General features: G+C 42.9%; 1 protein-coding gene across 1 annotated transcript; it reads left to right on the top strand.

Moving 5' to 3' along the window:
- Positions 1-81044: 81044 nt before the first annotated feature.
- On the top strand, positions 81045-274980 carry LOC126278211 (sodium-coupled monocarboxylate transporter 1-like). The gene is made up of 15 exons (XM_049978145.1): positions 81045-81239; positions 118883-119117; positions 144098-144257; positions 154611-154676; positions 156464-156515; positions 166618-166685; positions 174856-175010; positions 182057-182197; positions 186660-186768; positions 204843-204952; positions 219488-219677; positions 232220-232306; positions 241203-241387; positions 256699-256891; positions 273574-274980. The coding sequence occupies exons 2-15, from the start codon at positions 118927-118929 to the stop codon at positions 273637-273639; spliced, it is 1773 nt and encodes a 590-aa protein (XP_049834102.1). The 5' UTR covers positions 81045-81239; positions 118883-118926; the 3' UTR covers positions 273640-274980.
- Positions 274981-284175: the final 9195 nt, after the last annotated feature.

The following is a 284175-nucleotide window of genomic DNA, read 5'->3' as shown; positions in this document are numbered from 1 at the left end:
ACACGTGACAATCTCACTTCAGTCACATACGTCAATGACAGACTTCCAATTAAAATGACTAATTAGGCAGTCGTTACCCTCTGCGGTTGAAGAGAGGTACTGAACATTTCTCACTTGGCACTGTTAGGGCATTAGTGTTAAACCAGCGTGTCAATGCTTAGGGGCACTCTTTACTGTTAGCCACAGAGAGTCAAGATCCCGGCGTATAGAAAAACGGTATGAATCATCTGAAAAGCGGAGAGTTTCAACGTCTGGTCGAATTATGATGTCTGTATTCGATATCTCATGTGTAGTTTGGAACAGATGAAGGCTGTGGATAGAAAACTGAGGCATTCCTCTTGAGGTTGTACGAGAAATTTGTTCTGGGATCCTACATACTGATTATTGTATTTTAGCAAGGTCTGAATATCAAATATAAACATAACACTTAATTTTTGTAGTGGAAGTGGAATTCAGACACTGTCGTATGCATTATTTGTGTCGATAAATGCTGCTGCAAAATGTTTCTTATTGTCGAACGCTAGATAAATTACAGGGTGTGTAATATAAAGACTGTCTAGTGTTTCTTTACCGACCGGAAACCCAAACTACTTTTATGAATGCAAATACTCCGATCGCAACAACCACTCTCAACGGGACTTAAAAAAATTCGTTGGTTCTTGTGGCTCAAGCCGACGTCGTACGTCCGGGCATTGCTTTAGGACACGGAGCTGGAATCTTTATTGAGTTGTTCAATGAGGTAGAAATGTCTCATCCAGATACCATTGAAAGATAGTAGAGATGTGTCAGTGCACGATTTGGCGTGTTACAAAGGGTAGGATAGTGAACATGATCCACTCCAAGGACAGTTTGTAACCTTCCCGTATAAAAATAAAAATGATACTATTTTTTAATATCTTAACGCATGAAAACTGATAAATTTTGACGAAAGCAGCGCTACGCCATGGCCCTGTGAAATCAATCTGTATAAACTGAAAAATTCTTACATGATGGTGTCGCCGGATAACGCTGTCTATATATCTGTTCGAGAATGGAACAGCTTAGTGCAATGCTGGATTATCTATTAATATTGGACAACATTTGTCTGAGATCTGAATCATTAGAAAAACTGATTTTGCTTATTGACACAGCCGCACAGCTGGTCGTCTGATTACTAAAAACAAATGACTATGATCTGAGAAAATTTCTGAAATATTTAAATTTAAATACACTACTGGCCATTAAAATTGCTACACCAAGAAGAAATGCAGATGATAAACGGGTATTCATTGGACATATATATTATACTAGAACTGACATGTGATTACATTTTCACGCAATTTGGGTGCATAGATCCTGAGAAATCAGTACCCAGGACAACCACCTCTGGCCGTAATAACGGCCTTGATACGCCTGGGCATTGAGTCAAACAGAGCTTGCATAGCGTGTACAGGTACAGCTGCCCATGCAGCTTCAACACGATACTACAGTTCATCAAGTGTAGTGACTGGCGTATTGTGATGAGCCTGTTGCTCGGCCACCATTGACCAGACGTTTTCAGTTGATGAGAGATCAGGAGATATGCTGGCCAGGGCAGCAGTCGAACATTTTCTGTATCCAGAAAGGCCCGTACAGGACCTGCAACATGCGGTCGTGCATTATCATGTTGAATGTAGGGTTTCGCAGGGATCGAATAAAGGACAGAGCCACGGGTCGTAATACATTTGAAATGTAACGTCCACTGTTCAAAGTGCCGTCAATGCGAAGAAGAGGTGACCGAGACGTGTAACCAATGGCACCCCATACCATCACGCCGGTATTGCGATGACGAATACACGCTTCCAATGTGTGTTCACCGCGATGTCGCCAAACACGGATGCGACCATCATGATGCTGTAAACAGAACCTGGATTCATCCGAAAAAATGACTATTTGCCATTCGTGCACCCAGGTTCGTCGTTGAGTACACCATCGCAGTCGCTCCTGTCTGTAATGCAGCGTCAAGGGTAATCGCAGCCATGGTCTCCGAGCTGTTAGTCCATGCTGCTGCAAACGTCGTCGAACTGTTCGTGCAGATGGTTGTTGTCTTGCAAACGTTCCCATCTGTTGACTCAGGGATCGAGACGTGGCTGTACGATTCGTTACAGCCACGTCATCTCGACTGCTAGTGATACGAGGACGTTGGGATCCAGCACGGCGTTCCGTATTACCCTCCTGAACCGACCGATTCCATATTCTGCTAACAGTGTTTGAATCTGAACCAACGCGAGCAGCAACGTTGCGATACGATAAACCGCAATCGCGATAGGCTACAACCCTACCTTTATCAATTTCGGAAACGTGATGGTACGCATTTCTAATCCTTACACGAGGCATCACAACAACGTTTCACCAGGCCACGCCGGTCAACTGCTGTTTGTGTATGAGAAATCGATTGGAAACTTTCCTCGTGTCAGCACGTTGTAGGTGTCGCCACCGGCGCCAACCTTGTGTGCATGCTCTGAAAAGCTTATCATTTGCATATCACAGCGTCTTCTTCCTGTCGTTTAAATTTCACGCCTGTAGCACGTCATCTTCTTGGTGTAGCAATTTTAATGACCAGTAGTGTAAATGACTGGATCGGGACTGGTAATGACAAAAGGGAAAATTATTCCTTCCTTTTTTGTTAGCTGTTAATTATTATATTCTGAAAATCTTTTACATTATTGATAAAGATCTGAAACCCATTACATGAAAAATTGTATATTACAAATCTGGGTCAATTGGTGCTGACGAATCACAAGAATATTAAAACATATTCATATTAACATCTCAGAGAAGTGACTGAACTACGCTTACGCCAATAAAAATAATAAAATTTACATTACAATGCAGTGCTATGAACTGTACCAGCGACAGACTACAACTGCACTGTAGCAGCGAGCGACTGCAACTACTGCCGAGACTGCTCTGAGCTGCGACTCTATTGCAGCAAAGATATTTTCTGTCGCAGGCAGCGCGTGAGCAATACATCGAAACTACATTTGCTCCAGCAGGGCGGTGAACCTCTTACAAGTTCATTGAAGATTTCAGCATTTTCTCGTGCTCTTTCTGCTGAAACATTGATCACTACTATAGCGGGACCGTAGTGGTAAGAAAAATTTAATTGTCAAGCACGACATCTAACATCTGGCCAGAGATGCAGTTACGTTTTCTGAGTTCTCTTATTGTACTCGCCAAATCGGGCATCTTAATATCTCTGTTCATCTTCCAGCAGTGCATGTTGTCCTCTCAAGATAAGGAGATCTTACACTGCTTGGGCGCTAGTTGACGCTGCGCAGTCATTTGTGAGGACTACGTATTCCACTACATCACAGAGTTGTAACTAAGAAGCATAATTCAGCGTGAGCCGGAAACGTAGTTTATAAAATGGCATAGCACTTATGAACATGCTGTAACGTGTCTTCATTGGCATCAGAGGAATTCTGGGAACCCCATGTTGTAGTATTGAAGCACACGGAAATTTTTGTGCACATTACATTCTGTCTGAGGGGTAAAATCAGATGTGCGTTGTTTCAATGTCATATAAGTTATCTTCCAAAATATTACTGACAAAAAAAAGTTCTCTTCATGTGAATGACGTGCCCAGCTGTGGCAGGCAAAAGAGGGGAAATAGCGGAAAATTGTTGATGAACAAAAATGGCGAACATGCTACTGTCTAAAAGACTCTGACTGAAAAGTGGAGCTCCAGCTATATCATTGCACCTTCCTCAGCACTTTCGAAAATTTTCCCAAAATTTTTGGAGTGAGAACATATTCGGGCGCCTTTTTTATGCGTAGAGAGAATGATACAGTGGGAAAGAAACAGATAAGTAATAAATACTGGAAGATAGTGAAATGTGGTTGTGGTATAGAAAGAGCGAAGGAGGCAATTGTAGTGTGAGAGAAAGAGCGTGAAACAGAGGCACTGGAACATAGTTGACAGTGCTAGGAGAAGAGTGAAGGAGTGAGGCAGGAGCAAAGAGAATGTACAAGTGGAAGTGGGTGAGAGTCCGTGATAAAGAGAGACAGTGTCTATGACTATGACATAGGAGAGAGGTAGCGACAGTGAGAAGCGACATTAGCTGTCGAAAGGTATGAATGAGACAGTGGTAGTAAGAGAGAGCAAGAAGGAGACAATGATAGTGAGGGAAAACAGTGGAAGCAGGGCAGAACGAAGGATACTATGGCTGCGAGACAGGAGACAGTGGTAGAGAGACACAACGAGATATTGACATTGAGTTGGGCAGTATCAATGAGTGAGAATGGGTAAGTGGAGCAGACGTATATGAGTGCTTACGCCGATGGACTAGTGTATATGAGCGAGTTGCATTTAGTGGAGCTTATGGAAATGTGAGATGAGTTGCATGTTAAAAATAGTGTGAATATGCTCGCATGCAAAATTATTTAGGAAAATTTTAAAGATGCTCAGGTAGGAAAGTAGAATGAGGCACTTGGTACCCCACAATTCAATTAGAGCCATTTATAACAAGAGCATTTTTGGCTTTTTGTGTACCGATAGAAACTTTTTCTCTGGTACGAATTTCCCCAACTAGCGACGTGTGAGGGTTGAGATCCCCACAGCGCACCAGAGGTTGTTCAAGTTGTGCCAAAAGTCTGTTGCACTCCAGTTCACTTTGCGGGGGCTAATGTACTGATAACAGGGTGAACACTAAGTAATATTAATCGTGCTTCCGATGTCTACAGTCTTACAACAGGGGAACTGATCTGTGCCTCCGAAAACTTACTTCTTACCATAACAGGACAGTGACACCGCCTTTCCACTCTGGTCTACTCGACCTGGTAACAAAGACCATTCTACAGCTGATACGTCTGTCTAATGCGAACGTCGTTTCGGAAACACAATCTGCAGATATATTTGGATATAACTTCTCTTGGCAGGCTCTCTTTTTGTCTATAGGTGACCGAACGCTCCACCGGAGGACCTCGAAAACCGTGGTAGGTAGTAATGCAGTCCCATTTCTTAGATCTCTCGTCGCATCCATATTGAACTGTACCTCATTTGTTAAAATGATAATGCAGATGTTATGTGTGTATTGATTGCAGCTGTCATTCGTCGTGGACGGCCTGAACACAACTGGTGTTCCTTCCTTATGACATGACAAGAATGACGTCCTGTTCACCTGGGATAAAGGAAGCGAGGGTGCGGTCTGTGAGCCTCCATCACTCTCCACGTGTTACTAACCGACAGATTTTGGGTACCTCCACTGTTCGACATTGTACTTATCCGTAGTCTCACCCAACATGCAGCATTACGCGCAGTTCATAATTTATTTACGTTCGGAAAAGAATTCATGTACTACCACATGTTTTATAGTTTTAGTGTATTTGTCCAACAAACTGAGAAATGCGTCAAGTCCTTGTTAGACACAGACCACAAAAAATTCCAAAGTCTCTGACTGCTCCGCAGTAAAAGGTTGAGGCGACATCATTTTCCCGTCTTAATGTATAAAACCTGAATCACATGTGTTGTAATGTTCTTTTGTCTTCGCAGGTGCTATACAGCATATTTTGCTGCTTGTGCCTTCCCTGTAGGAAGAAGACACGTGATATAAGGGACGAATCAAATAAAAGACGTTCGAGGGATGTCTACGATGAAGGAGAAGTGGACGTGGAGAAGGTGAGCATGGAGAAAATCCGAGGTGTGCGACAAACGCCACAATGAGGATAACTACCAGTCACATCCAACTTAATATGGTCACTGCCATAACAACATACTGAATCCCACTGTATAAGCTTCTGGACTTGGCAAAACTGTCTCAACTATTCATTTTTATAAACAAGCCATCATCAAACGATATCTCTGCGTTTAGCGCACAGAGACTGCACCGTTTTGTAGTCGTATATATAGCGACAGTGAAATAAATGTGGATCGAGACACGTTCCCAGATTTGCAAGCAGATGCCTTCGTATCCGTCACCCCCATAAGCCCCATTACATTCCTTCATTTCCTTGTGGTCTTCAGATCAGCGTCATAACTATACGCGCTTACATAAGAACTCATAAAAATTGATAACAAATACTAACAACACCAATGGTTGGATGTAAGCTAGTAAACTGAACTGATGAAAACAGAATATTAACATTACGAAATACATTCACAAATTTTGAATACAGTTTGCCGTCAGCTGTATATTTGAGTACAGACACATGAAAATCTTTGACCGACCAGGGCTCGATTCCAGATTTGTCACTTATCGCGAGTGGCCGCCATAATCATTCCGGCTATACGTGTACGCATCCCGACCGATCAAAATTTCCATATGTCACATATTTTCTATGTTCGTATTTTGTGATTCACGCAAAGATAGACACAAATTTCTACAATCGCAATGTTAGCCCTTCGAGGTAAATATAACAACCATTTACATAATGTCTGTGTTTATACAGTGTCTGCATATTATATTACAGTTTACTTCAGACATGCATGCAGACATTAACGGTATGAGGGAAGAAGTTAGCTGTACTAGGAGGAAGCTTCTATACAGAATGTTACAATTGGTTACAACGATGTGGACAGCAGCATGTTGTCTTTGAAAAATAGTATAAAAAGGTACGTCAGAAGGCAACCAATAATTACATTTAGTCGATATTATTAAAGATATGTGGGTCAAACCGCAAACATATCAGTCTAGTAGGATTAAACGCCCTTCCTTTTGAGAATATGTAGGAGTAGCAATTGACGAAAAGCTCAGTTATTTAAGAAAACCTTATATCTCGTAACGCATACTTCCGTTTCCATTAGTAGACGCAACCCAGACGAGTCATACCATTAAAAACTAAGCAGTCATAAAATAGGGACGCAGTAGATTGTAATACGTCTACGCTTATTTACATCATCAGTAAAAATGTCACTTGTTTTCCCATTTCTGAGACCATGACCTTAACCAGAGCTATGGGACAAAGCATTCAGTTCATGACGTTACTAATGAGGATCTGCGTTTACTGAACATTTTAACACAGATATGTGTTGCTCGAGAGTTGAGTGTGTTTCAGGGTAGTATTGGTGAACGACTGACAAAAATAGGGAAAAGTAATATAGCAGAAGAAGCATGGGTAGGTTTGAGAGATGAAAATAGTAGAGTATGAACAGGATAAAAAGAGGAGAGCTAGTAGAAATCCTTGGGTAACACAAGAAATATTGAATTTAATTAATAAAAGGAGAAAATATAAACTGCAGCAACTGAACCAGGTGAGAGGGAATACGAAAGTCTAAAAAATGAAATTGACGTGAAGTGCTAAATGGCTAAGGAGGAATGGCTAAGAGACAATTGTAAGGATGTAGAAGCATCCATCCCTAGGAGATAGATAGACGTCGCCTACAGGAAAATTAAAGAGATCTTTGGAGAAAAGAGAACGACCTGTACGAATATCAAGAGCTCAGATGGAAAACCAGTCCTAAGCAAAGAAGAGAAAGCAGAAACTTAGGGGTATACAGATGGCCTATACAAGGAGGATGCACTTGAGGGTGATTTCATGGATGTGAAAGAGGATGTAGATGAAGATGTGACGGGAAATCTGATACTGCGTGAAGAATTTGACAGAGCACTGAAACACCTATGTCGAAACAAGACTATAGGAGTAGACAACATTCCATTACAACTACTGATAGGCTTGGTAGTGCAAATCGTGACAAAACTGTTCCATCTGGTGAGCAAGATATATGACACAGACGAGACACCCTTAGTTTTCAAGAAGAATATAATAATTACAATTCCAAAGAAAACAGATGCTGATGGACGCCAAAATTTCCGAACTATCAGTTTAATAAGTCTCGGTGGCAAAATACAAACACGAATTCTTCACAGAAGAAAGGAAAAACTGGTAGAAGTCGACCTTGGGGAAGATCAGTTTGGATTATGGAGAAATATAGGAAGGCGCAAGGCAATACTGACTGTAAGAATTCTCATAGAAAATAGGTTGAGGAAAGGCAAACATACGTTTCTAGCATTTGTAGACTGAGGGAAAGCTTTTGACATTGCTGACTGGATACTCTCTTTCAAATTCTAAAGGCGATAGGGGTAAAATACAGGGACTGAAAGGCTATTTAAAGTTCGTGCAGAAAAAAAATAAGGCAGTTATAAGGGTCGAGGGATATGAAAGGGAAGGAGTGGTTGACAAGGGAGTGAGACAGGGTTGTAGCCTACCCCCAATGTTACTCAATCTGTATATTGAGCAAGCAGTAAAGGAAACAAAGGAAAACTTTGGAGTAGGAATTAAAACCCAGGGAGAAGAAGTAAAAACTTTGAGGTTTATCGATGACATAGAAATTCTGTCAGAGAGAGCTAGGATTTGGAACAGCACTTGAACAGAATGGACAGTGTCCTGATAGGAAGTTACAAGATGAACATCAACAAAAGCAAAACGAGGATAATGGAATGCAGTCGAATTAAATCGGGTGATGCTGCGGGAATCAGCATAGGAAATGAGACGCTTAAAGTAGTAAATGAGTTTTGCTATTTGGGGAGCAATATAACTGAGGATGGTCGAAGTAGAAAGGATGTAAAATGTAGACTGGCAATGGCAAGGAAAGCGTTTCTGAAGAAGAGAAATTTGTTAACATCAAGTATAGATTTAAGTGTCAGGAAGTCGTTTCTTATTCAGTTAATGCACTTTTTCTTAAAAACCGGTCGTGTGATGCTTTCAGCTATTAAGATCACTAAACAACATTCATGAAATATATTTGTTTTATTTATTTGATTTACGATGCCAGGCGTCCTCGTCTTTTGTGGCTTACCTTTTCAATATTCTCGCTTTTTGACTATTTAGTCATGTTCAACCTCCCTCATAATTACAGAAAAATTGAAAAGTATTTTCAACATGGTTTTCACTGTCTTTGATGCAATGTCATGTGCAAATCATCTGCAGTGAGGAGTTCCCTCTACTTTAACTCCATATGTTCTTCCCTTGACATTCCACATAGTTTTGTGATGAAATGGTTAAATAATTTCAGAAATAATGGTCGCTTCTTCTTACCCCATCTTGAATTATGGATTTACATCAATTTCCATTACTATCTATCTTTGATTTTGGTGTATGTTTGATAATCATCATCTGCCTTACATATCCAAGTGTGTATCTTAAAAGATCTTGCAGAATTTGTTCCAGCTAACACTGCCAAATGCGACCGTAGGGGTCGCTCGGTTCGAGACTGAAGCGCCTAGAGCCGCTGGGCTACTGCGGCCGACGCATCTGTCCCTCAAGTTTTTGGTCTTGGTAATAAAATTTTAGATTATAGAAGAAAGTGGAGCAAATACATAGAAAGAAAGGAGAGTGGAAGACTCCCCTGAAAGGATAGAAATTATTAACGCGAAGGAAGAAGACTTGTAGGAAGACCAAGGCAAAGACGGGTACACCAACACCAGTTTTGGCTAATACTCGAGGAGATGAGGAGGAAGTAGTAATAGCTAATGATAGCAGACACGAACTGTATGGGGTAAATCAAGAGAGCTGCAGTCGGAAATCATTCGAGCGAATCAAATGTAGTGCTTGCTTCTTTGTACGTGTTCTGGTCGAGCTAAGGCGTGGTCCAAACGAGATCCAATCCCTGTTTTGTCATAAGGTATACCCACGTTACTAAATCTAAGAAAAATGACCATGATATGGAGACATCAGTATCGGACAGCAAAGTTTAACAAGACGTATGGAGTTTGGTTTCTCTGCTCATTACTGTAGGAAGCTGCCTTCGACACAGAATTGTTTTATGGACCGCTGTAGCATTAGGTGAATTCTCTTGTCAGGTTGAGACATATCTGCGAGGCGACCCAGAAATCTGATGACGTTGCTGACAGCAGCGTTTCTTTTATCGACATGAGTCAAGGCGAACGATGGGGGCGATGATGACTCAAGGATGAGAGTAAGCAGGAAACCTTGTGCAAATTCCGCTCATTCCTGACGACGGACATCAAACACTGAGGCGCGAAGTTCAAACCACGAAGTCTGAAGACAGCGAACCAGCGCTGTGCAATGTTTACAAGCGTTTACCCACGATGAACGACAATCAGTTCTTGTAACCCGTTTGACATCAGCATCGTAAACAGCGCAAGTTTGATATTTAACAATTTTGACGAAGCGGTCGGTCAGTTTTCAGAGTTGCCGTATCCTACCTCAGAGTGGTAGACACGACACGAGTGTTTTACCGCAAATAAGACATCAACTTTTTCAGTCAACATGTATCCCCACACCTACTTTGTAGATTTAGTATGATGATATCGAAACTTATCAGCAAATGGGGTATTCGGGAGAAGTGAGGTGAGTGAAACTTTGTATTTCTGCTTTGCCTTAGAGTTTACCGATGGGGCGGACGGGGGGGGGGGGGGGGCTGAACATAGATTATACGACATCCAATGCAAATTAAAAGTGTCTATTTGCTGACTGTTCCTGTCTTATAGAGAAGAACGCTCCTTCAGCTTTTGAATAGAGATGATTTAGCTGAATGAATTGGCGCTTACCAATACGTGCAAGTTGTCCCATCTGATACAGCGGGTACATAGTTCGCTGGACAAATACATCCTCGGGCATTGATGTGTGTGCTGTCCTTACGTTAGTTAGGTTTAAGTAGTACTGAGTTCTAGGCGACTGATGACCTCAGATGTTAAGTCCCATAGTGCTCAGAGCCATTTGAACCATTTGAACTATATCGAAATGTCCGTCTCCGTAGCGTAGCGGTAGCGGTAGCGTTACCGCCTACCATGGAGGGGCCCTGTTTTTGATTCCCGGCCGGGGACTGGGTGTTGTGTGTCCTTCATCATCATTGACCCGCAAGTCGCCGAAGTGCCGTCAACTAAAACGAACTTGCAGTACGGCGGCCGAGCTCCCCCAAATGGGCCTCCCGGCCAACAATGCCATACGATCATTTCCATTTTTATAACGAAACCAGGAGAATCAACTTTGGAACAAAGATTTTACTCACAACCTGTTAACGACTTACTCGTCAGAAAGCAATTCTGTAACTAAGAGGAAAGTGTGCATGCTTATTGAGGCACCAAGACTAAACAAACGGCATATAACAGAACAGTTACTAAAAAGATTAATAAAGCGTTAGGGATAAGAAAGTAGTTCTGTAACTAGTAGAAAAGTGCGCATGCTTAGGGAGGCACCAAGTCTAAAGAAGCGACGCATTACAGAACAACTAAAAAAATTACAATTTACATAGAGAGATAATATTAAGGGTGTGAACTGGTAAACGTATGCTGGAATCAATAAATTTGGAGCAACTACTCACTTTCAGGTACCTATATAGAATAGCGTGTATCATATGTGGCTTCATACGGATTGTACAAAAGTCTGGGAAAGCTTACAATTATTTATTGCACAAGGACCAAACACTGTATAGATATCACACATATGTCCTTTCGAGAGTACGTGCGTGGCGAGCACGGGTCCCCGAGATATTGCAGCCTTCCTTCTTTCCCGGGCTGCATTTCCTTTCCCTTCCCCTCCTTTACTGTCCTTGCTCCTTCCCCTTCGCCCTCTCCTCTACCTCTCTTGGTGCCCTTGTTTATGTTGGCCCCGCTATCCTCCTGGTTATGTTGGTTTTGCAATTTGGTTTTGTTGCGTAATTACTTCATGCTTTTGGCATTCTCTGGTCCCCCTCTGAGGTTTGACTTCCATTACCAAATTTCTATTCTGTAGTGTGAGCCATTTGGGAAGATCACCTTACCTAGTGTCTCCTAGTGCCTTCCTAGTTCCTTCCACCTTTTCGTTCCCAGCATGGTAGCCAGTCCGTGTGGTGGGGTCCGTATGTAACCTTTTGGTCGAGCCCCCTGAAAACACAGGGATCACACTTCTGACACCTGAGCTGTGACCTCTTCATGTAAGCCTAGGAGTGGTTGCTTGTCGTCCTGGAGCATCGGAACTCCCGGCAATGGCCGCTGTGCCAGATAGCCCTTGCTGTGGCTGGGTGGCGCCCGTGGAGAGAGTCCCTGATCGGAGTGGGTGGTATCAGGGCGGACGCTATGCAATTGAAATGCATACGGGTCCAGAACTCTGACCGTTCTTCTACGGCCCTCTCTTTGAATGAAAAGGCTTCTTTTCGCGCTGCTTCTTCTGCCTCTCCGGCCTTCCCTTCCATGCCTACCCCCCTGGGAGGAGGTTCAGGCTCATCGGCTAGGGGCGAAACCTTTCCCCCGCTATCTGGTTTGCACTAGGACTGATGCAGAATCTTTTACCAATACCAAACCTTTACTTTTTGTGGAACACATTGAGGACAAGTTTGGCAAAGTAGACTCTAAGAGGAATACGCGGTCAGGTTTGTTATTGATCAAAACTGCTTCAGGTGCCCAGTCTGCGGCCCTTCTTGCCTGTGACCATCTTGGCACAATTCCTGTGTCCATTACCCACCACCAATCTTTGAATATGGTTCAAGGTGTAATTTCTTACAGGGAACTCATCCTTCAAACTGATGAGGAACTTAGGGACAATCTAGGATGGCGGGGTGTTCACTTTGTTTGGTGTGTTCAGAAGGGCCCAAAGGACAATCGCATTGATACTGGTGCCTTTATCCCGGCCTTTGAAGGGAATACCCTCCCAGTGAAGGTCAAGATTATGGTTTATTTATGTGATGTGAAGCCGTACATCCCACCGCCTATGAGATGTTTGAAGTTCGTGCATTTTGGACATGTCTTTCCATTGTTCGCAGACCCTTCTCTGTGGTGACTGTGGACAACCCCTCCATGAGGAGAGTTCTTGTGTTTCCCCTCCTGTGTGTGTTAATTGTCATGACAATCATTCTCCACATTCACCGAATTGCACAGTTTATAAGAAGGAAAAGGAGATTGAGGAGTATAAGTCCCTTGATTGTCTAGCCTACGCTGAGGCTTATAAGAAGTACACGCGTCTGCATCCTGTGTCAATGACATCAAGCTATGCTTTAGATACATCTTCACCCCTTCCTCCCCCTTCCTTACCCCAGTCCCGCACCCCTCTCCTCCCACTCCACTGTGGTTCCCACACCCTCCCCTCTGGGCGCCGCTCCCCCTCCCCTCTGGAGAAGTGTCCCACTTCTTCAGTGTCTGCTGGTCAAGGGCGCCCCTCCAGCGACTCCAGCACCTCCCAAGCCAAAGGTATGCTGTCACACGGCGACCACAAGAACCACAGTCTGTGGGCCCCCAGGTCGCCCGCTCTCTTTCTGTTCCAGATCTTGCTGCAGCTGGCTCCTTTTGCAGCATAGCCCTCCACGATCTCAAACAGAAAGGAAGAAGAAACATAAATCCAGGGACGAGGAGCCTCTGGTGTAGCCAGAGGTTCTGTCCCCATCTTCACAACCTGTCTCTGACCTGCTGTTCATGGATGTCGCCCCTCCTTGTTGCTGACGGATGGTGACCTGGTGGCATGACTGATTTAGCCTGTTATCCCCCAATTTGAATCATCGTTTTGTAGGTATCGAATGGAATTGTAATGGATGTTACCCTCACATTCCGGAGTCGACATCCCTTATTTCGTTTTACTCTGCAGATTGTGTGGTTCTGCAGGAATCTCATATTACTGATGATCACTCACCGACCCTCCATGGATCCCGCACTTTCTGTCAAAATCAGGTTGGCCCCTGCAGGCCTTTGGTGGAGTTTGTACGTTGGTCTGTACGGACGTTGCTAGTACGTGGACTCCTCTTCAAACTACAATGGAAGCAGTTGCTGTTAGGGTCCACCTGGACTCTTGGGTCATAGCTTGCAATCTTTATCTCCCTCATGACAGGACTCTTACACCTGCTGCCTTAACTGCCTCTTCAGCAACTTCTTCCTACCTTCCTCCTCCTTGGGGATTTTAATACTCGTCATCCCTTGTGGAGCAGTGCATTTCCATCTAGACGGGGTCTTATAGACCGCGACTTGTGCCTTTTCAATAATGGGTCGCCTACTCATTTCAGTGCCAGTCATGGTACCTTTTCTGCCATTGATCTTTCTCTTTCTTCTCCCTCTCTCCTCCCTTCATTACACTGGTCACCATACGATGACCTTTGCGATAGTAACCATTTCCCGTTGATTCGCTCTCTCCCTTCCCACTCGCTGATGGACAGGTTACCTCGTTGGTATTTCCAAAGCGCCTATTGGCCTATGTATACTGCACAGGTCGTTTTTCTCCTATTGATGATGTCCTATGTGACGTGCCTGACGCGATTGTTTGTGCTGCTAGCCTTGCTATAACGCGCTCTTCTGGACCATTTCGCCTCCGGCAAGTCCCGTGGTGGAGTACGGCCATTGCCATTGCCATCCGTGATCGCCGACGAGCGTTGCAACACCTTAAGAGGCACCCATCCGTTGCCAACCTTATTATCTTTAAACGCCTTCACGCTAAAGCCCATTACTTAATCAAACGGATGTGTTGGGAACGCTTTGTTTCCTCCCTCGGTTCTACTGTCCCTCTTCCACTTCGCTCTCTCTAAGGGTGCCATCAGCAGTCTACCCTCCTGGGCCTCTACCTCCTGTGTGGCCTTTACACGGTCCCATTGATTCTCGCGGAACATCTTGCGACCCATTTTGCAACAGCATCATCATCGGCCTCATATCCAGCTGCTTTCCTTCACCAGAAACAGCGGGGCCGAAGCTTCCACCTTACGTTTCACCCCTTGACAGTCAGAATCTCACAACGAACCTTTTACTGAATGGGAACTTCTTTTTGCACTTTCTTTTTCTCGTGATATGACCTCTGGCCCAGACTCCATTCATAACCAACTACTTCAATATCTCAGGGCTTCACAACGGCAACATCTTCTCCAGGTGTTTAACCACATTTGGGTCCATGGTGACTTCCCTTCTCAATGGAGGTATAACATCGTGGTTCCTGTCCTTAAGCCTGGTAAGAACCCCTTGTTTGTCAAAAGCTATCGGCCAATTAGTCTGACAAACGTTGTTTGCAAAGTTACTTGAATGGATGGCAGCCTGCCGACTCAATTGGCTCGTCGAATCTCGGTACATATTGTCCCCTTACGAGTGTGGCTTCCGAGAGGGACAGTCTCCGATCGATCACTTACTTCACTTGGAATCCGCACTTCGGCAGGCTTTTTCCCAGCACCGCTATTTGGTTGCAGTATTTTTTGACCTTCGCAAGGCCTATGCATGGCTTGGTGTCACCATATCTTACTTACACCTCATGAGTGGGGTCTTTGGGGCCCACTCTCGATTTTTATCCGCTAGCTCTTGTTTCATCGGTCGTTCAGGATTCGGATCAGTATGGTTTTAGTTCTCCACAGACCCAGGAGAATGGATACCACAGGGTTCTGTCTTGAGTGTACTTCTTTTCCTTATTGCTACAGATGGAGTTGTGGCCTCCGTTTGTCCTTCGGTCACCCCTGCTCTGTATGTGGACGATTTAATTCCTCTTCGATGGTCTCTGCAGAGCGGCAGCTCCAGGGTACTATATGGCGTGCCTCTGCATGGACCCTCTCACACGGATTTTAGTTCTCTCCTTTATATCTTCTGAAGATAGAATGTTTCCGTAAACTCAATGTCCTTCGCTTCCCTGTCCACTCTTCCTGGGGTGCGGATTGTTGCACTTTTCTCCACCTTTATCAGGCTTATCAGGCTTTAGTGCTGTCTTGCTTGGACTGTGGTTGTCAAATTTATGGTTCGGCTGCTCCTTCTACACTGTGCCTCATGGATCTGGTCCACAATCGTGGTATCCGTTTGGCCACCAGTGCCTTCCCTGCTAGCCCTGTTGATAGTCTCCTAGTTGAGGCTGGGATTCCCCACCCCCTTTCTGTTCAGCGGTCCCAGCTTCTGGTTTCTTATGCAATCGCTGTCCGTTCCTCTCCCACTCATCCTTCCTATTCTATCCTGTCCCCAGACCAAGGACGTCGCCCATCTGATTCCCGCCCTCAGGAAGGTTTAATGGTTGAGCTACACCTTGCGTCTCTTCGCCATGATTTTCAGCTTCCTTCTTTGTCCTGTCTCCCACGTTCCCTTCCCATCACCCCTCCATGGTTAGATCCTCGGCCCTGGATTTGGATGGATCTCCACCGAGGTCCAAAAGATTCCAATCACCGATGGTCTTACGTTGTTTTTTCTGCAGCATTGTATGGGAATTTCGGGAGGCTGTTGTTTTTTACGCCGATGTCTCTAAATCTACTGATCGTGTGGGATATGTCTTCACATCCTGTGTTGGCATCGAAAATCACCTCCTGCCAACTGCATGTGGGGCGTTTACTGTGGAATTGATGGCAATTTCCCAGGCCCTTACCTTTATTAAAGAGTCTCAACTCAACCACGTTTTGCTACGTACAGAATCAATGAGTGGCCTTCAGGCTCTCAACCGGTGTTTTTCCCGCCACCCCTTGGTCTCAGCCATCCATGACCATCTCGCTGATCATCACCGTGCTGCTTGTTCCATGGTTTTCTTTTGCATAATGAGCCACCCCCAATGTGTGGTTGTGGAGCCTTCCAGTCAGTAGCCCACATTTTGGTGGAATGCCCCCTTCTTTTGGCTTTGCGTACTAAGTACAGACTTCCCTGCACTTTACCTTTAATATTGGCGGACGATTCCCAGATGGTTGAAATGTTTCTCAGTTTCATGTATTAAAAAACTAGAAACCCGACTCGACTGCGAAAAAAGCACCTAGTGTTTACCTAGGTTTTGGCGTAGATAACTACACCTTCTTCAGAACAATAAAACCCACAAGTGTCTAAGAAGACCTTTGTCACTGTGGAAAAATGTACATGATGCCAGAGCGATGTAACGGAGATTACAGTTCCAGTGTGAGTGGCGCTTTCCAAGACCCCATGCAGGAGAAGGTTTAGAAACTTGAAGAATAGCTGATAAGGAAATAAATAACTGGAACAAAGGTCCTTAGTCTGACGATTCTTAAACAAAAGACTGACCATGCTGTCGTAGAGTCCCTCTGCAGTCTTCCAGAATCGCAATTAGAAGTTGACTGGCTGGCATCAAAGTAATTTGAACGTGAATTTTTACATTTTTGTTTGTAAATACTCTTCCTCGAACTTCCCTGCGTAATTTCTTATGTACTTGCACTTCATATTTTGTTTCTGTACTGTCGTAAGTAATTAAAAAAAAGCTACACAGACGATACATACGAAACGGACTATAGACAATTCATAGCGTTTTTAGATCATAAGTTTCTTCTTCGTGGTTTAGTCATTTCGTACGTCACACTACATCGACAATAATCTACTTCATCTATTCTAAACTTAGCATAGTTTCACAGTTTCACATTCAAGTGCTTGGTTTCCTGTTCCTTGATGCGTTAACGGGAGTGGCACCAAACTACACCTATTTCTACTAAGTGTGCTCCACAGACATGAGCCCTTCCCTTTTCACTTAATTTTTAGCACACCTCAATATCACCGTGTTTAAATTCTTTAAAAGCTACACTTAGGGGCTGCTTGTAATAAATAATTTGTTTAATTGTTATATGTCACATATATAAACTCTTATCTCTGACAGATACATGACTTCTTGCCTGAATCAGTGAAGGTAAAAATAAAACTTACACAGGTTCGCGTTTTTGGGCGTTTCGAGGTGAAAAATGTGGCCGAAGAAATTCCACCTTCTATTGCCCACGACTGCAAGCTGAATGGACCGCCTCGCAATCGACGGAACAGACGAGAGAAGAAACAGGAGGATCTCCTTGATGTAAGTCCATATCATTAATACCTGGAAAAGTAAGCAGGAAGGAACGACCCGGCAGGGCGAGAGGGAAGAACGCCTAGTTTGTATCTTAGATGGCCCACATTGCGGAATCAGCCATTATACAAACAATATTACCGAGAAACGCTCAAGCTCCATAGATGTTTTCAAGATAAAAGAGACTGCAATCGACATTCATATCTACACGAAGGACAGTGTGAGGGATTCATTCTGTTACAGACCAATAATACTACCCTATATTAATTACAAGACCATAAGGTAAATCTAAGGTTGTACGCAAGCATATTACTGTGGAAAGGAAAGACTAGACATAAAGGACGATGAATAACAATATATGTATGACGAAGTGACTCTAATGTAACTGGTGTAAATTAATCAAAAAATACGGTATTAGTAACTTTAGAGGAATTGTACAACCTCTTATAATATAGTAGGAGAGCACAAAACGAGTACGAAGTTATAAAATAATACTAGGTTCATTCAAGTTCTAAGGCCTCCGATTTTTTTTCTCTGGACTGGAAAGAGATAGAAACATGGGCATTGTTTTAAAATGAGGCCGCGTTTATTGTCAATACGTCCCAGAGATGGCAGCACCGTACGGCAGATAGAATTTTACCGCCAGCGGCGAGAACGAGAACTGTTTTAAATACTTAAAATGGCGACGTTTTCCTTACCTGAACAGCGTGCAATCATGCGTTATCTGAATTTGCGTGGTGTGAAACCAATTGACATTCATCGACAGTTGAAGGAGACACGTGGTGATGGAGTTATGGATGTGTCGAAAGTGCGTTCGTGGGTGCGACAGTTTAATGAAGGCAGAACATCGTGTGACAACAAACCGAAAAAACCTCGGGCTGGCACAAGCCGGTCTGACGACATGATCGAGAACGTGGAGAGAATTGTTTTGGGGGATCGCCGAATGACTGTTGAACAGATCGCCGCCAGAGTTGGCATTTCTGTGGGTTCTGTGCACACAATCCTGCATGACGACCTGAAAATGCGAAAAGTGTCATCCAGGTGGGTGCCGCGAATGCTGGCGGACGACAACATGGCTGCCTGTGTGGCATGTTGCCAAACAATGTTTATGCGCAACTACAGCATGAATGGAACTTTCTTTTCGTCGGTTGTGGCAATGGATGAGACGTGAATGCCATTTTTCAACCCAGAAACAAAGCGCCAGTCATCTCAATAGAAGCACACAGATTCACCATCACCAAAAAAATTTCGGGAAACCGCCAGTGCTGAAAAAATGATGGTGTCCATGTTCTGGGACAACGAGGGCGTAATCCTTACCTATTGCGTTCCAAAGGGCACTACGGTAACAGGTGCATCCTACGAAAATGTTTTGAAGAACAAATTCCTTCCTGCACTGCAACAAAAACGTCCGGGAAGGACTGCGCGTGTGCTGCTTCACCAAGACAACGCACCTGCACATCCAGCTAACGTTACGCAACAGTTTCTTCGTGATAACAACTTTGAAATGATTCCCCATGCTCCCTACTCACCTGACCTGGCTCCTAGTGACTTTTGGCTTTTTCCAACAATGAAAGACACTCTCCGTGGCTGCAGATTCAGCAGCCGTGCTGCTATTGCCTCGGCGATTTTCCAGTGGTCAAAACAGACTCCTAAAGAAGCCTTCGCCGCTGCCATGGAGTCATGGCGTCAGCGTTGTGAAAAATGTGTACGTCTGCAGGGCGATTACGTCGAGAAGTAGGTCCAGTTTCATCGATTCGGGTGAGAAGTTAATTAGAAAAAAAATCGGAGGCCTTAGAACTTTGTGAATGGACCTCGTATTATATACCATACTGACTACACATAATGCCTCATGTTTTCAGATCATCATCCTGCTTAATGGTTTCATTCTTCAGCATGGCGTAATCGTTTTATATCATCATGTGCCCTACCCACTGCAAGGGCAATGATCTGCTTCTTTTATTCAAATCTGCCCATGTCTACGCAATTTCAACATACATTCAAAGGACTGTACTTCCTGTTCATTACAGCCTACAATTAAGACTTGATTGCTTAATAAACTCAAACCACTCACAGATAGACTTCAATTGGGACTTCGGCGAGGAAGATGTGGCTGAAGAGATTCCACGTTTTGAGGACCACGCTTGCCAACTGATTGCTCAACCTGAAAAATTCCCGAAGAAACCAGAGATAGAATTGCTCGATGCGCCGCAGGAGGGCGGTACTGAGGTAAGTGAGTATCATTACTACCGTGAGTAGCTAGCAAGTAGAAACTGCCTCACAGGGTAACAGCGGAGAAAAGCCAGTAGCACCTCTGATAACATGCATTGAACCCACTCTACGAGATTTATTTATTTATGTATTTTCGGGTCTCTCGCTCTCCAGACACGCCTTCAAGACCCTAAAATTCAGCCGACTGTCAGGTCTAAATGAAGAACTATACAAGAGATTCACTTTATTACTATCCAGTAATACTAACGTCCATTGGTTACAAGACGGTAAGGTAAACTTAAGAACAAAAGCAATAGTACTACTGAGAGCCAATAAGCTTCAGTTGTAAATTTGCCATGAGTTGGTACTGTCACTAGCGCGACATGCTGCAGCCTAATAGCACTTGCGAAGCACAGATTACAGACGATGGTCTTGTCGAGTCACAACTGAAAGAGCTTTATTTCTAGTCAGACCCTCATCTGCCCACCGCGGTCGTAAGTTCAGGGCAAACGTGTAAGATTAACAGCTCACTTTTAAGTCTGCGACGAAGGCGTTATACCCGATTTAGAATTGCGGGTCGGGGGAGACTGAACCCGGTTGACTCATTTTTAACGTAACTACGAAGATAACGGTGTTAAGATAACAGTGGAAGACTTGCACCCGGGTGGCAAAAGTGAAATTAACATAGTATGTACTGATTTGAGGTCCTTCGTCTTAACTAACTCACCACATCTCCACGTTACAGCATCTTTCGAAAATAAATCTTTGTTTAGCTTGCGTCTTTCAGAAGAACGTAAGACTTCAACGAAGCATACGACTGCACCAAAGATAAATGTTTTGTTGCTTGCAAGTGATCTTAAGATGACCTGTGAATCGCGTCCTTTAGCCATTTTCTGGCAAGAATAGGTGAAGTCGACTATTTGTCTAACTGTATTGTAAATATAGGCCGCAGATACACGAACTCATCTCAACAACACACACTAAACAGAGATATTATTGCGTAGACGTATCAGTATTAAAGGGAAAAACTGCGATGCACTTCTGTAATTGTGTAAATGACGTTAGGTACATCTGTCAGGTGAGCAGATCCCTTAAATCGGTTATAGAGATGTCAGGGGATGTGAAAGCAAGAGCTGGAAATAAATGATTATTAATACCATAAAGTAACATGTTTTGCAGCAGTTGAGGAGAGATATAGCAGACGGAAACAAATACAACACAACAACGATTGTCTGACTATATGGTGAACGTGCCACCTAACACACGATAGAAGCGGAACGACTGTTACATGAGTTCAGTATGCTTGTAACGGGTACAATAACCCATCGTACCCGTTACAAGCATCCTGAACTCATACCTCGTAAAAATTCAGCACGATAAATGTGACGTCAAAAAGGTTCCAAATGAAGTTATAAAACTTTCTATGAAATCCTCAAAGGCATTCCACGGAAACGCTTTCATCTACCTTCGAACATACCACATATACTAAATGCTTCAGTTACACTTTCGTGGTGTCTGTTTATGTTCTCAGGTTGAGACTCACGTGGTCTTGTAATTAGGTTTTTAATGCAGACTATCTGGACGAGTAGACTGCAAGAGTATAAAAGACTGTAAGAGCATAAGAGAAGTTGGCAAAGGCCACGTGGATTCAACGGCACAAGCCAGAAGGAAAGGTCGAATGTAGGGTGGCGCAGACATCTCGGTACAGTTTCTGACAGTTACCACGAGAACTGAACCAGATGCCATCCCATTTGTACGTCCACACCGGCATCGATCATTATTAATACCGAAAGTGTGTTGCTGTATCTTTATTGGATAGCAATTTATAAAAAGAAATAAGACAAATTTAGATTTCTACTGACAGTGATACGCTGTCTTCGAGGCTAAATTGTTGAAGGAATGGAAGTAACAATATTGTGGACTGCTTTCTGTCTCAAGATGAGCAACATCTCAAGGACTAACTCTATAACGAACTTTATAACCACGTAATCAGTAGACAATGAATCTGCGGAATGTGAGTTGCAAAGTTGCATTTACCAGAAGAATGCGCTTCTTATTTCATAGAAGAGCATTACATTTGACTACTTTCCACTTCAGGGGCTTAATGAGTGTAAATGAATAATTTAGAAGGAAATAGAAGGTTGTGCACTCAATGTTACGGATTCCACGTGTCCTATTAATAGTTATAGTCAGGACGCTTCCAAACGAAAATAATTCATGCTGTTTTACTCATCAGCCATTCACATGTTCAGACCGTGTTTTCCAATCACCCCGTCATTGGGCATTCTAAACAGGCATGGCGGCTATCACTACAGAACCTTTCCACAATTAGGCTGTTAGATAGGCGTGGGATAATACCTTTTTAGATTAACTACTCTCTGATTGATCGTGTTACATTGGTCATATGAACTCCTATAAGGAATTCTAAAACTTATAGAATGAGGCGATCTGGGACAGTTCCCGTATATCTAAAAACTCTCCTCACATTTTTCAGCTGGAAAGACTTGACAATGACGCATATAAATGTTTGCAATACAGTTCCAGGTGACAACATAGCAATATTGCAAGATGAACGAGTACCAGCACTGGATTACTACAAAATCGTGTTATGAAATAAATTAGAAGACATTTATTTAAAAAAAATGTTTATGAGAAGTAAGTTATCGTGAGGTGAATACTAGTACTGCATCAGGAAGTAGTTCTGTTTCTTGGAGATGAAGCATAAGAGATCAGCCGTATAACAGAAAAATCAATTAAGAAGACCAACAACGTATGTAGGAAGACGAGGATGTAAAATTGTTGGAGTAAGTTAAGAAAAAAAACATTAACAACTTCAGAGCAATAATACAAGTTCAGTCCTATGGCGCAACAGCGTGAAAGGCGCATGAACGTGTACTGTAAAGAATAATTAATTACCAGGCCAAATGACAATTGTATCATAACTCACTCCAAACTATATAACGATTATTGTACGTCTCATGTAACTTTATCGCATGATTCAGAGGAGTAATAAACATGTGAATCAATTTTTTGTTAGCTCCCTTATTGACAGTTGACTACGTACTATAGTATGTATTTGCTGTACATCTATGTGTCCTGTATTGTAGTAAACAAAAAACCATGACAAACATTACATATCATATAGACCACTGACAATACGTCAGGTTTTTATCATAATTATATTACCTAGTTTCATTCATGTGTGTGGTAAAATCATTTTGTATCATCGTGTGCACCAACCATTGCATGGGCAATAACTGTTTATAGTCGGCCGTAGTGACCGAGCGGTTCTAGGCGCTACAGTCTGGAACCGCGCGACCGCTGCGGTCGCAGGTTCGAATCCTGCCTTGGTCATGGATGTGCGTGATGTCCTTAGGTTAGTTAGGTTTAAGTAGTTCTAAGTGCTAGGGGACGGATGACCACGGCAGTTAAGTACCACAGTGTTCAGAGCCATTTGAACCATCGGAACTGTTTATATTCTAACTTGAGCATATCTTAACAATGTTTAGTTTCTAGTGCCCGAATAATTATTCCTTGTTATCTTCCCTGTAGTCACTTCAACCTACACATTATTCTGATGTTTGAGCCCCATAAAAACTTTCTACGCCTATACCTTTCTGTACCTCTCAGTTTTCTGGCTTATGTGGTATCTCACTGTAGCACCGTTCTTCACCTTTATTAAAACCTACACCTAGGGATGCTTGCTTCACATATAATCCGTTTAAGAAAGTTAAGTCTATGTCTAAGGCTATCTATACGTTAGAAAGATGCCTTTATAGCTGAGTCGGTAATGCTAAGGTCAAACCATTCACAGGTCACTGGGCACTTAAACGTGGCAGATGTTCCGGAAGAAATTACCCCGTTTCTTGACGACGCCTGTGAACTGAATTGGAAACGCGATTGTATGCCCATGCCTCAAGAGATGGAATTAGTTGATTCGCTGCTGCAGGATCCCGCTAGGTAAGTTAGTATTATTAGTAGAATGAAGGGCTAGCACGAAGAAACAGACACTCACTTTAGAACAAAGGCAGTTACATCTCAGATTGTCCGTATTGCAGAACCAGTCTCTCTGCCGGTCGATAATTTTCTCGAACCTCTCACATTCCTGGCTTCTTCCGTGAGTGTAAAATGTAGTCTACTGTCTTGATTACATTGAGGCCTAAAATAAGGATTGACTATTGTATCCTCTCCTCCCCTTGTCTCCTTCGTCGTCGTCGTCGGTAGTGGTTGTGGTTTGTTTGGTTCTCTCTTCTTTCTTCTTTATACGCTCGGCAAATTCTCAGTGTCATATGTTCGAGGAAGTGGGGAAGAGGAAAGTCCTATTATCATTTCGAAATCATGACATAAAACAAAGCATTAAGAACTTCCAATTTATGTATGAAGGTAGTATCTGTTCCCGAAAGAATAGTTACCGTTGATGATCATGCAGCTTCGCTAGAGTGAAATGATAATTAAATGGACACCCTAGCTGCAAACAGGCGTTGATATACTCTATTGGGGAAATGTTGAAAATGTGTGCCCCGACCGGGACTCGAATACGGGATCTCCTGCTTACATGGCAAACATCTCTTAGGCGCACTACGAATGTAGTGGTGTGGACAAGTTGGGAATGTGGGTCTCAAGGGGAGCGTGCAAGGGATACGTCCCTGCAGGTGCACTATCCTCTGTGCCCTCGGTGGCTCAGATGGATAGAACGTCTGCCATGTAAGCAGGAGATCCCGGGTTCGAATCGCGGTCGGGGCACACATTTTCAACGTGTCCCCAATGGAGTATATCAACGCATGTTTGCAGCTAGGGTGTCCATATAATTATCGTTTCACTTCCAATTTACAGCCTACTTTCGAGTATGACAGGAAACAAAATAAAAAGTAAGTGATAACATTGATGTGAAATTGTAGTTTCTACAGTTGGTATTCTACTGAAATGAGACGCAACACATGAATTGTCTTTTCATGTAACTGTAGTTTACTGAGCTTCCTACTCGGCAAAAAAAAAAAAAAAAAAAAAAAAAAAAAAAAAAAAAAAATCCGCATTTATTCGGAACTCAATCATAATTAATGCCAATTTTTATAGTGTTCACCTGTATGTGTATGGGATTTTCAAATCATAACTCCGTTCCAGCTACACGTAACCAAAGACTTGATACGTTGCTATGCAACCATACAAACGCATTCCCGAAATTTGTCTTTTCTCGCGCGAATTGATTATCTTTCGTAACAGTTAATTAAAAGTCAGTTTAGAATCATATGCTTTCTCAAAATAACTTACGATCTAATTATTATCGGTAATAATTCTTCGTTTTAAACGAAGTCTACATTGATGCTGTAGCGTGATCCCTTCTAACACATACAGCGCCTCGCTGATAAGAGTCCGCAAGATGTGACCTTTATTTGGACAGCTAGCGTATTCCTTTTTGTTTCCCTCTCTCTCTTCATTTTATCACTCAAAGGACTCAATAATTAATTAGAATTGCCCTCTACGCAATCAATTAGGACAAAAACACGAAACTCACTTTTCGCGCACCAGAGTAACTTGACAGAGTGCTAACATCTCTGTCTTTATCAAAGAAATAATGTACTCCTTCATTGTCAAGTCCATGTCAAATCACTGTTATATCACTGTGAATACGATATAATATTCAAATAATTCTTACTCATATCATACACAATTATTTCAATTGCTTCAGTTTCTTTCCTCTCATATTTGGTATTTGGCTGCTGCAACAGAGTGATAATACATTGAATGCTCAAAAAAAAAAAAAAAAAAAAAAAAAGATTGAGATGATGAAAGTGCATTGAGATAATGAAAGTGCAAAGCTTAATGAAGCTACTGTGTGTGGAGTTATAAGAAAAGCTCCTATATTACTTAATTTCATCCGCCGATGTTACCAGAATAGAGCATGACAGATTTTTTTTTTTTCGTACAAGGGTATGTCTGTGTAGCCTTACCCACTTTCTGGCTATGAATAGCATTATTATGGCCTTAAGTAAGGACCAAAGAACTGTTAGAGAGTCAATCCGTGGTACTACTGTTGTTCTTGTGGCCTCTTGTCTAAAGAATGGTGTCATGCAGCTTCCCACAATAGTCTTATGAGAGCTTTTTTGTATCTTCATTACCACAAGAAGCGACATTCATTTGAGTCCACTTATTGTGATCATAACTTCATCTACCTGCACGGTTTTATAACCCGCGCTCCACTTTAACACTCACTCATTCCTCTTTTACCTATCATGATGCACACTTTAACAGATCCCACCCTTTATTCACTTTTTATTATAAAATCGTTATTCCCCCCCCCCCCCCACTCCCCCCCACTCCCCCAGTTCGATTGAGTTCCCCTATGCAAGCCACACACTCTCCTCGAGAACTACAATTCAACATCATTATTCTCTACCGTCCAGAACTCTTAATCGTCCACGTTTCATTCGTGCACAAGGCTAGGCTACAGACAAATAGCTTCAACTAACACCACTGGCACTAAAATTTATTTTCTTTGTTAGCAAACAAAAGAACAAAAGAAAAATTCGGAGTGGGTATTAAAGTCCAGGGAGAATAAATAAAAACTTTGAGGTTCGCCGATGACATTGTAATTCTGTCAGAGACAGCAAAGGACTTGGAAGAGCAGTTGAACGGAATGGACAGTGTCTTGAAAGGAGGGCATAAGATGAACGTCAACAAAAGCAAAACGAGGATAATGGAATGTAGTCTAATTAATTCAGGTGATGCTGAGGGAATTATATTAGGGAATGAGACGCTTAAAGTAGTAAAGCAGTTTTGCTATTTGGGAAGCAAAATAACTGATGATGGTCGAAGTAGAGAGGATATAAAATGTAGACTGGCAATGGCAAGGAAAGCGTTTCTGAAGAAGAGAAATTTGTTAACATCGAGTATAGATTTATGTATCAGGAAGTCGTTTTTGAAAGTATTTGTATGGAGTGTAGCCATGTATGGAAGTGAAACATGGACGATAACTAGTTTGGGCAAGAAGAGAATAGAATCTTTCGAAATGTGGTGCTACAGAAGAATGCTGAAGATTAGATGGGTAGATCACATAACTAATGAGGAGGTATTGAATAGAATTGGGGAGAAGAGGAGTTTGTGGCACAACTTGACAAGAAGAAGGGACCGGTTGGTAGGACATGTTCTGAGGCATCAAGGGTTCACAAATTTAGCATTGGAGGGCAGCGTGCAGGGTAAAAATCGTAGAGGGAGACCAAGAGATGAATACATTAAGCAGATTCAGAAGGATGTAGGTTGCAGTAAGTACTGGGAGATGAAGAAGCTTGCACAGGATAGAGTAGCATGGAGAGCTGCATCAAACCAGTCTCAGGACTGAAGACAACAACAACAGCAAATTTTTGCTTTCGGCTTTCTCAGTTTTACTTATTCTGTTTTTCACCACCTATACTTTTCTGCTCAAACAGCAAAACTCACTTCTTACTTTCAGTGTCATTTCCTTATCCATTTCCCTCCGTAAATCTTGATTTAATTTTACTGCATTTTACTACCTTACTTTTACTTTGATTAATATTCACCTAACAGCGTCTTTTCAAGACATTTCCCATTTCGTTCAACTGACAGTCCAAACAAAGTGCCGTCGCTGACAGAACTGCACTGTCCTCAACTAAACTTAAAGTTTTATTTTTATCTTCCTCAACTAAAATCTCCATTCCAAGTTTCTCTTTCTTTTCCGTATTGCTTTCTGAATGCACACACTGAATAACATGTGGAATAGGCTAAAAACCTCTGATTTCCGTCTCATTTGTTACCCTTGATACGTACAGAAATTCAAATGCTATTAATGTACTTTTGCTTTGCTTCTGTCTATCTCCTAAGTTGTAGAGTCAGTAATGGTTCGTGCGTCTCTACATTTCTCCTGAACCTAAGCTGATCTTCTGCCAGCCTTATCACTAATTCATGTTAGTTATTTTCCAACCATTCACACTTCTTTGACATTTTCCCACTTTGGAAGAGGGATGATTATTTCTTTCTTTAAGTCTGGTAGTATGTATCGGGCCTTGTACCTCTTACTTATCAGGTGAACAGTCGTTTTTATGCTTCTCACAATGATCCCAATAACTCTAAAGAAGTATTGTCTGCTCCAGGTGTCCTTTTTCGACGTATGTCTTTCATTGCTGTGTGAAATACACAGTATAATGTGCCCTTGTTATCCTCATCTAATTCCTCTTTCCTTTCGATAATATTAAAGTTGATATCCTTTGTTGAGCACATATATTCCGTTTATACTGGTTTCAGTCGTTCCTCCTCTGCTTCATACTGTCGCGCAATCTAAATTCTAGATATTCATTCATGTGATTCAGTTTTCTCCAACATTTTCTTAAATTTTCTTATCTGTGGCGTCTATCATCCCCACAGTCAAGCTTCGAATTTCTTCTCCATTATTAATAGACTCGTGTGTTCACATCTGCCAGCTTAATTTTATGAATTTTTGTATTTTTTTCTTTCGTGAATAAAATTCAGGATTCATGAGCTGCCAGAGGATATTTTCTGGGCATTGTATCTTTTTCTTCATGGGACCCTTCGCTGTTCTAACTATTTCTTCTCTCAAAACCAACCATTCATCTTTTGCAATACTTCCGTTTCAATAAGCAGTTAATACACAACATAACCGCAGCTGTAAAACTGACCAAATTAAAATCTTGTTCCTAATCACCTGCCTTATCACTGGACAACCTATCCGAGGTCTTCTGATATCTCCAAGTTTCTAAAAGATATACATCCTCCTCTCACATTTTTTTAAATACAAATTCAACTGATTTCTGTGCAGAGTTTTACGAGGCGGCTTTCTCTGTAATTAATTTCACATAGTTCATTTTGTCCTCCTATTTTCCCTTCTCGTCTTTTGCTTCCGTCGAATTCCTGTCTTTCATCAAAATTACGCTTTTGTCTCCATTAATGCAATGAATAATATCGTTTATCTAGACCTTTATTATTTACATCTCTTAATGATCTACAGAGCTAGCAGCCTATTATACTAACGGTTATATGGGTGTGGGATTCGTGTTTATTTGGCTACATTACGTGCAATAAGTTGTTCACCCGCGTTCCTATTTTCTTCGTTATAATTACACCACTTCCCGAGAAATTTCTTCTAGCTTTCAGCTGTTGAAAGTACCATACAAAAAACTCTACTTCCTGATAAAATCAATTCACATGAGCAGGAATACATGTTTCAGAGGGCAGTACCTAATCAGGACGCAAATGAGGACTTTTCCTCACCTGGCTGGCTGGAATGAGGCACGCCAGAGCCAGGTAGCAGGCTTCACCAGCCCACCTAGCTAGTCCCCCTCCAAGTGACATGGGGCTCTGTGGCTCACGAGTGTGGCAGCTGCATACAGTGACGTGGATGTGTGTGGGCTTTTTTGGTTGCCACGTACATAATTTCATTACACCAGATTCTCTCACATTCCGATACCCAGCATAATAACATATATTTCTGCACTGGTTTTAAATGATGTTGCGTATCCTGACTGGAATGAACAATGTGTCCAAACGCACAGAATGGATATGAAAGAAAATGTGGGACTTTGTAGCACTCATAAGAGCTCAAATTACATAATGCTAATAAGTGACACACAGTTCTTCATCAGGTAGCAGTACACCAACGAGTTGGATAATCCCAGTAGAAGGTTGCTTGGGAGGAGCTGAGCTAGCCCTTCTAGATTAACAGCTTCAGAACAGAGGATTCTGTAACACTAACTACATCCAAACCAGACCAACCTACACGGAAGGAATAAAACTTCAGGGACTACTTAATTTATAACAGCCCCCTGCAGGTTCGGGGGTTAGAATAGGACCTCAGTATTCCTGCCTGTTGTAAGAGGCGACTAAAAGGAGTTTAGGCGTATATGTGATGGTCCTCTCTCGGGTTTGATCCCATATTTCGAAATTCTTCCGAAGAGCGAGCTAATTGGGGAATGGTGCCTTACATGGTGCATTGTGTCCATCATGCATTGAGACCTTTAGCCAGCTTTCTCGTCATAGCATTGCCATCCCGCTCGTTCTCCATCTCTTGGGCGAGTATGCATTCCTGGGAGCAGTTTCTACCATGCACTGTGCAATGTTGCTTTTTGCAGAGACGACGACCATGGACTTCCTTGCACCAGCATGGTAGCCAGTCCGTTGTGCTAGGGCCGCCATGTGCCCCATTGGTTGTAGCCCCCTGTCAATACAGGGATCACTCTGCTGATGCCTGTGCCGTTAACTCCTCACGTATGCCAGGTAGTAGACAACTATCTGCCTGGGACATTGGGACTCCCAGCAATAGCCATCCTGTAAGGTGGCCCTTGCTGAGGCTGGGTGGCGCCCGTGGGGAGGGCCCTTGGCTGGAGTGTGTGGCATCAGGGTCGATGGCCCACAATGAAGCGTGGTACATCATCTCTTGCTGGTGGCCAGCCACCTGAAGTCTCTAAGCGTTCTCAGTCTCAATTCAACGCTCACAAAGGCGATCGGAAATTGTTCCCCTCCCTGGCCACACTGTGGAAGAAGTGTAAGGCTCAGATTGGCAGTGACACTTATTCGCCCCGGTTCTTAGTTTGTACGAGAGCTGATGGGGAGTCTTTCATGGCAACAAAGCCTCAATCCTTCGTAGAGCATTTAGAGGACAAGTTTGGGGAGGTGGAGGGCTTGTCCAAAATGCGCTCTGGGTCAGTATTGATAAAAATGCCATCCTCTGCCGAGTGACGGAGGTTACTTGTTTCTGACAAGTTGGTGGACATTTCAGTTACCATCACACCCCATAAGAGTTTAAATATGGTCCAGGGTAATATTTTCCATAGGGACCTTCTCTTGCAGTATGATGACCAGTTTCCCGCCAATTTAGAGCATCGAGGCATCATTTCGTCTGGCGCGTTCATCGGGGTCCGAAAGATAATCAGGTTGCTACCGGTGCTTTCATCTTGGCCTTTGAGGGTGATACATTACTGGAGAAGGTCAAGGTGATGGTCTACTGCTGTGATGTCAAGGCCTATATCCCTCCCCCAATGCAGTGCTTTAAGTGCTGGAAGTTCGGCCATATGTCTTCCTGCTATACTTCCAGCCTCACATGTTGAGATTGTGGATGCCCATCACATCCCAATATTCCATGTGCCCCGCCTCCCATCTGTGTCAACTGCGGACAGCATCTTTCACCATGCTCACCAGACTGCAGGATCTTACAGAAAGAGCGGAAAATCATGGAATATAATACCCTGGACCGACTGACCTATACTAAAGCTAAGAGGAAATATGAACGACTCCATCATGTGCAAATGACTTCCTCATATGCCGCCGCTACGGCACTCATGATAGCCCCATCAGTTCAGCGAATTCCAGTCAGCTCACCAAGCTGTACAACTCCATATGCCACCTTGCCCATGTGGGGAAGGGGCGGCACTGCCCACCCTGTTGCTCCTACGCCACCTACCTCGGGAGCAACCCCCCCCCCCCAAATCAGGGATGCCCGTCCCTTCTTCTAAGCTGGAGAAGCGTCCAACTTCGCAAGGGGTACCTTGGGTCGCCCCTTCCTAGATTTCTACATGTGGGAAGGATGACGCCCAGCAGTGAAATAAGAGCCCACTAGCAGCTAGTTGTAGGGCTTTGTGATCCTCGTCCATCCTGGAGACTGAATCAGTGAAGTCCTCCAACCCAGTGAAAACTAAGGAGCAGTGCGAAAAGTCCAAGAAGAAGACCTCTAATACGAAGGAACTTGCGGTGGCACCCACCCCACTGCAACCTACAATCTCTGCGTCTGAGGGCAAGGTAAAGATTCTGGCATCCACTGAGGACCTAGATCTCGCCAGACTCTCAGACACAATGGATGTCACCCGCACAGGTCCTCAATCGGTGGCAGCAGGTGACCCAGCAGCGTAATCTGCCTCCTTGGTACCTTCAAGCTTTTCTTGGCCATGGACAATGTCATCCTCCAGCGGAACTGCAGTGGTTTTTTCCACCATCTTGCTGAGCTCCGACAACTTCTCAACCTTCACCCTTTCCTCTGCATTTCTCTTCAGGAAACTTGGTTTCCGGCGATGAGAACCCCCGCCCTCCGTGGCTATCGGGGTTATTATAGGAACTGGGCAGCTTATGAGAGGGTATGTGCATCTACATCCTTCACTCCCTTTCCATCGAGTCTGTCCCTCTGCAAACACCTTTAGAGGCTGTCGCTGTTAGGGTGTGTACGCCTCAGGCTGTTACTGTCTTCAGTCTCTATCTTCCACCGGATGGTGATGTCCTCCAGCATGTCCTGGCTGCACTGATAGCCCAATTGCCGCCACCTTTTCTGTTACTGGGCGACTTCAATGCCCATAACCTTCTGTGGGGTGGATCAGTGGCAACAGGCCGAGGCAGCATCGTTGAGGAAGTATTGGCACAGCGCGACCTTTCTCTTTTAAATAATGGTGCCTTCACACATTTGAGTGTGGTGCATGGCACGTACTCAGCCATCGACCTTTCGATCTGCAGCCCTGGCCAGGAGTGTGGATGACGACTTGTGCGGTAATGACCACTTTCCGATCTTGTCACTGCCACAGCGTCACTCTTCTGGGCGCCCCTGCAGATGGCCTATGAATAAGTCTGACTGGGAATTGTTCACCTCCATTGCCACTATTGAGCCTCTTTCCAATGATGCCATAGATGCGGTGGTTCACTCGGTCACCACCAGCATCGTTACTGCTGCAGTGTCTAACATTCACTGTTCTTCTGGGTCCTCTTGGTGGAGGACTGTGCCTTGGTGGTCGCCCAAGATCGCTGAGGCAATTAAAGATCGCAGGCGGGCACTCCAGTGTCACAAGTGGCATCCCTCACTGGAACACTTCATCACCTTTAAACGGATCCATGCGCGAGCCCGCCGCCTCATTCGCCAATGCAAGCAGGAGTGCTGGAAAAGGTATGTCTCCACCATTGGCCTCCGTACCTCTCCATCGCAGGTTTGGGCCCAGATTAGGTGACTCTACAGCTCTCAGACCCCATCGGCATACCTGTACTTTCACTGACTGGAGCAGTCTGTAATGACACCAATACAATTGCAAACCGCTTAGCAGAGCATCTTGCTCAAAGTTACACTTCTGATAATTACCCACTGGCCTTCCGCTTCCTGAAAGAGTGGTTGGAACATCAGAGCCTTTCATTTCACATGCGCCACGCTGACTCTTACACTGCTCCGTTCAGTGAGTGGGAATTGCAAAGTGCCCTAGCCACTTGCCCTGATACGGTTCCCAAGCCAGATCGCATCCACTGTCAGATGCTCAAACAGCTCTCAGCGGACTGGCAGCAACGCCTCCTAGATCTTTTCAACCATATCTAGGTTGAGGGCTAGTTCCCATCACAATGGCGGGAAAGCGTCGTAATCCCCATGTTGAAATATAGCAAGAACCCACTGGAGGTGGACAGTTACCGCCCCATTAGCGTAATCAACATTCTTTGCAAGTTGCTCAAACGCATGGTGAGCCAGAGGTTGAGTTGGCTACTTGAGTCTAGGGGCCTTCTGGCTCCGTCTCAGGGTGGGTTTCATAAGGGCCACTCTGCCACCAATAATCTGGTGTGCCTGGAGTCTGTCATCTGTATGGCCTTTGCCTACTGTCAGCATCTGGTCGCCGTCTTTTTTGACAGGCGGAAGGCATACAATACAACATTGCGACATCACATCCTCTCTACCCTTCATGGTTGTGGTCTTCGAGGTCTGCTCCCGATTTTCATACAAAATTTTCTGTCTCTTCGTTCCTTCCATGTGCAAGTTGCGGCCTCCCGTAGTTCCTCCCGAGTTCAGGAGAATGGGATACTGTAAGGATCTGTCTTAAGTGTCTGCCCCTTTTTCATTGCAGTTAATGGGCTCGCTGCGGCGGTGGTAACTTCTGTCTCATCTTCCTTGTATGCTGACGACTTCTGCTTATAGTATAGCTCCACTAACATTGCAGCTGCTGAACGGCAGCTGCAGGGTGCTATCCAAAAGATGCAGTCTTGGGCTGTAGCGCATGGCTTCCAGTTTTCGGCTGCAAGACCTGCGTTATGCATTTCTGCCGGCGACGCACTGTTCACCCTGAGCCATGGCTTTGATGGCGAACCTCTTGCGGTGATGGAGATGCACCGGTTTTTGGGATTGGTTTTCGATACCTGGTTGACTTGGTTGCCTCATATTCGGCAGCATAAACAAACATTCTGGCAGCATCTTAACGCTCTTCGTTGCTTGAGTCACACCAGCTGGAGTGCATATTGGTCTACCCTTCTACAGCTGTACCAAGCTTTAATTCAGTCCCATCTAGATTATGGGAGCCTGGCTTACGGTTTTGCATCCCCCTCCTCATTGCGGTTGCTGGACCCCATCCTTCACAGTGTGATCTGACTCGCCACTGGAGCTTTCCGGACAATCCCTGTCAACAGCATACTTGTGCAGGCAGGTGTCCCGACATTGCGGCTCCGGCGCCAACGATTATTGGCCGCTTATGCTACACACGTTTGTAGCTTACCCAGGCATCCCAGTTATCATCTTCTGTTCCCTCAGTCGGTCGTCCATCTTCTGGAATAGCAGCCCCGGTCAGGGTGTAGCGGTTCGCATTTCGCGTCACAGCTCTTCTCTCTGGGTTTGAGGTTTCCAATCTTCCACCTCTTTTCCTGGCCCCGCTGCGTATACCCCCGTGGTGCGTGCCCTACCCGTGCCTTCGGCTCTTTTTCGCACAGGGCCCCAAGGTCTCAGTCCCTCCTGAGGCCCACCGCCGCCGCTTTCTTTCAATCCTTGCCGCGTTTCAAGACTCTGACATTGTCTATACTGACGGTTCCATGGCTGCTGGTCGTGTCGGTTATGTTCTTAATCTAGGGGATCATTATGAACAACACTCATTGTCAGCTGCCTGCAGTGTTTGCAATGCCGAGCTAGTCGCCATGTCTCGCGCCCTAGAGTATAGCCGCTCCTGCTCAGGTGAGTCCTTCGTTATCTGTATCGGCTCCCTGAGCGGTTTACGAGCTATCGATCAGTGTTTCCCTCGATCTCGTCTGGTGATGGCTATCCAGGAGTACCTCCCTACCCTTGCCCATGGCGCCCGCTCTGTGGTCTTTGTATGGACCCCAGGTCATGTAGGCATCCCGGGAAATGAACGTGTTGACATGCTGTCGGTGCACCAGCCTTGGAGATTGGCCTTTCGGAGAGTGACCCCAGGTCAGGTACTTCGCACCTGGGGTGAAGAATGACGCGCCCTTCCTTCACCCAACAAACTTCGCTCCTCCTTGCGTGTCTCTCGCAAGGACTTTGTTGTCCTCTGCCGGCTGCGCATTGGCCACACCTGAATAACGCACAGCTATTTATTGCGCCGCGAGGACCCGCCTGTATGTCGCTGCGGGTCAGCTTTGAGTGTGGTCCACATCTTGTTGGACTGCCCGCTTTTAACTCCGCTCAGGCAGACCTTTGCGCTGCCTGATACGCTTCCTGCACTTTTATCAGATGACGTTGCGAGGGCAGATTTAGTTTTGAGTTTTATTCTTGCAGGTTTTTTTTATCGCTTGGTCTAAGTGTTTGTCGTTTATTGTGTTGAGTCTGGCCTTTGGCCTACGATTTTAGACTGCGGTTCTTAGTGCGTTTCTTGATGGTTGGCTTTCCATTTTTTTGTTTTTTGTTTTGTTTTTTGTTTCTATGTTCGGCCAACCACTGTCACACTCGGTGTGATTTTAATTCCTTTAATCTGGTCTCTGTCTGTGTCTTTCTTGTCCTTTGTCGTTTCTTTTCATCTCCATTGTTTGTTTTCATTCCTTGTGGGGGTTTCAGGTTCATGGAAAACGGGACCGATAGCCCTAGCAGTCTGGTCCCTTCAATCCCACAAACCAACCAACCAACCTAATTTATAACACTGGTTACAGCCTCATTACCAATAGGAAGATCTTCTGCGGTATCACATTGTACCGTATACCGTAACAGCAGCCTCTTCTTTTCAAACCAGTTTTTAAAAAAATTTAATGTTACTAGGAAGTGCTGCATTCTTTAAAGGATGGACATCTTTTTGTTACGTCTCACGAACATTTTATCACTTGTCGTGCGTTAACGGACACTGCGATTTAGCCCTATTGCCGTGATCTGTATTGGTTATAGTTTATTGCCATAACTTAAAACCTTCTGTCACTGCTCGTGGAACACTTACGCGATGCCATCTTTTGGAATTGACTGTTCTCTTATATGAATTTAGGATGGTCTAAGATTTTCAAATTTCTCAAGTGGTTTGCAGCTATGTTGTTCAATCAACTCGTCTATCATGATCATGTTAAGTTCATTATGCAGGTCTCTGTTCCGAGTCGTTCTGCGATTTTTCAGAATGGGTCTCATTGTATGACATGAAGTGTTTTTATATTTGTCTGTCATACTATGGCACAGGACGAACTTCTGTATGTCATGGCCTTAATCATGAGAGCTTTACAAAGTATTATTTTCGTGCTTACGTTCACGATTTCGTTTCCAAGTAAGGGATGCGTTGCATGAATTAGTATGATCGTAGCAATGGGTATAGGACATGAATAAGTCTGATCAACTTCTCTCTTTTCGCTTGTACGCGTGACATGAATATAAATTTACTGTCTAGTAAGACACTTAGGTATCAGACCTGGATGGTCAACTGTTTTCTCTGTGTTACTGATTCGCAGTCTGTGCCACAAGTATGGTCTTCTTCTGGTAAACATGACTGAGCTATTCTTATACTCATGTAGATGTACCACGTTACATTCTGTCCAGTGCTCTGTGGTAGTTAGTTTTTCTCTGAAGGCGGTGTATCGCTGAGTTCAGTGTCCCAGAAACGACTTACTAAATGCTTCAGCTTTCATGTTTATGATTTGCTAACAGTCCTGCACAAGAGTGATTTATTAGCTATCAGGTATTGTGAATGTGGTTCAAGTTCTTTTTCTTTTTTCTCGTTGTTACACCAGACACAAAACAATGAGGATGGTAGTCACTATTAATTCTTTATTCATCACAATGTGTGGATATAGTCAGCTACTGTTATTTTATTATGTAAGATCTAAGCGACGAATGTTTTTGTCGCAACTACAGCAATTATGGTTTCCTAGGTGGACGCTGCCGTTGAGGACTGCGTCTGTGAATAAGTGGAGGAGAGGGCAGCCGAGGGCCTCAGGAGCCGTGCTTTCACCTCTGCTTCCTCTTTGTGAAGAGAGTGTGTCTATGATATATTAGTTATAGTTCTGATGTTTCGTATTTGGTCTTATGTTCCAGTTGTATTTGTCAAGTTTTCCTCAGTTTTCATAAATTCACAATTTAATTAACAGTATTGTGTTGGTACAAACAAAATATAAATCTTCGTTTTTGATCAACTGTTGTCACGTTTTTTGAATGTTACTGAAAAATTACATTTGACGAATGTACTTGCTAAGATATTCCTATTCCTGTCTTTACAAGCAATCAACAACTGACTCTACACATTTCCAAAAGTAATCTAAGGTAGCAATTCTAAATAAGATAGCCTCTGGCTACAAGGATAGTAGCTCTTGTCCTCGTTACATGATGGCTTTAGTAACTGCTAGTCCCATATTAAGGTACACCTAAAGTACACATCTAATCGATGTTAGGCACTACTTTCTCACATCACAGCTGGCCGTCAACCGAATGGCAAACACGCAATCCCCACGTCTCCAGCGATACACACAACGACACCTCACTGGTCGGACATTTAGCGTGGTGTTGTGGATGTGTGTCTAGTGCACTTGTCATTCTGTTGACAGCCAGCCACTATTCAGAAAAATAATACCCAACACTGATTCTATTTGTACTTGAGGCGCTGTCACAAAATCGATCATGTAATGGAAGACATAGATATATTCACACTGGACACTGGTGTTGATTATTAAAGCAACAAACCGCTGTTCCACCGCCCTGTGTCTGATTCACGATATAATCATACAAACTGTCAACCAGATGTCTTTACGATCGTATTTTGCACGGAAGATGACATTCCTGTCAACGGACAACCATGCCAACGACGACGTCACAGCACGTATGAAACGAAGTAATGTTTGCTGGGTAGCCCCACATCCGCAATCGGTATGTACACAGTCACAGACAGTGCAGTATGGCACAGAGATGGAGAGCCGTAGAAAGAAAGGAAGCAGAACAGTAACAAACTGATTTGCCTCGATTGCTTAATGTCAATCGTTGTATTGTTTCTCGGATTTGGTGACAGGCTATACACTGTATCCCAAACACCAGACCAGGAGTCACTTCAGAGAAGAGGACCGTAGTATGGTTGTAGGCTGACGACACTACCGTCTTAGTACTGCACGGCAACTGGCGTGTGAGCTGATGTGACAAACTGCCTATTTACTTCTGCCTCGGGTTCTTCGACCGACGTTCATCTAATGATTTTGCTGACGTTTCGCCAGCGCGAGTGGCTGGCATTGTCAAAGCTTCGCCCTCCATTGCCGGTGGTAAATGGAGGGTGAAGCTTTGACAATGACAGCCACTCGTACTGGTGAAACGTCAGTAAAATCATTCGATGAACGTCGGTAGAAGCCAATAGGCAGCTTTTCAACAAGTGGCCACGAAATCCTTAACAATTTTGTATTCACTGACGTGTTATATCGAGGCAAACGGTGTGCAGAAGGCTTCGGCAGAGTAGCCTTTACTGTCGGAGACATACTGTATGGCTATCTTTGATGCATCTTCACAGAAGGGAACGTCTAGAGTGGAGTCATCAACATGTTACTTGGACGGTCGAACAGTGGAGCAATGTCGTTTTCACAGATGAGTCCCGATTTAGTCTGGAGAGTGATTCTCGATGGATTCGCATCTGGAAGGAACGTGGAACACGCTTTCGGGACCCAAACATTGTGGAAAGGTCGACGAGGATCCCTTCATGAAATTGTAGATGTGAATCGGCAAAGTTTAACTGCTGTCATTTATCGTGACGAGTTTGAGAGCTCATCTGCAGTTGCTGCTAGGTTTTTTGGGCCCAGACGTCGTACTGATGTATAATAATGCCCGACCCCATACATCATGGATGTTTGATGTTTTCTTGAAAACGGAAGATATTTCACGCATGGCGTGGCCTGCTCGCTCTCCCGATTTGAATTCCTTAAGACTTGTCTGGAATGCACTAGTCGAGGGTCAATGTGGAGGCTGTGCGGCTGTCCTCGCCCGTTCGTCCTGTCAGTGGGTAGGTGGCCGCTCCTTCAGCAGGGCCCGAGCAGGCACACGGGGGCAAAGGCTTGCTGGTTATTGGGAGCTCCAACGTTAGGCGGGTGATGGAGCCCCTTAGGGAAATAACGTACGGGACTGGAAAGAATTCCAACGTGCACTCGGTTTGTCTGCCGGTAGGCCTCATCTAAGATGTGGAGGCGGCCTTGCCTGCGGCTATCGAGCGTACTGGGTGCAGTCGTCTGCAAGTGGTTGCTCATGTCGGCACCAATGATGCCTGTCGCTTGGGTTCTGAGACGATCCTCAGTTCGTACAGGCGGCTGGCGGATTTGGTGAAGACCGCTGGTCTCGCATGCGGGGTGCAAGCAGATCTCTCTATTTGCAGCATCGTTCCCAGAGTGGATCGGGGTCCTTTGGTTTGGAGCCGAGTGGAGCGTCTCAACCAGAGGCTTCCTCGACTCTGTGACGGTCTTGGCTGCAAATTTCTAGACTTGCGCTATTGGATGGGGAATTGTAGGACGCCCCCAGATAGATCAGGGGTGCACTATACAAAGGTTGTGGCTACTCAGGTAGCAGAGTACTTGTGGCGTGCACATGGTTTTTTTTTAGGTTAGCAGGAGTGTGAGGTATCCTGATGAACACTCACCAGTCGACGTGCAGGGAGGGAAATCAGGACGCGCTCAGTGTAAAGACACTTCAGCTATCAAGATATTAGCAGTAAATTTTCAGAGTGTTCGGAATAAAGTTCCTGAATTTCCTGCCCTCCAGGAAGCGTGTGGGGCGCAAATTATTCTCGGGACTGATACCTGGCTGAAACCTGAGATAGGAAGTTCTGAATTATTTAGTGAGGATTGGAACGTGTATCTGAAAGACAGACTAGACACCGTAGGAGGTGGTGTCTTCATTGCAGTTGACAAAAATATTGTGTCTACTGAGGTCGAAGTAGAGTGTGATTGTGAAGTTATCGGGACACGTTTAAGAGGGCTAGGGGAAATAAAGTTAATTGTGGGGTGTTATTACCGGCCACCAGGTTCGACCGTAACAGTTCTATAATCATTCAAAGGGAGTCTACATTGTGTATCGCAGAAGTACCGGGATCATGCTAATATTAGTCGGAGGCGACTTCAGCCTACCTAGTATAGACTGGGATGTCTATGGGTTCATTACTGGTGATAGAGACAAGCCGTCGTGTAAATTACTTTTGAACACATTATCTGAAAACTGTCTTGAGCAGCTAAATCGACAGCCAACGCGTAATGGAAATATGATAGATCTGGTAGCCAAGAACAGACCAGACCTCACTTACTGTGTCAGTGTTGAGACAGGGATCAGTGATCATGATGGTGTCATTACGACTATGGTTACGAAAGTTAAAAAGTCGGTCAAGAAGGCTAGGAGAGTATTCTTACTAGAAAGAGCAGATAAGCAGTTGTTAGCATCCCACTGAGTAAATGAATCTACTTCATTTACTTCTGGTACGATGGACGTGGAAGAATTATGGGCAAATTTTAAACACATTATAAATCACGCATTGGACAAGTATGTGCCGAAAAAGTGGGCTACGGATGGAAAAGACCCACCGTGCTTTAACAGCGCAATTCGGAGAATGCTCAGGAAGGAAAGGCAGTTGCACTCGCGGTACAAGAAAGACCGGGAGAATGAGGACGTGCAAAAGTTAGTAGAGATTCCTGCTGCTGTAAAAACAGCGATGCGCGAAGCATTCAACCACTACCACCGTCATACAGCAAAAGATCTTGCTGTAAACCCAAGGAAACTCTGGTCTTACGTAAAATCGGTAAGCGGGTCGAAAGCTTCCATCCAGTCACTCACTGATCAGCTTGCCTGGGAACGAAAGATAGCAAAACGAAAGCTAAAATTTTAAATTTACCATTTGAGAAATATTTCACGCAGGAGGACCGTACAAACATACTGCCGTTTGAGTCTCATACAGATTTCCGTATGGAGGACATAGCGATAGACATCCCTGGGGTTGTGAAGCAGCTGACTGGGTTGAAAATAAATAAATCGCCAGGTCCCGATTGGATTCCAATTGTGTTTTATAGAGAGTACTTTGCTGCGTTGTCTCCTTAATTAGCTTGCATTTATCGTGAATCTCTTGCCCAACGTAAAGTCCCGAGCGACTGGAAAAAAAGCGCAGGTAACTCCTGTATATAAGAAGGGTAGAAGGACGGATCCTCAAAATTACAGACCAATATCCTTAACATCGGTTTGTTGCAGGATTCTCGAACATATTCTCAGTTCGAGTATAATGAATTTCCTTGAGACACCGAAGGCGCTGTCCATGCATCAGCACGGCTTTAGAAAGCATCGCTCCTGCGAAACGCAACTCGCCCTTTTTTCACATGATATCTTGCGAACCATGGATGAAAGGTATCAGACGGATGCCATATTCCTTGGCTTCCGGAAAACGTTTGACTCGGTGCCCCACTGCAGACTCCTAACTAAGGTACGAGCATATGGGATTGGTTCCCACGTATGTGAGTGGCTCGAAGACTTCTTAAGTAATAGAACCCAGTACGTTGTCCTCGATGGTGAGTGTTCATCGGAGGTGAGGGTATCATCTGGAGTGAACCAGGGAAGTGTGGTAGGTCCGCTGTTGTTTTATCTACATAAATGGTCATTTGGATAGGTTGGATAGCATGTGCAGCTGTTTTCTGATCATGTTGTGGTGTACGGAAAGGTGTCGTCGTTGAGTGACTGTAGGAGGATACAAGATGACTTGGACAGGATTTGTGATTGGTGTAAAGAATGGCAGCTAACTCTAAATATAGATAAATGTAAATTAATGTAGATGAATAGGAAAAAGAATCCCGTAATGTTTGAATACTCCATTAGTAGTGTACCGCTTGATACAGTCATGTCGATCAAATATTTGGGTGTAACATTGCAGAGCGATATGAACTGGGATAATCATGTAATGGCAGTTGGGAAGGCGGATAGTCGTCTTCTGTTCATTGGTAGAATTTTGGGAAGATGTGGTTCATCTGTAAAGGAGACCGCTTATAAAACACTAATACGGCTTATTCTTGAGTACTGTTCGAGTGTTTCGGATCCCTATCAGGTCGGATTGAGGGAGGACATACACTCCTGGAAATTGAAATAAGAACACCGTTAATTCATTGTCCCAGGAAGGGGAAACTTTATTGACACATTCCTGTAGTCAGATACATCACATGATCACACTGACAGAACCACAGGCACATAGACACAGGCAGCAGAGCATGCACAATGTCGGCACTAGTACAGTGTATATCCACCTTTCGCAGCAATGCAGGCTGCTATTCTCCCATTGAGACGATCGTAGAGATGCTGGATGTAGTCCTGTGGAACGGCTTGCCATGCCATTTCCACCTGGCGCCTCAGTTGGACCAGCGTTCGTGCTGGACGTGCAGACAGCGTGAGACGACGCTTCATCCAGTCCCAAACATGCTCAATAGGGGACAGATCCGGAGATCTTGCTGGCCAGGGTAGTTGACTTACACCTTCTAGAGCACGTTGGGTGGCACGGGATACATGCGGACGTGCATTGTCCCGTTGGAACAGCAAGTTCCCTTACCGGTCTAGGAATGGTAGAACGATGGGTTCGATGACGGTTTGGATGTACCGTGCACTATTCAGTGTCCCCTCGACGATCACCAGAGGTGTACGGCCAGTGTAGGAGATCGCTCCACACACCATGATGCCGGGTGTTGGCCCTGTGTGCCTCGGTCGTATGCAGTCCTGATTGTGGCGCTCACCTGCACGGCGCCAAACACGCATACGACCATCATTGGCACCAAGGCAGAAGTGACTCTCATCGCTGAAGACGACACGTCTGCATTCGTCCCTCCATTCACGCCTGTCGCGACACCACTGGAGGCGGGCTGCACGATGTTGGGGCGTGAGCGGAAGACGGCCTAACGGTGTGCGGGACCGTAGCCCAGCTTCATGGAGACGGTTGCGAATGGTCCTCGCCGATACCCCAGGAGCAACAGTGTCCCTAATTTGCTGAGAAGTGGCGGTGCGTTCCCCTACGGCACTGCGTAGGATCCTTCGGACTTGGCGTGCATCCGTGCGTCGCTGCGGTCCGGTCCCAGGTCGACGGGCACGTGCACCTTCCGCCGACCACTGGCGACAACATCGATGTACTGTGGAGACCTCACGCCCCACGTGCTGAGCAATTCGGCGGTACGTCCACCCGGCCTCCCGCATGCCCACTATACGCCCTCACTCAAAGTCCGTCAACTGCACATACGGTTCACGTCCACATTGTCGGGGCATGCTACCAGTGTTAAAGACTGCGATGGAGCTCCGTATGCCACGGCAAACTGGCTGACACTGACGGCGGCGGTGCACAAATGATGCGCAGCTAGCGCCATTCGACGGCCAACACCGCGGTTCCTGGTGTGTCCGCTGTGCCGTGCGTGTGATCATTGCTTGTAGATCCCTCTCGCAGTGTCCGGAGCAAGTATGGTGGGTCTGACACACCGGTGTCAATGTGTTCTTTTTTCCGTTTCCAGGAGTGTAGAAGCAATTCAGAGGCGGGCTGTTATATTTGTTACTGGTAGGTTTGATCATCACGCGAGTGTTACGGAAATGCTTCAGGAACTCGGGTGGGAGTCGGCAGAGGAAAGGAGGCGTTCTTTTCGTGAATCGCTACTGAGGAAATTTAGAGAACCAGCATTTGAGGCTGACTGCAGTACAATTTTACTGCCGCCAACTTACATTTCTCGGAAAGCCCACAAAGATAAGATAAGAGAGATTAGGGGTCGTACAGAGGCGTATAGGCAGTCATTTTTCCCTCGTTCTGTTTGGGAGTGGAACTGGGAGAGAGGATGCTAGTTGTGATACGAGGTACCCTCCGCCACGCACCGTATGATGGATTGCGGAGTATATATGTAGATGTAGATGGTTTGCATTACGTCAGCATCCACCAACCACTAGCCAAGGCTACGAGCAGCTCTGCAGGAAGAATTGGCGTTACTGCCTCAACATGAGACTGACATCATTCAAAGCATGCCCCTTCATTGTCAGATCTGTAATGTTGCCAGAGGTGGTTACACCTCATACTGAGTAAAATAACCACTGGTGGGAATGTGTGTGCACATCCGTTAAGTTGGAAAAAATCGAAGAACATTTTTGTCTACCGTTAGGCAACTTGCTGTTGTTTGCGTTCTGTATGTTTGGCATTGTTTCTGCTTTACTTTCACCTATTTGTAATGTTTTGTGGCTAACTAATCGCAAACTTGCAAAATTTCCTTTTATTGCTTTAATTACGGACACCAGTATATATATATTTTAGCCACAGGTTGGTTCAAATGGCTCTGAGCACTATGGGACTCAACTGCTGTGGTCATCAGTCCCCTAGAACTTAGAACTAGTTAAGCCTAACCAACCTAAGGACATCACACACATCCATGCCCGGGGCAGGATTCGAACCTGCGACCGTAGCAGTCGCACGGTTCCGGACTGCGCGCCTAGAACCGCGAGACCACGGCGGCCGGCTTAGCCACAGGGTACACTAGATAATTAATCATCATATACAGTTGTATTCCCAACATCCGCAACGATTTACAAGCAAGATAGGCTAAGGAACTTGGAAACCTCATCACAGTGACTTAGGGTTACCAGAGATCCTGTCTGTGGCACATAGTTGAGGTCAGTGTACACTTCATGAACTATGTGATCAAAAATATTCGGTCACTTGGCTGAAAACGACTTACAAGTTCGTGGCGCCCTCCATCGGTAATGCTGGAATTCAATATAGTGTTGCCCCCCCCCCCCCCCCACCCTTAGCCTTGATGACAGCTTCGACTCTCTCATGCCTAGATCAATCAGGTGCTAGAATATTTCTTGGGGAATGACAGCCCGTTCTTCATGGAGTGTCTCTTTGAGGAGAGGTATCGATGTCGCTTGGTGAGGCCTAGCACGAAGTCGGCGTTTCGAAACATCGCAAAGGTGTTCTATAGGATTCAGGTCAGGTCTCTGTGCAGGCCAGTCTAGTACAGAGATTTCACTGTCATGTAACCACTCCGCTACAGACCGCACTATGAACAGGTGCTCGATCGTGTTGAAAGATGCAGTCTCCATCCCCGAATTGCTCTTCAACAGTGGGAAGCAAGAAGGTGCTTAAAATATCAATGTAGGCCTGTGCTGTGACAGTGCCACTCATTTCCATGAAAAACTCGACCACACCATAACACCACCGCCTATGAACTGTTGGCACTACACACGCTGGCAGATGAAGTTCACCAAGGCATTTGCCATACCCACATCCTGCCATCGGATCGTCAAATTGTGTGCCATGATTCGTCACTCCAAACAACTTTTTTGCACTGTTCAATCGTCCAATGTTTACGCTCCTTTCCCCAAGCGAGGAGTCGTTTGGCAATTATCGGCGTGAAGTCTGGCTTATGAGCAGCCGCTCGACCATGAAATTGCCAACTTTTCTCACATTCCGCCTAACTGTTGTAGTACTTGCAGTGGATCCTTATGCAGTTTGGAATTCCTGTGTGATAGTCTGGATAGATGTCTGCCTATTACACGTTACAACCCTCTTCAACTGTCGGCAGTCTCTGTCAGTCAACAGACGACGTCGGCCTGTACGCTTTTGTGCTGTACGTGTCCCTTTGCGTTTCCACTTCACTATCACATCGGAAACAGTGGTCCTAGGGATGTTTAGGAGTGTGGAAATCTTGCGTACAGACGTATGACACAAGTGACACCCAATCACCTGACCATGTTCGAAGTCCATGAATTCCGCAGAGCGCCCCATTCTGCTCACTCGAGATGTCTAATGACTACTTAGTTCGCTGGTGTGGGGTATCTGACAGTAGGTGGCGGCACAATGCACCTAATCTGAAAAACGTATGTTTTTGGAGGTGTCCGGCTACTTTTGATCACATAGTGTACCTTATTCACTTCAAAATTGCTAAATACATATAATGCTGAGGTGCTCAACTTAAATTTATAGTTCTTAGGCTGGGTTAGATAAGTATATGAAATGACATGAAGCCCATTCGTCGAATGAATTTGGATAAAATCATAGCTTGAAGATTTGTTCAAACTTTTGAACAATTTGTGTGATTTAATGACCATTAGACTTTTGTTAGTGCTTTGGATAAAGTATCGATGGAAATTTGAGAAAGACTGCCGTAATATTTCTTTTCCCATGAAGTTTCTTTCTATCTAGTACATGCGTACATATCTGTAAACTGTGCACTCTCTACCAATATAAAGCAGCGAGCTTGTATATGAGGATATTATTGAAACATATTTCTGGTGATGTTCGCTGCGTCTCATTGAGTATTGTTGTTTGTTTAGGAATATTGATATGCAGTATTGTATTGTATTGAACTGGGCTTCGTCCCCGCCGTAGCCTGAGTTGTACACAACCCCACAATAGGGTACTGCAGTCCACTCACCCCTCCGCCGCCCCACACCCAACCCAGGGGTATTGTGCTGTTCGGCCCCCAGTGGACCCCCTCCCCGTGAACGTCTCACGCCAGACGAGTGGTAACCCCCGTGTTTGCGTGGTAGAGTAATTTTAGTGTAGTGTTTACGAAGCAATCGCCGACATAGTGTAGCTGAGGCGGAATAAGGGAAACCAGCCCGCATACGCCGGGACAGTTGGAAAACCGCCTTAAAAACCATACACAGGCTGGCCGCCACATCAGACCTCGACAATAATCCGCAGGGTGAATTCGTGCCGGGGGCCTGCACGCCTTCTTGACCGGAAAGCTGTGCGTTAGACCGCACGGCTAACTGGGCGGGCTCGTCACGCAGTACTAGAATTTCTCACGCCTAACCTCTCCTGGCGCACGGGGTAGCTTGGTTGACTAACTAAAATTAGAACGAATTAAAACCGCCAGTAGCAGCCAAGGTGCCACGGAAGGTATTCATCTCGCATTATTTTCAGGAATGGATAGCTGCATGATTCAGTGTGGATAATACATATCGATTAATGCGAAATTGCTACAGTTATTCCATCTAAATTTTGAAAGTTTTGGCTCTTTAAAGTCGTTTTCACTGGCGTACCTCCTCTTTCCGAGATTATTCCCAAATAGTGATTTTTAACCTCTGTATGCACCCGCAGGCGTCGCGGAGATGCAGGACAGGGTCACAGGCCAATACAAAATGATTTATCTATGTTAGGCCTGGCTCTGCTAATTTTTTTGGTATTCACTGAGCATGGCAGCTGTACTAATCCCATTTTGTTCATAATTTTAAATTAGACTCAGGCCATTTGCATACACCTCTTTTGCAGTCTTGACGCTACAGATACACCATATATTGAATGCCATCAGAAACCCTAGGAGTACAAGTTGCTTGGCACAAATGGCATCCGACCACTGCCAACCCAAGAGACCCAAATAGGGAGAGGTAGTGTCTAACGCCGTTTTCGCAGTCGTGTTTCGCCCATCTGCGGCGGAAAATACGAATGGACGATAGCAAAATCCAAAACTCACGAAATGTATCTGTCATTGAATCAAAAATACAATGTGAAATGCGGAGAAAAACTGTAGTAAATGTTCTTTGAACTACTGGTACATTGCTAGGCTAATAACACATCTATCTCCCTTGTGCTACTCAAAGTACACGGAAGGCGTACAGTGAAGCCTATTCTGATGTAAAGTCTGTTCAGTAGAAAAATTACTACTTTGAGAAGAACACAGACTACATATTTAGTAGTTGTAAGATTTGTCTTCCACGTCAAGTGCAAAAAAGAAACACTTTACGATGGATAGGACAGAATCGTAAGCAGCTGTCAGTTGCTAACGATCAAGTGTTTGAAGGCACAAAGTAGTATGGTAATAATATGTTCATGCAAAATCATTCATAGAATCTTCTTGGATAACTTACGAGCTTTCTGAAAGTTCATAATGCTTAACCATAATAACAATTTAAAAAAAACAACAAATATGAAAAGTAAACTGTCTAACTTTAGTCAAAAGACTTCAGGTACAGCATGTCATGGGATTATAAGGCGATTTGTTCTTACAGTGAATTGTGCTTCAGCAACCAACTGCAAAAAGGAAAATAAGTGCGCCAACAATTTATCAGCGCTAACAGTCAGTGGTAATATTGGCACCGAAACAAAGTTGCCTGTTCTGGATCATTAAAAAAACAGAGACAAACATAATATTTTCGGACAGTCATGGAAAATAAATTGACGGAACGTTACAAACAAATATTACAAGCAATTCCTGGTGGTCGTATGCATTAATTTTAAAAACATGTAATGTGTCACAAAGACAAACAGTATTTTGCAGTACTTGGTAGCTTGTATGATGTTTACAGGAATAAATTAAACAAGTCATCTAAAACTCCGAGTGCCAATATGAATAAAGTAAAGCAAACAATTTTCGTGAGAGACATTCCTTACCGTTATCATCTACTAGATGCATTCTTTGTAGAATACATTCAAAAAGCATCGCAATATCTACAGAAATATCTTCCAGTCAACTGAAAATGTAGTTTTTCTGCATGTTTTTATATCTTCTGTGTTTATTACAAATGCCCAATGCTTTCTTCTGTTCTAATTACGTGGTAATAGTGTAACTGAGGTCCATTCTGCCATAAAACGCAGCGCATTTTCAGTGATTGACTACATATGTAATGATATTGAGACATAAATTGTACAGAACTAATTCTGTATTTAGATCTAAATAAAATCTGATGTAATTTACTTGTTGCAAAGTTTTAAATAACGTGGACTATATGTAGATAATATGTATAGAAAAAACTTAGGTATAGCAAGAAAAGTTTATCTGCGTAAAAATTTGTTGAAGAGGAAGCGACAAAAGAGCGAAGTTACTCTATGATGGGATTCTCTAATGCAATGACGAACATACAGGAGGTGTCGTTTGATTAGTAAAAAGATAACAATTCCAGGAAAAGGAGAAGTTTCCTTGTGGTGAAAGTCAGAAGATTTTATGTAGAGGAAAGGACTTCTTTAACGAGAAAAGTGAGGAGTCTGATTATGCACGGATTTCAGAGTACAGAAGTTTGCAGAAAGCTATCACAGCCATATCGTTGCAGTAAAATACTACGTTTTAAGAAGAGACGCAGGTGTCAGTGGTACCAGCGAAGAAGAGGAGATGCAAGAGATCGAGACTGCAAGCAAGACGACAGCAAGAAAGAAGATAGGAAGAAAGAATACTAAAGACCGTAAAATTTGACCGTAAACCGGTGCAGAAGAACAGAAGAAGCAAGACATCGAAAGTAAGAACCAGCCGTCTTCTCAAATCAATAGTATACAGTGAATCCGCTGAGGCTAAGTATACTGCATAGTTAGCAGCTTTATTTTGACTGGGGAGAGACTGTGAAATTCAACAGTAAGATGGACGGTGTTAGTAAAAGTGAATATTTAGCGGCATCTCGGATTTAGAGACTCTGGACTGTGAAACGACTATCTGTTAAAAAATTACATGTGGTGAAGACCAGAGCACTCATTATTTGAAGAGTGAAAGTCCAGATACAATTGTAAATATTATTTTGCAACATATGTTCTGTGCAGACAGTAACTATAGTCAGAGAAATTTAAAAGAAAGAACAATAGTTGTGCTATATACGTTTTAACTTTCATTCAGACGTAGAAGTACTCTTAGTTTTGTTTCCACTCAGACATAGGTTTGTTCTGAAATTAAATTATCCCACGCTATTAAAGCCTGTAAAGTGTATGTATGGTGAAGATATACACTCCTGGAAATTGAAATAAGAACACCGTGAATTCATTGTCCCAGGAAGGGAAAACTTTATTGACACATTCCTGGGGTCAGATACATCACATGATCACACTGACAGAACCACAGGCACATAGACACAGGCAACAGAGCATTCACAATGTCGGCACTAGAACAGTGTATATCCACCTTTCGCAGCAATGCAGGCTGCTATTCTCCCATGGAGACGATCGTAGAGATGCTGGATGTAGTCCTGTGGAACGGCTTGCCATGCCATTTCCACCTGGCGCCTCAGTTGGACCAGCGTTCGTGCTGGACGTGCAGACCGCGTGAGACGACGCTTCATCCAGTCCCAAACATGCCCAATAGGGGACAGATCCGGAGATCTTGCTGGCCAGGGTAGTTGACTTACACCTTCTAGAGCACGTTGGGTGGCATGGGATACATGCGGACGTGCATTGTCCTGTTGGAACAGCAAGTTCCCTTGCCGGTCTAGGAATGGTAGAACGATGGGTTCGATGACGGTTTGGATGTACCGTGCGCTATTCCGTGTCCCCTCGACGATCACCAGAGGTGTACGGCCAGTGTAGGAGATCGCTCCCCACACCATGATGCCGGGTGTTGGCCCTGTGTGCCTCGGTCGTATGTAGTCCTGATTGTGGCGCTCACCTGCACGGCGCCAAACACGCATACGACCATCATTGGCACCAAGGCAGAAGCGACTCTCATCGCTGAAGACGACACGTCTCCATTCGTCCCTCCATTCAACTGGAGGCGGGCTGCACGATGTTGGGGCGTGAGCGGAAGACGGCCTAACGGTGTGCGGGACCGTAGCCCAGCTTCATGGAGACGGTTGCGAATGGTCCCCGCCGATACCCCAGGAGCAACAGTGTCCCTAATTTGCTGGGCAGTGGCGGTGCGGCCCCCTACGGCACTGCGTAGGATCCTACGGTCTTGGCGTGCATCCGTGCGTCGCTGCGGTCCGGTCCCAGGTCGACGGGCACGTGTACCTTCCGCCGACCACTGACGACAACATCGATGTACTGTGGAGACCTCACGCCCCACGTGTTGAGCAATTCGGCGGTACGTCCACCCGGCCTCCCACATGCCCACTATACGCCCTCACTCAAAGTCCGTCAACTTCACATACGGTTCACGTCCACGCTGTCGCGGCATGCTACCAGTGTTAAAGACTGCGATGGAGCTCCGTATGCCACGGCAAACTGGCTGATACTGACGGCGGCGGTGCACAAATGCTGCGCAGCTAGCGCCATTCGACGGCCAACACCGCGGTTCCTAGTGTGTCCGCTGTGCCGTGCGTGTGATCATTGCTTGTACAGCCCTCTCGCAGTGTCCGGAGCAAGTATGGTGGGTCTGACACACCGGTGTCAATGTGTTCTTTTTTCCATTTCCAGGAATGTACATCGTACCTAAAAGTGCAACACTTGGACCGACCGCTGTGGCCGAGCGTTTGCTGGCACGGTAACTCAGCGTGTTCGGTGAGAGGGTTAGCTGCCCTCTGTAATAAAAAAAACTGAGTTAATGGATAAACGACGAACTGAAACGGGTGTCTTGCGTCGTCCGCACCGAGCAGATGAAACGAACGAAACATGAACAAAATGAGATAAAAAACGGTGCTAGGCGCTTCAGTCCGGAACTGCGGGGCTGATTCGATCGCAGGTTCGAATCCTGCCTCGGGCATGAATGTGTGTGATGTCCTTAGTTAGGTTTAAGTACTTCTGAATCCAGGGGACTGATGACCTCAGATGTTACGTCCCATAGTGCTTAGAGCCATTTGAACCTTTTTTTTTTTTTTTTTTTTGCAACACTTGGTGGTGATTACGCCCTACATAAAGTTTGCTCTCCCTACACCATTGAAAAAAACTCAGTTGATATAATAGAGATTTACAGTACTGTTACTTTTCTTGGTCCCAAATACTTAAATGGTGCAACATTTTACCTGAAATAATTTAATATTTTCCTACTGCTTAGCTTTTATTTAAATGAAACCAGATTGAATCTTCGTAGCATCGAGCTTTCTTCTCATTAGTAAGTTTTAGGTTCAAGTCAGTAAAATTACACGTAACAAGATTACCTATCACTGTGGCGAGCTCGTAAAACCACAAAACATATAATCACAGTATCCGAGAATCGCTTTGTAGCTGCTAATATATATTATCTCACAAGAATTGTACTTCATTTTTCTGAATCTATGATTGGTATAGATTTCACATAAAACGTATAAGATTTATAATTTGAACTATTATTGTGCCTCATTCACCGACAGAAAAAATCGCAACACCAAAAAATAATTAATGTAGGGTAATGAAATAACAGGAATATATTTCTCTAGATAACATATTTATGCGATTAACTTTGCAAGATCACAAGTCAGTGCAAGCACGGGGTAAGCCATTGAAACTGTGATATGCTGGTACATTAATAACAGGTGTAGATGCCAGAATGTTGAATGCAAGCATACAAACGTGCATGCATTGTGTTTTACAGCTGCTGTATGTCAGTTTGTGGTTCCATGCCTGTTGCTCTTGGTCGGTCAGCACAGGGACGGCTAACGCTGTTTGTGGATGGCGCATGAGTTGTCGTCCAACGATGTCAGAAATATGATCAATTAGAGACAGGTTAAATTAGAATTATGTATTAATACAGTCAGCTGCTGACGGGCGTTGATATTTATCAACGGGGACAGGTGAAAATGTGTGCCCTGACCTGGACTCGAACCCGGGATCTCCTGCTTAGATTTCAGACGCTCCATCCATCTGAGCCATCGAGGGCACAGAGGATAGTGCGACTGCAGGGGCTATCTCGCACACCCCTCCCGCGAGACACATATTCTCACCTTATATGTCCACACACTATATTCGTGGTGTCCCTACCCAACACAATCATTACTCGTGGAAGACAATCTTACCAAGCCCCGCAAGAGTTCGGGTAATATGTGTGCATCTGCACAGAAGAAGAAGGTCATAGCTGGTATTCACAGAACTATATACTTATACGGATATGGTGCCTGTTCTTTTGGACATGTCCGAAAGAACAGACACCATATACATATATGTATAGAGACAGATTAGGTGATCGAGCTGGCCAAGACTAATCTCAACAATCTGTAGAGTATGTTTGGTTACAACAGCGGTATGTGAGCGTGCTTTATCCTGCTGGAAAACAGTTCCTGGAATGCTGTTCATGAATGGCGGCACGACACATCAAATCACGATTGACGTATAAATTTGCAGTCAGAGTGCATGGGATAGCCATCAGAGTGCTCTTGCTTTCATACGAAATCACAACTCAAACAATAGCTCCGGCAGTAGGTCCGGTGTTTCGAGCACACAGGCAGGTTGTTTTCAGCCTCAACAAGACTCCTTCTATTCAACACGCGGCCTTCGTGGCACCGAGGCAGATGGTGCACCTCGGGACCAGAAATGGTCGTGTGCTGATTGCGTCACTGTGTTGCCAACTGGTGCTCAGATTGCTCCTGCAGATGCAACACGATGCTCCAGAGCCATACGCCGAACACGATGGTCTTCCCTCTCGGTAGTGCCACGTGGCTTCCGAAGTCCTGTCTTCTTGCGATCGTAAATTTTTGTGACCACCGCTGTCAGCAGTCATGTATAGTGACTACATTAGTGCCTAGTTTTTCTGCAGTATCGCAGGTGGAACCTCCAGCTTCTCATAGGACTGCTACACGATCTCGTCCCAACTTAGTGAGGTGTTAATAAAGGCGTCTTTGTCTCCTTAAAGGCATTCTACACCTACATCTACGTTTACGTCTACATCTTGTAGCGTTGCTCTTGGGGAGGCGAAAAGAAAAAGAATTGTTACATGATTACACTATTATAATACCATACTTTGAGCATTAAATACCTGAATAAGAGGAACATATTGATATATTTGAGATCGTTCGGAAGAAACATGATCATTTTTTTGCAGTTTTATAGTCGCGATGTAGTCATACCCGGAACAACACTAAAGGACCAGAAGATTTATAGACTTTAAAAGAAATGCAACACTACACAATTAAAAAAAAGAGTTGATTCAGAAATAATAGGAAAACGATAATGTTCCTTCTGCCTCATGGTATGTTCGGCCCATCAGCGTGATCGTAATTTCTGGTGATGAAATAACACAAAATAATTATCATTTAAGTAAATAAGGAGATGGAATTCATCAAGGTTAATTTACTAAAATAAGCACACTTATCTTTAACACACGTTTTCTTCAATGCTACGTACGTTTTCATATTAAATTACAAGGCGACCATTGAGGTTAAATACTTTATACATAACAGTCAAAATGTCCTCTTGATGCGGTCTGTTCGTAATCAATTACAAGAAACTACATGTTTTCTGATTGGAAAAATAACAGTATATTCACTCAATATTTTCACAGAATATATAAAATACCGATGCGGAACGCAGCAAGTCCGCGTCCGTCTTTCATGGAATATAAACAGTAAAAGGTGAGGCGCCCAATGCCTCATTTGTCGTGAAACAACAGAAATCTGTGTTATATCATTAATCGATACGCGTACATAAAGATTTACAGGCACCGCGCAAGAACGGCAAAGATAAAGAAGAATAATAGATTCTGTCGCTCCTATGCGATGGTTCATTTCTTTTACTTTACTATTGTTCGATAACTTTAGGCCATCAGGCGTTTACTATTGAGCGTATATTAATGTTTGTGAGGCGAAAATTACTAATATAGCAATCTACATCTACATGGAAACTCTGCAGATCACACATTATTGCCTGCCAGAGAGTTCGTCGAATCACATTCACACTAATTCTCTACTATTCCACTCTCGAACAGCGCGCGGAAGATACGACCATTTACACCTTTCCGTGCGAGCTACGATTTCCTTTATTTTGTTATGATGATCGTTTCTCCGTATGTAGATCGGGATCAACAAAATATTTTCGCATTCGGAAGAGAAACGTATGATTGAAATTTCGTAAGGAGACCCCGCCGCAACGAGCAGGGCATTTGTTTAATGAGATCCACCCCGAATACTGTATCATGTTCGCGACACTTTCTCCTCTATTTCCCGATGATTCAAAACGTGCTGCTCTTATTTCATGGCCGGCCGCAGTGGTCTAGCGGTTCTAGGCGCTCAGTCCGGAACCGCGCGATTACTACGGTCGCAGGTTCGAATCCTGCCTCGGGCATGGATGTGTGTGATGTCGTTAGGTTTAAGTAGTTTAAGTCCTAGGGGACTGATGACCACAGATGTTAAGTCCCATAGTGCTCAGAGTCATTTGAACCATTCCTTACCTTCGCAGGAGAGCATCTGTAAAGTTAGGAAGGTAGGAGACGAGATACTGGCAGAAGTGAAGCTGTGAGGACAGGGCGTGAGTCGTGCTTGGGTAGCTCAGTTTGTAGAGCACTTGGCCGCGAAAGGCAAAGGTCCCGAGTTCCTGTCTCGGTCCGGCACACAGTTTTAACTTCCTACATATTTGTGTTATAATTACTCTTCACACGATGTACTTTGTATTTTGTAAACGCCTGTTTGTTCATATTTATTTATCCTAACTTCTTGTTTTAAACCACACATTTTTGCTTTTGGTGAAAAGCATGTTTGTGTCACCGACTCTGCAATTTTAATGTTTATTATCTGCCGATTTCGCGGTGGTCTAGCGGTTCTAGGCTCTCAGTGCGGAACCGCGCGACTGCTACGGTTGCAGGTTCGAATCCTGCCTCGGGCATGGATGTGTGTGATGTCCTTAGGTTAGTTAGGTTAAAGTAGTTCTAAGTTCTAGGAGACTTATGACCACAGCAGTTGAGTCCCATAGTGCTCAGAGCCTTTTGAACCACTTTGCCATCTGCCGATTTCACCTGTCACAATCTTCTTAAAGGAGAAAAACAGTGTACATCAGTGTATCAACAGCCAGTTCCGTCATATATGAGCCATACATGTGTAGAAAATACATAACTGTCATAATAGTCTCTCTCAACACAGTCCATATTAACGCACTGTAGCTTGTCACAGTTACTATGGTGCACACTTAATTCGTAAGTGAACACAGGCGTGTGTTCGATTTCGGGCCATATACCTTTGGGCCAAAATTCTGATGAGGTTTTGTACATATTACAAAAGACAAGTTCTTTTAGTGTGATTTCTAGAGTATGTTCTGATTATTCAAGGCCTATATTCACATTTTCTATAAATTTTTGTTGGACCAGGGTTGTCAACCAAGTTCGTCATGTCGCCTGCATTGAACCAAAGTAAAATGAGGGATTTTAAATTTGGAAATCGTTTACTTCGTCATATGGGTTTCTTGTTAGAAACATATAAACAAAATTCTCCTCCCTTTACTTCACCTTTCTTGTTAAATTACGAAAATAAAACAGTTACCCCATGAACTTAATACAACCTGGTCAGTACTGGTAAAATGAAGTTTCAGTACGCAAATCATCATAAAAGCTCACTTTATGTCATCTACTATGTCAACATGATAAACTGCAACCGAGGAAGGCCTCGTGTTACTTAACGCTGCGTAACAATAGGGTGATAAATCAGACGCACGCAGGGCTTTCTGCTGCTAAATGCAAACACTCGACTGTGGTCTATTTTCTTTGCGTATCTGCGTGACATGTTTGGAAAGTTTGTAACATCGACCACATGTACGCTTATCGCAATGACGTGCGTCCTGTACATTTTCAGGTGCAGCAGTTACAAGTTTAATCGTTTATCTCTCCTCGACCTTAACGCTCTTGTCTGAACAACATGGCAGAAACACCCTCTCCCATCAGACCAAAATCCTTTCAGTCCCTCTCCAACGTTCCGCCGCTTTCTCGAAGTCCTTCTCAGTAGCAGGAACCCGACTCAGGAATAACCTCCAGCGTCACATTAGAGAAGTGAATAACATTTCCACAATCAGAAGACAGTTAATGACATATATACTGAAGCAGCAATGACGTCTACCATTGTTCCTTTACACACTTGTTACTCCTGTACATCCTTCTTTCCAACCAGATATTCCTTATACACCATTATTCTTACCCCGTGGATTCTGCTTAAATATCCTTTCCCCAGAACTCGGTGTACCAGAAAACATGTACCTTGCACACCTAAAATTCTTTTCATATCTTCGGCTATCATTGTGGTTATTATTGTTATTGTTACTATTATTATTATTATCATTATTATGCTATTATCATTATTAGCAGCAGCAGCTCTAGTACCACAAGGACTGCCGGCATTAACTTCATTAGTTCATACTGTCATTTATTAACATTATCTCTAGACATTCAAGTCATTTTAATACCACCGATCGTATTAGAATGGCCACTTCTTAGGAAACTATTATGTGAAAAAGGTACTGTTTATCTGAAACCCTCGCCCGATGTAAGAGAGGGCTTATGGCACTAATCAGACCAATTTAAGCAAATAATTAAAATAAAATGAAGAGAGGAACATAATGAGAACATTAATGAACGTATTGTTCTACATTTGATTACTCTTATCACAGCATTATAGGTACTATATCAGCGACAGGCAGCCCTTAAATCCTACAGTCCACTTTTGTATCTCTGTTAGTAATAAAATTTTCTAACCGCCTACTCGTTCCGCAGCAATGGAGATTTACAAAGTAGGGAAGTGACTTTGGAAACCTTCTGTAAAGCACTTAAATGTGAATTAAAGGGTGATGATGTAGATATAGATGAACTGCAGCTGTAAACAAGATCAAATCAAACTCACAAAACGATAGGATGTTTCCACAACTTGCCCAAGACGTAATGAAGACTTTATCAGGTTACATTTTCACTACCGAGAAATTCGCTAAGTGAATAACTGCACGTGATCGCGAAGAATACGGTAAAACAGTCTGTGGTGATGTGCCTCTAGAATAATGGACGTTTTACAATATGCCCCTTCCAAAGGTGTGCTTTCTGCACAGGGCGCTCTCTATTCGTCGCCAAGTTTGCTGAAGACACGTGGAGTGAGAGAGAACTTTTCCATGCTACTGTCAAAGCTACAACTTTAGTGTTACAAATAAGACAGTTAAGAAATGGAGAGCACTGACCGGTTTCCATACGTTTTTGAGAGGAGATCAGAGACAATAGGATCTAAGATTGGCCTGCTTCGCTGTGGTTGTCGGAGTGCCGTGGTGGGAGAACGAACAATTAGAGGACGATTTTAAGGCAGTCCACTGTGGGAGAACTAAAAAAAAAAAAGGAAAAAAAGAAAGAAAACATAAAAAGTACATACATTATATGACTAGCTAGCGCCAAGCGATGACATTTGTGCTCATTGGTGGGCGATATTTTAGCGATGAAGAGTAAAAGCCAAAACAGGAATTGTGTTCCCTGATGTTTCTGGTAGCATTCGGATTCTCACGCTAGTAGCTCTCTGATGTTCACTCACGTAGCATCTTGGTATTCTTTGTAGTGGCATTCACCCTCGGGGCAGTACCGTGGTTTCATTCGAGTAGCAGCTTTTCTCTCTGGTGGTCCACTTCAGCTCTGGTAGCAGATGACTCGAGGATGGCAGACACAGAAGTAGAGAGACGGAGTTCGCTCGAAGAGCAGACTGAGACAGGACATCCATCTGCAACACTCAGTTTGCATGTTCACACAGACACACACACACACACACACACACACACACACACACACACACACACACACAATGATAATAATATCTAGCAGCATTGGCTGGTTAGGGTGAAACGGAAACAAATATTTGCTAACGTGTCAGTAAATTCACGCTGGCTTTTAATGACTAGGCGGACAGGCAAGTTGCATGTAATTTCGAGTCCTCTTACCGGCCCTACCGTACAATCACTGGCTTAACTTCGTACCTGTGTTGTACTGTATTAAAAGGTCAGGAAGTTGATTTGCAAGAGCCAAGTTTCCCTATCAAATTATCTTTGCTGACTGTACTATTGCTTATTATAATTTAATCGAACGAAACTCGTATTGGATCTAGGGACCTTTCCAAGTCTCAAACATCTATGATGTTTATTTGTGTACTGAACTGACGAATAAAACTTTGTACCAAGATCAGGATTCGAACCCAAGTGTCCTGCTTATTAGACAGATCCCCCATGGCACTATGGCTTTGCACAACTGCATAGATTAGCCTAGCACATCCCCCTCCACAATCCAAATCCGCTTCATGCCTCAGCCCACTTTGTATTCCCACTAAACCCGAAAAGCATTGCACATTCCCTCCAAATGTAATAGAATAGCACCTCCGCATTGAAAGAAATGAGGAATCCTTCCTGAAACACGTGCGTTCTTACAAATTTTCATTCATTGTTCTGTCTGCGTACATACATCATGAGTGTTTTAGACATGAAAAGGTCTCTTGAAGCATATTGTTTCATTTGATTAAAAGCACCTATGCCTAGGTTTCTGGCAGAACCACCTTTTATTCGATGCTGAGGTGCTATTCCAATACAGTTGGAGAGTCTCTACAATGTCGTTCGAGTTTAGAAGGAATACCAAGTGGTCTGAGGGGAGAATGGCAATTTGGACTGTGGAGAGAGTTCTGCTAGGGCATTCCATGAAAATGTTCAAAGCTACAGTGCCAGTGGGTTTCAGTGGTTAGCGCATGTGCATAGTGGACACGAAATGCAGGTTGGTGCAAATTTTCGTCCTCGCTTCAGTGTGCATAGATTACAATTTAGTTGAATGTCTCATTTATGATGTTGTTGCCGTGTTCTTCATTACAAATCTTGTAATGTCCTTTCTAAATGTGTGCACACTTACAAGAGTAGTAAATATTCGGATTAGTTTGTAATTAGTAAATTCCTTCCAAGAAGTTACACTACTGGCCATTAAAATTGCTACACCAAGAAGAAATGCAGATGATAAACAGGTATTCGTTGAGAAATATATTATACTAGAACTGACATCTGATTACATTTTCAAGCAATTTGGGTGCATACATCCTGAGAAATAAGTACCCAGAACATCACCTCTGGTCGTAATAACGGTCTTGATACGCCTGGGCATTGAGTCAAACAGAGCTTGGATGGCGTGTAGAGGTGCAGCTGCCCGTGCAGCCTCAACACAATACCACAGTTCATAAAGAGTAGTGACTGGCGTATTGAGACGAGCCAGTTGCTTGGCCACCATTCATCGGATGTTTTCAATTGGTGAGAGATCTGGAGAATGTGGTGGCCAGGGCAGCAGTCGAACATTTTCTGTATCCAGAAAGGTCCGTACTGGACCTGCAACATGTGGTCGTGCATTATCTTGCTGAAATGTAGGGTTTCGAAGTGTTCGAATGAAGGGTAGAGCCACGGATCGTAACACATCAGAAATGTAGCGTCCACTGTTCAAAGTGCCTTCAATGCGATCAAGGGCTGATCGAGACGTGAAACCAATGGAACACCATACCACCACGCCGGGTGATATTCCAGTATGACGATGACAAATACACGCTTCCAATGTGCGTTCACCGCTATGTCGACAAACACGGATGCGACCATCATGATGCTGTAAACAAAACCTGGATTCATTCGAAAAAATGACGATTTGCCATTCGTGCACCCAGGTGCGTCGTTGAGAACACCATCGCAGGTGCTCCTGTCTGTGATGCAGCGTCAAGGGTAACCGCAGCCATGGTCTCCGAGCTGATAGTCCATGCTGCTCCAAACGTCGTCGAACTGTTCGTGCAGATGGTTGTTGTCTTGAAAACGTCCCCATCTGTTGACTCAGGGATCGAGACGTGGCTGCACGATCCGTTACAGCCATGCGGATAAGATGCCTGTCATCTCGACTGCTAGTGATACGAGGCCGTTGGGATCCATCACGGCGTTCATATTACCCTGCTGAAGCCACCGATTCGATATTCTGCTAGCAGTCACTGGATTTCGACCAACGCGAGCAGCAGTGTCGAGATACGATAAACCGCAATCGCGATAGGCTTCAATCCAACGTTTATCAAAGTCCTAAACGTGATGGTACGCATTTCTCCTCCTTATACGAGCATCAAAACAACGTTTCACCAGGCAACGCCGGTCAATTGCTGTTTGTGTATGAGAAATCGGTTAGAAACTTTCCTCATGTCAGCATGTTGTAGATGTCGCCATCGGCGCCAACCTTGTGTGAATGCTCTGAAAAACTAATCATTTCCATATTAAAGCATCTTCTTCCTGTCGGTTAAATTTCGCGTGTGCATCAAGTCATCTTCGTTGTGTAGCAATTTCAATGGCAAGTAGTGTAGTTAACAGTAAATTATAGAAATACCAGCACCTGGAATTTAGTGTTAGGGCCACCCTTTTGCATTAATTATGTTAGTCGGATCCGTTGCATAGCTTATATTAAGCATTGAGTTTTGTGGAGCAATCTGCTGCTCAGCATAATCAAATGGTTCAAGTGGCTCTAAGCACTATGGGACTTAATATCTGAGGTCATCAGTCCCCAAGCTTACAACTAGTTAAACCTAACTAACCTAAGGACATCACACACATCCATGCCCGAGGCAGGATTCGAACCTGCGACCGCAGCAGCAGCGTGGTTCCGGACTGAAGACCTTAGAACCGCTCGGCCACAGCGGCCGGCGCTGCTTAGCATGCCGGAACTGATGCACACCGACTGAACATTCACACCATTATTTAGCACTGTCTCTGGTTGCTATATTGTACAAACTGACTAACTTAACTTAGACGTCGTTACAGGACAATTTACACCACTTTTCAATAAAACGAACCTGACATAATTAATTGTGATGTATTCTTTCTGTGACAGTTAAACGATACTCGGTTTTATTATACACTGAAGGTGTGTTACAGTGACTGAGATTGACGACTAGATCGGGGAGCTGGATTTTTGCCCAACTAGATCTGTTACTTAGCTGTTCACTGAAGTTGGTTGTGTATGCCTGTTAAAAGTTCTAAACTAATATGATGTAAACAGTCTTACTTGTTATCAATGCAGCTGAGAGGATGGTGTCTGCCTCTGTGGCGATGCCTCATCAGCTCTTGTTATTACGAGAACAATCTGGTTAATTGTGGTTGATTGCTGGCGATGTTAGGACAGGATCTTGATGTTATTTGGGGCTTAAATCATCTGCCAACATACTTCGCTCCCATTGTGGCTCGTAAAATATGACTTGGTCTCAAATATGATTTGGTCTCACGGTCGATAAGTTTCTTTTATTACACGAGATACGTGCGCAGAAGCGTCGCTACCGTTACAACTTACTTTCTGACAAACATAAGAAACACGTAACTTTCGCCGACCGCGGTGGAGGAGCCGTTCTAGGCGCTTCAGTCCGGAACCGCGCTGCTGCTGAGGTCGCAGATTCGAATCCTGCCTCGGACATGGACGCGTGTGATGTCCTTAGGTTAGTTAGGTTTAAGTAGTTCTAAGTTCTAGGGGACGGATGGTCTCAGATGTTAAGTCCCACAGTGCTCAGAGCCATTTGAACCATTTTTGAACGTAACTTTTCATAACATTTCACCACTAACAGTGATCCATTGTAATAATAAATTAAATAAAATTGCAAAGATTGTTTAAATTCGTGTTACTAAATGCAGATAAAATGCAAAGAAAAGAGGATTCCGTACGAAGGCAGTTCATACATCACGGGAATTAAGAATATCTACGGTTTTTTGCCCGGTGTCGACACTGATATTGGTAAGATGTCGGTCCTGACAATTGTAAGAGTTTCGAGAATGTTTTAAGTTTGAAGTCGGATAACAAACGACAAAAAGAAATACTTTTTCGTATTCTGCAATTACAAATTAACAGTTATCGAATTTTTTCCTTTAATTGTACCGTGAAACCTTGCTTCTTGCCAAATTTCATGATTCTAGGTCAATGAAAAGTACCCTATAGGTTTTGATGACTGAATTTGCGAGTGTCAAAATGTGTGTCATACATGGTCGTATCTTTTGACCACACTGACTTAGCATCTTCCGTTCTTTACACCGCCAATTAGCCTTAGGTGTTAGTGTTATGACACAAATTACAATTTCATTTGTCTACTTGTTCCTGAGAAAAAGGGGTTTTAACAGTCGAACAGGCAACAAAGTGATCTCCTAAGGGCTCCCTTTTTACCGATTGAGGTAAAAAAAAAGATATTTTGCTCTACTGACAGATGAAATTTCGAAGCTGCAAATACACCATATTTTTACCACTACAAAATTAGATAATATTTACGGAAATTAGTGACGAAAATACGCGTGCGCTTTAGTGTTATACGGTCTCCGTGACACTGAGGATTTCTTCGTCTCAGGCGTCATATCTTGCGTCAACATGGTTTCCTTCCCTGTGTTAATACGATGCAGGAAGGGAACATTCTCCGACTGATAACGCATTACATCTACATTTACATGACTACTCTGCAAATCACATTTAAGTGCTCTGCAGAGGGTTCATCGAACCACAATCATACTGTCTCTCTACTATCCCACTCCAGAACAGCGAGCGGAAAAAACGAACACCTAAACCTTTCTGTTCGAGCTCTGATTTCTCTTATTTTATTTTGATGATCATTCCTACCTATGTAGGTTGGGCTCAACAAAATATTTTCGCATTCGGAAGAGAAAGTTGGTGACTGAAATTTCGTAAAAAGGTCTCGCAGCGACGAAAAACGTCTATGCTGTAATGACTTCCATCCCAACTCGTGTATCATATCTGCCACACTCTCTCCCCTATAACGTGATAATACAAAACGAGCTGCCCTTTTTTGCACCCTTTCGATGTCCTCCATCAATCCCACCTGGTAAGGATCCCACACCGCGCAGCAATATTCTAACAGAGGACGAACGAGTGTAGTGTAAGCTGTCTCTTTAGTGGACTTGTTGCATCTTCTAAGTGTCCTGCCAATGAAACGCAACCTTCGGCTCGCCTTCCCGACAATATTATCTATGTGGTCCTTCCAACTGAAGTTGTTCGTAATTTTAACACCCAGGTACTTAGTTGAATTGACGGCCTTGAGAATTGTACTATTTATCGAGTAATCGAATTCTAACGGATTTCTTTTGGAACTCATGTGGATCATCTCACACTTTTCGTTATTTAGCGTCAACTGCCACCTGACACACCATACAGCAATCTTTTCTAAATCGCTTTGCAACTGATACTGGTCTTCGGATGACCTTACTAGACGGTAAATTACAGCATCATCTGCGAACAATCTAAGAGAACTGCTCAGATTGTCACCCAGGCCATTTATATAGATCAGGAACAGCAGAGGTTCCAGGACGCTTCCCTGGGGAACACCTGATATCACTTCAGTTTTACTCGATGATTTGCCGTCTATTACTACGAACTGCGACCTTCCTGACAGGAAATCACGAATCCAGTCGCACAACTGAGACGATACCCCATAGCTCCGCAGATTTATTAGAAGTCGCTTGTGAGGAACGGTGTCAAAAGCTTTCCGGAAATCTAGAAATAAAGAATCAACTTGAGATCCCCTGTCAATAGCGGCCATTACTTCGTGCGAATAAAGAGCTAGCTGCGTTGCACAAGAGCGATGTTTTCTGAAGCCATGCTGATTACGTGTCAATAGATCGTTCCCTTCGAGGTGATTCATAATGTTTGAATACAGTATATACTCCAAAACCCTACTGCAGACCGACGTCAATGATATAGGTCTGTAGTTAAATGGATTACTCCTACTACCCTTCTTGAACACTGGTGCGACCTGCGCAATTTTCCAATCTGTAGGCACAGATCTATCGGTGAGCGAGCGGTTGTATATGAGTGCTAGGTAGGGAGCTATAGTATCAGCGTAATCTGAAAGGAACCTAATCGGTATACAATCTGGACCTGAAGACTTGCCCGTATCAAGCGATTTGAGTTGCTTCGCAACCCCTAAGGTATCTACTTCTAAGAAACTCATGCTAGCAGATGTTCGTGTTTCAAATTCTGGAATATTCCATTCGTCTTCCCTGGTGAAGGAATTTCGGAAAACTGCGTTCAATAACTCCGCTTTAGCGGCACAGTCGTCGATAACAATACCATCGGCACTGCGCAGTGAAGGTATTGACTGCGTCTTGCCGCTTGTGTACTTTACATACGACCAGAATTTCTTCGGATTTTCTACCAAATTTCGAGACAATGTTTCATTGTGGAACCTATTAAAGGCATCTCGCATCGAAGTACGTGCCAAATTTCGCGCGTCTGTAAGTTTTAGCCCATCTTCGGGATTTCGCGTTCTTCTGAACTTCGCATGCTTTTTCCGTTGCCTCTGCAACAGCGTTCGGACCTTTTTTGTGTACCACGGGGGATCCGTTCCATCTCTTACCAATTTATGAGGTATGAATATCTCAATTGCTGTTGCTACTATATCTTTGAATTTGAGCCACATCTCGTCTACATTTGCATAGTCAGTTCGGAAGGAATGGAAATTGTCTTTTAGGAAGGCTTCTAGTGACACTTTATCCGCTTTTTTAAATAAAATTATTTTGCGTTTGCCTCTAATGGATTTGGAAGAAATGGTATTGAGCCTAGCTACAACGACCTTGTGATCACTAATCCCTGTATCAGTCATGATGCTCTCTGTCAGCTCTGGATTGTTTGTGGCTAAGACGTCAAGAGTGTTTTCGCAACCATTTACAATTCGCGTGGGTTCGTGGACTAACTGCTCGAAATAATTTTCGGACAAAGCATTTAGGACAATCTCGGAAGACGTTTTCTGCCTACCACCGGTTTTGAACAAGTATTTTTGCCAACATACCGAGGGTAGGTTGAAGTCCCCACCAACTATAACAGTATGAGTGGGGTATTTATTTGTTACGAGACTCAAACTTTCTCTGAACTGTTCCGCAACTGTATCATCGGAGTCTGGGGGTCGGTAGAAGGAGCCAATTATTAACTTAATTCGGCTGTTAAGTATAACCTCCACCCATACCAATTCTCACGGAGTGTCTACTTCGACTTCACTACAAGATAAACCACTACTGACAGACACAAACACTCCACCACCAATTCTGCCTAATCTATCTTTCCTGAACACCGTCTGAGACTTCGTAAAAATTTCTGCAGAACTTATTTCAGGCTTTAGCCAGCTTTCTGTACCTATAACGATAACAGCTTCTGTGCTTTCTATTAGCGCTTGAAGCTCAGGGACTTTTCCAGCGCAACTACAACAATTTACAACTATAATTCCGAGTGTTCCTTGATCCAAGCACGCCCTGCAATTGCCATGCACCCTTTGACATTGCAGCCCACCCCGTACTTTCCCGAGGCCTTCTAACCTAAAACACCGCCCAGTCCACGCCACACAGCCTCCACTACCCGTGTAGCCGCCAGCTGAGTGTAGTGAACTCCTGATCTATTCAGCGGAACCCGAAACCCCACCACCCTATGGCGCAAGTCAAGGAATCTGCAGCCAACACGGTCGCAAAACCGTCTGAGCCTCTGATTCAGACCCTCCACCCGGCTCTGCACCAAAGGTCCGCAGTCGGTTCTGCCAACGATGCTGCAGATGGTGAGCTCTGCCTTCATCTCGTAAGCAAGACCGGCAGCCTTCACCAAATCAGATATCCGCTGGAATCCAGAGAGAATTTCCTCAGATCCAAAGCGACACACGTCATTAGTGCCGACATGTGCCACCACCTGCAGCTGGCTGCACCCTGTGCTCTTCATGGCATCTGGAAGGACCCTTTTCACATCAGGAATGACTCCTCCCGGAATGCACACGGAGTGCACACTGGATTTCTTCCCCTCCTTAGCCGCCATATCCCTTAGGGGCCCCATTACGCGCCTAACATTGGAGCTCCCAACTACCAGTAAGCTCACCCTCTGCGATTGCCCGGACCTTGAAGGCTGTGAATGATCATCTGAAACAGGGCAGGCAGCTGCATCTGCCTCAGCCAGAGACAGTGCCTGAAACCGGTTTGTCAGACGCACCGGGGTGGCTTTCTGATCAGCCTCCGGGGACGCCTTTCGCTGCCTGCCACGCCTTGGAACGACCTCCCAATCAACCACAGGCGAGGGCTCAGCCCCACTGCGGGCAGCAACCGGGGCAACCACAGCGGCAGACCGATCTGGGGACAGACGGGACGAGGTTGACATCCCCGTGATACCCAAGTCCGGCTCCCCACAGTGGTGCCCATTGGCAACAGCCTCAAGCTGCGCGACCGAAGTCAGCGCCGATTGCAGCTGTGAGCGAAGGGATGCCAAGTCAGCCCTCATCCGAACACAGCAATCGCAGTCCCTGTCCATTAGGCGATAGGGAGACGAGCACATTCGCTTGTCCTTATTCTCGTCTGAGAATTGCCGCGGTAAACGACGAGTACACGCCTCCAGATAGCCCAATGCATTGCGCACGACATCCACTACACAACCACTGAGCTGCTGATCCGTGTGCATTGCGTACCACATACATGCGGCGGTCAACTTCGGTCAGCCTTTCGATGCATCATATATTTCCATCTAATGTGGACATTCTTGCCCACCGTAACCATTTTCTTGTCTCCCACACATTCAGATTTTATCAAATTTCTGTGCACCAAAAGCACACCTGTTTTCGTCACATTACACTCCAGATACACTATCAGTAAAAAAACACCCATAAGCGGAAGAGGTAACGAGGTGAAACTTCGTGACAGGTTGTCAGGGTATGTGATGTTATATCATTGATTGCAAACACGAGCCAGATTTATAAAGAACTTGGCAGTATGAGCCCACTTGTTAATAGACGTTGCACCCCCTGTGGCATGCACTGATTCTGTTGTGACCTCTCCCGAGACAACCTGGTCCATAACAGTTGTACCTCGTCCTAAATATCCCGTATACTGGCACTCCGACGGAGCTGACATAGAACCTTTTACTACGCATGTTCTGTCGGAGGCATATGTGGGGACCCTGTTGGCCGTGGAAGCACTTCATTATCCAGCAGACTGTTCATAGAGACACCTACCATTTACGAACGAGTATTGATATATTGAGCCAACGCCCTTGCCGCATTGGTAACACCGGTTCCCGTCATATCACCGAAATTAAGCGCTGATGGGCTGGGCTAGCACGTGGATAGGTGACCATCCGGTCTGCAGAGCGCTGTTCGCATGAAGGGTGCACTCAGCCCTTGTGAGGCTAACTGAGGAGCTACTTGATTGAGAAGTAGGGGCTCCGGTCTCGTAAACTGACATAGGGCTGACCACATGCACCTTCATATCCGCATACAGTGACGCCTGTAGGCTGAGGATGACACGGCGGCCGGTCGGTACCGTTGGGCCTTCGTGGCCTGTTCGTACGGAGTTTAGTTTAGTTTTATTGATATATTGAAAAAAACCACCACGTTACTGTCGCTTGGGAGTTACCACATGAGGACGCAGGGTGTCGATGACGAACCATTGTGCAACCAGATTTCCCGAAATTACTGCTAGGTGCGACACAACGTCGACAGGAGAAAATCAACTGTGCCTCTCCAAAACATTGGAAGAACGGAACCTCTCCCCATGTCGCCGCCATGTCCACTGAGAGTTCGAAACCACGGTTCATTCTGGAACAGTCAGACGCCATTCATCAGGAGTGCGTGCTTTCTGGCTGTGACACAGCTCCAAACCCAATCGCCTCAGTTGTTGTGTTAACGGTAGTCTATGCATGGGACGGGTACTTCTCTAGTCTGGCCGCTGCTAGCCACGTTCCCATGCAGTTCGACATCGGGTCAGTGTCACAACCTAATCCCCCGCAAACATATGTATTGTACGATTCGCCCAGCTGCCCACGTGGAGACCCACAACAAAGCCCCTTTTAATCGATGTGAAGGGCTGATAACGCTTTTTAACACTAGTAAATGGCATATCCGTTTATTTCTTGAGCCCAACTTTAACAAAATGTTCAATGTATTACGAAAGCAAAATGCCTTCAAGTCAGAAATTAAACAAACTTCTTAGACAAATGAAAAATAAACAATAGTTCTCCAGTGGCAAACAAAATTAAAGTTGTTGTTGTTGTTGTGGTTTTCAGTCCTGAGACTGGTTTGATGCACCTCTCCATGTTACTCTATCCTGTGCAAGCTTCTTCATCTCCCAGTACCTACTGCAACCTACGTCCTTCCGAATCTGCTTACTGTATTCATCTCTTGGTCTCCCTCTACGATTTTTACCCTCCACGGTGCCCTCCAATACTAAATTGGTGATCCCTTGATGCCTCAGAACATGTCCTACCAACCGATCCCTTCTTCTGGTCAAGTTGTGGCACAAACTTATCTTCTCCCCAATCCTATTCAATACTTCCTCATTAGTTATGTGATCTACCCATTTAATCTTCAGCATTCTTCTGTAGCACCACATTTCGAAAGCTTCTATTCTCTTCTTGACCAAACTAGTTATCGTCCATGTTTCACTTCCATACATGGCTACACTCCATACAAATACTTTCAGAAATGACTTCCTGACACTTAAATCTATACTCGATGTTAACAAATTTCTCTTTTTCAGAAACGCTTTCCTTTTCATTGCCAGTCTACATTTTATATCCTCTCTACTTCGACCATCATCAGTTATTTTGCTCCCCAAATAGCAAAACTCATTTACTACTTTAAGCGTCTCATTTCCTAATCTAACTCCTTCAGCATCACCCGACTTAATTCGACTACATTCCATTATCCTCGTTTTGCTTTTGTTGATGTTCATTTTATATCCTTCTTTCAAGACACTGTCCATTCCGTTCAACTGCTCTTGCAAGTCCTTTGCTGTCTCTGACAGAATTACTATGTCATCGGCGAACCTCAAAGTTTTTATTTCTTCCCCATGGATTTTAATACCTACTCCAAGTTTTTCTTTTGTTTCCTTTACTGCTTGCTCAATATACAGACTGAATAACATAGGGGAGAGGCTACAACCCTGTCTCACTCCCTTCCCAACCACTGCTTCCCTTTCATGTCCCTCGACTCTTAAAACTGCCATCTGGTTTCTGTACAAATTGTAAATAGCCTTTCGCTCCCTGTATTTTACCCCTGCCACCTTTAGAATTTGAAAGAGAGTACTCCAGTCAACATTGTCAAAAGCTTTCTCTAAGTCTACAAATGCTAGGAACGTAGATTTGCCTTTCCTTAATCTAGCTTCTAAGATAAGTCGTAGGATCAGTATTGCCTCACGTGTTCCAACATTTCTACGGAAGCCAAACTGATCTTCCCCAAGGTCGGCTTCTACTAGTTTTTCCATTTGTCTGTAAAGAATTCGTGTTAGTATTTTGCAGCTGTGACTTATTAAGCTGATAGTTCGGTAATTTTCACATCTGTCAACACCTGCTTTCTTTGGGATTGGAATTATTATATTCTTCTTGAAGTCTGAGGGTATTTCGCCTGTCTCATACATCTTGCTCACCAGATGGTAGAGTTTTGTAATGACTGGCTCTCCCAAGGCCGTCAGTAGTTCCAATTGAATGTTGTCTATTCCGGGGGCCTTGTTTCGACTCAGGTCTTTCAGTGCTCTGTCAAACTCTACACGCAGTATCGTATCTCCCATTTCGTCTTCGTCTACATCCTCTTCCAATTCCATAATATTGTCCTCAAGTACATCGCCCTTGTATAGACCCTCTATATACTCTTTCCATCTTTCTGCTTTACCTTCTTTGCTTAGAACTGGGTTTCCATCTGAGCTCTTGATGTTCATACAAGTGGTTCTGTTATCTCCAAAGGTCTCTTTAATTTTCTTGTAGGCAGTATCTATCTTACCCCTAGTGAGATACGACTCTACATCCTTTCATTTGTCCTCTAGCCCTCCCTGCTTAGCCATTTTGCACTTCCTGTCGATCTCATTTTTGAGACGTTTGTATTCTTTTTTGCCTGCTTCATTTACTGCATTTTTATATTTTCTCCTTTCATCAATTAAATTCAATATTTCTTCTGTCACCCAAGGATTTCTACTAGCCCTCGTCTTTTTACCTACTTGATCCTCTGCTGCCTTCACTACTTCATCCCTCAAAGCTACCCATTCTTCTTCTACTGTATTTCTTTCCCCCATTCCTGTCAATTGCTCCCTTATGCTCTCCCTGAAACTCTGTACAACCTCTGGTTCTTTCAGTTTATCCAGGTCCCATCTCCTTAAATTCCCACCTTTTTGCAGTTTCTTCAGTTTTAATCTACAGGTCATAACCAACAGATTGTGGTCAGAGTCCACATCTGCCCCTGGAAATGTATTACAATTTAAAACTTGGTTCCTAAATCTCTGTCTTACCATTATATAATCTATCTGATACCTTTTAGTATCTCCAGGGTTCTTCCATGTATACAGCCTTCTTTTATGACTCTTGAACCAAATGTTACCTATGATTAAGTTGTGCTCTGTGCAAAATTCTACCAGGCGGCTTCCTCTTTCATTTCTTTGCCCCAGTCCATATTCACCTACTACGTTTCCTTCTCTCCCTTTCCCTACTACCGAATTCCAGTCACCCATGACTATTAAATTTTCATCTCCCTTCACTATCTGAATAATTTCTTTTATTTGATCATACATTTCTTCAATTTCTTCGTCATCTGCAGAGCTAGTTGGCATATAAACTTGTACTACTGTAGTAGGTGTGGGCTTCGTATCTATCTTGGCCACAATTATGCGTTCACTATGCTGTTTGTAGTAGCTTACCCGCATTCCAATTTTCCTATTCATTATTAAAGCTACTCCTGCATTACCCCTATTTGATTTTGTGTTTATAACCCTGTAGTCACCTGACCAGGTCTCGTTCCTCCTGCCACCGAACTTCACTAATTCCCACTATATCTAACTTTAACCTATCCATTTCCCTTTTTAAATTTTCTAACCTACCTGCCGGATTAAGGGATCTGACATTCCACGCTCCGACCCGTAGAACGCCAGTTTTCTTTCCCCTGATAACGACATCCTCTTGAGTAGTCCCCGCCCGGAGTTCCGAATAGGGGACTATTTTACCTCCGGAATATTTTACCCAAGAGGACGCCATCATCATTTAATCATACAGTAAAGCTGCATGCCCTCGGGAAAGATTACGGCCGTAGTTTCCCCTTGCTTTCAGCCGTTCGCAGTACCAGCACAGCAGGGCCGGTTTGGTTAGTGTTACAAGGCCAGATCAGTCGATCATCCAGACTGTTGCCCCTGCAACTACTGAAAAGGCTGCTGCCCCTCTTCAGGAACCACGCGTTTGTCTGGCCTCTCAACAGATACCCCTCCGTTGTGGTTGCACCTACGGTACGGCTATCTGTATCGCTGAGGCACGCAAGCCTCCCCACCAACGGCAAGGTCCATGGTTCATGGGGGGAATTAAAGTTCCTGAACCAATAAATAATTAAGTTCCCTGAAATGAATATAATATGTTGACGAGAACACAACACTCTTTAAAGTGCAGCGAAATCCTGACGTCTCATTAAAGTTCAACATAAAACAAGTTCCTTAATACCTGGGTATGAAAATAAAGCCCACATTCTATAAAGTAACTCTTTGAGGGGCAGGTAAACGTCATAAAAATTTACACTAGAGGGGCACGACAATAACGTTCATATTTCAGACACTATAGTTCTATTATTGTGGCACGTTTTCCTACAAAATATTTGTAAAAATTCTCCTTATCAACAACAAATTATTGGCAATAAACGTGGACACTGCAGTTAACCACCAGCCCATTTTATTTTACTTTTCGCGGCATCTCTTGGAACAGTTGTTGCCTGCTCTCAGGCACAAAGCACAAAGGTATTTGGCACACTGGACACATCTATACAATTCGGATCTGTTTCTTTTTAGTTTCAATCTTCTATTGGAGAACTGCTCCATTTCAATCTCCTTGTGCATACTGAATGCATTAATTACACATTAGTCCATCAAGTGAAAGAACGATATTATCCACTATTTCTTCCTTTTTCTGTCTGTAACATAGGCTGACTTCAGTCGATCAAAATTATCCACACAGTTTATACTGGAATTTTAATCTTTAAGCACAACAGGCAAGTGGGATTGGTTACTGTTCCGTTTTCATCATGCGACTTATCTTGGATGCATCTGATGGCATGACGAGAAATTGTGTTAACTGGCCTGTTATCTTTCTATCTGTTGATTAATACTTCATCATTGCTAATTCTGTAATAGAGTTACAGTCTCTCAACTTAATTTTCCTCCGTAAGTATTGGCATTTTCCCTTTCGGGATTTATCGTTCCACAAGAAAGACGACCATCGAACAATAGGTTCTTGAACAGATCATATAATGTAATATAATGCACCATAAAATAATTTCTTTCTTTTCATGAAGGTCAGTGGCTGTATTTATAACTAATCCGGATCCTAATCTTCTTACTGGAGGCTGTATAAATAGCAAATTCAAAGTTGCATGACGATTCATCACATAACATGTATAGTTAGTACCCTCTCTTTAAGAGTTTGTCTCTCATGTGCTGATTGAGAGATGTTCGGCATTACAATTTAACGGGTGCTTCATCAATATCAAATGGTTCAAATGGCTCTGAGCACTATGGGACTTAACATCTATGGTCATCAGTCCCTTAGAACTTAGAACTATTTAAACCTAACTTAAGGACAACACACAACACTCAGCCATCACGAGGCAGAGAAAATGCCTTACCCCGCCGGGAATCGAACCCGGGAACCCGGGCGCGGGAAGCGAGAACGCTACCGTACGACCACGAGATGCGGGCCACCAATATCGAGATTCAGATGTAGTGTGTAGCAAACATGAAATTACCTGTTCAACTGATCTAGCAACGAATGTAGTTGGTGTAGTTTTTCATAATTCTCACTCTTTCTGTCGATCGCCACAGATTTGTCACTGAGGTGCAACTTACTCAGCAACCAACTAACTCCTTTTACTGGCATTAGTATCGATGTTCAACCTCCATCAAGATCTGGCTCCGTACTGCAGTAATATCTGTAACTAGGTTTTTAAGTGATTCCCATGTAATGATTTACACCCATAGAAGTTTTTATTTCATGTTCGTTGGTGGGGACGAAAGGTCTGGCTGTCTGTGTTACATAGAAATTGGGTTTAAACACTACGTGGTTAATAAGCGTTTCATCAAAAAACTCGCAAAATAAGTCAACTATCTTTAGGTTCAGTTTGTTCTTTATTCCTGCAGCAACACCACCTCTCCCAATAAATAAGGATACTTGGTCAGCACTTGTTTCTTGGCTCCAGTTTATCGTGACCGTCGATGAAACAGCGAACGGCACCGCGTTGTTTCCACTTTTCTCACACCACTTTCATTGTTACCCTCAGAACCACTACTGCTCAAACAACGACTGTAAACAAACCTAGAAGTTGAAAAATTTTCAGTGAAAGGCGGATCATTGTCATGTCTTTCATCACTCTCAACACAGAGGTCAGTAGAAGGAATTAAGTCAAATAATGTTCGGTAACATTCTTCCTCTGATATTCTTGTTTGGCGAGACATACTGGGTGGAGGAGAGAATGTACTGGATGGAGAAGAAAGGAGTGGTTACTGCCACTGACCACACAGAAATCCGTCTGCGAAGTATAGAAAGTTCTATTTGACTTGTAGCCTCCCCCTCACTTATCGACCTTAATAACAGTGAATTATTAAACCGCGTGCAGGTAATGGGAATTTGGGAAAAAGCAATCGTCACCGAAGTTAATTTGTCGGTAAAGAAGGAGGAAAGGGTTACATCTAAATGAAAGGAAACATGCAAATGAAATTGGTGGAAAATAATTTTGAGAAAAGGGTAAAATTAATAAAGAAAGTAAATGTGCGGTCGTTACATTAACAATTAATTGGCGTTAATTAGATACTTGAGATTTGGGGAAAATTACGGTCGCCAGTCCTACGGACAACTACTATAATAACTGAAAATGAAAGATTAATGCACATATAATTAGCACTAAAAGCGTGGCAACTGAAGGTTGACACGTGTTGTGAAAACAGAATGTTTGTCAGAAGTAATAAATTTCGCTACACTCTGACTTAATTTAGCAAAAGAATTAATAAAACCGGAAAATTGAAAGTTAATTTAGTGACTGAAATTAATAGTGAACTTCGTTTCTGAAGCACTACGAAATTCAATAAAATAAGGTTAGTCTTGGGCTAACTCAACAATCATTTCAAAAGCTACTTGAATCTACGCGATTTAGAAATAACAGATTTAACTTGGTACTTGAATTAAATGATTCTGAACAATTAACAATAGTAAAATTTAGTACGTACCAAGCTGAGCTGCAGTCACAGGTAAGCTAAAATATGGTAACAAAACTCGCACTCTCAATTTGTGCTTGTGTAATATAAATATTGGGGCCCGCATCTCGAGGTCGTGCGGTAGCGTTCTCGCTTCCCACCCCCGGGTTCCCGGGTTCAATTCCCGGCGGGGTCAGGGATTTTCTCTGCCTCGCGATGGCTGGGCGTTGTGTGATGTCCTTAGGTTAGTTAAGTTTAAGTAGTTCTAAGTTCTAGAGGACTGATGACCATAGATGTTAAGTCCCGTAGTGCTCAGAGCCATTTGAACCATCTAAATATTGTAGCCAGTTATATATACCTTAACTGAACTTTGAAATTAAAGCAGTGAAATCGAATGATATTACTTTAATACTGGCGTTTGAATTTCAACGACACTCGGCTTCATTCCGGAAAAGGAAGGGACCCTGCTTGGTAATGCAATTGGGACAATGAGCAACAAAGGTTCATGCTAAGTTGCTGTATTTTAGTGATGGAATAGTTTGAAAAGCTGAGGTCTGCCATACAGTTCTAAAACTTTACGTGCTTTCAGTCTTCCTTGTTGGTTGATTGTAGGTTTGAAGTCGTCGGTCCAGGAGGTGGCGACAATCACTCATTGTCGGCCGTAGCTGTTGCAGAAGTTAGATGTTGGCGCGACTTCTTCTCGACACGGTCTCCAGCCGAAACGGGCTTTTGATGTGTGCCAGCTAACGCTTCCCGTCCGCGACACCATGTCAGAAATTAACATAGCAAGTCGAGCATTATTACATGCTGCCAAACCCCGAAAGCGCGACAACTCGCGGGAGCGTCACACAACACACCTGCTCCACCGCCGTACTCCCGCCAGACTCTCTCTGCCCGCGCTCCATGCGGCAGAGTTCACACTACCAAAGATCCTAAACACTTTGGTTCTCCACACGACCTATCGATTTAATCGTTCGATATCATAGTTTTCCCTAGGCCGGACTTAGCAGAAAAATACAAATAATATTTACAAAACAAAACCAATTATACATCGACATAAATGCATATGTACATACAAGTAGTAAAACAGTTACAATATGTATAGACACGGAAATGTCATAACTCCAGCTAACAAAATAAGGAAAAAAATTTATAGTACAATAGATGGAAATAGGAGGATATGCATTTCCGGCGTTACAGACTAATAAGTAATACTACTTGCAGATTTATGGATGGCCTACACACAAATATAAAGAGCTACTGACAAAGAATAACAGTACACAGAAGAGTTAGAGAGAGAAATGCACAACACATCCACGTACATGTATGAAATACCAGCCTGTGTCGTAGATACGCGGCAGAAATACTTCATCGTGATTTACGTGTACCTAATAAAACTTTTGTCAACAGTTAGTTGGGTAATTGACAATACAGCTCTTGAGCAGTGAACTGAAAATATAATGTCGTAGACGATAGTGATGCCCGCCCTTCAAAGCGTTAAACCGTGGAAGCAAATACTTCCAAAATATCTTAAAGTCGTATTTCACAAGAGAATTTCCTACGGTCAAACTATATAGGAACTTTCTAAGACCACGAGAACAGATGGACAAAGTAAAGTCTTGGGGCACTATCTTGTCAGAGAAGTAAAGCCAGAACAAATCGTACAAAGTCCCAGCTAGCACGTCGATGATCAGAGAGTCGAGGTGGAGGAGGCGCCATGGTGTCCTGGAAGATGGTAGCAGAGTCCATAGCAAGGTGTTGCTGAAATATTCTTGTCGGTTAGTCGCAGCCTTGCTGTAGGATACATGCGGGCTTACTTTTTGGCATGAGACACCGCAGATGCAGGAAGTGCATTACACAAACGACCTCTATCATTGCCGTGCATGAACTCAGTCTTTTCCCAGTGTTCGTTTCATAGGAGAGAAGCCCATCGTAAGCGTACATACTTGGACGTTGTGCATGGTGCAGTGGGTCCTGATGTCTCCCCCTCTCCCTTGGGCTAGGGAGGAGATATCGAGGCAGACATCAGAATCTTCAGCGATGTTGAAGGCCACCGTCCTGTGGTGGGGGTGGCGGCGAAGCTGGGTATGGGTTTACATCCATGTGGGTCTCATGATGTGACGCCTGAAATCGTGCTGATGTGGGTCGTACAGAGGAGGCAATGGATAGGTGACACCTCCAGGAGGGTCCATGATGGTAGCATTTATGGAACACAGAGTTGTGTAAGATATCCTGAAGGAGGCGTGGGATCCCAAAGTATCCGAACTTGATTTACATGGTTCCTGCACTGGGTGCCATCCTGTAATTCATCTTCAAGCATGGGTTGGTCAAGGAGGTGTGTGACGGTAGCAGGAAGCCACCATGGACGATCCCAGGAGAAGGTGAGGACCCAGCAGGGTCTTGGAAGGAAGCAGGATATTAGCGAGCTTGCTGAGGGTGTGGTGAGCCTACTCGAATTTGTATATTGGAGAGCTGTGAACGGTATGGACCCTTCGCAGTTTTATTGCAAGCGAGGAGCCAGCTGGCAGGGTGGCTCGCAAGGAAGATAGAAAAACGGTGACGGCATGGTCCACTGAATAATGTGGCAGCGTTTCACCATGTGTGTTTATAAAGTTCAGGCAAATTTCTCGACTAAGCCATTACAAGCGGCATGAAAAGGTGCTGTCTGTGTGATATACCGTTAGTGCATCAAACGGAAGTTAAGTCTATGGTTATAAAATGGATCTATTGTCAGAGACAGCACAGGCAGAATATGCGGAAGTCGTCTTGAAGACAAAGGGGAAGCCAGTATTAGTGCGAACTATCACAAGCCACATGGCCTCTAAAAAACAACTGGGAAATTCTAAGTGACCATAGAGAAGAGGTGGCTGGCCAGGGAAAGTAATGCCTAGCTGCGCAAACTTTGATGTGGACTTATTTGTTATGTCTGAGTGCATAACTCACCATTGGGCATGTTCAATTAACAGCCTCTTTGTAAGTACCATGGTCCAGTGGCCGTAGTGAAGCAGTTTGAGGACTAAAAACTGCAGTGCATTCGAGGATGAGAACTCTTGTCCGCTCATTGTCTCCTTGTACTAGGATGAACCTCTGTAGAGTGGAGTGCTACTGCCGTTGGACCAGAAAGCCTGGAAATCTGATCAAGGCTTATTTATTGGAGGACAAGCGCTGATGAATAAAGCACAGCATATCCAACAGCACTAGATATCCCGCAGTTTGATCCCAGACAAGTTGAACGCCAAGTGGAGTTTGGTGACAGCTTCTTCTACCTCTGAGTGCGTTTGGAAACATAATTCAGAGTCTGTGCTGAAATATGGGTCCTGTCCTAGAGGTAGCCGTGACAACAAGTCATCATTAGCATGGTGTGTTGTAAACCTGTATTTGACATCAATGCGAGCACTGAATCTGAAGCGCCAGTTTGGTTGGGACAGACGCAGAGAACTTGAGTAATGGCAGCAGAGGCTTGTGGTCTCTTAGCAATGCGAAATTTCAGCCATATACATACCCTTGAAATTTGTTGATGGTGAAGATAATGGCAAGGGCTTCCGTTTCAATTTGGCTGCAGTTTCTATGAGCTGCATTTAGAATCTTTGATATGAAGGCAGTGGTACATTCCACACCATCAACCACGTGAGACAACACTACACCTGATATTTAGTGCAATGCATCGGTGGCAACGTGAGACTCTTTGTTGTATCATGGCCAGTCAGACATGTGATTCATCCAGAGCTGCAGCGTGTGGTGTGAACAAACGATAGTAGCTGAGTTGCCCAAGGATGGAGTTCAGGTGAGGACTATCTTTGGGTTATGGGAGTTTCTGAATGGCTGCAACATATTGTGGAAAGAGGTGAATAGCAGAGGCACTGAGGGTGTGTCCAAGGTATTCCGCTTGATATACAAAGAACTCTCATTTATCCTTATAGCATTTTAAATTGGAACATCCAAAGATGGAGAATGGCATATCCAGATTTTTGGTGAGGTCTGTTGTACCTTTGATGGCCATCAGAGTGTGCTCCAGGTAGTCCATCGTTCTGAGAACATCCCAGATAAATGTTCAAGGTGCTGCTGCAAGATTTGTAGGGCACTTATGATTCTAAATGGAACTCTGTTATACCGGTAAAGTCAAAACTAATATTAATGACTAAGGTACGGAACATGAAGGTCTGTTCCTGTGAATACATTACCTCACCCCCCCCCCCCCCCCCCCAAGTAAGTTCTACATAATGTTCTTCACTTAAAGAATAGGATAAGTGTCTGTCGCTAACTGAGCATTAACCGTTGCTTTGAAATCACCACAAATTCTGATTGGACCTGTAAGTTCTTTGACCACTACGATGGACATCACTCATCAGCTGTTGAACACAAGTGTCAAGAACCCTTCGTCTTGGAGACATAACTCGTCTTGAAGACCAAATAGCAAATTTAGTAATTCATAAAATTTAGGGACAACAGTGGGCAACAGTGTGACATGTGCCTTGAAATCTTTGGTGGAGGTCTGACAAAAAACTACTGGAAACGGAAAAGAGTATTGAGATACATGAGCTGTGAGGTGGCATTGCGTCATGAATTTCCAGCACATTGAAGAGATCGAGGTCAAGCAAATTGAAGCTCTGTGGTGGCCACTGCAAGGATCCTGGCAGTGAACACAGTTTCCCCAAATTAGATAATGGGCGTTGTAACGCGTCCTCTTGTGTCATTGTGTTTTCCTATTGTTATTGTTAGAAAAATCTTTAATCAAAATATCCACGGGTTTACTGCCGGTCTATAGTGTCCAACGGGCACAATATTTCGGCGATCAAACATGTCGCCATCATCAGGTGAACTGACGGACTGAGCTCCTGTGAACGGGCCGGCACGGAGATCCGTACGCTATGGCTGCTCAGGGGGAACTGGGTTCGGTCGCGGCAGCGTCCGATTTAAATCGGCCATGGCGTACGGATCTCCGTGCCGGCGCGTTCACAGGAGCTCAGTCCGTCAGTTCATCTGATGATGGCGACATGTTTGATCGCCGAAATATTGTGCCCGTTGGACACTATAGACCGGCAGTACACCCGTGGATATTTTGATTATCAAATACGCCGGGAGAAACTCAAGAATCACAGAAAAATCTTTATTCAGTCGGTCGTCGAAATTTTGAAATAAAAGTTATTGTGGACGTAGCGTAATAAATATTTCGCGTGAAGCGCTGTTGCGACACAGACAAATATCAACAGTGGAAACTAAGCCACTGAATATTAGAAATAATGTTATTAAAAAATACGGCCGAGCGGGTCTAGGCGCTACAGTCTGGAGCCGCGCGACCGCTACGATTGCAGGTTCGAGCCAATTATTTAACCCAATTTTACCATTAAGAAATGGCAGAACACATCTTAACACAAGGACAGGATACCAGCGAAAGGCAACTTATTCTAAAACTAATTAACGAAGGGCCTAAAGCTTCTTTTGTTCAGCAAATGCTTTACGCATTAATCTCTGGTAATTGAACTAATGTCTATGTCTTCATTAAAAAAATTATATAATTCCTTTACAGCGTGAATCAGACAGTGATTGCTATGAGATTATTAAAAAAGGTACAGATGGGCATGTCAAATGATTGCAGCAGAGGGGATCCTACCTTTTGATACGTGGGCTGGTCTATATAGTTTGTTCGATGTATTTGTACAGTGAAACAAATGATATAGTTTATATTGTGGGTGATCGAAATTTTTCAGCCGGTAATGTAAATTAAATAACAATCCACAGATGCCTCTCCACAGGTGAGGCATCTGGCACGAAGCACAATTTTTTATTTATTTGTTATTCAATTTTACAACGATGGTTTTGGGAAGACAGGATAGTTTGTTATCGGTGGGCCTTGCCGAAGGAACCATCCCGACATTTTCCTGAAATGGTTTACAAAGCAAACTCCATTCTCCCGAATATGCAGTCAGTGTCTTAATAACTGCACTGCCTCATCCAGTTGGTCCCAATGTACAATGCTCTTTTGACCACAAATAATTTTCAACAGATCACTTATAATGTAAGTCATAATTTTGCACAATATCACAGTATCTACTGTGGACGTTCGCTGGTGTTATATAACGTATTGACTACTTGGGTCTGCGTACAAAACAGAAGCAGTTCCTTCTGAGCAAAAGACATGGCATAACGACCATGAACTAACCGAACAAAACAAGCTCGGGGAAACGTAAAACAATAAACTAGCGAAGGAAGTATGATGGCCAGTTAATTTAGTAGCGGTTGGAGCGTTAGGTAAGTAAGTAAAAGACAATGGCGCGCTCTATTTAAACATAGTCCATCACGTCTGTGTACGCACTGTGACGTAAAGCATACCTTCAACAACTTGTGACGCGTACTGGAATGTGCCTTAGCTATCAGATGCAAGCGTACAAATTCTCGTAGCACCGTGAGTTGCGGCTCCTCGTGGTGGGGACACTGATTAAGAGAGGGAGCAGGCGGCAGTTGGCTGCGGGGGAGGCGCGCAGCGGCAGTTGAGGTCTGGACGGCGGCCCGGAGCTGTACGGATGCAGCCGTGGGCAGCTGACGGAGGCACCAGGGCAGACAGCCGCGCTTCACACCGCAGTGGCCGCCCAGGTACGGACAGCAACGCCGTCGCTCAGCACGGACTTCCCGTCACTAAAAGTTGGTCACGTGCGGGTCGGGCTCGCGCTCTGAGGGTTATGTACCAACTTAACTCTGTATACAGGGTGGTCGATTGGATGCGACCGGGACAAATATCTCACGAAATAAACGTCAAACCAAAAAACTACAAACAACAAGACTAGTCTAGCTGGAAGGGGGAAACCAGATCGCGCTATGGTTGGCCAGCTAGATGGCGCTGCCATAGGTCAAACGGATATCAACTGCGCTTTTTGAACCCTCATTTTTATTACATATTCGTGTAGTACGTAAAGAAATATGGGTGTTTTAGTTGGGCCACTTTTGTTGCTTTGTGATAGATGGAGCTGTAATAGTCACAAACTTACGGCTCACAATTTTCGACGAACTGTTCGCAACAGGTGGGTTTACTAAATTAAAGTACAGAACATAGGTACGTTTAAACATTTTATTTCCTTCGTTCCAATGTGATACATGTACCTTTGTGAACTTATCATTTCTGAGAACGCATGCTGTTATAGCGTGATTACCTGTAAATACCACATTAGTGCAATAATGCTCAAAATTATGTCCGTCAACCTCAATGCATTTGGCAACACGTGTAACGACATTCCTATCAACAGCGAGTACTTCGCCTTCCGTGATGTTCGCACATGCATTGACAATGCGCTGACGCATGTAGTCAGGCGTTGTCGGTGGGTCACGATAGCAAATAGCCTTCAACTTTCCTCACAGAAGTCCGGGGACGTCAGGTCCGGTGAACTCGCGGGCCATGGTATGGTTCTGCGACGACTAATCAACCTCTCATGAAATATGCTATTCAATACCGCTTCAACCGCACGCGAGCTATGTGCTGGGCATCCATCATGTTGGAAGTACTTCGCCATTCTGTCAAGGTTCAAATGGTTCAAATGGCTCTGAGCACTATGGGACTCAACTGCTGTTCTCATAAGTCCCCTAGAACTTAGAACTACTTAAACCTAACTAACCTAACTAACCTAAGGACATCACACACATCCATGCCCGAGGCAGGATTCGAACCTGCGACCGTAGCATTCTGTCATGCAGTGAAACATCTTGTAGTAACATCGGTAGAATATTACGTAGGAAATTAGCATACATTCCACCATTTAAATTGCCATCGATAAAATGGGGGCCAATTATCCTTCCTCCCATAGTGCCACACCATATATTAATCCGCCAAGGTTACTGATGTTCAACTTGTCGCAGCCATGGTGGATTTTCCGTTGCCCAATAGTGCATATTATGCCGGTTTACGCTACCGCTGTTGCTCAATGACGCCTCGTCGCTAAATAGAACGAGTGCAAAAAATCTGTCATCGTCCCGTAATTTCTGTTGTGCCCAGTGACAGAACTGTACACTAGGTTCAAAGTCGTCGCCATGCAATTATTGATGCTTAGAAACATGGTACGGGTGCAATCGATGTTGTTGTAGCATTCTCAACACCGACGTTTTTGAGATTCCCGAATCTCACGCAATTTGTCTGCTACTGATGTGCGGATTAGCTGCGGCAGCAGCTAAAACACCTACTTGGGCATCATCATTTGTTGCAGGTCGTGGTTGACGTTTCACATGTGGCTGAACGCTTCCTTTTTCCTTAAATAACGTTAACTGTCCGGCGAACGGTCCGGACACTTGGAAGATGTCGTCCAGGATACCGAGCAGCATATATAGCACACGCCCGTTGGGCATTTTGATCACAATAGCCATACATCAACACTATATCTACCGTTTCCGCAATTGGTAAACGGTCCATTTTACTAACACGGGTAATGTTTCACGAAGCAAATACCGTCCGCACTGGCGGAATGTTACGTGATACAACGTACTTATACGTTTGCGACTATTACAGCGCCATCTATCACAAAGCGAAAAAATTGGTCCATCTAAAACTTTCATATTTCTTTACATACTACACGAATATGCAATAAAAATGGGGGTTGATGGCCAACCATAGCGCCATATGGTTTCCCCCTTCAAGCTAGACAAGTTTCGTCCTTTGAAGTTTTTTCGTTAAATGCTTATTTCGTGAGATATTTGGCCCGGTCACTATCAATGAACTATCCTGTATAAACAGTGCATCCATTGCAGATTTTTGTCCATTATCGTCATTGGTACTGCTAAGATATCAGTCCCAACGATTCCACGACTTCCGAGAATGTGTTAATTTCAGGTCCGAAGTCTGATAGCAAATGACGATAGAAAAAATTTCTGGTGCGTGATATAATTAAACTTTTACAGTTTTAGAATATTTTCATTTATTTTTACTTCTAAACCTTCCTTCGTGCCAAATATCTTGAGATTAGGTCAACGAGAAGTACCCTAGAAGTCTTAGTTTACGAGTATCAAAATCTATGAGACAAAAGGCCGCACTTTTTGATAGCTTTGACTTAGAAGATCATGCAGGGTGAGTCACTGGAAACACCTTCCAAACTACAACAAACATTGAATAACCAATTCCGCTGACCGAAAGTGAGGAGAGGGGTTCGTGTAACTGGTTAATACTTACCATTGAGAAATCCACGGAAGTATGATTTTCAAGACATACTTAGTTTTTTTTAATGGAAACCTGGTATTTTTAGCACTACTGAAAATAGAAAAAAATACTTAATCAATCCCGTTTCTTACATCGTAAAATGTTAATACATCTAGAGTAATTTGTAGCATGAAGTTGACGCTTGAGTAACTCCGCAGCAGTTCAGTCGTGTGTATCGGAGAGAACTGAATTAATTAGGGGTACAAAAAGAGAAATGATGTAACGTACGTGCAGAAGAGACATGAACAGCGCGTTCGTCCACATGCTAACATTTTTATTAGTCTTTTTTCTAAAGAATACTCTACGGAACTGATTTGTTAGAAGAAAGTGTGCATTAACATAAGAATGTAGTTAACTTACGAATTAGTTTTTTGTTTTCGATTGCAGAATGTAAAAGAGTATGCTGGCATTTCAGGCCAATAAATGTTCAAAGTGGTTCCCATCATTTCCTTCACATATTTGTAATCTACCGCATAATGAATGTCTTACACGGCGAAGTAAATCTGGTGTAATGTTGCTATAGGCTGCCACAATACTATGTTGCATATCCTCTCTGGTTGTAGGCACATCACGGTACACGTTCTCCTTTAACGTAGCCCACAGAAAGAAGTCTAAAGGTGTAATTTATACGTCCACGTCCTGTGAAACGCCCGTCGAACACTCTGTCAGAGATCAGTCAGTGTTCATTGCAGAATGTGCAGGAGCACCATCATGTTGATACCACATACGTCTACACGTTTCCAGCGGGACATTTTCTAGCAATTTTGTCAGATCATTTTGTAGAAACTCGATGTATTTTACTGCTGTTTGAGTACATTCAGTGAAGTGAGGCCCAATGAGATGGTAGCCAATTACTCCGCGCCATACATTTACATAACACGGTCCCTGTCGTTCTACCTGTCGAAGCCAGCGAGGGTTGTCCACCGACTAGTAATGCATGTTTCATAAATTCACAGCACCGTTGTTTGTGAAACCTGCTTTATCGGTAAACAGGTAGAACTGCAACGCATTTCCTGTTAATGCCCATTGAGAGATATTCACTCGATTATTAAAGTCATCTCCATGTAATGGCTGATGCAGCGACACACGGTACGGGTGAAATTTGTGACGAAGTATGCGCATTACACTACTTTGACTTATTGCACTTCCTAAAGCTATGTCACGTGACCTCATGTGTGGGTTCACGGCAACAGATGCTAACAAATCAGCTGCACCTACCTCTCCTGCGATGGGTTTGTTACGGTCCCGTTTGCTTGTTACGACCACACCTATTGCATAAAGTTGTTTGTAGATGTTTTCAAATATGTGACGCGATGGATGATCTCCGTCCGGGTACCTTTCTGCATACAACCTTCAGGCTGCAGCTGCATTTTGCTACACTCACCATAGATGAGTATCATCCCTTCCTTTTCAGAGCTGGAATAAAACATTTTCCCAGTTCTTACAACACTGTACACACTGTTATACTTGCAACTTTCTCACCCTCCTACTGTGCGTACTTCTATTCTTACTTGTGTACGGTACACTATCACAGACGTCCGGCAACACAGTGTATTACAGTTATTCAGACTACAAGGACTAATTCAGCAAGCACTACATGCAGACACTGAGACAGCCAAACTGGTGAACATTGTAGTTCAAAAATGCTTCAGATCGCTCTGAGCACTATGGGACTTAACTTCTAAAGTCATCAGTTCCCTAGAACTTAGAACTAGTTAAACCTAACTACCCTAAGGACAACACACACATCCATGCCCGAGGCAGGATTCGAACCTGAGACACTAGCGGTCGCGCGGTTCCAGACTGCAGCGTCTAGAACCGCTCGGCCACTCCGGCCGGATAAACACTGTAGTCCTCGACATGATATCCCTACAGATCTTGTTTGTTATAACATGCGACTCAGCGTCTGAGGTTTCAAGCGTAAGTTTACGTTACAAATTACTCCGGATGTACTTAAAATTTTACGATGTAACAAACGGCACTGATTAAGTATATTCCTATGACTGTCGGTGGTCTCTCGGGACTATGTACCATCGGCGTAATGTTGTTCTTCGGCACATAACACACATCCTGCCGAGCGTCCCACCGGTGACACATGTAAGTGGCTATAACCCGAGAATGAATAAATTCTCATGTCTCACAGCGACAAAAACAGCAGGGAATGCCGGAAACTGCTTATATGTAGAGTCCTTTCCATCACATGATTCTAAAATCGGTCACTGTACTGAAACACCAGTCAGGAAAAGTCATGTGTTCCTCGGTACAGTAAGCTTCAGCATTTTAGAACTTCCCGTGTTAAATGGCTGACAAAGAATAAATAATGGTTCCAACTTCACGCAGCAATTAAAAAACTTCAAATTCTGCAGTTGATTGAATACTAGTAACCACAGTGTCATACATATTTATTAAGTAAAGTAAACGATTACTCACTAAACTATAAACTCTCAGTATATTCTGCAAATAAAAATATAGGCGCCGCTCAAAATGAGAACTGCATGTTAGTCTTTGAAAATAATCGAATAAAACTACAATATCACTGGCCAAGTACATGCCAGTCAAGAACAGATGCAGATCAATGACTGACTGGTACAATTATTCATTTACTTGGTTTTGCATTGCTGGAGACTCTGCTTGTGCACGTCACAATTTTATGTTGTTGGGTGTGTCCCAGTATCTCACAATGGTTGACAGGGACTACGCCAAGAAGTTTCAACCGGATAAATAATATTTAACAGCCTGAAGTGTAATGACTTAATGCGTAAATGTCACTAAAGTTGTGGACCCAAACCACATCACGAAATTATTATGTCTATATCTTATGTTAGAAATTAATATTTAGTGGAGAATAAGAGTGTAACTAGAGCTTCACAAGGGTGAGGCAAATTTTGATAGCCAAAATAAGCAGCATGTTTGATTCTGTTTGCAGAATGTGCTAGGGTGTTGGAGCAGAAACACCAGCTTGGACAGCACCCACTGAAGCTTCGCCTTGATAGTCTCCAGTAACCTTTTCAGAGGAATTTGGTGGTATGCTCCTGTGACAATTTGGATACAAGCATATTCTGTTAGAACCACCTCACTGATTTCCCACTAACACTCAACATCAAATTGCCTATTCCAAGGGTGATAAATCCACATTTTTCCACTGCTTTCTCCTTGTTCATTTCTCTGTGTGCCATAGTGCTACACCCAACAATCGTTCATGGTGAGTCGGTGACTGAAGCAGTCATCTGGCAGGGCCTTAGACAGCCGCAAAATTTCCTTTACCCCTTCGGTTCTATGGCGTTTTTGAATGCATGTAACTGAGGCGCCTTGTCACGGTTCGCGCGGCTCCTCCCCCGTCAGTGGTTCGAGTCCTCCCTCGGGCAAGGGTGTGTGTGTTGTCCTTCGCGTGACTTAGTTTAAGGATGATTAAAGTAGTGTGGAAGCCTAGGGACCGATGGCCTCAGTAGTTTGGCCCCTTAGGAACTTACTACAAAATTTTAAAATTTAAATTTTGTATGCAAATTAACAGTCAAGGAACTTAGCGGGCGGTGACCTTTATCGTTTTCAAAGTGTCGTGCAGTCTGTTGACAACTGATACATGGTTGATTTTCATTACGTCTCTGGCGTAATACGCCGATGTTGGAGGACCAGTGACTCCACTTCTCTAGAGATTCCGGCTCTTCACAGGGACATGGCCGGCCACTTTGTCCTTAGTCATTTAGACTTGTTTGAACACAGGGGAAGCGACTCATAATCTAACCACTGTGAGGTGAAAAACATCATGGAATAACTCCTAATATCGTGTCGAACCTCTTTTGACCGGCCAAGCAATGACTGGTTCGCCGCCCGGAGTGGCCGAGCGGTTCTAGGCACTACAGTCTGGAACCGCGCGACCGCTACGGTCGCAGGTTCGAATCCTGTCTTGGGCATGGATGTGTGTGATGTCTGATGACCTCAAATGGTTCAAGTGGCTCAGAGCACTATAGGACTCAACATCGGTGGTTATAAGTCCCCTAGAACTTAGAAATACTTAAACCTAACTAACCTAAGGACATAACAAACATCCATGCCCGAGGCAGGATTCGAACCTGCGACCGTAGCAGTCGCGCGGTTCCTGACTGAGCGCCTAGAACCGCTAGAGCACCGCGGCCGGCGACTGATGACCTCAAAAGTTAAGTCCCATAGTGCTCAGAGCCAATTAAACCATTTTTGAATGATTGTTTCAGTAGCACTAGTTGGCAAGAAGGCAGCTAGGTAGAGGAGGTATTCAGACAGTTTTACTTTGCGTACATGCAACAGATATGACCAACTGCCAGAGTTGAGTGCAAAGGAGGCTCGTGTAGCTGTAGATGTAGGGAACATGCAGCAGTCCTCAACAATTAGGAGGCCTAGGTTAGTTGCAAAGTCTGGCAGAAAGAAGGTTCTGCTGCTAGGTAGTTCCCACGGTACAGGTGTGGGCCACCAGTTGCAGGGTTGGCTCAGGTGACTGACAGCATAAGTTAGTTATGTAAGAATTTTACGAAGGAGGATCAGGTATTGATGGTGGGTGGAGCAGGGGACAGTCCTGATAGGGACGGGGTATATGATGTAGGTGGTGACCTGGTTAAGATAGCTACTCAAACTGGTGGCACTAATGTGCATTTCGTGCAACTGTTTCAGCATAATGATCGGCTGTTAGGCGCGTTAACATGGGGCTGGGGAGGCCGCTGATGGCCGAGGTCATGGGTCACATCTAGTGGTGCCAGTTAGGTCTATCAGTAGATCGGGTTCCACTAGGCATAGTCTGCACCTCAATAGATATGGGAAGGGGAGGCTGACAAAACTTATAGATGAGAGTGTAGTGGGTGGTGGTGGTGGTGGTGGTGTCACTCACAGAAAAATTCCTGTAGTAGTTGGTGTTAGAGCTGCATCCCTCTAATTAAGGGCTGACCTTTTGAGGATGTAATGTTCCCAAGTAGAGAATGAATTAGCCTATTTCATCAATATATAAGAGGTATTAGGGATAAAATTAGTGAACTGCTTATAGATGTTGGCTCTGAAATTATTGGTATATCGGAGCATGACTTAAATAATTCAGAGAGCTCTTTCACCAGGTTACAGATTATCTGGCTGTTTCACAAGGAGTTCCTTGCGGGATGGGGGAGTGGCTATGTAAATAAATAAAAAATTCCATTTGAGCCCATAGATGAATCACGACACTGCACTGAACAGATATTTGAATGTTGTGCAGTGGTAGTTGAATTTAGTGAAACCAAACTTCTAATTGTTGTTGTTTATAGGTCTCTAACTCCGGCTTCAGAGCATTTCTGCTCAAGCTAGAGAGGGTTCTTGATTCACTTTGTAGGAAGTACCAGAAACTAGTTATATGTGGTGACTTCAATATAAATTTTGTATATGATGGTGCAAGAAAAAGGATGTTCGTAGATCTCCTAAATTCATATGATCTGACGTAGACAGTAGCACAGCCATAGACACTATTTTTGTTCACTCTTCATTACTAAATGGGGATTCTGTTAGTAAAAGCGTGAATGGCCTTTCAGACCATTACGCAAAAATTTTAACACTAAAAGCCTTTTGTAATCAAACCAATGTCATATTTAATTGCAAACTATGTAGGAACAGCAATAGAGAATTTATTAAATCTTTTCAAGGAACAAGAATGACACGATGTTTATAGTGCCGATAACATAGATGAGAAATACGATGCTTTCCTTAACACATTTCTCATGCTCTTTGAGAGTTGCTTTCCATTCTAAACGGGGTACTAGCAGTAATGGGCAGCCCAGGTGGCTAATTAGTGGGATAAGGATATCATGTAGAACAAAGCGTGAATTATATCAAAATGTTAGAAGTAGTCACAATCAAGCTACAGTAGCACAATACGAACAGTATTGTAAGGTGCTTAAAATGTTATTAGGAAGGCAAAGCGTATGTGGTATACAAATAGAATAGATAAGTCACAGGATAAAATTAAAATCATATGGTCAGTTGTAAAGGAAGTGTCTGGTCAGCAGCACAAGATCGACGATATAAAGTCATCACTTAAAACTTCCGGGCTGATAGGCCGTGGTCGAAGTATAAGTTTTAAGTGAAGACAATACCGGCCGTGAAAGCTTACATTGAATGATATAAAGTCAGTTCGCAGTAATAATATTTCTGTTGCTGATAAGTCAGATATATGTACAGTATTTAACAATCATTGTCTGAGCACTGCTGGTGAATTATATAAAATTTAGTTTCTACAGGAAATCATAAAACTTTATTGGTAAATGCCTTTCTGAGATTGATGTCTGAAATACTCCTCTGTGAGGAGTATTTCTGTCCTGAGCGATTAAAATACTCAGTAGTATAGCCGCTTTATAAAAAGAGAGAAAGGGCTAATGTAGATAATTTAGACCTATTTCTATGCCATCAGTGTTTGCAAAAGTTGATGAAAAGGCTGTGTATGTAAGGATAATTTATCATTTTATATCACATGATTTGCTATCAAAGGTACAGTCGGCTTTAGAAGTCGTTTAACAACTGAAAATACTATATTCTCTTTTCTCTGTGAGGTACTGGAAGGGATAAACAAAAGGTTTCGAACGCTATGCATCATCTTTTATTTCAGTAAGACATGTGATTGTGTTGATCACAAAATATTACTCCAGAAGTTGGACCATTATGGAATAAGGGGAGTAGCTCACAATTGGTACACCTCTTAATTTAGCAACAGGCAGCAAAAAGGCTATTATTCACAATGTTGATAACGGCTGTGATGTAGGGTCTGAGTGGGATACTGTCAAGTGGGGGGTGCCCCAGGGATCAGTGTTGGGGCCACTCCTGTTCCTTATTTATATAGATGATATGCCCTCTAGTATTATGGGTAGCTCTCAAATATTTCTGTTTGCTTATGACACTAGCTTGGTACTAAAGAATGTGTGCAACATTGGCTCGGTTTCAAATAGTGCAGTACATGACCTCAGTTCATGGCTTGTAGAAAATAAACTAACGCTAAATCACAGTAAGACTCAGGTTTTACAGTTTCTAACACACAATTCAACAAAACCTGACGTTTTAATTTCACAGAACCGACATATGATTAGTGAAACTGAACAGTTCAAATATCTAGGTGTTCAGATATATAGTAAGCTGTCGTGGAAATCTCACGTTCAGGGTCTTGTTCAAAGACTTAATATTGCCATTTTTACTATTCAAACGGCATCAGAAGTGAGTGCTCGTTCGACACGAAAATAGTCTACTTTGCTTACTTATAATTCACTTATGTCGTACGGTGTTATATTTTGGGGTAACTTTACCCATTCTAAAAGGATATTTTTTGGATCAGAAACGGGCTGTTCGGCCAATAAGTGGTGTGAGTTCACGAACCTCTTGTCGACCTGTGTTCACGAGTCTGGGTAGCTTGACATTGGCCTCTCAATATGTATATTCCTTATTTTCGTTTCTTGTTACCAATATTAGTTTATTCCCAAGAATATGCAGCTTTCACTCGGTTAATACTCGGCAGAAATCAAACCTGTAATTGGATCGGACTTCCATAACTTTTGGGCAAAAAGGTGTGCAGTATACTGCTGCATCCATTTTCAATAAGCTGCCAGTCGAATTCAACAATCTCAGCAGTAATCCACTCGCTTTCAAATCGAAACTGAAGAGTTTCCTCATGGGTAACTCCTTCTATTCTGTCGAGAAGTTCCTTGAAAAATTGAGCTGATTCTTATTGTATTGCTGCCATCGTTTACTTAAACTTATGAACTGACTTTGTTCAGGTCCATCAACATTTATTTTTATCTGTTATTACTTTTATGTTGTAATTGCATGTACTGACACGTTCCATGACCATTGGAGATTTGCTCCTCAATTTGGTCCTACGGAACTTCACAAGTAAATAAATAAAATAAATAACAATTGTGAATCCACCAACAGCTTGCACAATGCCTTGTTGAAAACTTGGTTCCAGGGCTGTGTGTAGTCTACAACACACTAGAACCCTGCCGTTAGCTCTTGCCACCAGAAATCGAGACTCATGTGACCAGGCTACGGGTTTCCATAAATCTAGGGCCCAACTGATGGGGTAACGAGCCCAGGAGAGGCGCTGCAGGCGGTGTCATGCTGTTAGCAAAGGCAGTTGCGTCTGTCATCCGCTGCCATGGCCAACTAGCACCAAATTTCATAACTGAAACTTTCGTCGTACTCCCAATTTAATTACTGCGGTTATTTCACTGAGTGTTAGTTGTTTCTCAGCACTGATAATTCTACGCAAACGCCGCTGTTCTTGATCGTTAAGTGAAGCCCCGTGGCCTCTGCGTTGTCCAGAATGAGAGGTAATGCCTGAAATGTAATATTCTCGGCACACTCTTGACGCTGTGGATCTCAAAATACTGAATTCCCTAAAGATTCCCAAAATGGAATGTCCCATGCGTCTAGCTCCGACTACAATTCCGAGTTGAAAGTCTTTTAATTCCCGTCGTGTCGCTATAATCACAAAGGACACATTTTCACGTGACTCACCTGAGTACAAATGACAGCTGCGCCAAAGTACGGCCAATTTATACCTTGTGGACGTGATACTACCTCCATATGTATATGTACATATCGCTATCTTATGACCTTTTTCACCTCATTGTACGATGGTGCGTTGCCGCCGTACACTTCCACTAACTCAGCATGGAGTGTTGCAACGTTGCTCCCCTACAAATGCTGAAAATGAACTACCGCTCTTTATCCCACTTCTTAAAGGTACTACGTCGTTTTGTTTTATCTCCTCAATCGATGTGTTACGATGACGTGTCGAGGGTCTTCGGTGTGTGCTGGGACTGTAAACAGACAGAAAATACGAGATTTTTTCGGACTGTCATTAAAACTTTGGCCAGCCGGTGTGGCCGTGCGGTTCTAGGCGCTTCAGTTTGGAACCGCGTGACCGCTACGGTCGCAGGTTAGAATCCTGCCTCGGGCATGGATGTGTGTGATGTCCTTAGGTTGATTAGGTTTAAGTAGTTCCAAGTTCTAGGGGACTGGTGACCACAGATGTTAAGTACCATAGTGCTCAGAGCCATTTGCACATTTTGAACATTAAAACTTTGAGTAACCCTCGCCTATCATTTTCAGTTTAGAAGTGCCATTGGATTGTGTCCGTTCACTTTCAAATTGCGCTCCTATATGGAACTTTGGAGAGTGGATATTATGTAACTGTTTGTGGTAGTGTTTTCCTTTGTGTCAATCTCTATAATATCACGTAAGTAACGTTTTACGTCTTTTATTAGGAACTTCAGTGGGACCGTTGGTTAAATTTTGAGCTAGGAAGTGAGGCGAATTTGATATTTCGAAAAATGTGACTGATTAATTTTGAATTTGTAGATTTAGACAAAACTTTTTATTATGTTGATTGGAAATTGTAAGACATTTTGAAGGTGGCAGGAATAAAATACAGTGAGTGAAAGGTTATCTACAACTTGTACAGAAACCAGACTGTAGTTCTGTTGAATTTTTTCCTGTTAAGAGTGACGTGTTGAGTTGTAGCTGCAAGGAAGTCTTCAATCCATCGCAAATCTGGTCCGAAACTCGGTATGCTCGTATTTCTTTCCCTAAAGGGCAGGGCGGGAGTGTCAAATGCCTTGCTGGAGGCAAGGAACACGGCTTCTCCGAATGAAAGAGAAGCAGTACTTGAGGAGGAAGTGAGATTGGGTTGTAGCGTATCCCTGATATTATTCAATCTCTACACTGCGCAGGCTAGGAAGGACATCAGCGAGAAACTTGAAAAGATAATTAAACTGTAGAAAGAAGAAACTAAAACTTTGAACTTTTCCGGTAACATTTTATCCTATCAGAGAGCGGAATGGACGATGTCTTGAAAAAGAGTTTAGAAAACGAACACGAACAACATTAAGGCAAGGTAATGGAATGTATCCGAATTAAAGCAGGCGATAGTGAGAGAATAAGATTAGGAAATGAGACCACTAAAGACAGCAGATCTGCATTGTCATTTGTGCATCAATAGGGAGATGGGATATAAAATGCAAATTGGCAACAGAAAGAAAAACATTTACGAAAAAAGAGATATTTCCTAACATAAATGTTATAGAGTCTTTTCTGAAGGCCTATAGAGGGCTTAACACCGAACTTTTTAGGGCTCCTGTCTCAAGAGGCCGTAAATGGCTGGAAAGAGTATCGTTTCTCACGAAAAACTGGCGCTTCTTGCTGATAAGCGGTAAAATGCCAGACATTTGTACTAATGTTATGAAGATATCAATACTCACATCGTCCTGATCTATAGCAACCTATGTTCAGTTTTCAGAAGAGCGTAAAAATTAGGCCTTAAACTACATGCGGACAAGTCGAAACTCATATTTAGGATCACATCACAAATTAATTCGCTCTTAATTCTGGCAACAGCTCCCCCCCCCCCCCCCCCCATTCTTTTCGATCGATTCCCATTACCGCAGCAAGAAACTTCAAAGAACTTGGGTACAACTGGATGAGCAGTTGAAACGATAGAAAATACTGTGCTGGGTAGGAAATACTGTAGGTACATATTTCAAAATTTTCCCTTTCCTTCTTCGCACTCCAAAGCTTTCGGGTCACATATGCACAGGATGTGAAACGTGAACGTCTGAAGCCATATGTTCCTGCCGAACCTTCACTTCTGTGATGCAAAATAATACGCCACAGGTACCAAAAACTCTAGACGGTTAGAATTAATCATGAATGCTTATGTGCATTACCTCTGCACGTCCTTATGTTTGATCATGTCAGTGTTTCAGACGCCCTGTTAGTTGGGTTGCAAACCAGACAAATTACGTGGCACTACTTCTACTTCATCAGCTCCTCAGTACACTAGCACTCCAGTACCTTGCATCAGAGCCGATTCCTGTCATCTCATCACAATCGAAACACTTATTTGTTACAACAGTTTTGTGTGGTGCGAGCAGCGAGTTGGAAAACATCCCTGCAATGCTGGTCGTGAATGGCACCAGACTGATGTACAAATTGTTGTCAGTGTGCTTGGGATAGTGACGAGAGTGCTCTTGCTGTGATACGAAATCGCACCCCACACCGTAACTCCAGATGTAGTTCCGGTGTGTCTAGGCACCCAGACAGACTGCTTTCAGGTCCTCAACTGTCCTTACAACCAATACCGCGGCCACCACAGTCATCGAGGCAGAGCCATATTCCATCAGAAAACACAACATAGCCGGCCGCGGTGGTCTCGCGGTTCTAGGCGCGCAGTCCGGAACCGTGCGACTGCTACGGTCGCAGGTTCGAATCCTGCCTCGGGCATGGATGTGTGTGATGTCCTTAGGTTAGTTAGGTTTAAGTAGTTCTAAGTTCTAGGGGACTGATGACCACAGCAGTTGAGTCCCATAGTGCTCAGAGCCATTTTTGAAACACAACAGACCTCCACCCTGCCCCCCCCCCCCCCCCCCCCAGTGAGCTCTCGCTTGACACCATTGAAGCCACATCTACATCTACACCTACATCTACATACATACTCCGCAATCCACCGTACTGTGCGTGGCGGAGGGTACCTCGTACCACAACTAGCATCTTCTTTCCCTGTTCCACTCCCAAACAGAAAGAGGGAAAAATGCCTCTGTACGAGCCCTAATCTCTCTTATCTTATCTTTGTGGTCTTTCCGCGAAATATAAGTTGGCGGCAGTAAAATTGTCCTGCAGTCGGCCTCAAATGCTGGTTCTCTAAATTTACTCAGTAGCGATTCACGAAAAGACCGCCTCCTTTCCTCCAGAGACTCCCACACGTGTTCCTTAAGCATTTCCGTAACACTCGCGTGATGATTAAACCTACCAGCAGCCCGCCTCTGAATTGCTTCTATGTCCTCCCTCAATCCGACCTGATAGGGATCCCAAACGCTCGAACAGCACTCAGAATAGGTCGTATTAGTGTTTTATAAGCGGTCTCCATTACAGATGAACCACATCTTCCCTAAATTCTACCAGTGAATCTAAGACGACTATCCGCCTTCCCCACAACTGCCATTACATGTTTGTCCCACTTCATATCGCTCTGCAATGTTACGCCCAAATATTTAATCGACGTGACTGTGTCAAGCGCTACACTACTAATGGAGTATTCAAACATTACGGGATTCTTTTTCCTATTCATCTGCATTAATGTACATTTATCTATATTTAGAGTTAGCTGCCATTCTTTACACCAATCACAAATCCTGTCCAAGTCATCTTGTATCCTCCTACAGTCACTCAACGACGACACCTTCCCGTACACCACTGCACCATCAGAAAACAGCTGCACATTGCTATCCACCCTATCCAAAAGATCATTTATGTAGATAGAAAACAACAGCGGACCTACCACACTTCCCTCGGATACTCCAGATGATACCCTCACCTCCGATGAACACTCACCATCGAGAACAACGTACTGGATTCTATTACTTAAGAAGTCTTCGAGCCACTCACATATTTGGGAACCAATCCCATATACTCGTACCTTAGTTAGGAGTCTGCAGTGGGACACCGAGTCAAACACTTTCCGGAAGTCAAGGAATATGGCATCCGTCGGATACCTTTCATCCATGGTTCGCAAGATATCATGCGAAAAAAGGGCGAATTGCGTTTAGCGAAAACGATGCTTTCTAAAACCGTGCTGATGCATGGACAGCAACTTCTCTGTCTCAAGGAAATTCATCATATTCGAACTGAGAATACGTTCGAGAATCCTGCAACAAACCGATGTTAAGGATATTGGTCTGTAATTTAAAGGCTCCGTCCCTCTACCCTTCTTATATACGGGCATCACCTGCGCATTTTTCCAGTCACTCGGGACTTTACGTTGGGCAAGAGATTCGCGATAAATGCAAGCTAAGTGAGGAGCCAATGCAGTAGAGTACTCTCTGTAAAACCTAATTCGAATCTCACCAGGACCTGGCGATATATTTATTTTCAACCCATTCAGCTGCTTCACAAATGGCGATAGTTTGGGCTCACTGGAACGCACGCGACAGGGGGGGTCTGGCTCAGAGCTGTCCTTGAAGTAACGATTTGTAACAGTACGTTGTGCCACTGTGGTGCCAACTGCTGCTCAGACTGCTGCTTCAGATGCAGTGTGATACCCCAGAGCCTTACGCTGAACACGATGGTCTTTCTCTAGGCAGTGCCAGGTGGCCATCCGAAGCCCGCTCTTCTTGCGACCGTACATTCTCCTGACCACTGCAGCCAGCAATCATGGGCGGTGACTACATTCCTGCCAAGTCTTCCTACATTATGCACAAGGAGCATCCAGCTTCTCGTAGCCATATTACACAACCTCGTTCAAACTCAATGAGGTGCTGATAATGGCTTCTTTGTCGCCTTAAAGGCATTCTTCACTAATACGAGGGTCGGTCAAAAAGTAATGCCTCCCATTTTTTTCTACTTAAAAAAATTAAGTTAAGTGAAAAATTTGAATTTGGCGCCATTCCTCAAACCTTCTTCTGCAATCCACTGCAGTAGTAACTTTCTGTGTCAACAGGTGGCAGCACTGCAGAAGTTTGTAAGATGGCCGACATCGATGTTCGTTTGAGACAGCGTTGTGTGATTGAATTCTTGAATGCAGAAGGTGAAACGCCCATACGCATTCAAGAAAGACTGAAGAAGGTGTATGGTGTTGTGACAGTGGATGTCAGCACTGTTAGACGATGGGTTCGTCGTTGTAAGGAAGCTGAAGGGCAAACACCGTTGACTGACGAAAAGCGGAGCGGCAGGCCGGTGAGTGCAGTGACTCCACACAACATTCAGCAAGTTGATGACATCATTCGTGGTGACCGTCGGGTGACTGCAGATGAAGTGTGTCGCATTATTTCTCTTAGTAAAGGCAGTGTGATCACGATTATTAAACAATTGGGGTACTCAAAAGTTTATGCACGGTGGGTTCCAAGAATGTTAACCGATCAGAATAAAGAGGCAAGGAAAACAATAGCCTCCCAACACTTGCAGCGCTTCCGTTTGGAGAGAGATGAGTTTCTGAAAAAAATTGTGACCGGGGACGAAACATGGGTGCATTTTTTTGAACCCGAATCAAAGAGGCAGTCAATGGAGTGGCGTCACACAAGCTCGCCGAGGAAGAAAAGATTCAAAACTGTGCGATCGGCAGAGAAAGTTATGGCAACAGTTTTCTGGGATACAGAGGGTGTGATTCTGGTTGATTTTTTGGAGCAGGGATGCACAATAAATTCTGTTCAATACGTCACAACCCTCAAAAAACTTAAAGCACGTCTTCAGCGAGTTCGCCCAACAAAATCAATGGCAGATGTTCTTCTTTTGCATCACAATGCAAGACCACACACCAGTCGTCACACCTCTGACGAGATTGTCAAAATTGGATGGGAAGTTTTGCCTCATCCCCCATTCAGCCCTGACCTGGCACCATCAGACTTCCATCTGTTCGGGCCACTAAAAGAAGCTCATCGTGGGATTCATTTTGAAGATGAGGAGGCCGTCAAAACATCCGTGCGTCAATGGCTTAGGAAGCAGAGCTGTGATTTTTACCGTGCTGGGATACATGCCCTTGTTCAAAGATGGACCAAAACTGTAGAGATGGGCGGAGATTACATTGAAAAATGACAAAATGATCCTCAATGTTGTGGTTTTCAACCTATGTAATTGCATTTAAATTTCCTGACAATTAAATGTAGAAAAAAAATAGGAGGCATTACTTTTTGACTGACCCTCGTAATCACCACGTCCAAGGGTAACTAACACTCACATCCATTGCAGCGTGTATTTAAAGCAAACCTGATGTGCATCCTCATACTGACGCCACTACCGCCACTGTTAGCGACTGGTGTGAAATCTGAATAGACATCATCTTCAGATGTATAAACACGCCTACCAACTTTTGTTTCCGTCGCATAACTCCTTCTTGGTGGTGCGACTTTTTTCCGTCAGTGTATAGTAATAAGGACAACAATACTCACCATAATCCATAAATTATCTTTACTCTTGTACAGAAAAGAACAAAGTAATCAGCCATAATAATATCTGATTATCTCTCTTGTGAATTAAAGGGGCTGACAGGGCCGGCCGCGGTGACCAAGCGGTTCTAGGCGCTTCAGTCCAGAACCACGCGACCGCTACAGTCGCAGGTTAGAATCCTGCCTCGGGCATAGATGTGTGTGATGTCCTTAGGTTAGTAAGGTTTAATTATCTCTAAGTTCTAGGGGACTGATGACCACAGATGTTAAGTAACATAGTGCTCAGAGCCATTTGAACAATTTTAACAGGCTGGCAGGCAATGACAGTTTTAGAAATACATTGAAATACTTTCTGAGGAAGAGATTCTCCCAGTTAATAGATGATTTTCTGTATAGATAGTATGTATGTGGTTGGGCGGTATTTAATAAATTTTGCTGTAGGCTACAATCTTGAAAAAAGACAGATAAAATTCGAGGTATGTAATTGACCAGTATACGGGGTGGTCGATTGATCATGACCGGGCCAAATATCTCACGAAATAAGCGTCAAACGAAAAAACTACGAAGAACGAAACTTATCTAGCTTGAAGGGGGAAACCAGATGGCGCTATAGTTGGTCTGCTGGATAGCGCTGCCATAGGTCAAACGGATATCAACTGCACTTTTTTTAAAAATAGGAACCCCAATTTTTTATTACATATTCGTGTAATACGTAAAGAAATATGAATGTTTTAGTTGGACCACTTTTTTCGCTTTGTGATAGATGGAGCTGTAATAGTCACACACATATGGCTCACAATTTTAGACAAACACTTGGTAACAGGTAGGTTTTTTTGAATTAAAATACAGAACATAGGTACGTTTAAACATTTTATTTCGTTTGTTCCAATGTGATACATGTACCTTTGTAAACTTATCATTTCTGAGAACGCATGCTGTTACAGCGTGATTACCTGTAAATACCACATTAATGCAATAAATACTCAAAATGATGTCCATCAACCTCAATGCATTTGGCAATACGTGTAACGACATTCCTATCAACAGCGAATAGTTCGCCATCCGTAATGTTCACACATTCATTGACAATGCACTGACGCATGTTGTCAGGCGTTGTCGGTGGATCACGATTGCGAATATCATTAAACTTTCTCCACATAAAGAAATCCGCGGACGTCAGATCCAGTGAACTTGCGGGCCATAATAGCTTTGACGACCAATCCACCTGTCATGAAATATGCTATTCAATACCGCTTCAACCACACGCAAGCTACGTGTTAGACATCAATGATGATGGAAGTACATCGCCATTCTGTCATGCAGTGAAACATCTTGTAGTAACATCGGTAGAACATTGCGTAGGAAATCAGCATACATTGCACCGTTTAGATTGTCATCGATAAAATGGGGGCGAATTATCCTTCCTCCCATTATACCGCACCACGCATTAACCCGCCAAGGTCGCTGATGTTCCACTTGTCGCAGCCATGGTGGATTTTCCGTTGCTCAATAGGGCATGTTATGCTGGTTTACGTTACCGCTGTTGGTGAATGACGCATCGTCGCTAAATAGAACGCGTGCAAAAAATCTGTCATCGTCCCGTAATTTCTTTTGTGCCCAGTGACAGAACTGTACACGACGTTCAAAGTCGTCGCCATGCAATTATTGATGCGTAGAAATATGGTACGGGTGCAATCGATGTTGATGTAGCATTCTCAACACCAACGGTTTTCAGATTCCCTATCCTCTTGCGATTTGTCTGCTAATGATTGTCGGATTAACCGCGGCAGCAGCTGAAACACCTACTTGGGCATCATCATTTGTTGCAGGTCGTGGTTGTCGTTTCACATGTGGCTCAACACTTCCTGTTTCCTTAAATAACGTAACTATCCGGCGAACGGTCCGGACACTTGGATGATATCGTCCAGGATACCGAGCAGCATACATAGCACACGCCCGTTGGGCATTTCGATTCACAATAGCCATACATCAAAACGATATCGACCTTTTCCGCAATTGGTGAACGGTCCATTTTAACACCGGTAATGTATCACGAAGCAAATTCCGTCCACATTGGCGGAATGTTACGTGATACCACGTACTTATTGTTTGTGACTATTAAAGCGCCATCTATCAAAGCGAAAATAGTGGTCCAGCTAAAACATTCATATTTCTTTACTTACTACATGAGTATGTAATAAAAATTGGGATTCCTATTTTTTTTAAATGCAGTTGATATCCGTTTTAACTATGGAAGCGCCATCTAGCGGGCCAACCATAGCGCCATCTGCTTCCCCCTTCAAGCTAGACGAGCTTAATTTTTTGTAGTTTTTTTTGTTTGATGCTTATTTCGTGAGATATTTGGCCCGGTCACGATCATTTTTCCACGAAAATAATATATCTTACTCAGCACGACTCGGTCTATGGCTCATGAGAGGTACCTATAGTGCTAGTTTTCTGTGGTAGAACTTGTTCAAATTTCCGTTATCTGGCCAGGTTATTTGATAATCTAGTTCTCACTGAATACTGCTCTGGCTCTATAAAAAGGAGCTCTTCTTTCCCCCATAACTTCTTTAAAGTTCATTCATATTAATTTGCACATCCCCATTACTTTATCTTTCCTCAGTAAATTGTGGATTGTGCAAGTAAACTGCATTACACTGAGGTGATAGAAGTAATGAGGTAGTGATCTGCACATATGCAAACGGCGCTGGCATATCAGAAGGTACAAAAGAGCAGTGCGTTGTCGTAGCTGTCATTTGTTCTCAGGTGACTAACGTGAAAAGTTTCCGACGTGGTTGTGGCCACACGACTTTCAACGCGGAATGGTAGTTGGAGCATTTGGGAAACATTTAGGGAATTCAGTATTCTGAGCTCCAAAGTGTCAGGAGTTTGCCGAGAATACGAAATATCAGGCATTCACTTAACGACCGATAGAAGCGTTGTTTGCGTATAATTGTTATTGGAAACAGGCAATCCACACTGCGTGAAATAAACGCAGAAATCAACGTGAGTCGTAAGACGAATATATACGATAGGGCAGTGCAGCTAAATTTGGCGTTAATTGGCTGTGGCAGCAAACGACTAACTCGAATACCTTTGCTAACAGCACGACATCGCCTGCAGCGCTTCTCCTGGGCTCGAGATAACAGACGAGAAAACCATGGCGTGGTGGGATGAGTATCGATTTCAGCTGGTAACAGCTGATGATAGGATTCGAGTGTTGCAAGTTGTCAACAAGGCACTGTGCAAAGTGGTGGGCGCTGCATAATGGTGCAGTTGTTCTTAGATGGAATGGATTTGGACCTATGGTCCAACTGAACCGTTTATGGACTGAAGTTAGTTGGAGACTATTTGAAGTCATTCATGGACTTCATGATCCCAGATAACGTAGTCGTGACACCGGGCTACAATTGTTCGCAATTGGTTTGAAGTACATTCTCGACAATTGATGCCAATGATTGGCACCCAGATGGACCGACATGAATCCCATCAGAAATTTATGGGACATAATCGGGATGCCAGTTCGTGCACAAAATCCTGCACCGGCAACACTTTCGCAGTAGACTGCTGGTGCACGCACAAGGGTTTCGGAGCATACCGTTTATCGTACGTTTTTGGACATGTAGCACCACAGCAGTCTACCCCTACGTGCTCGAAAAGTTCAGTGCGCCACGGACAAAGGTTCGTGTGAGCATTGTTATGCTATGGGAGACATTCTCTGCGCTTGCGTGGGATCTGTGGCAGTAATCTAAGACACACTGACAGTTACGAACTACCTGCGTGCCTTCATGGTTGATGTCTTTCCCGACGGCGATGCCATCTTTCAACAATATAATTGTCCATGTCTCGGAGCCGGAAACAAGATGTAGTGGTTTGAGGAGCATTATAGTGAACTCAGATTGATGTCTCGGCGACCAAATTCGCCTGATGTAAATCCTGTGGAAGGCAAATCAGTGGCCCGTTATTTACGCGAATTACGTGACTCCTGCGTAGAAGTCTAATGTCACATATCTCCACAAACATACCAACACATACCAACAACCTGTCGCGTCACTGACACGCAGAATCAGTGATGTGATGCATTGGAACAAACAAGCCGTTAAGGAGGTGGTCATATTGTTTTGCCTAATCAGTATATTGCATTACCAACATTCGCGTCATGCTCAACAGACTGTATCCTTTCCATTCGTCTACCCTGTGGAAGATCAGTGACACTGTACATTATTGTTCCGAATACCGCAAACCATCTCATTTTATCACCGCCTCCATTAATAGCTCTGCGGTCAGTGCCGTCACGGGACGCTCAAGTTACACGCAGATTCAGGTGACACGGGTATTGTAGTCCACAGGCAAGAGCCGACTCAAAAAAATGGCTCTAAGCACTATGGGGCTTAACATGAGGTCATCAGTCTCCTAGACTTAGAACTACTTAAACATAACTAACCTAAGGACATCACACACATCCATGCCCGAGGCAGGATTCGAACCTGCGGCCGTAGCAGCAGCGCGGTTCCGTACTGAAGCGCCTAGCACCGCTCGGCCACAACGGCTGGCAACGCCAGTGGTGGCACACAAAAATCGTATTTGGTCATTTAAATAAATCTGCCTCTTGATGGAGATTTAATAAAAGGTACCTCGCTGTGGAAGGGCGTTTCCAAAAGCATGAACTGATTTCAGAACTCCATATTTATTGATAAAAACATGGAATATACTGCAAAATACTCAAAAAACTTAAAGTTTCAGCAATTCCACTACAAATGTTGTATAAGTTCACTACCAGCAGCACGAACATCTTTCTACATTTTAATCACAGTTAATTTTCAGGCATGAAACAACATTTCATGTTAGCGGTAATGTCCAAATACGGGGACTCCAAAATGCTTATGACGTTATTGAGCACGAAAGAAACTCCCTTAAAGTGAACGTATTTTGTTCCATTTGTCGTGAAAAAGTGTACATTCCCTTCTTTTTTCAGGAAAACATAGTGACTGGAATGAGCTATCTTCAAATGTTGCAGAATTGGCTTTTTACACAACTTTATGACGACTCCGATGACTTTATAATCCAGAAGGATGGAGCTCCACCACGCTGGCAGAACATATGTCAGTTTCTCAATAACACTCCGCCTCAACACTGCATAGTGCCCACGGGACCCCGAGATTCTTCCTTGCGTTCTAGGCCTCCAAGATAGCCAGACACGTTCCCATGCGATTCTTTCTTGTGGGTATATGTGAAGGAAAGTGTTTTCATTTCCCCTTTACCTCGAACCATAGAAGAAATGAATAACAGGATAACAGCCGCTATAGCTTCTGTAAAAGCAGATACCTTGTCTAAAGTTTGTAACAAATTTAGCTGTCGTCTAGATTTGTAACAACACTGCTAAAAGTTTAAGATTTTGTGGGTATTTTGCATTTCATTCCATGTTTGTAGTATGTTTGTATCAACAATTACTGAGTTTTAAAATCAGGTAGTTCTTTTTGAAACATCCTGTATAATAAATGTGCCTAATTATAGTTATATCGGTGCATTTCAGTTAAAACGTACATATTGTACCGGAATCTTAAGTTTCAGTTACATGTGGCTTTCTTTTTGTCTCAAAAGACAGGTTGTGGTACACGGAAAAGGGGGGGGGGGGGGGAGCAAGGGTGTGAGCGCATGCACCCTTATATACAAAATTCTCGTGTCACAGCGTTAGTTGCCATACTCCTCCTGCTCGATCGATTCTGACTAAGTTTTACATGTATACTCGGTACGACTGAGAATTGGTTGTAATCCATTTTTCATACACCTAAGTGATAAGGGTGGTCCTCCGGAAATTTTTCTCTTATTTTTTGGGCAGAACTTTTTATTTTTATTTTTTTATGATGTGGCATTAAAAAATACACGCAACCCTAAATTTTCACCCTTCTACCACCATCCCATATTTTTAATAGCGACTTCAGTAATTTAATAATTTTCAACCCAGGTCGATAACTGATCAATTATCACTTGGTCAACGGCTCGATCGATTCTGATGAAATTTTACATGTATATTCGGTACGTTTGATAATCGGTCGTAATCTTTTTTTCATAGCCCTAAGTGATAAGGGTGGTCCACCACAAATATTTTTTCTTATTTTTTGGACAGAACTTCTTATTTTTACTTTTTATGATGTGGCATTACAGAATACACACAACCTTAAATTTTCACCCTTCTACCACAAACCCCTATTTTTTAATAGCGATTTTAGCAATGTAATTATTTTCAACCCCGGTGGATAACTAATCAATTATCACTTGATCAACGGATCGATAGATTCTGATGAAATTTTACATGTATATTCGGTACGTTTAAGAATCTGTAGTAATCTGTTTTTCCTACCCCTAAGTAATAAGGGTGGTCCACCACAAAAAATAATTTTCTTTTTTGTTTTGGACAGAACTTTTTATTTTTATTTTTATTTATGATGTGGCATTACAAAATACACGCAATTCTAAATTTTCATCCTTCTACCACCAACCCCTATTTTTTAATATCGTTTTTAGTAATTTAATAATTTTCAACCCAATCGATAACTGATCAATTATGACTTGATCAGTTATCCCCGTCATTTGTCTATTCGATATATAAATAATTGAAGAAAACGTGCCAGAATCGACGACTCGAATATCCCTCTTTGAATCGACTAACTAGACCGAGAAATTTAAGTAGGTAGCAAGCGAAATTCGCCAAACCGGTATTTAGGCCTAGTGCGCACGCATCGATTTTTATCGTGCGGAAGTATATCGTACGATCATATTCCTTTAGTGGACCAAAGAAGTTCCTATGCTCTCCTTTGTTCCTCTAAAAGAATTTAATCGTACAATATTTTAGTACGATAAAAATCGATGTGTGTGAACTTGGCCTTATTCATAATGCTGGCGAACACGTTTCGAAACGAAATAGCCGCTATGTTTGTATGCTCATTGACGAGCCGTGTATCGGCTGCAGTTGTTAAATCCGCGCGATCTACCGTAGAAACGCTAGAACTAATAGTGGCCGATAGTGCCGGGCTTCCTCCTAATCCTTTTCTCACACTCTACACAGTTTTCGACCATTATTATTGTTTGTGTCACGAGCTCCCGCCAACAACGGCTCTTGCGTTACGCGTATACATTGTGTTACTCCTATACATTATTGTTATAGACTAGAGATAATTTACATGGCAGAACAACGTTTGCCGGGTCAGCTACAACATATAAAGATTTTCAAAGGTGGAACGAAGTTCGCACGGTATGGTACTTAGAAATAAAGTTCTGGCCACTAGCTACTGCCATTTGGAGAACTCGTTGAATGGCGGATGGCGTGCCGATAGCACGTACGTGTCCTAAGTGGCGCTCCTGCCACCACATCATGGTGCCTCATTAGGTCTCCATTATCCAATAGACGCCACGTTGCCTACTGAATTGCCCCAAGGTCGCACCAGTAGCTGCACAAGAACGGGCGTGCGGAATCTGCCTCAGGCACAAAACAGTTCCGCTTAAGATGTGATGCATTTTGAATCGAACTGACGGCTAGCGAGAATGTTAGGCTTCTCTTTGCCATGGTGGCACTAAGCATGATTAACTATGACGTGACAAAAGTCATGGGAAAATTGCTATTGCCCGATGTAGTGCAGCAACACGGCGTGGCATGGACTCAATTGTTGAAAGGTCCTTGCAGAAATATTCAGCCACTGTGCCTCAATAGCAGTCCATAACTATGGAAGTGTTTGTGGTGCAGGTTTTCCACTCGGGTAGGCGCCAACCGATACTGTCACGATCCCAGGAGAGGGGATGCAGGCGATGTCGTGCGGTTAGCAAAGACACTCGCGTCGGTCGTCTGCTGCCATAGCCCATTAACGCCAAATTTTGCCGCACTGTCCTAACGGGAACGTTCGTCGAACGTTCCACACTGATTACTGCCGTTATGTTGATTCTCTGTTAGCACTGTCAATTTAACGCAGACCCAGCTGCCCTCGGTCTTAAAGCGAAGGCTGTCGGCCACTGGGTTCTCCGTGGTGAGAGGTAATGCCTGAAATTCTCGCCACACTCTACACTGTGGCTCTGGGAATATTGATTTCTCTAACGATTTCCGAAATGGAATGCCCCATACGTCTAGCTCCAACCACCATTCGCGTTCAAAATCTGTTTCTCCCCTTCGTGAGGCCGTGATCACATCGGAAACCATTTCACATGAATCATCTGAGTACGAATGGCATTTCCGCCAATGCACTGTCCTTTTATACCTTGTGTACGCGGTACAATCCATCTGTATATGTGCATGTCGCTATCCCACGAGTTTTGTCACCTGAGTGTAAACCTCTCGGCTGCTAAGCCGCGTCAGTTCAGTGCTTTTTCCTGGCCTCGGAGATGTCCGCCACGGAAACTACGAGCTCATACTGCCCATGATTTGTGTATACAGTATGCTACTTCCCGTACAAAGACGTATGACTATGAAAGGTAGCTACGAGACGCTAAGTTAGATGGGGCTGGCGCGGAGTGGACGCGCGGTTTGGGGCGCCCTGTTGCGGATTGTCCTCCCTCGGGCATGGGTGTGTGTGTTGTTCTTAGCAAGGGTTACTTTAAGTAGTGTGTAAGTCTAGCGACCGATGACCTTAGCAGTTTGGTCCCTTAGAAATTCACACATATTTGAGCATTTTGATGGGGCTGCACCAATATTATTTCACATCTTATACTGTAGTTCGATACTTATGTTTGATTTATAAGCAGTCACAACGTTTCTTTTTATGATGAAATACGTTACTTGACATTCATTAACGTTAATTATCTACAAATTTATTCCAATAAGGTAAAGAATTAATTCAATTTATCGGAAATAGCAGTTTGCTTGCCAGCCCGAGAATGAAAGCAGCAACATAGAAAATAGCACACTTTTTTTGGAAAAAATTATTTAATTGTTTTACATGAATAGCCAAACATTAATCTTAATAAACTGTAAATCTATTTTTGAACTATAAGAAATACCATCCTGCATTGATGTAGTGTGCCAGTAACTAAAAATAAAGTGTACATCGATGAAATCAAATTGCAAATATAAAATTATAAACCTAGTAACTAAGCTCAAAATAGTTCTCAACTTACGAGTCACAGACAGTAGTACGAGGATGAGTCAAATGAAAACCTTAAATATTTTGTAAAATATTATTTCTTCTGCAGAAGTGGTACAAACCTGTATCACTTTTCAACATAATCTCCCCCACGCTCAACGCAAGTCCTCCAGTGCTTACAAAATGCGTAAATTCCTTCAGAAAAAAATTCTTTTCATAGTCCGCGCAGCCACTCGCGCACTGCGTGGCGTACCTCTTCGTCAGAACGGAACTTTATTCCTCCAATTTTGTCTTTGAGTGGTCCAAACATGGAAATCACTTGGGGAAAGGTCTGGTGAGTATGGTGGATTAGGAAGACACTCCAAATGCAGGTCTGTGATTGTTGCAACTGTTGTACGGGCAGTGTGGGGTCTTGCATTGTCATGTTGCAAAAGGACACCTGCTGACAGCAATCCACGTCGCTTCGATTTGATTGCAGGCCGCAGATGATTTCTTAGATCTGTGTATGGTGCACTGGTGACAGTGGTCCCTCAAGGCATGTAATGCTCCAGAATGACGCCTTTTTCGTTCCAAAAGAGAGTCACCATAACCTTCCCTGCTGATTGCTCTGTCCGAAACTTCTTTGGTTTTGGTGACGAGGAATGGCGCCATTCCTTGCTCGCTCTCTTTGTTTCCGGTTGGTGAAAGTGAACCCAGGTTTCGTCCCCAGTGACGACTCTTGCAAGGAAGCCATAACCCTCTCTTTCAAATGGCCGAAGAAGTTCTTCACAAGCATCAGCACGTCGTTCTCTCATTTCAGGAGTCAGCTGCCATGGCACCCATCTTGCGGACACTTTGTGAAACTGGATCAGATCATGCACAATGTGGTGTGCTGACCCATGTAAACATGAGCTGCAGTGCCATTCAGTGTCACTAGGCGGTTTTCCTTCACTATGGCTTCAACTGCTGCAATGCTCTGTCGAGTCACAACTCGTTGTGCCTGACCTGGACAAGGAGCATCTTCCACTGAAGTCACACAGTTTGCGAACTTCCTAATCCATTCGTAGAATTTATGCTGTGACAAACATGCATCACCGTATTGAACCTCCATTCGTCGACGAATTTCAATAGCTTTCACACCTTCACTACGCAAAAAAATAACAGAACGCTGTTCTTCCCTGTTGCAAGTCGCAAATGTGGCGGCTATCTTTATACTGATACTGCAACAGTATGTGTGCAGATGCATTGTGCTGCCACCTATAGGCCATTCTTCATGCTGTTTGTAGCACGTTTACCAACTTACAGGACAACGTACCGAAATTTCGATTTGTTATTACGAATTTAAGGTTTTCATTTGACTCACCCTCGTAATATATTTTCATTTTAGGTATGTTACCAAGGCAATCCTATTAGGACAAAGCCTTACTTCGGCATAAAATAATCTTGAGGAAAAATAAACTTTATACACTCCTGGAAATTGAAATAAGAACACCGTGAATTCAGATACATCACATGATCACACTGACAGAACCACAGGAACATAGACACAGGCAACAGAGCATGCACAATGTCGGCACTAGTACAGTGTACATCCAACTTTCGCAGCAATGCAGGCTGCTATTCTCCCATGGAGATGATCGTAGAGATGCTGGATGTAGTCCTGTGGAACGGCTTGCCATGCCATTTCCACCTGGCGCCTCAGTTGGACCAGCGTTCGTGCTGGACGTGCAGACCGCGTGAGACGACGCTTCGTCCAGTCCCAAACATGCTCAATGGGGGACACATCCGGAGATCTTGCTGGCCAGGGTAGTTGACTTACACCTTCTAGAGTACGTTGGGTGGCACGGGATACATGCGGACGTGCATTGTCCTGTTGGAACAGCAAGTTCCCTTGCCGGTCTAGGAATGGTAGAACGATGGGTTCGATGACGGTTTGGATGTACCGTGCACTATTCAGTGTCCCCTCGACGATCACCAGAGGTGTACGGCCAGTGTAGGAGATCGCTCCCCACACCATGATGCCGGGTGTTGGCCCTGTGTGCCTCGGTCGTATGCAGTCCTGATTGTGGCGCTCACCTGCACGGCGCCAAACACGCATACGACCATCATTGGCACCAAGGCAGAAGTGACTCTCATCGCTGAAGACGACACGTCTCCATTCGTCCCTCCATTCACGCCTGTCGCGACACCACTGGAGGCGGGCTGCACGATGTTGGGGCGTGAGCGGAAGACGGCCTAACGGTGTGCGGGACCGTAGCCCAGCTTCATGGAGACGGTTGCGAATGGTCCTCGCCGATATCCCAGGAGCAACAGTGTCCCTAATTTGCTGGTAAGTGGCGGTGCGGTCCCCTACGGCACTGCGTAGGATCCTACGGTCTTGGCGTGCATCCGTGCGTCGCTGCGGTCCGGTCCCAGGTCGACGGGCACGTGCACCTTCTGCCGACCACTGGCGACAACATCGATGTACTGTGGAGACCTCACGCCCCATGTGTTGGGCAATTCGGCGGTACGTCCACCCGGCCTCCCGCATGCCCACTATACGCCCTCGCTCAAAGTCCGTCAACTGCACATACGGTTCACGTCCACGCTGCGGCATGCTACCAGTGTTAAAGACTGCGATGGAGCTCCGTATGCCACGGCAAACTGGCTGACACTGACGGCGGCGGTGCACAAATGCTGCGCAGCTAGCGCCATTCGACGGCCAACACCGCGGTTCCTGGTGTGTCCGCTGTGCCATGCGTGTGATCATTGCTTGTACAGCCCTCTCGCAGTGTCCGGAGCAAGTATGGTGGGTCTGACACACCGGTGTCAATGTGTTCTTTTTTCCATTTCCAGGAGTGTAGAATTGTGTGTGAGATTTCTTCACTTCCGCCTTACAGACATATGCTTAAAGAGTTGTCAGAATTAATTAGACACTAACAATTCCTTAGGTTTCTTATTACAAATCTGACTTTAACATTAACTTCCCCATAGCTACCTTTATGCAGTTGTCCTACCTTAAATCGTTCCGGACAGATATTCTAAGATAGGAAAGAATTGTGGTGGATTCCAATGACTAATCATTAATATATGCTCATCGGTTACAATAGATTTTCGTGCTTCACATTTTCCTGTACAGCGCAAAGATAGGGCCATAGTTACTACATATCGATAACGCCGCTGCTGCCACTAGAGGACAGGCAATGCTTGCGAAACCAAATGGCACCAGTCAACACAAGAAGAATACAAAGAACCGCAACCATGCCAGCTAAACGATACAGCACCAACACGAGCCGCAGCACGGCTCAAAAGCTTCGTGTCGGATTGAGGCAGTAACTCGGGGCCTTATCCTTTCGCGGTAAAAGCTCTGCCGACTGAGCTAACCAAGCACGCCTCGCGACCCCACCTCATAGCTTTACTGCCGCCATTACTTCATCTCCTACCTTCCAAACTTCACAGAAGCTCTCCTGTATTGCAGGAAGACCACGAAGTAGACGAAATGGAGGATTTCTGCTGCCTTAAAAGCAAAAGAAGACATGAAGACGTGACGGAAGAAGCAAGGAGTAATGTACCATGGACTAAAATGAAAAATAATATCTATGCAGCTGAGATATGATCCTATAGCAGTATTTCTAATATTAGATGACCTGACAAGATAAGCAATGAGGATGTTCCCCGTAGAATCAACGAGGAAAGTAGTAGGCTACGTGAGAAAGTGCAGTGAGAAGAGGGATCAGTAGAGGTTACAACTGTTAGGGTAGACATAGATATGACAACATCCTGCTAATACCTGAGGACGTTGAGTACAAGTGCTACCCTGTGGTGAACAGATTGCCACAGAAGACGGAGTCAAAAGGCGGAGGATCCTTCCAAAATTCATCTTACATGAGATTTGAAACTCCTATAACGGTCTGGCGAAGTTTTTAGTAGGTCTCCACACAGTACTGTCTTTCCTTACTAAAATCGACACGTGCGTTGCAGCTAAGGAGACTATACTGCCAATCCAGGCATCAGCTTCCTCTCGTACTCGCAGGCTGTTATGGCACAGACTAGTAAAAGGGTTGTAAATCTCATTCAAATTGCCTCAAGTCATGCCAGAGAAAGAGGGCAAGGCAGGAAGCGAGCCAGTCTGTCGCAAGTGGGACACATTACAATACCGTATGACGAGGAGAATACGAATTCAGCAGAAAGGAGGCTGCAGCAGAAAACCAAAGAAGTGAGACAAGCATATTTGTTAGCTCGTGAGATGTTGCAAGAGACAGACACCAGTTAATACTCTGTTAAGTGAATATAGCAGAATAAGAGGAGTCAACCGGTTATTACGAATCGATTCTCGCGTGATAGCCCCTAGCTCGTGACGTCTTAAAGCTTCTTGCCTTGTTCGTCGCAGGTTAAGCAGCCTATAGTGCTGTTCCTACAGCTGCCTATGTGTTTTCTTTCTTCTCTTTTCTGAATTGTCGTCTTGTTGTCACTAGTGAGGTCTTCATCTTCTTTGCTGCTGGGGCGTAGTCGCTACTCGTGCAGCAGGTCCCGCTATCGTGTGGTCGGTCGACAGTGGACTTTGTTCCCAAGTCCTCGCGTCATAGCCTCGCGTTAGCTCCCCTTAAATACTCTACCTCTACAGCTCTCGTCGTGAGTTGATCATTGAGATCGATGGCATTCACAGTAATAGCACACTCGATTCTCCAGCACAGTGTACGAACTAGACGAAGATGTACTCTAGATAATAGCTTTCACCTGATGAACTTCATGCTACTTGCCGCCTGCCATCTACCGATGAATAAAGTGATTGTTTCCAGACAACGCCACATCGCAGAGTGCTGCCTGTACTGGACGTCAATGCAGAAGCCAACAACAAGACATTTACGGGTCCACGTTCCTGTTCAACACATACACACCTTCTGGTGCTGACACCCTTCCAGGTGTAGGGAGGAGATCAACCGAAGACGCGACTACCGACACCACGTACATCGCGGATGAGTCATCTAGTGTCATCGTAGAATTCGGACTGAGTAGACCTCAGCAGCCCATCCGAGACCACTTCGCGCTGGGTAACGTCAGCGCTTGCTCGCCGACAGTCAGCCACGGGGCCAATGTCGCTGACTTCTTCTCCTGGGCGTGCTACCACTGAGCTGACTCAACAGATGTCGGCTGGAATCCACACGCAGCTGAATAATCGACAGCTGGAGTTTGTGCGGAGAACGACGACTTGTAAACACTGAGAATAAAAGACTGAACTCTAATAATATTATACAGCTATCCTGACTTCACGTAGAAGCGCCCCCACTCGGCCCTCTGTAAGACATAATTAAGGATAGCTTCCCGTTCAGTCACTCTGATTATGATGAAACAAGTAACAGAAACAAAACAGAAATGGGAAGACTACAAAGCTACTTAAACGGCAAAAGAAGGACGCGCAAGTAGCGTTGAAATATACATGAAAATGAAAGCGGGTGGAAAAAGAGATTTCGTCAGATGATGACATGGCAGTAATAGATGTGCAGATGCAGCCTATCGCCATCTTAAGCACTTTGAGCAAAGGAGAATCATTGGTATGATGGAGACGGGAGCATTATACGACCCGGCAGGATAGCCGAGAGCGCTAACGCACTGCTTCCTGGACTCGGGTAGGCGCGCCGGCCCCGGATCGAGTCCCCTCGGCGGATTAACGACGAGGGCCGGTGTACCAGCCAGTCTGGATGCGGTTTTTAGGCGGTTTTCCACATCCCGCTAGGTGAATACCGGGCTGGTCCCCACGTTCCGCCTCAGTTACACGAGTTGCCGACATCTGAACACGTTCGCACTATTCCAAGAATTACTCTAGACGCAGACAGCTGGGGTTCAATAATTCCGTCCCGGGGGGTACAGGGTGGCGGCAGGAAGGGCATCTTGCCACCCCTTCATCCTAACCTTGCCACATCCGTTCCTAACAATGCCGACCCTGCGTCAGTGTGTGACATGGCACCAATGAAAGAAAGAAAGAAAGAAAGACGGGAGCATTATATTTCAGTCAAGTTGCGCAGATAGTGGTGATGAGGTGCTCTCAGTGTAGCGAGCAGAGCAGGCGCGAGACCTTCCCGAAGAACTACACCACAAGAAGCTCGTACCACTGTTTGGCTGGCTCATGTGAACAGCCGGATAGACAACAAATGAAATCCGGAAAGAGTAGACAACAGTGTTACCAAGAACCATCGCGAACAGATTATTGAAAGCCTACTAGGGATCTCGTTGCAATGCGTCGTTTAAAAGTCACGTCATATCATAGATAACACAGAGTTTTGAAAATTGTAGAAGGAAACTGACCTGGGACACTGAACGGCACTGTGTGGTCTTCTTTGATGAGTCTCGCTTCTATTTATTGTGGTGAGATCGACACTAATGTGTCCGTGGATCTGGTAGAGGTCACAGGAAGAAACGATTTTGTCTGAGTAGTGCCTCAGGCTTGTCAACTGTCAAAAAATAATCAGCTTGTATAGTCTAATGAGAGATTTTCTCGTCGCATTTCTTAAATACAGCCAGAAATATTTGCTAAACACGTCATGCAGTGCTACCACATAGTGGTCGCCAACCTTCTGTCCAGGAAGAGACCCATAAATGTTCACTGCGAGAAGTTATAATGGATTCGTTGCGTGGTTTAATAATTCCCCAACGTAACATTTGATTTATTTCTTTCGTAATAGCGGATGCAGTATAACAGCAGACTAGTTGGCAAGGTACAACTTAGACTTCAAGCATTTCCTAAAAATTTCGCTGTATTTGGTCAGGAGTCCATTCAGATTGACTCACTTATGTTCACTAGCATGACTCGATTCAGATACTTCATTCTCAATGGCTGTTATTCTACCACTGAAACTTCAAGTGTTTAAGGTGTTAACAAGAAGACCTGTGGACGTAATCGTAAAACTAATGTTCCCAAAGAAATGTCGATCATTGTGTACTTCCCTGTAAGATAATCGACATCTAGGTTGCAGTCAGTCACCAGGACAATATGGAAGGTGCGACACACTAATGGTTTCTTAAGTTTTACTTCAAGGCAGGCCTGCAGCGTAACAGCTTGGTTTCGTGTGCCTACGACACCTAGGATTCCTAACAGACAATATTGGCATCTTCTTGAGTTCAGAGATTCTACTAAACGGGGTGGTAGAGATAAATGTTATCTCAGCCCTTCTATCCATAAGTGCCACTGTATCGATTCTTTCAGTTTCAACGGTGATAATTCAGCGTTTCTCTGTAGGTTATAAGTTTAGAGGGCTTTCAAGAATAGCTTGTAATTAATCCCGCATGTCCACACCATCACTTAAGCACATGTGGACATTAAGATCTGAACCTCTCAAACCCCCTTCGACCAGCGTAATGGTAATAATTTGTCTGGTCATAATCAGGAATTACCATTACTTGATCTATGTGAGTTCAGTGCATCATTATTACGCCACTCTCCTTGAGTGTTTTCAGGCATCAGTGGAGCCTGTTACTCTCGTGAATTCTCGTGCAAGCATAGCTCATTCTGTTTGTTCATGTGTCCCTAGTTGTTATTTAGAAACCATTGTTCTTGTTGCTATGCCTGTTTTCCACCAGTAGCTCGATGTTATCGATTGTGGATAAAAATTCGTGCACGTTATCATCAGAAACAGTCACTAACTTTTCCTGGATGTTGAATGGGAGTTTTCCCTTTAATATTTTTAATACATCAGCATGTGTCGTCTCTTTGCTCTAGTACTTTATCTTATTTAAATATTTTTCGAAGTAAGCACACAGAATTAAACACATCTTTACATAATGTTCCTTAATGTTCCTTTGGCCAGTACTTCGAAAAAAATACTTTGTTGAAGTCGTCATAAGGTGAGCATCTCGTCATGATTTGGTAGCCCATAAAGCAGATGTGTCTTCTTACATGTACCCCGCAATGAACTTAATTTTCTGTGTGTCATTCTAGCTATTAGGAATGGCACCTCAAAATGATTTTACGAACACAATATTGTGGATCTCTCATTATCCCAGTGAAAATGAATAAATTTCCATTCTCTGAAATTATTTTCCTCCTCGAAATATGCACCCCCTCCCATCCCTCCGGACGTTGCTTTTGTTTCATTAGGAGCACACATATTGCCATTGTTATCGCTATTCATGTGGCTACCTACACTAGATTAATCGAAAATAGACTCATCGACTTTCAATAATTTCAAGTTATTTTTTAATTCTGTTATTTCGTGATTCAGTGATTTCATTTCTCGGCCAAGATTGTTCATGTGATCGGAGTGGCTAACATTGAAGTTTTTTAATCATCTTTACATGACCTCGGAAACGCACAACCCATGTCTTGTACATGATTTTGGAGTGCTGTATCGACTTTGCTTTTAATATGTTTGCTTTGATCGCGGACAATATATGCACAGACTAGTTGGACATTTATTCTCCTAATGATAAATCTTGAAGCTTACTTTCAACGTGCTTTTCTATCTCGTCGGAAATGTTGTTCACTAAGCAAGACAGTTATTTAACGGTTTCGTTAATTGTTGCTTTCTCACTATTTAAGCAGATTTGCTCAGCTATGAGTAGGTAAGTGTTTTGTAGTTCTGTCTTTGTTATGTTCATGTGTTGCACAACTGAATCCATCGTATTGACTTTTTCTACAATTGAATTTATTCTGTTGACTTTCCTGTAATTCGGTTTCACTCATACAGGTTTGTTCTTTGACCATGCTGGTTTATTCTGTTGAAATTTTGTTCAAAATGCCTACAGTTTATTCAGTTTTCTAACATGTCTGTCCTCTTTCCCTAGGTACTCTGCACAGTTGTACTTTCACACGAAACTTCAGATTCGGTAGCTGACGAGTCATCACCAAAACTCCACGCAGTGCGACTATGTAATCCATGTTAAAATAAGTATATGACTCATGTCAAAAAAATTGAAAGTAATCGCTTTACTCTGTATCACAAGTTTATTTAGAGTGACTACAATTAAGCTGGGGTTCAGAGGCTAATTGTGTACAACAGTGGCTGACTAAATTATGGAAACAATTTCCTAGTGTTATGTAGAACAATAGAACATATAAAATACAAAACATTATCAAATCTACCTAAATTTACTATAAAATTCAAATTGCTTCTACACATTACAGGTATTCCTACTTCTCAGTTTTACTGTTGTGGAACCTCAACAGCTATGTCTCAGTAGAGAATTTGCTACAAAAAAGTTCAAGATACGAATAAAAAAATTTAAACTAGCTCTTTGTAGCCAGTAAAGGTTTTTTTTTTTTTATTTTTAGCTTGTCGATGTGGATGTTTGTCCCTCTTATTCTGGGCCGTATCAGTAAAGTCCATGTAACAAAATGTGCGAACTGAATTATTTATTTTTGACAAATAACAAAACTACTATATTTGTCCAGTTACGTTTGGCATATCCTGCGTTGGTCATCATTTTATAACATCCGACATTCGTGAGTTTACAATTGTTTATCAGTTCAAAGCTCAATAATACTTTTGACTTTGCGTCATACAAATGTTTTAGTAATTAACTATGTTGTTTACTTCATGGGACAGGGAATGTTATAAAATATTTCATTCATACTTTGGTCCTCTGTATGCAGGATTGTGGGAATATGAAAATCTCTTGTGATTAGCCGGCCGGAGTGGCCGTGCGGTTCTAGGCGCTACAGTCTGGAGCCGAGCGACCGCTCCGGTCGCAGGTTCGAATCCTGCCTTGGGCATGGATGTGTGTGATGTGCTTAGGTTAGTTAGGTTTAATTAGTTCTAAGTTCTAGGCGACTCTTGACCTCAGAAATTAAGTCGCATAGTGCTCAGAGCCAATTGAACCAATCTTGTGATTAGTAAAACACAGACAACACAAAAGTAGCCTTGTTTATTCATGTTCGAGCATAGTATTATTTCTCCAAGCTTGTACCCTTTATATATTCCTTCAAAACAATGACGCCACGTTATTTAATGCTAGTTACACCACACGTAATGGGAGATACCAGTTAATGGCGGACATCATTACAAAAATCGTCTGTTTCTTACTGCTGATGAACATGGACTGTTATTGTCTCCCCTTTCGAAAAGAGCGAGACAAAAGAAAATGCACAGATTAATTTAAATCGTACCCTAGTTCATCGTAGGTGATAAAATCAGTTCAATATTACGTAGTGATATGAGTTTTTATTACGATGTAGGGAGAAAATAAAATTGAGATACTATACGTCTACCGTTTTGGAGAGGCGTAACAGTGCTACGTCTGGTGCTATGGTGTGGGGAACCATCCGTTACGAGTTTGGATACGTCATAGCTGGTAGTGATTGAGGGTACTATGAGGCAACAGACCGTCACGGACACTCCACGTGCTGATTTGTTATGTCTCATGCGAAAAAGTCATAGAGCCATTTTTCAATAGAACAAGGCTCATTCACACTTGGCACTTGTCTCGGTGATCTGTCGGCGTGATACTGAGGCCAGCGAGATTCCTCCAATACAATATCTGTGGGACCTCCTCTGACGTCAACTCCCTCCCAGCCACAGTATTCAGAATACCGAGGACTAGTTACAGTAGTTGTAAAAAATGGTTCAAGTGGCTCTGAACACTATGGGACTAAACTGCTGTGGTCATTAGTCCCCTAGAACTTAGAACTACTGAAATCTAACTAACCTAAGGACATAACACACATCCATGCCCGAGGCAGGATTCAAACCTGCGACCGTAGCGGTCGCGCGGTTCCAGACAGAAGCGCCTAGAACCGCGAGACCACCGCGGCCGGCACAGCAGTTGTAGGCCAGTTTGTCACTGAAGAGGATACATGAGCTTTGTGAACTCTTAACGTAATCAATACCTACATCCAGGGCAGAAGGAGTGCCACATCATACTGATAAGTGAGCTCATACTGCTCAATTCTTCGAAAATCTGACACCGAGTATGTAATTACTGGAATAACATGGCGTACCCTCTCAGTCTGTGAAGTTTCACTTCGTTCTTCCTTCCCTTCTGATTTCTCTACCTTTTTCCAGGCAATATACACCATCCATCTTTGCAGTTCTGCCAGAAGAAAATTGAACTACTACTCATAGAATTTCCTGTTTAATGGAACACTTTGAAACAGAGTTCTACATTTCTGCTTTTGCTTCTTTTTTGGCATAGCACAGCCTGACGCGTAGTGGTCACCGCCACGACTGGAGCCCAGGATGGACTCATCCACGGGAGCTGCGCCCCTGATGGGCGCGGTGGACTACGCCGTGTTCGCTGGCATGCTGGGAGTGAGCGCCGCCATCGGCGTCTACTACGGCTTCTGCGCGCCAGCTGCCAATGTCGAGGAGTACCTCATGGGAGGCCGCTCCATGAGCACCATTCCAGTATCCATGTCTCTAATCTCCAGGTGAGTACGCTGCTCATTTATGCAGTTCCTATGTGATCATTGCGCACACTGGAGAGTCGAGCGCATCGTCATCGATATCCACGAGGAGCGTTCAATAAGTAATGCAACAAATTTTTTCTGTGCCTGTTTCGGTTTAAAAAGTGTGGAATTTGTTGTGGAACATCGTGAAATATTACCACTTCAGCCACTGTAGTTCCATGTAGTTCTGGAGGGTGGCGACACGTAACCTTCAAAATGGCGTCTGCAACAGAGGTGCGTTCCAGTCAGAGAGCTGTCAATGAGTTTCTTTCGTCGCATTACCAGACGTCCGCCCCGATAGCTCAGTGGTCAGCGTGACGGATTGCCGTGCTACGGGCCCGGGTTCAATTTCCGGCTGGCTCGGGAATTTTCTTCGCTCAGGGACTGGGTGTTGTGCTGTCTTTATCATCATTTCATTCCAATCCAGTTCGCAGGTCGCCCAATGTGGCGTCGAATGTAACAAGACCTACACCAAGGCGGCCGGACCCGCCCCGCAGGGGGCCTTCCGGCCAATGACGCAAAACTCTCATTTCCATTTCCTTTAATAGAACATCGCAGGTATTCATAGGCACTTGCAGAATATCTGCGTTGATCTGGCAGTGAACTAATACATGGTGAGTTGAAACTTACTGGCAAATTAAAACTGTGTACCGGACCGAGACTCGAACGAACTCGGGATCTTTCGTAGGCAAGTGCTCTTCCATCTGTTACACCAGTAGCTCGTCTCCTACCTTCCAAACATCACGGAAGCTCTCCCGCAGACCACCGAGAACTAACCCTCTAGGAGTAAAGGATGTTGTGGGGACGTGGCTTACCCATAGCTTGGGGGATGTTTCCAGAAAGAAATTTTCACTCTGCATCGGAGTGTTCGCTGATATGCCTGATACATTTCAGCGCACATTTTGCTGCAGAGTGAAAATTTCATCCTGGAAACGTTGGGCGTTGTTGGGCGAGGTGTCTGTCGCCGTCGGAACAAGGTCACACGTACCTGTCCCAGCTCCCACAAGGCGACCAGCCGCACACAGCTTTGGCTTGTGCAGTGTTGGAACGCGCGGACACTGCAATTTGAGGTCAAATACCTCGTTGCTCAGCTGGAGGTCTTCGTTGGTAGTGCTGACACACTTGTCCACCAACTGGGAAATTCAAAGGTGTGTGCCCACTGGATTCTCTGCAGCATAACAGAAGACTGTAAAGAGAAACGAAGGACCATTTCTGCAAAGTTTCTTGCGCGTTACTAGGATGATGTCAAATATCGTCAGAGGTGATGAAAAATGGATTGTGCTACCCTCAGAAACGAAGAAACGACTTCAGCGTATTCGTTGACACAAAAATGCAAACGAACTTCCGCCTCTCCATGATAACACAAGGCTTGTACAAGCCTATCACCCGAGAGCAGCGCACAAAACTTCATTGGACTATTCTCCTTCATCCACCCTACAGCCCAGACCTCACACCTTCGACTTCCATCTGTTTAGCCCAATGACGGATGCATTCCACAGGAAGCAGTACGTAGGTGTTGGTGAGGTTGTTGATGCAGCACGACACTGGCTCCGTCAGCCAGTAGAGTAGTATTATGCAGGCATGCAGGCCCTTCCAGTGAGATGGTAATGTGATGCGAATACATAGAAAGATAGGTCCCTTATCATTTAGCTACAAAATAGCAGGTCAGCAACTGGAAGCAGTTAATTCCATAAATTATCTGGGAGTACGCATTAGGAGTGATTTAAAATGGAATGATCATATAAAGTTGATCGTCGGTAAAGCAGATGCCAGACTGAGATTCATTGGAAGAATCCTAAGGAAATGCAATCCGACAACAAAGGAAGTAGGTTACAGTGCGTTTGTTCGCCCAATGCTTGAATACTGCTCAGCAGTGTGGGATCCGCACCAGGTAGGGTTGATAGAAGAGATAGAGAAGATCCAACGGAGATCAGCGCGCTTCGTTACAGGATCATTTAGTAATTGCGAAAGCGTTACGGAGATGATAGATAAACTACAGTGGAAGACTCTGCAGGAGAGACGCTCAGTAGCTCGGTACGGGCTTTTGTTAAAGTTTCGAGAACATACCTTCACCGAAGAGTCAAGCAGTATATTGCTCCCTCCTACGTATATCTCGCGAAGAGACCATGAGGATAAAATCAGAGAGATTAGAGCCCACACACAAGCATACCGACAATCCTTCTTTCCACGTACAATACGAGACTGGAATAGAAGGGAGAACCGATAGAGGCACTCAGGGTACCCTCCGCCACACACCGTCAGGTGGCTTGCGGAGTATGGATGTAGATGTAGATGTAGATGTAGATGGTGTACGGCTGTCTCATTGCGAGGAGATTACGTCGTAGAACTGAATTTTGTAGTCTCGTGTACTTGAATCCAGTAAGACAAACGTGCTTCCAGATAATAAGTGTTGCGTTACTTATTGAACGCTTCTCAGACAGTTACTGCTAGATGATAACTTTGCAGCTCTCATTCCAGCCATGCCTGTAATGAGAAATACAACACTACTGGCCATTAAATTGCTAAACCACGAATATGAAGTGCTAGAGACGCGAAATTTAACCGACAGGAAGAAGATGCTGTGATATGAAAATGATTAGCTTTTCACAACATTCACAAAAGGTTGGCACCGCTGGCAACACCTAAAACGTGCTGACATGAGGAAAGTTTCCAACCTATTTCTTTTACACAAACAGCAGTTCACCAGCTTTTCCTTGTGAAACTTTGTTGTCATGCCTCGTGAGAGGAGGAGAAATGCGTACAATCACGTATTCGACTTTGATAAAAGTCGGATTGTAGCCTATCGCGATTGCGGTTTATCGTATCGCGACATTACTGCTCGCGTTATTCGAGATCCAATGACTGTTAGCAGAAATGGAATCGTTGGATTCAGGAGGGCTGGATCCCAACTGCCTCGTATCACTAGCAGTCGAGATGACAGGCATCTTATCCGCATGGTTGTAACGAATCGTGTAGCCACGTCTCGATCCCTGAGTCAACAGATGGGGACGTTTGCAAGACAACAACCATCTGCACGAACAGTTCGACGACGTTTGCAGCAGCATGGACTATCAGCTCGGAGACCGTGGCACCGGTACCCTTGACGCTGCATCACAGAGAGGCGCGCCTGCGATGGTGTACTCAATGACGAACCTGGGTGCACAAATGGCAAAACGTAGTTGTTTTTTGATGATTCCAAGTTCTGTTTACAGCATCGTAATCGTGGCATCCGTGTTCGGCGACATCGCGGTGAATGCGCGTTGGATGCGTGTATTCGTCATCGCCATACTGGCGTATCACCCGGCGTGATGGTATGGGGTGGCATTGGTTACACGTCTCGGTCACCTCTTGTTCGCATTGAAGTCACTTTGAACAGTGGACGTTACATTTCAGATGTGTTATGACCCGTGGCTCTACCCTTCATTCTACTCCCGGCGAAGCCCTACATTTCAGCAGGATAATGCACGACCGCATGTTGCAGGTCCTGTAAGGGCCTTTCTGGATACAAAAAAATGTCCGACTGCTGCCCTGCTCAGCACATTCTCCAGATCTCTCACCAATTGAAAACGTCTGATCAATGGTGGCCGAGCAACTGGCTCGTCACAATACGCCAGTCACTATTCCTGATGAACTGTGGTATCGTGTTGAAGCTGCATGGGCAGTTGTACGTGTACACGCCATCCAAGCTCTGTTTGACTCAATGCCCTGGCGAGTCAAGGCCGTCATTACGGCCAGAGATGGTTGTCCTAGGTACTGATTTCTCAGGATTTTATGCACCCAAATTTCGTGAAAATGTAATCACATGTCAGTCCTAGTATAATATATTTGTCCAATGAATACCCGTTTATCATCTGCATTTCTTCTTGGTGTAGCAATTTTAATGGCCAATAGTGTACGTCCGGGGAAATTAACTAAAAGTTCCGTGTAAGTCCCGATTTCCCTGATCATGATAGCCATTCCTCCCTATGTAGGTGGAAGTCGACAAAATATTTTAGAATTTATTGGAGAAAGGTATTTTTTTTACATCTTCTGTACTGACAATTAAACGCAGTACTTGTTTCGCCTAACCCACATTTCTGCGCGGTGGTCGCAGTTCAAAAGAAAGTCCGCCTTCTTAGCTGAGTGGTAACGTGCTTGCCTCCCATGCCGCGGGCCGAGATTAAATTCCAGGCCAGTTTGGAGATTTTATTCGCTCGTGGACTGGGTGTTGTGTTGTCCTCATCATCATTTCATTCTCATCGTCGGAAACCAAATTGCTCAGTGTGGCGTCGACTGAAGTAAGACTTACACTTGGCGGCCGAATTCGAATGGGACCTCCCAGCCAACAATGCCATACGATCATTTCATTTCATTTTCACTTCAATTGGTTCGTATTTGTAACCGCCATATACACTCCTGGAAATGGAAAAAAGAACACATTGACACCGGTGTGTCAGACCCACCATACTTGCTCCGGACACTGCGAGAGGGCTGTACAAGCAATGATCACACGCACGGCACAGCGGACAAACTAGGAACCGCGGTGTTGGCCGTCGAATGGCGCTAGCTGCGCAGCATTTGTGCACCGCCGCCGTCAGTGTCAGCCAGTTTGCCGTGCCATACGGAGCTCCATCGCAGTCTTTAACACTGGTAGCATGCCGCGACAGCGTGGACGTGAACCGTATGTGCAGTTGACGGACTTTGAGCGAGGGCGTATAGTGGGCATGTGGGAGGCCGGGTGGACGTACCGCCGAATTGCTCAACACGTGGGGCGTGAGGTCTCCACAGTACATCGATGTTGTCGCCAGTGGTCGGCGGAAGGTGCACGTGCCCGTCGACCTAGGACCGGACCGCAGCGACGCACGGATGCACGCCAAGACCGTAGGATCCTACGCAGTGCCGTAGGGGGCCGCACCGCCACTTCCCAGCAAATTAGGGACACTGTTGCTCCTGGGGTATCGGCGGGGACCATTCGCAACCGTCTCCATGAAGCTGGGCTACGGTCCCGCACAACGTTAGGCCGTCTTCCGCTCACGCCCCAACATCGTGCAGCCCGCCTCCAGTGGTGTCGCGACAGGCGTGAATGGAGGGACAAATGGAGACGTGTCGTCTTCAGCGATGAGAGTCGCTTCTGCCTTGGTGCCAATGATGGTCGTATGCGTGTTTGGCGCCGTGCAGGTGAGCTCCACAATCAGGACTGCATACGACCGAGGCACACAGGGCCAACACCCGGCATCATGGTGTGGGGAGCGATCTCCTACAATGGCCGTACACCTCTGGTGATCGTCGAGGGGACACTGAATAGTGGACGGTACATCCAAACCGTCATCGAACCCATCGTTCTACCATTCCTAGACCGGCAAGGGAACTTACTGTTCCAACAGGACAAATCAAGCCCGCATGTATCCCATGCCACCCAACGTGCTCTAGAAGGTGTAAGTCAACTACCCTGGCCAGCAAGATCTCCGGATCTGTCCCCCATTGAGCATGTTTGGGACTGTATGAAGCTTCTTCTCACGCGGTCTGCACGTCCAGCACGAACGCTGGTGCAACTGAGGCGCCAGGTGGAAATGGCATGGCAAGCCGTTCCACAGGACTACATCCAGCATCTCTACGATCGTCTCCATGGGAGAATAGCAGCCTGCATTGCTGCGAAAGGTGGATATACACTGTACTAGTGCCGACATTGTGCATGCTCTGTTGCCTGTGTCTATGTGCCTGTGGTTCTGTCAGTGTGATCATGTGATGTATCTGACCCCAGGAATGTGTCAATAAAGTTTCCCCTTCCTGGGACAATGAATTCACGGTGTTCTTATTTCAATTTCCAGGAGTGTATGTAGCTGAAGCGGCACTTTTTAAGTTTTTGTGATTAATCGTGTAACTTAAAGTTCGCAGAATTTTTTTCGTACTCATGTGAAGGACCTCACATTTCTTATTCTTCAGGATCAACTCCCATTTTTCTCAGTTAGCAGGTCTTTTCTAAATCTTTTCGTAATTTTAATAATTCGATGACTTCCCTAAGCTGTAAAAGACAGCATCATTTTTAAGAAAAATCTTAGAGGACTTCTCAGATTGCTACCTAAATCGTTAATATAGGTTGTGAACAGCAGAGAGCCTATTGCACTTCCCTGTTGAACCACAGACATAACTTCGGATTCGCTAGATGATTTCCTGTCAACTACTAAGCGCTGTCGAACTCGACATACTATCCCTATTATTGTTGTACACTTGATACACATGTGGGAAAGCTTGGTAACCAACGAACGGTGTGTCCAAAGAGATGACGCTCACTTGTAAATCAAAAGAATTTCGAAACTTTGAAAAAAGTGCGGCGATTTACATTAATTCTGTCGGAAGTTCCATGCGGATTTTCTCGGATGATGCTGCAGTATACAGAAAAGTTGCAGCAGTAGAAAATTGCAGCGAAATGCAGGAAGGTCTGCAGCGGATAGGCACTTGGTGCAAGGAGTGGCAACTGACCCTTAACATAGTCAAATGTAATGTATTGCTAATACATAGAAAGAAGGATCCTTTATTGTATGAGTATATGATAGCGGAACAAACACTGGTAGCAGTTACTTCTGTAAAATATCTTGGAGTATGCGTACGGAACGATTTGAAGTGGAATGATCATATTAACTGTTGGTAAGGCGGGTGCCAGGTTGAGATTCATTGGGAGACTCCTTAGAAAATGTAGTCCATCAACAAAGGAGGTGGCTTACAAAACACTCGTTTGGGATATACTTGAGTATCGCTCATCAGTGTGGGATCCGAACCCGGTCGGGTTGACGGAGGAGATAGAGAAAATACAAAGAAGAGAGGCGCGTTTCGTCACAGGGTTATTTGGTAAGCGTGATAGCGTTACGGAGATGTTTAGCAAACTCAAGTGGCAGACTCTGCAAGAGAGGCGCTCTGCATCGCGGTGTGGCTTGCTGTCCAGGTTTCGAGAGGGTGCGTTTCTGGATGAGGTATCGAATATATTGAATGTGGGATCCGAACCCGGTCGGGTTGACGGAGGAGATAGAGAAAATACAAAGAAGAGCGGCGCGTTTCATCACAGGGTTATTTGGTAAGCGTGATAGCGTTACGGAGATGTTTAGCAAACTCAAGTGGCAGACTCTGCAAGAGAGGCGCTCTGCATCGCGGTGTAGCTTGCTGTCCAGGTTTCGAGAGGGTGCGTTTCTGGATGAGGTATCGAATATATTGCTTCCTCCTACTTATAGTACACGAGGAGATCACGAGTGTAAAATAAGAGAGATTAGAGCGCGCACGTAGGCTTTCCGGCAGTTGTTCTTCCCGCGAACTATATGCGACTGGAACACGAAAGGGAGATAATGACAGTGGCAGTTAAAGTGCCCTCCACCACACACCGTTGGGTGGCTTGCGAAGTATAAATGTAGATGTAGCAGATGTAGAACTGCTTAAGCCAAAAGAAGTGCTTGGAGTGGATAAACATTTGGAAGCACCAAAAACACAACACATTACTATGCCCATTACGGTGCAAGAAATCTTTGGCGTTCAAAACAGCTTCAGTCGTCTCTGAATTGCTAAGTACAGGTCCTGTACGGTTTTTAAGAGAATCTTACACTATTTTTCGTGCAAAATATTGACAAGTTCATGTATCGATGATTGAGGTGGATAGCGATCACGCACTGTTCTTTGCAAGTAGACCACAAATATTCAATATGGCTGCGATCTGGTGACTTTGGTGGACAGAGCAGATGAGACAATTCATCTTCGTGTTCATTAAACCAGTCCTGGACGATGCGAGCTATCTCAGAAGGGGCGTCGTCGTCTTGAACACAGCATCAGTATCGGGGAACAACCACTGTACCACGGGATGGACTTGATTAGCCAAAATGGTCACGTAATTCTCCGCAGTAATACTTCCTTGATAGTCCCCATGGTGCCAGAAAGATAAATCGATGTGGCTGATCAAATCAACATCGAGACTTCAGCATGTTTGACTCTTCGAACGTAAACTCGGGCAGAAGTTGCACCCGGCCTTTGTGGCCAAGCGGTCTAGGCGCTTCAGTCCAGAACCGCGCTGCTACAACCGCCGCACGTTCGAATCCTACCTCGGGCATGGATGTGTGTGGTGTCCTTAGGTTAGTTACGTTTAAGTAGTTCTACGTCCAAGGGACTAATGACCTCAGACGTTAAGCCCCGTAATGCTTAGAGCCATTTTTACAGAAGTTGCAAACAGTGTGCAACAATACTCACCCGATGAAATGACTTCCTCCCCTCTCTCCGTAGTCGAGGTTCTATGGCTTCGGTTGTATGTTTTCCTGTTTTGGGCATTTGCTTTACTAATGACTGATTGTGGAATTCCAGCTCGGCCTGCAGTTCTATGTATATGGGGCTCCGATCGTGTCGTTTTGGTGCTGACAGCGTTCATGAGTAAGACATTTAGTTATGAGGCTGGTATCCTCTTATTTTTCACCACAATCCTCTTTAATGCCAATCTGTCACATTCACTCAAAACTCTATTGCGTCCGCGTTGTGACTGAGAAGATTTTGTTTTTCCGCTTTCCTTGTATGACGAATAAATCTTCGGTACAGTACTCCTTGAAACACCAAAGAGTTCGACTACCTTGTTACGGAAGCTCCCACCACAGGAGCACCAACAGTTTTCCCTCATACTCTTGTGGCATTTTCTGAGATATTTTGGTTTTGGTTCGCATGCTAAGTCGATGACACTTCATAAGCCTGTAACACCAACCAACTCCATCCTTAAAGTTCCACTATAGAGCTATCTTACACGGGTGTTTTTTAATCATTTGTGTATTAATTCCTGTGCCATTCTGACGGTGTCCTTGAGTCCATTTCAACACGTCATCTTCTAGTTTTTGCGATTTTGTATTAAGGCGCCTATTTGAACATTTAGTCTTTCTCATTTTTTTTCAATTCTGCTTTACTAGACCGCCAATCACGAATGGTTTTTTTCTGTTGGTGGAGGGCCGGAATGCTGCACAACTGCTCTGTTTCCATGTTATTGTGCATTGCCATTACGAAACTAACTACTAATAAAAATATTGTACGGTTACCGATAACACAAATCACTTTCAGTTCAAGTTCACTGGCACCGTAGACTGCAATGACGTACCTTAGGATAGACAGTGTTCTGGATTTGTGTTGCCGGGGTGGGAGGTTCAAATTGTTCTAAGCACAATGGGACTTAACATCTGAGGTCATCAGTCCCCTAGAACTTAGAACCACTTAAACCTAACTAACCTAAGGACATCACACACATCCATGCCCGAGGCTAGATTCGAATCTGCGACCGTAGCAGCAGCGCTGTTTCGGGACTGAAACACCTAGAACCGCTCGGCCACAACGACCAGCGGAGCGGGAGGGAGACTATTTGCAGGATTGTGAATTACCGCAACTCATGTTCGTCGCATTGGTGCACTGCTGCTGCCAGTTGAATGCAATATTGTCAGATAGACATATTTATCCCGCGGAGTCTAATACATGGCCATTATTAAGACTGAGATGAATTTTAAATCTAACACTGGACATTATTATATTACTTTCGGGTGTAAGAATTTTGGAGGCTTCTTTTCGAAGGAAAATGTGCTCTTATAGCCTGTAATATACGGTACTAAAAATGAACCATGGACCTTGCCGTTCGTGGGAAGGCTTTCATGTCTCAGCTATACAGATAGCCGTACCGTAGATGCAACCACAACGAGAGGTACCTGTTGAGAGGCCAGACAAACGTGTGGTTCCTAAAGAGGGGCACCAACCTTTTCAGTAGTTGCAGGGGCAACAGTCTGGATGTTGGACTGATCTGGCCTTGTAACACTAACCAAAACGGCCTTTATGTGCTGGTACTGCGAACGGCTGAAAGCAAGGGGAAACTACAGCCGTAATTTTTCCCAGGGGCATGCAGCTTTACTGTCGGTTAAATGATGATGGCGTCGTCTTGAGTAAAATATTCCGGGGGTCCCCCATTCGGATCTCCGGGCGGGGACTACTCAAGAGGACGTCGTTATCAGGAGAAAGAAAACGCATTCTACGGATCGGAGCGTGGGATGTCAGATCCCTTAAAATGGGAAATGGATAGATTAAAGTTAGATATAGTGGGAATTAGTGAAGTTCGTTGGCGGAAAGAACAAGACTTTTGGTCAGGTGAATACAGGGTTATAAATACAAAATCAAATAGGGGTAATACTGGAGTAGGTTTAATAATGAATAAAAAAAATAGGAGTGCGGGTAAGCTACTACAAACAGCATAGTGAATGTATTATTGTGCCCAAGATAGAGACGAAGCCCACGCCTACTACAGTAGTACAAGTCTGTATGCCAACTAGCTCTGCAGATGACGAAGTAATTTATGAAATGTATGAGGAGATAAAAGAAATTATTCAAGTAGTGAAGAGAGACGAAAATTTAGTAGTCATGGGTGACTGGAATTCGAGTGTAGGGAAAGGAATAGAACGAAACGTAGTAGGTGAATATGCATTGGGGATAAGAAATGAAATATGAAGCCGCCTGGTAGAATTTTGCACAGAGCATAACTTAATCATAGCTAAAATTTAATTCAAGAGTCATGGAGGAATGTTGTGTACATGGAAGAAGCGTGGAGATACTAGAAGGTATCAGGCAGATTATATAATGGTAAGATAGAGATTTAGGAACCATCTCTTAAATTGTAAGATATTTCCAGGAGCAGATGTGGACTCTGTCCACAATCAATTGGTTATGAACTGCAGATTAAAACTGAAGAAACTGCAAAAAGGTGAGAATTTAAAGAAATGGTATCTGGATAAATTGACTAATCCAGAGGTTGTACAGAGTTTCAGGGAGAGCATAAGAGAACAATTGACAGGAATGAGGGAAAGACATACAACAGAAGAAGAATGGGTAGCTTTGAGGGATGAAGTAGTAAAGGCTGCAGAGGATCAAGTAGGTAAAAAGACAAGGGTAACAGAAGAAATATTGAATTTAATTGATGGAAGGAGAAAATATAAAAATGCAGTAAATGAAGCAGGCAAAGAGGAATACAAACGTCTCAAAAATGAGAACGACAGGACAGTGCAAAATGGCTAAGCAGGGATGGCTAGAGGACAAATGTAAGGATCTAGACGCTTATCTCACTAGGGTAAGATAGATGCTGCCTACAGGAAAGTTTAAAAGACCTTTGGAGAAAAGTGAACCACTTGTATGAATATCAATAGCTCAGATGGAAACTCAGTTCTGAGCAAAGAAGGGGAAACAGAAAGGTGGAAGAACTATATAGACGGTCTATACAAGGGCGATGTACTTGAGGACAATAATATGGAAATGGAAGAGGATATAGATGAAGATAAAATGGGAGATTTGATACTGCGTGAAGAGTTTCAGAGTGTACTGAGAAACCCGAGAAGAAACAAGGCCACAGGAGTAGACAACATTCGATCAGAACTACTGACAGCCTTGGAGGAGCCAGTCTAGACAAAACTCTACCATCTGGTGAGCAAGATTATGAGACAGGCGAAATACCCTCAGACTTCAAGAAGAAAATTCCAGTCCCACAGAAGCAGGTGTTGACAGATGTGGAAATTACCGAACTACCAGTTTAATAAGCCACGGCTGCAAAGTACTAACGCGAATTCTTTACAGACGAACGGAAAAACTGGTAGAAGCCGACATCGGGGAAGATCAGTTTCGATTCCGTAGAAATATTGGAACACGTGAGGCAATACTGACTTTACGACTTATCTTAGAAAAAATATTAAGGAAAGGCAAACCTACCGTTTCTAGCATTTGTAGACTCAGAGAAAGCTTTTGACAATGTTCACTGGAATACTCTGTTTCAAATTCTGAAGATGGCAGGGGTAAAATACAGGGAGAGAAAGGCTATTTACAATTTGAAGAGAAGCCACATGTCAGTTATATGAGTCGAGGGGCATGAAAGGGAAGCAGTGGTTGGGAAGGGAGTGAGACAGGGTCGTAGCCTCTCCCTGATGTTATTCAATCTGTATATTGAGCAAACAGTAAAGGAAACAAAAGAATAATTCGGAGTAGTTAATAAAATCCATGGAGAAGAAATAAAAGCTTTGAGGGTCGCCGATGACATTGTAATTCTGTGAGAGACAGCAAAGGACTTGGTAGAGCAGCTGAACGGAATGGACAGTGTCTTGAAAGGAGGATATAAGATGAACATTAACAAAAGCAGAACGAGGATAATGGAATGTAGTCGAATTAAGTCGGGTGAAGCTGAGGGAAGTAGATTAGGAAATGAGACACTTAAAGTAGTAAAGGAGTTTCGCTATCTAGGGAGCAAAGTAACTGATGATGGTCGACGTAGAGAGGATATAAAATGTAGACTGGCAATGGCAAGGAAAGCATTTCTGATAAAGATAAATTTGTTAACATCGAGTATAGATTTAAGTGTCAGTAAGTCTTCCTGAAAGTAATTGTATGGAGTGTAGCCATGTATGCAAGCGAAACATGGACGATAACTAGTTTGGACAAGAAGAGAATAGAAGCTTTCGAAACGTGGTGCTACAGAAGAATGGTGAAGATTAGATAGGTAGATCACATAACTAATGGGGAGGTATTGAACAGGATTGGGGAGAAGAGGAGTTTGTGGCACAACTTGACTAGAAGAAGGTATCGGTTGGTAGAACATGTTCTGAGGGATCAAGAGATCACGAATTTAGAATTAGAGGGCAGTGGGGGGGGGGGGGGGGGGGTAAAAATCGTAGAGACCAAGATATGAATACACTAACCAGATTCAGGAGGATGTAGGTTGTAGTAGGTACTGGGAGACGAAGAAGCTTGCACAGGATAGAGTAGCATGGAGAGCAGCATCAAACCAGTCTCCGGACTGAAGACTTCAACAACAACAACTAAAATCGAGAACTATAGAAATCTGCAGCTGCCGGGCACAGATTTACAAACGAATATAAAATACTGTTTGACGAAACAAATGTTTTGGCCCAGGTTTCCACATTCTGGGCCTCTATAATTAAAGATGCTGTAGTGTGAGGAAACATTCAATCGTGGCGTTGGATATAATCTTAGCGTTGTATGGAAGCAAGCTCTCGACGCAGAGAAGAGTCAGAGAGATATTCGGCGCAGTGTTTACGCTACGGTGGGAGCTGTAGCGCCACGAGCGCAGACGTTGACACCATCTGTGACAGCATGACGTAACTACCGACCAAACAGAAGCCGTCTTTGGGCTATTTAAGGCCATCACAGCAGCAATTTTGACTATCAGTTGTATCAGACGAAGATGATAGTTGAAATCGCCAGAAGCTCGCGTTTTTTCCCGTGAATTGACGCTGAAAAAGTCCGAGAATATTTTATACAATAGTGCCGTCAAGGAAGGATTTATTCTCACATTTCTAATGCTTCTGTTATGTTATTTTCTGCGCTGTTTATGTCATTCTAATACAAGGCTACACTCAAGGAAATTACTCTCTTAAGTCAAAATTTTCTTATTTGATTTTAACGTCTATCTATTTTTGAGGAAAGCTTTTACTGCAAGTTTGTATTTTGCTTCCTTTTTATTTCTGCCATAGTCAGCTATTCTGCTCCAGAAATAGCAGAATTTGTCTCTTACTAGCAGTTTCTCATTTCCTAATCGAAGTCCCTCAGTATCACTTTATTTCACTCAACTACACTTCAATACCACTGTTTCACTTTGATCGATTTACATCGTGAAACATCTTTTTCAGGATGTAAGCAATTCCACACAACTCATCTTCTAGATTGTTTGTTGTGTCTAATAGTGTTACTGTGGGAAACAGGCACAAGAGCTGCAGTCAGTTATTTAAAAAAGTGAAAAATGAAATTTGTTCCAGGTTTTCACTGAATGTCGATCCAGACGGACTCAGGCTCGAGAGGCAATCGTGATTTAGGTTTCCCATTTTTCCTTAATTACTTGAAACAATCGACGGGATGTTTTCTTGCAGCAATGTCACAGCCGCTTTCCCAATCCATCCCTGTCCATCCGATATACCTATTCGACTCTAATGATGACAATATAGATGAGACATTACACTTGAGATATATCTATGTTTAATTTTGATGTATAATTTCATCCCTACTGTGTAGTGCCAGTGAAGCTGTTTAGCATATACCTAAGATACAATAAGTGGCATACCTGGTGACATATAGAGAAGGAACGCTTCCCATAAGATCTAGCAAATTTAAGGAAGGAACCATGTCACTCAATAGAAATGTCTTAATAAAGAAACTACTATTAGGCATGACCTAATCAAGTATGAGAATATGGGTATCACACCACACATGGCTATACGCAGAAGAGGCAAAGAAACTGGTACACCTGCCTAATGTCGTGTATTACCCCGACGAGCATGGACTCGACTAATTTTTGAAGTAGTGCTGGAGGGAACTGAGCACGAATCCTGCAGGACTGCCCATAAATCCGTAAGAATACGAGAAGGTGGAGATCTTTTCTGAAAAGCAAGTTGTAAGGCATCCCAGATACACTCAATAATGTACATGTCTGTGGAGTTTGGTGCCCAGCGGAAGTGTTTAAATCCAGAAGAGTGTTCCTGAAGCCACTCCATAGCAGTGGGTGTCGCAGTATCCTGCTGGAATTGCCAAAGTCCGTCGGAATGCAGAATGGACACGAATGGATGCAGATGATTAGACAGCATGCTTACGTACGTGTCACCTGACACAGTCGTATATAGACGTATCAGGGATTCCAGTCGTATTTAGATGTGTCAAGGGTCCCACATCACTCGAACTGCACACGCCTCACACCGTTAGAGAGTCTCCACCAGCTTGAGAAGTCTCCTGCTGACATGCAGGGTCCTAGGATTTATAAGGTTGTATCGATACCTGTACACGCCTAAACCACTCGATACAATTTGAATCGAGACTCGTATGATCAGACATCATGTTTCCAGTCATGCAGTGCAATGTCAGTGTTGAGTGCGCCGGCGAGGCGTAAGGCTTTGTGTCGTGCAGTCGTGAGGGGTACGCGAATGGGCCTTCAGCTTGGAAAGCACATATCGATGACGTTTCGTTGGATGGTTCGCACGCTGACACAAGTTGATATCCCAGCATTGAAATCTGCAGTAATTTGCGGAAGGATTGCACTTATGTCACGTTGAACTATTCTCTTTAATCGACGTTGGTCTCGTTCTTGCAGGATCTTTTTCCAGCCGTAGCGATGTCGGAGATTCTATGTTTTACCGGACTCCAGATATTCACCGTACATTCGTGAAATGATCGTACAGGAAAATCCCCACTTCATCGCTGATTCGCAGATGCTGTGTCCCATCACTCGTGCGTCGACTATAACACCACGTTCAAATTCACTTCAGTCTTTATAACCTGCCATTGTAGCAGCAGTAAGCGATCTAACAATTGCGCCATTTTTTTTTTCTTTATTGTATTTCAATGACCCACACGGGGCGGGCTGGCAGCAGCATAGACGCCGTTCTTCAACCGAGAGACAGACAGTATGTACAGAACATGGAGACATTTGAAAAACAACAGAAAGGAGGAAATACGGCGAAACAGACATGTAAAAGGGGAAAGCTAAAAACTGTACATAAAAAACCTCACACTGTGACGTATGGCCGGGGCATGAAAGTAGAGATGGACCGGAGTGGCACATAACAATAACTGACAGTAACACTACGTACAAGTCCAGCACACAATTAAAATCACAGCTCTTGACGTCACGGGAGAACAGCACCAAACACAACGCTGACGTAGCACACCGATGACAACGAACAAAAGTGAGAGAATCTGCCAGGCGGAAGGAGACGAGGGAGAACTGCGCCAGGCACTTGTCTTACATAGGCGTTGCCGACTGCAGCGCCATATTCTGTCTGTTTACGTATCTATGTATTTGAATACAAATGCCTATACCAGTATCTTTGGCGCTTCAGTGTATTAATGAAGGGGCTCAGCTGTCTACAACAGAAACAAGCGGTCTCTGTAACGGTTTAGTTTATTGCTACGAAGCATCAAAATATGAATTATGTATTAGCATACGCATGTGAAATTTAATAAATGGACAAACCATTATAATTATGAAATGTAACCTTGGCACAAGCGGGCGAACGAATAAAAGCATAATCGTGAGAATAAATCCTTGATAACGCCAATGACTGCAAGAATGGATGGAGTTTAAAGAAAATACACGCAAGAAACAGTAAGAACGAGAGTGGAATCTCCAAAGCGCATCATAGCAGCAAGAAGCTAGCTTCAAACGTAAAATAAACTGTGCAGTTAGTCGTGATGAAAGTTTAGTAGCCTGTACATTGTCAATGTGGAAGACAGCGGCAGTAACGTCTGGAAATTCCGAACTCAGCTCTACATCTGTACACAATTGTAGTACAGAGACGTCAATTGTATGACTCCTCAGCACTAATCTTTGCTTATTGATATCCCAGCAACAACTGCTGTTTACTCATCACTCAGCGGCGAGTGACCCCTGACTTAATTCTCGAAAACTTGGTTGTTTCTGCCAGGGCAGAAATCTCTCTAGCCAGTTACAGCAGAACCTGTGAGTTACGACCAATAATAATTTTGTAAATAAGTTAAACCAGCTACCCTTCTTGCGGATTTTGTTATAATCAACCAATGATCGTCTAGTGTGGGGTGAAAGGCAGAAACTCTCTCCCATTCCATGACAGGTTTCTAACAATGGCTTGTCAAATGGCTTACTTAAGCACATACGAGAAAGCATGCATTCTACAGAAATAATTATTACGAGTCAACCAAAGTGCCCTGTGCAAGGATTTTAAACAAAAATTCTTTCCTGGCGTTGCCGGCCGCTGTGACCGAGCGGTTCTTGGCGCTTCAGTCTGGAACCGCGCGACCGCTATGTTCGCAGGTTCGAATCCTGTTTCGGCCATGTATGTGTGTGATGTCCTTAGGTTAGTAAGGTTTAAGTAGTTCTAAGTTCTAGGGGACTGATGACCTCAGATGTTAAGTCCCATAGTGCTCAGAGCCATTTGAACCATTTTTCCTGGCGTGACCGTTGAGAAATCGTGTGCCTCATTCTTTACCCGTTCTGCTGGATACACTTGGCTTCACATCCTATCTTTCCAGAAGGATTTGGTCCACTGAATTGCACAATGGCGTTTTATGGCAGACGGCGCAGCCCCTGAGCCGCCTGCTGGGTTGAGATGGGACGAAGCGAATACTAAGTCGGCCACCTGTTGTGAAGGACAGCTTTTATTTCCTAACATATTCATGACTCTGAGATCCTTTTAAGTAAGCTTTCATGTTGCACGAACCAGCTAGAAAACAGCTTTCCAAGGCTGTAGCAAATAACGAGTCCCTCACTGTAATAAAAGGAAGGAAGATAAGACGTCATTAGCTGAGAAGGTACTGATAGTATTGAATAATATCTGTAGTTAGGTTGCAGTGTTAAAAGACTACATTGGCCCGGAAGATGTGCATACCTCATCGTAGAATATGTTATGAGACAGTCTGATTGTAAACTCCTGTGTAACATCAACTCGTTGCCTTTAAAATGGATGTCGATGAAATTGTTCTGAGATATAGTGTGTGACAATTATTGATCTATATTAAAAAACATCAATTAAATGATGTTTTTAATATAGTTCAATAATTGTCACACAATAATTTTAATTGATGAAAGGAGAAAATATAAAAATGCAGTAAATGAAGCAGGCAAAAAGGAATACAGACGTCTCAAAAATGAGATCGACAGGAAGTGCAAAATGGCTAAGCAGGGATGGCAAGAGGACAAATGTAAGGATGTAGAGGCTTATCTCACTAGGGGTAAGATAGATACTGCCTACAGGAAAATTAAAGAGACCTTTGGAGATAAGAGAACCACTTGTATGAACAACAAGAGCTCATATGGAAACCCAGATCTAAGCAAAGAAGGGAAAGCAGAAATGTGGAAGGAGTATATAGAGGGTCTATACAAGGGCGATGTACTTGAGGACAATATAATGGAAATGGAAGAGGATGTAGATGAAGATGAAATGGGAGATACGATACTGCGTGAAGAGTTTGACAGAGCACTGAAAGACCTGAGTCGAAACAAGGCCCCCGGAGTAGACAACATCCCATTGGAACTACTGACGGCCTTGGGAGAGCCAGCCCTGACAAAACTCCACCATCTGGTGACCAAGATGTATGAGACAGGCGAAATACCCTCAGACTTCAAGAAGAATATAATAATTCCAATCCCAAAGAAAGCAGGTGTTGACAGATGTGGAAATTACCGAACTATCAGTTTAATAAGTCACAGCTGCAAAATACTAACGCGAATTCTTTACAGACGAATGGAAAAACTAGTAGAAGCCGACCTCGGGGAATATCAGTTTGGGTTCCGTAGAAATATTGGAACACGTGAGGCAATACTGTCCCTATGACTTATCTTAGAAGCTAGGTTAAGGAAAGGCAAACCTACGTTTCTAGCATTTGTAGACTTAGAGAAAGCTTTTGACAATGTTGATTGGAATACTCTCTTTCAAATTCTGAAGGTAGCAGGGGTAAAATACAGGGAGCGAAAGGTTATTTAAAATTTGTACAGAAACCACATGGCAGTTATAACAGTCGAGGGACATGAAAGGGAAGCTGTGGTCGGGAAGGGAGTAAGACAGGGTTTTAGCCTCTTCCTGATGTTATTCAATCTGTATATTGAGCAAGCAGTGAAGGAAACAAAAGAAAAATTCGGAGCAGTTATTAAAATCCATGGAGAAGAAATAAAAATGTTGAGGATCGCCGATGACGTCGTAATTCTGTCAGAGACAGCAAAGGACTTGGAAGAGCAGTTGAACGGAATGGATAGTGTCTTGAAAGGAGGATATAAAATGAACATCAACAAAAGCAAACCGAGGATAATGGAATGTAGTCGAATAAAGTCCGGTGATGCTGAGGGCATTAGATTAGGAAATGAGACACTTAAAGTAGTAAAGGAGTTTTGCTATTTGGGGACCAAATAACTGATGATGGTCGAGGTAGAGAGGATATTAAATTTAGACTGGCAATGGCAAGGAAAGCATTTCTGAAGAAGAGAAATTTATTAAAATCTAGTATAGATTCAAGTGCCAAGAAGTCATTTCTGAAAGTATTTGTATGGGGTGTAGCCATGTATGGAAGTGAAACATGGACGATAACTAGTTTGGACAAGAAGAGAATAGAAGCTTTCGAAATGTGGTGCTACGGAAGAATGCTGAAGATTAGATGGGTAGATCACATAACTAATGAGGAAGTACTGAACAGGATTGGGGAGAAGAGAAGTTTGTGGCACAACTTGACCAGAAGAAGGGATCGGTTGGTAGTACATGTTCTGAGGCATCAAGGGATCAGCAGTTTAGTATTAGAGGGCAGCGTGGAGGGTAAAAATCGTAGAGGGAGACCAAGAGATGACTACACTAAGCAGATTCAGAAGGATGTAGGTTGCAGTAGGTACTGGGAGATGAAGAAGCTTGCAAAAGATAGAGTAGCATGGAGAGCTGCATCAAACCAATCTCAGGACTGAAGACCACAGCAGCAGCATTAAAAAAACGTAAAATAGTTACAAACTACGGCGCACACACACTTTATTCAACATATAAACATCACTACAGATATACAGATTTCCGTTATGACGTTCGAGAAGCCTGCCATCATTGACGATTATGTGGCGCACACGAATAGCGAAATTCTTCATAACCCGCTGAAGTGTCGGAACATCGATGCTGTCGATGGCCTCCTGAATGGCTGTTTTCAACTCAGCAATAGTCTTGGGGTTACTGCTGTACACCTTTCCTTTAGTACAGCCACACAAAAAGGAGTCGAATATGTTGAGATCCGAAGAATATGGCGGCCTAGTGAGACCCATGCCAGTGGCCTCTGTGTACCCCAGAGCCAGGATGCGGTCCCCAAGGCACTCCTCCACTACATCAGACGCTCCCCTGTTTCGATGGGGTCGAGCTCCGTCTTTCATGAAACCATCCAGTCGAAATCAGGTTCAAAAGCTTCACGTATTATTCAGTAGCCACCATGCCATCAAGGAACATCGCACCAATTATTCTGTGACTACACATTGCACACTACACAGTCACCAATTGGGGGGGAAGAGACTACTCGATCGTGAAATTCGGATTCTCAGTCCCCCAAATGCGCCAATTTTGCTTATTGACGAACGTTCTAACGTAAACAGTTCAGAATTTATGACGATTTTATCTCATATAGTTCAATAACGATCACTCATTCATCATCTGAAGAGTATCATATCATAAGTGAAGAAGGTTAACCCGTTACATACTGGTGGAAAAGTGTAATTGTGTAGTCATATAAGTCAAGGAGAAACACCAGTTCGTGCAATATTACACATACATACTAATTATACTAACAGTATTCATAAACGAAGACGGTACATTGAGAATCTCACATACACATACTCCAATCAATTTGCAGTTAGCTACTACACTCACACTTATTATATTGCAGCACCAAATCATTTACTGTTTTATACAGACATTCTACTGCATAGTATATTACACTGTACAATAAGAAAGACATTTATGGAGACACAAGTACATGACAACAAAACATAATAAAAGCAAATCGTATTACATTCATGTTGTATGATTTTGTAGAAGTAAAAAGCTGTAAATTCTCGAAGGCATATAATCATGACTGTATTTAACATGAGTAAATGCAAACAGAATACCACGAATACTAAAACAATGGATAAATTCTCATTTGCATACACCTGTGATACTGTATGAACAAGGTGAGGTACATAGGTACATATTGGTAACTAAGTGTAGTACCTGCTACGTCAAATACAGACAGTGTTAAGCAATTAGTGACATAATTGCAAGCATATCTTCATTATGAACATAATAAATTAGCAGTATTCACATATTGTGACACCGCTGATCGTATGCGTCAGAATTATTATTCAGTCCAGGCTAGTCTCTACAATTGTCCCTGAAATGTAAAAGAAAAGAAGGAAAAACATACACTTCACTGTTCTCGTGCAATACACTGTTCATCCCATGAACTGGTTTTACGAATGGTTTGACACACGAGACAACATGGAAACGAAAGAGTTAATGTTTATAGCTTCTGTAGTTCTTCTTGTGGAGCCAAATTGGTAGCTTCTCCAAGTGGTACTTCTTAACCGTGATTAAGGGGATGGCTCCTCTAGACAACAGTTGGTTCCACCTCACGTTACAGTGTCCACCGTGCTTAAGTTCGCAAGTTCCCTGCCCTAATACCTGGCTAATTTTCAATTAATTAATGACCACAGTAAAAGTTTATGTTCCTAACTCACAAGTAATTTGACGGTGTGGAAAGTATAATAATGTACATTCTCCCACACAAGCAACGAAGAAATATGCCGTCGTCTGGAACGGTAATACGCATGTATTTGACTCGCATGTGTCAACATTAAGTGTATAAACTTTCAAAAATGGTTCAAATGGCTCTAAGCACTATCGGATTTAACATCTGAGGTCATTAGTCCCATAGACCTAGAACTACTTAAACCTAACTCACCTAAGGACATAACATACATCCATGCCCGAGGCAGGATTCGAACCTGCGACCATAGCGACTGGCATAAGCATTCACGAGTTCCATGTACATGTATATTAACAAACGTGTAATTTTTATACGTTCTATATGACTTAGCATTAAATTATTCACAAATAGTTCCTTGTACAGACCTTCCACACAGTGTTGCCAACAATTCAGGTCGACGTACAGTCTGCATGACAATTTATGTCGTCGACGTCATCTCACACTCAGATGGACAGTTGGCGTGACGGGTCTCTGTCGACAGCCACTGTGCCGTACTCTCTAGTGGCGTCGTCCCAGTTGAGTTGTGTGACGTGTCGCCTTCAGCATCTCCGTGACTCTCTTCCACAGGTCAAACATACTTGAGACAATTCGAGCTGCCCTCCTCTGTACACGTTCAATACCTTCTATTAGTCCTATTTGGTATGGCTACCACATACGAGGGTCGTACAATAAGTAATGCCCAACATTTTTTTAATATACATAGACAAACGTCTTTGTTGGTGCTTCTCATTTGATGTTTGTTCTGTGCGCCGGTGAAGTTTCGAACCGTTCTGGCAGATGGCAAGCCCAAGTAAGATGTCAAAATGGCAAGCAGAGTGCTGTTATTGAATTTTTGTGTGCAGAAAAAGAAAGCGTCGTGAACATCGATAATCATTTGTGTGCAGTGTATGGCGATGCTGCAATTCATAGGAGTACAGTTGGGCGATGGGTAAAGAAAGTTACAGCCTCTGGAAATGCAGAAACAGAGTTCCATGATTAGCCACGGTCGGGACGTGCGAATGTCAATATTCGTGCCGACTGGTGCATCACAACTCGACAATTGACTCTACAGTTGTCGGTCAGCATTGAAAGTGCGTCTGCAACGAACGAGACAGTCGGATATTCAAAGAAGCGCTCACGCTGGGTTCCATGAATGCTCACAGCGGACCACAAGATTCAAAGAAATGCCATTTTATTTAAATTGTAGGAGCGTTTTGAGACAGACCGATAGGCCTTTCTGTCACCGATCGTTGCGGGGGACGAAAGCTGAATATACCACTTTGCACCGGAAACAAAAAGGCTGTCCATGGAGTGGCTTCATCCTCATTCACCACAAAAGAAATAATTCAAGACAACAGCCTCTGCCAGAAAAGTCATGGGGACAGACTTCTGGGGTAGTGGATGTGATGCCAAGAGGGTCAACTATCAATTCAGAGGTATACGTGAAGACTCTGAATAAAGTCAAGAACCGTTTCCTACGTATTCAGTCGGACAAGAATCCAGCAGTAATCTTGCTCAAACACGGTCATGCACGCCAACACACAAGTCTGAGAACCCGGGAACACATCGTTAAATTGGGTTGGACATCACTGCCTCATCCACCCTACGTTCCAGACCTGGCACCCTCAGACGTCCATCTCTTTGGGTAGCTTAAAAATTCTCTACGGGGAATACATGAAGATGCGTCAATCATGCAGTGGCAACATGGCTACGCCTACAGGACGAGCTCTTACCGGCACTTGTACAACGGTGGCGTACGGCCATAGAACGTGATGGAGACTACATAGAAAAATAGCACATGGACAAGATATTTTGATGTATATTGTCACCAAATTCTGACTCTTAACAATAAATAAGTTGTGAGAAAAAAAATGTGGGCCATTACTTATTGAACGACCCTCGTACTTGAGAAATATTCTAGGATGGGTCATATGAGTGTTTTATAAACAAGCTCCTTTATAGACTGATTGAGTTTCCCTAGTATTCTACACCAATGTCAGCTGTTTGATCTACGACTCTGCCTATGTGATCGTTCCATTTCATATCCCTGTAGATTATGGCATCAAGGTATTTGTGTGAGTTAACAGATATCACCTGAGACTGAAACAGTCTGTTATGCTACATCAGAGACCACTTTTATCATGTAGATTTATCGATTAGATGTGAATTCAAAGATAGCAATCGAAATTGACGAAAAGAGCAGAGAAGCCAGCAGAATTTCATCTACACTCCTGGAAATGGAAAAAAGAACACATTGACGCCGGTGTGTCAGACCCACCATACTTGCTCCGGACACTGCGAGAGGGCTGTACAAGCAATGATCACACGCACGGCACAGCGGACACACCAGGAACCGCGGTGTTGGCCGTCGAATGGCGCTAGCTGCGCAGCATTTGTGCACCGCCGCCGTCAGTGTCAGCCAGTTTGCCGTGGCATACGGAGCTCCATCGCAGTCTTTAACACTGGTAGCATGCCGCGACAGCGTGGACGTGAACCGTATGTGCAGTTGACGGACTTTGAGCGAGGGCGTATAGTGGGCATGCGGGAGGCCGGGTGGACGTACCGCCGAATTGCTCAACACGTGGGGCGTGAGGTCTCCACAGTACATCGATGTTGTCGCCAGTGGTCGGCGGAAGGTGCACGTGCCCGTCGACCTGGGACCGGACCGCAGCGACGCACGGATGCACGCCAAGACCGTAGGATCCTACGCAGTGCCGTAGGGGACCGCACCGCCACTTCCCAGCAAATTAGGGACACTGTTGCTCCTGCGGTATCGGCGAGGACCATTCGCAACCGTCTCCATGAAGCTGGGCTACGGGCCCGCACACCGTTAGGCCGTCTTCCGCTCACGCCCCAACATCGTGCAGCCCGCCTCCAGTGGTGTCGCGACAGGCGTGAATGGAGGGACGAATGGAGACGTGTCGTCTTCAGCGATGAGAGTCGCTTCTGCCTTGGTGCCAATGATGGTCGTATGCGTGTTTGGCGCCGTGCAGGTGAGCTCCACAATCAGGACTGCATACGACCGAGGCACACAGGGCCAACACCCGGCATCGTGGTGTGGGGAGCGATCTCCTACACTGGCCGTACACCTCTGGTGATAGTCGAGGGGACACTGAATAGTGCACGGTACATCCAAACCGTCATCGAACCCATCGTTCTACCATTCCTAGACCGGCAAGGGAACTTGCTGTTCCAACAGGACAATGCACGTCCGCATGTATCCTGTGCCACCCAACGTGCTGTAGAAGGTGTAAGTCAACTACCCTGGTCAGCAAGATCTCCGGATCTGTCCCCCATTGAGCATGTTTGGGACTGGATGAAGCGTCGTCTCACGCGGTCTGCACGTCCAGCACGAACGCTAGTCCAACTGAGGCGCCAGGTGGAAATGGCATGGCAAGCCGTTCCACAGGACTACATCCAGCATCTCTACGATCGTCTCCATGGGAGAATAGCAGCCTGCATTGCTGCGAAAGGTGGATATACACTGTACTAGTGCTGACATTGTGCATGCTCTGTTGCCTGTGTCTATGTGCCTGTGGTTCTGTCAGTGTGATCATGTGATGTATCTGACCCCAGGAATGTGTCAATAAAGTTTCCCCTTCCTGGGACAATGAATTCACGGTGTTCTTATTTCAATTTCCAGGAGTGTATTTCACGAATAGACCTTGTAATGCCTAAGTACTATTACGAGTGACTGTGCTCAGCCCAATTAAGATGACTGAGGGCTATGTTTGCGCCCACAGCTTCATATCCGGCATCACGCTCCTGGGCATGGCCACGGAGGCGTACCTGTACGGCGCCGAGTACGGCTACATCGCCATCGGTGTGCTGGTCAGCGCCATCATTAATGCGGTCGCCTTCCTGTCCGTCTTCTACGATCTGCAGATCACCTCCACGTACGAGGTATGTTCATAAATATCTGTCTTACAGGTCCGCCATAGTTTTATTGACTGAATTGAGTGTCTATAAACTCATGGTCATAAATTAAGGATAATTTCAGAATTGGTGCCACACAACGTGGCACTACACAAAACTGGAGCTAATAGCATAGGCACATAGGAAACACACACGACACAGATCTGTAAGTCCAGGGTATTGGTGATACGTTGAGCAAACCGTCTTGAAACACATGTGCTACAAAAGGCCACTGCTTCCTGCGCATGTACCCCGACATCAATATGGGATAATATCACCATGCACACCTACACAGGCCGCACAACGGGTTGGCATACTCTGGATCAGATGGTCGAGCAGCTGCTGGGTATAGCCTCCCATTCTTGCACCAGTACCTGTCGGAGCTCCTGAAGTGTCCTAGGAGTTGGAAGACGTGCAGTGATACGTCGACCGAGAGCATCCCAGACGTGCTCGATGGGGCTTAGGTCTGGAGAACAGGCAGGCCACTCCATTCGCCTGATATCTTCTGTTTCAAGGTACTTCTCCACGATGACAGCTCGTTGGGGCCGTGCGTTGTAATCCATCAGGAGGTAGGTGGGACCCATTGCACCACTGAAAAGGTGGACATACTGGTGCAAAACGACGTCCCAGTACTCCTGACGTGTTACAGTTCCTCTGTCAATGATATGCAGGGGTGTACGTGCCCCAGTCATAGTCCCACCCCACACCATCAAACTACGATCTCCATACAGGTCCCTTTCAAGAACATTGCTGGTATCCGGTTCGTGGTTCACTCCAGATGGAGGCCCGGCGAGAATCACTGTTCAGATTGTACCTGGACTCGTCCGTGAACATAACCTGGGACCACTGTTCCAGTGACCATGTACTGTGTTCTTGACACCAGGCTTTACGGGCTCTCCTGTGACCAGGGTCAGTGGAATGCACCTTGCAGGTCACAGTCACCATTAGCACGTCTGAAAACGTCTGCACACTTACTCGCTGCACCGTACTCTGACATGTACCAACACATCTCTGCGCATGTGGAGTGCTACCAACGCCAACGTGCGACGGCCGCAGGTTAAATGCACCGCATGGTCATACCGCGAGGTGATTTAAGCCCGCAGCCCTCCCACCATGTATCAGCATTATCCTTAATTTATGAACATGAGTGCAGCTAAAATACGACTTCTAGAATTTGACGACACACACTGTTCTGTCACATTAACGTGACCAGCTGACAGTAGTCTGAATACCCCTTTTTGTAGCGCGGACAGCTGTGAGAGATGCATGATGAGAGTCATTGCCGATCTGGAAGGTACCGACACGGAAGTGGAGCCATGCCGACTGCAGTGTGGTGGCCAATTGTGCTACGTGTTTCGGTTGATGACAGCCCTACAAAGGCGATCGAACAAATTCTCAATTGGCATTGTATTGGGGAAGTTTGGCGGTCAGGGGGAGCACGGTAAACTCATTCTGGTGCTCTGTGAACCACGCACGTACAATGCAAGTTGTGTGACACGTTGCATTGTCCTGCTGGTAGATGCTGAGGAAAAACAAACCGCATGTAGGGGTGGACATGGTCCCGAAGGATAAATGTGTACTTGCGTTGATTCATTGTGCCTTTCATAATGATAAAAAGATTCCGCAGACCATAACACTCCCTCCTCTGGCCTGGACCTTTCCAGCGATTGTAACAAGGTCTTTGCTTTCAATAGTTTCACCCTGTACACACCAACGGCCATGTGACCAACGGAACACAGAACGTGATCTCAACAGACCATATGTCACCACTCAGTGGACGTCTGTTTGCGATACTGGTGTGCAAATTCCACCCTCCATCGCTAATGAACAGCAGTCAGCATAGGTGCATAATGGAAGCACCTACTGCACAGGCCCATGTGCAGCAACGTTCACTGAACGGTCGTTGAGGAGACAATGTTGGTAGACCATTGGTTTATCATGGTTGTTAACCACACAGCAGTAGCATATCCATTCTCCCGTACACATCTCCCCAGCCGTCATTCATCGCTGTCATGTTTGGCCTGTGGTGCACAACAGTTGCCTCAACTCCGGTTTTGGATAGCGCCATTTTGCCACGCACGGTATACTTTAATCACAGCAACACACGAATAGTTTATAAAATGAGCTATTTCAAAATTGTGGCATTTTGATATGATCATTCCCTATGTGGTGCACGGTCAATCAATGGAGATCTACAGAATACTTTAATCACAGCAACACACGAATAGTTCATATAATTAGCTATTTCAGGATTGTGGCATTTTGATATGATCATTCCCTATGTGGTGCACGGTCAATCAATGGAGATCTACAGTTAACTGGGCCTCAAGCCCTTGCTGAAGAGTTCCAGAATCATGCCTGTGAGTGCTCGGCATCCTGTGTGGCGATTGATGAGGAGTATTTATTTTTCACAAATACGTTATAGGAAATTTATCAACCTACTTGGATCCTATGAATCTGGTAAGCTTGTACTTGTAAGACTTCAGTTAAACATGAATGATTTGCGGAAGACCCAATATGGCTTATGGCTGGGCGTTGGGTAAGTGAAATAAAAGTAACAATGCCTTTGATATATGTGCCTTGTTTAATGTGGTACTAATCTTATTTTAGATAAGCTGGATTAACATCTTCTTCTGCAGAAGTCTGTAGTTTTGTTTGAGGCCACAGGACCACTCTCCCTTTGATACGATTTTTTTTTTACGAGTATTTAACTTTTAATATGCATAATGATACACATGTTGCATGTTGGATATTGTTGAGGCTGTATTATTTTTGGCGCAAATTCTCATTTTTATTGGTAATCCGTTTGGTGTACTCATCTATATTATTTGTGCAACTCTGCTCTCTTAATGTAAGAACACAAATAAAGCTGATGTGGTCGTACCAACTCACTGCACTGTCTAGAGCAACTATCCGTGCCTGCGGGTACACACAGAGGACGCTGGTTAGTCTGCTAGTCAAGGTGCGACAGTGCCATTACAAATAGAACGTCATCTGCGCTCGATTATCTCTGTAGTCTTTCTCTTGTGATTGCATAGAAACAATTAATCAAAAAGATTTGGTTTTTATGTTACGTACAGCTCGATATGTGAGCTTCATGGTGAAGGCTCCATCATCTCCCTAATGGTCATACCTTTTGTGGTATTCGCATTTAAGTAATAGTAATACATCACGTGAAATTCGACAAAGTTTGCAATGAAAAATATGGGTCGCTATTTTTTTTATTTTTTTTTTTTTTGCACTTGGTGCGTTTTACAGCATATGTCGCAGCAAATGAAATTTACCTAAGAGAATTAATTCTTTTGTATACCTGGGAGGAGGTCTCTATCTGTTTCCGATCTCGAGAAAATGGAATTTATGTAGCATATTGACTTATGACGGCAAGCGTGCGAGAATGAACTGCTGAACCGTTCGAAACAGCGAAACGAGATTTTTTCAAATGATAGCACACATATGGAACAACCTCATCTGCATCCATATAGCCGAAGCTATAGTTTGCATTAAATTTTTTGTATCCAGCACTGTAATTTCTAAAAACTCGTTGATAGCTACCGAAAAAATTGCTAGTTTGAAAATAAACGTGAAATCTCTTATGTTATAGGTTTTCTGTAAGGCATTTACCTGTCTGGTCGCCTGTTGCTTGTTTAATAACACACTCCATTTCTAGATTGTGCTGTAATAGATATTTCAAGGTGAGTTCGTGAAATTTATACTGTATCTCTGAAAAAAATAGCAAAATTTGATGTGGCATTGTCGTAAACGTATGTGTTACTGAAAACTCAACACTCATGACACTTCTCTGAAGAAAAAAGTTTAACAGTTCACATTAAAATAAATCTCTCATTCTGCAGTAATTTCAGAGGAATCCTGTAACCGAGGATATGTTTAACAATAAACAGCTAGGCCTTAAAGGGAGTTACAACGGAATAACAACTTTTTCACAGTTTTGGATTTTTTATCTCATTATAAAATCTGCAATTTTCCGAAATATTCACATGGTAAGGATTTTTTTAAATATAATCTACACCAGTTGAAATTGTTAAAATTTCTACGTGCGTTACTTCAGGATCTAATGAAATCGGTAGTTTTTTTATATAGAAGGCTGTGGATTGCTATTTTATAAAGGTCATGTCCAGAGGAGGATGGGCACCAGGTTGAGGAAGTCGAAACGAAGCTTAGGAGACATGAGACTTAATGATGGTAAAACCGTAAGAGACAGACTAACAGACGAAATGATTGACGAACTACAGCAGTATTATGTAATGACCGTTAGAAATAATACTAAGGATTTATTGAAAATGAAGCAGTCAGTATGGGCTAATTTCTTGTTCAGACAGTCAATTAATGAAAAACCAGTACACTACCTTTGCCCGCCTGGACCTGATTCATGGTGCAAATACCGCAATGCATAGTACTCAAACAGTTCATACAGCCATAAGCATTCCTTTCCAGCAGCAGTCATGGATTCATAAAACCTATTTATAGAGACCTGGCAAATCCTGGGTTATTGAAGACTGAAAGTCCCAATGAATCCTTCAATAATCTTATATGGACTCTCTTACCAAAAAATGAAGACACTAAAGGGGGGGGGGTCAGTGATACTTTTATTGCTTTTAATAATGCGAAAATCGGTAGCGTGAAAGTGCTACAGCATAAGAGAATTAATCCTGGTGCATATTGCATCAGAGAACTTGAACGGATGGATAAGGTTCGCGTTGATAAAGCAGAGTATGCAGCACAGTTCGTCACCAAGGAGTCCAGAAAGAAGACAAGAAGAAAAAAAATATTGAAAAAGATCAAGAGGATGATACACAATGTAGTGCAGGGTGCTTCTGAATGACTAGAAATAAAACATTAAGTATATATTAAGTGAGTTTCAGTCTTTTGAAAGTTTAAACGCCGTTCCTGAAAATTTACATTTACTGTTGCATTTTTTCCTAAATCTGAGAAACCACTTCGAGTAGAGTATTCAACTTTTCAATTAGTAATAACATACATATCTTCAGTCTACTGAACTAAAAGAAGAACATAATGTTATGTATAATGAAAATTATTTAGGATAACTTACAAAAAAGTACACAACATTTTAACTGCGTAATTAATTTATGAAAGCAGTGCCTGAAATGCAATCATTGTAGTTCAGTAGACTCAGAACATACAGTTTAAAGTCATATATAAAAAAATCATGCCAATGGCTACAGTGGTTCCTGAAATACAGGGAAGCCAAGACACCAAATTTAACATTGCCGGGATAGGGCGTTCCATCCCCCCTTACACTTGCCAGAGGATATTCTGAATAGTTGGCAAGGTTCTATAAGTCGTCATTGTGTTCTCAGTTTTAGAGTTATGAGAGAGCTTTGTTAGATCAGTTCTACTCTGCAGCAAAAATGCAGCACTGTTTTATGAGAAGTAACTAATTTGGTGCCGTTGTATCCGTTGATAACAAGGTTACAAAAACGTGGTACTCAATACTCTACTAACCGCTTGAGACTACTCAATAAAGTTCAAATAGATCATAAATATATATAATTTATTTCTAACATATCAAAAAACAACTAAGGTAAAGATGGTCACCAGTTCACTATTAGGGGGAATAGGAACAAAAATATGGTACGTTACTTGCTATGAATTATTTCCATATTTCTCAAGTGAAGAACAGGGAGAAAATCCTTTGGTCAGTTTCCATTCCAGTCATTCACTATTAAAAATACTCATACGATGGGTTGCATGGTTTGCAACAGAGTTGGTGAGTTATTTTCGACTGAATTGTTGATCTTTTCTCATTTGAAGAGGCACCATTGGTTATGAGTAACGGCCACATTTCTCTTGTTGACAGGTTTAATTTTGCTTCTTTCGACAAAACATAGTATAATTTGGACAATCTTCCTTGCAGTAGCCATCGCGACATAATTCTGAAAGAGTGCCATATTGAACAAGCAATTGGCGACCGGAGAGGTCAGTAGCTCACAGAAAACCTCTCTGTTTTGGTTTTTAGTAACTTAGGAGAAGAATTTTCATGTTTATTTTCATAGTACCAAGTTATCTTTGCAGTAAGTGTGAAAGACTGTTAAGAAAATTACATCACTGGATTGATAGAACAAAATAAAAATCATAGCTTCTACTATATCGCCGCAGATAACAAAGTTCTGTACGTGAACCTCATAACAAAGTACTCGTACTTTCCTCTTTGCATGGTATCACTTGCAAAAATCTCATATCAATATCTCGAACCGTTTAGGATGTGTAAGGAATGTTATGAAAACTATAATTTTCGTATGCATTTGGTCATAAATGAACATACTACATAAATCTCATTTTCTCGAGAGTGGAGACGGATGGAGACCTCCTCCCGAGTCTAAAGAAAAATTCAGTGTTCATAATTTAAGGTAACATTATTGGTAAACAGCAACCCATCAGTTAAGTAAAATTAGTTGAAAACAGTCTCAATCACAAAGTCATTTATTAAAAGTATGACCCCAGCTGTCCCAAGTATCATCAGTGTGAATCAAATGGAGCGATTTGTGAAGATGGCCTACTACGAAAGGCAAAAACTGGTCATATTTGTTGCAAATTACCCTGCAATCATGATTATTTTTAACTAATTTATCTCAGTTATATTTCGTTCGCTGCAACATATGGCATAAGATGCGCCAAACGCAAAATCATATCGACCTCCATTTTTCATTGAAAACTTCTCGAATATTACGCAGAGTCATAGTAAAATGCGAATATCACATTAGGTATTACCAATATCGAAATTTTGGTCACTTTACCATGAACCTGACATATAAAGCTAAAAGGAATCTCATGTTAAAATAATAATTTTTTTGCCGATTAGTTTCTGCAAAATTGTTTTAAAAAGGCTGCAGGATGTGTGCCTCGATTCTGTGAGTACAGCGCATTGCCAACCGGCGCGTCGAAAGTGGGCAAGGAATGTCTCCTTCTTTCTGTCTCGCAGGGAGGCATGGGGCCACGTCATTCATCGTCGCCACCCGGCTGACATTGTGTGCTGCCTCATTAGATAATAAGGTGATATTTTCCGAGTTGGGTCAAACCGCCATTGACTTGGTGCGCAGGTAGCTCTTTCCTTCTTTGCACTCTCTTATGTTGTAGTACAGTAGGCTGCCAGTGTGGTTTTGGTAACTCAACAAGTAGAAGCTTGTTGTGAATGAGCTATCAAGTACGGCGCGCCATGTTTACCGCAGAGACTGTTTAGAAATTTATTTCCATTTAAAAATTCTAAAGCTTGTAAAAGGGCAATTTGAAATTATTCATACGGGTGTTTATTTCTTAATTTGTGCAAAATTTCCTTCCTTAATCATCTAGGAATAATATAAAATTTGTGACAGAATTTTATAATTTATGGCCTATTTCGCATGCTTCCTGTGTTGTTAACATTTCATTGTTGTTTTGATGTCAAACAATTTGTGGATTCATTAGCGTAAGTGCTATTCCCAACTTTTTTGCCCTGAAACTATAAGATTCGCTGTAGTATTTTTGTAACGAAAAGTTCTTTATAACTATTAAACTCTCATTCATTTAAAATTAAGCTCTGCAACTGATTGAGAACATTCTTGCCTGTAGCCTTGGTTTACGATTTTTTATTTTATTTTGTTGGCATCTTTTCCTGTTGTAATACTGGCATTCTTTAGAAAATATCAACGGAGCTTGTATCTTCCATCGTAATCATTCCGTTTCATAAATTTTTCATCATTATTAGGTTTTACAAGCCATGAAGACTCTTCGCTGCCAAATAAATGATACTGAACGACAATGATACTGAACCACACTTCACTGCTCTCGAAAGTAATGCTGCAGTCCTCCACTGTATAGCAGTGTCACAGGGAAAGATGGCCCAGACTCCAATTATGACAGGAGGCGGGGTGGCTGATGTGGTCGGTGGCTCTCTGCCAAAGGGGGTACAAGTGGAGTGGCTCTGAGCCATATGGGACTTAACATCTGTATCCATCAGTCCCCTAGAACTTAGAACTACTTAAACCTAACTGACATAAGGACAGCACACACATCCATCCTCGAGGCAGGATTAGAACCTGCGATCGTAGCGGTCACGCGGTTCCAGACTGAAGCGCCTAGAACCGCACGGCCACATCGGCCGGCTACAAGTGGAGTAACTGAGGTTCTGGTGAGATTACAAAAACTTTCTTATTGCTGTTTGTATAGAACCATGGGACTTGGGAACTGCGAATAACACTGGTGGGCGACGTGAATACATCCTCCAGCATGACAGCTTGAGGCTGCTGTTCATGAGACACACTGCTGCTGCTGCTGCATTGCGACAAGCTCATATTCCCCAATCGAATTATGATTGGCCCGGCGACGGTAGAGGAGTGTAGATCTAGCTGCATCACACTCCAGTACCTCAGAGCATGCAAGTCCACTATTAACACCGTGGAGGAGGCAGGGTGACTGGGCCTTTGTATCGTACTTCCAAAAGCCAGCAAGAGCTGAGTTACCTGGATGTCCAGGTGCCCAGGCTGGAATTTAAGGCCCATCAGCGGTAGATATGGCGGCATTATCAGCACGGTGCTGACTGTCCTAGCTTGGGCGTCACATAACTGCCACAGCTATCCAAAGATGATGAGCTGGATCAGTAATGTTTAAATCCTGCTGCTCTTGCTAACTTCACAGCAGTGGCTGCGTATGTGCATCATGCCAAATGATCTGGACCACAGCGGCAATGAACAGCTGTTATACCTGAGGTTGTATCAGGCTGTAGCACTTCCTGGCAACCGGAGTGGTGTCAGCCCTTGTGGTCTGGCGACACTGATGGCTGAGTGCATCAACCTCATTCAGAAAGCAAGATAACCAGGGTCCCGTAACAATGGCTAAAGGAAAGCACGTTTAAAACATATCTGCGGTGCACCAAAGTTAATCATGTCAGCAAGCCTTCGTTAGCTGACCGCAGTTAACTCTGTGTATTGTACTGGAAGGCACCCTGGAGATGCAGAGCTGTTAATAGCGACATAAATTTGCACACTGCCGCCTATATGCATAAGTTTTATAGACAATCGCTGGTGAGTGACGTCATTGTCACGTGCTCGAACTTTTGTCAACAAGCAAAAGTGTGGTTACATCTCTCTACTAGTCCATTTTTTGTGTGGCAAAATGAACAATAAAAAAAAACAAATTTTTCAAGATAGGAGATGGATGTACTTCTCAAATTGGTTGGTGCAAATGCATGAGTTTTTGAAAATAGGACAACTGATGGCTGTAGTACAAAAGAAGAAATGTACAGTGTCTTGTGTTGGTCATTGTTTCTTCCGTTTGTTTCCAGTCAATTCAAATTAAAATATTAAATACATAACCTGTATCGTAAATAACACATCTAATTGTCATTTTTATTAAAAGTGTGCGTCTTCTTATTTCTAAACACGTATTTCTCACAAAAACACATTTTACAGTGCAATCAAAAATCCCTAACTACCGACTTTTTTAAAAAACACTGTTAATCAAGCTCGTGTAGGTAAAAAAACTACAAACTAATTTATTTTATCTTTTTGCACTTTATGCTTCACGTAAATGCTCATACAAAATGCAACTTTGTTCAAAAATTTGTGTCTACCTGGAAATGAACCAAGACTCCCCATGCAACGAGCAAGTGCCCTGCCACACAGCCAAGCTACTTGTCGAAAACAATTCTACTTGATTGTAGTATATAACGCTTGGTAGCAAACAGAGAAGTCAGTTTTCTCATGAATTTTTTAGAGTTCCTCCGCCTGCTTTGGGACAGATATTTTTGTGATTCGAACTTCATGGATTTGAAAAAGAAGCGTAACCGCCGCAAGTAAGACTTTATTCATCCAGTATTTCAGACTGCAAGCACTTACTAACTTGCAGTAAACTTGACGAATATTTTTTTTTCTCGCTGACAACTTCTACAAAATGATGAAACAAAAAAAAAAGGTTCAAATGACTCTGAGCACTATGGGATGGCCATCAGTCCCCTAGAACATAGAACTACTTAAACCTAACTAACCTAAGGACATCACACAACACCCAGTCATCACGAGGCAGGGAAGAAACAAAAAATATTGGTTTGTTAGTTTAGAGGGATTCCACAGCTATTTTTATGTTTCATGATTTTATTCAACTGCACTCACTTATTAATTTAGGCCATACATTGTCTGGATATTCTTAAAACGGCAGAAAATTATGAGAAAATCTTTATTTTTGTCTGTTAGAGACTTTTTCGTTCAAATATGCACGAGGCCACTTAATGGACGGTGAAGTCGTCAAATTAATAGTTTCGTTCAAATCTGTAGAACTCCAGGGGAACGTCAGCATCACAATGCGTTAATGAGTTCTTCTTTCTTTCCACAGTACTTGGAAATGAGATTCGGCAAAAGCGTGAGAATTCTGGGCTCTTTCTTCTTCATAATTGGAGTGGTAAGTAATAGTTTTGTAAATTGATGTTATGTACCTGAGAATGACGACAGTATAGTGTGTGACTGTGTTTCATTTGAAATGTGAGGAAAAGGGAAGCGATAAGGATTTTCTTTCCTAGTAAATTATGTTGTTTCACGTTAACTGTGTATGTTGTCTTATCTATAAGAGCAGAAGGAGGAAGGTGCGTTCTTAAGGACAGTGAAACAAGAAATTCTTCGCATATCCATGTAATTTTAAGCTTTACTTAGAAAAGTTATTGAATGTGTGAGTTCCTAAAAACACAATAACTTATGTAGAACACCTAATATAAAGGATTGTCTACATTACAAGAATAAGAAATGGAACATCTGATAACCCTATGGATATTCAATTCCTCATTTTCTCTTCACGTTTGGTTGGCATGGGTTTGCTGGCATGCGTATGCTGGCGTTGACATTCTCTCCTGGGGCAAACTGGGCACAACTGTTGTAACTGATCCTTGATGTCCTTGATATTCACGGTGAAGCCATGACGTTGATACCACTGAATGCAGTCCATGAGGGTGTTGCATTTGAGTCAAATTTTCAAAGACCTTGGTAGTATGAGCTCGCTTATTAGTATGACCTGGCCTGGCCTGGATGGATACACTGAGATGGTTTGGAAAGATGTCGTAAAAAAGGTATGTCACAGATTCCAGCTTCCTCATGTGTCGCATCCCTTGCAACAGTATCGTAATGCCATTTTTCCACAGGACAACGCTTCCTCACACAAGCCATGTGCCTCTATGAACTGTTTGCATGATGTTCTGGAACGTCCATGGCCAGAAAGATCCATAACCTGTCCCCTGTAGGACATTTGTCGGACCAGCTCAGACGTCATCTCCTTCTCACCATGAAGATTATGCATGATGTTTTGGAACTGGCATGGCTAGCAAGATCCATAATCTGTCCCCAGTAGAGTATTTGTGAGACCAGCTCAGATGTGATCTCCTTCCCACCGTGAATATCAGGGACATCAAGGATCAGTTATAACAGTTGGCCCAGTTCGCCCCATGAGAGGACACAAGAGTGGAATACTGTTACATGAGAGGCGACACATGAGGGCGCAGGATGCCTAGACACACCGCTGTACTTCAGAATTCCCTCATAACCTGAAGTCATATCTAGTGACTGCAGCGATGGTGGTCTGGCATAGTGCTTAACCCTGATTGATTGCTGGAGAGGGTGTGACACGATTCATTGGCACTCCATGCTTGCTGACCACCCTACCACTAACAACTCAGCCATTTGTGTTGCAGCCTACGCTTGGGGCAGTCTGGCTGGTGCAAGTCTACGATCAGTGGTATGGGACGATAAAGAGTTTTGAGGCTGTTCATAACTTGTTCTTGTACATCAGGCACAGATGTTAAGGGGATACGATGCGATGGTGTACATTACAGCGATTCTCCATTCCGTTGGTTAGGTGGTCTACCAAAAACTTGAAGATGGGTATGCTGGCGTTGACATTCCAATTCTGTTCAACAAAGGATACTGTCACATTGAATGCTCCACGAATCTTTATACTGCATGATTCGACATGCTAGCCAAATGGAGATCTACAACAAGGTCCTTTTCAGATTAACTCAGGTGCCGATAACACAATCTCACTCGAGTACATGGTGCATATGTATATTATGGGGAAACTTGCAAGACCTTTGTCCTAGTATCTTCAATGGAGCACTAATGCGCATTGCCCAAGTTCCAAATATTTCTTTATATCTCGAATGTTTCCTCTAAAAATGTCTGTGTGTTGCATTGTCTGTGTTTCAGATATGCTGGATTCCCCTGGTCATTTTCATGCCTGCCATAGCTTTAAACCAAGGTGAGAATTAACTGTACATTTATGGTCCAGTTCTTTTTCAATAAAGAGAAAAGTATAATGAACATGCTCAATCCGACAAAACTTTATGATGGAAATTATAATTTTATTAATTTAAGTAAGTCCTAGGTATCCTACAATTATCCATAACTATATTCAGACTGCACATTTTGAAAAAGAATTAATTATGTATGAGATTTGCAACAGATGTCCTAAACACATGATATATCTGCTTAATATAATTTATTATCTAATACAGGCAATCGAGGAATAGCAAGTGATACAGTCAGTGACGTATTTTGTAGCACATTTTGAGCCACGTTAAGCCCTGTTTTTCTGACAAATTCCAATAATTGTGTATTTGTTAAGATTCAAGGATTTGGTGTACTAACGTTCGTTTTACACAGATTTTCAACAAAGTTCATGGCTGCTTGCACGAAATTTATTCAGAATCGCACATCTTCTTTATGTAAACGGTTTTATGGGCTACATTTGCTTATGAATATTACGTGACGAATTAGAGGTCGGAATACTCGTCAATACTACAGACAGAGCGGAAAAATGTGATTCGCACATTCGTCCACAGTGGTCTACTTGCAAGTCACTTGGAAATGTAACAGTGACATGAAAATGATATATCTGGCTGAAAATATGGAGTTTCTGATCACCTTCAACTTCATGAATCGTTCACATGCTTTCGAAGACCCAAATAAATTACATGAAAATGATCCTTCGCAGCGAGATGACAAAACTGAATCATTATTGATAGAATGATAATTTGAAACTGTTTGGCAGCCTGCAAAATAATATCCAAGACTCCGGTATTTTTATATTTTTAATTTGATGAGATCAGATTAAAGTCTTCGTTCCCACTCACACTTAGGACAGAGTTTTACACATGCAAAACTTCTTGCCTTACAATTTAATTATATAATAATGGTGATGCACATACATTGAACATGTCATAACCGAAATCCGAATATCTGTAGTGAAGCGTACATGTTGAATAAAGTGTACGCACGCGGTAGTTTGCAACTATTTTACGTTTTTCCATATAGTTCAACAATTGTCACTCTGGCGAAGAGAAGGCACAGGATGGTGGGTCGATACCGAAGAACGGCCTGAATAATGGTGGTGTACAACTTTGTACTTTAATGGAGATAAATTTACACCACCAAGACAACTGTGTACGTGTGATGATAGACTGGTACGCTTAGCTATCTTCTGTTCGTTACAAGACACGTAAAATTTTTATTTTTCTATCTTCTTTGACGTCAAAATGTATCATTGTTGAAATGGTCTTCAGTCTGAAGATTGTTTTGATGCAGCTCTCTCAATGTTACCCCATCTCGTGTAAGTCTCTTCATCTCCGAATAATTATTGCAACGTACATTCTTGTGACCCAGCATGCTGCAATCATCTCTTGGTTTACACTTACCAGTTATCACTATATGATAATTAATCGAAACCCTCAGCTGCCGACAGGTGTCGTTGATAGACCTCAGTTGGGACAGCTGAAAATGTGTGCCGCGGCCGGAACTCGAACCCGGGGGTCTCTTGCTTACATAGCAGACGCTCTATCCATCCGAGCCACCGAGGACACAGATGAACAGCGTGACTGCAGGGACTTATCCCTTGCACGCTTCCCGTGAGACTACATTCACAACTGTCCACAATCCACATACGTAATGTTCCTAATAGATATTGGAAAAGTTGCACGGCCATCAATGTTTTCTGTTCTTTCGAGAACAGTTACTATCTTCATATATACATAAAGGCTACCCGGCCATTGACCTTCGTCTGTGCTAATGCGGACAGGTTTCCCGAACTCTTACGGGAATCGTCACCTTAGTTGGTGCGAGCAATGAGTGGATGGGCAAATATCCATTAGGAACATTACGTATGTAGATTGTGGACAGTTGGCAATGTGGGCCTCACGAGAAGCGTGCAAGCGATAACTCCCTGCAGTCGCACTATTCGTCTCTGCCGGCCGCGGTGGTCTCGCGGTTCTAGGCGCGCAGTCCGGAACCGTGCCACTACTACGGTCGCAGGTTCGAATCCTGCCTCGGGCATGGATGTCGGTGATGTCCTTAGGTTAGTTAGGTTTAAGTAGTTCTAAGTTCTAGGGGACTGATGTTAAGTCCCATAGTGCTCAGAGCCATTTTTGAACCTTGTTTCGCTTTTGTTGATCCTCACCTTACATTGTCTTTCGAAGACACAGTCCATTCCGTTTAACTACTCTTCCATGTCCTTTGATGTCTCTGAAAGAATGACATTGTCACTGAAAAAATTCAAAATTTTTATTTTAATTCGTTCAAAAATTTTTTCCTTGATTTCCTTTACTGATTGCTCTATGTACAGATTTAATAGCTTCCTTCTCATCGACTACTTCTCTTTCATGCCCCTCGACTCTTATAAATACTGTATAGTTTCTGTACAATTTGTAAATAGGCTTTTGCTCCTTGTATTTTACCCTTGCCACCTTCAGAATTACAAAGGTTGTATTCAAGTTAGCATTGTCAAAAGTATTCTTGAATTTTGTAAATGCTATAAACGTGGGTTTGTCTTTGCTTAACCTATCAGCTAAGGTAAGTTGCAGCGACAGTATTGCTTCATGTCTTCGAACACATCTCCAGAATCGAAATTGATCTTCCCCAAGTTCAGCTTCTCACCAGTTTCTCCAGCCTTCTGTAAAGAATTCGGGTTAGTACTTTGGAAACATAATTTATTAAACTGTTATTTCGGTAATATTCGCACATGTCAGCACTTGCCTAATTTGAAACGCCATTATTACATCCTTCTTGAAGTCTGAAGGTATTTAGCCTGACTCATAAGTCTTGCACACCAGGAAAAATACTTCTGTCACAGCAGGCTCTTCTAAGAATATCAATAATTCTGACGGAATGTCGTCTACTCTAGGGGCCTTGTTTCGACTTAGGCCTTTCAGTGCTCTGTCAAATTCAATATAATTATAACAGTTGCTCATAATCCCATAATAAAAGAACCCCACAACAAAATGCAGACAACAACCACAGATCCACTTCACAGCCGTCACTTCCAAGCCAAATCAGTGTACCACAGAAGCCAAACCTAAATATGCTACTCTTCCATACATAGGCCCACTATCATACCAAATAGCAAACTTATTTAAAAAGAAAAAAATATGATAATCAGCTTTTCCACAAATAATAAATTATAAGAAAATGTAATCCATGGTGTAAATAAAACCAAGAGTCCCTACCATAAATCAGGAACATGTGAACTTAATGTGGCACATGCCCAAAATTCTACATTGGTCAGACAGGCAGAAGCTTTGAAATTAGATACAAAGAACACATTGATGCTTTAAGACTTGGAAAGTTGAACAAATCTGCATTTGCAGCCCATATTGCTGAAGAAAACCATTCAGTGAGAAACATTGAGAACAAGTTAAAAATTTTATATCTAGCAGAAAAAGGAGCCACTATGAATATATTAGAATAAATAGAAATACACACATAAAAACAGCACCCCAGACTATATCCTTAATGAACAAAGAGAGTTAGCTAACACCCTTTTCCTGAAAAATTTCCAAAAATTGTTTTCCAACCTCCAAAGTAAATAATATTCCTACGCCTATCTGCAGATCACGTAGCAAATTTATATGTCACTATGAGCCTCATGATGCTATATATAATTAAATAATGTCCTATTTTACCTATACAGTGCTAAAAGAAGAGGAACAACTTCATAATTAATGTAAGAGTATCCATGTGTCTGTACTAGTGTAAAAAGCATTTCAGTTGCATAAGTGAATATATGATCCTTTCCCAAATATAGGACATCTTCAAATGTTACGATATATCATAGCATCTTAGATACTCATATTTGTAAGCTCTTTATATGTATCAGTATGTATCAAAACATGTGGTGCGTAGTAGAAATCTTTTGAGTGACAAATCTAGAGTGTTCAACGAGAAAAATTTACGTGTGCAACAATAAGAATGCACTGGGAATGTATCCACATCTGTTGGACTAATGTTATGAAAACAAACACTTCAAACTGACATTTCACGTAAGTCACATCCAACAAAAATCTGTAACGCAACCATCTTTCTGTGGCGTGCTTATAATTATGTATTATTTATATTGTAGGACAATAAATCTATAAGAAACGCACCACATGTTATAAGGAAAGCCTGTAAACCGCCTGAAGATGAATCATAACGATTCGAAACCGGTAACGGTACCCTTTGAATAAAGGAACTGAAAGTAAATTTTTGGCTGGTTGCTGTCCCAACACCAGCATTTGTCTTCTCGTAGTATCACATATCCCATCTCATTTCCATCTACATCCTCTTCCCTTTCTATAAGATAGCTTTCAAGTTCATGTCCCCTGTATAGCTTTCCCTTTTTTGTTTAGTCCTGCTTTTCCATCTGAGTTCTTGATATTCATACAGCTACTTCTCTTTTCTTCAAAGGCCTCTAAAAATTTCCTATAGGCGTTATCTATCTTTCTGCTAGTTATATATGCTTATACGTCGCTATATTTGCCATCTAGCCATTCTTTGTTAGCCATTTTACACTTCCTGTCAATGCCATATTTTAGACGCTCGTATTCCGTTTTACTCGCTTCATTTGCTGCATTTTGATATTTTATGCATTCATCAATTACATTCAGTAACTCCTGTGATATCCAAGGATTTTTACTAGACCTTGCCTTTTTACCTGTTTGATACTCGGCTGCCTTCACTATTTCATCTCTCGAAGCAACTCATTCGTCTTCCACTGTCTTCCATTTTCCTGTTTCAGTCAATCGTTGACTAGTCCTTCCTCTGACTCCATTCAAAGTCTCGCATTTCACGTAAGCGTCTGTTCCCTTTGGGTAACTAGCCAGCCAACAGCCACAAAACACGTTGCGATACACGTTTCATCATCACATAAGCTGACGGCTAAATACTTGCAGAAATAGGGCCAACATACTCCAAAACCGATGACGCTCAGCTGTGATATACTCGATGACTCAACAATAACAATTTATTATCTGCTCACCAACTGCTACATTGCAAGACGTCACAGAAGCGACCTCACTGTATGACTCACAAAGTGGGACTGTAATCCATTCTTCGCCCATAGGTAATTCTCCTAACTGACGTAACTGCTAATATTCCTATAGCCGTTACTTTCTCAAATGGTTCAAATGGCTCTGAGCACTAAAGGGACTTAACTTCTTAGGTCATCAGTTCCCTAGAACTTAGAACTACTTAAACCTAACTAACCTAAGGACATGACACATCCATGCCCGAGGCAGCATTCGAACCTGCGACCGTAGCGGTCGCGCGGCTCCAGACTGTAGCGCCTAGAACCGCTCGGCCACTTCGGCCGGCTCGTTACTATCTCATTATTAACAACGGTATATTGACTTATTTATTTCATACACAACAAGATTTAAGTATTTAACATATTAATGATGAACAAAAACTCTTTAAAAAACTTATAAAGTAGGTAGTTGATTATTTATAATCTTTGTCGCAAGTAGAGGCACGTTACCGTACCGTACATTCGCGGCTTATCACCTTTCGTTAACGCTTACTATTGTCGCTAAATGGTTTGAGCGTCTACAAAACTAACAGTCGTACTAACGTCTGCATCAAGACAGAACCTCGAGCTACTGATACGTATAGCCAACACAACGAAAAGAAACTTGACCTTTAAGAACTTTTGTAACGGTTAACACGAGCATCGTTAAATCCCTCCCCCCAGCCTCCTTCACCCGGCACCTCGCGACAAGTCAAGCGCCCAAAGACAGTTAATTGTGCTTGCAGAGCAACTGACAAATTGCTAATTCCTATCATGCAACAAGGACAGAACAAGTGACACTGTTAGAGCACCTGGCTGTTTCGTAAGTGTAGTGTGTTATATATAATAAATATTCCACAGGCAATATGGCCAGGATGAGAATTCACCGCTTCTCAAAATCATGAAATGCAATGAAGATAAACTGTGAATGTCTAATGTTCGGAAAGCGATCGTGGTAGACACGATAGTGAGACTATTTCGTTGTTCCTTCCCTCACCTTGACATGTAATCGTCTGAGTTGGCAGAAAGAATTCGTAATCCATGATAGATTCAAAAAATAGCTGCTGTAAAGCACAGCAAAGTCTTAGAAGCAGAACAACAACGAAACTCGAATTGGCTATTCCTTAACTTGTAAATAAGAATTCGAAAAAATAAGTATCTAAAAGAATCCTCTCCTCGTAACATTTGTCAGTGACGGCTTAATAAACAGCGTAGAAACGATTAGGGCATCACTGTAGTCACATTGGAGGATATACCCTTACACGTATAATATACTAGCTTTGTATTTTCTGTTTTTCTTTCTAAATAGGTACACATACATGAAGCCGACCCATTTGCATACAAATAATAAATGACAGACAATAATGTTTAGTATTAATTTACCTAGCTTTCCCCCTGTAACGTTGTCCGCGTACACATTTGCCACATATATGTAAAACAAACGTATATTTTACATATATTTAACATATCTCACATACATTTGTACATATGTTGTATCCCAAACGAACTTACCTCTAAATTCTGGGGAAACTTACACTGAAGTGACAAACATCATAGGATACCTCCTAATATCGTGTCGGACCTCCTTTTGCCCAGTTTAGTGCAGCAACTAGACGTGGCATGAACTCAACAAGTCGCTGAAAGTCCCGGCAGAAATTCTGAGCCATGCTGCCTCTACAGCTGGCCATAATAGGGAAAGTATTGCCGGTGTAGGATAGTGTGCAGGAAATGACATCTCGATTATGTCCCATAAATATTCGATGGGTGCCCAAACCATAGCCACGGATTGTCCAGAATGTGAACAATTGAGGCCAGGTGACATGGTGTATTGTCATCCACAAGAATTTAGTCGTTGTTTGGGAACATGAAGTCCATGAACGCCTTCCCTTGGTTTTCAAGTAGACGAGCATAACCATTTCTAGTCAACGATCGGTTCAGTTGGACCAGAGGACCAGCCCATTACATGTACACACAGTTCACACCATTAAGGACCCACCACCAGCCTGTACTGTGCCTTGAAGACAACCGGGCCCAACGCTTCAAGGGGTTTGCTTTGCATTCAAACATATAATCAGCTCCTTTTTATCAACTGAAATCGTGACTCATCTGACCGGACCACGGTTTACCAGTCGTCTGTGGTCCAACCGATACGGTCGCGAGCCCATAAGCTGCGATGCAGGCGATGTCATATTGTTCACAAAGGCAGTCACGTTAGTCCTCTGCTGCCATAGCTCGTCAAACTTTTGACACTGTGAATCACGAAATAATGAATACTCCAACAATTTCCGAAGGGGAGAGTCTCATGCGCCTACCTCCAACTACCATTCCGCGTTCAAAGTCTGATAATTCCCGTCGTGTGACCGTAAACACGTCAGAAGTATTTTCACATGAATCACCTGAGTACAAATGATAGCTCCACCAACGCGTTGTCCTTTTATACTTCGTGTACGCGGTGCTACCACCATCTGTATATGTGTATATAGCTATCAAATGACATTTGTCACCTCAATGTTTAATTGTGCCAGTAATTGATGGTCGTTTCGTGAATAACTATCGCTGACATCCGTCTAATTCTTCGCTGTTTTACACCATGCGACTCTAGAGAGAACGTTAAATATACACTACTGGCCATTAAAATTGCTACACCACGAAGGTGACGTCCTACAGACGCGAAATTTAACCGACAGGAAGAAGATGCTGTGATATGCAAATGATTAGCTTTTCACAACATTCACAAAAGTTTGGCACCGATGGCGACACCTAAAACGTGCTGACGTGAGGAAAGTTTCCAACCTATTTCTTTTACACAAACAGCAGTTCACCTGCTTTTCCTGGTGAAACTTTGTTGTCATGCCTCGTGAAAGGAGGAGAAATGCGTACCATCACGTTTTCGACTTTGATAAAAGTCGGATTGTAGCCTATCGCGATTGCGGTTTATCGTATCGCGATATTACTGCTCGCGTTGTTCGAGATTCAATGACTGTTAGCAGAAATGGAATCGTTGGATTCAGGAGGGTAATACGGAACGCCGTGCTGGATCCCAACGGCCTCGTATTACTAGCAGTCGAGATGACAGGCATCTTATCCGCATGGTTGTAACGAATCGTGTAGCCACGTCTCGATCCCTGAGTCAACAGATGGGGACGTTTGCAAGACAACAACCATCTGCACGAATAGTTCGACGTTTGCAGCAGCATGGACTATTAACTCGGAGACCATGGCTGCGGTTACCCTTGACGCTGCATCACAGACAGGAGCGCCTCCGATGGTGTACTCAACGACGAACCTGGGTGCACGAATGGCAAAACGTCATTTTTTTTCGGATGAATCTAGGTTCTGTTTACAGCATCATGATGGTCGCATCCGCGTTTGACGACATCGCGGTGAACTCACATTGGAAGCGTGTATTCGTTATCGCCGTACTGGCATATCACCTGGCGTCATAGTATGGGGTGCCATTGGTTACACATCTGGGTCACCTCTTGTTTGCATTAACGGCACTTTGATCAGTGAACGTTACCTTTCAGATGTGGTACGACCTGTGGCTCTACCCTTCATTCGTTCGGTGCGAAACCCTACATTTCAGCAGCATAATTCACGACCGCATGTTGCAGGTCCTGTATGGTCCTTTCTGGATACAGAAAATGTTCGACTGCTGCCCTGGCCAGCACATTCTCCAGATCTCTCACCAACTGAAAACGTCTAGTTAATGGTGGCCGAGCAACTGGCTCGTCACAATACGCCAGTCACTACTCTTGATGAATTGTGGTATAGTGTTGATGCTGCATAGGCCGCTGTACCTGTACACGCCATCCAAGCTCTGTTTGACTCAGTGCCCTGGCGTATCAAGGCCGTTATTACGGCCAGAGGTGGTTGTGCTGGGTACTGCTTTCTCAGGATCTATGCACCCAAATTGCATGAAAATGTAATCACATGTCACTTCTAGTATAATATATTTGTCCAATGAATACCCGTTTATCATCTACATTTCTTCTTGATGTAGCCTTTTTAATGGCCAGTAGTGTATCTGTGGTGTTGAGCCATGTGACATGATCTTTTGCCCCGAAACTTGGTGGGAAAATTAATGTTTCCTTACATGTCACGCCTTCTCATCCTCATCACAGCTCCAACATTACTAGAGGTACTTTAATCCCACTCTAGTTTTATCAAAGTACCGAGTCATGTATGTGCCAAGTTTGGTTGAAGTTACTGTTATGCTTTTATGACACTCCTTTCCATCCCACACCTTCAGTCATAGTGTTGTTATGGAGTGTAACTGCCACAGGAAATTTTTTCAGTTAGCAAGTGATATATGTGCAAATATTTGTAGAAATTCCTTCAGCCGTTGCAGAGATATGGTGATACGTCACTAATCTTTGCACCCCACCTACCTCCAAATGTGGGGATGAAATGTCATCCTGATTGTCACCAGGAGGTCTAGAGACACTGAGAACTATGGATTTCGTACTAGTATTGGTCTCTATGGAATATTTTTAAGTGTCACATCTTGCGGTCAGGGTATATTATCCACACAATATCTTTACACAAATTGTTATACAAATAATAAGTCATATATATACAAAATTTGACTGACACTGATATAGACATTCCTGAGTCAAGCTTTATGTCACGCCCCTTTTCGCACTTGTCCCTATGAATGGTACGTGGTTCTTACTCCCTTCGAAATCAACGTGGTCTTCTGCGCAACGACTCACCAACATTTCATCATGATCGGATGAATGACATCAGAACACACAAAAGAGGAACAAACAAACACTCATTTTTATATATCAGATTATTCGCGCATATGCTGTGTTCGTCAGTGAACCTGTTCCAACTAGACCGCGTCTTACGAGAATGTTCTCCTGTGTTCGCTTGCTGTTATGTAAACCAGACTTTGCGTATCATCCACAACTATTCCTTCTAAGTAGACTAGACAAGTGCTTCCTGTCTACAATTTTGACTGTATATGTTTAATTTTGTCATCAGTAAGTAATAGCTTGTGATGTTTCCATTTGGTTAATTTGTCTTCATTATTTCTTTCCAGTTACTGGCGTGAACTTGCACATCATTTCTCCTGTGGTGTGCATTGTGTGCATCTTCTACACATGTGTGGTGAGCTATATTTTCCTTTCAGTTGATACTGAATTTGATGTATTTTAGAACAGCATCTTCATAAGACAGCTTTCATTTTTGACGTAACACAATTTACTTTGTTACCAAAACAACGTAAATTATTGTGTACAGCGTAGATACGATTTCCACTCGTAAGGCCGCATAAGCGATCTTATCATAACTGTACACGAGGATTAAATCTATGTAGGGATGAGACTTGGGGTCTACACAGTGGTGAAAGAATTCTCCAGTCTAGGAAATGAGGTCATATAAGATGTCTGAAACAAGGAGAGTACCAGAAGTAGAATGACACGGGCTAAGAAAGCATTCTTGAATGAAAAGGTTTTTGGTATTAGATGTGGAAAAATTGAAGAAATTGTTAAGAGCGCACGTTTGAGTTAGCATTGTGTGGAAGTGAAACTTGGACTATCGGAAATCCGAAAGAAGCAAAAAATTTAGAAGCTTTTGAAATGAAGTGCTATCGAAGATTCTTAAAATTTATGTGGACAAATAAAGTCCAAAATGAAGGAATACTAAAAAGGAGTAGTGAGGAAACAAATGTTTGGTCGACTGTTTCTAGAATAATGAACAGATTACAGGCCATTTGTTAAGGTGTTCAGGAATAAACTTGGCGCAAGAAGAAGCAGTAGAGGGAAGAAACCGTAGGAGCTGACGAAGAATAGAATATTTTAAAAAAAGAAAAGAAAATAAAGCAGATTATACTTTATGTTTCATGTAGTAGTTACGCTGATAACGTGACGTAATAGGGTGTTGGTCTATATCTGGAATGCAGTATATCAGCGGTTCTGCGTAGCATAGATTCGACAAGTGCTTTAGAGATTTTCAGAGGCATGCAAGTTCCATAAATTATGGGCCAGTGATTTGTTGGCTCGGAGCTAGCGCATTATAGCTTCCTGGATGTGTTCCAACAAGTACCTGTGAGCCGAATTTGGTGGCCTAGATATTAACGAGAGTTCACTGCTATGCTGAGCAATGACCAAAGCACGATTCTGTCCTTGTGGCATGGACTATTGCCCTGGTGGAAGGTGACATTGTCATCAGGGAAGACATCGACCACGAGGGAATGATGATTCGTGATAATAATACTTCACAGCTGTTAAGGTGCCCTCGATTACAGTGACAGTTTTTATGGACCAAGTGTAAGCCTACATTGACTTAAAAAATAAATGTTATGCTCACTGTGCCTTATTGCTGTTCCTACACAGATTTATCTATTTATCTTCCTGCTGTATTCATTTTTACAAGTCTTTTAATCCATGCTCCTCTTTTGGATTCCTATATTTAATAAAACCCTTTTCAATTTTCCCAAGGTTATTGTCTCCTCTACCTTCAACTCGGTGTCGATGTCAGTAGTTGAACAGAAACCCGCCAAGGACGTTCAGTTTCAAGTCAATCATAGCTTACTTCTACATTTATTTAGACTTTTATACTAATAAGTCATTTTCAGCCAGCTTCCAAGGCTCTTGTTGAATCCCTTACTACATCAGACGTTACATTTTTCGGAGGGTATCCTTTCGGATCGAGATGGTGACATATCAAACATATCCATCGAGCCTTCTCCCCTAAAAAAAAGAAAATTCCTTAATACTCACATAACTAGAGGGCAAGCGTTCTTTTGATGTGCAGCTCATTCTCACAAAAAGCCTCCCTTTCACATCAAAATTTCTCTCGACATCGACGAATTGAGGCTCCAAGCGTTCCCTTGAGGCTGGTCACATAAATATACCACGACGCAGAATCGTACACCCACACACACACACACACACACACACACACACACACACACACACACACAACATATATATTTGACAACTTCGCTATTGCCCTACAAAACAAAGCAAAAAGTCTGGTCACTTATATTGCATACCGAAAGAAAAACGTTAGTCGCTGTCACCGTCTCACACAAACCACGTCCTTATCCAGCCTCTTTAACTCAACGGCCTATACATAATACCCTTCGAGTGTTCTCAGGTAATTATCACCTCAAGAACTTCACAATTTCCAGAGTAACAAATTCAGGTAAAAGTATAATCAAAGCAAAAATTTACCAACCTACAACGATTAAATATAAGATGAAGATCACAGTCCTCCAACACATATGGGGCACTCACTTACACAAATTAGTAATGCGTTCTTCAGTCAGTAGAAACAAGCTTCACAGAACAAGAATATCATACAGGATACCACATCTAAACTCAAAGAGGACACATCAAAGACACAACGACAATGACGTTACGAACATTTCCAAGGTATACAAAGAAACCAGATGGCACATCTTGCTTGTTGAACTACGTTGAATACATGCTGACAAAATTCTACGACTTGTGCGAAAATATAATTCTACTGAGGGCCCTCGTATTTGCTGACTGACTGCACTCGATTACACTGATCTCAATGGATATACACCAAACGTCTGTCAAAATCAGACTGGTATCTTGCCACACAGTCACCTTCTGCCTACTCTACGAAATAGGATACCAGAGTATAAAGAAACCCCCACAATTGTCGCTAACCTGACAAAAGTGATTAAATGTAGAAGATATACTACGGAAAAGTAACACACACATACTATGCGACTATCAGATACAATACCATAACACAACCAAACAACAGGAAAGCACTCATTATACTAAACATGGTGTTTAAAAGTGTTTGCATCAAATGTGCCAGGTGCCTATTTGTATTCGTCAGCCTTGGGATGGAGAGATTTCATTGCACTCCTACGATCTACTAAGTGTGCTGCGTTCTATCTACATCAGAAAACTGATATTAGTTTTCAACAAGAATACCTTAAGCAAGGGTATTTATAAGATATTTGACAGAAGGAATCAGGAAGTTTAATTGAATCTGTCTACCCCATTTCATGTTGAACGATCGACTGAATTATAGGCAACATGCATTGCATACATGCACGTCGTAGTGTGCCTGCCCCCTGCCGTCTCTAATCGCCATAACCAAAACCAAATAATGTCGCCGCAAAGCGTCAGTAAACACTTTATCTCTAACAAACGTTGTTCCCCAAGACGTGATGTTTCAGCTCTAGATGTTTGATGCAAAGGCTTTGGAACATGCTATATACACAAGCTTTCCAAATTTTTTTAGTGCTGAACATTAGTTCTGTTTCAGTCTCATGCCTCTGCAATTGGATACGGATCCCACTTCAACGAAAAGATGTTCATGTCTTTGCACACTAAGACCCGCCGACATTTCAGCACACCAAAATTTTCTCTTACGACTGTCATCAGTCTCGACTCCTGTCCTCAAAAACAATTCCCTGCCGGATACTACATACCATATAAATGCAGACATTTGCTCATCTGGTAGCTCTGCCATGTAAAATTGCACGACTTAGCAATCGGTACGATCTTGCTGCGAGGAAACAAGGTTTTCACACTCGTCATCATTATTACGTAAGAGATACATTTCATTAGTTTATTCGCTATCTACTCGGTGACATCAATATCACAATTTCTCTCTTACCTAGAACATCCACCTCACCTGCATGGTCCAAAAGATTCGTCACAGTCACAGCTTTTCTTTCATATGATTATCATCAGTAGCAACAGTTGTGTCACAGTTGGCTACTGGAATTACATCATTTTGCTCAACAGCTACCTCCTAAGACCCTCGTCGACAGAAAAGGAAGAAGGGTAGAGCACTTGCCGGCGAACGCAAAAGTCCCGAGCTCGAGTCTCGGTCCGGCACCAAGTTTTCATCTGCCAGGGGGCTTCAGATCAGTTCAAACTACGCTGAATAGTGAAAATCTCATTCTACAGGCAACCTGCTTGTCTCCTATAAACCTGCGAGAGCAACGGTCCGATGCGACATTGTAACTCCTTGAGAGTGGAATACCTCACCACCTGTCTAATTCTGTACTATCGCCTCGTCTGCTGTTTCCCCAATACTCTTCGCTTTCCGATGACGGGGTCTCTAACATTATTACCGTTATTACACGATAGCTACGACCAGTAACCTCAGAATTTGACTGGTCACCTGGCTTCGTTCCTCTCCTCATAAGACTTTCCATATTCCCTTAGGGGATAGGCGAGGTCTTATTACATTTTACCCGGTACTGTGCTATTTCGGTATCAGTCTAACCATCGGATAGGACTATCTCAGATCTTTTCTTACACCTCTCACGAAACTACCGTCTTAGTAGCTTCCACTCTTATTTCTTTATCTTCTCGTTTTGCTGTTAGTTCTTCAATTCCTTTTCAGGACCATCAAATTTGATAGGACTGCTAAACATTCACATATAAAATGTAGAAGATATACTACGGAAAAGTAACACACACATACTATGCGACTATCAGATACAATACCATAACACAACCAAACAACAGGAAAGCACTCATTATACTAAACATGGTGTTTAAAAGTGTTTGCATCAAATGTGCCAGGTGCCTATTTGTATTCGTCAGCCTTGGGATGGAGAGATTTCATTGCACTCCTACGATCTACTAAGTGTGCTGCGTTCTATCTACATCAGAAAACTGATATTAGTTTTCAACAAGAATACCTTAAGCAAGGGTATTTATAAGATATTTGACAGAAGGAATCAGGAAGTTTAATTGAATCTGTCTACCCCATTTCATGTTGAACGATCGACTGAATTATAGGCAACATGCATTGCATACATGCACGTCGTAGTGTGCCTGCCCCCTGCCGTCTCTAATCGCCATAACCAAAACCAAATAATGTCGCCGCAAAGCGTCAGTAAACACTTTATCTCTAACAAACGTTGTTCCCCAAGACGTGATGTTTCAGCTCTAGATGTTTGATGCAAAGGCTTTGGAACATGCTATATACACAAGCTTTCCAAATTTTTTTTAGTGCTGAACATTAGTTCTGTTTCAGTCTCATGCCTCTGCAATTGGATACGGATCCCACTTCAACGAAAAGATGTTCATGTCTTTGCACACTAAGACCCGCCGACATTTCAGCACACCAAAATTTTCTCTTACGACTGTCATCAGCCTCGACTCCTGTCCTCAAAAACAATTCCCTGCCGGATACTACATACCATATAAATGCAGACATTTGCTCATCTGGTAGCTCTGCCATGTAAAATTGCACGACTTAGCAATCGGTACGATCTTGCTGCGAGGAAACAAGGTTTTCACACTCGTCATCATTATTACGTAAGAGATACATTTCATTAGTTTATTCGCTATCTACTCGGTGACATCATTATCACAATTTCTCTCTTACCTAGAACATCCACCTCACCTGCATGGTCCAAAAGATTCGTCACAGTCACAGCTTTTCTTTCATATGATTATCATCAGTAGCAACAGTTGTGTCACAGTTGGCTACTGGAATTACATCATTTTGCTCAACAGCTACCTCCTAAGACCCTCGTCGACAGAAAAGGAAGAAGGGTAGAGCACTTGCCGGCGAACGCAAAAGTCCCGAGCTCGAGTCTCGGTCCGGCACCAAGTTTTCATCTGCCAGGGGGCTTCAGATCAGTTCAAACTACGCTGAATAGTGAAAATCTCATTCTACAGGCAACCTGCTTGTCTCCTATAAACCTGCGAGAGCAACGGTCCGATGCGACATTGTAACTCCTTGAGAGTGGAATACCTCACCACCTGTCTAATTCTGTACTATCGCCTCGTCTGCTGTTTCCCCAATACTCTTCGCTTTCCGATGACGGGGTCTCTAACATTATTACCGTTATTACACGATAGCTACGACCAGTAACCTCAGAATTTGACTGGTCACCTGGCTTCGTTCCTCTCCTCATAAGACTTTCCATATTCCCTTAGGGGATAGGCGAGGTCTTATTACATTTTACCCGGTACTGTGCTATTTCGGTATCAGTCTAACCATCGGATAGGACTATCTCAGATCTTTTCTTACACCTCTCACGAAACTACCGTCTTAGTAGCTTCCACTCTTATTTCTTTATCTTCTCGTTTTGCTGTTAGTTCTTCAATTCCTTTTCAGGACCATCAAATTTGATAGGACTGCTAAACATTCACATTGTTCAGAATTATGCACTGGTGCAACGAAGCATTCAACACGCAGCGTCCACGTACGCAGTGCCTACCTCGTGTTAGGCTCTATGTTGGCGAAAGTCGGACTCTAAGATCTCACACACTTACAGGAGTAGGAAGAGGAAAGTCGAGTATGACGTTTACTGTTTTGGACCCGTAAAAAATCTTCGTGATTCACGTGATATAAAGAAAACCGCCGTCTGCCGACTGCATAACACGGCATGATCCTACATCTTGCAACTATCATGCTCCACTGTTGCTCCTTACTGCCAGTAGTTCTCTGTCTCTCGCTCGTATAAATCCTACAGTGGCTTCCTTGATATCATCTTGTAAATTTAACCACTGTTTAAACTGATTGCTTGATTCAAGCCTTTATGTAGGACTGTGACAGATAATACCAAGATCATAGGGTATGGAATCACCTTCTTTGGTTTCCACTAGTTGGAGAGAGTGGGGAAAGTAAGTAGTATTAATTTATCTTCGTTCAGGCCCTGATGAGCACAAGGAACCAGACCTGTCACCGTGTCATCCTTTTCCAATGCCATCATCGGATGTAGTATGGAGGCTGGTTCAAATAGCTAAGAGCACTATGGGACTTAACTTCTGAGGTCATCAGGCCCCTAGAACTCAGAACTACTTAAACCTAACCTAAGGACATTACACACATCCATGGCCAAGGCAGGATTCGAACCTCCGACCGTAGCGGTCTCGCGGTTCCAGACTGTAGCGCCTAGAACTGCTCGGCCACCGCGGCCGGCTGGTATGGAGGGGAATAGGGTCAGCACACCGCTCTCCTTGTCGTTGTCGGGTTCCTTGAACTTGGAACAACTTCTGATCGGTCGAGTACCTTCCCAGTTGCCGGCCGCTGTGGCCGAGCGGTTCTAGGTGCTTCAGTCTGGAATCGTGCTGCAGCTATGGTCGCAGGTTCGAATCCTGCCTTGGGCATGGATGTGTGTGATGTCCTTAGGTTTAAGTAGTTCTAAGTCTAGAGGACTGATGACCTCCCATATTGCTTAGACCCATTTGTACCTCCCCAGTTGGCTCCATGATGCTGACTGGACCGCGTACCAATCCTCTCACCAAAGAAAATTCCCTGGAAGCAGCGGGTATTGAACCCTTGTCCCTCAGATGGCAGTTAGCTGCCCTGACCATTCAACTACGAAGGCAGACAAGTGGGACAAGATAATGAACAATATGACATGCTATTTGTAGGTACCCAGTATATAGTAACTAGAATGGGACACTGCCTGGAGGTGCCGGCCGACTGTCCGAGGAGGTCGACTCTCCGAAACGCAACAACAGCAATTGATTAACAACAAAGACAGCACGACAAAATGGCAACATACCAAAATGCAAGTCTGGAGAGCCTGTACCTAGAAATACCAGGAGCGATGCAACACTGAGTACAATTGACAATACGAGAGCGCAGTCGGATCACGACTGAGGACCGGGCCTATGCTCTGCTAAGCTCTACAGCGCGGCCGCAGGCGCCGATAGACTGCCGCGGGGGGAGGGGGTGGGGGTGGGGGGGGGGGGGTGTCTAACGATGATGCAGTGACAGCCATACTCACAAATATTAGGAGCGTCGCCTAGCAGCTGTCGTTTACCTTCTGATGGGCTTTCGAGCTCGTCTGTTCGGGATACCATACAATAGATGCTGGTACTTAACACGCATGCGCAGATCGCTTGCTACAACGCTGCAGTGGCCTTGTTCATAAATGGTACCTGCTTGAAAAATCATGCCTCATATTTCTTGAGCACTACTTTCATTAGTGTCCGCCTTCCTAGCTGAAGAGTCGGCTCGGCTGACTGCCATGCAGGAGACCCGGGTTCTATTTACTTGGTGAGAGGACTGCTGCAGGATGTATTCAGCCTTGTGGGTCCAACTCAGGAGATGCCTGAGTGACTAGTGGCAGTTCCAACGCCTCTTCAAACCGCGTTGGGTGAATCCATTGGCAGAGGGTGACACAGCGGTCGATCGCGCCCGATTGGCACTTCTAGGGCCAGAACGAGAAACTTAACCTAGTTTTACCTTTCTTTCGTGTCTATCCATAAGTCCCTATTAGTTTTTCTTTTTCTTGTCCAATCATAGGGTAAAAATGATGTTTAGGAGGAATTAATTTAATGTGGTGCTCCTGTCGATGTCGTAGGGCGGCATCAGGGCAGTGGTGTGGACGGACGTGGTGCAGACAGTGATGATGTTCGGGGCAGTGCTGCTGGTCGTCATCAAGGGCACCATCGACGTCGGAGGGCTGGCCGTCGTCTGGAGCCGCAACGTCGAGACGGGCCGCCTTGATCCTCCAGCGTGAGTGTCACGTCCTCACGTGCTTGGCCTCGCTGGCACTACACAACCACTAACGCTCCAGTTAAATCTCAACGTTTTCATGTTGTTCTAGGACTCTCTAACAATAATTTTATGTTGGAACTCTTTCTTTTGGACAGTGTTCGCATAGAGAAACAACAATGTGGGATATATATATATGTATACATATATGGAGATCTTCTGTGCACAGCCTGTCGCGGTGGCCGAGCGGTTCTAGGCGGTATAGTCCGCAACCGCACGACTGCTACGGTCGCAGGTTCGAATCCTGCCTGGCCCATGGGTGTGTGTGATGTCCTTAGGTTACTCAGGTTTAGGTAGTTATAAGTTCTAGGGGACTGATGACCTCAGACGTTGAATCCCATAGTGCTCAGAGCCTTTGAACCATTTTGCGCATGCACAAACAGTTCTCGAAGTCCTACGGGAATCGGCAGTAAAGCCGCGAGTAATGAATATAATGGGCAGGGGCACTATGAATTTAGTGCGGGACAATAAGTTTCGAATGTGGAACTCACGGGAGGTGTGCCAGAGTCGCACTGTCCTCTGTGTCCACGGTGCCTCAGATGGATAGAGCGTCTGCCATGTAAGCAGGAGATCACGGGTTCGAGTCCAGGTCGGGGCACAAATTTTCAACTGTCCCCGTTGACATATCAACGCCTGTATGCAGCTAGGGGTATTCATTTCATTGCAATAATAATATGGGAATTGTCTGTCTGGCTTGACGCAAAACACTTTTCGTTATTTGTTTACTTGTTTTTCCCCAAACTAGTTTCGGCGATAAATATCGTCATCGTGAATGTTTGTAAGAATGCTATAACTTACAATAAATAAGGTCGTATGAAAGTATACGCAGAAAACTATATTCAAAAAATAAACAGTAAAAATATGTCATAATGTGTTACAATACTTGTATAACTATACTATTTTATGTGTGGCAGAGTGTTCTTTGAACCACCTCTAGAATATTTCTCTAGCGTTCCGTTCCCTAACAGCGCTTACCGTATATGAATATTTAAAGCTCTCTATGTGGTGTCTGCTCTTTCGGACTTACCTGAAAGAACAGTTACTATTTGATCCTGGAGCCAGTATGGATCAAGACACAAACTAATTAATGACATTTGGCTGCTAGTGGATATTGATTTACAGAGCATCTGCCTAGTGAGAAGAATACCCGAGTTTGTATCTCGGTATGGCATAAATTTTCAGATGGGACCTGTAACCACGTCCTCCACTTGCCAGAAATGCTGATCATACTGTAAGAAATTTATGGTGTATTGTAGTGTATGTATGATTATATTGAAAATAAGACAGTCACGGTTGCAAAGTTATTTTTATTTATCTAATAGGAAAACGAATTCTAATTAAATAACTATCATAGAAGAATTATAAGGCATTGTTCCAAGTGAGCCAATAGCTTAACTAAAACCGGAAACAACACTGACGTAAGACTATGAAGCGAAATTCACTGCGCCGGCTACCAAAGGTCTATGTCAGCCACATACACATAAAACCGTCTAGATGAAAATTCGGCCATCATAGTTAGTAAAAGGTTAGGTTTTTATGTTGGTAACGTCACGTAGCGCTCTGTATGAAAACCACTGGCTATGCTGTGTGCAGTCTGTGGCTGATTGGCATTGTTGGAATATTTGCTATTGTAGTGTTGGGCAGTTGGATGTGTACAGCGCATAGCGTTGCGCAGTTCGAGGTGAGCCGCCGGCAGTGGTGGATGTGGGGAGAGAGATGGCGGAGTTTTGAGAGCGGATGATCTGGACGTGTGTCCATCAGAGAGAGTAAATTTGTAAGCCTCCCTGATATATATATATATAATGACTTTTGAACGCTATTAAGGTAAATACATTGTTTGTTCTCTATCAAAATCTTTCACTTGCTAACTATGCCTATCAGTAGTTAGTGCATCCAGTAGTTAGAATCTTATTTAGCTGGCAGTATTGGCGCTCGCTGTCTTGCAGTAGTTCGAGTAACGAAGATTTTTGTGTGGTAAGTGATTCATGAAAGGTATAGGTTATTGTTAGTCGGGGCTATTCTTTTGTAGGGATTATTGAAAGTCAGATTGCGTTGCGCTAAAAATATTGTGTGTCAGTTTAGTGGCTATGAGCACTATGGGACTTAACTTCTGAGGTCATCAGACCCTAGAACTTAGAACTACTTAAACCTAACTAACCTAAGAACATCTCACACATCCATGCCTGAGGCAGGATTCGAACCTTCGACCGTGGCGGTCGTGCGGTTCCAGACTATAGCGTCTAGAACCGCTCGGCCACTCCGGCCGGCATCAGTTTAGTGTTGATCAGAATAAGTAAAGAGAGAAACGTCTGAGTTCGTTCAGTTCTGCTCAGCTGTTTCAAAATAAAATAACGTAAGAGGTTTACCTGACAGTAATTCATAAATTTTTGTAAGAGGAGGTTTCAAAACCAACGATTAATTACAAATACCTCTGAACTGTTATAGCAGCAAGTAGTCATGCGTACATCACACTGGCCTGGATGCGAAACAGCTGGGCAATCTAACCGGCAGCGGCACTTAAAATTACCAAATGGCGAATGGCCTCATATATCCGCGCTAATACAACGAAAGCAAGACAGTTGCGGGTGAGGCTAATATGAAGCTGATTAACCTATACTTGATAAGAAAGATTGAAGTAGAGTAAATTTAAGATGTAATGAAAATTAAAGTTACTGAACATGTAGTATTGGCCATCCAGATTACGTGCAATATTATGGTGCATACTGTACATACTAGGTAAACAGTATTGTGGCAATCAACTATAATATAAAATTATATGGATGCGTGGTGTCTGTTCCTTCGAAAGCACAGGCACCACGCAGATCCCGCAGCTGTGAAACACTATATGTAAATGGAAGAGGGATCACTGGATATCAGCAGCAGCGGGACATTACGCGGTATCAGCGGCATCCAGCGAAAATCTATGCTGAACCGGGATTCGAACCCAGGATCTCCTGCTTACTGAGCACGTGTGGCACCCAGGGCACCACCCACGACGCAGCGTTATCGCAACTGCACACACTATCGTGGTACGCCCCACGCCGGTCAACATTCCTTCATTTATTTTTAACAATGTCTCTTGAACCTGGCATTGGTGACGATTCTGCAACTGTGAAAGATTTATGAACTTTACTCTCAACTGAACGACGAAGCGAGGTTGCGCAGTGGTTAGCACACTGGACTCGCATTCGGGAGGACGACGGTTCGATCCCGCATCCGGACATCCTGATTTAGGTTTTCCGTGATTTCCCTAAATCACTCCAGGCATATGACGGGATGGTTCCTCTGAAAGGGTTTCGAAAAAGACGATCGTGTGAAACCCAGCTCGCGCTATTCGTCCTCGATACTCAGAGGGCCATAGACACGGGTTCCCAGGTAGATGCCGTGTTTATTAGCTTCCGCAATGCGTTCGATACAGTTCCCCACAGTCATTTAATGAACAAAGTAAGAGCATATGGACTATCAGACCAATTGTGTGATTGGATTGAAGAGTTCTTAGATAACAGAACGCAGCATGTCATTCTCAATGGAGAGAAGTCTTCCGAAGTAAGACTGATTTCAGGTGTGCCACAGGGGAGTGTCGTAGGACCGTTGCTATTCACAATATACATAAATGGCCTTGTGGATGACATCGGAAGTTCACTGAGGCTTCTTTCGGATGATGCTGTGGTATATCGAGAGGTTGTAACAATGGAAAATTGTACTGAAATGCAGGAGGATATACAGAGAATTGACGCATAGTGCAGGGAATGGCAAGTGAATCCCAATGTAGACAAGTGTAATGTGCTGCGAATACATAGAAAGAAAGATCCCTTATCATTTAGCTACAATATAGCAGTCAGCAACTGGAAGCAGTTAATTCCATAAATTATCTGGGAGTAAGCATTAGGAGTGATTTAAAATGGAATGATCATATCAAGTTGACCGTCGGTGAAGCAGATGCCAGACTAAGATTCATTGGAAGAATCCTAAGGAAATGCAATCCGAAAACGAAGGAAATAAGATGCAGTACGCTTGTTCGCCCACTGCTTGAATTCTGCTCAGCAGCGTGGGATCCGTACCAGATAGGGTTGATAGAAGAGATAGAGAAGATCCAACGGAGAGCAGCGCGCTTCGTTACAGGATCATTTAGTAATCGCGAAAGCGTTACGGAGATGACGGATAAACTCCAGTGGAAAACTCTGCAGGAGAAACGCTCAGAAGCTCGGTACGGGCTTTTGTTGAAGTTTCGAGACCATACCTTCATCGAGGAGACAAGCAGTATATTGCTCCATCCTATGTATATCTCGCGAAGAGACCATGAGGATAAAATCAGAGAGATTAGAGCCCACACAGAAGCATACCGACAATCCTTCTTTCCACGAACAATACGAGACTGGAATAGAAGGGAGAACCGATAGAGGTACTCAGGGTAACCTCCGCCACACACCGTCAGGTGGCTTGCGGAGTATGGATGTAGATGTAGATGTAGATGTAGAAAGGGCACGGCCGACTTCCTTCCCCGTCCTTCACTAATCCGCGGAGACTGATGACCTCGATGTTTGGTCTCTTCCTCCAAACAACCCCAACCCAATCCTCAATTGAACGATCTTTCTGACGTTAGCTGCATTAAGAACGAAGTTCTCATCTGTTAGTGAAACATGAAAGTTTGTGCTGAACTGTGTCCCGAACTCGGGTTTCCCGCTTTTTGAGCGATCTGCGTAACTAATTCGGCTATCCGATCTCGCTTCCAGGGCCGAACCAAATTTCCATATGTAGTACTATTTACGACCCCATCACTTGGAAGTTTTCTTGGATTCCCACCCCAAAGTTTTACTTATTTTTAACTATGTCTGAAGAAACAGATATTGGTGACAATCTTGTAGCTGTAGCAAATTTATGAAATTTATTCGAAATTGCAGGATATCTCTGACATTAACTGCACTTATGTATAAAGATGTCCGCTGCTCGTGGTCTCGCGGTAGCGTTCTCGCTTCCCGAGCAGGGGATCGCGGGTTCGATTCCCAGCAGGATCAGGGAATTTCACCTGCCCCGAGATGACTGGATGTTGTTGTGTCGTCTTCATCATCATCTTCCATCCCCATTACGGTCGGAGGAAGGCAACGGTAAACCATCTCCACTAGGACCTTGCCTAGTACGGTGGTGCGGGTCTACTGCATCGTTCCCCTACGCTCTGTCAAGGAGCATAGGACTTCATTTCCATTTCCACATATAAGGATATCTCTACTGGTCATATGAAAATATGTGACGGGCTGGGACTCGAACCCAGATTTCTCAATTATTTTGAGTGCTCACATGAACCACTTTGGCTATTCGAGCACGCTTCCATGGCCGGCCCAAATTTCCATGTGTAATACCCTCTACGACACAATCACTCGCAGCTTTACTTGGATTACCGCCCTAGATATTGGTTAATATAGGTCTGCTGGTATTACTTTTCTGGTCTGTGATGTAAGGGCTTCTTTTTGAGAGGTGTTCGGCTCTGCTCCGTCACTTATATGTTTAACCTACCCCATCCGTGTGATTTCCTGTCCCGCCTGTAGTAGTGATGTTTGTACAGGGCGTAATTATTGAACTATATGAAGTAATATCGTTATAACTTCTGAACGGTTTGCGGTAGGAAGTTCAAAAAAAAATTCTAATGTGTGTGAAACCTTATGAGACTTAACTGCTAAGGTCATTAGTCTCTATGCTTACACACTATTTAACCCTAAATTATCCTAAGGACAAACATACACACCCATGCCGGAGGGAGGACTCGAACCTCCGCCGCGATCAGGCGCACAGTCCACGACTGCAGCGCCTAGACCGCTCGGCTAATCAAGCGCGGCTAGGAAGTTCAAACTGCACGACTGGCCGAGTCAATCAGCAGAACAAGCGCATTTGGAGGACTGAGGATCCGCATTTTGCGATCGAGAAGCCTCTTCACCGTCAACGGGTGACTGTGTGGTTTGCAATGTCCAGTCACAGAATAATCGGTGCGATATTCCTTGATGGAACGGCGACTACCAAAAGGTACGTGAAGGTTTTGGAAGGTGTTTTTATTCCCCATTATCCAAAGTGGCCCTGATTTCGATAAGATGTGGTTCATACAAGACGGAGCTCAACCCCATCGAAGCAGGAATGTGAAAAGGGCTCTAAGCACTATGGGACAACATCTGAGGTCGTCAGTCCCCTAGACTTAGAACTACTTAAACCTAACTAACCTAAGGACGTAACGCACATCCATGCCAGAGGCAGGATTCGAACCTGTGACCGTAGCAGTAGCGCGGTTCCGGACTGAAGCACCTAGAACCGCTCGGCTACAACGATCGGCCAGGAAAGTGATTGATGTCCTGGAGGAGCACTTTGGGGGACGCATTCTGGCTGTGCTGTACCCAGAGGCGACTGGAATGGGGCTCGATTGGTCGCCATATTCTCTGGATCTGAACACATACGACTCCTTTTTGTGGGACTATATTAAAGACAAGGTGTACAGCAATAACCCCAAAACATTGCTCAGCAGAAAATATCCATTCAGGAGGTCATCGACAGCATCGATATTCAGAGACTTGAGCGGGCCATTCAGAATTCCACTTTTCATGTGCGCCACATTATCGCCAATGGGGGGGGGGAGGGGGAAGGGGGGGGAGGATGGTCATCAGTGTGCCGACTGGTTGGATGCGGCCCGCCCAAACACCCCATCTGCGCCAACCCCTTCATCTTATAGCACTGGGGAACCTATGTTCTGCTCAGCCACTTAGGTATTCGACGTACTCCATCAGTTTCCTCTCCCATCCTACCTGTAGTAATGATGTTTATTCAACGTTTTTTGTGTCGAATTAAGTGTCTGAAAGCCGTTGTTTGTAACTAATTTACGTTTTTCTTCATATAGTTCAATAAGTGAGAGCCTGTAATACATTGTTTTCGCGAAGACGACGTGAAGTTCCACCTTTGCCAATCCTTTTATATTTGTATTTGTTTCCTTCTTATTGCAAACTCAGCGACAGAGTTTACCTTACTTACAGACTGGACCTGGACCCCACGGTGCGCCAGGCGCTACCCAGCCTGCTGCTGGGAGGCGCCATACACTGGCTCTTTATAGCAGGCGTCCACCAGATCATGATGCAGCGCTACCTCGCACTGCCCACGCTAGCCAAGGCCAACATGTGAGTATGTGTGACTTGCTCGCAGAATACATGACCAAGCGAACCCAGTCATTACATTATCTGCGGGCCGAACCGCACAATAACCCTGGGTTCGGTATGGGACAGCGGTGGGGTGGGTGGACTGCTGTGGTTGTTGTGGGGTTGTGGACCACTCCGTCGTTTCTAGATCCCCGCTTTCAATATACACAGTACACAATACAATATGTAATATGTAAAAGGGAAATGTTGTTACGAAATGTCTCGAAAAGTTCCTGATCAATCTACTTCAGATTTGTACACGATATTCTAATGAAAATTCGGGTGGACATAGGCTATATACTTACAGTACATATAATATACAAAGGCACAGTATATGTAATGCACAAAGGGAAAATATTGTTACCAAAATTCACTCAAAACCGGCTGCGTGAAAGACGACGCTCTGCTGTAAAAACGTGCGGTTTTGTTTCTTTTGTCATAGGCAGAACACAAGGCTCACAGTGAGAGAGGGGGGGTGGGGAAGAAGATGTGGACAGAGGGGTGGAAGGAAATGGACAGAGAGTGAAAACAGGAGATGGACAGAAAGAGGCGGCAAGAGGAGTTGGAGACACAGGAGGAGGAAGTGATGGACAGAGAGGAGGTGAAGGGAGGGACAAAGAGAAGGAAGGAAGAGATGGACAGAGGCAGCGGAGGAGAAGGCGATTAGGATGTATACCCAATTCTCATACTTGTTAGAAACGTGTGCTTTCTCTTTTCTTCCTTCTCCACTTAACCAAACTGAGCCAAAGCAATTCTTGGCTGTGTACAGAGAGTTTCATATAAATATTGACTGAATATACAAATTTCTGGCATAATCTATTAATTATGAGGTATAATCTTACGTTAAGGTTAACATCTTATGACAAGTATTAAAGTTAGATTTTGTGTGTATGACTTGATGGGGGTAACTTACGGCGCAAAGATTACTCAGATTAAATTCTCCCAACATTTGAGAATGAGACCACTTTATCACTTCCCACTAACTTTACACATTCTTACAAACCTTAGAGAATTTTTTTGTCTCTGAAACTCCGCACAAATTAGTAAAACGAAGAAATTTCATCCCTTAATATATTTTTGCTGTTTATTCAGTAAAACTTCACTATCAGGCATGACGTCTAGTTTAGTACTTCTTTGTTACTACATCTATTCTCAAGAAATTTGTCAGAACAATATACACATGTACTACTTAATTTACCTGCAAAACCAGATCATCGTACGACAGGTAATTCAAGAGATATGAAGTCATAAAAACTGAGTTGCGTGGAAAAACTAGATTACCACAACAGTTGATTTGTAAGATAATCAGACGTTTGAAGCAGTTCTATGCATGAGAGTTAGATTCTTTAAAAAATCAGGGTTGGGGGTGAGGAGGTTACTAGGCGGCGAACAGGACCTCCTGTGTGGTCAAAATTACTTAGACGATTTATCAGACAGAATCAGCTGCGCTATAAAATTGTTGGCGATACTGAAGAGTACAAGAAGCTATCGTCGTCGGACGATGGAAAGGAACTGCAGAATGATCTGGAAAAAATTTCTACTTCGTGTAGTGAAAGGCAGCTCTCTTTCAATGTTGACAAATATAAGATAATGCCTGTAACAAAGAGACAGAACAAGGTAGAATATGGCTACAACATTAGTGGTGAACATGTTTAGTATAACCAATCGTATAACTATTAGGGGGTAAAGATGAAAATCAGTATGAAGTGGGGCGACCACGTTTATTCAGTTCAAAAATGTGTGTTAAATCTTATGGGACTTAAGTGCTAATGTCATCAGTCCCTAAGCCTCAACACTGCTTAACATAAAGTATCCTAACGACAAAAACACACACCCATGCTGGAGGAAGGCCTGGAACCTCCGCCCGGACCAGCCGCACAGTCCATGACTGCAGCGCCTTAGATTTATTCATTATCAGGACGGCGGATAGAGGACTCCCATTAATTTGAAGGATTCTGGGAAAGGACATTGCGTTTGTAAGGGAGATCGTATGCAATACGCTGTTGCGACTGATTCTAGAATATTGTTCCAGTGTTTGGAGATCAAATAATGTAGGCACGGCAGCAGACATCAAACGAATGCGGAGCCGCGTAGGGTTGGTACAAGGTGTTCGGGCTAGACATACACACAATCAAATGTTTGTAACGAAAGAACCGGACATTTTATGGTATTCGGTAAATATGTTGCCGATAGAGACACTCTCTAAATTGTGATCACCACTTCATAAACAACGCTGACTCGTATTGTTCATGTACACAAAAGTTTACTGTGCAGCAAGCAGAAGGGAGCCGCGCGGGATTAGCCGAGCGGTCTAGGGCGCTGCAGTCATGGACTGTGCGGCTGGTCCCGGCGGAGGTTCGAGTCCTCCCTCGGGCATGGGTCTGTGTGTTTGTCCTTAGGATTATTTAGGTTAAGTTGTATGTAAGCTTAGGGACTGATGACCTTAGCAGTTAAGTCCCGTAAGATTTCACACACATTTGAACACTTTTTTTGTGCAGCAAGCGGCCATACTCCGGACTGTCAATATGGCCTTCAGTCCTGAGACTGATTTGATGCAGCTCTCCATGCAAGTCTATCCTGTGCAAGCTTCTTCATCTCCCAATACCTACTGCAACCTACATCCTTCTGAATCTGCTTAGTGTATTCACCTCTTGGTCTCCCTCTACGATTTTTACCCTCCACGCTTCCCTCCAATACTGAATTGGTGATCCCTTGATGCCTCAGAACATGTCCTACCAACCTATCCCTTCTTCTAGTCAAGTTGTGCCACAAACTTCTCTTCTCCCCAATCCTATTCAATACCTCCTCATTGTTTATATGATCTACCCATCTAATCTTCAGCATTATTCTGTAGCACCACATTTCAAAAGCTTCTATTCCATTCTTGTCCAAACTAATTATTGTCCATGTTTCACTTCCATACATGGCTATGCTCCGTACAAATACTTTCAGAAACGACTTCCTAACACTTAAATCTATACTCGATGTTAACAAATTTCTCTTCTTCAGATACGCTTTCCTTGCCATTGCCAGTCTCTACTTCGGCCATCGTCAGTTATTTTGCTCCCCAAATATCAAAATTTATCTACTATGTTAAGTGTCTCATTTCCTAATCTAATTCCCGCAGCATCACCCGTTTTAATTCGACTACATTCCATGATACTCGTTTTTCTTTTGTTGATGTTCATCTTATATCCTCCTGTCAAGACACTATCCATTCCTTTCAACTGCTCTTCCAAGTCCTTTGTCATTGTTAACAGAATTAAAATCTGTGACAGGTGTTTAGCTGCTTGCAGGAAGAGAATGGAATATGGATCCCTCACACGTAAATATAATTATCATTGGAACAGAGCTCTTGCGAGAAACGGGAAGTTTGGCTTCAAATGTTGGAATATTAGCCTAAAGCATGTGTATGAAGAGCCCATGAAACCTGTGCTTTGGGTAGATATCCTGTAAAGATGGTCCACGACTGAAACCAGTACACATTAAGGTACAAACAAAAGCAGCTGATGGTTAAAATGCATTTTAACAATAATATAATATAGTCTGGGTAATTTGCACGCTGTGAGTTAAGTTACCTCAGGACGTATACACACTTTATAACTTTAATATTTGAATTATTGTGATAAACCTTTCACGTAAGATCATCCCTCGCAATACCAATTTAGGGCGGGAGTACTTGATGCCCATCGTCTGGAAGTATTGTGGTCTATACAGTTTCTCTGCATTTTAAAAGCCATTAAAATATTTCTTGTTTTTAATTAATTCTTCTACCAGATTCCATACATGCTTTACATTTTCAGGTAAACTTAGCCCAAAAATTTAAGTCTCATTAGTAGATGTCACTTTCCCCAGTGAAGGCCTTATTCAATATTTTCAAGTTCAGGGCCTTACTTACACGTCAGTATCTCTCTAAAAAGTATGTTGAGAGCAAAAGTCAAGAACAATGAACGAAATGAGCGTTTTATATATTTATGTGGTGGTTGGCAGTACATGTGACTGAAAATTAGTTGCTATTGCTAAGAGTCTGTGGACCCTCATTACACATAGGTACCTATGATATAATACAACAAAAATGAACGAATTTCATATTTTACAGTTTTTAATGTGCCCCCCCCCCCCCCCCTTGGTAATGCGCGTTATGGAAAATGCCTTGGTGCTGCTAGCTCTTTATGAGTAAGTTGTGACAGCCTTTTTAATTTTTAAATGCGGTCAATAATTATGTGAAATTTTGAAAATTAACGTTTCATTGGCAGTGGAAGCCGTTAGGCAGACAACCTGTAACCGGACCTGGTGATCGTTTCACCCATTTAGTAATATAGATATGGAGAGGGTCAGTGAGAGTAGTGGAGAAGAAAAAGTGTATGATCTGTAATCCCTCCGTTCTTCACGTCTTCTGAAACATATGTGTCTGCTCTAGCAACTGTTTGTAATTTCTGTGCAGAGCTGTCTGCATCTTCACTGTGGGGGCGATATCCCTCGTCCTGATGAGCATCTACAGCGGCCTACTCATCTTCGCCAAATATTTCGACTGCGATCCACTCACCACCAAGGTATTTGCCAGATTCTGTGTCTTGCTTTGTCACCTGTACCAGTAGTTGCCTCGGGCTCATGAGAGGGTCATATTTAAAGGCAGAAAGTGTAAATAATAAGCAACACGTTTTGTAAACTGACACTGCCCTGTAACTGAGTAGCTCCTGTAAAGCAACAGCAATCCTCCCAGTATTACTTCTACGAAAAAACTTTACTGACGAAAACAGCTCATGTTTCACGTTTTAGCAGAATTTATCAAGCTATACGATAAGTGAATTAAACCTGACATTGAAACCTGTTAGTCAATGGAAGGCAGGATTCGGTTACGATTGTTCAAAATGGTTCAAATGGCTCTGAGCACTATGGGACTCAACTGCTGTGGTCATTAGTCCCCTAGAACTTAGAACTACTTAAACCTAACTAACCTAAGGACATCACACACATCCATGCCCGAGGCAGGATTCGAACCTGCGACCGTAGCAGTCGCACGGTGGTTACGATTGTGGACGGGGCCGTAATCAAATACCGTTGGTTGTCTTTTACAGTTACACACATTTATTTTTAAAACAGTAATTCCAGACTCAACAATAAATAATTCATTATTAATGAAGGAATAAACATCTGGGTAAATAATAGTGTTTTCAGTGGGTTGCAGTTTAGCAAATCACCAAAAAAAACAGATAATATTTTTTGAAAAAACAAGCCACTGTGATCATGGCTGAAGGCATTACACGCAAGAATGCCAATAAATTAAGAATGTTTAAGAACTCACTGCAATTACAAAAATGGCTCTGAGCACTATGGGACTTAACTTCTGAGGTCATCAGTCCCCTAGAACTTAGAAATACTTAAACCTAACTAACCTAAGGATATCACACACATCCATTCCCGAGGCAGGATTCGAGCCTGCGACCGCAACGGTCGCGCGGTTCCAGACTGTAGCGCCTAGAAACGCTCGGCCACCCCGGCCGGCACTGCAATTACAACTTACAGGTATTGAAATATTAAAAAGTAAGTGGCCACAAACACAGCAGAAGTTATCAGATGCCAGGAATGGCAGTAAATAAGATTTTAATGCTTACTGCTAAAATACAAGTATCGAATTATTTTTTTCAAAGATAATGACCACAATCATGGCTGAAGGCCTTACACGCCAGTAACGGCAATTGTATAAAAATTTTAGAAACCTGCTGTTAAATAGAAATACAGACAAAGGTTAATTAAAAGAAACAAGCAACTGATCACCAAACGGGTGAAATAAGATGCTGATAACCTTGTAACACAACCCTTACAGTGGTAGATTTATTCCAGAAGGTGACTGCAACTGTTAACGAGACATACATAACCTTTAATGCAGTCATTACAAGGTACGTTAATAAATAAAACAATAATAAAAGACGAGGACCAGTCACAGACGGTGCTTCAGGAATCGACCTTTAGGTCCGGCAACAAACTCTTTCGCGAGAAAATGAGATAGACAGCCAAGCTGCATTCACTTCACATGATGGTAACTCAGACTAGTGGCAGTCCAACGAATGAATAATGACAATCTTGCTGAAGCTACCTGACGTCCAATAAACCAAATGCAAGAATGGAATAACATGTCAAAGCCGGAAGCAGCGGACTGCACTAAGCCCCCAGAATACTGTGCTTAGAGTGCCCTAACGAGAAAGGAATCATTACCACCAGAGAAGAAGAATCACAAACGGCCTAGAATCAAGAAAGCAGCAGCAAGGTGAGGAAACGTACATTGACATTACATACACTAACCCCCATGGCAGGAAACTGGGGCGCTGGCGGCCACCAGGCAGGAAAAAATACTGCTGGCTGAACTTAACAAATTGTAACAAGCTGAACGCAGTAATAAGTAATAAAAAGGCGAGGAAAGCTAATCAGATCCGCTTTCCCCAAGCAGTCCACTTGCTGCTATTCGCCTCGGCGACACTATGAGCAGTAACACGAATCCAAGTCACTGGAGAATCGCGGGATGTCAGAATGGTGGAGGTTTCTCTACTTGAATTGAAATGCACTCATCTTAAAATCTTGGTTTACGATGAGGTCGTCCACCCTCGTGACCACAGCCCTTCCATTCACCAGCGGTCCTGGCATGTTCCTGCACTGCGCAGATCTGTCTCCTCTTGAGTCCCCAACCGAACTGACACAACACGGAAAAACAACGTCGTCGCCCTACAGATAGGACAACAGTTACTACATATCGATAACCGCCGCTGTTGCCACTACCGGACAGGCAACGCTTGCAAAACGAGTGGAGCCAGTCAGGAGGAGAAGAAGACAGACAACAGCAACCATGCCAAATCAAGGATACGGACTGGCCTCCAACAGAGGGGGAAAACCTACAAACAGTACCAACCCGAGCCGCAGCACGGCTCAGACATGTTTCAAGTGAAATATCTCTAACATACAAGGGGCTTTCAGTTAGTAATACAACGCATTTTTTTCTGAAATCATATTGGTTTCATTCGGTATTCCAGTACACCTCATTATTGCCCACTATTTTGGCTACAAAATCCTAATTTTAAACAACCCCCACTCAATGCGACGGCCTTACGCCAACTTACTGGCAGGGCCTGTATGTCTGCACGGCACGACTCTATTGCCCGACATTGGAGCCAACGTTTTGCTGCATCAATAACATCCCTATTATCCATGTTCTCCTTCCACAGAGTGCTTCCTTCTTTGGGCTAAACAAACGGAAGTCAGAAGGAGCGTGATGCCTTCAGGTAAACACCTTTGAATATCCCAAATTCCGGCCGAGTGTGGATGAGGCAGCACTACCAACAGAGACGTACAGTTGTGCAGCGTGGTGTTTGATCGTGATTCGTCTATCACCTCGAATGAGAGTGTCCGCACGTTCCAGCGTTACAGGAGTCACAGCTGTGTGCGGGCGATCGGCATGTTGGAGATTGGACAGGTCTGCAAGACCTTGATGCGATGTGGTCTACGTAGACATTCTGAAAGCTCCTAAGAATATCTGCGATGCTCTGTTTGGAGCGCACGAAACGCTATTTTGAAGGCGCCGTAACCTATCGGAAGTTCATGAAACTGCAGGGGCTGAAGCGGGATGCCTCACAAAAAATTCCTCATTTTTCGACTGGGACTGGTCGAAAAAAGTGTGTTGTATTGCTCATTGAACGCCCCAAGTATAACCTTGGAATAACAAAAAACATAAAATTTTGATTGTTCCCAGAATTCACTGAATAGTGCACTCAACTGTACTGTAACAACTGTTGATATTCATAAAGAAGGTAAAAAAAAAGGTCTCACAAAAGCTCTGGATTACTTTACTACGATGATTTATGGGTTCTAAACAAAAGCCTGCCAACACGCATCTCTCAGATTTAAAATTTTCTCTGAGACTAAAGCCGCTTCCACAGCGTCGCGCAAGAAAACACGAAGCAGAGAAGCGCAAAATAGCACCGAGCGGAGGAGAACTACGTAGGAAGAACGAGAGCGTTCGTAGCCGCGCAGAAAACTTGCGGTGTGCACCGACCGCTTGAATAAGAATGGAAAACGAGAAATGCTGTCCAAACAGAGCCGCACGCGAAATGAACTATTTCCTTTGACGTACCGAGATTATACGTTGTTGCGCAGATCTGTGCGGTTTAACGTCCAAGCCCAGCGCGGGCGGTGTGTATGCGGCCTTGACGGACCGGCCTATACATGCACCAATTTATCGGCCGACCGACCAACCGATTAATTTCATGCCAGCCTACACACGTCCCGATCGATTGCACTAGCGATTACACCGCCGTCCTGTACCCAATGCTAGCTGTGGTTTGTATAACGTAACGTAACATTTTACGACAATTCACACATGCTCTGCTACTTAGGAAGCTGCGCCGGAGTTATTCAACAACGACTGAAGCGATAACTGCGAGAAGATCGCTAAAAGAGCTTTTTATTAGATGACCAGTTCATTTTATATGTGACATGTCGATGTTTAGTGATCTTTATGGTAGTAGGAAGTGCATTACCGATGTGGACCTCTTGCGACACCGACGTACAATATGTTGTACAAAATTTTAAATCATAAGATCCAATGATTATATTATAGCTCTGTCGAAACCGATCGACCAGCAAAATGCTTTTTTTAGCGTTCTCACCTTATGATGTTTTCTTTAGTTTTCATATTTTTCATATCACCCCAAGGCTGACAATATCAGGAACACGTAACTGAAAAATGCATTGCGGAACTTCGGAATTTCATTAAACTATATTTGACGAAAAATGATGCAGGGTCATTCCGTACAAAATCTTTGGTGAATCCTAAGATGACAATCCCACCCATGAACCATAGACCTTGCCGTTGGTGGGGCGGCTTGCTTGCGTCAGCGATACAGATAGCCGTACCGTAGGTGCAACCACAACGGAGGGGTATCTGTTGAGAGGCCAGACAAACGTGTGGTTCCTAAAGAGGGGCAGCAGCCTTTTCAGTAGTTGCAGGGGCAACAGTCTGGATGATTGACTGATCTGGCCTTGTAACACTAAACAAAACGGCCTTGCTGTGCTGGTACTGCGAACGGCTGAAAGCATGGGGAAATTAAGGCCGTAATTTTTCCCGAGGGCATGCAGCTTTACCGTATGGATAAATGATGATGGCGTCCTCTTGGGTAAAATATTCCGGATGTAAAATAGTCCACCATTCGGATCTCCGGGCCGGGATTACTCAGAAGGACGTCGTTATCAGGAGAAAGTTAACTGGCGTTCTACGGATCGGAGCATGGAATGTCAGATCGGTTAATCGGGCAGGTAGGTTAGAAAATTTAAAAAGGGAAATGGATAGGTTAAAGTTAGACAAAGTGGGATTTAGTGAAGCTCGGTGGCAGGAGGAACAAGACTCAGGTGAATACAGGGTTATAAATACAAAATCAAGTAGGGGTAATGCAGTAGTAGGTATAATAATGAATAAAACAATAGGAATGCGGGTAAGCTACTACAAACAGCACAGCGAACGCATTGTTGTGGCCAAGATAGACACGAAGCCCACGCCTACGACAGTAATACAAGTCTATATGCCAATTAGCTCTGCAGATGAGGAAGAAATTAAAGAAATGTATGATGAAATAAAAGAAATTATTCAGATAGTGAAGGAAGACGAAAATTTAATAGTCATAGGTGACTGGAATTCTGTAGTAGGGAAAGGGAGAGAAGGAAACATAGTAGATGAATATCGACTGGGGGTAAGAAATGAAAGAGGAATCCGCTTGGTGCAATTTTGCACAGAGCACAACTTAATCATAGCTAACACTTGGTTCAAGAATCATAAAAGAAGGTTGTATACATGGAAGAAGCATGGAGATACTAACAGGTTTCAGATAGATTATATAATGGTAAGACAGAGATTTAGGAACCAGCTCTTAAATTGTAAGACATTTCCAGGGGCAGATGTGGTCTCTGACCACAACCTATTGGTTATGAACTGTAGATAAAAACTGAAGAAACTAAAAAAAGGTGGGAATTTAAGGAGATGGGACCTGGATGAGCTGACTAAACCAGAGGTTGTACAGTGTTTCAGGGAGAGCATTAGGGAACAATTGACAAGAATGGGGGGAAGAAATACAGTAGAAGAAGAATGGGTAGCTCTGAGGGATGAAGTAGTGAAGGCAGCAGAGGATAAAGTAGGTAAAAGACGAGAGCTAGAAAAAATCCTTGGGTGACAGAAAAAAATATTGAATTTAATCGATGAAAGGAGAAAATATAAAAATGCAGTAAATGAAGCAGGCAAAAAGGAATACAAATGTCTAAAAATGAGATCGAAAGGAAGTGCATAATGGCTAAGCAGGGATGGCTAGAGGACAAATGTAAGGATGTAGAGGCTCATCTCACCAGGGGTACTGCCTACAGGAAAATTAAATATAGCTTTGGAGAAAGGAGAACTACTTGCATGAATATCAAAGTCTCAGATGGAAACCCAGTTCTAAGCAAAGGAGGGAAAGCAGAAAGGTGAAAGGAGTATATAGAGGGTTTATACAATGGCGATGTATTTGAAGGCAATGTTATAGAAATGGAAGAGGATGTAGATGGAGATGAAATGAGAGATATGATACTGCGTGAAGAGTTTGACAGAGCACTGAAAAATCTAAGTCGAAACAAGGCCCCGGGAGTAGACAACATTCCTTTAGAACTACTGACAGTCTTGGGACAGCCAGTCCTGACAAAACTCTATCATCTAGTGAGCAAAATGCATGTGACATACTTCAAGAATAATATAATAATTCCAATCCCAAAGATTGCACGCGTTGACAGATATGAAAATTACCGAACTATGTTTAATAAGTCACGGCTGCAAAATACTAACGCGAATTCTTTACAGACGAATGGAAAAACTGGTTGAAGCCGACCTTGGGGAAGATCAGTTTGGATTCCGTAGAAATATGAGAACACGTGAGACAATACTGACCCTACGACTTATTTTAGAAGCTAGATTAAGAAAAGGCAAACCTACGTTTCTTGCATTTGTAGACTTAGAGAAAGCTTTTGACAATGTTGACTGGAATATTCTTTTTCAAATTCTGAAGGTGGCAGGAATAAAGTACAGGGAGCGAAAGGCTATTTACAATTTGTACAGAAACCAGATGGCAGTTATAAGAGTCGTGGGACACGAAAGGGAAGCAGTGGTTGGGAAAGGAATGAGACAGGGTTGTAGCCTCTCCCCGATGCTATTCAATCTGTATATTGAGCAAGCAGTAAAGTAAACAAAAGAAAAATTCGGAGTAGGTATTAAAATCCATAGAGACGATGACATTGTAAATCTTCAGAGACGGCAAAGAACTTGGAAGGAGCAGTTGAACGGAATGGATAGTGTCTTGAAAGGAGGATATCAACAAAAGCAAAACGAGGATAATGGAATGTAGTCGAATTAAGTCGGGTGATGCTGAGGGAATTAGATTAGGAAATGAGACACTTAAAGTAGTAAATCAGTTTTGCTTTTTGGGGAGCAAAATAACTGATGATGGTCGAAGTAGAGAGGATATAAAATGTAGACTGGCAATAGCAAGGAAGGCGTTTGTGAAGAAGAGAAATTTGTTTACATCGAATACAGATGTTTACATCGTCCAGGCGAGGCGAGAAGCTCTGTATCGTGCAGTCATCAAGGCTACACGAGTGGATCTTCGGATCCGGAACCCGATATCGATGATGTTTCGTTGAATGGTTTGCACGTTGGCATTTGTAGATGGTCCAGAACTGAAACCTGCAGCAATTTGCGGAAGGGTTGCACTGCTGTCACACTGAACAATTATCTTCAGTCGTCGTTGTTTCCGTACGTGAAGGATCTCTTCCCGGCCGCAGCGATGTCGGAGATTTGATGTTTTACCGGATTCCTGGTATTCACGATACACTCGTGAAATGGTCGAACGGAAAAATCCCCACTTCATCGCTAGCTCGCATATGTTGTGTCCCATTGTTTGTGCTTCGACTATAACACCAAGTTCAAACTCACTTAACTCTTGATAAACTGCCAATGTAGCAGTAGTGACCGATTTAACAACTGCGCCAGACACTTGTCTTACATAGGGGTTGCCGACCGCAGCGCCGTATTCTGCCTGTTTATATACCTCTGTATTTGAATACGCATGCCTATACCAGTTTCCTTGGCGCTTGAGTGTATATTGATAAATTTGATTGCTAACTACTTACAGCTCTCACCTGATTGGATTTCTGACTTACCGGTCAACCACAAATATTTTAGTAACAGTTTTTTAAGGAATATACATGATTTTTGTTTACCAATGCTGTGTAGTGTTGAATTTGATTTACGTATGCAAGTGGTATTTTGATTCTATTCTTTGTCAATGAATAAAGACAGTTTGGTTATTCATCATTGTGCCTAAAATTGCTACCAGATACATAAACATTTCAGCAAAAAATCGATTTGAGATTCAAATGTTTACATAACCTCCACCAACACCCAGAATTGCGAAATTCGCCGAATTTGTTGGTCTTTTGAGATGAAGTCATGTTTTAGTGAAGATAAGAACTACTAATTGCAATGACAAATTCTTTTTATTCTTATTTGTACCTAATATTCGAACTGAATAGTGTCAGTGCACAAGATGAGGTCTCTACCGTATCCCTGGTCAAAGTTATGATGTATAAAAATACATAGAGTTATTTCAATTTTTGTCATAAAAGATTTGAATGGTGAAGCCTACTTTTTATAAATTATGTCAGCTTAATGGCCTATGTACTAGACGCATAAAAATTTACATCTGTAGGTGAACTCATTACTTAGCTGTAGGCCTCTGGAAACAGGGAAACTGGTGCCTGACTAATGTATGGATACATATCCTTGAGTCTCAAATCTGAATTTATCAAAAGTTTTAGAGTTAGGAAGTGATATTTGGCAGTTTCATTATTAAGGCATGTAAGTATACATGTATCAAATATGACTAAATTCTGAAATGGTCAACATATCACCCATATGTGAGAGTTCTCTGAATGACCCTATTGAGGAAAGCTATAAGCTATGAGCAGAGGTGTTAGCTGCATTGCAGTTTCTATCACTGATGGAAGTTGAGAGGACCTCTGATTCACGTAGCTGTATCTCTAAATATATTGTCTAGAACGAATCCTGAAACCTGCAAGAAGTTTTATTGTTACATGAGGAAATACAATGGTAAAGAAAACCAGTTAAAGAAATTATGTTCATATAAACTCTATGAATTTAAACGTATGTTGCAGAAAAGGTGCTCTCTATAAGTTTAAGAAACTCGTTACAAATTAGAACAAAGACCTCAAATAATGATGGCACACATTACGTAATAAATACTGAAAGTGGGCTTTTGGCCCGGCAACGCTACACAGGGCATAATTTAAGGGGTGTTGTGGTGGGAGAGAAGGTGGGGATCAGCTGTCGAGCGGTCACATAGTCTGCGCAAAACAACGTGGCCGATAGACACACAGTCGGCATGGCAACTGTGAGGAAGGCAGTAGTGGAGGGGGGGTTGGGGTGGGGGGGAGTTACAGACAGGTGCTGTACAGAAAATGCCAAGCGCTGGAAGGAAGTCCCTTCTTAACTGAAGCTTACACTCACATCGTTTTGTAAATATTGAGTGGAGCTCTCCACACCCACACTTGCATGGTGACAATGCAGTAGAATCTACTGTCACCTGTGCCTTGGTTAGTATCTAAAAAGAATTCCGCTGAAAACACAGCAATTTATTTTAGCCTAGCTTGTTAACGATTTGTAACTTTCAGAGAAGCTCCATGGGTGGCGCATTTTGAATATAACTTACACATTTCTCTAACCGCCTTATTACAATTTTGCCGAAACACAGAGGAGATTACACAGAGTCATGTCATTAACAAGTGTAGACGCAATTCGAGAGAATTCTGAAACAGTGGTTTATTAAATTTATTAAGTGAGGAACTAAGGAAAAGTACGGTCAGTAGCTTATGAAAAAGCACATCCTTGGTACTAACAAAACGTGTGATGTCTTCGCTTAGGTTGTTCCACAACCCATAGCATTTCTTATTTTGCCAGATATTGATGATGGTAAAACATACATTCCTTCATCGAAAAAGTCTGTAGTTGGTGGAGTAATACAATACGTAAAGAAGTTGTGCATAACAATCATATGGCAAATTACTCTCCTCTTTGCTTGTTATCATTTGCCAAAATCTCATTTCGATATCTCAAACCATTTATTAAATTTGAAGACTGTTGTGAATATTTCACTCAGTCTATGTCGCTGGCGAGGCACGATGTCAAAAGTGTGTGCTACATCAGATCAGTTTTATCGAGATCGGCGTCAGATAAAGACCTTCACCCAAGTCTAAAAAACTTCAACATGTTAGCTAAATTTCATACGCTGCAACATGGTATGCAGTATGCACCAAACACAAAACCATAACGACTCCTATTTTCCATCGCAAACTTTTTCGAATTTCGTGCAGTCTCTTACTTCCAAGTAAATATCACAGTAACTATGACCATTACGAAATGTTGGGCACATCATGAAGCTGACGTATGAATCTATAAACAGCGTAAAAATAAAATTTCTTACTTAATAGTTTGTGTAAAATCGTTTAAGAAATATGGCAGCACTTGCGCCTCTATTCTGTCATCGCAAGGCTTAGCCGACGGGCTGAAAGGGGACAAACACTGTCGACCTGCTCTTCCGAACAAGCAAATGAACTCGCCCAGCACTTTAGAGGAAAACTGAGCATCGGCCACTGTATCCTGCGGGGCTCTACCCAGGCGACAGCCCGACAAGGAAAGTTGGTCGGTCTCTTGGCCATAACGTATGCACACGTGCGGTACGACGGTCGGTCGGTCGGTTGGTTGGTACGTGTGTGGGGCCTTTAAATGCGTCATCGACGAATATCCACCCCTCTTGATTGGCCGTAGCCAACTGACTTAATGGCGAACACTACATGACAAACATATTTCTCTAGCACATTGCACAAAAAAGCACATAATTCGGCTTACAATGTGGATAAACATACAAGAGAAAGGAGTAATACACACAAAACACTGCAAATACACATTTATATGTAGCAAAAGATGAAGAGAACACGAAGTGAATAATTTTGTATTGCTTCAGAGGAATGTCACAAGAATGAAAGCAAGAAATGTAATATTTTCCTGTAAAGTAGCATTTAAATTAGGATTATCTAAGTTTAATCTGTTTAAAGTATTAAAAGTATGATTTAAAGCGTCTGGGATTTAAAATGAGTAAGATATGTGACAAAATTAAAATTTGGAAAAGCAACTTCAGCAAAATAAATATATATTTCCATATAAATCACTTGCAAGAGAAGAGTTCGCCAAACCACAACGAGTCAAAACACTCTAAGCCACTTTCACTCTTCTCTTTATTCCTTGTATTCTGTCAATGTCCTCCACTTCCCTATAACGGGTGGTCCATTGATCTTGATCGGACCAAATATCTTACGAAATAAGCTTCAAACGAAAAAACTACAAAGAACGAAACTTGTATAGCTTAAAGGGCGAAACCAGATGGCGAAATGGTTGGCCCTCTAGATGGCGCTGCCATAGGTCAACTACTTTTTTTTTCAATAGGCACCCCCATTTTTCTAAATGTTCGTGTAGTACGTAGAGAAATATGTATGTTTTAGCTGGACCACTTTTTTCGCTTTGTGATAGATTGCCCTGTAATAGTCACAAACATATGGCTCACAATTTTAGACGAACAGTTGGTAACAGGTAGGTGTTTTAAATTAAAATACAGAACGTAAGTACGTTTGAACATTTTATTTCGGGTGTTCCAATGTGATACATGTACCTTTGTGAACTTATCATTTCTGAGAACGCATGCTCTTACAGCATGATTACCTGTAAATAACACATTAATGCAATAAATGCTCAAAAAGATGTCCGTCAACATCAATGCATTTGGCAACACGTGTAACGACATTCCTCTCAACAGCGAGTATGTAAGTAGGCTGTTTAGGATTTTTTATTGGTAACGCCGCCGCCACGTAGCGCTCTGTATAAAAATCAATGGCTGTGCTGTGCGCAGTCTGTGTTTAGTTTGCATTGTTGTCTGCCATTGTAGTGTTGAGCTGCGGCAGCTGGATGCTAACAGCGCGTAGCGTTGCGCAGTTGGAGGTGAGCCTCCAGCAGTGGTGGACGTGTGGAGAGAGATGGCGGAGTTTTGAAATTTGTAAGATTTGGTGTCATGAAATGCTATATATATTATGACTAGTGAGGTAAATACATTGTTTGTTCTCTATTAAAATCTTTCATTTGCTAACTATGCCTATCAGTAGTTAGTGCCTTCAGTAGTTGGAATCTTTTATTTAGCTGGCAGTAGTGGCGCTCGCTGTATTGCAGTAGCTTGAGTAACGAAGATTTTTGTGAGTTAAGTGATTTGTGAAACGTATAGGTTAATGCTAGTCAGGGCCATTCTTTCGTAGGGATTTTTGGAAGTCAGATTGCGTTGCGCTAAAGATATTGTGTGTCAGTTTAAGCACAGTCGTGTATAATTGTTCAAAGAGGACGTTTCACATAGACCAGTCTTGTATAATTTTTCTAAGGGGACGTTTCAAGTAGTTCGCCTTCCGCAATGTTCGCACATGCTTCGACGACCAATCCACCTGTCATGAAATATGCTGTTCAATCCAGTTTCAACCGCACACGAGCTATGTGCTGGAGGACATCCACCATTTTGGAAGTACATCGCCATTCTGTCATGCAGTGAAACACCTTGTAGTAACATCGGTACAACATTACGTAGGAACTAGCATACATTGCACAATTTAGATTGCCATCGATAAAATGGGGGGGGGGCAATTATCCTTCCTCCTACAATGCCGCACCATACATTAACCTGCCAAGGTCGCTGATGTTCCACTTGTCGCAGCCATCGTGGATTTTCCGTTGCCGAATAGAGAATATTATGCCGGTTTACGTTACCGCTGTTGGAGAATAACGCTTCGTCGCTAAATAGAACGAGTGCAAAAAATCTGTCATCGTCCCGTAATTTCTATTGTGCCCAGTAACAGAACTGTACACGACGTTCAAAGTCACCACCATGCAATTCCTGGTGCATAGAAATACTGTACGGGTGCCATCTATGTTGATGTTGCATTCTGAACACCGACGTTTTTGAGATTCCCGATTCTCGCGCAATTTGACTGCTACTGATGTGTGGATCAGCCGCGACAGCAGCTGAAACACTTACATCGGCATCATCATTTGTTGGAGGTCGTGGTTGACGTTTCACATATGTTTGAACACTTCCTGGTTCCTTAAATAACGTAACTATCCGGTGAACGTTCCGGACACTTGGATGATATCGTCCAGGATACCGAGCAGCGATCATAGCACACGCCCGTTGGGCATTTTTATCACAATAGCCATACATCAACACGATATCGAACTTTTCCGCAATTGGTAAACGGTCCATTTTAATAGGGGTAATGTATCATAGAGCAAATACCATCCGCACTGGCGGGATGTTACGTGATATCACGTATTTATACTTTTGTGACTATAACAGCGCCATCTATCAGAAAGCGAAAAAAGTGGGCCAATTAAAACATTCATATTTCTTTACGTACTACATGAATATTTAATAAAAAATGGGGGTTCCTATTTTTAAAAAACACAGTTGATACCCGTTTGATCTATGGCACCGCCATCTAGCGAGCCAACCATAGCGCCATCTGATTTTCCCCTTCAAGCTAGACGAGTTTCGTTCTTTGTAGTTTTTTCGTTTGATGCTTATTTCGTGAGATATTTGACCCGGTAACTATCAATGGACCACCATGTATACAAGGACTTGTCAGCAAGTTTTTTTAACACTCTACCACTGCTGCTCAGTAACATTGCGTAATAATACTGAGGTTCGGAATGTTGTGTGATAAAGTCACTGCTGGTGATACAATTGCTCTAATTTGTTGCAAACAGGGAAAGAGGTAGGTGAAAAATTGGTTCAAGGAGCATGAAAGATCACTCACAAAAACTTGTAAAGGTAATACTGTGGCTGGACGAAAACAGAAAGGTTGTCATAACTTTCTCTGTGTTTATGGTCCAACATTTGATACATTACTGGAAATGGTTCTCCACATGCATTGACTGTCCCCGTACATAGGCACTCCCCTCGCCCCCTCCACTCTCCTCCCTTCTCGCCGACCGTTGTGGTCAAGCGGTGCTAGGCGCTTCAGTCCGGAACCGCGAGACTGCTGTGGTCGCAGATTAGAATCCTGCCTTTGCATGGATGTGTCTGATGTCCTTAGGTTAGTTAGGTTTAAGTAGTTCTGAGTTGTAGGGGACTGATGACGTCAGATGTTAAGTCCCATAGTGCTCAGAGATATTTGAACCATTTTTGAACCTCCCTTTGCGAATTAGTAGCTGCAGACGCCAATGTTCCCATCATTAATAAAAATATTACAGGGGCAAACGCAGTTCCATCAAGTCAGCTCGTATCTATTACGCTGCGAATCTTGCTACTGGCAATTTTTTCGACGACTTGAAATTTATAACCTATTTTACCTAACATTAATTGATTATAAAGTGTTTGAAACGTTATGGAAACTGTTATGGAATAATACGTGCACTATGTAATCATAAAAGAAGGTTGTACACATGGAAGAATACTAAAGGGTATCAGATAGATTATATAATGGTAAGGCAGAGATTTAGGAATCAGGTTTTAAACTGTAGGACATTTCCAGGGGCAGATGAGGACTCTGACCATAATCTATTGGTTATGACATGTAGGTTAAAACTGAAGAAACTACAAAAAGGTGGGAATTTAAGGACATGGGATCTGGATAAACTGAAAGAACCAGAGGTTGTACAGAGTTTCAAGGAGAGTATAAGGGAACAATTGACAGGCATGGGGGAAAGAAACACAGTAGAAGAAGAATGGGTAGCTCTGAGGGATGAAGTCGTGAAGGCAGCAGAGGATAAAGTAGGTAAAAAGACGAGGGCTGCTAGAAATCCTTGGGCAACAGAAGAAATATTGAATTTAACTGATGAAAGGAAAAAAATATAAAAATGCAGAAAATGGAGCACTCAAAAAGGAATACAAACGTCTCAAAAATGAGATCGACAGGAAGTGCAAAATGGCTAAGTAGGGATGGCTAGGGGACAAATGTAAGGATGTAGAAGCTTATCTCACTAGGGGTAAGATAGATACTGGCTACAGGAAAATTAAAGAGACTTTGGAGAGAAGAGTACCACGTGTATGAATATCAAGAGCTCAGATGGCAACCCAGCTCCAAGCAAAGAAGGGAGGCAGAAAGGTGGAAAGAGTATATATAAGATTTATACAAGTGCGATGTACTTGAGGACAATATTATGAAAATGGAAGAGGATGTAGATGAAGACGAAATGGGAGATAAGATACTGCGTGAAGAGCTTGACAGAGCACTGGAAGACCTGAGTCGAAACAAGGCCCCCGGAGCATTAGAGCTACTGACAGCCTTGGGAGAGCCAGTCATGACAAAACTCTACCAGCTGGTGAGCAAGATGTATGAGACAGGCGAAATATCCTCATACTTCAAGAAGAATATAATAATTCCAATCCCAAAGATAGCAGGTGCTGACAGATGTGAAAATTACCGAACTATCAGTTTAATAAGTCACAGCTGCAAAATACTAACGCGAATTCTTTACAGACGAATGGAAAAAGTGGTAGATGCGGATCTCGGGGAGGATCAGTTTGGATTCCGTCGAAATGTTGGAACACGTAAGGCAATACTGACCTTACGACTTATCTTAGAAGAAAGATTAAGAAAAGGCACACCTACGTTTCTAGCATTTGTAGACTTAGAGAAAGCTTTTGACAATGTTGACTGAAAAGCTCTCTTTCAAATTCTGAAGGTGGAAGGGGAGCGAAAGGCTGTTTACAATTTGTACAGAAACCAGATGGCAGTCATAAGAATCGAGGGGCATGAAAGGGAAGCAGTGGTTGGGAAAGGAGTGAGACAGGCTTGTAGCCTCTCCCCGATGTTATTCAATCTGTATATTGAGCAAGCAGTAAAGGAAACAAAAGAAAAATTCGGAGTAGGCATTAAAATTCATGGAGAAGAATTAAAAACTTTGGGATTCGACGATGACATTGTAATTCTGTCAGAGACGGCAAAGGACTTGGAATAGCAATTGAACGGAATGGACAGTGTCTTGAAAGGAGGATATAAGATGGACATCAACAATAGCAAAACGAGGATAATGGAATGTAGTCAAATTAAATCGGGTGATGCTGAGGGAGTTAGATTAGGAAATGAGACATTTAAAGTAGTATGGGAGTTTTGCTATTTAGGAAGTAAAATAACTGAAGATGGTCGAAGTAGAGAGGATATAAAATGTAGACTGGCAATGGCAAGGAAAGCGTTTCTGAAGAAGAGAAATTTGTTAACATCGAATATCGATTTATGTATCAGGAAGTCGTTTCTGAAAGTACACTCCTGGAAATGGAAAAATAACACATTGACACCGGTGTGTCAGACCCACCATACTTGCTCCGGACACTGCGAGAGGGCTGTACAAGCAATGATCACACGCATGGCACAGCGGACACACCAGGAACCGCGGTGTTGGCCGTCGAATGGCGCTAGCTGCGCAGCATTTGTGCACCGCCGCCGTCAGTGTCAGCCAGTTTGCCGTGGCATACGGAGCTCCATCGCAGTCTTTAACACTGGTAGCAGGCCGCGACAGCGTGGACGTGAACCGTATGTGCAGTTGACGGACTTTGAGGGAGGGCGTATAGTGGGCATGCGGGAGGCCGGGTGGACGTACTGCCGAATTGCTCAACACGTGGGGCGTGAGGTCTCCACAGTACATCGATGTTGTCGCCAGTGGTCGGCGGAATGTGCACGTGCCCGTCGACCTGGGACCGGACCGCAGCGACGCACGGATGCACGCCAAGACCGTAGGATCCTACGCAGTGCCGTAGGGGACCGCACCGCCACATCCCAGCAAATTAGGGACACTGTTGCTCCTGGGGTATCGGCGAGGACCATTCGCAACCGTCTCCATGAAGCTGGGCTACGGTCCCGCACACCGTTAGGCCGTCTTCCGCTCACGCCCCAACATCGTGCAGCCCGCCTCCAGTGGTGTCGCGACAGGCGTGAATGGAGGGACGAATGCAGACGTGTCGTCTTCAGCGATGAGACTCGCTTCTGCCTTGGTGCCAATGATGGTCGTATGCGTGTTTGGCGCCCTGCAGGTGAGCGCCACAATCAGGACTGCATACGACTGAGGCACACAGGGCCAACACCCGACATCATGGTGTGGGGAGCGATCTCCTACACTGGCCGTACACCTCTGGTGATCGTCGAGGGGACACTGAGTAGTGCACGGTACATCCAAACCGTCATCGAACCCGTGCCACCGAACGTGCTCTAGAAGGTGTAAGTCAACTACCCTGGCCAACAAGATCTCCGGATCTGTCCCCCATTGAGCATGTTTGGGACTGGATGAAGCGTCGTCTCACGCCGTCTGCACGTCCAGCACGAACGATGGTCCAACTGAGGCGCCAGGTGGAAATGGCATGGCAAGCCGTTCCACAGGACTACCTCCAGCATCTCTACGATCGTCTCCATGGGAGAATAGCAGCCTGCATTGCTGCGAAAGGTGGATATACACTGTACTAGTGCCGACATTGTGCATGCTCTGTTGCCTGTGTCTATGTGCCTGTGGTTCTGTCAGTGTGATCATGTGATGTATCTGACCCCAGAAATGTGTCAATAAAGTTTCCCCTTCCTGGGACAATGAATTCACGGTGTTCTTATTTCAATTTCCAGGAGTGTATTTGTTTGGAGTGTAGCCATGTATGGAAGCGAAACATGGACGATAACTAGTTTGGACAAGAAGAGAATAGAAGCTTTCGAAATGTGGTGCTACAGATGAATGCTGAAGATAAGGTGGATAGATCACGTAACTAATGAGGAGGTATTGAATAGGATTGGAGAGAAGAGAAGTTTGTGGCACAACTTGACTAGAAGAAGAGATCGGTTGGTAGGACATGTTTTGAGGCATCAAGGGATCACAAATTTAGCATTTGAGGGCAGCGTGGAGGGTAAAAATCGTAGAGGGAGACAAAGAGATAAATACACTAAGCAGATTCAGAAGGATGTAGGTTGCAGTAGGTTCTGGGAGATGAAGAAGCTTGCACAGGATAGAGTAGCATGGAGAGCTGCATCAAACCAGTCTCAGGACTGAAGACAACAACAACAACAACAACAACAACAACAACAACAAGTAAGTAATATATCCGCAGAAATAAGTATCTGTCCGTAAGTTCGCAGCAACTAATTAAAAAAAAAAAAAAAAAAAACATCTTCCTTCATAGCCATTCCGTACATTTTGTGAGCAAAACTTATACGTTGTCATTCTTAACACTTCTGCTTTTGTACTCATTTGCCCTAACATCCCAAAAAGCTGGCAATGTTTTCTAACTTCGATGTAATAACAACGCTATTTCGTCTTGTTTTGAACTCATTTTCCACACAACAGTAACAAACGTAATACTAATCAACTTTCCTTGGTCTCTACAACACGCGAGAGACTGTCAAGGATAGTGTTAACAGTGACGACAAACGACCCAATATTTCCAGGTAGCACAATATATTTCCAAGGTGTTTTGGGGTGGCACAGGTGGCGCGGGCCAAGGACCAGATGCTGCCTCTGCTGGTGGTGGACTCGCTCAGCGGCCTCCCTGGACTGACGGGGCTCTTCGTGGCCGGCATCTTCAGCGCCGCTCTCAGGTACGCCCGTGGGTTCCAATCGCAAATTGTTTATTTCTTTATTTATTTTTGTTAGAGGTCTCGCTAGTTGTAGTTTTGAAACATGTTTACTAACACAGATCACAAAGCAGTAAGTCTGTGCAATCACATTCTATCATATGTGAAGGTAACAAATTAAAACCTGAATACAAAATTGACAATCATGGCAAATGCTACTTGACTGGGCTTGAAAAATTTTGGTGTGTCTTCTGTCTTGAATTTCAGGGCTGCCTTGAAGGTTTTGCACCTGCCTAAGCCACACTGAAAAAGACATTCATGATCCGGCATATTTCCTTCTCATCTTATTTATACCTATTGATTGTTTTTCGTGAACTGAAAAACCATTAATGGAAACCTTTTGGTTGCTCCAGTGTATCTGAGCTGTTTTTCGTAAATTGACAGCCGTCAATTGTTGGTTGCTGCAATGCATCTGAGCACAGCCATTACACTGACGAGCCAAAACATTACACTCTATTAATAGCTTGTTGGTCTATCTTTGGAAAGCAATGCAGCACTGATCTGCGTACCATCGATTCTACATTCTTTTTTTTTTTTTTTTTTTTTTTTTTTTTTGTAGGTTTGCAGAGGCATGCCACATCAGATGCCTGCACACAAGTAGTGTAATTCCCTTAAATAAAGGGCCGCTGATTTAAGTACGTTGTGACAGCGCCAGATAGCGACGCAGAAGGGTTCCATAGGATTCATATCAGGCGAATTGGGTGGCCAAGGCGTCAACGTGATTTGACTATCATGATCTTCAAACCACTTTAGCACTATTCTGGCTTCGATACACGGACAGTTATAACTGCCGAAAGATGTGCGTTGTCAGGGAAGACCTCAAACATGAAGAGATGCAGTTGATCCGCTGCTGAAATTATATCTTAGATTGCCACCACAGGTCCCATGCAAGCGCGGGAGAACGTTTTCCGTACCATAATACTGGCCCCATCAGCCTCAGTCCGCGGCGCGGTAAGTGTTTGGAGCCGCCTTTCGCCTCCATGACGGAGTTTATGGAGACGACCATCTACCTCACGTAGCAGCAGATTTGGTTGATCCGAAGAGCCGACACGTTTCCAATGATCCACTAACTAATCCCGATGGTCCCGTGCCCACTGCAGTCAAAATTGTCGATGTCGTTGCGTCAGTATGCGAACACATAGAAGTGGTCTGCTGCAGAGCTCCATCATCAACAGTGCATGATGGACGGTGTGCTCTGACCCATCTGTACGTGCACCAGCATTGTGCCGTTCCGGCAGAAATACCACAGATCACCATCTATCCTGCATTACAGAACAGACAAGCCTCCGAACCACACTTTCTGTGAAGAGACATGCACTTAGTGGTAATTTTACTGTCCTTCTATCACTTTTCAAAGATGCTCACGACAGCAGCTCCTGAACACTCGATTAGCTTCGCTGTTTTCGAGATATTCGTTCACAGGCTCGGCGTAACAATAATCTGCGCTATGTAAGAGTCTCTTATCCCAATGGATTTCAGCATTTGCAGCCCATATCTTCGCTAGAGTGATCCTGCAAGTGTCTCTGCTCCACTTACATACTTTCCTTACAGCGTACCGTGCCCGCAATGCCAGCAGGTGGCTTCCAACGTCGCGGTGAGCAATAAAATTGTAAACGTCGTGTGACTAGGGCCTCCTGTCGGGTAGACCGTTCGCCGGGTGCAAGTCTTTCGATTTGACGTCTCTTCAGCGACTTACGCGTCGATGGGGCTGAGATGATGATGATTAGTACAGCACGCAGTCTCTGAGAGGAGAAAATCTCTGGCCCAGCCGGGAATCGAACCCGGGCCCTTAGGATTGACATTCTATCGCGCTGACAACTCAGCTACCGATTAGAACAACACAACACACACTCCCTGAGCCGAGAAAACCTCCGACCCAGCTGGGAACCGAATCAGGGCCCTTAGGACTCACATTCTGTCGCGCTGACAACTCGGCTACCGGGGGTGGACGCGGTGACCAATGGTCACAGTGTTCTAGTTGTTCAATGGAACTTTTCCTCTTGAACTGAAAATTGAAATAACACTTGTCTCTAATGACTTCGATGTCCAAGGGATGTTCAACCCCAATCATTCCTTTAGATCACGAAATAATCTCTGCATGCATTTCGCAAAGATTGCCTGTAAGCGGTATCGGTAAGTCGTGCAAGCTCTTTGAGTTGTATATTTGTGAAGCACTGCTGTAGTTGAACGTTTCCACTGCAGTTCTGCAAATATGGTGATTTTGGTCGCTCATATTCGCTCGAGCTCACAGCGCATTGGCACGACTTGCCCGAGTACGAATGCTGGAAGCGGGCAGTCTGTGGTCGAACGAGGCATCGTGGGGAGCGTATAGCTCGCCCGGTCCGTCGCGCCCGCCGCGCTGCTGTTGCGACCGTTTTACGAGGTGCATTCAAGTTCTAAGGACTCCGATTTTTTTCTAATTAACTACTCACCTGAAATCGACGAAACTGGCGTTACTTCTCGACGTAATCGCCCTGCAGACGTACACATTTTTCACAACTCTGACGCCATGATCCCATGGAAGCGGCGAAGGCTTCTTTAGGAGTCTGTTTTCACCACTGGAAAATCGCTAAGGCAATAGCAGCACGGCTGGTGAATGTGTGGCCACGGAGAGTGTCTTTCATTGTTGGAAAAAGCCAAAAGTCACTAGGAGGCAGGTCAGGTGAGTAGGGAGTATGAGGAAGCACTTCAAAGTTGTTATCACGAAGAAACTGTTGCGTAACGTTAGCTCGATGTGCGGGTGCGTTGTCTTGGTGAGACAGCACACGCGCAGCCCTTCCCGGACGTTTTTGTTGCAGTGCAGGAAGGAATTTGTTCTTCAAAACATTTTCGTAGGAAGCACCTGTTACCGTAGTGCCCTTTGGAACGCAATGGGTAAGGATTACGCCCTCGCTGTCCCAGGACATGGACACCATCATTTTTTCAGCACTGGCTCTTACCCGAAATTTTTTTGGTGGCGGTGAATCTGTGTGCTTCCATTGAGCTGACTGGCGCTTTGTTTCTGGGTTGAAAAATGGCATCCACGTCTCATTCATTGCCACAACCGACGAAAAGAAAGTCCCATTCATACTGTCGTTGCGCGTCAACATTGCTTGGCAACATGCCACACGGGCAGACATGTGGTCGTCCGTCAGCGTTCGTGGCACCCACTTGGATGACACTTTTCGCATTTTCAGGTCGTCATGCAGGATTGTGTGCACAGAACCCACAGAAATGCCAACTCTGGAGGCGATCTGTTCAACAGTCATTCGGCGATCCCCCAAAACAATTCTCTCCACTTTCTCGATCATGTCGTCAGACCGGCTTGTGGAAGCCCGAGGTTGTTTCGGTTTGTTGTCACACAATGTTCTGCTTTCATTAAACTGTCGAATCCACGAACACACTTTCGACACATCCATAACATCATCACCACATGTCTCCTTCAACTGTCGATGAATTTCAATTGGTTTCACACCATGCGAATTCAGAAAACGAAAGATTGCACGCTGTTCAAGTAAGGAAAACGTCGCCATTTTAAGTATTTAAAACAGTTCTCATTTTCGCCGCTGGCGGTAAAATTCCATCTTCCGTACGGTGCTGCCATCTCTGGGACGTATTGACAATGAACGCGGCCTCATTTTAAAACAATGCGCATGTTTCTATCTCTTTCCAGTCCGGATAAAAAAAAAATCGGAGGCCTTAGAACTTGAATGCACCTCGTAATAAGCAGCACTCTCTGTTTGCTGGCTGGTGTCGCTCGAGACACATTCCCACCAGCTGACGGGCTACACTCACAAGGAGATGGCACGAGCGTGGAGTCAGGGATTTGTCCGAAATTTTGTGTGATGAAAGAGGACCCGTAACACGTCAAGTGGTTAAAATATTGAGACGCACTACCCGGAAAATCCCGGAAAAAAATCGATCTAAAGTTTCTTAGGTGCCTTATGAGTATAAAATGTTACTCCATTGCCGAGCTGCCGTCTGGGGCTAGATGTTTAGGGCTCGGACTCTTACGCCAGAGGTCTCGGGTTCTATTCCTCCCCTGGCACTGTTTTTTCTTCTTTTTCATTTTCTTTTGTTATTCCACCAATTATTCAGAAAGTTTCCCAAACCTACATTATCTTTAACAAATTTGTTACATTATTGAATAAAAATTATTTTCTTTTTGTCCAACAACACAATTCATGTAGGTGGGTTTTCCATTTTTCATTGTATATAAGGAGAATCATTGGGTTTTTAATCAGAATACAAATTCGATTGGGAAACATTCAATTTTTAAAAATATAATAATTATATACAAGAACTGCAGTGGTAATTATCGTAAAAACAAACAAAGCAATAATTTTTGCGACATCTTGCGCAACATATAAAAGCGGATTTTTTACAATCACTGGGCGTTTGCAATAAATTTGTACAAAATATGTCCCATTAACATTTACGAAAATGTTTTGAGTTTCTGATAATTTTGAGGCAAACCAGGCATATTGAATCATGTCTCGGAATACTGGTGACGATAACTGATGGTGAATTATAGAATGAATTTTTATACAGTCTTTCCGGGAATTAATTCCACGATTCTCCTGTAACAATGCGCTGCAATTTTGCAACCAACAGAAGGAAAAAAAGTGACGGAGCACGAATCGAACCCGAGACCTCTAGCGTCTCGGCAATGGACTAACATTTATACTCATAAGGCACCTAAGAAACTTTGGATAGATTTTTTTCCGGGTTTTCCGGGTAGTGCGTTCTAATATTTTAACCACGTGAGGTGTTACGGATCCTCTTTCACCACACAAAAGTTCGGACAAATCCCCGACCCCATGCTCGTGCCGGCTCCTTGTCAGATACGTTTGCTTCCACTGTAGACGCGCACTCCTGAGTGGCAGTTTCTAATCGTGACGTCATTGTAATCATCATCATCATCATCATCATTTAAGACTGAATATGCCTTTCAGCGTTCAGTCTGGAGCATAGCCCCATGTTCCCCTATTCAGTGCTAATATTGGTGCCTGTTCTGATGTTAAACCTATTACATCAAAATCATTCTTAACCGATTCCAGGTACCTTCTCCTTGGTCTGCCCCGACTCGTCCTACCCTCTACTGCTGAACCCATGAGTCTCTTGGGTAACCTTGCTTCTCCCATGCGTGTAACATGACCCCACCATCTAAGCCTGTTCGCCCTGACTGCTACATCTATAGAGTTCATTCCCAGTTTTTCTTTGATTTCCTCATTGTGGACACCCTCCTGCCATTGTTCCCATCTACTAGTACCTGCAATCATCCTAGCTACTTTCAATCCGTAACCTCAACCTTGTTGATAAGTTAACCTGAATCCACCCAGCTTTCGCTCCCGTACAACAAAGTTGGTCGAAAGATTGAACGGTGCACAGATAACTTAGTCATGGTACTGACTTCCTTCTTGCAGAAGAGAGTAGATCGTAGCTGAGCGCTCACTGCATTGGCTTTGCTACACCTAGCTTCCAGTTCATTCACTATGTTGCCATCCTGTGAGAATATGCATTCTAAGTACTTGAAACCGCCCACCTGTTCTAACTTTGTTCCTCCTATTTGGCACTCAATCCGTTTATATTTCTTTCCCACTGACATTACTTTCGTTTTGGAGATGCTAATCGTCATACCATAGTACTTACATTTCTGATCTAGCTCTGAAATATTACTTTGCAAACTTTCAATCGAATCTGCCATCACAACTAAGTCATTCGCATATGCAAGACTGCTTATTTTGTGTTCACATATCTTATTCTCACCCAGACAGTCTATTGATTTCAACATATGATCCATAAATAATATGAACAATAGTGGAGACAGGTTGCAGCCTTGTCTTACCCCTGAAACTACTCTGAACCATGAACTCAATTTACCGCCAACTCTAACTGCTGCCTGACTATCCATGTAAAGACCTTTAATTGCTTGCAAAAGTTTGCCTCCTATTCCATAATCTTGTAGAACAGACAATAACTTTCTCCTAGGAACCCGGTGATATGCCTTTTCTAGATCTATAAAGCATAGATACAGTTCCCTGTTCCACTCATAACACTTCTCCATTATTTGCCGATAGCTAAAGATCTGGTGCTGACAACCTCTAAGAGGCCTAAACCGACACTGATTTTCATCCAATTGGTCCTCAACTAATACTCGCACTTTCCTTTCAACAATACCTGAGAAGATTTTACCCACAACGCTGATTGAAGAGATATCTCTGTAGTTGTTACAATCTTTTCTGTTTCCATGTTTAAAGACTGGTGTGATTACTGCTGTCGTCCAGTCTGAAGGAACCTGTCCCGACTCCCAGGCCATTTCAATTATCCTGTGTAGCCATTTAACACCTGCCATTCCACTGTATTTGATGAGTTCTGACTTAATTTCATCCACCCCAGCTGCTTTATTGCACTGCAATCTATTGAACATTTTCTCCACTTCCTCAAATGTGATCCTATTTCCATCATCATTCCTATCCCATTCTACCTCGAAATCTGAGACATTACTGATCGTATTTTCACCTACATTGAGCAACTCTTCAAAATATTCCCTTCATCTGCCCAAAGCATCCACAGGATTCACCAACAGTTTTCCTGACCTGTTCAAAATACTTGTCATTTCCTTCTTACCTCCCTTTCGAACACTGCTAATTACACTCCAGAATGGTTTTCCAGCAGCTTGACCCATAGTCTCCAACCTGTTTCCAAAGTCTTCCCAAGATTTCTTCTTGGATGCTGCAATTATCTGTTTGGCTTTGTTTCTTTCTTCAACATAACTTTCTCTGTCTACCTGAGCTCCAGTATGTAGCCATTTTTGATACGCCTTCTTTTTCCTTTTACAGGCTTCCTTGACTGTGGCATTCCACCAAGCTGTTTGCTTCATCCTACTTTTACACACTACTGTTCCAATACATTCTTTAGCCACTTCTAGAACTGTGTCCCTGTACCTTGTCCATTCCTTTTCCAATGACTGTGATTGAATACATTCAACAAACTGGTACCTTTCTGAGATCGCTGTCACGTACTTGTGCCTAATGTCCTTATCCTGAAGTTTCTCCACTCTTATCCTCCTACATATGGACCTGACCTCCTGCACTTTCGGTCTCACAATCCCAATTTCACTGCAGATTAAATAATGATCAGTGTCATCAAAGAATCCCCTGAATACACGTGTGTCCCTCACAGCCTTCCTGAATTCCTGACATGTTATTATATAGTCAATGACAGATCTGGTTCCCCTGCCTTCCCAAGTACACCGATGAATGTTCTTATGTTTAAAAAAAGGAGTTTGTGATTACTAAGCCCATACTGGCACAGAAATCCAGGAGTTGTTTCCCGTTCCTGTTGGCCTCCATATCCTCTCCAAATTTACCCATAACGTTTTTATACCCTTCTGTTCGATTTCCAATCCTGGCATTATAATGCCCCATGAGCAGAACACTGTCCTTGTCCTTTACTCTAACAACTACATTACTGAGTGCCTCATAAAAACTATCCATCTTATCTTGATCTGTCCCTTCACAATGCGAATATACTGACACAATCCTAATTTTCTTGCTAGACACTGTCAAATCTATCCGCATCAGTCGTTCGTTTACATACCTTATTGCAACTACGCTGGGTTCCAATTCTTTCCTGATGTAAAGCCCTACACCCCACTGTGCTATTCCTGCTTTGACTCCTGACAGGTAGACCTTGTATTCTCTCACTTCCTCTTCTTTCTCACCCCTTAACCGAATGTCACTAACAGCTAAAACGTCCAGCCCCATCTTACTTGCAGCCTCTGCCAGCTCTCCCTTCTTCCCTGAGTAGCCCCCATTGATATTAATAGCGCCCCATCTCATTACCATTTGTTTGCCAAGTCGTATCTTAGGAGTCCCTGGTTTGTCAGTTAGAGGTGGGACTCCATCACCTCCAACGGTCCGAGGCATTTTGCTCTGATTGTTGCCAGCATCATATTTAAAGTACCAGGGAAGCAGGTTGCTAGCCTTACTTGCCCCGAGTCCCATTGGGATTTACCCATAATTGTAATCCATAAGAAAAATAGCTAGCTTTATGCAACAACGAAAATTTGGAAGCAGTCTGGAGCTTTACAGGAAAACTACATAAATATCAAATTTTGTAACTATGTTCGATATGATTTAAGTGTCCATATATGAACTTGATCACCTAAGAAATTAGAAATTTTGTATCCCTCCTGGAAGGCGGTGCATGGGTCTGGTCCTGTAAACTAAAGCGTAGGCCGAATGTAGGAAGTGAGTAGGAGCAGGAGAAGTTAGAACACTCAGTACTGCAATTAGGTTACAACTCTTTTACTTAACTTTGCGTAGAGATGAGCACGTAGGTGCGAAGCCGTTCATCCAGTTACACAGCTACAAGTAGTGGTTCGCCCACTATGAAATAGAAACAATGTTGCTAGGTCGTCTACTTAGAATCAAATGAGTAGAATCTGGAGCGGAGCTCGTAGATCTCCACAGCGCCGGCTAGAGGGCGCTGTCGTCGGTGTCGGTGTCGTAGTGCCAACCTAAGAACTTGCACCTACGCCGTGGCATCGTAGCTATCGATACCACAAGAAATTTAGCAGGAACAAAATTCTCAAAATTAATCCCTATCCATATATTTGCAATGAATCGACTCGTCTCGGATCTACTTTGCTTCGTCCATCCGAGATATGGTTCCATACCGTACAGAAATTTATTTCACTAGTCACATTTGAGGCTTGTCGCTAAATTAGTCAGTTTAGGAAAGAGGCTACCGATACGATTTAACCTCTCAAGCGGATGATCGTCGTCACTACTATCAATTCGTGTTAAGTAAAAGTCAAAAACATAGCTACACTGCGCGTGACGTAGCCGAAAGTCTAGTTACTTCGAAAACAGACTTTATTTCTTCGGCTACTGAGTGCGGCTGAGGTTCTATTTACAGATATCACATAAACAGAGTAATATATTATTGGCACGTTATAATTTTGTTCTAGCTTATTAGGAGTCGATTTTTCATCACGTATTTGACACACAATGTTTAACGCCTCGTCTCCGTCAGAAACACACATTTCCTATAACCAGAAGGGCGACCACACAATTTTTACTATTCTGTGCAATGTCCGAATTTCGACTTCCTCACCTGTGAGAAGGAGACAACGATCTTTCAGCACTCTTAGTATCTCCAGCTAATATGCCAAAATACGACAGTTGTATTTTACAGCCAAGATACCGGTGACACAGAACAGGTGTTTTGCAATTAAGAGCAATTTTCATTGCTGAATACGGAGAGTGTATTAAACAAGAAAACTGGGTCTACAGTGATTCAAAAGACCACTGCATCTTCTGCCCACATATTACTAAGACTCTTCAGTTTGTGCTCACGTAACAAAACAAATGGAATCGTTGGATGCTTTTCGGCGTGCAGCACTCTTACTGCATAAATGAGTAGCTCTATAAATATAACTTCTTTTGCAGTTTTCTTCTCCCAATCAGAAAATTTTTCAGAGATAAATTTCTACGGAAGAGCTTCTACGATTGTATCGTATTGCCTATTTACAGACTGTAGCATTCTAAACGAGCTGTTTCATCTACTCACCGTTTCTTGTCTCAACTTTGTCTGTGTGGCATTCACGTCCCCGATTTAAGTCATGAAACGAGACCGACAGCATCTGTGGCATCAAATGGTTCAAATGGCTCTGAGCACTATGGGACTCAACTGCTGAGGTCATAAGTCCCCTAGAACTTACAACTACTTAAACCTAACTAACGTAAGGACAACACACACATCCATGCCCGGAGCAGGATTCGAACCTGCGACCGTAGCGGTCGCGCGGTTCCAGACTGTAGCGCCAAAACCGCTCGGCCACCAGCGGCCGGCTCTGTGGCATCGTAATTCGTGCAATAAAGCACTAGAACCTCATTTATCTAATAATCGTCTTCGAACATGTATTTTAGGACTGTGTTCAAAACATTTGTAATGCTTGCATCGTACTGAAAGGATTGCAATGCATGGCTCAGTAACAAAGAAATGTTTCTAAATGATGGGGATATACTCTCAGTAATTTGAATAATGCTTCCTCGATATAGTTCTTAATAAAATCCCCACAATTCTTCTTAGAAAAGTAAACAGCCACCAGATCCACATTTTTCACTGCCTAATCTTGATTTTAAAAAATGCACGGCAAAAGATATGTAACACATTTTCTCATAAGTATCGGTCCATCACGCCTATGACCTGCATAATGCTGGGAATTGCCCCTATTTCATCGGCATGCCTTTCAATGTTCCGTGCTAACGTCGTAGGATGAGCCAAATTGATGGAGACGTCTACTCGTATTTGTCCCAATTTTGAACCAATGTACCTTCAGATGTGTGGTGGCTGATCTGTAAGACAGGAGAGCAGAGCATTTGCCACAGTACATATAACCGACATCCTAATTATTCGCCAATGACAGTCTCCGTCAAACACTTTTACGACCGTCTTTCGCATTCAGGATATATTCTGTCGAATCAAGTTACACTTTCGCACTCTACTTCATTCCCACGTTCACACATCATGGTCCCATAGTTGCTAACTGAGCAGCGCTCGGATAAATAAAAATTCTTGTTTCGTTGGCAACAAGTATCAACATTCAAACTAGCAGGCAAGGAAACCACAGATTGAAGCAAATGAAGTTGCCTCAGCTGAAGAAATATCGATGTTTTGAAATATTTGGCCAATACTTTTCCTATTCCTTTGCTTCTCAGCAGTGTCTAAATGTACCACAGAACTTCTGTCAAGAACATCGGTTATTATTTTTGTTTTGGCCGTTAATAAACTCTATCACTGCAAATACCTTGTTTCTGGTGCTATATTTCGAGGTTTTGTATCACGGCTGATGTCTCAAAACCCCTAGAGTTCATTTAGACATGGCATGAACTGCAGATTTCAGTGTATCATATTTTTAATATGACCGTGTACACTACAGCTGCTTGAGATATTTAATAGTTTGCAGTTTCGTCTCTCTTGAGCTGGAATAGGAAGACAAATGTTAATACTTCTGGTCAAAATTTCTGTCTGAAGTTGTAATTCAGTTTCTGATTGTCTCCGTTGCTTAGACATCTAACAATAATATTATCTGGTGCGCTCCTCTGAAATCACTGAAAGTACTATTCAAATCTAAAATCAAATATTTTCTACCTAAATCTACTTTATTCTAATTCTCAGTCCATAACTTTCATACGCATTTATTTAATACCTCACTTCGTCTTTAGGAAAAACCGGTCACCAGCCACTAATTTTGAAATATGTCTCAGTGAATTATTCCAAAACTAGAGATATCAGGTGTTACTGTTTATATTACACCATCTGTTTTTAAATGTATTTATGCTTAATTGATTTTATTTTCATGAATATACATTTTGAAAATAAACTTCAGCACATAACCGTTATTAGACATGTTCCCAATAACTTTCCGGCTGATCCCGGCGGAGGTTCGAGTCCTCCCACGGGCGTAGGTGTGTGTTTGTCCTCAGGATAGTTTAGGTTAAGTAGTGTGTAAGCTTAGGGACTGATGACCTTAGCGGTTAAGTCCCATAAGATTTCAGACACACACACAATAACTTTAACTTGGTTTACTCACCAATAAGGAATGCAAACCATGCCGCACACGAAAAAACTTCAAGTGGCAGCATAGTAGACCGCCTAGTCGAGGCTAGACAAGAACTGCTTACAACGACGACTTCCAGTGATCCGTGTGTTATTCATTTTGTTTCATTGTACACGTCGTCGCCGCAGGAGGTTTCGCACGGCTTCGGGTTTCTTCTTACGGTGGACGTTCATTGACCTTGTCAGCTGCATACGGTGACGTGAATTTTCAGTGCTGTGCGAAGTACAGGGATAACAATCATTTCACAAGACTTTCTGTAAACGTGGAGTCATTTTGACAAGCACTATCGACAACCGCAGGAACTGCTATCGATTTTCGTTGGCGTTCTATTCGAGCTTTTCTCACACGGGCAAAAAAATGGTTCAAATGGCTCTATGGGACTTAACATCTGAGGTCATCAGTCCCCTAGAACTTAGAACTACTTAAACCTAACTAACCTAAGGACATCACACACATCCATGCCCGAGGCAGGATTCGAACCTGCGACCGTAGCGGTCGCGCGGTTCCAGACTGAAGCGCCTAGAACCGCTCGTCCACCTGTCCATCTCACACGGGCAAGTGCACACAAGACTTCGTGCACTCTTGACGCCATTTTGACGCCACAAACGGTAGCAAAGATTTATAAAAAATGTAGTTTTTGGTACGATTCAGTATAATTATTATTGTAATTAAATGTCACGTAAAGACATATCGGCGGTCCTCCTGCACCAAGATCTCTTTGTGATGTAGTGTTATGAGTGTGTAATCGTGAATTATGTGTGAAACACAAAAATGCGAATAAATATTCTTAATACGTTGGTCATCTGGTAAAAAAAAAAAACTACCATTTTAAACAAAAAGCATAGAAAAGACTGATACATTTGCAAAAGAATTAAAAGGTAATTTAGTCTTACGAGGTGGTTCTTTTAGGCCACTTCTTTGCCAAACAAGGATGCCTGTCAATTAAATTGCATCCTTAACCATCAATGCGACTTTTCTCGTTATTTTATTACAACAAACTGTACTAATACCGACACGTTTTCGAGATGTCCTCAAGGGGATGGCCATTTAAAACAGCATTTATTCGTATAACGTAAGTTAAATGAGTTGCCGCTTTAAACAGTTTGCTTGAATCCCTATTTACCATTTTTAATGATATGCCTACACATGAAATTAGCTTTCAAAGTTGCTAAAAGTAATCTGAGATTGTTGAGACTCCTTAACGGTCAATGTTGAACGTATAAGTGCCGGGCTTCAGTATATTTTTTGCATGTCTCACATTGTGGGTTGATGAAGACGTATTAGATCAAATACTACAACATTATCCGTACGTTTAGGGATCAATTCTTTCAAATACATTAATCTTCTCCTTATCCACAGAGCATTCCACACGAATGCAAAAATGTTCACATTTATAAACAGCATAACGCTGAGGTTAACATACCCTGCATTAAAGAAAAAACCCTAACCTGTACATGTGTCTGAGGAGAATGTTATGGTATTTAACGTCATATTCACCTCACGTGATCTACATATACATCTACATCTATACTCCGCAAGCCACCCACCGGTATGTCGCGGAGGGAACTTTACGTGCCACTGTCATTACCTCCCTTTCCTGTTCCAGTCGCGTATCGTTCGTGGGAAGAACAACTGCCGAAAGCCTCCGTGCGCGCTCGAATCTCTCTAATTTTAACTTCATGATCTCCTCGGGAGGTATAAGTAGGGGGGAAGCAATATATTCGATACCTCATCCAGAAACACACTTTCTCGAAACCTGGACAGCAAGCTACACTGCGATACAGAGCACCTCTCTTGCAGAATCTGCCACTTGAGTTTGCTAAACATCTCCGTAACGCTATCAGACTTACCAAATAACCCTGTAACGAAACGCGCCGCTCTTCTTTGCATCTTCTATATCTCCTCTGTCAATCCGAGCTGGTACGGATCCCACACTGATCAGCAATACTCAAGTATAGGTCCAACGAGTGTTTTGTAAGCCACCTCCTTTGTTGATGGACTACATTTTCTAAGGACTCTCCCAATGAATCTCAACCTGGCACCCGCCTTACCAACAATTAATTTTATATGACCATTCCACTTCAAATCGTTCCGCACGCATACTCCCAGATATTTTACAGAAGTTCCGCTATCAAATAATCATACAATAAACGATCCTTCTTCCTATGTATTCGCAATACATTACATTTGTCTATGTTAAGGGTCAGTTGCCACTCCCTGCACCAAGTGCCTATCCGCTGCAGACCTTCCTGCATTTCGCTACAATTTTGTAATGCTGCAACTTCTCTGTATACTACAGCATCATCCGCGAAAAGCCGCATGATGTTGTGAAACGTACGAACACGAAAGTCAATATACAGCTCTTTTCGTCTTCAATATTGCGTGTGATGTCATAATGACGCCACGTTTGCAATAAGTTTTGTGAGATGCGTGTTAGCCAAAGTACAGATGTCATTGCTCACCTCATCTCTGCGACGTACATTCAACAAAGTAAAACCCAAACACGTACTTCGTAATTTCATTTTAAACAATTATTACTATGAAAAATCGTTAAAATTTACGTACAGTATACCGTGAATCATATTTTACCACATACTTCCTAGGCAACCAATCCTTCATCGGTACAGCACAAATATCTGTATCACTACCAACCTCACTTTAAAGTGTTCGTTACTGGGCTAAGCGTAGTGATGCTGTGTTGATATTCCTTGGGGTGTAACACACCTCATCTGAGGCTGGCGTCATCGCTTGACATTCCGTTGATGTTCACCATGAATCGATCTTTATACAAAACTCTTCCCTTCTGGCAGTGAGTTTGCATAGGATACGTAGTCATTTTCATGCCAAGTTCATGAATGATCCATAGAACATTTTACTGTGCCACGCAGCTCCATGTCGACGGCGCTGAACTCCACGGCGGCCGTGGTGTTTGAAGACTTCTTCAAGACGTTCTTCCCGAAGTGGCGGCTGTCGGACAGGAAGGCGGACCTTCTGATGAAGGCCGTCGTCGTCATCTCGGGCGCCACCTGCACCGCCCTGGTCTTCGTCGTCGAGAGGCTCGGCTCGGCAGTTCTGCAGGTACTCTGCCTGCTCTTTCCCTACACGAAACTTACGAAGGCAAACGGCGTTCACTGCTTGTGAATATGCCTCTGTGAGCTGAAACTAATACCATGGTGTGTATTTGCAGACTGAAGCGACGACTAAAAATTTGTACCAAGGATCGGACTCGAATCCGGATCTCCTGTTCAGCAGGCATATGCGCTAACCACTACGCCACCGTGGCTTTGCACAACTGCGCGGACTACCTTAGTACACCTTCCTCCATGGAGGCATGCCAGGGGTGTCGTGTAGTTGTACAAAGCCCCTGTTTCAGGGTGATGTAACGTTTAGTGCAATGTCTAGTGAGCAGGAAAGGCGGGTTCGAATCCTGTCGATGTTCGAGACTTACAAGGATTTCTGAAACGATATAGTTTCATTTAATTAAAGTCTCTGTGCCAAGACTTCCAGCAAGATCCCCCGTTTTTTTCGATGCTGAGGCGCTATTCCAATAGAGCTGGCTAACCTCTGCGATGCTTTTCGGGTATAGCGCGAATGCCAAGTGGGCTGATGCATGAATGGGAATTTGGACTGAGGAGGGAGGTGAACTAGAGTAGCTTCTGCAGTGGTGCAAATCCACTGTGTCAGATGACATAGTGGTTAGTGCACCTGTCTGGTGACCAGGTTCCGTGGGTTCGAATCCCGGACTAGCTACAAAATTTCATTCGTCGCTTCATTCTGGGTATATACAGCATAGATGTTTCAGGCTTGTAAATTTGTTGGAACCATAGTTTCATTCAACACAATGGTCATTGTCGAATATGTAAGGACAATATCCATCTTCGTGGTAAACCTCATCACGAATCTGTATTAAACCTTATTATCTGGAACTGAGTTGCATTGATCGAATCATTCTGAGACAGCCGACAGTCCGTCTATATTACAAGGTACGCCCAACCAAAAAGCAGATCTTCGCTGTAGCGGTGTTGTATGCTATTCCAGTTGGTTAATGTATTTGTTGAGAAACGGCAAAGTTAACGGCTTCGCAGCGTTTTATTCATTTCTCGAGAGTAGTTTCCACAGTTCGTTGAACGATGGATTTCTCCCGACCAGCACAAACACCGGATATACAATTTCTTCACACATAAAGTGAGTATTCTTCATAAACTTATCGCAGCATCAAGTAGATGCAAGGAAAACAGTGTCTTGCACGGTGCACTATATTCCATTAGCGTCAGCGTTATGTGACAAAACGTGTAAACATCAAGGATATGCAACGCCCTGGGCAGGTGCACATTGTCACCACCAGCACCACGATTTCGGCTATGGAGTAGCGCATGCTGACGAATCGTCTTATCACAATACGTGACATTGATGTCGAACTGTCGATAAGCACAGGAACTGCGCATCACACCACCCACGAGAAGCTTCAATATGGCAGCGTCTGAACACAGTGGGTGTCCAACGATCTTTCATAGAATCAGAATGGTTATTTGCCTAACCCATCTGTTACGGGGCGTAGGAATGAAATTTCGTCGTTCAGGATTCGGCATCTGATAAACGTTGTGTCACCACGTCGACCATGCCTCCAAACGGATGAGCATGGAGTGCCAGCAGCCCGGCTCCCCTCGTCCAGAAAAAATTCATTCTACACCGAAGGCCTGAAAAGTTGTGAACAGTTTCTCTTTCGACAGAGAATGATCTATGCTCATCGACTGGACTACCATGGGGTGCAACATTAAATGCTGAGCAGCACTAAAACATTTTGCTGAGGCTCGAACGGGCCATAAAGGACAAGCGCAGGTGCAATCTCCAGAACGATATAGTGCTTCTCGAGTACAACTCTAGGCAGCATTTGCCCAAGAAGACTCCCAAAATGCTTCAAAAATTTCTGTAGGAGGTCCTAGAACATCTTCCTTACATACCGATATCTCACCATCCTATTCCCATAGCTTTGATCCTTAATCCCCGAAAGGTCAGAGATTCATCTTAACGAAGAGGCGCAAGACAATGTGGCAGACTCTATCCACCAGTAACCCAACCACTCTCTCTATACGTTTTGCATCGGTATATCAATATCAGCGGCAAGTACGTGAAGTTGTACTCCTCCTCAGGAACTGCAGTTACAATAGTTATGAAAAATTTCTTTACTTGTAACTGCAGCCTCGCTTTCATTTTGGCATACCTTGTACTTTCTCTTGCAGTATATCTCAAGGCATCTCTTGCTTCTAACATACCCGGTAGTCAGGTCTGAAGCAACATTCATTTCAGCATTCCAGGTTCTTGCCCACTAACATGGGGGCATCCTGATAAGATCTAGTCGCAGAAATATATAAACATATCTGTCCTTTGAGATCTGGCAGTGGATAAATCTAATCGCAACTCCGAATTTCGATACACGATTCAGTAGAAATCGTGGTCAATACAGTTTTATGCAAGCAGATCACCACTATTTGGAATTGGATGAGAAAAAATGCCTCTAGCCTTAGGATCAGCATCAATAACATCCTGGCACTAGACCGATCACTTTTTCCCACCACCAACCCTAATACATATATTTGGCTCGTGGGAAATCTGATGTTTCATGCTGTTACATTACATTCAGGACAGAAACTATGCTAGAACATTTGCTGCTTGAGCACTGGAACCCAATGAAAAATCTGTAGAGCACTACAAACAACTTTTCCATAATTAATTATAGTTCTCGATGAGTAAGTGCTAGATCAGGGAAGGAGAAAGAAATTCGACGGCTATTGGTATCACAGCCACATAATGACAGAAAAAGAAACAAATTACTAAAACTAGGAGAATGCGACATCTTAAAAGGTACTCTCATGACTACTCGAAACACGTTAGAAACCTTTCTCTCTATAAACGCTGATGTCCGTTAAACGTTGATTCTACTTTTTACTTGCACCACTGTTGCTCTTCTGTATATGGTGCAGTCTGATCGCAAAAGGAGATATTCATGAACGACTAAGCGACAAGCAAATTTTATTCTTGAGAGCTGCAATGTGTAGTGTTCTATTAAAAGAGTGTCCTGCCTTGTGCATATGAAGAAGTGTCCTCTGTCGCAATGCAGATGATATGCTCTCTCTCTCGCCTGCAAGATGGTCATCAGGTCTGGTTGCACTCCTTTCTCACTAACAATTTGTGGAAAGATGATTAAATGACAGAAGATACACGAAATCACTCATCTGAAGTTCTGGGTTACTATTTCCCCGTTGTTTGAAGGTACAAACCGTTGATTAATAAAACTAGTGCTGATAACACCAGACTGAATAATCACATCCCTTACTTTATTGAATATAATTTGTCCCATTATTTTATGAGGGCGTACGGTAACGTAATGTCTCCAACTGGTTTATGTAAAAACTCTTAAAGCTTTTTAAGAAAAACAAACCTTAAAAACATTCTACGTCTGTATTCTTTACGTCTACATATTTGCAATCATCTGCCGCTAGAGGGCCCAGAATTGTAGTGTGTGCAATGTGTAAAGTAACTATTTCACTGTTTGAAAACAACATGCTGCACTCGAGTATCCAACGCGACGAGTTCTTCGAGATATGCAGCATCCTCTCCTTGAGCATGGCAATACCGGACCACACACGAGCGCTGCGACATCTGCAACAGTCTGACGCCTTGAGTTCACTATCGTCGATCACCCTGCATACAGTTCTGACTAGACCAAATCCGATTTTCATCTGTTTCCAAAACTTAAAGAACACCGTCGAGGACTTCACATCGATAGTGAGGAAGCCGAGCAAGCACAAGTGAGATTGTGGCTCCGTCCACAAAGTCAAACATTCGACAGTGACGGTATCAACAGGTCTCTCGTTGAGAGAAATATATTCGTCGCCAAGTTGGCTATGCTGAGAAATAAATATGTAGACATGAAGAACAAAAATGCAGAATGTTAATAAAACTTGTTTTATTTTACAAAATGGTTCAAATGGCTCTGCTATAGGACTTATCATCTGAGGTCATCAGTCCCCTAGATTTAGAACTACTTAAACCAACTAACCTAAGGAGGTCACACACATCCATGCCTGAGGTAGGATTCGAACCTGCGACCGTATAAACAGAGCGGTTCCAGACTGAAGCGCCTATAACCGCTCGGTCACAACGTCCGACTTTATTTTACAATCTTTAAGTGTTTTCACGTACAAAAATCGGATTGTTTTCATCACGCCCTAGTACATACCATTCTGCATCTTTCTAGTATCCTCCATATTACATCCCTAATGTTAATTTCATAAATACGGGTTGCACGCATTCCCACGTCATTCGTCCTCAACCCCTTCAGCGCTATCCACGCGCAAACTCAGCCAGCTCTCTCTGTCCATGGCGTTCCTTCAGCCTGCGATACACAACCCACACGCGTTTATAACAACAAAACATGAGCCTTTCACATAATCATCAGAGGAGCACAGTATTATTCTGGGCAGTTTCTTTTCTTTACGGTACTTTTACAATCAAACGGATACATAAAAAGGTGTACTGAGTCCAGTAGCGAATTTAAAATTTCATTAACATATAAAATCTTTTACTGTCTGTTCATTTATGAAAACGAGAGGTGATATCTGAAGTCTCTGAGGATATCGTCACTTTACAGCGGTGCTAACCAAATTAACTAAGGCAAGCATGAAGTTAATACATGCGTTACTCATGCTGTTCTTTTCATCACTTCTAAAAAATGTCATATGTACATTTCTTTCTTTATCATAATCGATTACATGATGGTGTGTGACATATCTGGTTCCAGGGAGATGTCTACTAATGAAGCAGGTATCCATAGAAACAAAAGTTTCTTCTTCTGACACAACTTTAACAAAGTCGTCAGCCTATTATGGATGTAAAATTCCCTTAAGCCTGAAATTAAACAAAATTCTTCCGCAAGTGAGTAATCAAACAATAGTTCTTCATTGACAAGCAAACATAATGTTCCAGAATCCTAAAACAAATAATTAAGTTCCTCAACAGGTGGAATTAATCACAACACTCTTTAAAATTGAGCCAAATCCCGAAATATGAGTAAAGTTAAGTTCAGAATGAAGCAAGTTCCTCAGTTCTGGGCTATGAAAACAAAGTCTGCACTCTACCTTACGCACCGCAAACAAAACACTGTCCAAAGAACGGTCAAACAATTTAGAAAAGTTTCTAAGTCCGGCAAGGATAGAAGCACAAATGAAATTCATGGTACTATCTTGGCGATGAAGAAAACAAACAGAAGATATTTTACCAGGTCCCAGCTAGCAAGCCGCTGTTCACGAAGTCCACACGCAGGGGGCGGCGTGCTGTCCCAGAAGGTTGAGGTGGAGACCCGAGTGAGATGCAGCGGAGATCTTGTGGTCGGTTGCTCGCTGCGAAGGAACTGCTCTTCTAAGCTCTCACGGCCTAAATAGCTATCTCTTTGGCACATGACCTTGCGAAGGCAGTAAAAGGTCCAGTGCTTCACCGATCTACATCTACAGCACTGCCGGTCTCGCCACGGAGTTCAGAGTTTAGCGTTCATGCGGGCACTTTTCCGTAGGTGCAGAGGTCACGGCACCCCAAACGACTTAGAATTTGTGCGGGATGCAGTCAGCACCTGATGTCTATGGTGCCAAGTGATTTGTCCTTAACTTTATTTGCTCCAGGATATTTCTGTTCCTGTTTTGTTCCTATATTTCAAATACCTTATTATCAAGAAAATCCTTAGCCCAAGGGAATTTCATCTGTTTTATCGATCAATGGGAAAAACTTCTGGAGATGTTTTCTACTGGCGCCTAAGAAGGCTATTATCACCAGCGTAAGACATGATGTATGGCTTATAAAGATAAAAAAAATGTAGTCTAAGAGTACAAAAATTCTTGGATTTTTCTTCGTGGCTGTATCTTAACGTTGTTCATCCATCTAATGGTGCCCATTGGAACAACTATTTGAATGTGAAGCAGTGGTTCCAGCTTCTGGATATCTGACAACAGTTTGTGTCGGGTTGGGTTGTTTTTGGGGAAGGAGATCAGACAGCGAGCTCATCGATCTCATCAGATTAGGGAAGGACAGGGAAGGAAATCGGCCGTGACCGTACCGGCATTTGCCTGGAGCGATTTTGGAGAAATCACGGAAAACCTAAATCAGGATGGCCTGAAGCGGGATTGAACCGTCATCCTCCCGAATGCGAGTCCAGAGTGCTAGCCACTGCGCCACTTCGCTAGGTGACAACAGTTTGGAGAGTGCTGTACTGACCTATGTTCTGCACACCACTTCAGAATGACGGCAGTGGAAGAGAGTGACAGGACACTAGCTCCGCAATGAATAGTCCATCAAAGCCGAAATGGTGGGCTTGTACGTAATGACAATTGAAAATTTGCGCCACACAGGGACCCGATCGCGGTTTCCTGCTTCTTGCAAGCAATCACCTGAACCGTTACGCTATCTGAACACATCTTCAGGCCTGATTTAGACTTTGATTTGTTTGTACTGATATTTACACTTATAATTTTAACACTACCACCAGTGGTTCTGAAGTAAGGTATGTGGCAATAGCAACATTCTTCCCAGTGTGACAATGATGCTCTTAGTTAGGCCTGGAGTAGACTACACTCTTTCAATCCCATCCAGAGATAGTTACGTCACCTGTGACAATAGCTTGTAACAACATGCTTACTGGATGAATTGACACACCTTTGTCGTCCACAAGGCACAGTGCTCTCACATCTGCCATCCATCGCCAGCATACCGCGATCGAAGATGATCATTGCTTTCAACGATGTCGGGAATGTGCATTTCGTTAGTGTTTCCCACAGTCAAACCAAGGATCTGGACTTCCGATATTCTGTGAAATCCCTGCTGCCCACTGTGAGTTGAAGACTCTCCAAACGTTGAGCAGCACATGGTCTGTGTGATACTGGGCTGTGCATAGGTGGGAGTTAAGTTCAAAAACAGTACATCCCCCTTCCGTCCAATGCAGTGTTTGAACTGATTTATGTTGCCTGATGTGATACATTGAAAATGCAATGTTAATGGGTTCCGACGAGAGCGAAAAGTTAATGTAAGGAAAAACAATGAGAAAATAGTGAGAAAATAGATTGGAGTACGATGAACAGAACACAACCATTATCTCACCAAACAAAGTACCTTGCGATGTATCTAATATATATATTACAAGTATTTCGATCCCCCGCGAATGTGTAGACACACAGACCAACAAATACTCCACTTCCATGGATATACTTATTTCTTCTTTCAGTTCATTGTCTCTTCTAGAGTTGCTTGCCCACAGCGTCTCTTCAGATTTAGCTAGCAAATTTTTCATGTAGCCCACAAATAAAATAGATTATAAGCCTTAAACGTATTCTGTTAATGACTGATATGCTCTGAAACCTTGAAATGTAGTAGGATGAGTGATTTATGAAGCTATAAAAGCCCTGAATTGCCTTAAAATGCTTCATGAGTAAGTTATGTCCTGAAACTTGTCTTACTCAAAACCACGTCGCTTGTAGCCCTGAAATGAAAGTTTGCGCAACGTAAACTTTGTCTTCTCCGCTTTGCAGTTCATGGCCTCGGTCTATGATGAACTTAGACGTGAAACTGAAACAAAAGGCGTTTATATTCCTATTAACCATCTGTACTGCATAATATGTTGCATACGGATTTGACTGCGAACGTGGTACCTCTGGAGGGGAAATGCGGAAGTAATTACTCAGATTGACCAAGTTGATCAACAACAGACTTTCTTAAATTGTGACGTATGGAAAAAATAAATAGCAAGCAAAAGAAGGTCCAATGTACATCAAAGCTCCTAACATATATGGTCAATGTTTGAGTGCTCAGAAATTGTGACCTTTGCGGCAGAAGGCTTGCTGAACCAAATCTGAGGGAGAGAGTGTTGACAGTCACTGGTCAGTGAGGCAGATGTTCAGTAAACATTTGTCGTGTTGAAACGACAACTATCCTGTTCCCACAAGATTGTTAATCCCACGCGATTTATTTATTTACAGTTTATTTCACTAACCTACATACTAAATTATAAGGAACTAAGGTTCAGTTCGTTAATAAATCCATGGGCTTTAAAGATCTGGTGTACGACATCAAAGCGAACCAAGCTAAAAGCCTAAGTTACCCACACTAAGAGCGGATTGTAAAGCCACCAGTGCAGTCGTAGTGTTACATTCTTTTCAAAACCCGAAATTCACACTTATTTAAATTACTGTAAGTGACGGAGAAAATCTCAGATGATGCAAATACCTAAATAGCATGGAAAAGAACACAGGAAGTAGGAATGTCCGCATGGGTCTACACCTAAACTGAGTTATAAAACAACCGCTACCTAAATTTTGGCACAAATGCGTGGCAAGTTATCGTCAGTTAACGACATAACCAATATCAATAATTTGGTGAAATTACGGACCTAATTTCTCTCTGTGATTAACGCAAAAATAATCATATCACCTGTTGACACCATCAAGCACAGTATAGCGTTCAAACACAGTCCACATGCTCCTCGAGAAGCAGCATGGGCAAAGATCCAGCTATCGCTAAGCAACACGGATTTTTGTACTTGTAAATAATAGATTTCAGCTATCAGTCGTCTTTTGAAATTTTATTTGCACATCTAAATTTGAGCTAGAAACTAGCCATCCTCAATGCATGTAATGACTGTTGACCGGGCCTCATTCACAGTTCATTGAATTCAATTGAGTATTCAATGAACTGTAAATGAAGCCCGACAAACAGGCATTACACGTATTGATAAAAAATGATAGTGGATTGAGGATGGCTAGTATCTAGCTGAAACCTAGATCTGGACGACGGTAGCTGGAAATCTATTATTCACAAGTCAATAACAGTCGCTGCGTGCAGCAGCCTCTGAATGGAGGGTAACCTGATGAACACGGATTTTATTCGCGGCTTTTATATTTGCATTCCCTCACACGAAAAATAAACTGAAGGCCACGCACGTAATACGACTGAAAATTTTGCTACGGCGTCCAATACACATAACGCGGCTCCTAGCCCCCAACCACAACGAGCGGCCCTTCCTTCTCTAGACGCGGCAGCGAGAGTGGGTTTGATTTACAAAGTGTCTGGCTGAGAAGCGGTCAGCGAAATCTGACGTCAGGTCGCTGACCAACTTTACAGAACAAAGCGTAATCCACGCTCAAAGACTGTAATAGCGGCAGGAGGATCATCCCTTTGTACTCACACATATAGTCTGCTAAATTAGCGATGTACGAATATATCAGTAGCCAATATTTTATTTTCTGCGAGTCTATGAGTGATGAAAGTTTATCAATGCACATTCAGCGAGCTCTCAAGCTTGGCGTAATATATTTGTATATTTATCACTGACAATAATAAACGGGCTATGATAGCGACATCCTCTCGGAATTTTAATATGGCTGCCATCAGTATTGCCAATATATTGTCTATTTCCTTGGGGTCAATTACCAATTGGAAATTTCTTCCCACGTGTCAACTCAAGGGTAAAATCTATGTCACACAAAGTCAGTGTTAGTTACGGAAGTAACACGTGTGGTACACATCGTTTCTATATGTGTGACTGGCACACAACTCTCACCTTCAGATGACACAGATCTTCTTTTAACCAATGGCTCATGGCATTCGAGCTACGCAGTCCGGAACCGTGCGACTGCTACGGTCTCAGGTTCGAGTCCTGCCTCGGGCATGGATGTGTGTGATGTCCTTAGGTTAGTTAGGTTTAAGTAGTTCTAAGTTCTAGGGGACTGATGACCACAGCAGTTGAGTCCCATAGTGCTCAGAGCCATTTGAACCATTCGAGCTACACGTAATAATGACAAAATACCTTTCAGTTCAATTTATGTTTTATATAACGTTAATTTTAAGTGAAGTCCAGTTTTCTGTACGATTAAATGATTCGTACTAGAATGTGTTTCTATTTGCCAGGCGTTCAGATTTACAAGGCATTAATAAAATAGGAATAATCTGGGCATGACAGCAGCATAAACGTAATATTATACCACAGGAAACCTAAATAAAAACTAAAAGTATTTTATTGTCGTCCATATCAAAGATGTAGAAGCTTATCTCACTAGGGGGTAAGATAGATACTGCCTACAGGAAAATTAAAGAGACCTTTGGAGAAAAGAGAACCACGTGTATGAATATCAAGAGCTCAGATGGCAATCCAGTTCTAAGCAAAGAAGGGAAGGCAGAAAGGTGGAAGGAGTATATAGAAGGTTTATACAAGGGCGATGTACTTGAGGACAATATTATGGAAATGGAAGAGGATGTAGATGAAGACAAAATCGGAGCTAAGATACTGCGTGAAGAGTTTGACAGAGCACTGAAAGACCTGAGTCGAAACAAGGCCCCCGGAGTAGACAACATTCCATTAGAACTACTGACGGCCTTGGGAGAGCCAGTATGACAAAACTCTACCAGCTGGTGAGCAAGATGTATGAGACAGGTGAAATACCCTCAGACTTCAAGAAGAATATAATAATTCCAATCCCAAAGAAAGCAGGTGCTGACAGATATGAAAATTACCGAACTATCAGTTTAATAAGTCACAGCTGCGAAATACTAACGCGAATTCTTTACAGACGAATGGAAAAACTGGTAGATGCGGACCTTGGGGAGGATCAGTTTGGATTCCGTCGAAATGTTGGAACACGTGAGGCAATACTGACCTTACGACTTATCTTAGAAGAAAGATTAAGAAAAGGCAAACCTACGTTTCTAGCATTTGTAGACTTGGAGAAAGCTTTTGACAATGTTGACTGGAAAACTCTCTTTCAAATTCTGAAGGTGGCAGGGGTAAAATACAGGGAGCGAAAGGCTATTTACAATTTGTACAGAAACCAGATGGCAGTCATAAGAGTCGAGGGGCATGAAAGGGAAGCAGTGGTTGGGAAAGGAGTGAGACAGGGTTGTAGCCTCTCCCCGATGTTATTCAATCTGTATATTGAGCAAGCAGTAAAGGAAACAAAAGAAAAATTTGGAGTAGGTATTAAAATTCATGGAGAAGAAATAAAAACTTTGAGGTTCGCCGATGACATTGTAATTCTGTCAGAGACAGCAAAGGACTTGGAAGAGCAGTTGAACGGAATGGACAGTGTCTTGAAAGGGGGATATAAGATGAACATCAACAAAAGCAAAACGAGGATAATGGAATGTGGTCAAATTAAATCGGGTGATGCTGAGGGAATTAGATTAGGAAATGAGACACTTAAAGTAGTAAAGGAGTTTTGCTATTTAGGAAGTAAAATAACTGATGATGGTCGAAGTAGAGAGGATATAAAATGTAGACTGGCAATGGCAAGGAAAGCGTTTCTCAAGAAGAGAAATTTGTTAACATCGAATATAGATTTATGTATCAGGAAGTCGTTTATGAAAGTATTTGTTTGGAGTGTAGCCATGTATGGAAGTGAAACATGGACGATAACTAGTTTGGACAAGAAGAGAATAGAAGCTTTCGAAATGTGGTGCTACAGAAGAATGCTGAAGATTAGATGGGTAGATCACGTAACTAATGAGGAGGTATTGAATAGGATTGGGGAGAAGAGAAGTTTGTGGCACAACTTGACTAGAAGAAGGGATCGGTTGGTAGGACATGTTTTGGGGCATCAAGGGATCACAAATTTAGCATTGGAGGGCAGCGTGGAGGGTAAAAATCGTAGAGGGAGACCAAGAGATGAATACACTAAGCAGATTCAGAAGGATGTAGGTTTCAGTAGGTACTGGGAGATGAAGCAGCTTGCACAGGATAGAGTAGCATGGAGAGCTGCATCAAACCAGTCTCAGGACTGAAGACAACAACAACAACATCAAACAATAGCATTAGATCTGTTGCACGTGAATCTGTAATAAGATTTTGTGTAGGTAATGTGTGTGAAAAATAAGCCACCTTTCCGTGCTGATGTTCTAATTCGTTCAAATAGGTTTAAATAATATGTATTTAGGTGCGTGATTCGACGAATTTTCGACTTGTTTCAATTGAGATCAATTACTTCGAACTCATTTTTTAAATGCATCTAAAACCAGTAAGTTCAGTCCTTCCCAGTCACTGCTTTTGAAGAATTAACTCGTAGAAGCTGTCCCTGACAAAACTCACAGCGAACAGTTTATGGTTCTGACTGTTAAAAGCTTTGTCAACATGAGAAATAATTTGTAAGAAGGAAACAAAAAGAAAAAATTAAAAATATTAATATGACCGATGATAGAATAAAAATATGTAAAGTAATTGGTATGAAAATAAGCAAGAAGTTTCAAGCTATGTTTTGTCGACTTGTAGTGTACTTCACAGAAAAACCAATTTTTAATATGGGAAATTTTAGATTAGAGGACCAAAGAGCTTTTAGCTAGAGTCAACCAGATATTGATCCAGTGGTCACTATCGATCTTCGAATGTTGAGAGTAGTAGATTCACCGGTAACGTATAGCGAGCACAGTCAAGCTGTTTAGTAGAAAGACATTCGTCCTCTTTTTTTAATTTTAAGTTTTACAACTACACCTTCAAATCGATGTATTACTTTGAGATAACAGCATTATTTATTCTTAGTTTGTAATATAACATTAGTTGTTGTATTGTCTTTATTGCAGGATTGCCTTTATTGCAGGTGTCGATTTCCTTGGGGTCAATTACCAATGGACCGACGCTGGGACTGTTTACTGTTGGAATGTTCTTCCCACGCGTCAACTCAAGGGTAAGTAAGAGGAGCACCGCCACAGAACAAACCACACTGATGTAAGCACCTGCCTTAACTGTGGAGCAAATGACAGCTCAATAAGACTAATTCTGGCTTGACAAAGGACGCGCATTTGTTGACTCATCCCATATTTGCGATTGGTTATGGTGAAATTACCGCCCAGCCAACCCAGCTGAGATTTCCCGAGTTATACTATAAGAACACTACGACATTTTCTTAAAGGAAGCCACAAATGACTTCCTTTCTCACGCTTCACCTTTCGAAGATTGCACTCTGTCTCTCAAGCCCTCGACGTCGATAGGGAAGTAAGCTTTAATCTCCTTTTTTTTTTTTTCATTTGAACGCTCAGGATAACAAACTCGTCCTTCCGCAATATTCGAGAAGTCGTGTAGATACGGCTTTTGAGTATCTCTAAGTTACAATGAAATGTTAATTTCATCTCATTAGTTGTGTTTTACTAGTTTGAAGTCGTCAGAGGTAAACTAAAGTCGAATCCATTAGTGAGCGATTATTCGATGTGGTTGAGGACGGATAGGGGAAAGAGTAGGTCATGACCTTGGTGAAGAAAAAAGCTCGCCAGTATACTAGAAAAATTTAGGGAAAACACAGAAAGCATAACTGAGGATGGACACGTGACAATTTTAATGTATTTCCTCCCAAATACGAGTGTAATGTCTTTCGCACTGTACAATTTTACTCGATTCACAACACACAAAAATTGAAGCCCAAAATAGTTTCAACTTACTCACCCCAAAAATGCACATTACTCAAGGATTGTCAGTATTAAAAGAAATAAAATCTTTTGGCTTACAAATATGGCAGAGACTAGCTTTGTAACGCGCTTAGATAAGACACCGTACCACATTGTTTGTACTGCTTGTGTAACGTGTTCTTGTTTTAATTGTATTTACAGTCATTATATCATACTTCTATTGTGCCTGTATCCTAGATTCATCTTTCTTGTTTCTAGCGCACTAAGGTATTCACATTTTTTGAATACTGAATATTATTACCACCTCTCGGTGTTGTGAAATAGCAAATATAAACAGAAACATTATATAAACGTCACTATAAATTACCAAGTGCATAAATTTGGTATTATTATTCTCGTTAATGATCTAAGCACTTGAACACAACTACAGGAAGAATTCGAATTTTCAGCTAGCAGCATTATAGATCCTCTGAAATCTGCATACTGTCGGTCAGTGTACCGTACGTAGTCTATGGAAAATGCCTAGGATAGTGTGATGACATCCATATACTGTATGAATCCTATCATCTAAGCCATTTTTTGAATACACCGGTGGTTAGTAAACGACACTCTTTAAATGGAACCAGAAAAGAAGCGACCTGCATAAGGAGTGCCCGGTTGACATAGGTGCCTGTGCTTTTGATGTGTTCAGTAATCATCAGACTGCGTTCCTGTAAGAGTGTTCGTATTGTGCAACTGTTGTATAGTTGGCAAACTATTACTGCCTGAATCTTGTGCACTGGAATTCATTGTATAGTTAATGAACTGCACCATTTTTAATGTTTGTTTGCTCGTATAAGGAGCGTCTGTTAAAATTTGTGACCCTGTAAATCTCAGTTTTTCATTTTATTTGCACAGTGCCTTTAATTTTGTATTATCTAATCTGAGTGAAATAGTAGGTGTTAATGAAAGAAAGGTAGTAGAGGATTAAGTAGGTAAAAAGACGAAGGCTAGTAGAAATCCTTGGGTAACAGAAGAGATATTAAATTTAGCTGATGAAAGAAGAAAATATGAAAATGTAGTAAATGAAGCAGGCCAAAAGGAATACAAACGTCTCAAAAATGAGATCGACAGGAAGTGCAAAATGCTTCAGTAGGGATGGCTAGAAGATAAATGTGAGTAGGTAGAGCCATTGTCACTGGGCATAAGACAGATACTGCCTCCAGGACAATTAAAGAGACCTTTGGAGAAAAGAGAACCACTTGTATGAATATCAAGAGCTCAGATGGAAAACCAGTACTAAGCAAAGAAGGGAAAGCAGAAAGATGGAAGGAGGATGTAGAGGGACTATACAAGGGCGATGTACTTGAGGGCAATATTGTGGAGATGGAAGAGGACGTAGATGAAGATGAAATATAATATTGCCTGAAGAGTTTGACAGAGCACTGAAATACCTGAGTGGAAACAAGGCCCCGGGAATAGACAACATTCCATTAGAACTACTGACAGCTTTGGGAGAGCAGTCCTGACAAAACCCTACCATCTGGTGAGCAAGATGTATAAGACAGGTGAAATACCCTCAGACTTAAAGAAGAATATAATAATTCCAATCCCAAAGAAAGCAGGTGTTGACAGATATGAAAATTACCGACTATCAGTTTACTAAGTCACGGCTGCAAAATACTAACCCGATTTCTTTACAGACGAATGGAAAAACTAGTAGAAGCCGACCTGAGGAAGATCAGAACGGATTCCGTAGAAATGCTGGAACACGTGAGGCAATAATGGCCTTACGACTTATCTGAGAAGACAGATTAAGGAAAGGCAAACCTACGAAATTTGTAGACTTAGATAAATCTTTTGACAATGTTGGCTGGAATATTCCTTAAAATTGTGAAGGTGTCAAGGGTCAAACACAGGGAACGAAAGGCTACTTACCAGATGGCAATTATAACAGTCGAGGGACACGAAAGGGAGGCATTGGTTGGGAAGGGAGTGAGACAGGGTTATAGCCCATCCCCGATGTTATTCAATCTTTATATTGAGCTATCAGTAAAGGTAACAAATGAAAAATTTGGAGTAGGAATTAAAAACCATGGAGAAGAAATGAAAACTGTGAAGTTTGCCGATGACAATGTAATTCTGTCAGACACAGCAAAGGACCTGTAAGAGCAATTGAACGGATTGGCCTATGTACTGAAAGGAGGATATAAGCTGAACAGCAACAAAAGCAAAACGAGGATGATGGAATGTAGTCGAATTAAATCAGGTAATGTTGAGTTTTAGTATTTGAGGAGCAAAATGACTGACGATGGTCGAAGTAGAGAGGATATAAAATGTAGACTGGCAATGGCAAGGAAACCGTTTCTGAAGAAGAGAAATTTGTTAACATCGAGTATAGATTTAAGTGTCAGGAAAACATTTCTGAAGGTATTTGTACGGACTGTAGCCGTGTATGGAAGTGAAACATGGACGATAAATAGTTTAAACAAGAAGAGAATAGAAGCTTTCGAAATGCGGTGCTACAGAAGAATGCTCAAGATTAGGTGGTTAGATCACGTAACTAATGAGGAGGTACTGAATAGAACTGGGGAGAAGAGAAATTTGTGCCGCAACTTGACTAGAAGAAGTGATCGTTTGGTAGGACATGTTCGGAGGCATCAATGGATGACCTATTTACCATTGGAGGGCAGCGTGGAGGGTAAAAATCGTAGAGGGAGACCAAGAGATGAATAAACTATGTAGATTCAACGGATGTCGGTTGCAGGGGGTACTTGGAGTTGAAAAATCTTGGACAGGATAGAGTAGCATGGAGAGGTGCATCAAGCGAGTCTCTGGACGGAAAACCACAACAACAACAACATCAAAAACAAAAATGAAAGAATCTGTACCACGTAATATTTATACTTGAGCAGTGTCTTCCGTAGTCTTTATATTAATAATCTATCAGCTTTCTACAGCTGAAAAGTTTCCGGAGCATGGCAATAAAGTGTGCTGTTTTATCTGAAAGATGTCGGCGAGACCTGGTTGAGTGCGTCGCTCCTTGCGTGGTGCCGTTTTGTGGGAAAATGATTAGAGAAAGAAGATGTCTACAGTTATTCTTTCTGTTTCGAAAATTAATACTTTTTTCTAGTTTGCTTGTCGACACCAACTGTTAATATATAAACCAAGTACCATTTGCACCACTTTTGTTATTGGTCAGACACTTCGTCCTATACAATTGTTTCATGATTTCAGTATTTTCATTGTTTTTGTTCCCCTGATGTTCTAACTCAAACGTTAATTCTGTCAGCGTTTGCGTGCACGTTCCCGCGTCCTCCATAGTCAGTCCCTTCACTGGTACCGTCTGACTTACAATGAACTGGCGCCATTTCCCTCCAGTGCACCCACCTATGTCACACTGCCTAATCGCGTTAACAACAAGCAGAGGCAGACAGCGAGAAAGCAACAGAACATGCACCTTACGCGTGATTGTCAGAAAAGTGTAATATTAATCTGGACAATTTCTTTTCTGTACACTACTCATATAATCAAATAACTTCATCAAAGTGGCACTGACTTCAGAGGCAAATTTAGATGCTTAAATATTTGTAACGGGTGTTAATCGTTTTGCATTACTAAAAATGTGAGGTGTCATTTGAGGCGTCTGAGGATATGGTCAGCTCACAGCATAATCCGATGGTTTCACTAGAGTCGTACTGCAATGTCTCAAAAGTCCTTATTCAGCCTATTGACTTGGTGCTGTCCTACTTATTTCTCTATATTGTTCTAAGTTTTTAATCACTGTGTAGCTATTAAAACCGATATCTTCTATAACCTATTTCGAAGATTCAAGCCCTTACCTGCTCCTAGTATGTTACTCCTCTACCGATTCTTCTAGAATGATGCTGTTGCAGATGTAACACTAAGCTGCTCTTTCTTCTGGTAAGAGTATTTCTTAATCTTGATTCAGTTATTCGTTTTTGTCGTTATTCATTTTGTAGATTACCTTAATTTTTAATATTCTTCAACAGCACAATATTTAAAATGCTTTCAATTTCTTCTTCTCCGGATTTGCGATGGTCCGTTCAGGCTGTGCTCAAGATAGAGACTTAAAACACCTTCATTCCCTTTTCCATATAAATGTCTGATACCAGTGGGAGTCTTTTACTGAAGAAAGCGATTCACTTCTTCCTAGCTTAGACTACCCAATTTAGACTTGCTCCCTACACATCCTGGCAAAAAGAGTAAGGAATATGAGGAAATGAAATGGAACTTCACTGGTTGAGATGGCACGTAAAGTTGTTTCAGTGATTATAAAATCGAATGCAATTTACAAAGAACGTGGCAGAATGAATCCCCTTATGACTATGACGTTCCACCATTCTGGCCTGGCTGCATGTACTCAAGGGTTTCATACAGCCGTTGTATGCTCTCCTGCAAGAAACTGGCCTTCAATTTTTGTAACCAGAACTCGATATTCTGGATACCTGCAAAGGCGTGGAGTTGATGGCTGACCTGATTCCACACATGTTTTGTGAAGGATAGTTCGGGGTTTCTTGCTGGCCAAAGGAGTAACTCAACATCACGTACACAGTTCATAGAGCCATGTACTATGCGTAGTCAAGCATTGAACAGTTCAAAACCGCATCATGATACTGTCACAGAGAGGTAACACATAACGATGCAGGTTGTCTATGGAACATCGCTGCGTCCTCATAGTTCCCTCAATATCAGTCGTATTCTGAAGTCATACCAATTGGCTCCACACACCATAACGCCAGCATTAACACAGCTGTGCCTCTCTCTAACACTAGAATCATGGAACCTCTCCCCAGGTCTCCGCCATTTCGCCGACAATGGGCATTTAGAATGTTCAAAACCGCAGTTCATCACTGAATTCGTTCATCACTGAATTCCTTAGCAGCCCACGCTTTCCCGTCACGACACCACGCCAAACGCAGCTGTTTGTCAATGGCAGCCTATTTATGGGATGGTATTACCCTGGTCCATCTACTGCGAATCTCCAGTTAATAGTGTCGGATAAGAGAATATTTTAGGGAGACCGTTACTTGTTCTCGGATGGCAGCCACAGATGTGATGCTGATACGATGTGCTTGATGCACTATATGACGATTCTTCCTTGTTGTGGTCAGACATATTCGATAGGAATACTGACGACAGGTATACCTGCTCTGAGGTTGCCATATAATCCAATAGCTGGCCACTGCCACACAAGAATTCCCCACAGTTTAGGATATTGTACAATTTGACCGATCAGCCAAATGAATACCCACAATGTCGTCCGCTGCAAATTCTGTCAAGTGCATCTCATTGTCCCTTACAGTAATCACTCGACAGCTGGCGCTTTTCACGCTCTTTACTCCAGGCTCGGTAACAATACTGAACAAGACCAACACTAAAGCATTCTGGTAGCCATTCTAGCTGTCGAACAGATTTGCAACTCTAATAACTTACATAACCACCAGTGGCGTGTACAACCACCAGCAAGTTACACTGACTTCTACTCCTGTTCTCCAGGTGCTTCCCTCTTTTCTTCACGCAGCGAAACTTTGATGTGTTCCCAGTTTCAGCCATCCTCTGTAACTGTACTTACTATATAAGAGACTTTTTTTCACTTGTGCCAATATGAGTCGTTCCCAGATTTGAGCGGTCGAGCGGTTCTAGGCTCTATAGTTTGGAACCGCGCGACCGCTACGGTAGCAGGTTCGAATCCTGCCTCGGGCATGGATGTTTGTGATGTCCTTAGGTTCTATAGGTTTAAGTAGTTCTAAGTTCTATGGGGCTGATGACCTCAGAAGTTAAGTCCCATAGTGCTCAGAGCAATTTTTGAACCAGATTTGACGTCAATCACGTTGTTACTCTCCTGTCCACTATTTTTCATCGCCTTCGTCTTAGCTTTGTTCATCCTTAAGTCATATTCTGTGCTAAAGATTATGTCCATTCCATTTTCTTGTTCATTTTAGAACATCATGTGTTCTAACAATGCAAGTTGGAAGAATATGTATTCAAAAAATATCAACATTGAACAGGTAACTGGCCTTAGTTAATCATGGAGGGCAATTGTGAATTATGAGTATAATTGAAATGAAACCACTGGATCATATGTAGTTATGATAAAAAAAATTGTCACGTTTTAGGCCCATTTTTGCTTGTTATTCAGGACTACAATTTGTTTTAGGCGTTATGAGTTCATGGAAGTTTTGAGATGTGGAATTTTGTTTAGGTAAAACGCGAATTTATTTCGAATACACCATATGGAATGTCGAGTGGTTGAAAACAGCATTCCATTGCGAAACCAGCTCCTTAAAACAGCTGATTGTTAACTTTTTGCCAATTTCATCTTACATCAGTTGCTTACTATGATAACAAGCATTAGTTTTGTGAAAAATGTCGCTTTTATATTTCAAAGTACAAATACCTGCTTAAAAATTTATACACTCCTGGAAATGGAAAAAAGAACACATTGACACCGGTGTGTCAGACCCACCATACTTGCTCCGGACACTGCGAGAGGGCTGTACAAGCAATGATCACACGCACGGCACAGCGGACACACCAGGAACCGCGGTGTTGGCCGTCGAATGGCGCTAGCTGCGCAGCATTTGTGCACCGCCGCCGTCAGTGTCAGCCAGTTTGCCGTGGCATACGGAGCTCCATGGCAGTCACTGGTAGCATGCCGCGACAGCGTGGACGTGAACCGTATGTGGGGTTGACGGACTTTGACCGAGGGCGTATAGTGGGCATGCGGGAGGCCGGGTGGACGTACCGCCGAATTGCTCAACACGTGGGGCGTGAGGTCTCCACAGTACATAGATGTTGTCGCCAGTGGTCGGCGGAAGGTGCACGTGCCCGACGACCTGGGACCGGACCGCAGCGACGCACGGATGCACGCCAAGACCGTAGGATCCTACGCAGTGCCGTAGGGGACCGCACCGCCACTTCCCAGCAAATTAGGGACACTGTTGCTCCTGGGGTATCGACGAGGACCATTCGCAACCGTCTCCATTAAGCTGGGCTACGGTCCCGCACACGGTTAGGCCGTCTTCCGCTCACGCTCCAACATCGTGCAGCCCGCCTCCAGTGGTGTCGCGACAGGCGTGAATGGAGGGACGAATGGAGACGTGTCGTCTTCAGCGATGAAAGTCGCTTCTGCCTTGGTGCCAATGATGGTCGTATGCGTGTTTGGCGCCGTGCAGGTGAGCGCCACAATCAAGACTGAATACGACCGAGGCACACAGGGCCAACACCCGGCATCATGGTGTGGGGAGCGATCTACACTGGCCGTGATCGTCGAGGGGACACTGAATAGTGCACTGTACATCCAAACCGTCATCGAACCCATCGTTCTACCATTCCTAGACTGGCAAGGGAACTTGCTGTTCCAACAGGACAATGCACGTCCGTATGTATCCCGTGCCACCCAACGTGCTCTGGAAGGTGTAAGTCAACTACCCTGGCCAGCAAGATCTCCGGATCTGTCCCCCATTGATCATGTTTGGGACTGGATGAAGCGTCGTCTCACGCGGTCTGTACGTCCAGCACGAACGCTGGTCCAACTGAGGCGCCAGGTGGAAATGGCATGGCAAGCCGTTCCACAGGACTACATCCAGCATCTCTACGATCGTCTCCATGGGAGAATAGCAGCCTGCATTGCTGCGAAATGTGGATATACACTGTACTAGTGCCGACATTGTGCATGCTCTGTTGCCTGTGTCTATGTGCCTGTGGTTCTGTCAGTGTGATCATGTGATGTATCTGACCCCAGGAATGTGTCAATAAAGTTTCCCCTTCCTGGGACAATGAATTCACGGTGTTCTTATTTCAATTTCGAGGAGTGTAGTGTACTTTCTGCCAAATTCTTCTTGTATTCGTTGCTCACTATGACGATGAAGTTGAATTATGTGAAATTTTTAATTTTTTTGCCTTTTGTTGAGACTCAAAGGGTTAACGGTATGGTTGTCGTGCTTGCTTTACGCAACGCTTAATGAACACTGCGGTGGATAAGTATCTTGATCACAGGAAAAGTAACATCAAATGAACTCTAAATGTTTTACACATCCAAAGTGCACATACAAACAGATGAAGAAGAATGATCCGATTGCCACCGCACACTGTCTCAGCATCTGCCTTGCTACGTGCACTCCTCTACAGTGTTGGGATGCTTTAGTTGTGCCTGATGGTTTGTTTTCGCATGAGCAGGGCGTGCTGGTGGGCGGCCTGACCAGCGTGGCCCTGATGGCGTGGCTGTCTCTGGGCGCCCAAGCCTACCAGGCCAGCGGGGACATCCGCTTCGCCACCAAGCCCTTCTCCACTGACGGCTGCCTCTACGAGTTTGACCGCGCCAACAACGGCTCTGTGGCTGTCACAGTCGACTACCACAACAGGTAAAAGTAAAGTACACCTACTGCCTGCGTGTCATATACGAGATACATAATGAGGGAACATATTCTGAGTTACAACACAATGAGCTATCTCGAACAGAGCGACCTGCTCCATGCCAACCAGCTAGAATTTCTAAAATATGGATCATATGTGAACTCGCACTTCAAATCCTGGAAGTCAAATGATCAAGGCAGTCGGGTAGGTGCAGTATTTCTCGATTTCTGCAAAGCATTTGATTTAGTGCCACAGCTACGCTTATTATCAAAATTGCGATCATATGGGGTATCAGCCGAAGTATGTGACTGGATTGCGGAGTTCGTAGAAGGGAGGATGCAGCATTGGACTGAGAATTATCGTCAGGTGTCGAAATAACTTCGGGTGTACCTCAAGGAATTATGCTGGATCCCTCGCTGTTCACGTTGATTATTAATCATCTTGCGAAGAATATTAAAAGTAACCCCAGACTTTTCGTAGCTGATACGTTTACCTACAACGATGTACAATCTGAGCGAAACTCAGCGAATGTTAAGCGAGAACTTAATATGATTTCAAAGTGGTACAGTGACAGGCAACTTACTTTAAATGTTGAAAATGTAAAACTGTGCACGTCACAAAACGAAAAATCATAGTATCCTATGTTTATAATATTAGTGAGCCGCAGTAAATCTATAAACTCACACAATTACTTGGGTGTAACACTTAGCAGGGACGTGAAGTGGAAACGGTCTTGGGTAAAGCAGGCAACAGACTTCAGTTTATACTTGGGAAATGTAATCAATCTATAAAGGAGATTTCTAACAAATCACTCGTGCGACCCATCCTAGAATATTACTCATGTGTGTGGGACCTGTACCAAACAGGACAAACAGGGAATATCGAACACGTACAGAGAATGGCAGTATGAAAGGCCACAAATTTGATTAAATCAGTGGGAAAGTGGCACAGAGATACTGAAGAATCTGAACTGCTAGACTCTTGAAGATAGACGGAAACTATCTTGTGAAACTCTACTGAGTTTTAAGAAGCGGTTTCAAATGATGACCTTAGGAAAATATTCCCAACATATCGCTTCCATAGGGATAGTAATGATTAGATTAATTACCGCGTGCACAGAGGCGTTCAAACAATCATTTTTCCCGTGTTCCATACGTGAGTGGAACGGGAAAAAGCCCTAATAATTAGTGCAGTGGGGATGCCTTCACTTCACAGAGTTCGCAGAGTAAATTGATGTAAAAATTGAAAATGTAGACCTGTTTGAAGTTTCCTGTGATCTGATGCAAACAGTAATTTCACACCTACTAACATTTGTGTTCAAACAGTGCGATGCAGAAATTGTCCAGGTAGGCCCCTTTTTATCTCTAGTGTGGTTTCGTTTGGTACATTTTGCAGAACTGGCTACGTATGTGTCTCTGTCCCGTCCTCCAGTGCACCACAGCTCCTCTCCATTCCATATTTTATAAATTTTTCACTGTACATTTTAGTTACTTTATCTCTAACAGCAGTAATTGCCTCAAAAAATATTTTTATTTTCTACTGATACATCAGGATACTTCACACACATGTTCACACAACTAACTTCTACTCATTTATCAACTCCATCTTACTGTTAAGAAAGTGCCTCATCACAAGACCACCAAGTGTCATATCTACCATCCATTTTCTTTTTACAAAAATGTTCTTGACTAACAACAGTATTAGTTACGGTTAAAGAAATAAATAAATAGCTGTCAATAAATGGACACCTGAATGTTTTTATGAGACCCTGGATCTGTACTTGGAATTCACTCAAAATACATGAAAAATTTGTTGTTTTTGTTGTTGTTATCTTCAGTCCTGCGATTAGTTTGATGCAGCTCTCCATGCTACTCTATCCTGTGCAAGCTTCTTCCTCTCCCAGTACCTACTGCAACCTAAATTCTTCTGAATCTGCTTAGTGTATTCATCTCTTGGTCTCCCTCTACGGTTTTTACCCTCCATGCTGCCCTCCAATGCTAAATTTGTGATCCCATGATGCCTCAGAACATGTCCTACCAACCGATCCCTTCTTCTTGTCAAGTTGTGCCACAAACTCCTCTTCTCCCCAATTCTATTCAATACCTCCTCATTAGTTATGTGATCTACCCATGTAATCTTCAGCATTCTTCTGTAGCACCACGTTCCGAAAGCTTCTATTCTCTTCTTGTCCAAACTATTTATCGTCCATGTTTCACTTGCATACATGGCTACACTCCATACATATACTTTCAGCCACGACTTCCTGACACTTAAATCTATAGCCGATGTTAACAAATTTCTCTTCTTCGGGAACGCTTTCCTTGCCATTGCCAGTCTACATTTAATATCCTCTCTACTTCGACTATCATCAGTTATTTTGCTCCCCAAATAGCAAAACTCCTTTACTACTTTAAGTGTCCCATTTCTTAATCTAATTCCCTCAGCATCACCCGACTTCATTCGTCTACATTCCATTATCCTCGTTTTGCTTTTGTTGATGTTCATCTTATATCCCCCTTTCAAGACACTGTCCATTCCGTTCAACTGCTCTTCCAAGTCCTTTGCTGTCTCTGACAGAATTACAATGTCATCGGTGAACCTCAACGTTTTTATTTCTTCTCCATGGACTTTAATACCTACTCCGATTTTTTTTTGTTTCCTTTATTGCTTGCTCAATATACAGATTGAATAACATCAGGGACAGGCTACAACCCTGTCTCACTCTCTTCCCAACCGCAGCTTCCCTTTCATGCCCCTCGACTCTTATAACTGCCATCTGCTTTCTGTACAAATTGTAAATAGCCTTTCGCTCCCTGTATTTTACCCCTGCCACCTTTAGAATTTGAAAGAGAGTATTCCAGTCATGTTATTATATGAATTTAGAACCACTTTAGGAACACAAATACCAATGGTAGTAATGGATCATATGTAGCCTAATGTTTGATGAAACAGTAGGGTTTGGTAGCATTACTTAAGACTCAAACGGAAAGGGTACGTTAGTAGCAAACATTGGAAAAACCAGAACAGCATGCACATTTTGCAACAATAGCTTCAAGTGTTATATGATGAGCAAATTTTTAAGTCCCCTGTCTTACACTAGATTGTATCATTTACAATTATGATGGTTAGCAGGCTTCTAACACAGTTACTAAACCTGACAACAAAGTCCACAAGTACCACAAACTATCTACAAATACATAAATGTCTCAGCAGAAGACACAAATATGAGACTAAACAAGAAAAGATTTTCTTCTTCACAATTTGTTGATCTGCATACTGAATTGCTCATTATTTACACTTACACTTAGTGGAGAAAGACAACTTTACAAGAATCTGTAAAACAGGGGATTTTTGTGTAACTGTCAGTGAGAAGCACTGACAGTTACCTGAACTGGAAGTCGAGTGAGATTTCACACGTGTCCTTTATGTATTGAGAGATTCTGCAATACACAACTACTCGGAACAACTACTGGATCAGTCTTAATAACAGTAACAATTTATATCTTAAATCTCCTCGTGTTTGCAACGGCTGTTCACTCGTAAACACCTCACGCTGTAACTACACTCCTGGAAATTGAAATAAGAACACCGTGCATTCATTGTCCCAGGAAGGGGAAACTTTATTGACACATTCCTGGGGTCAGATACATCACATGATCACACTTACAGAACCACAGGCACATAGACACAGGCAGCAGAGCATCACAATGTCGGCACTAGTACAGTGTATATCCACCTTTCGCAGCAATGCAGGCTGCTATTCTCCCATGGAGACGATCGTAGAGATGCTGGATGTAGTCCTGTGGAACGGCTTGCCATGCCATATCCACCTGGCGCCTCAGTTGGACCAGCGTTCGTGCTGGACGTGCAGACCGCGTGAGACGACGCTTCATCCAGTCCCAAACATGCTCAATGGCGGACAGATCCGGAGATCTTGCTGGCCAGGGTAGTTGGCTTACACCTTCTAGAGCACGTTGGGTGGCACGGGATAGAACGATAGGAATGGTAGAACGATGGGTTCGATGACGGTTTGGATGTACCGTGCACTATTCAGTGCCCCTCGACGATCACCAGAGGTGTACGGCCAGTGTAGGAGATCGCTCCCACACCATGATGCCGGGTGTTGGCCCTGTGTGCCTCGGTCGTATGCAGTCCTGATTGTGGCGCTCACCTGCACGGCGCCAGACACGCATACGACCATCATTGGCACCAAGGCAGAAGCGACTCTCATCGCTGAAGACGACACGTGTCCATTCGTCCCTCCATTTACGCCTGTCGCGACGCCACTGGAGGCGGGCTGCACGATGTTGGGGCGTGAGCGGAAGACGGCCTAACGGTGTGCGGGACCGTAGTCCAGCTTCATGGAGACGGTTGCGAATGGTCCTCGCCGATACCCCAGGAGCAACAGTGTCCCTAATTTGCTGGGAAGTGGCGGTGCGGTCCCCTACGGCACTGCGTAGGATCCTACGGTCTTGGCGTGCATCCGTGCGTCGCTGCGGTCCGGTCCCAGGTCGACGGGCACGTGCACCTTCCGCCGACCACTGGCGACAACATCGATATACTGTGGAGACCTCAGGCCCCACGTGTTGAGCAATTCGGCGGTATGTCCACTCGGCCTCCCGCACGCCCACTATACGCCCTCGCTCAAAGTCCGTCAACTGCACATACGGTTCACGTCCACGCTGTCGCGGCGTGCTACCAGTGTTAAAGACTGCGATGGAGCTCCGTATGCCACGGCAAACTGGCTGACACTGACGGCGGCGGTGCACAAATGCTGCGCAGTTAGCGCCATTCGACGGCCAACACCGCGGTTCCCAGTGTGTCCGCTGTTCCGTGCGTGTGATCATTGCTTGTACAGCCCTCTCGCAGTGTCCGGAGCAAGTATGGTGGGTCTGACACACCGGTGTCAATGTGTTATTTCCAGGAGTGTATAATTGAGTATCAAAGTACTTATAATTGTAGCGAAACACATTCCACTTTTTCTCTTTCGTTGTCTCACCACAACTGATTTCCTTTAATTATGTTTATGCAGATAAGCTGAAGATAACTTGGGTTAGTATTTGATTGATAAACCTTAGAACCACGATCGTCAGTACAAATGTTTACTACTTGTGCATTTGACCAACACTAGGGAGGAAAATAAAAAACTTTTGTATATATGGATTGCAGGAAGAGAAAACGAATACTTTGTACAACCCTGTACACTGTTCGTAGTTCTTTCTTTTTATTAATTACTATATCACACATACCGTTGCATCTCCACAAATGCAGGTGATTTTTAATCAATAATTCCATGGACTGTGGTTACATTCACAGGTTTGCTTGGTCGGAGACTTCTGTTACCGAATCTACCCATATGTTTCCAGCCAAAACAGTAACTTGAAATACCTATTTATCATTTATTGAACACTTATTATAACTGGTAAATCCATTTTACACTCCACTTTACGATAAGACTCCGTCTTTCTGCATCGCTCACATGTCATGGAACCTCAATGTTCTTTCTTAGTCATTATTGATAACAACATCCACAAGTAATATTTTGCACTTGACACTTTTCCCTATCCATTCATACAATAAGAAAATGCTTTAAAAGACGTTCTCTCTATCAATCCACAAATACTTTACATAACACAATTACAATTTCAACAATTGTACAAGTATATTTACAATGTGCTTCTACAAAAGGTGAGACAGTTAATTTTTCATACAGTTACGTAGATGTCATCTGGAAGCCATTAAATTAATGTATTGGTAGCGACTATCGGCTACGCCCTGGCAGATGCTACTGTCACTTAGACAGTGGTCACAGTGGCACCGACTTCTGTGACTTTCGGCGAAGATTGACGACGACCTTGCGTTTCATATCTGTATGCCAGACCATGCTCTGTCACAATATAGCCGATCTCAACGTCCGAAAGTACAAATTTTGGACGACAATCAGTGAAACTCAAATTAGTTTTTTTTTTTTTGTTTTTTTCCTTGGTAGAAGCGGCCGACGTTCTCATTCACGAAATATCGACTATGAGAAACTGATAAGTTTAGTTCAAGAAAAGACATATTTATGAAATCTTGAGGATGAAAAACATCTTAATCTGGGCACACCGCGAAATTATGGACTGAAATCGCAGCTTTATTGGAAACTACAATTCGGCAAAATCTTTATCGAAAATTTGAGCCGTAAATTACAACCCCAACAAATAGTTCCTTGATGTCAGGCGGGTGGCGTGTCTTATGCTAAATGTTACTGCACTAGATATTTTTGCGTTGTGGCATGTGGACGATAGCTTGTCTACAAATTATTGTTACTCCTGAGTGGCGTTTTTGTTCCAAGATGGTGGTATTTCTTTTATGTGAGGTGGCTTGAAAATGTGGTGTATGTTTTTCCACTTTTCAGTGCTTCATGTGTTTAGAGGACCTCATTCTAAATTTTATGTTTGTCCTTCAACGTACCCTAAATGAAAGCCATTGAAGGTTAATTAACTTCTGTCTGTTTTGCTGGATTTGTCTGAAGTTGTGAAGAGAGATTGTGATTTTGCTTTTCAGCGTCATCACGAATCTTCTTTCGTATGTGCAAGGTGGCCCAAAAGTCTATTAACATATGAAAATTCAGTTCTTCACGGAAAAATAAAGTAAAGAATTAAAAATTGACACACATGCTTCCAATGACATGGGTTTTTATTGAAACCAAAAAAGTGTACAAAATGACTACTGATGCCGATTCATACGATAGTAAATCAATAATTAGCCTAAGTATTGGTTTTTAGCAAAGACGATGTTCTTAATAGCACGCTGTCAAATGTCATCTGTAATTCAACAACAACTCCTGTTACAGAGGGACAATCTCGTGAACAGAATTTCAGTACGTATGGTGAGAAATTGATGTCTGATGTTGTCTTTTAGCATCCCTAATAACATCAGACAGTCGCGGTGGACTTTTGATTTCAGCTAACACCACAACGAATAATCATACAGATTGAGAGTGTTCTGATGTGGTTAGCCTTATGACGTTAGCAGTGTAATAACGACGCAACCCCAAAATATCAGAAGTGCAAGGCCCGTCTTACGACATGGAAAGTGGCGTGACAGTGAACTTCAGATACGAGAGATAAATCCGTACTATTCCTTTTCGAAATACGAGTTCATATTATTTTTCGTTTATATATCGATGATTCTGGTACACTGGCGGTAAAGTATATTTCAGTGTAAAACCGAATATTGCAATTTCGAGAGTGTGGCTGTTATCAACTACATATTCTTGTACATACTGCAGCCCTTGAATTGCATCGTAAATATGTTGCTCGCGTTCTGGTTAATTACGGACTGTGGGAAAACAAGGAGAGAATCGAAACGTTTGAGATCTGGTACTACTGAATAATTTTGAAGATTAGATGGACAAATATGGTAAGAAGTGAGGAAGATCTCTGCAGAATTGGCGACTAAAGAAATATATGGAAAACACTTAAAAAAGAAGGAACAGGATGGTAAACATTTGTTACGACACCACAGAATAACTTCAATGGTACTAGAGGAAGCTGTAGAGGGTAAAAACTGTAAAGGAAGACATTTATTGGAATGAAGCCAGCAAGTAATTGAGGATGCAGGCTGCAAGAGGTTGGCACAGGAGAGGAATTTGTGAAGGCCTGCGTCAAACCAGTCACACCATTGATGAATCAAAAAAAGAAAAAATCTTACAGCCATCTTGAAAGTGATATATTAAATGAATTCGCAGTTGCGAATGATGACAATCATCAGCTGTAGATTGGAATGACAACATTGAAAATCTGTGCTGGACCGAGATTCGAACCCAGATTTCCCGCTTATCGCGAGCGGTCGTCTTATCCTCTGGCTGCCCGTACACGACTCATGGCCACACCCAAACTTGCATATGTCGTCTACCATGCGTCTACGAACTGTACTCGTACATCCACTGTGTGTACTTCCGTCCAGGTTAGACGTTGTACTTGGAAGTCGCTTGCCTGGTATCGGCAGATATACACAAACCTATCAAAACCTGCTAACACGGATGAGCCGTGCTGCGGCTCCCGTTGGTGCTGTTTGTAGGTTTCCGTCCTCTGTTGGCGGCCAGACCGTATCGTTTAGTTGACATGGTTGCATTTGTTTGTCTTCTACTGGTGTTGACTGGCGCCACTTGCTTTCGCAAGCGTTGCCTGTCCGCTAGTAGCAGCAGTGGTGGTTATCGATAGGTAGTAACTGTGAGCTTATCTTTGGGGCGGCGTCGTGGCTCTTTCGGGTCGAGTGGGTGTGCAGTTCGGTTGGGGACTCGGGGGGAGCCAGGTCCGCGCAATGCGAGAACATGCTGGGACCGCTAGCAGCGCGCATGGCCTGCTGGACGGAAGGGCTGTGGCCACGACGGTGCACGACCTCATCGTTAACCAGATACTACAGGCTTTAAGATGAATGCATTGCAATTCAAGTAGAGAATCCTCCACCATTGTGACATCTCTCGATTCTCCAGTAACTTAGGTTCGTGTTGCTGCTGAGGCGAAAAGCAGCGAGTGCAATGCTTTTTTATATAATTGCCATTCTTGGCGTTACAGCAGGTTTAAATGATTGTGCTACCAAATTTACCATCATTTTGTCTCACCTGTTTGGTGATCAGTTGCTTGTCCTTCTAAATTAACATTTGCTGTTGTATTTGCTGTTTTACTGTATGTTTTTTAAATTTTTTATATAATTGCCGTTCTTGGTATTACAGCACGTTTAAATGATTGTGCTACCACGTTTACCATCATTTTGTCTCACCCATTTGGTGATCAGTTGCCTGTCTTTTTAAATTAACCTTTGCTATTGCATTGCTGTTTTACAGTGTGTTTGTTAATCTTTTTATATAATTGCCGTTCTTGGCGTTAAAGGCCATCAGCCGTGACTTTGGTTACTTGCCTAAAAATTCTAATTGGGATTACAATTGCTTGATTTTAAAACATTATTTGCTGTGTCCGCATTTTATGCTCATTTGGTGAATTTTAACGCACTGAAAGCACTATTAATTACACAGTTGTTTATTCTTTCATCAATAAAGTGTGATATCTTTATTTATAGCTAACACGTGGTTTAAGAATCATGAAAGAAGATTGTATACATGGAAGAACCCTGGAGATACTAAAAGGTATCAGATAGATTATATAATGCTAAGACAGAGATTTAGGAACCAGGTTTTAAATTGTAAGACGCTTCCAGGGGCAGATGTGGACTCTGATCACAATCTATTGGTTATGACCTGTAGGTTAAAACTGAAGATACTGCAAAAAGGTGGGAATTGAAGGAGATGGGACCTGGATAAACAGACTAAACCAGAGGTTGTACAGAGTTTCAGGGAGAGCATAAGGGAACAACTGGTCTAAATGGGGGAAATAAATACAATATAAGAAGAATGGGTAACTTTGATGGATGAAATAGTGAAGGCACCAGAGGATCAAATAGGTAAAAAGACGAGGGCTAGTAGAAACCCTTGGACAACAGAAGAAATATTGAATTTAATGGATGAAAGGAGAAAATATAAAAATGCAGTAAATGAAGCAGGCAAAAAGGAATACAAACGTCTCAAAAATAGTATCGACAGGAAGTGCAAAATGGCTAAGCAGGGATGACTAGAGGACAAATGTAAGGATGTAGAGGCTTATCTCACTAGGGGTAAAATAGATAGTGCGTACAGGAAAATTAAAGAGATCTTTGTATAAAGGAGAACCACTTGCATGAATATCAAGAGCTTTGATGGAAACCCAGTTCTAAGCAAAGAAGGGAAAGCAGAAATGTGGAAGGAGTATATAGAGGGTCTATACAAGGACGATGCACTTGAGGACAATGTTATGGAAATGGAAGAGGATGTACATGAAGATGAAATGGGAGATATGGGAGACCTGAGTCAAAACAAGGCCCCCGGAGAAGACAAAATTCCATTAGAACTACTGACGGCCTTGGGAGAGCCAGTCCTGACAAAACTCTACCATCTAGTGAGCAAGATGTATGAGACGGGCGAAATACCCTCAGACGTCAAGAAGAATATAATAATTCAAATCCCAAAAAAGCAGGTGTTGACAGATGTGAAAATTACCGAACTATCAGTTTAATAAGTCACAGCTGAAAAATACTAACGCGAATTCTTTACAAACAAATGGAAATTCTTTACAAACCTCGGGGAAGACCAGCTTGGATTCCGAAGAAATGTTGGAACACGTGAGGCAATACTGACCCTACAACTTATCTTAAAAAAAAGATTAAGGAAAGGCAAACCTACGTTTCTAGCATTTGTAGACTTAGAGAAAGCTTTTGACAATGTTGATTGGAATACTCTCTTGCAAATTCTGAAGGTGGCAGGGGTAAAATACAGGGAGCGAAAGGCTATTTACAATTTGTACAGATACCAGATGGCAGTCATGAGTCGAGGGGTATGAAAGGGAAGCAGCGGTTGGGAAGGGAATGAGACAGGGTTGTAGCCTATCCCCGATGTTATTCAATCTGTATATTGAGCAAGCAATAAAGGAAACAAAAGAAAAGTTCGGAGAAGGTATTAAAATCCATGTAGACGAAATACAAACTTTGACGTTCGCCGATGACATTGTAATTCTGTCAGAGACGGCAAAGGACTTGGAAGAGCTGTTGAACGGAATGGACAGTGTCTCGAAAGGAGGTTATAAGATGAACATCAACAAAAGCAAAACGAGGATAATGGAATGTAGTCGAATTAAGTCGGTGATGCTGAGGGAATTAGATTAGGAAATGAGACCCTTTAAGTAGTGAAGGAGTTTTGCTATTTGGGGAGCAAAATAACTGATGATGGTCGAAGTAGAGAGGATATAAAATGTAGACTGGCAATGGCAAGGAAAGCGTTTCTGAAGAAGAAAAATTTGTTAACAGCAAGTGTAGATTTAAGTGTCAGGAAGTCGTTTCTGAAAGTATTTGTATGGAGTGTAGCCATGTATGGAAGTGAAACGTGGACGATAAATAGTTTAGACAAGAAGAGAATAGAAGCTTTCGAAATGTGGTGCTACAGAAGAATGCTCAATATTAGGTGGTTAGATCATGTAACTTATGAGGAGGTACTGAATAGAATTGGGGAGAACATAAATTTGTGCCACAACGTGACTAGAAGAAGGGATCGTTTGATAGGACATGTTCGGAGGCATCAGTGGATAACCTATTTAGCATTGGAGGGCAGCGTGGAGGGTAAAAATCGTAGAGGGAGACCACGAGATGAGTACACTAAGCAGATTCAGAAGGATGTAGGCTTCAGTAGGTACTGGGAGATGAAGAAGCTTGCACGGGATAGAGTAGCATGGAGAGCTGCATCAAACCAGTCTCAGGACTGAAGACCACAACAACAACAACATCTTTATTTATTGCTCAGTCTGTAATTATCGTTTAAAATAAAATTGTGTAATTGCAAAAGGGAACCAATAGTGACTGATTAAGGCCCCGTCTACAATCGTAACCGAATCCTGCCTTCCTTGACTACCAGGTTACAACGAAGTTCTCCAGAAATGAGAGAAAGTACTGATAATGGACGCAACAAAAAAAGTAACGTAGAATGCGAGCAACATACTAACAATGCATTTAAATCGAACAGTTCAGACTCATATTTGTAAGCAATAACAGATACACGTAAGTTCACAGAACATCATGCAACGAAACCAGCTTCTGTTGTATATGAAACAAAAACGAATTTTTAATCATTTACCCCACATTACGGATTCGAGAACGCAATCAGAATACGAGTAACATACTTACAACGCAGTTCAAAGAGTGAAATACACATGAGGAGTCGTAATCAGATGCACACTGTGATGAAACCAACTTCTGTTAACTATGAAACGAAAACGAACGCGTAAGATTAAGAATGAGCCAATAAGAAAGTGAGATGATTGTTTTATTAATTCACAACGCTTCAAGTGGCGTTGGAGCGAACTAAGGTCCCTATATAAGTTTCACCACCATGACATTAAACTTCTTACGCCGTTTCGTGGCAGGCGGTGAGGTCTGTGTCAGCAATGATCCTGGACTATCGACCAATCTGTTTGACGTGAGAATTCTAACAGTATGCTCTTCAACTGACCTACCTAGCCATTTTTCGGAGATTAAATCAGATGCAACTATCCCATACTCAGTGTAACAGCTCATACATCCAAATTGCTGACAAGAATAATAGACATAAGAATGCAAAAGAAAATTGAGGACGTGTTAGATGACTGTCAGTTTGGCTTAGGGAGGGCAAAGGCACAACAGAGTCAGTTCAGTCCTAGTGGCTGATAACTGCAGCAAAACTCAAGAGAAATCAAGACACGTTAATAGGATTTGCCGACCTGAAAAAAGCGTTCGACAATATAAAACGGTGCAACATGTTCGAAATTCTGAGAAAAATAGTGGTAAGTTGTAGAGAAAGATGAGTAACGTATAATATGTACAACGACCAAAAGGGAACAATGAGGGTGCAAGATCAAGAACGAAGTGCTCGGATTAAAAAGAGTATAAGACAGTGGCGTAGTCTTTTGCACCTACTGTTCATATTATACATCAAAGAAGCAATGGCCTAAATAAAAGAAAGGTTCAAGAGAATGATTAATATTTAAGGTGAAAGGATACCGATGATAAGATTAGCTGATGACATTGCCATTCTCAGTGAAAGTAAAGAAAAATTACAGGATCCATTGAATGGAATGAACCGTCTACTAAGTGCAGAATATGGATGGGGAATACATCGAAGAAAGGTGAAAGTAATGAGAAGTATCAGAATTGGGGATCACGATTTAGACGGATTCTGTTACCCACGCAGCAAAGTAAACCATGATGTACGAAGCAAGGAGGACATGAGATTATCACTAGCAAATAGGGCGTTCCTCGCCAAGAAAAGTTTACTCGTGTCAAACATAGGCCTTAATTTGAGGAAGAACTTTCTGATAATGTAAGTTTGGAGTTCAGCATGGTATGTTAGTGAAATACGGACTGTGGGAAAACGAGACCAGAAGAGACACTGTAAATTAAGATAGAGAGTGGAATACAGTCCTCAAATAATTGAGGACGTAGGTTGAAATTGCCACTCTGAAATGAAACGGTTGGCACAGGAGAGCAATTCGTGCTAAGACGCATCAAACCAGTCAGAAGACTGATAACTCAAAAATAAAAGTTTAATGTGGAGCAATGACCATAGTAAAACTTGAAATTTTCACATTATAAAATCATTTCCAGATGAGAAGAGGCGAGCTGGGCATGGCATTCTAATCGCTATCGGATACTAAAGCCATACTCACTTCTCAGTCGTATCCTATAGTTTTACCCACTACAGCTCTCTCAAGTATCATAAAAGTTATTCCTTGTCCTAATGCGTGTCTTATTATCTTCACCCTTCTTGTGAGTCTTTCGCATATGTGCCTCTCCTCGATCATTCTGCATAAGGTGTAATTTTCCACATCCTTCTATAGCACCACATCTCTTCTGTTCTGAGTTTCCGACGGTCCATGATTCACTACCGTAGCATACTGTGCTGAAAACATACATTCTCAGAAATTTCTTCCTCAGATTAAGCCCAATGTTTGGTACCAGCAGACTTCTCTCGACCAGGAATGCCCTTTCTGCCAGCGCTACTCCTCTTTCTATGTCCTGCTTGCTTCATCAGTCACGTACAATTTTGCTTCTAAGTTACCAGAATTCCTTAGATTAATGTGCTTAATGGTTAGCAATTTTGATGTTATGCGTATCGATAATATCATTTCAGTTACCTTCCACTACTATCGTCTTTCTTCGGTCCTTTCTCAAGCCACATTCTATACTCATAAGGTTGTTCATTCCATTCATCAGATGCTGTAGTTCTTTTTCGCTTCCACTAAAGATAGGAATGGTGCCAGTGAATAGTATAATTGATACCCTTTCATCCTGAACTTTAAACACAGTGCTGAATCTTTCTTTTATGTCGTCATAGTTGCCTTGACGTGTAGACTGAACATTGTGGGTGAAAGGCAGCGTCCCTGTCTTACACACATTTTAATCCAAGAATTTCGTTTTTTTATCTTTTATTCTTTCTGTTTCGTCTTAGTTTTGTAGATATTGTACACGGTCTCAAAACCCTCAGTTTGGTCCCCAAGGATAAATGTATACTTGCATTGATCAACTTTGCCTTCCAAATCAAGTAGGGAACGCTACGAAAACATTCAGCATACCATAATGCTCCCTCCTCCGTCGTGGACCCTCCCGATGATTGTTCCAAGGCGTTTGGTTTCACATGTCTCACGATGTACACGCCAATGGCCATTTGTCTGACAGAGCATAATGCATCTGAAACAGCCACTCTGTGTACGTTCATTTGCAGTCCGATTCTAGCCTTTATCGCCGATAACCAGCAGTCAGCGCGGGTGCATGAACCAGGCACCTGTTGCGGAGGACCATAGGCACCAACGTTCGCTGAGCGGTCGTTGAGGGGACGCTGTTGTTAGCCACTTGGATCAGTTGCTCAATAGTCGCACGTCTAGTCACCCGTATACATCCCCGGAGCGGTGGTTCACCCTGTCATGAGTGGCCCTGGTACACCTACCTGCCTCGGCGCCGGTTTCGAATGGTATCATTTCGGGAATGCTTCCACCCTTGGCCGAAAGCCAGTGGTCTTGCCCCTTTGGACGTCAACTCAGTTTCAGCATTATGACAGCTTCACCGAGTTCCACCACCAACCGGCATGCCTTATACAGGGTGTTACAAAAAGGTACGGCCAAACTTTCAGGAAACATTCCAACTCCGCATTTGTAAACAATGCACTGACTGCAAAACCAAGTTCGTGATGAACACTGACCTGTTGATGCTACATACTGATGTGCTTGATGCTAGTACTGTAGAGCAATGAGTCGCATGTCAAAACAACCACCGAAGTCAACATTACCTTCCTTCTATTGGGCCAACTGGCGGTGAATCGAGGAAGTACAGTACATACTGACGAAACTAAAATGAGCTCTAACATGGAAATTAAGCGTTTTCGGACACATGTCCACATAACATCTTTTCTTTATTTGTGTGAGGAATGTTTCCTGAAAGTTTGGCCGTACCCTTTTGTAACACCCCGTATACTCTCCACTGTTGGTACAGCCACATGCCGTCTGTGAGTAGTCATTGCACGTTGACGTCAAACATTAATGACCACATTAATGTTAGTTGACCTAAGTCTTACGTCCATTATCAAGTGCAGCACGAGACTGCCTTCCGGCTGGCTTTACCTTCTCTAAATCGAAACTGATCGTTACGCAACAGACCCTCAATTTTCTTTTCCATTCTTGAAAAAATGTTCTTTCGGTGTGAACGCTGTAATGTTGATTGGTTACAGCGATGTGTGGACGGTGTACCGGGTGTCACACCTGTGGTACACGGCGATGGGCTGGACCATCACGATTGTGGTGTCGCAGCTGGTGAGCCTCGTGGTGCGGCCTGGAGAAGACGAGCCGCGACCAGGGCCACACCTGTTCAGTCCGCTGGTGCGCCGCTGGCTGCCCAAGGAGCCGCTCGACAAGGGCTACAAGGTAACGTTCCCGTCTCAACACTCTACGTCTACGTCTTCAGTAGGTACACTCTACAAGCCCTTAAAGTATGTGGCAGAGGGTACTTCTGGTACCACCTTCCCTTTTTCATTCGAGAATGCTGCGTGGGAACAACGACTGTCGATAAACCTCTGTATGAGTTGGAATTTCTCTCATTTTCTGGTGCTAATCGTTTCGCGGGACGTATATGAGAATAATTATGTTACCTGACTTCTCTCTGAATGTGCAGTATGCTCACAGAATTTCAACAGTAAAGTCTGTTACCCGTAATACCTCTCTCGTAAAGTCTCCCACTGGAGTTCCTTAAGGATCTCCATAACCCTCCCGAACATACTGAACCTTCACCTGAGAAACGCGCCACTCTTAATTGTATTTCCTCTATCGCTTCTATTAATCCAATCTGCTGAAAGCCTCGTACTGATGATGAGTACCGTATGAAGGGTAACCTAGAACCACCAAGCAAGGCCTAATGTTGCCCATAAGTTTTTGGTATATTAAAATTAATCATAACAAATGTTCTTCTATGTTTATGGGCCTTTTTATTTTTGTCTTTCACCTTATAAAGTACTATACTGTACGTTTATAAGGCTAAAATTTTGAAAATTGAAAATTAAAAAATGTAACTTTTATATTTAAAGGCATATTTTGCACTGGATTGGTACTACCTGTGTCAATAATTCAAACTGTGTCTAAATTTCATTCCACAACCCTGGCATGCAGTAACTCCAGCAATTCTGTGTTTCTTCAAGTAAATTTATGGGTACTTCTTTATTATATCTGTGCACTATCTCCATTTGTTTACTCATACTCGCAAAATCCTTCGCATGTTCACCTCTCTACCACACATTAAGAATTAACCGTTTTTAATGCAGGGGGAAAATGTCATCTGTAAATAACAATATCTTCTCTAATTGAAGAGCGTTTCTTGAAAGTTTGTGATATACAGTACCCTATATTTTTATATCGTCTCAAATTGAAGAGCGTTTCTTGAAACTTTGTGGTATACAGCACCCTATATTTTTACAAGTGTTTTGTTTCTGTTTTTGAAAGTTTTCGTTAAGAAGAAAAATGTATTATTGAGTTATTAGATCAAATATAGCCTATATATTCAAGTATGGAACTTATGTTTCTAGTTTATAGAAACTTTCTTTGACTAATTTTTGAGCACTACTGCTTGATAGCCTTACACCAGAGAAAAATTGTGTATTAATTTCTACGTTTATGGACACACAACGAGTTTCATATATTTTTGTTTTAGCTATGTCACTGAATATTGATAAGCTCACCTCACTTCCCCAGCACAGACACTTAAAATTAATACTTGTTACAAGATTTATGGCCTACTATAACACGGGCAAATATTTCCCTTGGTTGGTACTCCATGTAACCTAAAACAACTTGGTGGTCCTAGGCTTAAAAGACAAAACTAATAATTTTAGAAAGAAAGATGAGAATCAAAATTGCATCGGAATATGGATCTTGTGACTAACTATAAACTTAATTTTAGTTTTGTGACTTATCTCATGATTTTATAACATAAAAAAATAAAAACTTGGTGCTTCTATTCACGCTACAGGGGGGCGTGAATAGTAACAGAAGTGTTAATTTGTTTATTGTTTCTATTTACTGGTCCTTTGAATGAAAAGTGATATGTTAAAATCGATTTTAGTTCTAGGACAATAAGAAACAAAATTGTCAGCGTTTTACTCGTTACGAAACTACTGGATGAATTCTTTTTATTTTTAATTCTTTTTTTCGAGTAAACGGTGTTGCACACAGGAAGAAGAAAAAAAAAACACGCGCTACGAAGGAATTATCCTAATGGGGCGAAAATCTGTATATGTGATGTACTTGTACAAATGATTACAATTTAATTAAAATTGGATGATTTATTTAAGAGAACGAGCTTCACAAGCTGACCAACTCAATAACGCGTTGGTCCAACTCTGGCCCTTATGCAAGCAAGTTATCTGGCTTCATATTGATGGACAGAGTTTTTGGATGTCCTCCTGGGGGATATCTTACCAATTTCTGTTCATATGTCGCGTTAGATCGTCAAATCCGGAGATGGTTGACCATGGAATTCCAAATGTTCTCAATTGTGAAGATATCCAGCGACCTTGTTGCCCAAGATAGGGATTGGCAAGCAGAAAGACAAACAGTAGAAACTCAAGCACTATGATGGTGGGCATTATATTGCCGAAATGTAAGCCCAGAAAGGGTTGTAATGAACGGCATGAAAACGGTGTGTAGAATATCGTAGGCGTACCACTGTACTCTATGGGTGCCACGGATGACAAGCACAGAAGTCCGGCGGTGGAATGAAATGGCAACCCAGACGATCACTCCTGGTTGGGTCATATGGCGGGTGACGCCCAGGTTGGTAGCCCACCGCTGTCCAGGGTGTCTCTGAACAAGTCTTCGCTGATCATCGGGACTCAGTTCGAAGCGAGACTCATCACTGATGACAATTCCACTCCAGTCAATGAGACTCCAGGCTGAAGACGTGCCTTGAGATCCCCAGGACAGAGGTGGGATACCAACTTGACTGTCGCCGGCCATACGGCCGACAACCACGAGTTAGGGATGCCATTTCTTTCCAAAATTGAGTCCCTTCTGTTGTCATTAATGGTACATTTACAGCATAGCACTTCTTCTTCTTCTGTAGTGGTCAATCCAAGGATTGGTTCGCAACAGCTACAATGGGAGCTTATCTCCATTCTGTGCGTCTTTCAGCTTTTCTCTTCATTTCTTTATAGGTGTCACATCCCACATCTTTCACGATTTGATCCATGTACCTGAGCCGTGGTCTTCCTCTTGGTCTTTTTCCCTCGACATATCCCTCTATGACTGTGTTCAGGAGTCCTTTATGTCTTAATAGATGGCCTGTAAATTGCACTCTTCTTTTAACAATGAAACTCCAGAAGCTTCTCTTCTCACCTGCTCTTTCCAGAACAAATTCGTTTGTGACTTTGTCGATACATTTTATTTTGAGCATGCGTCTATAGCACCACATTTCAAAAGAATTTAGCTTCTGGTATTCCTCTTTCCCGAGAGTCCATGTTTTACACCCATAGCATGCCACACTCCACACATATGATTTCAAAAATCTTTTCCTGATTTCAAGGCTGTTGCTCTTATATGTTAATATGTTTTTCTTCTTGTTAAAAGCAGCCTTTGCTTGAGCTGTTCTACTTCTCACTTCTGCCTTGCTCCTTCCACCCCTGGTAATATTAATGCCCAGGTAAGTAAATTTATCAACTTGTTCAAGCAGTTCATTGCCTACATGAACTTGGACTTTCACTTTATCTTCTTTGTCGCATGCCATTACTTTTGTTTTTGCTTTATTAATTCTCATATTATATTCTTCACCCATAACTTTCTATTCAGTAGGACTACAAGATCTTCTTCACTTTAAGCCAGGACAGCTATATCATCGGCATATCTTATCATATCTATTCGTTGGCCTTGAATTACTACAACTGTCTGTGAATTTTCCCTTACTTTTTTCAGCGCCTCTTCAATGTATACGTTAAAGATAACAGGGGATAGTGCGCAACCTTGTCGGACACCTTTCCGTATCTGCACCTCTTCTTGTTTTGTCCATCCACGGATAACTGCTGTCTTGTTTTTGTACAGGTTCCATATCATTTTTCTATCTTTATGGTCTATTCCTACTTTTTTGAGTACCTCAAACATCTTATCCCATTTAAAATTATCAAAGGCTTTGTCTACATCTACGAAAGCTATGTATGTTTTCAGGTTCTTACCTAGTCGTTTCTCTATTATTAGTTTTAGAGCAAATATTACTTCTCTGGTTCCTCTATCTTTCCGGAATCCAAACTGGTCTTCGGAGAGTGTAGCTTCGACTTTTTGTTCTATGCGTTTTAGGATAATTGAGGTTAATATTTTAGAGGCGCGAGTAACTAGGCTGAGCGTCCTATAATTTACACATCTTGTAGCACTTGCTTTCTTTGGAATGGGGATCGTAATGTTTTTCTCAAAGTCTGTAGGAATTTTACCCTGCTCGTACATGTTGAAAACAAGACTATACAACTCCTGATTCAGTTTTGCTCCTCCAGATTTGAGAAGTTCGGCTGGGATATTGTCTATACCAAGCTATTTGTTGTTTTTCAATTTTTTCAGAGCTAGTTCAAACTCTTCCTTTAATATAGGTTCACCTATGTTGTGTGCATCTACTTTTGTTTCTTCTTCCATGATGTTTTCAGCACTAAGTTGACTGTATTATACGCCCCGTTTTCTTGCTCTTCAAGACGAGCCACCTTTGACTCGCATTCGGAAGGACGACGGTTCAATACCGCGTCTGGCCATCCTGATTTAGGTTTTCCGTGATTTCCCTAAATCGCTCCAGGCAAATGCCGAGAAAGTTCCCTTGAAAGGGAACGGCCGACTTCCTTCCCCACCCTTCCCTAATCCGATGAGACCGATGACCTCGCTGTTTGGTCTCTTCCCCCAAACAACTCAACCCAACCCAACGAGCCACCCTCAGCTTGCATTTAAGCAAGATAACGCCAGCCCGCACGCAGCGAGGGTTTCTACTGCTTGTCTTCGTGCTTGACGAACCCTACTTTGGCCAGCAGGGTCGCTGACTCTCTCCCCAACTGAGAATATTTGGAGCATTAAGGGCAGGGTCCTCCAACCATCTTGGGATTTTGACGATCTAACTCACCAATTGGACGTAATCTGGCACGGTACTCCTCAGAAGAACATCCAACAACTCTATCAATGAGGGCCAAGCAGAATAATATGTTGCGTAAGGGCCAAGAAGAGGACCAACGCGTAACTAACTTGATCATAATGTGAAGCTCATTTCTTCAATAAATCAAGCAATTTTTCCTGTTTCATTTGTTTGTCTCAACTTGTGTATCACATCTACGGGTTTCCGTCCCTGCCATCGTGGTACGCCTATTTTTGCCTTAGAGTGCATCTCTAATTACTTTACAGAAACATTAAATTCATGAATTTTTTGTGTGTCAACACATTAAGTCAGTGACATGGTCTTTAAAAATGATCATGTCTTTAATCTACAACTCGTTGATAAAACCAGGAGGACAGCTTTCGAACAATATGTTTGTAAAGCGGTAGGGAGCTGGTCTTGAGTGTTATGGTACTGAGCCAATGAATTTATTAACGTTTCTAAAAACACTAATCAATTTATTTGTTTAAAATCCAAGAATAACATCGACTGAAAATAAATTTCAGTAACACAAGTGACAGCGAACACCTCAAAACGGCAACAGTATAAAATCACCTCTTTCTAGTAAAGAATATTAAATAAAATTTTATAAAATTACATTAACGGCAGCAAAACATACGATCAGATGAATATGTCACAAATATCAACCATCGGCTATTGCAAGTAATTATCAAAACACCCTTGCCTTGGAAGTAGCCAAAATGACTGACAAGTGTGGTTCAAATTTATGATGATAGAGGCAATAATTCCTCCTTCTCCACTAACATAGGACAGAGGCTGTCGCTACCACAGTACTAGAAACCTTCATAAAAAATTTCAGTCATCGCACACAGGCAGATCACAGTTAACAAGAGATACAGTCACCTGTCCTGTCACACAAAGACAACTCGTTAATTATTTAGAAAAAAATTAAACATACTAAAAATGCAGACATTCTTCTTCAGCTCTTCTTTTTTTAAAAAAATAATGTAGCTAGATTCAACAATTTTTACTGAGTATAAAGAACAATTTGTAAATCAGAAGAATTACATCTGCATTCTATAGCCTTAGATTCTAAAATCAGTTCTGAGTAGTGACCGCCATAAGCCCACACACATTGACAGGACTGAACTCAAGTAGTATCAGACAAAATCTTCACAAATAGGACATTTATATACATAACACTGGACAACAATAAAGAGTCAAAATAGCCACCACGCGACACCAAGTGACATGCACACTAATCGGATGCTCACCGTGATTTCTCGTAAAATCCAGCGCCCATGGACAAACGCTTGTTAATAGAGCGCCGAGAGAAGGATGTTAGTCGTAGTGGGAAACCCACGGGTATCATCCTGCAGACGCCATCGCGTCCAGTGCTCGCAAAGGTCAGACCGGACTCCAACCCGGTACCACAATGGCTCTGAACACTATGGGACTTAACAGCTGTGGTCATCAGTCCCCTAGAGCTTAGCACTACTTAAACCTAACTAACCTAAGGACATCACACACATCTATTCCCGAGGCAGGATTCGAACCTGCGACCGTAGCAGTCGCGCGGTTCCGGACTGCGCGCCTAGAACCGCGAGACCACCGCGGCCGGCCGGTACCACAATGGACACAAACTGCTTGCAACTTTAATAGCAGAGGACACCCCGAACACTGTGCGTTCTACCGAAGTAGCCTTTAACGAGCAATATTCACGACTGCGACCAATACTCGACGCCGGCAAACCCGCTGTGAGCAAAGGCACCACTCTTGGCAACGGGCCACGGCAGACGCTTGGCCATAGCAACAAACCGTCTCCCTTGCGCTCCACGTCGCCCGTCACACTCTCCTATCTCTCCAGGTCGCCACAGCCCTTCGCTACTTTCTGCTCCGACTTGCCCTCTACCGGCGACAGTCGCGCTCCATGCGCTCTCGAGACAGAGGAATTCCAAACCGGCGGGAATTACGCGCACTGCGCACTGCGCAGTCTTCTTGACTATAAAATGACTTAAGACCTGTTAAAGTAACCGTGTTTAATTTACCTAGATTTTTTGAAAGAACACGACCATAACTTTTACCTTCTAAATAACAAATCTTACACGCATGCAGTCTAAGTGATTGGTTACTTTTTCCATGTACTTTAATCAAAGCATAACCTCCTTGGTTGAGAGTATTGCCAGGTGATTCTTCATTTCTATCAAATTTTAGATCTCCTTCTGAAGAAACGCTGACGATTGCTGTTTCCGTTCACCCCCAAAATTTCTAGCCCTAAGGTTCCATTCATCCGAAACACAAGTCAGATTAAAGTACACTTTAAAATTGAATATTTGGTTAATGAATCGGAACTGCACACTTGCTTTCATCTTTAAATTAAAACAATACAATTTTGGTTGGTATTTGCAGATAAAGTTCGAACTTAGCAAATTCACTGCCACAATCGGCGTTGGTTGTAGAGTAAACAGAACACCAACTGACACGATCGCCAACTTTGAAATTTATAATTGTTCCTTGAGACTGGTTCACTACCAACCTAGACAAACATATCTTTGAATGATATTCCCATTTGTCGTCCAGCACTTAATGTTTCTAGAAGTTTAATTTCATTCACTCCATTGTCTTTGTTCACCCCATTTTCCGTTACTCAAGAATCTGTTGGCAATGTATTTTGCATGCCACTTCTTTCTCGGATGAATTACATTTCCTTAAAATTTTTCCAGTGACTCTCAAGCTGCCATCTGCTTTTCCTACAACTAGCTTTATGTGAACATTCCATATTAAATGGGTCCAGGCCGTTACTTTTGGTATTCTACAGTTGTTTCTGTTAGTGTTGTTTACTGCCAGTTGCGTAAACAAAGAGGAATCATGGATCTCTTCGTTTGTTTATATGGAATATATTACATTAAACGTTGTGTAATGGACGATCAAAAAGTTACCATTGAAATGCAGTACACTCCAGTATCGGTATGTGAGTCAGGCAAAATCATCTTGAGAGTTGAGGCAATCATCCCAACGACGCATTAGGCTAGTGATACCCTTTTGATAAAACACCGTGCCCTGCAGCGTGAAGAAATCTGTAACTGTCTGCTGCACATCATCCTCCGACAGGAATCATCGACTCTTCACGGCCTTTATTAGGGGGCCGAAGCCGTCATAATCGCATGGGGAGAGCTCAGGAGTATATGGCGGGTGCTCGAGAGCCTCCCACTTCATCTGCCGTAACTTCTGCGTTACGGCATTTGCGATATGGGGAAGTGCGTTGTCATGCGGGAGCAGCAGCCCTTGTCGCAGTTTTCCTGTACGTTTAGCACTAGCTGCAAGCCGTAGTTTCTCCAGCGTTCATTCTTCATTCTCTGATAGTTGTGTACAGTTGTTCGTCCTTCGGCACCCAAGAAAAGAGCACATTACTTCTGTTCGGACGCATTTAACAATAACGTCGCCCTATTTCACGCTTCTGTATAAACCGCGCGCTCATCGTAAATACACCAATCCAATACTGATTCCTTGTCTACATGCTGGTGCTTATATACACGCATCGAAGTCACGCTACGTTGCAGCAACACCCTTAGACGGAAAGAAACCGCCCCTTATACTTAACTTCAGTGGCAGATGCAACTGTCATCGATCGTCTGCTGGTTATACTGCATTTAGCTACAGGTCTCTGGCGTTACATTCTTCTTGAATACAAGAGCATCGTATACAAAAACCCTCGTGACCTATCCACTAAATCATATACGCTGGTGGAAAAAAATCACAACACCAAAAAATAATTACTGCAGGCTAATGAAATTTAGTTTACTATTTCAAATGGCTCTAGGCACTATGGGACTTAACATCGATGGTCATCAGTCCCCTAGAACTCAGAACTACTTAAACCTAACTAACTGAAGGACATCACATAACACCCAGCCATCACGAGGGAGAGAAAATCCTTGACCCCGCCGGGATTCGAACCCGGGAAACTGGGCGAGGGAACGCTACCGCACGACCACGAACTGCGGACGATAATTATTTCTCTAGGTAATGTATTTAAGTTACTCACATTGTAAGATCACAAGTTAATATAAGTATGAGATAAGCCATTTCAAACGTGAAATGCGAGTACATAAAGAATCAGTGTAAACGCGAGAATGCTGAATGCAAGCATGCGAACGTGTATGCGCTGTGTTGTACAAGTGGTGGATGTCAGTTAGTGAGACGGAGTTCCATGGCTGTTGCACTTGGTTTGTTAATATGTTGCTGTTGTTGTCTTCAGTCCTGAGACTGGTTTGATGCAGCTCTCCATGCTACTCTATCCTGTGCAAGCTTCTTCATCTCCCAGTATCTACTGCAACCTACAGCCTTCTGAATCTGCTTAGTGTATTCATCTCTTGGTCTCCCTCTACGATTTTTACCCTCCACGCTGCCCTCCAACGCTAAATTTGTGATCCCTTGATGCCTCAAAACATTTCCTACCCACCAATACCTTCTTCTAGTCAAGTTGTGCCACAAACTTCTCTTCTCCCCAATCCTATTCAATACCGCCTCATTAGTTACGTGATCTACCACAATTCTTCTGTAGCACCACATTTCGAAAGCTTCTATTCTCTTCTTGTCCAAACTAGTTATCGTCCATGTTTCACTTCCATACATGGCTACACTCCATACAAATACTTTCAGAAATGACTTCCTGATACATAAATCGATATTCGATGTTAACAAATTGCTCTTCTTCAGAAACGCTTTCCTGGCCATTGCCAGTCTACATTTTATATCCTCTCTACTTCGACCATCATCAGTTATTTTACTTCCTAAATAGCAAAACTCCTTTACCACTTTAAGTGTCTCATTTCCTAATCTAATTCCCTCAGCATCACCCGACTTAATTCGATTACATTCCATTATCCTCGTTTTGTTTTTGTTGATGTTTATCTTACACTCTCCTTTCAAGACACTTTTCATTCCGTTCAACTGCTCTTCCAAGTCCTTTGCTGTCTCTGACAGAATTACAATGTCATCGGCGAACCTCAAAGTTTTTACTTCATCTCCATGAATTTTAATACCTACTCCAAATTTTTCTTTTGTTTCCTTTACTGCTTGCTCAATATACAGATTGAATAACATCGGGACAGGCTACAACCCTGTCTCACTCCTTTCCCAACCACTGTTTCCCTTTCATGCCCCTCGACTCTAATAACTGCCATCTGGTTTCTGTACAAATTGTAAATAGCCTTTCGCTCCCTGTATTTTACCCCTGCCACTGTCAGAATTTGAAAGAGAGTGTTCCAGTCAACATTGTCAAAAGCTTTCTCTAAGTCTACAAATGCTAGAAACGTAGGTTTGCCTTTTCTTAATCTTTCTTCTAAGATAAGTCCTAAGGTCAGTATTGCCTCACGTGTTCCAACACTTCGACGGAATCCAAACTGATCCTCCCCGAGGTCCGCATCTACCAGTTTTTCCATTCGTCTGTAAAGAATTCGCGTTAGTATTATGCAGCTGTGACTTATTAAACTGATAGTTCTGTAACTTTCACATCTGTGAGCACCTGCTTTCTTTGGGATTGGAATTATTATATTCTTCTTGAAGTCTGAGGGTATTTCGCATGTCTCATACATCTTGCTTACCAGCTGGTAGAGTTTTGTCATGACTGGCTCTCCCAAGGCCATCAGTAGTTCTAATGGAATGTTGTCTACTCCGGGCGCCTTGTTTCGACTCAGGTCTTTCAGTGCTCTTTCAAACTCTTCACGCAGTATCGTATCTCCCATTTCGTCTTCATCTACATCCTCTTCCATTTCCATAATATTGTCCTCAAGTACATCGCCCTTGTATAAAACTTCGATATACTCCTTCCACCTTTCTGCCTTCCCTCCTTTGCTTAGAACTGGGTTGCCATCTGAGCTCTTGATATTCATACACGTGGTTCTCTTCTCTCCAAAGGTCTCTTTAATTTTCCTGTAGGCAGTATCTATCTTACCCCTAGTGAGATAAGCTTTTACATCCTTACATTTGTCCTCTAGCCATCTCTGCTTAGCCATTTTGCTCTTCCTGTCGATCTTATTTTTGAGACGTTTGTATTCCTTTTTGCCTGCTTCATTTACTGCATTTTTATATTTTCTCCTTTCATCAATTAAATTCAATATTTCTTCTGTTACCAAAGGATTTCTAGCAGCCCTCGTCTTTTTACCTACTTTATCCTCTGCTGCCTTCACTACTTCATCCCTCAGAGCTACCCATTCTTCTTCTACTGTGTTTGTTTCCCCCATTCCTGTCAATTGTTCCCTTATTCTCACCTTGAAACTCTCTACAACCTCTGGTTCTTTCAGCTTATCCAGATCCCATGTCCATAAATTCCCACCTTTTTGCAGTTTCTTCAGTTTTAACCTATAGATTGTGGTCAGAGTCCACATCTGCCCCTGGAAATGTCTTACAATTTAATACCTGATTCCTAAATCTCTGTCTTACCATTATATAATCTACCTGATACCTTTTAGTATCTCCAGGATTCTTCCAGGTATACAACCTTCTTTTATGATTCTTGAACCAAGTGTTAGCTATGATTAAGTTATGCTCTGTGCAAAATTCTACCAGACGGCTTCCTCTTTCATTTCTTAGCCCCAATCCATAATCACCTACTATGTTTCCTTCTCTCCCTTTTCCTACTGACGAATTCCAGTCACCTATGACTATTAAATTTCCGTCTCCCTTCACTACCTGAGTAATTTCTTTTATCTCATCATACATTTCATAAATTTATTCTTCATCTGCAGAGCTAGTTGGCATATAAACTTGTACTACTATAGTAGGCATGGGCTTTGTGTCTATCTTGGCCACAATAATGCGTTCACTATGCTGTTTGTAGTAGCTTACCCGCACTCCTATTTTTTTATTCATTATTAAACCTACTCCTGCATTACCCCTATTTGATTTTGTATTTATAACCCTGTATTCACCTGACCAAAAGTCTTGTTCCTCCTGCCACCGAACTTCACTAATTCCCCCGAACTGCAGTAAATCCCACTATACCTAACTTTAACCTATCCATTTCCCTTTTTAAATTTTCTAATCTACCTGCCCGATTAATGGATCTGACATTCCACGCTCCGATCCGTAGAAAGCCAGTTTTCTTTCTCCTGATAACGACATCCTCCTGAATAGTCCCCGCCCGGAGATCCGAATGGGGGACTATTTTACCTCCGGAATATTTTACCCAAGAGGATGCCATCATCATTTAATCATACAGTAAAGCTGCATGTCCTCGGGAAAAATTACGGCTGTAGTTTCCCCTTGCTTTCAGCCGTTCGCAGTACCAGCACAGCAAGGCCGTTTTGGTTAATGTTGCAAGGCCAGATCAGTCGATCATCCAGACTGTTGCCCCTGCAACTACTGAAAAGGCTGCTGCCCCTCTTCAGGAACCACATGTTTGTCTGGCCTCTCAACAGATACCCCTCCGATGTGGTTGCACCTACGGTACGGCCATTTGTATCGCTGAGGCACGCAAGCCTCCCCACCAGCGGCAAGGTCCATGGTTCATGAGGGGTTTGTTAATATAGGGACGATTAATGCTGTGTCTGGATGACGCTGGAGCTGTCATCCAATGACGTCCCATATGTGCTCGATTGGAGACAGGTCTGGTGATCGGCAAGCCAATGCAATATGTCGACACACTGTAGAGCATGCTTGGTTGCAACAGCTGTATGTAGGCGAGCGTTATCCTGTTGGAAACTACCCACAGGAATGCTGTTTAAGAATGATAGCACAACAGGTCGAATTACCATACTGGCGAACAGAGTTGCAGTTAGGGTACGTGGGATAACCACGAGAGTTCTCGGTTGCAGACGCTCTATTGGCCGCCTTCTAACCAACACAACCGATTTGTAACAGTTGTTTGTGTCACTGTGGTGCCAACCACTGCTCAGATTGCTGCTCCAGCTGCAGTACGATGCACCAGAGCCATCATCAAACTCGATGGTCTTTCCCGTCGTTAGTGGTACGTGGCCGTCCGGAGCCCGGTCTTCTTGCGACCATACATTCTCGTGGCCATCACTATCAGCAATCTTGTACAGTGCCTACATTCCCGATAAGTTTTTCTGCAACATAGAAGAAGGTACATCCACCTTCTCGTGGCTCTATTGAACGACCTGTCGCTATCTCAGTCAGGTGACATCTGTGCCTTGTAAGCAGTTATGTAGAATCAAAACGACACACATTCCAGAGTTAGACCGCAATATGTTTCGTTATAATTACGTTCATTCTACATGACTCCATGTAAAACACAGATGATAGCTACACTGTCAGTTAATATCTAGATCAGCAACTGAATAAAAAAGATAGATAATATTACTTCCGATGCTGTCCTTCTTTCTGTCGTATATTGTAAATGCCACCGCCGAACTTGCGTCCAAGGTAACCTGCCCCAACCCTGCACGATCATCTACACATGCCAACAGCTCCGCGCTGTCCCACAAGACTCACTCGCCCATAGATTCGCTAAAGGTGAAGAGACCATAAACTGATCCGAGAACAAAGCCTTAAAGCCTCATCGCAGGACCCCACCGCCGTCCAGAGGGATGATTGGAAAGGCATTACCAAGACGTGCGGCCCCAACATCTTTGAATATTGATAGTGGACCGGAACAGATTCCTTTTTTCTCCAATTTCTTTTAGTTATTTGATCCACCCATCTGTTCTTCAGTATTCTCTGAAGCACCACAGTTTAAAAACTTATTGTCTCTTCTTATATGAACTGTTTATTGTCCACGTTTCACTTATGTACAAGACTACAATCCAGGCAAATACCTTCAAAAAGTCCTAACATCTAAATTTATGTTCAGTGTTAACAAAATTCGTTAGTTTGGATTCTATATACTCACTCCTTCGATCATCATCAGTTATTTTATCACCCAAATATTTACACTCGACGCTACTTATCGTGTCTTATTTCCTAGTCGCCTAACTTAATTCAGTTACATTCCATTACTTTTCTTTTAATTTTGTTGGTGTTAATTTTATAACTTCTGTTCAATATTTTATAACTTCTGTTCAATGTATTCGCAGTTGCGAATTTGACAAGCATCAACTTTGTAAAAGAACGATGACAGTGAAAATTTGTGCAGGACGGGGCTCGAAACCGGATTTCCCGCTTTACGAGAGAGGTCGCCGTAACCGCTGCCAGACCAGAACTTCTATATGTCGTCGTTCCTGCGTCAACTTGTACTTGTACAGATATTATGTAATTCCCGAAAAGGGGAGGATATTTTAACTGAAATTCGCTGCCTAGTGTCTGCGGGTAAATACGATATTGCTGTGCCTGTGTTGTGAAGCAGAATGATGTAATCTTCCTATCGACATACATGCTTGTTTTAAATAAATTGCTTCAGAAGTTCGTGAAGCCGGTTTGTTATATCTACCTCATTTCTGAAAACCAATTTTTTCCATTTTAACGACGTCAAAGGAGGCATTGCAGCAGTTTCGAAACAAAGGGTGTATCTGGAAAAAATAAAACGATTATCTTTGTGACTGATATGTATTAAACAATTACCTTTATTTTCACTAGGCACAATCAAATAACATTATGCTCACCATATGGTCCAAAAACGTTTCTGATCGTGGAAATGCATGTCAGACACTGGTCACAATTGAAAGCATGTTCTGTGATTGTTTCTAGAAGAAACAAAACAAATGTATAGCCAATAAACTTGACTGTTGCATTCAGAAGACATTTGAATACTCAAGAAATAAAATAATAATGTTAAATTGGAGAAAATTTTATTACTTTCAACCCTCGTATAATTTTACACTGAAGCGCCTAAGAAACTGGTATAAGCATGCGTATTCAAATACAGAGATAGGTATGGCAGAATACGGCGATGCGCTCGGAACCGCCTACATAAGTGTCTAGCGCAGTTGTTAGATCGGTTACTGCTGCTACAATGGCAGATTATCAAGATTTAAGGGATTTTGAACCGGCTGTTATGGTCGGCACACGAGCGATGGCACACAGCATCTCCGAGATAGCGATGAAGCGGGGATTTTCCCCTACGACCATTTCACGAGTGTACCATGAATATCAGGAATCGGGTAAAACGTCAAATCTCCGGCATTGTTGCGGCCGGAAAAAGATCCTCCAAGAACGGGACCAACGATGACTGAAGAGAACAGTTCAATGTGACAGAAGTGCAACCCTTCCGCAAACTGCTACAAATTTCAATGCTAGGCCACCAAGAAGTCTCAGCGTGGAAAACATTCAACGAAACATTATCGATATGGGCTTTCAAGGCCGAAGGCCCACTCGTGTAACCTTAGTGACTGCATGACACAAAGCTTTGCGCCTCGCCTGGACCCGTCAACCCCGACGTTGGACCGTTGATGACTGGAAACACGTTGCATGGTCGGATGAGTCTGGTTTCAAATTGTATCGAGCAGATGGACGTGTACGGCTATAGAGACAACCTCGTGAATCCATGGACTCTGCATGCCAGCAGGAGACTGTTGAAGCTGGTGTGGGGAGTTGAGACAGTCCCTTTTAATTCCACCGTTATTGACTAGTGGGTTATAGCCTAACAGTTTAGGATGGTTTGAGCGTGTGCAACTGATGAAGGCTCATCTGTTAATTTCGAATGGGAGTTGTTTCGTATCAAATCAAACAAAGCTAATTAGGTTGTCAGATATATAATTTGACGCTAAAATTTCTACATCTATTGTCTAAACACCAGGAATGAGGCAGTTACTCCCTTCGTCTGACAACGTAATAACAGTCAACCCATCACAGGTTGTCTATTACTGTTTTCACACGCCAATATTCTTCACCACGTGACACTGAATGCACAATCCTCACTGCAATCCAAATCGTGGGTGCCCTGTCGCGTAATCAAGGTGCACAAATGAACACTTTAACACGTCAACAAATCACTCAATTAATGCCACTTCAGTATTTTCTGGAGGTCAGGCCCAAGGCGTTGAGGGACTCACACAGCCGATAAACAGTTGTAAACGCCGTCGGCCGTTGTGCCGAAATATGCCCTGCTCGCTTAACAGTTAACAACTTACTTGCCCGGAGTCCCAACACTGACTACTCTGGCGCACAGGACGCTCGACTATCGATAGTACCTACTGTGACTTGCGTGAGGCAAAGATACATTGTTCTCAATTCGTAAGGGGTGATTGCCCCTTACAGCTTGTACTTTTGGAGTGATATGGACCCATGACGTGTCTAGATGCGTCTCTGACATGTGACACGTACGTAAGTATCCTGTCTGACCACATGCAGCCATTCACGTCCATTGTGCATTCCGACGGAAGTAGGCAATTCCAGCAGGACAATGCGACACCCCATACGTCCATAATTGCTATAGAGTGACGCCAGGAACGCTCTTCTGATTTTAAACACTTCCGCTGGCCACCAAACTCCCCAGACATGAACATTATTGAGCATATTTGGGATACCTTGCAACGTGCTGTTCGGTAGAGATCTCCACCCTCTCGTATTCTGTAGGATTTATGGACAACCCTGCAGGATTCATGGTGTCAATTCCCTCCAGCACTACTTCAGACATTAGTCGAATCATGATACGTCATGCTGCGGCACTTCTGCGTGCTTGCGGGGGTCCTACAAGATATTAGACAGGTGTACCAGTTTCTTTGTCTCTTCAGTGAAGAAGTCACTAGTTCTTTTGCAGAGAACGTAACCAGTGCCCTTCGCTATTGGCATCCTGATATTCGTAATGTGACTGTTTTCCTCCACATATTTTGCAATAACAACTGCACTCCAATAGTACTCAAGCAAGACTAGTAAGTGTTCCATCTGGAAAAACACAAAAATTAATTACTAAATCATGAATCAATGGAAAATAATTAACAATTCATATAGCCATAAGTGATCCACGGTACTGAATTGCTATGTTTAAGCCTTTGATTAACGTAGCATTTAAACTCTATACACGACCACACTATCTACTGGTGTCTATGTACAACGAATTAATGATATATTGTTACGATTTATGTTTCAGACGGTTGAGATGCGGGTAATCTCACAAGAAGAAGAGGACAGAAGAAAACTGAAAGACGTGGACTGATGCAGCACTTTCTGGTGTTTTCTCAATACATTATCAATTTTTACGATGATAATGAATTCGGTGACAAGCTTTAATAATAATATTAAGATACTAAGGTGGAATCTTGTGATTAAGATACAACCTTTAAGGACTTGAGATATCCCATATCTATTAACCAACGATAAACGCAAATCTTCTTACGAAACGGATGTGAAATGACTAGAAGCCCTTTTTTTCGTTTTCTGATGGGCAAAATGTTGATTTGCTGCGTCCTTGATTTTTTTCACTAGCTTTTGAAGTATTAAATCATCAAAGTGAAAAGGTATTCACATTGCTTGGTGCAAAATACTGAAAATAGCATAGGAATGAATCGTCCTGAGACGACCTGACTACCTGAGTGCAGTTTGATAGTCGAGTTTAGAACTTAATCACATTGATCGCGAGTGTACTTCCATAACTTCTTTTTACATGGTTTCGTGCAATGATACTTTATCTGAAGAAACAGTTTTCATGCGTATTCGGGATATAGTATCCTCATGAATAGCTTAAGAACGCCACTGTCGCGAGTCTTACGTAAGATGTGACCGTTTCGTAGAGTAGTTTCTTCCAAGCTGTAGCGCCTGATTTATTTTCAGAGTATATAAAACATTCAAAATATGGAACACACAAAATCTCATTTCAGAAATAGTGATATATCATGTGTAAGACACATGAAAATGTTCGTTAACACTGCATTTAAGGTGAATATGATATTTACTGTGCTGTTGTTACAAATAGGTTACGACGTATTTTTTAAGCAAGGTGCGAATTAATAAACAAACATTCTCTGAACTGTATTTTGTATATGTAACTGAAGTTTTATGTATTAAGTGTCATGTTTCTCCATTGTTTTACATCGCATATTGTTCGTTAACTTACTTAAGGAATAGTTTAGTGGACTTTTAATAACCATTACCATGTACTTTGTGCTGGCACGATATTCATGGTTAGTGAAACTTAATTTTTTGTGAAACTTTCTTCATTTAATGTGTTGCGTAGGTTTGGACCTTTCACATAAACGAAGATTTTTGTCATGTTTGCAGAAGGGTACTGACAGTATCAGTTTCTCATATTCACAGGGAATGAAGAGAAATGTGAGTGAATAGGATAACCAGTGATTCAGCGAAAGCAATTTAACCGAATATTTTTTGTGGCTTTGCAGCTACACACAGATTTTCGTTACAAGTATGAAATGTTCCGTAAATCTGTTTTGTCTCTTAAAATGATTTACGTAAAAAAGTACATAGTGTTTAACTTCGTTTACTAAATGTCAGAACGTTTCACCGTGTACAAAAAGTGATAATACAACGAAGTTAATTTTAAGAGTTCTGTGCGGTTTGTTTGTTTGATAATCATCTCTAATCATTATAACCTAATCCCTGAACAATCCTAGTACCAATTTTTAAAATATTTTTTCCTCTCACGTTCTTGTAGATTTCTGTTCGTCAACGTTTTTTGTTTATCCATCATTTCTAATTTTGGTGACTTCAAAGCAGTAAAGACGCTCCTATGACTCGATTGTTAGCCGAATAACAGCAAGTGGTGCTGCCAATATTTGACCCCTAGCCTGACTTTATGTTTCAACGTTTCCTTTATTCCGAATAGAACGATTATGCCATTATGGTTCGGTCACCAGAGCTTCGTCTGAGACCACGTATAGGTCAACCTACAGGTATATGAGGCACCTCACTACCCTTTACTACTCTTAATTCGCAGTATAGATTTCAGAGAAAAAATGTTATACATGTTAATCTCATCAACAAAACAATATCACGCCCATCAAGGGGGAAATTCCTACCAGAATCAAATTTTGTACAGATAATTCGATAATAGTGGAAACCAGTTTCATCTCCTCCGCTTTTATCCTCTCGCCGGGTATTATTTGGTCCTTGTCCTGACATGCGGGCTGCATAGGGAGTGATCTCACAAACCCCATACTACCAGGTTCAGGAAAAGTATGTGACTGACGCAGGTCAACACATAAGTAATCAAAAACGGAACAAAGTCTACGTTTGACCTTACCGATTCCACAAAACATCCATCAAGACTGTTATTAACTTATTTGATGAAAATGTTCCACTTTTATACATTCAACTCCATACGTAATACAAATAATGTTACTCAGACAAGTGCGATGTGCTTGAGAGCGATACACATAGCGACTCACCCACAACTGTACCGCCTGTCGGAGCGTCAAACCAGGACCATAGATAAACCAGAAACAAAGCGCAATGTACTGCCAAATTGACACCTGTAAATTTACACAAAACTGTGACGCCTGAGCTACATCCCCCTTATCATCCGTTAGAAAAAAATTCGTTTTATATATACTTAGTGCCACGACATTAACATTACACTACTAATATAAACCAAAATCAAAAGAAAAAGAAACCCCTGCAAGCTACAAAAAATTCACAAATATCCCACAAAGATGCAAAAATATTATGTAAGTGTATAACTACAAAATAAACCTAGCTACCGTCATAAAATGTTAAGAAAAAGTCAAAATATTGGAAATATGTTATTAAAAACATCATAAAATCTATAGAACAGTACATGTAATATGGTTTTAATATGGAAAAGCAATGATGATAATAAATAAACAATGAGCAGAAGTGTTCTACATTTCTCAGATTTGACTGCACACTGTGGACAACCATTCCAGCCGATAATGTTAATTTTCCTACAAATATCCATGCCTTTACACTGATTTCCGCTGCCGTACACCTGCTGTGTGGCGGCAGGATGCTATGACTTCCCTTTTTTTCTTTTTTTTTTTTAACCTGCATAGGGGCTGCTTTCGGTGCTGAACAGGTAAGTTCGCCTCCCTGTCATGAGCCCACTGAAGAAAGCTCCCAAGGCTGCAGAAACTAACAAGAATCCCTTGCCACATAAAAGGAAAGAAGAAGACTTAATTATTACTGCGATCATTGGCAGTAGTGAATATTGTCTGTAGTTTTCATGCAGTGTTAACGAATCGACTATACTGACTATTGGGATATGTGTATTACATTATAAAATAGGCTGAATGACAGTTTGATTGTAAACTGGCATGGGACATTTCGTGTAATGGCTAAAATTTGACATGTTTTAATAACAATTTCAAACCGGTCTCTGTAAAATTCCCCCTAGACCATGTAAATGGTCTACATAAGTCAAAAATCATTTCGCCTGGTCTACTTAGGACGATATTGTGCATTAGTCTTTTATGCTGCTCACCTGAAGTCTTCGTTTTTGGCGCACGATTTTTTGTCTTCAAAACTGTGCAAAAAACACATGTGATAAAATGTATCCACATAGCTTTCTGCACACGATGGGCGGTATTTAATAATACTGCGTCTCCAGAAATACACAGCAGTGCATGAGGTATGACACATCTTATTTCAAAGTCAGATTCTTGTAATGTTAGCATAAAATTATTGTTCACAATATCGCAGCTCATCAGAAAAGCTAATACTTTTGGGGTGTGCACCGAGGATCTAGGGATAGCGTCTTAGTAATTAAACTGTACTCAGTTCTGAGTTCGAAGACTGCCACTGCTTAAATTTTGATTAAAAATCATCAGCAATAGCGACCAAAGACTTCCAGCGTAAGAAGTCACTCGCATTCTGCAACAACATCTGAGCGGACAGGGGTTGAGGGTACTGTCTGCCCTTGAGGTGGAAAACTGCCCCTAAAAGACCTAAGAATCAACAATGACGATTCATGAGGATACAAAGGGATATGCTAACCACTACATTAAAAGTTCATAATGTGTTTCCACGGGACTTGTGGCTTGTAAGTGAAACAGTGTCATGATGACCTCTCCGTTGGTAAAAGGTTCCAGTCTAGTTCCCCATGTGGATCTCTAGATGAGAAAAAGGGCGCATAACCAACGAAAGGTTAACGTTCTACGAGTTGGGGCGTTGAATGTCAGAAGTTTGAACTTGATGCGGAAGCAAGAAAATCTGAAAATGGAAAGGCAAAGGCTTAATCTAGATATCGTGGTGGTCAGTAAAGTGAAAGACGACAAGGAGTTCTGGTCAGATCGGTACAGGATTATGTAAACAACAGCAGGAAATGGTACAACAGGAACAAAATTTGTTATGAATCGGAAGGTAGGGCACGGAGTGAGCTACTGTGACCTGTTGAGTGATAGGATTTTTCTCATGACGATCGACAGCAAATCAACAACGACAGCAATAGTTCAGGTATACATCGCGACCTCACAAGCAGAAGATGAAGAGACAGGGAAACTTTGGGGGTATTGAATGAGTAATTCAGTACATAAAGGGAGATGAAAATACAGATGTATAGAAAGGATTACAAGAAAGGGGTATGGGAGAATGTAGGCTTGGTAGCAGGAATGAGAGAGGAGAATAACTAATTGCGTTCTGTAATCATTTTCGGCCACTAACAGCGAATACCGAGAATCTCAAGGGGAGGAGATATGCTTGGAAAAAACCAGGAGAAACGAGAAGATTTCAGTAAGATTACATCTTTGTCGGGAATAGACTCTGATATCGGATTGTAAGACACACCCAGAAGCAGACATGGCCTCAGATTACAATCTACTACTGCTGAAGAGTAGGCTGAAGTTTAAGGGATTGGTCAGGAGGAAACAATATGCAGAAACCGGATACGTGTATGCTAAGTTTTGAACAGATACGCTTAAAGCTGTCTGAGGCTATAAAAACTAAATTCCGCCAGAATAGGCCATGGAGGCCCAGCGGTACCGACTGGTCGCCTCTCTGAGGCTATAGATACTACAGTAGTGAACAGCACAGTAGGCAGTTCAACTGAAGAGGAAAGGAAATCTCTAAAAAAAGGTCAAACATACAACATTAAAAAGAAAAATACAGGCACAAGGAAGGTAATTGCTAAGAAACCACGCTTAACAGAAGAAATACTTAAGCTGATCGACGAAAGAAGGAAATGTAAAAATTTTAAGGAAAATTCAGGAATTCTGACATACAACTCACTCAGGAGTGAAATAAATAGGAAGAGCAGGGGAGCTAAGGCGAAATGGCTGCATGAAGAATGTCAAAAAATCGTAAAAGAAACGATTGTCGTAAGGACTGACTCACCACATAGGAAAGTCAGAACACACAATGGTGACATTAAATGCAAGGGGGCTAACATTAAGAGTGCAATGGGAATTACACTTTTAAATGCAGAAGAGGGAGCGGATAGGTAGAAAGAGTGGATTGAGGGTGTCTGTATATAAGAAGAAACAGAAGTTAATAGGGAAGAAATAGAGGATCTGTGGTGTCCACTACTATTAAGTCTCCGCACTAAGCAGCGGCACGCTCCATTACGCGCGACCGAGAAACGCATTTTGAAAAGAAACGGGGATAACTTAGAAAAGATCATCTTGCAAGATTAAATCGAAGCCATAAGACCGCAGGTTAAAGAGGGTAAAAGACAGGAATGTAGTTTTTCGCTCTTGCTGTTCAATTTATAGGTCAAAGAAGCAGTGACGGAAATAAAAGAAAGGCTCAAAAGTGGGACAGAAATTCAGTGTGAGTAGCTACCAGAGTTAAGATTATCTGATGACATGCTATCCTCAATGAAGGAGAAGTAGATTTACAGAATCTGTTTAATGGAATGAATAGTTTAGCGAGTACAGAATGTGGACTGAGAGCAAATTGAAGAAAGACGAAAGTACTCGTAATAAGACGTATCAGAAATGAGGACATCGAGATATTTAACATCATAATTGGTGATTACGAAGTTCATTAAGTTAATGAATAACCCATGACGGACAGAGCAAAGAGGACATAAGAAGCAGACTAGCACTGGTGAAAAAGGCATTCCTGGCCAAGTGAAGTTTACTAGTATCAAACGCAAAATATTAATCTGAGGAATAAATTTCTGAGAATATACGTTTGGGGAGCAGTGAGCCATGACATGTGGGAACATAGGAATAGAAGAGAATAGAAGAATTTGAGTTGTGATGCAACAGATGAACGTTGAAAATTTGGTAACTAACAATGTAAAGAATGAAGAGGAAAGGAATATATGCGAAACACTGACAAGAAGGAGGTACAGGATGATGGGACATGTGTTAAGTCGTACGGGAATAACCTCTGTGGTTTTGAAGGAACCGTAGGGGATAAAAACTGTAGGGGAAGACAGAGATTAGAATACACCAGTGAAGTAATTAAGGACGTTGCATGCATCAGATGAAGAGATTGGCGCAGAACAGCGATTCTTGGAGGGCCATACCAGACCAATCAGAACTCTGATGATTTAAATAATAATAATAATAAACTTAGTGGTTAGTTATTGCAACTGGGTGCTTCCCAGCAGATAAAACCGGAACTTCTGAAATTCCCATATGACAGATAATAATTCTGTCTCCATTATCTTATACTTCTTCTCCTAGTGAGGTAGTGATTGACTGGAAAACGCTATTTTCCTATGTTCACACTTCTGTAAACATCACATTCTGACAGAATTCAGCACTGATTGCATAACTGCTGGAATCTAATCCTAAATAAGTATCCACGGACAAATTTGGGTTATGTAATAATTTTGCTTCATAGAATTTCAAGATGGAAATCTTTTTACTGTTTCTGTCCACATATCCACAATCAGTCACGTGTGAACAATTTCAGAAATGCTGATGCTGATAAACAATGATGAATTTTCTGCATAAATGGTAGAATATCAAGGTAAGATATTCACTTTTTAGGACACTTTGGTACAGCATCCATTTTCATTGAATCAGATTAGGTTCCTTATTGTGTGAGGCTGTATCGTTTTGGTACATTCGGAAACAGTGGCGATTCGAGAAAGGCCAAAATTGAAAGTACATCAAATGCTACATCAGTGTCAGTGGGGCATCGTACATACCATACGCACTGCTATTGCTACAAAAAAAAACAAAAAAAAAAAAAAAAAAAACAGATGAAACATGAAAGTGATACAACATCTCGAACATATAATATACTCTCATGTCCAAAAATACCCAAATTACCTGAATTGTGATCAGGCTATTTTGCATGCAGCTTACATATCCGAACTTCTAGTCTCTTTTTGTTACAGTTTTTTGACTATACAAAATGGATACTACAACAGAAAACCGCTCAATGTGGTAATCAATCCAGATACAAATTAATACCACAAAACGCAATTATCACGATACTCGTTAGTCTTCAACGCATGTAAAATCATATTTCTTAGAATAACTAACATTGCAAAAATAATTTGGGTTGGGACCCAGTATTCCTACTCAGCAAGTCAACATCATTATTAGTCAGTTTACTCATTACCAAGTGTTGTTAACTCATTTTTTGATTAATTTATCAAGTAATTGAATTTTCGATGTTTCCATCCACAACGATCTTTAGCTCTTCTGAATACACTACGAAGAGATAGTAGGCCTGTAAACTTCTTCGCTTGATCCAACAATCTATTGGCTGCTCTTACTCGCGCTCTTCTGGCATCAATTTAACTTTGCAAGATGGTCTTTTCTAAATTATCCACTTTTCTTTTCAAAATGTGCAGAAGGAATTGGAAGTACCTTCCACTGATAAGGGAAGGTAAACTTCTTATGATGCTAATTTGTTCTATAATGGAAGCACTGGTTCTTCTTTCTGCCCATGGTTCACATAACTCCTCATAGACATAAATTGGACTCTTTTCAAGAACTTTCACAGCCATATAAGAACACAGGGAACACCAATGGCCACACTGGGAGCATCTTCGTATCGTGGATGGTTCAAATGGCTCTGAGCACTATGGGACTCGACATCTTAGGTCATAAGTCCCCTAGAACTTAGAACTACTTAAACCTAACTAACCTAAGGACATCACACACACCCATGCCCGAGGCAGGATTCGAACCTGCGACCGTAGCAGCCCCGCGGTTCCGGACTGCAGCGCCAGAACCGCACGGCCACCGCGGCCGGCAGTATGGTGGAAGATCTTGAATATGGTTTCATTCAAAAATAACAAAGTGTGAATATGTTTCAACTTGAAACTCCTTGGCGTAAATTTTTGTGTAAGATGGGAACTCGAACCCAACAATTAATCGGACTTAACTAAGCACAGTCAGATGTTAGTTACCGAACTGTTTCGGCAGTAGGAAGATAACACAAAAACTGAAGCGACGAGACAGAAAAGATTTGCCTTATCTCTATATAAACATAATATTAATTCTAATGCGGCGTTTAGGAATTAAATACAGACCATAATCAATAAACAACTTATACTCACATAAATTGTACATGATAGTATGTGAACATTATTAATATTGTTCTACATCAATGGTTTGTTCTCATATACTCACATAAAATGCACATGATGATATATTAGTATTATTAATATTGGTCTACATTATTGGCTTGTTCTCTGGCTTGCATGTATGAATGTGTGTTCGTATTTATGTTGTCTACGTAGAAAATATGAGGCAGTGTTAACACCAAAAGGTTTTAATTTATGTATATCGTGTTCGATTAAGTGCACAAGAATAAAGTAGAAACTATGTTCGATGAGAGCAATTTCATTGAGGGACTAGCAATACGAATCACGTTGGAGTACAGAGATAATAGTCCTGTTAAGGTCGAATAAGAAACAGTGTGGTTGCAGTTGATTAGTGTACAAAACAGCGTTGGAGGAGGGCACTGTAAAGTGTACACCCAAACATATTCATAAATGACAATATCAAGATAGAACAGAGATCGAACAACATCTTTACTTGTATTTTATAATACATACGCCAAATTATCACCATTTTAATATTGTCGTGTGTGTGTGTTAGTGCTGATGTGTGTTGCAATGCAATATAGGTTTTCATTCAGAAGGGCGAATTCTAATTATAAAAGCTGTAGGAGCTTCTCTTTACATATATTTGTGACTTATTTCTGTATTGAAACTAACGGGAAATGAAAGACTTTGGTAGAGTGTTGACATAAACAAAACATAAATTACTGTTAATTTTCGGGAAAAAAACAAGGTATAAATGTAATTTATTCGAGAGAAATTTTAATAATTAGCTCCTCTCTGCACAATAAGACAAATCATTTGCTGTAGTTGCTAGTTTTCGTCGGCTGAGCCCAACTGTAAACTGTTTCCAACACGTCCACGACATTGTGGTACTGCATTAAGGTTGTAGAAGTCCATTACACCAGGGAAGAAATGCAATAGTCGTATTAGAAGGTCATAACGGTGTGTGAAATTGTTAGCCACTTTGTAACTATATGGCAAGAGAGCTGCAACATCGAGCACTTTTTCGAGGGGCAAAGTCACCATGTCTCCTGGCGTGGGTGGGGAAGGACATCATCTGTCCAGCTGGAGAACGATGCAGCCCTCAGCAGACGACTTCCAGCAACGATGAGGTGTTCATTTTCTCGGAGGAGCAGTCACAGAACTACGGGCGGTACTATTGCCACGATCCCTTCTCCGCCGTTCTCGAGAGGAGGGAGATTTTGAATGAACAGGGAAACTGGGGGGAGAGACCGTGATGCGAAACAACAAATCCTAAATAACAAATTATTAACACAGTGAGCGATCTGAAGTAACAAGAAGTTTCAAAAATAAAAAGATTATTATTAATGTAAGATGTTTATTTTAAGAATAGTACATAACAAGTCAGTATTTGGAAAAAGAGAAGGTGGCCTGGCTTGTGGAGGGGAATCAGTCGAAAGCACCGTCTCAATTAAAAATCTTGTACTTGAATGCGACGCGGACATCAATCTGCTAAGGTAGGACATTACTCATGTCTGAGAACTGATAGAGGATGGACATGCTCCATGAGAGTGGACGAGTAAAAATTTCATGGCAGTACTGTAGCACACATGAATGACTATCTGCTATTAGATGTATTGACAGTGTCCTGCTATTTATTTGCCTGTTTTGTTATTTCGAAGATATCTTTGTCAAGATTTAGTAATAAATTTATTTAAATTAAAAGTCAATTGATTCTGTTGTGCCTCATGGTGCGGTCATATCTGCTGAATCATTTCCTCCACTTCATAATACACAGTCATGAAAGTTGATTCGTTGCCCTGCCGTAGACATCAAGAGCGACGGAAGATTACCACTCCCTTACCTATGTATTAAAGTATAGTGGCGACCGTGTTACACAATCTTTATCTTATTTTCGTGATATTCCAGATCTGCAAGTTGATTTACAACAAGAGCTTAGTTCAGCTGTAATATAACAAGCTGCGGGACAGAGTGGAAATGAAATGGAGGTGCTAAGGGAATGAAGGAGCTGGTACAGTGAAAACCAATGCACAGACAACCACCTAAAAGTCACGTAACTCCACAAGTTGTACTGAGCATAAAACGGACTATGTCCATAGAGACAAGGGATACTAGGCCAGTCAGTGAAGCACCGACACATAACCAACACCGTTATCAAAGTTACCTCTTTTGCGGACGTGAATATGAATATAATTGCAAAAACTTCTAAGATTTCTTATTGGAAATTTGAGTGTCGTTTCCCCGCCGTGCTGTAGATTGTATTCACAAACATGTTCACATTTTGCAACGAAAACAAAGGTAATGTGGATTGAATACAAATAATTG

The sequence above is a fragment of the Schistocerca gregaria genome, chromosome 6 (assembly GCF_023897955.1).
Source record: "Schistocerca gregaria isolate iqSchGreg1 chromosome 6, iqSchGreg1.2, whole genome shotgun sequence".
NCBI classification, from domain to species: Eukaryota; Metazoa; Arthropoda; class Insecta; order Orthoptera; family Acrididae; genus Schistocerca; species Schistocerca gregaria.
The sequence above is the reverse complement of the archived record's forward strand: the minus strand, read 5'-3'. Positions and strand labels throughout refer to the sequence as shown.

What these genes read in the sequence shown, in the direction of transcription:
- LOC126278211 (XM_049978145.1), top strand. Translation starts at nt 118,927, where the DNA reads ATGGACTCATCCACGGGAGCTGCGCCCCTGATGGGCGCGGTGGACTAC. An exon ending in ATCTTCAGCGCCGCTCTCAG is followed by an intron (nt 204,953 to 219,487) that starts GTACGCCCGTGG and finishes TGTGCCACGCAG; the next exon opens with CTCCATGTCGACGGCGCTGA. An exon ending in TCGGCTCGGCAGTTCTGCAG is followed by an intron (nt 219,678 to 232,219) that starts GTACTCTGCCTG and finishes CCTTTATTGCAG; the next exon opens with GTGTCGATTTCCTTGGGGTC.